The 215,312-nt window shown below is 40.6% G+C and overlaps 4 protein-coding genes across 11 annotated transcripts; 2 read left to right on the top strand and 2 right to left on the bottom strand.

Annotated features, from left to right (window-relative positions):
• Nucleotides 1-78,099: 78,099 nt before the first annotated feature.
• On the bottom strand, nucleotides 78,100-111,366 carry FHDC1 (FH2 domain containing 1). The gene is made up of 11 exons (XM_067297826.1): nucleotides 110,884-111,366; nucleotides 103,658-103,719; nucleotides 102,984-103,086; nucleotides 94,156-94,241; nucleotides 93,971-94,071; nucleotides 91,456-91,526; nucleotides 91,246-91,353; nucleotides 90,263-90,333; nucleotides 87,605-87,722; nucleotides 85,251-85,415; nucleotides 78,100-82,159 (listed from the first exon to the last, which is right to left on the bottom strand). Exons 1-11 carry the CDS (start codon nucleotides 111,364-111,366, stop codon nucleotides 80,114-80,116), a joined length of 3,414 nt encoding a protein of 1,137 aa, XP_067153927.1. The 3' UTR covers nucleotides 78,100-80,113.
• A 10,580-nt stretch (nucleotides 111,367-121,946) lies between these two features.
• ARFIP1 (ADP ribosylation factor interacting protein 1) lies at nucleotides 121,947-170,709 on the bottom strand. Of its 6 annotated transcripts, none has more exons than XM_067297820.1 (10): nucleotides 170,638-170,684; nucleotides 165,436-165,515; nucleotides 159,123-159,224; nucleotides 149,566-149,680; nucleotides 146,701-146,796; nucleotides 145,088-145,197; nucleotides 139,135-139,356; nucleotides 135,414-135,571; nucleotides 132,444-132,618; nucleotides 121,947-123,540 (listed from the first exon to the last, which is right to left on the bottom strand). In XM_067297820.1, the coding sequence occupies exons 2-10, from the start codon at nucleotides 165,511-165,513 to the stop codon at nucleotides 123,385-123,387; spliced, it is 1,212 nt and encodes a 403-aa protein (XP_067153921.1). In that variant the 5' UTR covers nucleotides 165,514-165,515; nucleotides 170,638-170,684; the 3' UTR covers nucleotides 121,947-123,384. The 6 variants fall into 6 exon arrangements, with proteins under 6 accessions (XP_067153921.1, XP_067153923.1, XP_067153922.1 ...); XM_067297822.1 differs by having other exon boundaries at nucleotides 146,725-146,796; XM_067297821.1 differs by having other exon boundaries at nucleotides 149,572-149,680.
• Nucleotides 170,710-171,259: 550 nt separating this feature from the next.
• TIGD4 (tigger transposable element derived 4) lies at nucleotides 171,260-174,227 on the top strand. The gene has a single exon (XM_013951611.2). The coding sequence runs from the start codon at nucleotides 171,717-171,719 to the stop codon at nucleotides 173,262-173,264; it is 1,548 nt and encodes a 515-aa protein (XP_013807065.1). The 5' UTR covers nucleotides 171,260-171,716; the 3' UTR covers nucleotides 173,265-174,227.
• Nucleotides 174,228-193,937: 19,710 nt separating this feature from the next.
• Nucleotides 193,938-212,906, top strand: TMEM154 (transmembrane protein 154). 3 transcript variants are annotated; one of them, XM_013951645.2, is made up of 7 exons: nucleotides 193,938-194,070; nucleotides 202,460-202,777; nucleotides 204,555-204,582; nucleotides 205,823-205,908; nucleotides 207,493-207,553; nucleotides 209,877-209,907; nucleotides 212,248-212,906. In XM_013951645.2, exons 1-7 carry the CDS (start codon nucleotides 194,004-194,006, stop codon nucleotides 212,248-212,250), a joined length of 594 nt encoding a protein of 197 aa, XP_013807099.1. In that variant the 5' UTR covers nucleotides 193,938-194,003; the 3' UTR covers nucleotides 212,251-212,906. The 3 variants fall into 3 exon arrangements, with proteins under 3 accessions (XP_013807099.1, XP_067153218.1, XP_067153219.1); XM_067297117.1 differs by lacking the exon at nucleotides 209,877-209,907 and having other exon boundaries at nucleotides 212,780-212,906; XM_067297118.1 differs by lacking the exon at nucleotides 209,877-209,907.
• The last annotated feature ends 2,406 nt before the right edge of the window (nucleotides 212,907-215,312 follow it).

Raw genomic sequence — 215,312 nt, 5'->3', positions numbered from 1 at the left:
ATATATGTCCCCTGATCCATGTACCATATGGCTAAAGCCGTCATGTTACTCAGACCAAACCACCCCCCATCTGGATTTAATTATGCCATATCATTTTATAGCAGCCCAAGGAAACTGGACTAGAGGTCAAAATACTCCCAGAGTAACTCCTCAGGCAATCACACATATAAAAACCTGGTTAAAAACAAAGAGCGGAACATAGCAGCAGACTGAGCATACAAGTGTTTTTATTAAAGGCAAGAACGACAAAGAATTATAACAAAAAATGGATCACTGCAGAACAAAAGCAACAATTTTATTACCCATTTCTATACAGTCTATTCAATTCAAGCAGAACTACCAAACCGATGCATACTGCAAGACTGTAGTTCTGGTCAATATGCTCTTACTGATGGGAAAAAATATGGAATTCATGAAATATTGAAATGCTTCATAAATATATATGTATTTTAGAGTTCTGCAAGTATTTTAAATGAATTCTCATAAGAAAATACTTGTATAAGATTGTATGTTTATACAACAACTGTACGTTATGGGAAAAAATGCACATAAGAACATACCTGTAATTAGTATGGAAGGACAAAGGGCATGACTGGGAATTAAATATGATGGTATTTAATTTGTCATTTGAATGTGAGTCCAAAATCAAATAAATAGTATCTTTTTTATTTTCAAAACAAAAATGTCTAGATAGATTTCTTGCAAATGTTATCTGGGGGAAAAAATGTAACGTCTTTTGAAATATTACCTAGTCAGCAGAGAAGATGAGGACACTGTGTGTTCTATCTCACGCAAATAAAGAAAAACATATATGCAAAAGCAATCAGATGCTATCTATATTAGCATAGGTTTTCTGAAGATATGCAGAATGAGAAAAAAGTAAAATCTCTATTATAACCTGGATCCAGGGTCACTATGATGTTTTTATAGTAATATCAAATCAGTTCCATCTCCATCTGCTTTCAGTTCTTATTTTTTACCTGCCATTAAAGAAAAATAAGCATTTCTTTCAGAATTCAGTCTTCTCATTGCTCTAAAAGTAACGAATATGCTGCCTCATTCCTTGAGGTAGGACTCACTGATTTCCGTTAAACAGGCACAGCTGCCTGATGCAGGCCAGTTCCCTGCCCTGGCCTTTGTGTTGACCTTGTCTACAAAATGGATTAAATGATAGCCTGCAGGCTGCTGTCCTATTTGCATGCAAGAAACAAAGTCTTTTGTGAGGCCACATTGCATAGAAGCACTGTGCATCTGCCCAACATTTGGATGAACAGCAGGCCTTGAAAATATCTGTGTATTTGCTTGTGTATTTGTCAAGATCAGCAATGTGGCATGTCTAAAGGAGGCTTCTTGCTTTGAACTGACTATTGTTAGCTCTTGGTTGCTCTCTGACTCAACCTCTACCAGAAAGAGACTTCACAAAGAGCTCAGATCAGAAGGAGGCTCTGATAATTCCTAGAATTAAACAATCGCTTGGATAAATGAAGTTACTTTAAAGATCTATTTCTCGGTCATTGTGAGGACAGGTAAAAGATAGCAAAAAGCACAAGTCAGGCAGAAGGGAAACTTATCCCCACTGGCATCTCCAGACATGATGACACTTAAACCAAAATACATGTGAACCCCTTGATATTCCAGAGGATTCAAGAGCAATAACAGACTAAAGAAAAGAACAGCCAATCTACACAGCACCTCATTTAAAGATGACAAATGAGAAAGTGCACGCAATTCAGAATAACAAGACACAAGCACTTTGCAACACAGTGCAACTCTGTAAGGGGAATATTTGCAGATTCAGGATTCTGTTTAACTTTTCAATAAGGCAAAGATTTATATTTTCCCAGTACCATTTCCAAAAATGAAACTGAAGAGGTATGGACAAATCTTCCTTCCTTCCTCACCCTCAGTAATTTCAGTCTCTGCAGCAAGTTCCAGTACCACTTTTCAGAACAGGAAGAACCCACAGAGACACTTAATACCATCCTCAACAGCACGAATCACCATTCAGATTTCTTCTGAGAAATCCTGTCACAGCCAGACCAAGGAAACTCTTTGCCACATGGAGCTACTGAATGTCATGATATCTGCCCAAAGCAGCATTTTCTTTTTTGTCTGTTTTACATTTTGGGTGTATTTTGACAGCAACATCTGTAAGCATGGTACTCTTATATTTCTGTACTAAAAGACCCTGCTTTCAGCAGTTAATAGATTGACTATCTTTAGTGGTTGGGGTGAAATTTTTCATGCTGGATGTTTGCCTTATTGTTAACAAAATTCAACCAAAATCACTGAGTTATTCCTGAGAACGAGAGTAAGGAAAAAAGATTGCTTTGCATAAAAAAAATTCTGGTGCCTTTATCTGAGAACCACCTGAAATCCTATGCTTTGTAGTAAGACCCTGAACATTAATCAATACAGAGAAACTTTATGCCAGGAGAATCTCTTTTTTTTTAAACCATATGAAAATATATACTAACTTCACTGCATCCTAATGCATACTCCTGTGGTCGCTGAATTTTTCACATGATGTAGGCAGCTTTCATTCTGTCCTTTCCTAATATTTGTCTAGCACATCACTAATAGCCTAAAAATATTTTTGTTATGCCATGGATGTGTTGATATGAATACATTTGTAGATATTTTTTAGACTTACTAGTTTAAACACATTAACAGAATTCACTAATATTTGAAGAAAGCCTGCTTTGGGCTGCTAACTTTTGACACCAATTAAAGACTTCTGTCTTCATTGCATAAGCAGTTAATGGGTCAAATCCCAACCATTTTTTCTTTCTAAAGTGATTCTACAAACCATCATAACATCTACTTCTTATAAGAACAATGCACACCTGGATTCAGGCACAGAATTTTTTGTTGAAGGGAACAAACAACTAGAACAAATCTCTAGATTAGATGAGACCAAACAACGAACGTCTTTGGTTTGTGAAAAGTCTTTTCATCTCCATTCATAAGACTGATTTCTACTCTCCTACATAGTAAGCCTCAATCAGCAATTACAAAGAGAAGATTGATAACATGTAAACAGATAAAAATAGAAACCTCACTCAGAGAGATATTTTGTTCCAAAAAGAGAAACATTTCAGATATTCCATGACGCCCTCTAGAGTTGTCAGTACTGCTATCAAACTTATGTAAAAGGTTGCACCAAAGATAGGCATAAGTATAAGCCCTGCAGCAGAGGAAAATGTTAAACAAGACACATCAAACTGGTTCAACAAAAGAGACCAGATTCAATTCACAAAGCGCTGAAGGAAACTCTTTAATGTGAGGAAAAGTATCGCTATGGGTGGCTCTCTCAGAAAACAGTACCTTTTATATTGACCCATTACAAAAAAACCTCTATGTCAAAATTGTTCTTTTTCTTGCATATTGTACTAACACTATTCCCTCACCATTAGGGCTATTTCTTCACTATCTAGAGATAAGTTAGCCAGCTTGAAGACCTCATGATGGACAAGAAGCAGGCTGCAGGCTGTGTCCCCTCTGTAGGTGAGCAATAGCAGAAGGTCTTGGTCCAGAGGGAGCCAGTAGGATCTGTGCAGTGAGTGAAGCCACATGAATGGAAAAAAGAGACTCCCCTGCCACTGTATTTCTCTGAGCTGGCTCTTAGTGGGATCATACTTTGTCTACAGCAAATAAAACGGCTAACAATTGTTAGCAGCAACAATTGAGCCATTCATTGTGCCTTCTGCAAAATGACGGATGGAGTTTCTTGTACCATCCACACCCCAGCTCCACTCTTTATCAATTCCTCCTTCATGAAAGTTGTACTATTTGAGCATCTGTTCTGAATCAGTAGATAAACAAACCACTATGGACTTATTTGTACACACGGCCATTGATAGACAGTGCAGTAAAGAGACACCAATCCAGGGATCTAGAGAATTGCATTGTCAATGTGACAGGCAGCACTACTCCTACTTTTAATCTCTGTATCTGCTTAAACCAATCAGTTGAAGAGCTCTCTTGAGCTCTCTGTAGTAAACACCTTTATTTAAACAGATCACCAGAAGCACAGAAGATTATACAGTGATGTTTTGCCAATTCTTGCTCCGGCCACACTCAAACTTTCCTCAGTGACAAATGGAGAGGAGGTGTATTTCAAGGAAAAGACTTTTCAGATGATAGGGTCGCAGCAGTGCGGGGTCTCTGTTACTGAAGAAGCTAAAGAATCTTTTCCCAGTTCCATTAGGCTGCAAAACATCAACTCTAATTTCTTCTCGGGCTACTTGGCTGGGGATCAAGAAGCATCAGAGAACTTCTTCTGACTGCCCTCCACTGCACTTGCATTCAGGTGATGTCCTCTGTGTGTCTAACTGCCCTCCCAGCTTCAAATAAAGCAAAGAAAAAATTTTCAGAAAACATTTTAAGGGCAGAAACATTTTACCTTAAGCTAATGATATGACCTTTTGTTGACCCAAGAAGATAAACTCATACTTGTTGAGAAATAAAAATAACAGTGTTTTGCGCTGCAATCCTCCCCTGCCTATGCTGATGATGACCAAGAAATGAGCATTTCTGGAAAAAAGAATTAGCTGCAATTACTATTTCAGTGCATGAAAAATCAAGGTCAGAATGAAGGCAAACCATCATGAGCTCTTAGTAATTACCATGAAAATAATGGCTTTTTTCTGATCGATAATTATTGATTTCTAGAAGGCCTCTGAGGTCCATGCCATGGTATTCATTATAAGCACTATACAAAGCTAGCCATGTTACAAGCCTCACTCTGTTACTCACAGCATGCTCTTAAAAACAAAATAAGCTGAACAAATTCTTTGTTTCCAATTTTAAATTGTACAGCCTTAATTTTGTAAAGAAAAGATGACTTTGGCCATCCCACTAGGTGGAACACTATGATGGTTGGAAGCCCTTTCAGGATAAAACTTTTCCTTGAGAATAGGCACTATGAGCTACATTCATTTGTAGGATGGCTACATCTTGGCCCAGGGTTAATATATATATTGCCTTGGGAACTCCAAACATGCTAATATAATTTGAGTGTTAGTTGATTTAATTCTTTAACCAATTTTCAACCTCACTGATTCACTTTTACATAGCAATTACCTAATGTCTCAGCATTAACTAATGACGAATTTAAAATCTGTCTGAGGGCTGTACATACTGTAACAAGGCTACAACCACCTCTGGATTCCAATTTGTCAGTAGGCCAGCTCTCAGAATGTCAAGGGAACACAAACCCTATCCTCCTCTTTCAAAAACTAGCCCTGACACCAGGAGTAACCATTTCTCTGTGTTCTGCCGAGAGAGAGCCAAAGACACATATTTCAGTGAACCTCTTTCTATTCAAAGAAGAATGCAACCGTAGTTGGTTCACTGCAATGCATTCAACAGAAGAAGTTTGCTTTCAGTCTGTAGACTGTCTTGGTTCTTAAAAAATGCCCCTTGAACAAGTGACTTCCCACTGAATCAAAAAAAAAAAAAAAAAAAAAAAAGGAGAGTATTTAACTTTTTTGAAAGACTCCTCTAGATATGCAAAGGGGACTCCATACTTTGAAACCTTTAAATTAAGACTACCCATCTTTCTGAACAACAAACAAGCTGCACTGATTTGGCTACTTCTGATTTGCCAACTTTAAAATTGAGTCATCACTTTCAGGAATGCTTTGAAATTAGTGAATGATAGGACAGGGTTTCTCAACCTTCTTAGCAGCAATCCAGATCACTCTCAGGGATAAATTACTTTGCCTTTGACTTTCTAGGTTATCCATTTGGGAACCATATTATTGTCTCATTTAAAAAAAAAAAAAAAACTCTCCCATTATTACTGAACTAATGAGTTCTGCAAAATCCTTTCAAAGCACTAGCTAACCAGATTGATAAAAAACACTGCTTTATCCATCAAGATCAAGCTAGATTTATGATTAATTGCATGCTTGCAAATAATCTTTCAGAACTGTTTTATTCATTGTTCCTTGTATGCAAGAAAGAAAAGACATCTAATGAGCACAATAGCCCTTCATGTTCAGCAGCTTGCATTCATTTAGATTCCTGCAACTGCTTTACAGAAGAGACAACACAGCCACTGTCAGAATATATTTAAATTTTGGCTGATATCAATGCCCGCTGTTAATTTTGAATATGTCACCACGGATACACACATTGCAGGATCAATGGAAAAGGCTATATTATTGCAAAGCATAGTTTCAAACTGCAGCCAACAAGAGTCAAGAAATTCAAGACAGTATCTTTCCAACTGCAACTTGGTTCCCTGGGCTTCTTCAGAATTTCTATTTCTGCATATACAATTAGGTTTATGCCCTCCTAATAAAAATGGCACTTAGAAATCATACTGGCTTGTGCAATATAATGTCCAGAAAAAATACTTATGCAATATTGTTCTGTTATTAATGGCATGTATTCAGATGCTATAGCCTTGCCACATGAAAGAAGATCTGAAGAGTGTATAAATCAAATAAATGAAATATGAAAACCTTCAGAATGGAACAGTGTATTACAATATGACTTTGTAAATCAGAGACTTTTTTTTCAATGAGTTCTGATGGCAGATTCAATCCTAATTTATGGGTATAAGAACTGCCACCTACTTTATACCATACCTTTCAAATAAAAGGTAGCAGAAAAGGTGATGTTCACAGATGTGTTATTTCTCCTGAAATCTACTTGTAAGATGGGTGATGAGCAGAGAGATGGGGAAAACTGGTCTAACAGAAATTACAGAGGAGGACTCTCATTCTGTATTATGATCCCCACTTTCCAGCTGCCTGAATCACAGTACATGACTCACAATGAGTCAGTTACTGTTTGACAATCATATGTCTTGTTGTTGCTGTTCCATTCCAATAATTAACATTGAAATTTAGATGATGTAAATAACCACAGGTAAACACACTTTAAGTTACTAGGGTAGTAATATTCATTATTAAGATTATGATAAATTTTATTAACTTAGTAGTTCATTAAGTTAATAATAAAACAGTCTAATGATTTTAAGGTGAATCTGCATCAGTGACCCACAACTATTTTGTAATTATAGTCATGTTTTGGTCAGTTGAGTTAATTTCAATTTATATACCTCATTAACTTAATAACTGAACATTAACAGCCTAAGGGAGATACTGCCAGCGAATCAGAAAGACAACTGTGAAATAAGGTCAAAGTTTTATGTAGTTTTGTTATTTTAATTTACACACAACCTCAAGCCCTTATCTACGCAGACTCTGGTATCCTCATGACCAATGCATTTATAACATACCACTGACATCTGTATTCTGAATTCAGATACAGAAGACAAACAAGGAAGTTGGTAACTATGTGATAAGGGGTTTGACAGCTGGACCACATATATTTGAAATATTTGCTTCTTCTTTCCCCTCTGGCTAAGTTTTTGCTTTAGCTTTAAAACAACTTGTAACTAATGTGGGGCTAAGCATTAGCTTCTGGTTCTTTTCAGTACCTAGCTCAGTGAACTTCCAATAACAGCGGTGTTCCCAGGTGCTACAATAATATAATGTGTGGAATAAAATGATAATGCCATTGCTGCAGTCAGAATTTCATATCAAATGTAATGATCAATGTTTAATAAACTGACCTCACTAACTTGCATCTGTGGATAGTCTGACACTGCACAGGTTCTTAGGAAACAACCAAGCCCTGTATAATTGGATTTAAAACAAATTATAACTGCTGATGAACATACTCATCTATTTTCCTCAGATTTTCTTCTCATGCAAAGTCCACAGAAAAACAGTAACATCTCTGTTTTATTTGTTATTCAAAATTATCAGGTGAAGATTAAATAGATGTGTCTATATGTGGATTGCTGTTTGAATATCAAATTCCAAAAGTTAATCTAGGTAGCTTTGTTGTGAATCATTATATTACTTGGTACCTCAGTTACCTTTTTATTCCTCAACTAGATGAGCATACTGCCATTCTACCAAACAGATTTAAGTCTTAGTAAACCCCAAATCACAAAAATGGTTGTGGAAAAGCAAACAAAAATTTGGAGAACACTGAAAGGAAAGAAGGAAGGAAGGATTAATTTCTACAAGATGTTTACGGGAATTTGTCCTTACCTACCTCATTTGATTCATAATTCTTCTTGTAGGGAATTAGGAGAGAGAAGGAGTGATCCCAGAATACTGACTGGAAAGAAAAGACCAACAGGGAGACTTAGTCTTTTCTGTGCCTACACTAAAACAAAAGTGGTCAAGGAATGTGAAGCTCAGTTTTGAAGAGGCAAGAGGTGAGGGGGGTTCCCTAGGAATAGAAGTGAAGGACACTGAAACACAGATAGAAAATTAGTTTCCTTGTAGAGAGAGAGAACTTGGAGTGACACAGAACTGTTCTGAAAGAGAAGGAAAAAAATGAAAGAAATATTGGAAAGGACTATATTTCTTTTCAGTACCTCAGTAAATGACAATGGATTTGGTACTATTAAGTCTTGCTGTTGACAACTCTACAGGGGGTACCTGCATTGGCAGTACACCCTGCATTTTGCACTTTGGGAAATACGGAGAATTTTCTTGAACTGCAGCCAGTTGCTAACTGGCCAGTCAGGACTGGACTGGTACATTCACTGGCGTACCCCTTCTTAGGCTACAGGTGAGGTCAACCTCAGGGTAAATAGATTTTACCTGATCAACCATGTACACTGCCCAGCTTTCCTCAGGCGGAGGTAAAGGATCAGGCAGTTTCACACCTCCTCAAAATATTTAGGAGTGTGTGTGGGGGAAACAAGGCAGGCAATCATAGTTTCAGTGATCTGCTTCTGTGCTGTTTACCGGGGGTAAAGTTAACTGTGGGATGCTGACACACCAGCAAGTATGGGAATGCTCATGCCTTCAAATAAAGTTACAAAGCATTAAAGCACATAACAGCAAGTGAGGCTCCAGCTCAGAGCTACAGGGGTTGTCTAATATGCTATCAGAATTTCACCATCCTTCAGTCAGTCAGGGAACTTTGCCTAGGTTTCATCCAGATCAATTTACATCAGGAATAAAAGATTTGGGAGGAAAACTGGCATACGATGAAAAGTGCAACAGAAAAGGCAAAAAGCTGCTTTTTTTTGACATGTGTAAGGAAGATCCCTGAGCAGATTTTAAATAAAACACCTCTGAAAATTTTCAATTTATGCCCCAAATCTTCCTAGAAGAACTTCTGAAAGGATTCAGGGCACGTATAAATCATTTCTCTACATTTTAGGGACTTACGCAGGGGCTTTCAATGTTTAATCCAGGCAAGTAGTGGATTAACTGCTTTCAGCTGAGAGTCTGCCAGCTGACAACCTTTCCCTGCACACATGGCATTTGATGTCTGACATTTTAATATTTTGACATTTTTGTGAAAGACATTGTCCTGAAAGGTCACCACTTGTCTGAGCAGTTGGGTGGCTGCCATTCAGCCCTGGAAAGCTTAGCTTCACCAGCTGTCATCAAAAATGACCATTTTCATAGCTAAGTTTCAGGGAAGCTATATGAGGAGAAAGGAGACACAAGAGGAAGAAAAGCTCCAAAACCACCTTTCAGTTGTTGCAATGAAGACACCCATTTCTATACAAACATCTGTAAGATGAGAATGAAGTTTCGGAAAAGAGGCTTCTAAACAACAGATTGATCAAATATACCGGTATTATAACAGCGGTACCAAGAGGGTCATACCACAAGTATGTTGAGCACTCTACTTGCTGCAAAAAATACAACATAAACAGTCTCTTCTAAATCAATTCTTGACAGTCATCTGTTAACTGTGACAATGGCATTTTCACATGGCTTAAAAGGCTTTCCCCAAGAAATAACAAATTCTGTAAATAAAGCAAGAAATGTGACATGGCAACTCAAGCAAACTGGCTACAGCACACATTTCTTGTGTGATTACCTGACATTTGCACTCTGTACTGCTTACAGGCTGTTTTCAATAAGCAAGTTTCATTCAGAGCATAATAAGAGCTCACCAGCTATAAACTCAATAAGACAACGGCACTACAGAAGCTTTGAATTAGAAAGAAGGCTCTAAAAACCAAGGTGCTGTTTCTACAGTGCGGTGAGACCACAAAACACTAACAAATACCAATTCTTTTCTGTACAGTATCAGCGCAACACTGAGAAACCTGCAACTCCACTGCTTTCCAACCACCATACTATCCTGCCTTCATGCCATAGAGCAGATAAAGATCATCTTCATGTACAGAGTGAGACTGGTGAAAAACATGCATCGCTCACCGTGCTACGTTCATTGTTCTTATCAGCTCAGATGCAGGTTTACTGGTCTCCCTTATGACGACAATTTGTTTGCACTTCTAATAATAAGGTAGTGTCCAGTTTCTTAATTAGAAGTCCAGTTCTGCGTTTATGGTTTCTTCAGGAAAAGATTCCAAGTGAAAAAAACATGGTAGATTTCTCTCCTATCTGTTCACAAGCAGTCTATTAATGCTGAAGTAGCTTTGTCACTGTGTATCTTATATGATCTACTCTAAACAGAAAACTATCTATCTAGAAGCGCTCCCTGTGTTTGCTTGGCTTCTCCCCTCACAGACGAACTGGCAAACAGACATCCTAAAAATCAGTGAACACAACTGCAAACTATTTGTTCTGGAAAGCTTTCATGCATCCCTTTCAGTAACTCTTCCACTGAAAGCAAAACAATACGGCAAAGAAGCGTTCCCTGTCAGAATGTTTTCAGCTTTCCTCTCTCGGCTTTCTCAACCAGCACGCTGAGGTAGAAACCTTAATTAGCAATCTGAAAGCAGCACATAGGCAAGGAATACTTACATTTGCAATTGTATTTGTGATATTTGTTCACTGATCCAGCGATTGGTGATTACAAAGAAGAGAAAGAGCTTTTTAGGCTGCCTTTCAAACATCGTAGCAGTGAAAAGGCTGTTTTCTGAAAGATACTCATTTTCTATATGCCGTGCTCTACTTGCTTCCCATGTGCATACAACACAGCTGCCAGATTTAATAACCATGCCAGCCTGCTTTCCCCATAAAGCAGCAGAGGGATGACAGGATGAAGATGAAGTAGCCAGCACATTAATCTGTAGTTATGGCTGCATTAAGCCTTGAATGAATGTCATGGTTTTACTGTCCTTGAAGAAAAAAATAAAATAAAGCAACACTATTTATCTGTTGAAGAAACTATGCAAAGGATTTCAGAAATGTAATCCGTACTTGCCCCAGTGACATTAAAATACATTAAAGAAATTGCTCATTTTTTCCTCAGTTAAAAAAAAAAATCCTAAATCTCAAGTTAATTCTATTTTTAGTACATCTTCATCTTTCAGCATACATTTTTCCTGGCAGTGTATACTTGTACCCAAAAAGAACAAAACCGTTAAGTGACAAATTAATCAAGATTCACTCCTCCCTGTTCCTCTTTGTAAGGAAGCATTTCCATACCTGTCTTTGCTGATTTATTTCAGGAAAAAAAAAAAAATTAAAAAAGGGGAAAATTCTCATTTACCATTTAAATTGTCCCAAGCACAGTGGTTCCTAGAGCACTGGAGTTCAATATGTGATGTGGTCAGTCTCAGTTCACTGCCAAGGTAGACCATTTCCATACCTCCAGCTGCAAAACCAGCTCCATGTGAGGGAAATAAGAACAAAGTTTACATGACAGGAGAATGGTGCTGGTCATGCGATTGCATGCTAGAAAAAGCTACAAACTAAAAATAAACCCAGAAATGTACAGTTGAATTTGTAACAATGTAGGGATGCCGCAGAGATCATATGACATCTGTGCGTGTCTTTTTCTCTCTCTCTCTCATTTATATTCCCTTCACTTCCCTTGGAGGCACCTGTCTCAGCAGGGAGTGGTTTCTGTGGAAACTACGGACAGTCAGTTTCCCCTCGAGAAACTGTTCCTATGGCAACCTTACATAATGTATATGGCCTAGATCCTTTTTAAAAATAATGTAACACTGAAATTCTAATTATAAAATTGGAGCTGATCTGTTTTGGGGACAAGAAATGCAGTTATTTTAAAACTGTATTAGAAATGTAGGATAAAACACCCAAATATTACTACTAATTAAATTATAGCTTAGGGGCCACTGTCACTGCATCACTCAAAGATAAAATAATTTGTAAATTCCAGTAAACTAAGTCTATTATTTAGAATTTGTGGGAAGTGAGGAGGAAGGGAGGCATTTAGTGGCTCAGTTTAGGCATTATGGCTCAATGTAGCAATCAATACTGCATATTAAAGTGCAGAGGGTTTTTTCCCATGTATTTATTCTCCCAGCAAAAGGATCTCACTTAATGACAAACTCAGATGCAGCACACATCTACCCCATTCAAAACTGAAATATCAGCTTCAAAGTCACTCATTATACATCAGGAAATCATGCAAACTTAAAATGTGAGGAAGTGCCTGAAAGAAGCTGTACGAGTCAGTGAAGCAGAGAGAGTAGTGGAGCAGAAACAGCAAAGGCACATTGCTGTTCACACGACTTTCTTCTCGGCTCAGAGGAGACGAACCTGCCAGCATCCATGGAGGGGAGGGCAGATCTACAGATCATATTTGGAAGATGGGACAGTTAGGGCCCTGGTAATGGGGTTGTGCAGGATGAGGGGGTTTTGCCTTGCAAGTCAGCAGCTGAAGACCTGCCTGGGTTGGGTCTGACATGAAGTGGTAGTCAAATAACAAATGTTTAGTGACCCTTGTGAAATGGGTAGGCAGATGTCTCCCCCTCCAGCCACCTCTGCAGATAGTCCCCTTATTGGTAGTATGAATCAAAAGTCGAATGGTTCAGAAGGCTGTGCTACCTGTTTACCTCTACACAAAATCAGTGATTTCAGTTTGAGGAATATTGTTGGGGAAACTTGAGTAAAACCCTGCTTCTGAGGTATCTGTGTTGTGACTCAATGAATAAAGATCTCTCCTGATCTGTCAATCTAGCAAATTTTATGTTGAGAGAGTCTGGTTTTTCTCCTCTACTCCCATATAGGAGATGAATAAAAAAAACACTCCGCCTACAGAGTATTTCCCCAAAACTTAGGCAAGGTCCTCAAACCCCACACACAACAGGGCTCTTCAGATGGGACAAGGCAGGCAGGAAGCATTGCCTCAAAACCCCACAGTGTTTATGTTCCTTTCCTGTGCAGTGGAGACACTTTTACAAAGGAGACTTATGCTTCCTGAAGGCAAGGGATTATTTGGGATGCTGCTTCTCGGAGCTGGAGTTCAAGAACCAAGACCGAGGTTTCACAAGAAGCTGCTGGTGCCGCAAGTGACAGAACAAGGGACATTCTGTAATCCAAAATCCCCCAAAGGGTGGTTTCTGTATTGGGGAAAGTTTGAACTTTAAATTAAAAAAAAAGCCCTCTACAAAACAAGCAGATCAGTACTTTGTCAGAGGCTGTGCACATGCATCACGAACTGGTCCTTTTTGTCTGCAAAACTCAAATGTTCCAAGAGGACACGAAAGCATCAAACATTCTCTCTTTTACAGAGAAAAACAAAGGAGATCTGGTGCATGGTGTTAACTCCAACTGGATTTGAGAAAGTTCACCACCACCAGGGCACCCTCTGCACCTCACAGGACTGAAACTTTTATGATTTATCAAACATCACACACACAGTCAAACGTTACACAGCAGTCAGACCTCCCTGATTTCTGATCTTTGAACCCCAACTCTCACGTTCTATCCACTGGACATACCAACCACAATGTAATACTAATAATCTTTTGCCTTCTAAAACAAAAAATGGGAAATTAGAAAATATTTTCAATAAAACTTCTATATCCACTTCTAAATTAACCTTATATACACAATTACACTATAATTAGACAATGTCTAATGAAATATACAATTAGTGGCCCTAGGAAGGACAATATATTCCAAGAAAAAGACTAAAAGATTCCTTGAGGAGATTAGAAAGAGCTGAACTGTCACTTAAACTTGTGTAGTTCTGACAGTTTTGCTATGTAAAACTTCGAACTTCAAAGAGTACATTGCACAAAGACAGCACTAGGGACAAATTGAGAAATTAAGATTATAACAAAAGAAGGCAAAGAAATGAAGCTAATAACTCACTAAAAAACAGAAACAAAGATCTGATGTAGGATGAGAAGGTTCAGCTACTTTTTGTAGCTGTACCAATTCTCCCAACATAGAATTATCAGCTTGAGCACAGCAAAAGCTGATGTAGCTGCATGGCTTCTGGACCAAGCTAAGTAACATCTACCCAGCTCAGCATGGAACCAGCATGAACTTGCATCCATCTCCATTTACGCCTGTAAATATATTCTGTGTATCCAGTTCATAGGCACTTTCCACTTTCTCAAGCATAGAATAGGGTGTTTAGGCACCAAGCTCAGGAGTGGGCATCTCACTAGGTACCAGTGTACCTCCAATAAACTAACCTAAGAATATGCACTGCAGTACTTAAATTTCTTCTCCTAAATTCTTGCTTCAGCTACCTGAGGACCTCAAGCTACCTAGACATTATTTCTGATCACACAGTAAGTGACCTGGCTGAGAGACTGCTGAGAAGGAAGTTAGACTAATGAAAGAAAGATTTACATTCACAGCAGGACTCAGTCACACAGGGAAGCAGCTGTAACTTGTGAACTTGCTCTTAGTTTCCTTCCAGCAGGGAGGTAGCTCACTCCAGGAGTCCAAACTTTTCCTGACAGCCCAGGATCTGCAGTAATAGTCTCTCAGTGAATAAACCCAGAAAATGAGTAATTGAGCCACTATGACCTGGACATCGTTTGGCACACATCACTGAACAACACGATAGCAATCCTACAGCCTACCATACAACTGAGAAATGCAGACTTCCAGTGGTTATCTAAAACAGCATCCACCCATTGCAACAGTTTCCATTATATGTTTCCCACATCTTTTCCCATGTCATTACATCAAGCTTATGAAAACATATATTAACAACTAATGTTATATATGGCTCTGCTCAGGGATAGAGAGTAGTGTCAACAGAAATCTTTGTACAGTGTTAAATTACTTATTCCAAAAGAAATCTCTAGCCCAAGCACCACCTCACTTAACTCCATGACAGACTTTTACATTAGACATGCTACTTATACTTCCATGATATTGACTGCTTGTCAGATTTATACTGCTTTTGATACCACACTATTTTTCTTCCCATGGCCCTACTATAAAGAAAAAGTCCTTCTTTCTGTCTACTTGGATTGACATGATTCAGATGGGGAAAAAAAAAATCTTAGCAGTAAATAAAGTGAGAGACAGATTCACAAAGAGACACAGGCAGGAGTGTCAGTTCCTAACCATGAGGTGCCTTGCTGCTTGCAGATCCCCCATCATGAGTTCAGCACTTAAGCCATCCACAGGAATGACATCCACAAAAGCCAGCACATTAGCACAGAGCTGCCAAACTTAGCTAATGGGAAGTGCTGAGAAAGAGATCTTAAACTCTCTTCGCAAACTGGCTATCCTCCTCTGGGCTGCAGAAAAATACCCAGCTCCAACTGGGATTCATACATACCCATCATCTTGAATCAACTGCCTCCTGGTACCCTTTCTCACAAAAGCTAACTAGAGAAGAGATGGGAGACTACTACAGTACTCACTGAAGAGAATGAGGCTCAACTCTACTAGCAACCAGATGGAAGTTTAGCCCACATTCCTTTATTTAATCATATATTTTTAGAGTATGCTAAGGTAGGAATTCTCCTGAAGCTGCTACCTCACCATTATTAAACAATGAAGGAACTACGGGAGAGAATAAAGACCACTGTGTAGCCTAGTCAGGCTGTTGGTAAGGCACTAACCTGAGAAGTCCATTCTCTGCTTCAGTACTTGGCTGTTCATTAGGAGTAGAACCAGGTTTCTGTGTCCCTGACTGCAGGAGCTATTTTCTGGGGTTCAGCAGGTGCTTTCTGAGCCCTGCCAGACTGACCTCTTCAGAGAAGACAGACAAAGAGTGCCTCCTCTGATGGTCCCAATGTGTCCAGGTATGTGGGAGATGCCTTGTTGCTCAGTCCTTGCGTCTGTTTAGCATCTCCAGACTCCAGGGTTACGTGGCAGGTAAACTACCTAGACATTATTTCTGATCACACAGTAAGTGATCTGGCTGAGAGACTGATGAGAAGGAAGTTAGACTAACGAAAGAAGAGCTACTTTTCCGCCTGAAGTGTTTAAGGTGGCTATTAGGTACTCAACTTTTGGAAGAGGAAAAAAAAAAGTGGGAGCACCTGAGCTGGCAGGGATCTGCCTACTGACTCATAAACCAGAAATGCTGGCAAGTTCTGTGTAGAAGCACCCAATCTGGCTCTGTGCATGGTCATTAATAAGCCATAGTGCTGTACAGAAGGCTGCACTGCACTGCGTTGACCTTCAGATCAAGCATTCCTGCACTCTGGTTTACCCCAGAGAGCAGGCAGGCCCTACATCTGGCCTTAGTCCCTGCACTCAGGATCTTGCCTTAGTTCAGCGAAGGAAATAGTCATTATGGGGATTAAAATTAATCTGATTTAATCTAGCTAGAACACACAGGAAACAGATCAAAGGTGAATCTCTGCCTGGGTTTCTCATGGCTTTCAATTTTTTTTAACTGTCCCCACTGCTTCTTTCCTTGTTTTAGAAGCAGAAATCATGGCCAAGGCTCTGGCAGCCAGGCCCGAAAACAGAGACAAATAGTGTAAGCTGATCTGGTAGGCTTCATTAAAGGCAGATTAAACACTGACAGTCCCCAAGGTTTTTGTGATATGTTTGCATGACATGGCCAATGAACTAGTCACTCCCTAGGGTGAGGTGCAGAGATGATGTTCAAATGCCTGGAGAGTAGAACATAGACTGTTCTATGAAATTACATGTTATGACAACGTGACATGCAAAGCACTATCTCTATGCAAGGTGCTTCACCTCAGATAAACCCTGTGAGTAGCTAAATACAAGGCTTCTTATTCCTAAGAGGGCTGCATGATGTAGAAAAATTAAGAGACCTGCATAAGGTCTAAGTGAGAACTTAATAGTTCAGCCTTGAACTCAGGACTTCTTGTCTTTTTTCTTATGCAGTGTCCATAGCTCTCATTTAAAATTATTTTTTGCAAGAAATATTTGAGATTGGCCCCCATTTATTGGGTCCAGTATTATTGTATCAGAACATGAACAGATGGGGCTGTCTGTGTTCATGGCAATGTTGTCCTGGAGCTACAAGAGCCTCCTAGTTCTACTTCTCTGACAATTTTCCTTTCTCTACAGGCTGATGGGCCTCTAAGTTTCTAATCACAATATACTTCCCTTTTCAATCTATAAGCTTTCAGATATTTTTCCCTTACATCACTGGATCAAATAAACTGATCCAATCTAAAATGTTGCCACTTAACATTGTTACTCAACTCGTTCTGTAACGACTCTATCCCAATGAAATACGCACGGAATCAAATGCTTTTACACTGAAATCTAACAAAAGACCCACAACGTCAAAAGAAGAATGTTAGCCAGTGATCTTGATCTGATTTGTAGGTGCAGAATGTATACAGCTGAAAGAAGCCGCACTGGGTCAAACCAGCTACAGAAGAGGAGACTGCTGTACAATAGAAGAGTAAAATTCACCATTGACCATTTGAAGTTGTAGAGTGCTAGTAGTGCAGGAGTGAAAGATGAAAACTTCATCCATCCTCCATTCCATATTTTATCTAGAAAGACAGGAAAACCAGGTATATAACCATTAACATTGTAAATGAAAAGTAGAAAATAATTCTGCAAGGTTCCATTGAACAGAGAGTTTCTAATTCAGTCAGATAATTGTCTGAGTTTCACAATTTCTCTGCTAAAGTCTGAATTACACCTATAGGCATAAGTTTGGAAGAGAAAAAATAAGTGCTGTTGAATCTGTCTCAGGCTCAGAGAGCACTGCATCCAAGAGGCATAGCTTGGCTTCTTGGTTGTGTCCTGTTTTTAGTCATACACAAGAACCCTTTTTGGTGCTGCAGGCCCTGCCTTTGACAACCACTTGTGATTTCAACCACATCTGGACATGCTTTAACATGGTTGTATCTAGCAAAAGCCTCTTGAACACAGTCCACTAATTGTCCAGTATGCATGGGTCTACCCAGCCTTTATTATTAAATAAAATTTTTCAGTTTGGTTACTGTTACTATAGGACAGCAGGTAAGAGCTGGTGGAATTTAGGTGTGGGCATACACATGGGAAAACATATCTTTAAAAGGGATATCAAATATTGTTTTATTTGGAACACAAATGAGCAGTTGGTGACACAATTCTGCCCTTGCCTTGTCCATCTTCCCTATTCTTCCTGCATTTTAGTGCCTCCACCTATGAAACAGAGGGATTACTCAAAGCCATCACCTTAATCAGCACTCATGACCTCTCCATTTAGCACTTTCAGCCTGGGAAGCTGGAAAACGAATACAAAATAATTACATCTAGTTCCCCTGCTTCACCAAGTCAGCATGAAGACACTTTGTTGAGGCATCCTGCTGTGACAACATTTGTGCCGAGCAGTTCTGAACTGGAATGGATGTTTCCAGATTCCAGACACATCCAGAGGGAACTTTACACAAGCAGCACTAACTTAATTGGAATGCCTTAATGTTTGTTAAATACAAGGAAATAAGTTAAAACACACAAACCAAAATTATCCACCCGAAAAAACATACTCCTATGTGACTAACACAGCTAGCTAGCTAGACATCTTTATGACTTCACCTCAAATTTAGAAAGAATTGAGTAACTTTCTGGGTGTGGGGGGGGTTCCAAGTGGAATGGAAATGATGAAAGCACTTATTCAAAACGCTTGTTAGTAAATTTTTCCAACACTCCAGACCAAATCAGCTATTTGAGTAGATTACGTACAATTTAGGCATCACATACTACGCCATGCCTGCAAAAAATTAATTCCCAGAGATAAATAGAGTGCTGCTGAAATCACTGTGAATTAAGACAAAGATTGTTGGAGGAGGGAGGAAAGTGCTGCAGTGATGCATGTTAGCAGTATTGTTTTTCTCCTTCAGATTTTACAGAAGTCCATGCACAGAGAGTTCCTGGGTTTCTGGAAGTAACACAGCTCTGGCTCAGTGAGAAGGAATCAAAGGTATGAGTCTGCTCCTGACATCATTTTCCCTAGACAACGTAGAGATTGATTTAGACAAACCTCAGATAATCCCAGTGCCTCAAACTAATCTTTTGACTGTAGGAGTTGCAAACTCCCTCCTGCTCCTAGGCCGAGACTGAAATCACTGAATAGAAAACAACCTCCTGGTTTCCTACTGCTCTTACATTTATCCCAGAAACTGGCTTCTGCTGTGACCTGCAGAGCTTTTTCAGCAATTTATCTCATTGTTCCCTTCAACCTGAAGCTTGAGAATTAAAAAACACAACCACTTTTTTCATCTTCTCCAAACAGTCCTGCTCCAATAGATGGCATCCATAAGGGAATCCTGGATGGGAAAACGTGTTAATGTACAGCTTTCAACTAGGCATCTAAGTTCCCAAAAGCAAGAAGATTTGGACAAAGTCCTATGCTCAGTGTTTTCTATTGGCTATTTCTAAGCTGAGCCTGAAGGCTCTTCATTGACTCCATAGGGTGCCTAATTCTCACGCAGAGGCTTAACCTGTGAGGGCTAAGCACAATCCTTACAGGCACTGCAATGTCTAACTGATATTCTTTAAGCAGATAGTTTGCATCTAAAAGCAGAGCATTTGCATTAAAGGATTTCAAGTTATTATTCTTATTTCTACATAGATTCACAGTAGCATCTCAGGGTGTACAGAGGTATCCTCCATATTATTCAAGGATACACATGTTCCACCACAATTCTTGCGCACACTGAGTACAGTCATATTACCACTTTCTCAGTTCAAGTGCAATATCACAGGCCTCTAAGTATTTCTGTGCTAGGAATAATTAGATACTAAATGATTCTGCTTTGTTGAAGAATATTATCCCTTGTGTAACGTAAGTTTTCCAAATTCTGCTACAAACATCAGTATGTCCAAGCAAAAAACCCAAGCAATTGCTATAAGAGGACCCATTATAGACAAAATGGAATTGAAATCCCATTGCTGACTCACTTAAAGCAAATAAATACTTCTTTTTCTTTAGCATCAGCATTTTGGTTTTGGTTTGTAATCCTATAAAATGAAATGGGATGGGTAGAGCCTGCATTTCTCAAGTAAAAGCTTGTCTTGAATCTGTGTTTGAGCAGTACTAACTGCTCATGGTGGCTTCACTCCTTTTTTAATTAAGGAAAGCCTATTACTGTTTTCCATATAAGCACCATTTTCTTGCTATGAACTGTTCACACGTAACTATAGTATTTGAGATGAATATTATACTAGTCAACAGCTGGGCCTAGTTAAACTTGCTGCTGTAATTACAGCATTTGTTGCTTTTAGAGACTTTATTGAAAACATCAGAGATGGTGAGATGGACATTTTTACTTCATGCTCTCTCAACCCCTAAACCCTTCATTAAGCCCTTTACTAAGCATGTCGATCCTGGCACCAGCTGACACCATAGCTGCACTAGGGTCAGTTAGGCCTGGTTATCCAGACCATTTTCAGAATCACTAACAGAGAAGATCACGGTCATAACCACTCCCTGACAAACAAATGGTTGTTGTGATCTCATCTACAGATCTGCACCCTTCTTTCTTTGCCTTATCTCTTCCTATCAATGCAAACAATGGGTGCATTGCAATTGCTCTGTGTTGCTAGGCTGCTTGGAACAGAAATTGTACTACCATCTTTTGACTGTAAGGAGAACTACACCTTTAGAGTGTCTCCCTTCTGTATTAAATCACTGCAGTAAGTAACCTTTAATTCAGTGACTGAAACATAAAAATCCATTTAAATGTAGAGACACAGGATGACCAGCGTAGTCTGAGCTAAGTCCTTTACAAGAAGTTTAGTTTCAACATACTCATAAAAAGGCCTGTAAAAAAATACAATCACAGTATACCCAAGAGAACATCAACAGTCCTAAATGTGTCAGCTGCAGTACATCTACATCAACTTCATATGCCTTGGCAAATTGACCAGAAGCAGCTCCACCATTATAGCTCCATGTTTCCCCCAGCAATTTCAGTTTGTATGACTACAGTGGTGCTCAGCTTTTGGGTGGATCTGTACAGATCAGAGTTGGTAATTGACTACAGACTCTTACATTTTCAATGACTAGTTTATATCCAGCTCAATTCAGAAGTGATGGACATTACCACTTCCTGAAATGTATAGTGATCTATGCAAAACCATTTCAATTTCTGGGGAGAAGGTGTCGTACAGAATTACAGTTAACTGTCCTTGCTGGAAGACTTAGCATCAAGGATTCTTCCACTTTTATGCCTAGACAAAGTCCTTCTGAAACAAGCCAGAAACACTGGAGAAGCTCAAAACAGAGATCTTCAGAGGCTGGTTAACCTACTTTTTAAAAACACCATGCTCAAACACAAGATTTTCGTATTTTGAAACCATGCAAAACAAGATACTGACATTTTAGGCAACTGCAGATGAATCTCATTGATTCACAGCAGGCAAATTCCAAAGCATTGCAGGTAGACAAATATATTTAAAACCAAAGATAACACGTAAAAGCGTACATTATCCATCTGACATTAAGAATGGCTTTGGGGGAGGTGTTTAGTAATATTTCCCTGCATACCAACAAAGGTTCTGCTGGATACCTGACAACAGAAACACTGTTTTAGTACCCCATGATCTCACAACAGCATTTTTGCCAATCCCTGAAAAGAAACCACTGGCATTTTGGGTGTGCATTATGGCATGTGTGGTTTAGTATTGCTTTACTACTACATAAATTGAGGGCAAAATCCTGGTTTCATTGAAGTCAGTGGGAGATCTGCTACAGGCCTCAGTGGAGCTGGGCTTTCATCCACAATATACTTAAGAACTGGGTCTATGGCTTGGAGAAGAGCAAAGGAGAAGGTTAAAAAATGTTGGGTTTTTTTTCCATTGCATTTCCATTCTATCCTCTGAGTAAATGATGAATTACAGGGGAAGAAAATAGAAAAAGAACAGAAAAAGAAAGGGAATGCTTGAATCTGAATAGAATCCCAAGGAAAGCTTGGCCAGCTTTCAGATACAGGTATCCCCCAAACATTCCTCTTCAGTAACAGCTAAATCTAGAGCAGTGTTTTTTGTCTGAGAACTGGATCCCAGCCATGAAGCTACCAAATTGTCCCAACTGCTTGTTAGCTGAAGCTGAGCTGGAATACAGGTAGATAGATATAAAGGCGTGCTTTTACTTCTTTTGGCTTGCCTCTGCATCTCCTAACTTTGTTGTCTATGTTTGGATTATGTAAATAAAGTATTCTTCCACTTTTATCTTACGGGGGATTTCAGGTTAACTGGTAATAAACAAAAACATTCCACTCTGATGGGTGTGGATGACCATTAAGACAAATGTATCAGACTTGTTCTCAGAAAGCCAATACCCCATCACAATTAATTATTCAGAAAAACAAAAAAGTGAGAAAGATCTCTTTTCTACCCTGTTCTGCCTGGCTGGGAAGCTGGCAGTACAGTGTCACTGTGGAGGAAATGTCTTCCCCATTGATTAACATCAGATGGAGCTATCCCAGCATGCAAGAGAACTATGGCAAAAAAGCCAGGACCTCACTTATCACCTAGACTTCCTCAATGATTCATGCCATACTACTCCATTTTGGCCAGGTAGTACTGAGTGAGAACCTGATACACACATATGTATTCCTAAACTGTGCCAGAAAGATTTTGAACATCCCCTGGTATCGAATGCTACTGCTCCTTGCTCAGCAATAAGGCACTGATAAGAGATGCTTCTCCCTTTGAAAAAGAAGCCAATCACAAGCTCACAGTATGACAAGACTGCAATGCAGGCAGCAGTTTCCCATGCCTCCCCTCTTTAGGGAGAATTATTAGCTTCATTATCATCACCGTTTTGCTGTTCTTTCAAGACTATCAATATCACTCAAGCAACCAGGCAAATGAAAAAAAAACACAAAGGTTTGAGAGGTTATGCAGTACCGAGTTCCTGAGTTGTAGTTATTTATGTATTTTGTATCATATTTGAATAGAGAAATTTTCTAACAATTTTGGATCTTCCACTTATTCTACTCAAAAGAAATATTTGTGGTGAAATTCCAAATATTCAGAATGTGGATTCCTCCTATTACATTGGGAAATCTGAATTAGACCCCTACTGAAAAGACCGATCAAACAAAATAAAAACCTTGTTCACAGAAAACTGATCCACAAAATGGTAGTGTTCACTGCATAGGCAATGCAATATTTTATAATTTTCACTAAAACAATTTCTATGGGCTCAACAAAAAGCATGCTACAGCTTGAAACTGATGATCTGCATTTGATCCTAAATGCCTGGTAGGCCCATGTTTTTATATGCCTTTGTCTCTCACATCATTTTTCTTCAAAAACTCAGGCTTCTTTTTGAAATGTGATAAAACTGCCCACTTTATGCACACGCATTTGAACTTTTTTCTAGAATAAAAATACCTGGAAAACAAGATGACAGCCTAAGAAAAAAAGCTGAAAAGCTATTTAAAAAAAGTCAGGGTTGGCAGCATGTTCTGGAAAATGCCAAAGAGTTTGTGGAATAAATCCCATTAGGCAAGTTTAGAGATAAAAGAATCCAGCTGCTTTCAAACATTAAGCACACCACTAAAGTCTCTAAAATTGCAAAAACATCTTAAATCAACACAACATATCATCCTCCCCCACAAAACAAGAACAACAACAGAAGAACCACAAAGCATTCCTATTTAGATAGGCTTCGAAGCTAGCTGCAGTATGTCTGTTCCAGGCAGTCTGTCAAAGAATATGTTTATACACAACAAAGGGCATAGGGCTGAGGGATTTTATGATGCTTCAGGCAACTGCAAAGCTAGGCAAGGAGATGAAAGCAGTCATGCTGCAGAGGGACCTGGAAAAAGGAACCTGGCTGAGCCACAGGATGACTGGAATCCTTTGCCAAAGCTTCTCTATCCACTTGATTAGAGCCTTTCAATGAACATCTCACTGAACATCAGTTACTGGTTTAGGCCTTGATTCAATGTTCACTGATGTCAGTGGTAACTTTCTGCGACCTTTAAAGGGTCGCTGGATCAGACACTAACAGGATAAAAGCCAACTACTTATGTAACATTTCTTCCACTGTGCAAAACATACAAAAATATAGCAAGTTTAGGAATAGTCTATTCAACTACTTAATGACACCTAGGGCATGAAAATACAGGTATATAAAACACACTACTAGCAAAAATTGGAAACTGGAAGTACCTAACATAGGGCCTAGCTCATTCCTCATGATGGGAGAAGATACTTATAGAGCATTCTGCAGAAATGGCAAGGATATTGCCTTTTTAATCCCAATGAGAATCTGTATTTTCAAGGTGTGGTTCCCTCTGTGTTCCTTCAACAGGAGATCGACTTTCATAGGTTTCTAGCTCTGCTCCACACAGCCACAGGCCTTTGGCAGAAGTGAGCACACCTTGAGCTGTACAGTCCAACTACGCATGTGATTGCACTCCAAAACAGACTTGCAAAATGAGCTAGCCCTACTTAAATGTGAGCATATTTTATTTTGTTTTTAAACAGACCATTTTCCGGACCTGGATTTGAATCCAGTCACACTGGCACAACACTGGCACTGACAGAATATGAACATGGGACCAGAGCCCTGACATCCAGAAATTCTGCAAAGATTCCTTATGGAAAGAGTCCTCCCTACAGATAACTAAGGCTCAAAGGTAACAATTTCATTGACTAAGATACAGTATGAATGAACATTTTACTTAAATTTCCTTACATCTTTCCTTTCTAATGCCACACTATCACTTATGAACATAGTTTTGAAAATCACCTTTTAAGCTGATAATTTCCAGCCAGTCTTTAAAAAGGCAAAAATTAAATGTGAGCAAAAGTAGTTCAGTAGCTTTACAGTATGAAAAATAAGCACAAACTTTACCATTTCTAAACACACACACACACGCACACGCGCACACAGAATGTGGAAAAAGAACTGTTGTGCTGAAATGGCTGGAGGCAGAAGGTGCAAACTTGAGAGGCAGGATGGCTAAATAAGAAATGACTTCAATTTTTCCAATTAAAAATGAATTTGCTTTGACTGATCTGCTGAAAATCAGTCTTTGTCCTTTATTGAGTGTTTTCTCTCAGCTTGAAAGGAGGCAGCTAAGGAACATCATGCTGTGCTTGTGTACAATTAACTTAGCCAAGCAATGAAACATCCAGTGAAGAAACAGAATAGGCATTTCTGTGATATGCAGATTTTCATACTGTGCTTAAACAATGTTGAACTTTTTTTTTTTTTTGAATATTACCTCAACAATCTGCAAAATACCTGAAGGAACTACAAAAGCAGTAACATTGCAGGAAGTTGTTTATCATTCAGTAATCAATACAGGCATTTGGGCTTCGGTCCACAAAGGGATGCCTACATATCTCTGTGGATCTCGGTCTTTATAATTAGGGTGAGAGTCACTGCACTTAAGAGGGTCTGTGTAATTTCTTATGCATTACCTCAGCCCTATGATTTCAGCTCTCTGAAAAGCTCCAAAGTGGTCTATCAGAGCAAATTTCATCTTATTTCTCCTTCTGCACATGACATGTCTCTTTCCAATACTATACCTGACCTTTAATTTGCCAGCAGCTGCTTTGCTAGAAAAGCAGCCTTGCTTTTATCAGCTTGTCACATCCCATTGTTTGAACATGTTACACTGATTCAACATTAAATTGACACAAAGCACCTTGCTTAAAGATACTGAAGTATCTTTAATGTTTTTTTCTTAGTTTTTTTTTTAGGTAATAATAAGCTTTACTTTTGATGTTCCAGTCTTTGAAATACTGGGCATTTGTATGCAATGCACTTTATTTTCAGGCAGATAAGAAAAGGATTTTAAACAACACTACAAAGGAATAAAGCCTGTTTCTCAGTTTTCTTGAACCTTGCACAAGTGCAAAATATTACCACTCTGGTTTGCAATTTGTATTCACTTTGTGCAAATATAATATCTACAGAATTCTGACTAAAGAGATGCATTATCTCTGTCAGATATGTCCCCTACAGGCAGACTATTTTCTACACTTCCAAGAATTTAGCTTCTTTGAGATTTTAAGTGCCAGTGTTGGAGTTGGCTGAATACTATTCGTAAGCTGACACTAATTTTGATCTCCTCTAATCCACAATCATTCACAAATATTTCTCACTGTCTAGGAACACATTTTGTCTGTGTAAGCTTTTGCCAAACAGTTGGCAGCTGATTTTGCAGACACTGGTTGTTCATGAACATACCAGCTATGGACTGTTTGAGTCATGTGAATGGTTTTCATCCATTGCCCTTTTTGCTTTCTGAGTGGGTGGCTGTAACTTTCATGGAAATTAATCAATAGCAAACAAGAGAGAATGTATTTCCATGACATATCTTCAGGATTTGCAAACATCTCCAGGCCTGTTCCACCACTACATGAAGACTGTCAAAAAGCAAAGCCACCACAATTTTCAGGATTGTTGAATTAGAATGATTTAATTGTTATTATATTTACAAGATTTCCCCTTTCACAAGTCTGCCAGCACTATTTCTGATTTATAATAACAGTGACTAGAAAGACGGTAGTGGTTCTGTGCTAGTGGCCAGCAGGAAAAATATTGAGAAACATGCTTTTCCTCCACCTGCAGTTAATATGCAGTCAGGAGGCTACACCCACATTCCTTTTAGATGAGGGCATCATAATCTATGTCTTTAGGTACCTCCAGCCTCACCGACTGCAAATGACCAGATTCTTGCTCCTTGCTTTCCAAGCATGAAACAATTGTAAGAGCACATTAACTTTAGCACTCTGGAGCTCCAGCTGGCTCCCCATATATTGAAAACTACAAGCATTTTAAGCTCTTGAAGAGTTCTTAAAAGCTCTTAAAATACACCTTTAATTACTAGAACCTGGCTATATGGAAACCATTTTTCTAGCAGCACTTCACTGCCATAACAGCAGGCCTTGAGGATACTGAAACCATCATAAGCTCATCAGGAAAAACTGTCAGGAGCTCAGGGCTGAACATTTTCAGCTGACAGACTTGAACTATGGAACATATCAGGAGAGACTGGCATGAGTTTAAATACACACAGGAAGAGGCATATGACCCACCTCTCCTCATATTGCAAGCGCTTCTATAATGATGAGTGCAGAAAAGACAACCTCATAGAAGAACAGTGGAAACCCTAAAAAACACACCAGGATAAGTATCAAGAGCTAAGCACAGTGATGAGTAATGTGCTCTCAGAAAGGAGGGCACAAACAGGACTTGAATCCAGAGCACTTCAGGTATCTGACACAGCTGAAAAAATATCTAGCTCAATCTGCTAAGTGTTTACAGGCCTCCAGAACATCGAAGGCTGAACACGATTTATCAGGATTGCAGACAATGACAGTACAGCACAGTCAGGGGTACAGATCCTATTTTATGTCAATATAAAATGGAACTTGCTACTGTTATTCCTTTAGCTCAAGAAGAAAAGCCCTGTGCTCTCACTTCAGTGAGGTAACACATATCAAATAACAGAGGCATGTGAGTAATCTCCTTACTTACCAATGTCATTCACAGCAGGTAAGTCCGTAGCTACAACAAAGCTTTGGGTAAGGTTACAGATTCCAGACCCCAGTGAAAGAGTGCGTTAAAGCTAGTTTTAGAGGTAGGAGTTACAGCATGAACATTTGTTACTATCAGCCTCAAGACAAAGCATCTATTCAGAATCTTTCATTCATCCATTTTAAGATAATTTACAGGGCTGGCTAATAAGAATTAGCTGCACTTCGCTACCAAAGACACTGAAACACAACAGAAATAAGCCTCTTGTGTCCAAAATGGTTTCTTCTTTGAGTGCCATAATGTTTTTGTTCCAGGTTTAAGTTATTGAAGGGATTGAGTATTGGAGGTACTGATGCCTCCCTGATCAGTCCTGTCAACACTGTCAGCACAGCAGGCATTTAGCGTTTCTGAAAATAATGTTACCAGCACCTGAAGATGAACACTCCAAGCCAAGCACCCAGATCTAAAGAACCCTTGCGAATACATGTTCCTTTGTTTCTGAGACCACAGTCACCCAGAAAGTCAGTGGTAGAGTCAAACTCTAACTCCCAGAGAAGTTTATTCTTCAGAACAAATATGAATATATGAGTAAATAAGACAGGCTATACCACGTGGCTAGTTTGTTCAACAGAAGTAGCAAGAATAGTTCATATGTGGCAAACTTCTCAATAGAAAGGCATATGTTGGCGTAACAATACCTTCAAGAGCAAAATACAACAGCAATAATACCCAAGGGGATAATGAGAACAGCACTGCACATCCCCATCAAACATGGTTTGTTAGAAATAGGACCAAATAACACTTTCTCTAACTTGGTTGAATTTGCAGAAGTGACCTTCAGAACTGGTAATAAAATTTTCCAAAGAGCTGAAACAAATAAATACTGCATTTGTTGTACTGTCTTTTTCTAACTTTGCAGTAATATTTTACACTTAGAAAATTTACCCATCTTTGCTGGTGGGTTTTATTTTGCCTGCATTCCCTGTCACCTTGTGTCTATACCCTTTCAATCTTCTGATAATTTCTGTTTTGCTTGCTGATCCTTTTGCTTGCTTTTCTTCCTATGGGCTTCAAAATAAAAATTTAAAAATGAGGTAACAGAAGATCCAGGGTGAGGGTTTTCTGCCTTCAAGAACTAGGATAAATGTTGTGAGTGGGGATACAAAAATTAACACACCCTGAGAAGATAAAGAACTCAGAGTAACAGCTGAAGTTCTCTACTGGCACATATGTAAGCTGCTTTAGCTGTCAGATACATTACAGAGCTTGGGATAAGATACTTAAAGAAAAAGTTACTTTAAAAGGTGAAACAAACACACACAGCTTACTGTGTTCATGAAGGACTACTGTGGTTTTCCTCATTTTATTTTAAACAGTATTCAATTATATTTCAAGTCTTGTTCTAAACTGGTATTTTTAGAATCAATTATGCTAAGGGGGTTGAGCCACCTCAAACGATTAATCTTTTGGTTTCAGAAAATCATTGGCTGAACAGAGCAACTCCTGTTCCACAATAAATGTCATTCTTCAGCTGGAGACAGAGGAAACCATTATAACCTGCTTATAACCTTCACTGTCCGGGGGGATAAGGTGATCATTTATCTGGCATTTATTCTTGCTCCTGCCATCAAAAATAGGACTGCCCAGATTATGTTTTCCATTTAAACTAAATGAAGGCTTTCAGAACCTCAGTTTTCCCTCAGTAGCCACCACTTTTAAAACAAGGCATTTCTTTTTGGTGCTTAGTTTCCTAGCAATAGCCAGGAATAGCAAGAGACACATTGTGTCAGTGGGTGGAAAAGCAGAAGCAACTACACAAAACATTAAATGTGTTGATTAGCGCATTTTTATAAGTGTTGATAACATCTTTACATGTACACTTTACAGTTCAACCCTGACACATCTGCACTACAGTGCAGCACCTGACTGCTACTGATGCATATATGAAAGAAGAATAATGGGACCTAACTGCATGGGTGTCAGCTACTGAACATTACTCAGACACATGCAGGCCACACTGAACCTTGCGGTGCTTCAGTCACACTGTGATCAGACCCACATTCAGCCTGTCTTAAGCCATCTGGGCATCTCTTTGCCATGTCACACTGCAGGCATACCCACATTGAGGAAGCTAGATTCAGTAATAGTTGGAGTCCTCGGGTGGCAACCTTTCTGGGTCAGTCACCATACTGCACAGCAGTGGTAATGAAAAAGGAAAAAACCTATGTATATAAAAAGCTATTAAAATATTATTTGAAACTTCTCAATGATTTTACTGCCCAGGAGAGAAAAATGCAAGTATTTTAGCATAATGCCTGCTCAACAAGCTTTTAATAGAACAATAGTTAAAATAAACTGTAAGTGTAGGTAGTTTGCATTCTATTTGAAATCCTACTTTTTCCTTCTTCCAAAGAGTTCCTTTTCTCAGGGCTTGTGTTTTGCCCCAGGCTGATCATAATACTCAGTTCTTTACAGTTTTGCATTTTTCTTCTCCAAGGCCAGTCTTCTGTCAGCTCAGTAAGATCTTTTGTGTTTATATTCTTATTTTTGCTTGCTCTCTCTTAGTGTCCTCAGGCCCTCTCTCTTCTATGCTCACATTTACTACATATGACCATGTTTTATATTTTTTCACTCTAGCTTTCACTCTAGGTCTCTTTATCTCTCCCATTTCTTAAGAAACATGTCCATTTACTTCCCTCTCTCCATCAGGCAACCTTCCTCATCTCTAGATGGTTTCCTAGTCATTCCCTTTCTCTTTTAGTATGTTTCTTCTTCAGCCTTATTTCACCTTCCTCTGCTCCTATTACCATCAAAAAAGAAAAAGAAAATAGAGAAAACTCCGTTCTGGAGTCCACAGACTGCGGATGGCTGGGCAGTACTCATTTCTTCACAGCCAGCATCCACTCAGGGGACAGTGGATATCACTGCCTTCCCTACTGAGAACTGACAGAGAGTAAGACCCAAGAACTGTTGCCTTGCAGCTCTTTGAGACCAAGGAGATACTACTGTGGATACAACCTGCTCTCAGGAGATTTAAGAAATTGGGAATTACAACATTTGATCAACACTAATCCTGGACTGATTTTTTAAAGCAATCACAATTGAAAGTTTCCATTCTGGCTGAGGTCACTTGGGTGACTAAAAACTATGTTTGCTTCAAAAGCTGCATATTTCTAGCATCAGCCCTTTACAGGGTAATTGGCTACAGCTTATGACAGCAGTCATATCCAGACTAGCTTCCAACCAGAAAAGGGAGCAGCAGGTGTAAAATCCAGTAGGTCATTCACTTGGCAGAGCAAATCTGTCAGGGGAGTATTTACAATACTACAGTAACAGGAAAACTGGAAAAATCAATTTCTGCAGACACAGCTAACTTAAATATTATTGGGACATAAAATACACATTAGCCACAGAACTAGAAGGTGCCATAAATAAAATATAACTACTATCCCCAAACAAATGTACGTATGTATTTTATTTGATGTGCATACAGATGTTTTCTTCTACCCATATTTATCTCAACAAAGCAGTGTTCAAGCACACGTGTTGGATGGGACATTCTCACAAGGCTCTTGGAAGGAGGCTTGCAACCTCTGGCTTCCCAGGCCAGGTGCAGGGGACAGAGTCAGAGTTAGGCGGGAGCTGCTGGTCTCAGTTTGGCTGGGCGGGAGAGGAGAAGGAGATGCTACCAAACACAGGCACCGCAGCTCTTAGGAGAACAGTTGCCACTAGGAGAGGCAGTTTTAAAAAGCCAGCTCAGGAGCTGGTTGCAATCTTAACATTTGGTTCTAATGAGCTGGACTGAGCTTTCTCCAGCACAGTTGTGCTTCAAGCTGTTTTTCTGGACTGAGGCTGCTGTCCTGGTCTGATTATTGTAATAATTACACATTCCCCTGCCCTTGTGTAATTAACTATGGTTTGTGGTTTTGCAGAGACGACCGTTATTAAAACAGAATCAAGCTGGTGTTACTGCAGCACCTCCAAAGCCTAGTCATGGCTCAAGATCCCAGTGTCCTGAGGCCGTGCTGAGAAGGATACAGAGAAGTAACAGAGTGCACACCATTGCAAGGAGGAAGCACTGCATCTTTCTGCAGCCTGACAATATGGTTCAGCATTTCATACTTGTTTTTTGTGGACCCATGATTTCCTGCTACCTACTGAATACCTGTTTGGGGTTTAACCCACAATGATGAAATACTGCTGTCATGATCTGTTTAGACCTTCCTCAGGGCAGGCCCTGTTGGAGGGAAGGGGTGACTATTGTAGGTACTCACATGGTTCCCATCAGATAAATGCTGAAGCACCTCACTGTCTCTCATGTACTCATCATTGTGACATCTCTGCGCAGAGAGGAAGCTTAGGTCCTGAGAGACCTTAGAGACAAAGCAGTTTTCCCAGGTGATACAAGAAATCTGTGGAAAAACAGGAACCGAACTCAGGTTTTCCTGGTGGCTCCAGGGTTTGGAGTGCTCTAATCACTGAATAACTTTCCCTCACATCACGCTAGGTTTGCATGCCACATGCAAAGCTAGGATGCAAACGTTCACACAGCATGTCTAATTTTCTCGTCTTTAAAAAGGCCAGTACAAGGCAGTGGTCTGTTACCAAAAAAATTTGTAATTTTTCTTCTGTTTTAAAACAAGCCAAGAAAGTTTTAAGGCCTTTCCATTTTCTTAAAAATGTTTCATCTAAAATAGTTCCACCATTTCCCAAGTAGCTGCTATGTAATCATATTTGCATTTGCATTACTGTTCCTCAAGTGTTTTATAAAGTGAGTAAAATTTTATTAAGCACATTTGAAGAGAAGCTGGAGCCTAGGGAAGTAAATAAAATGTCACACAGACAGTGACTTGAGGCTGCAAGAAGGCAAACCAGCACTGTAGAAATGTCATGTGGGCCCTATGGTTCCTTTACCATGTTTCTTGTTCAGCATAACAGTGGTGGGGGCCACCAGACAGAGCTAGGCAGCGAGTCTGTCAGCAAACACACTGAGAAACAGTTTCAAGCATCCAGAACTATGTAGTTTGAAAACTAGAAGAAAGAAGAGGTGGCTTGAAAGCCACTAAAATACTCCATTCATAATGATGAGGTCATAGCCTGAATTTTCAATTAATTTAAAAGTATCTGTCCCTTTACATTTAGACAGAAGTGAGCCGAGACTCCAACCAAAGAGGGGCAAGGATTAGAGGAGAGTGGATGACTAAAAGGTAGTGAGTTAGCCCACTTAGGTCTTCATTCAGGGAGGCACTAAATACCTCCCAAACATTTGTTTGGGGCCCTCCCAGACTGTTTTTACATTTTGCTCTCTCTAAAAGTACTTTCAATCCTCCAAGTTTTTTCTCCTACTTTTCAAATGCACCCCAAACCTTTAACCTCTCTTCCTTGTCCAGCTCCAGTGGTCTTTGCTCTCTTACCTTGGCCCCACCTACAGTCCCCACCACCATTTATGTCTGCAGTCTTTAGAGAATAGAAAAGAAGCATTATAAACTAAAATTTAGCTGAAGACTTCATCCCATGATCCAAGGAGCTAATAGCTTTGAATGAAACAGTCCAGTGCCTTACTTCAGGCCAGACACAGAAAACTCTGATCTTATAATAACCCATTTATTGATCTAACAGTTAACCCCAAAAGATAGCCATGCTGATTTTTTCAGAAAGTACATCTCCATGACCCTACTCTGTGAGTGCATATTTGCTGGGGATCATTTGAAAAAGTCAGTTTCACATTCATGCATCACTGCTTATGTGTTCAGGATTAAGTTTAAACACTGTTTTTACCTTTCAGGTTATATCCTGTTATCTTTGTCTGTGTACTAAGAAGATTTAAAGTCTCTGGACCATCCCTTAAATCTAACAATAGATTAGAAAAAAAATTGTAGGGTTGTAAAATGTTTAACAGATACATTAATGTGGATCCTCCACGCAACAGAACATTGTAAAATTATAAGAATATAAATTACTTTTCAAAATATTTTAGTATGCATCTTGTAGGTTTCTAACTTATTTTAAAATTTCTGCTCCATGATTATGTAAGTGTGATATTACACTTTTTGTATGTTTTCCTACACATAAACCCATGTGCTTTTGTAAATGAATCCCAGTCATGACCAACAAATGCAATGAAAATAAACACGAAGTAGTTATAAGGTAGAGTAAGGAGTCTTTGCTGAGCCATCCATTTCAATGGTGAGCATTGCAAAACTGAGGAAAGTATTTTAATATTTTTATAGAAATAAAGTAGTTTAGTATTTTTAATATACCCAACATCCTGCTTTAAGCAGCTCTCCTTTGAAATTGAAGACAAGGAGAGCTCACAGAGCGCAAATTCTCTCACCAATTTATGACCTGTCTCCAGTGCTCTTTCTCTGCTTTCTGACCAAGGGGAACAGGCATTTTTACAGACCACATCCAACTGCAGACAAGAGATAAATAATTTCATCTGCCCCCTGAACAAGAAAGAATTCATTAAGTACCTACCTTATCTTCATTTTCTTGGCTTCCAGCTCCTCCACCGTCTTCAGCCTCACAAGACTCCCCCAGCCTGTGTGACCCCACAATAGAGTCTTGAGTGATTCATTGTGGCAAATTTCCTTCTGTTCAATCTCAGTTTATGTTGCCAAACTGGCTGAGGAGAGGAAGGAAAAAAAAAAAAACAAACCACACACACACAAAAAACAAAGGAAGGAAAAAGTGGAGGCATTATCAGGAGAAACTAGCACCATCATAAGAATTGGCAGGTCTGGTTAAGGCACACTGTGTTCTTCCAGCATGTCAGAGAGAGTTTATTTACTGATTATTGGCTTTGGCTGTAGGTCACTAGGGTGCTAATGCCAGACAAGGCAAAAGGCCTCCTGTCCTTTGATCGGATTTAAGGGTAATTTTAGAAAGAAAGAGTGAGAACAGATATTAGCATTTGGGTGGGTGATTGCTAATCCAGCAATAATGCATGACTGATTTATTAACTCTTTCACTCACAGAAACAAATGGAAGAAGGTTCTGGCAAGCATATGCCTTTCTTTGATGGAGACCATAATGTCTGAATCCCATTCCGAGAGCAAAGCCTTGGCAAATGCTAAACCTGTGTGTTTCGTAATGAGGGATTAATTCTGTCTGTATGTATAATCCCATATGCTCACAGTGGAGAGAGTATTGCAGAGAATTTTAAAAAACGCATGCAGAAATATATCTAGTGCATTATATATATTTATACACAATGAGGGAGAAATATTTCTGCATGCATTTTTTTTCCTGTTTATCAACATCATCGGTAGCTAAACTAGGTTGTGTCAAGAGAAGTCAAAAGTAAGCCATTAATCCTCCCCTCCACTTCTTCTCCTTCCAAATCCTAATTCCATGCGTGGCATTGCAAGAAAAAGCAGCCAAACTCCATGTTGTAGGCTGCTGTTCAACAGTATTATGAGGCCTTGAGGAACACTGGAGCCTCACACACAGGAAAACAGCTTCTGCCCCAAGAGGTTTACAATCCAGTCTTTCACCATACCAAAACAGCTGCATTAGCAATTCAGGAAAAAAAAAAATCATTCATTTACGGCATTCTGAGAATTTGCATCCCATAGGCACCTACTTGCATGTTGCAATGTCCAGGAAAACAGAGTTGCTGATCTATGCAGTGACTCAGGTTCAAGGATCAGAGGGGAGACTGTGGCACTGATGAGGATATCACTGCTAGAGTCATCTTTATGAAGATCAGGTGCATCTTCCATAAAAATCAGCAGAGAGTTTTTCCACATGCTAAAAACAGAAAAAGAAACAAAAGAACAAAACAAAAATTTAAAGAAAAATCAGCCTTTTTGACTGAATAAAATATGTTACAAATTGGCCCGGTATTCTCACTGAGTGGACATAAAGGTTTCCAAATCCTTTCTGCTGCAGTGCAAGTTAGGTAACACAGAGACCGGAAATGCTGAAACACATGATCCACACCCATGTGGAATTAGTAGCCATAGACACACACGAAGCTTGATTTAATCCTCTGCTGTGATTGCAAGTATTCTTGGCTACCAGGTTTAAAAAAAAAAAAAAAAGTTGTTCTCTCGGATGAGCTCACACTTGCTCCATCAAGACTAACATTTCAGTACTCCCCTCCAGTTCAGCAATGAATAGTAGCAGAAAGGCCCTGTTCCCCATGGTGTGCCAAGGGATCCATGCTGAGGTGGCCAGACATACACTTCCGTTTGATGTGTGCTGAGTGTCCACTCAACAAGGTCTTCTGCGACTCAGACACAGCCTGACAGGTCCACAAGTGCTGAGTTGCAAAGGTTTGGTGCTAAGGTTCCTGTGGTCAAATCCCAGGGTTGTTGGCAGCTCCCTAGCTTGAGGTGGAACTTGCATGTAATTTTTAAAACCTCCTTTGCATAGTCAGATGGAACTGTCTTAACTGCAAAATGTTGCTCCCCCTTCCACTCTGGAATCTCCAGCAGTTTAACATCCTCCAAACCTCATCTGCCAGAAATAATGATAAACAAAAAGGCAAAGGGGGCATCCAAGGAGGGCTCTGATGGCTCCTTTGGATTTGTTCTGAGATTCCCAACCCTTAACATGCCTCCTTTAAGGAGGCTCTATTCTGGTTTCCACCCTGAAGGCCCAGGTGTACAACTCAGCTTTCATGTACTCAAGTCCTTTACCAGGCATAGCATTGAGCCTTTTAAGTTGAACTCTTAAGTCTCACTTTCAGAATTCTTCCCAAGTCTGAGCAACCTATTGGTATCATCCCAAACAAGATCCACTCCCTATTACAGTCTAAGACAACATTGCTCTTGAATTAAGAGCTATTAACATTTGCATCACGTCTTTATGCCAGGAGGATTTTTCTGGTTGAGCTGTCAGTTTAATTGTTAATCATTTCATGTGCCAGGCACCTCATAAAAACAAGTCAAGACACACCTCTTTGTTCAAACAATCTGCATTTAGCATTATATAACAAGTGAGAATTGTTAGCAGGCAACAAACAAAACAAATAAAAAAAGACTGAAACAGAGAAAGGGTGAAGAGGGGAACAAGGCCTAAAAGAAAAAGGCCAAAAGCTATTCAGGCCTGCAGTCACATCCACGCAGACAGAGGTGTCTGCCTGTGTGAACCCTGCAACAGCTAAACATCATTGCTAAGCCAACCTGATACATTTTTGTCCCTCTGACTCCTGTCTTTAAATTTAACAGAACATGTTATGAACACCAAAATGCAACCCACTCCTGTTCACACAGCAGACAGGTTCCATTCAGAGGTCCATTCCCTGGATTATTTGAACAGTGAAGGTTGGTCTGAAACTGGGTGTAGTTGGTCACACCACATCAGCTGCACAAGATTACAAAACACAGTGTGCCATTATAAGATATCCGCATAGAAACATCACTTACAAGCAATCACAAAGAGGCTAAAGCTTAAGATCCCACAAAGCTGGGTCAAATTTCTTGTCTCTAGGACATTAGATTCCAAAAGAAGGAAGAGCTTCACTAAGAAGCTGCAGAATTCAGGCAAAGGGAAAAGCATTGACATACTGCTGCTTTCACAGGGAGTCCTCTCACATACACTGTGGGCAGTTTCATTGCTGATAGAAGTGCCTTGTCTAACTCTCCACATCTTACCTTCCTTTGCCTTGTACTGTGCAATAATGTATTTTGCTTCATCTTCACAATTGGTCTCAACGACCTTCTCACATGGATTTGGAGCTGTGTTCTGATAATTCATGAATCTTGTGGGCTGACCTGGGCATCCAATCACTTACTCCATGAATATATTGGCTTAATTCAGTAACTAATGAACTAAAGCAAAAATAAAAAGAAAAAAAAGAAAAACAACAAAAACCACATACAAACAACCCACTCCCCTCTCCCCTTAGCAGAGGGAGGTACAAGAGAAGAGCACCTTTCAGGTAGAACAAGAAGTCAGCCCAGCGGGAAGGTCTGGAGGAACGTGGCCTTCCTCACTCTCCAATGACAACAGGCCTCTAGGACAGCAGGTCAAGCCAAGTGGAAGAGTTTATCCTAATAGTCTGGTTTCCCACAATGTATAAAACCTCCAAACCCCATTATAATCCACTGTATTTTCTTCAGCACAACATTACCTGTCAAAAATTAAAGTGATTTAGTAGATAGGTAAGATACATATTTGTGGAGATTCACTAAAGTTAAGAGTTGCTTATTTTTCTTCTCCAGCACAGATATCTTAGACTTTTTCCTTACTTACCTGGTATATATTCAGCACCAGCCCATTTTAAAACACTGAGACCTTATCAACTGTGTCTCTCTAGTATTGTAAAAATGCATCATTCTTTTCTTCCCTGCTTCTTCTTCCACCTTCACAGAAAGTAAAACAACCTTTTACTCTATGACCTTTTCTTTGAAGGCTCCCTACAAATTGTCCTTCAAAGCTTTTATTGCCTTCAGAGGAGGAAACACATAAACATCCCTTAGCTGTAGTGTGTGATACTTAAAAGAACATGCTGACTATTCTCATCTTTAGATATCCAAGTCCCTGGCAGAGTTGTTGGGAAGTGTCAAACATACAGGCTCTATACATCAAATCAATCAACTTGAATATTGCAATTGCTTAACATGAGAACATTTGAATGCTAATATTTAAATGTCGTATCTCAGGACTCATGTCATATTTATTGAACATCATGATTTTAAATTCCTGTATCAGTCTAGTCATAGGCTTGGACATGTTATTTCTAGCAAATAAGATGCAGGGGAAAAAAATGGCCCAGGCTATTGCCATGAGGACTATACCACCCAAGAACTGCAGCTGGCTAATTTGCAGTTTACTCTTGAGTCTGAAAGCAGCTTACACTGACAGGAAGAGAAATTGAGAAGGTTATCTCCCACTGACCTGTCAGCTTCTTCCTCACAAAAACCAGTGCAGTTTCAGGGTTGAACAGTCTTCAGACATAAATCTTAACAGCTCTGTAAACATCTGCACAACCGTTCATCAATTATCCTTCCTTGCTCTCAGTCACCAGTGCAGTTTGGGGAGAAATTCCTGAGCAGATAGATTTGTAAGTCTCACTATGGAGTGGCTGTTTCTGGAATAAAAGTTTATGTCTTTGCTTTGCTCTAGGCCTAGAAAGAGAATGAAGAAACCTGGCCAGCCTGTCAGCCTAATCAATTGACTAACCAGAGACTTTTCTTTACTTTTAGTGGGTTCTGTTTTATTTCACTAGCTCCACACAAAACTCTTTCATGTCTGTTGCTCAGTGTTTTGAAGCTGTGGCACAAAGCAGGACAGGGCAGAGACATCAGAGTCAGCTTCGAATGAACCATGTCCACAATCAGCACAGGCCAGTACTCTGGAACACCCCATGGCCACCTTTCTTAGCAGCTAGTTGTACATCATGTTATAGACAAACCTTGAATATTTTCAAAGGGCAGCTCTGAACTGCTTCTCATCTCAACTCTGCCAGTGTAAATCAGGAATTATTTCCACAAGCACTGATGAAAAACTGAATTGGAGGCTGGATTAAATAAGATTCATGCAAATGCTGTCAGCACTTTCAGGCAGGGCCCTTGTTTTTCTGATTCTGTACAGCAGGTAGCCTTACACTATTTTGACCTGCGATGAGGCCTTCTAGGCACAAGAGAGAGGCAGAAAGAGAAAAGAAAGGGAGAAAAGATATATATACATATATTTTTAGAGAGAGAGGCCCATCTGCCAGTCAGGAAGGCAAGATAAACTGCATGAAAAACATCCGTGGCCTAGAGGAGGTTCCTGTGTTCTCATTTACAAAATGTTACAGCCTTGATCTATAATCCACGGCCTCTTATTCCTCCTCCTCCTTTCACATCTGTGAGCAATTGTTATCCTTTATCCTACTTGGAGCTAGAGCTGGGGAGACCACATCTTTGTTCACGAAACACCCTGCCCACGTGTGGCAGCACTGAAGTGATCACATTTCACAAATGTACTTTTTCTGGGAACAGGATTCCTCTTTCCAAGCAGCAGGTATTGCCCCCTAACTCACTGTCATGAAGCACTTGGAGATCCTGGATTGAAAACAATTACAAAGTATCATTGCATACATTTTAAAACGCAAGGGAACTTCTCTTCTTTTAATGCAACTGACTTACTTTTATAATTTTTCAGGCTCTTAGAGGACGACCTCTGAGAGCTTTTTGTTTTGAAGTTACGACAGTGTCCCCAAAAGAAAAACAAAAAACACCTGCAACTAGAATTTCATACAAAAATTAACCACTATTTCTTTAGGTCCTAAGGAGCCAAATCCAGTTTTCTGAGGCAATCCAGGCAAGCACTAAGAAACAATGAGTTCGATCCATGGCATCCTTTTTTCTACAACAAGCCAGCTAACAGATCATGCTCACAAAGCTGTGCCCATTTCATCTGTGACATGGGTCACAAACAAGCACGGGAGAGTAGAATAGAAGAAAGTTTGTGAGAATCTACGCAAAATCCAGGTAAAATAACAGATAATGCGGGGAGTTCTTTTGTTAAGAAGGACTAAACAAGTTCTCATTTCAAAGAAGAAATTATAAGATGTTTAATTTACCTGCTGATTCATAGTGCCATGACACCGAAAAAATGAACAGAGGGATAGGAAAAGGAAAGGTGCAGAGTTTCCTATCATGTTACATGCAAGCTACTCAGGAAAGGAAAGAAACTGAGCTCAAATCTATGCTTTGCTGCTCATAGCATTTGCTGACAGGCTAGTAGATACTGACTGAGGGAAAAGGTTTAGGGATTTGACATCCATTGGCAAAGAGAAAGCTCATCATATGTATGCCTTGCAGCTGCTGACTCCCAGCCAACACACTCCTGCTCTGATGTCACTGCTCTAAATGAGGGCCGTACTCTAATCCCAGGAAATCTCTGCTGAATTATTAGCAAGGCTCCGACTTCTGCAGCAACTGCCCGCTGCTCCTCAAGCGCAGAGAAGATTCCCTAGCTTCTGATTCAGGCAAGGAGGATTTTGCAACTAATAAACCCTGGTCTAAAGTCCAAATCTCTTTTCAAGACATATGCGTTTACACATGTTCACCACCAGCATAAGCACTCAGTAAACGGGACAGAATCACCCAGTTCCTCAAGTGACCAGAACTGAGTTGCGCCAATAATTATGATTAACTACAGCAAAATGCCATCTTGGTACTGAATAAAGGCATTCAGAATACAGGAAAATACTGCAACAGTATTTCATCCATTTCATCTTACATTCTCACTGTTGAAAATGGCTGAGAGGCTAAAGTCTGTTCAGCTTTCAGAGCCTCTTGTGGATATGATCATTTATATATAAATGGAAAACTTGTTCATGACTCATCTGCCTGTATTACCAAGTGGATTTTTCAGTCCAACAGCCAGACATCCATTATGCGGATTGCTAAATGATTTACATTGATCGAGTACACACTGTATGCAGCTCTTGCAAATTTTATATGCAGGCTGTGCAGAGAATGAATGCTTGTTGATTATGCTCCAAATAGCAGCGAACCCCTCTTACCTAAACCACTAACTCAGAGTAAGGAAGCCAGAAATACAGCTGTTGCTTCACTACCTTAAAGAAACATTTGCTGTTTGGATCCTAAACAACTACAAATTGAAGTAAATGTAGAATTACATCAGTGAAGAACTGGCCCATGAGTTCAAGTCATCTCTTTTAGTAAGTGGTGTTAATTCCCTGTACCCCATAGACTGTATTCCAGAACAAGGCCCAACTCCAGCTGGCAAAGTGGGTAAGAATCCAGCTACTTTGGGAATCTGAGTAACTTATGCGATGGAGCCACAAAGATGAGGCGTCAGGAAAAAAGGTAAGTTTGGGGAGAGAAACAAAGACATTTCTGAATCATCCTGTGGCCAGAAAAAGACCCCTGACATACACAAACAGACTGAACTTGGGTATGGGGAAGTGGTGCTACTTATTGCCAAGGAATCATTTGAAAGAAAGATTTTGGCTGTCAGGGACCTGTGGAGGTCACTTTGTCCAACCTCCCATTCAACAGAGAGCTACCTCCGCATGAGATAAGGTTACTCAGGGCCTTGTCCATTGAGGTTTGCATGTGGATTGAGATCTCAAACTATCTGGATACCAGTTCCCATGCTCAGCCACTCTCTTGGGGAGGGTTGTTTCTCCCCCCTCCCCTGTGTCCTGCTATAATTTCCCTTGTTGCAACATGTCTCCGTCATCTCTTGTCCCTTCATTGTGCGTCTCTGGGTGCTTCTGAGCTTACCAGCTTTGTTAGCACAAACAGAACCGGGTGACACAGCAGAGCCATTACCACAGGTCTTTCGTGCAAATAAGCAATAGCCGTGGGACTCCACAGGCAGGTGGAGTGCAAGACCGAAGGGACATCACCACCAGAGGAACCAGATGCAGTTCTGCAGATTAACGGCAGTTACAAATTCAGCCCAGAGCCTCGCTTAATAGTTCACGTGGCATTTCAGGGCTCTGATGCACATGCAATTGTCTGACATTACCATACAACTCTCCAGCCACAATGCTGCTGAGTCTGTGCTTAAAGGAATCCCAGCTAGGACTGGAATAACAGGAAAATCACAGGAGGGGGAAGAACAAGCTTATTCTTTTAAGTTCACAAAGCACCTACCATACAAAACACTTCTCCCTTTCACGAGTCCCAGAGGAAATCACACAGTGTATCACAGAATTAAATGGAACAGCCAGCAGTGACCAGTGTGACTGAAATCAGACTCTACTTCTGTTCACAGAGCACATTATAAAGACCAATGACTAAGTCACTTCCCATTCCAGTCATTAATGAAATTGCTGCCTGCAGTCAGCAAGATTTCAACTCCTATTCTGGACTCTGAGTTATACCTACAAGTACATTTGCCACCAAAGACCATGGCAGAGGGAGGCAACCACACATCATACTGGTGCGCACATTAGAAGACCTCATGTCAATGTAATCTCTAAACTTCACAACACAATTGATCCAATAAACAAAACCATCAAATGTCCATTTTTTAAACGGCCTTTTGCATGTGAGCAGCATCTTTCTTCCAAAACTCTAAACATTTTAGAAGTATTAATGGATAAGGCCTCAGTCATATCTTAGAATTCAAGCAGGGTTCAGGAACGGGAAACAGCACACCACAATACAAGCTTCCCAGTCAGCACAAGACACCATATTTCAGCTCCAAACACATAAAATTATACAAAGCAGAAAGCAATTAATTATGAATCTCCTCTTAACAAATGAGATTGGTGGATTCAATCCATATTCCCTTCTCTCTGGAAGGAAAGATAAGGTACTTTGGAGGATCATTTCAGAGGCCAGTTTATCTGCCCCTTCTCTCTCCTGCTCTGCATCTTTCAGATGACTTTGTACAGTGGTTAAAAGGGAAGATGTGAACAGATGGCCGTTGGACTGATAACCGAATCTGCTCCTAGTCAGATTAATTGGTTACAACCCAGTTAAAGACTGCAGCCTGGTAAAAGCCTGCTTCAGTCCGTGTGAAGAGATTAAAACACATTCCTTCCTAAGAATGAAAATGGCATTTTGATACATGTCAGGGGGTGTGCAAAACACATCTCTAAAATAGAATATTTGTCCTTCCACAGTACAATTTTAAAGGGTTTAAAGTTTACAGGAACATGGAGGTCAAATGGAAGTTTTAAAGTCATCAGGCATTCATGAAGATCAACAAATCCTAGGATATTTCACAGAATAGTATCAGTGTCATGATTACTTTTTATTTATCCAGGCCTTTGGCATCAAGCTGCTTACAACGAGACTTAGGGGCTGCAGGAGAATCCAATTTCATACATCTTCTGATTATGTTGAGAAGAGATTCCCCTTCAGAAAAGCTGGGAACATGCCAAAAGACTGGAGCATTGTACTAGAGAGTGGGTTGACCTCAGTAATTACAACCCTCAGTGCAAGGCAAGAAAATGGCAAACCCATGCAATGCAATCAATAAAGAATGAAAGGATGGGAACAGAAGTAGGGCTGCTCTACCTGATTATATGGAAAACAGACACTGACTCACAAACATGATTATATTCTTTAAGACTGTAGGGTTGATTGATAAAGATAATTATGAAAATGTAAGAACTGAGGTAAAGTATTTGACTTAGCGCTGCAGGGCACTCTATTTAAAAAGCTAGCTCTATCCCACGTCAATAAAAGCCTGTTAAGTGGATTAAAGACTGGGCAACTGGCAGAACTCACAAAGATAGGGGAGAAACACAATCACTTGTGGGAGTTTCTAGCGGGGTGCTGCAGGGTTTCCTTCTGGGTACACAGCCCACAAATGTTCCCTCCCCCCCGCCACGTAACAGACATACACACATATACATGACACATGCATACGTTTGTATGCACGCACACATATATGTTTATCATACAGAGACTGACACAGGGTAAAACAACCTGATCATGAGGTAAATTCAGCTGAGTAACACACCGTTCAAGCAAACACAATGCAGTAAATGTAAAAATAAGAAGCGCAGGCCATGCTTACAGAACAAGAAAGTGTATTCTAGAAAACAGAATTTGGAAAGGAGTTGGGTTTACAATAAAGAGATTACACATGCTTCATGATGAATGCAAAATGAGTGAGTACAATCCCTGTGTGCAGCAATCAGGAGGAGAAAAAGGTTATTGTACTGTGCTGCCTTGCACTGGAAGGGAACAGTAGTGAAAGAGATTATTTCTCAGGTCTCTTATAAGAATTGGAGAAGAGGCAGAAAGAGCCAGAAAGAAGATCTGAGAAAATGCTTTGCAGGAGAGGCCCACGGAACTCCAGCTGTCTGGGTTATCAAAAGGAAGACTAGGAAATGATTTGATCACAATGTATAAATCTTTACAAGGAGAAAATGGTGGTTACTGGACCGCTGTTTCATTCAACAGAGAAAGACACACATACACGCAAACACACACACAAAACCCTAATGGCTGAGACCAAGCAAATTTATCTGTGAAATCAGACACAAAAATTGTAATCCACAAGTGGATTAATCAGAGGAGCAAAGTACCCAGGGGAAGATTTTTCATCTTTGCTTGGTGTTTCCAAACCAAAACTGGATGTCTTTATGGAGAACAGGAGCTTTGGTCTGACTCTTCAGATCAAGGAGAAAACAAAACTGAGACTCTGCCCAGTGCAGCAGTTTTCAGCCCACAGTGCGGGCCCATAGGTTATCTCCAAGACCATGTGATCCTTTTCACAATGCTGAGATCCAAGTGTTTTATCAGTCACCTACACTCAGCTAAGAGCCATCTTCTCCCATTACCAGTCCTGAGGTTTCTTTACACATAGGCCATGTATTCTTAAGAGGGTTGATGAAGAGGCACAATCATTTTCAATGGATGTAAAAAATATATATATATATTTTTTTCAGATGGGTATCTAAAAAAGTATGCGGGCAATACACGTCCCCCACTTCTTCGTGCCAGGTGACATGACTACAACATATCCCAAACAGACTTTTAACTGCTCTTAATCCTGCCCTCCTCTCTTCTTCCCCTACTAAAAACCACACAGCTTGCACGAGGCCAATACATGTGTTCCTCACTCCCTGCCTCTCAAAAAGAATTAGTGAAGCAGATGACTTCACCTTCTTCTTTTTTTTTTTAAATCTAAACAGAAATCCCAGGATCACACTGAAATCAACTTTTTTTTTTTTTAATAATTAGATCACATCCTTCCCCGTAACTTAGACATTATCTCTGCCTGAGGGAGTTCAAAAGCCTTCAGGAGCACACCCTGCAAATCCTTCACCCACAAATTTCTTACTGTAGAGTGACTTGTGCATTTCTAGAGACATAAAACAATAACATCCAACATGCTCTCTCCGTTCTTGGTGGAAATACACAGCTTCCCCTAGACTTTTCTCCATACATGAAACAGCTGCAGGCTTAAACAGCCACTCTTGGATGCAATCTAAAAACTAGCAGGGGCACCCGATAAATACAGTTCCCTCGCTGGGCAGTACTCGCCCAGCTTAGCGAGACTGCCCCGCACCGAGAAGAGAGCCTCCCGGCGACCCCACTTGGTCTTGAAAGAGCTGTTGACAACTTCAGAGCTTATCTAGCTCCACCACGACAAGGCCGAAAGTGGAAGCCTGGCTCCTCAGGGCCTGGTGCCCCCGCCCGAAGAGGGGCTTTGAGCCGGGGCTGCGCCGCGTCGCGGTGCGCGGGGCCCTCCGCACACACCGCCCCCCTCGCCCCCAGGCGCCGTTGCGGCCGTTGGCGGCCGTTGACGGCGGGGCGCGGCGCGCGCGGCGCGAGGCCTCTGGCGCCACCCAGCGGCCGCCGCCGCGGCCAAGGCGGCTCCCGGCGGGGGTTGGCGGAGGGGGGTCCCGGGCGGCCCCGGGGGAAACGCCGCGCCTCGGGGTAGGGTAGAACCGCCATCCGCCCCCCGAGGCTGCGAGGAGGGGGAGAAGGCAGCTTTCCTGTCGTCCCCCCCCAGTAAACCAGGATTTTCTTTGCTGAGTGAGGCTTCACAGGTTAAAGGTGGCAGCAGCTCCCTGGGGAGCAGATGAGGTGTGATTTCTTCAGGATTTATAAGCGCAAAGCCCCGCAAGCTGCCTGGGGCCTGCAGGGACACAGCTTGGCTGCAGCCTCACCCACCTGGGTGGGCTGCGGAGGTCGCCTCTCCCTTCCTGGGGCTTGCTTCCACAGGCCCCCTCGGAAGTCCCCATTTCTGGGAGCACTGCTTTTGGCAGACACCAGCAGCCCAGCTCTGGCAAGGGGGACACAGCGCCTCAACAGACATGCCTCATCATACCTCATGAGGGGAGGCTGTGAGGCCAAAGCGCCCAGGGTCACTCACACCTGGCTCTCAGGCACCAAGGAAGGGCCTCTGCTGCCCACACCCTTCCTTAATTAAACCTTCCCCAGGGTCTCTGGTCTCATCAACAGGCAGAAGGAGAAAAAGCAGTCAGGTGCTTTCCAAAGAGCTCAGCAAGTGTCATTTGCTAACGAGAGGCAATGCAAAACAGCTTCCTCAGTCAGCTTTTTGTGACCTTTCTTACTGACAAGGCAGGAGTGGTTTATTTTGCAGGGCAGGCACAGTCTCCCCCTCTGCACCTGGGCAGCAATTAGCACAGCTGCTTCCCAGTCCTCATGGAGCCGCCTTCCCCACACTGCTGCCACCAAAACACCCGCAACAGGTTTAAGTAATCCTCCACTCTCCCAGCGTAGAGCTCTTCTATAAAACAGACAGCTGTGAGGGGCTGAAGGTAGCTCCTAGCTTTCATGCACCTATATGGAGAAGGAGCAAATAATGATATATATGCATGGTGCACATTTTTTATTGGGTTTTTGTTTTTAGTATTTTTTTGCATAAGAAAAATTGCCCACTTTTATGCTGAATTATATTTATGCAGGGGCAAGTTCCAAAGTTTGATCATTGCTGGCTATGAAATGGCCAATTTGCATTTTGACAGATTTTTCCCTCCTGTCAGATCAATCCATAGAGTGAAAATTCATTTAGGGCAAATGTTTTTAGTTCTAGCACCCAACCCAAGTTTGACAAAAAAGGCAAAGGCAGCCCCTCCTCTGCCCCCAGCTGTGAGATCTAGGCCTGCAAATTTGCTATATAATTTAAAAAAAAAAGCAATTTTATTCCAAGAATTGCTGCCAAAGCTTAGTGGTAGGACCACACTGAAGTGGGCGCAACAAAGAGATACAGTAATCTCTTCAGATGTCCTTGGATGCATCACTTCCTTCAACCGCTTAACTGATATAATGACATAAATGAAAGCATATTTTTATATCACAGACCTGATGCTTATAATAGTTGAATTAACACAATTTTAATGTAAACAATAAGTCTTTCAACCCCTCACCTTGACTCTCAGCATGTGCAGGAACTAAGCTATAAAATCCAAAAGATGACCAATGTGCAGACTTCAAATTTAGTCTGAATTGACTCCTATTTTCTACCTTTTCCACCCAAAAAGTACGCTCCTTCCCCAGTCTCTTTCTGAAGTATTTGGGATCCTAGTGCGGCTTCCCACCTGCACCGCCAGGCATCCAGACCTTTCCTCCCTGCCCTTATTTCTTCCATGCCACTGTATTCTTCTGTCTTCTTATGCTGCAGGCTCTCTGTGGGACAGCTTTGCTTATGTTTTGCTCCAGTAGCAATGAGCTGATTATTATTCACAGAGGAGACAGCATCTCAGTGTTTCCCTGTTGTTTCGTTTCATACAGCATGTCATTTTTATGCTGACAGGGTCTTTTTGATACCCTCAAAGTGATCTGATAAGCTACTTGTACTCTTGGTTTCCTCAGACCTTCTCAATGACTTTTGCTTTTTATAATACTCTTTCCAAAGCCCAGAAATAGCATTTTTCTTAGCCTTGCTGTTTGACACTTGTTTCTTGAACTTTGCAAGCATCTTCCCTCTAAAGAGAGGGCTGCAAGTAAATATTACAGAACAGCCTGCCCTTCTGCGTTTGAAATCCAGATCCAAACTTGATCTTTTCTGAGGCTCAGAGATTCTGATTTTAAGAGGGAATCCAGGTGCAGTCCTCACTTTTGTTTTGTCCACCACTACCTGCACCACCTGGAGTATCTGAAAAGCTATTTTTCTGTTAGCTTATTGTATCAATGATGCATCGCTAACGACAGCTGTCGAAGGAGCTATTTATCAGGTCTGTTCCTTGCAAATTGCTCTCCATGGGCACATATACCTTATATCCACACAAAACCTTGCTTTGTTGGGCTTGGTGTGGGTGGACCCAGGCCTGCATTCCTGCAAATATTTGTGGGCACAGCCTCATCAACCTTACAGTTAAATGTTTTCTTAAGATACGGTTAAGATAAGTGTACATTTAAGATGATTTTTGCCTCAGTTTTACACTCTTTAGGGGTAAGGACCATCTTTCCATCTCTGCTTGTTCAGTGCTTGCCACTTCAGTGTCACAGTCTACTGGAAGGCCTGCCAGATACTCTGCCAATACAAATAACTAATAACAAGTAATAAACACGTGCAGGTATGGAATCCTTACTTGTAAGACTTTTCTAAAAGTAGGACACAAAATATCATATGTGGTATATAAATAAGAGAAAGGCTTGAAGGTTTTCCAATTATGATTACTCTGGGAAAACACAGGTGGGTTTGGGTTTTATACATGTCTGATTTTCAGAGTTGCTGAGCATGTGTAATCCCCCCAACAGCCAGAGGGATCTGAGTCTCCTCTACACATCTTCAGGCCCATCCACAAGAGGAATAGAAGCACTGTATGCCAGCATCAAACTCATTGCTCTTAACATTGTTTTAGAGATGGAAATCAGGACCTTGATTTCTCCTAATACCGGGCTGACAATGCCATCTTAGCAGCAAAATCCTTCATCCATACATTTTTAAGGAGTGAGGAGCCAGAGCCTGTCAAGTGGATTAGCCATATGTCAGCTCCCCAGTGCACTACAGCAGAGCCATAGTTAATCTGAAACCTTGATCACAAGCCAAAGGGAACAATTATATAACTTAGAAATCTGAAAGGTGAATAGAACAAAAACAAGCAAGAAAGAACAATCACCCTCACTTACACGTGTGCACAGTTTACTACAACTCTTAGTCAATCAAGACTGTCATATAATTGGCTTTTTTAAAACTACAAAAATGATGGAAGGATTGCAGTAATTAAAAAGTGCAGGCAAGACGCTGAAAGATGATAAATTACATAAAGGCAAAGTGTAAATGAAGCAAAATCTTCACAAGTTTTTATTCACTTCCACAGAGATTACAGAGTTTGTGGATTCACTGCTTGTCTGTTCCTGACTGCCACAGACAAGCCAGTGTCAAATCAGTCAGAGGGCCAGACAGCCCTCAGAGGAGATGGAGTCACCCAGCTCTTAGACAAGACCAGAAGATGACTTTTTAAAAAATGGTATCAAGCCCCAGAAAAGATATCAGCCATTGAAGTGGGGCTTTTTGGCTTTTCACCAAGACAGACTGTACAGGCAAGTTCTGTGGCACATGCCTGAATTGTCATGAATGTTCAAAGCAAACTTTGGAAAGCTGACAACAGAGGAAGGTCAACTAGCAATATTCCTCCCACATGGTTAAAGGAGATGGTCATGCAAATGTATTAATTCACCATATTTATTAGGACAGTGCCTAGCACCCTCAAGGTGGGGCCCTATTACATTAGGCATGTAAAAACAGAACAAGTCTCTGCCCCCCAAAAACTTGCATTCTCTCTATACAAGGTAGGAGAAAGGAAGCAAAACATAAGCTGAGTGAACTAGCCATGGAAGTGTTAAGATACTACTCTGTCAGTGTCAAATTTGATGGGAAGGCACTGTCTGTAGCAAACTCCTAGGACCTACCTGATCCTAACAGCTGATTTTCAGGAAGCTACCGGTTCCCCTGTGCCAACAGTCCTCTCCAAATGAGAGCTTCACTTCAGCCCAAACCTGGCATGCAGTTTAATCCCAGATACGTGGACATAGACTCTTATACCTATTGTCTCCTGAAATCCCTTTTGCAACACAAGGGGTGCAACCAACTTGTCTGTATTCGCAGCTAACTGGGTTTTCTTTTCTTTTCTCAAAGACATCCCAGGTTGCATAGCCCTCTAGCCCTTTACATACACATTTCTGAAGCTACTGTGGGTGTGCAGCACTGTTCCTCATGGGCATGGCCAGCAAATTTTTTATACTTAGTCCTGCTAGTAATAATAATACTTATTACTTTTATGGTTCTTTGTATCTTTAAAGCACTGAACAAACTAACTAAGCTACTAGAAAAGCTATTCTAGCAGCATTTCACATTTAACAAAACCACACATCTGCTCTGTGCCCAAGCTCTCAAGACACTGCAACGCAGGTGCAAGAGTAAGCTATCACCAAGAAATGTCAAACCTGGTTATCACCTCCACTTCAGCACATACATATGTATACACAAGCCAACAAGCTAGACAGTAGACACTATACCTTTTTTTTTTTTTTTTACATACAATGTATAAAGAATGGTTCCAGTGAGAATAACCTTAGTTTGGATTCAGGGAGCAGGCAAGGAAGCAGCCAAAGCAAACCCACTTGTGAGAGGGTAATGTGCAGGTCTGTCTATACTGGTCTGCTCTGAGCTGGAGACAAAATGGCTGGCAGGCCTTCTTGCCAACTGAGACGTTAACAGGAGGCAGTGAAGCCAAAGGATTGCATGCTGGCCTCAAACGCAGAAGACAGTGCTCTGTCTGCACTCTGCAAACAGCCTACTGAGTGACATACTTCACTTCCCTGTGCCTCTCTTTCCTTTCCCACCCATTGCTAGTTTTGTAGACCATGAACTCATCTGGATAGAAGCTGGGTTGTTTTTTTATTCCAGCTATGCACAACAGAGCCCTGATCTCAGTTGGGCCTCTAGGCATCAGGTTAATATATATAATAATAGTGTGGTACAAAAAAACAAAGGCATAACAGTTTCATGATGGAACGCATCTCAGATGAGTTAATGTGTGCGAAGCACTTTGAAGTTGAAAGGCACTGCAGCATGTAAAAAGCTAAGCCTTACTTTCATATGGATTTGTTGATCTTCAGGACTCAAGAAGCTGCTCAAAACATGCCTCTACTCAGCAAAGTGCAGCATGCGAATCCCTAGTACACACTCCAATCCCCAACTTGAATAGTATGTCCAAGAAATTCCTATTCAAAGATGTCATTAATAAAACCCATGTTATTATAAGCAAATATCCTTACTTTTAGCACCTCTGTATATTAAGAATGAGCATCCCTGGGGAAAAATGCAAATAGGCTTTTCACGGTGATGATGATTTTGGCATTATCTTCTCTGTGGCTTTAAGTAACTCTCACTTTCTGGTTCTCTTGTGTAAGTTGCCATCTGAAATACAAAAATTCAAAAAAAAAGTGTTACAGACTGCAAACGGGTTGACATGATTCTTATGCATTCTGAGTCCTGGAGTTAAACTGACTTTCCAAGGTTCATTTAAGACAAACTGAGTCCCGGCCAGGAATAAACTGCAACTTGTGACTCCGTATCCAGGCTTATTGGCTGGGTCCTTTCATGGGCCTGGACTGAAACGCAGCCTAAACACTCCCCAAGCAGATACTAGACCCAAACTGCTGCTTGGGGCCACGCTTGCTTTAACTGTTCTCACACTTAACCACTTCTTGCTGCCATTTTGATTATTATTTACTGTACTTCAGGAGCACGGAGCACCCTGGCTCGGGGTTCAGGACCTCTCTTGCCAAGCGCGGCGCACACGCACCCAGAGGTGCCAGAGCTCACCTTGGGCTTGAGACAAGATGCAGCAACTGAGCGAAACCTCCCCAGAAGGAAAGGACAAGGGCTACCAGAGACAAGGGGTTACACAGAGCAGCTTTGTGCCTGATTTGGTGGTTCTGCATCATTTCAACATTTCTATACCGTTTTGTGTACATACACTACGTAGAGCTGCACCAGTATGCACACATACAAACGCATCTATCCCAAAGGAAAAAAGCTGTAATTAAATAAATCTGCCAGACACCCGCAGTCCCCGCTGGCCGTGCACCCTCCCGCAGCCACCGCAGTGTCTCTAAAGACGATGATGCCACTAGGTGGAGCTGAGTAACAAAATTACGCCCAGGCCATGTGCACAGCTGCGGCATCAGCTGCATTACCTAAGACACAGGTTTAAACACGTTTCTTGCTTACCGGGCACTAATGTTGTTTCCCTGGCCAGTTGATACAGGGACAAGCCGTGGCGAATTGTCATTAAGAGATTGCAAAACCATGCTCCCCAGCCACGCTGATTCACCCTTAGCAGAGGATGATGTCAGGCTGGGTAGATTTGGCAGTCAGCAGCAAGTTTGGGAAGCAAAAGGAGAGGCTTCTGCACGCCTCGCAGCTTACGACGGGGAAAAGCCTCATCCATCATAGCTTCTCCCGGTTACCCCGGGAACTGGGAGTCTGCCGTCTTTTGGCACTTAAGTGAAACACTTTATTCATTGACAGCCTCCCGGGAGCCTGGGAGGTGCACAAGAAGCTCCCCCATGGCTCCTTCTCCAGCCGCCTCGCCGTGGCTGCCCAAGCAGGACTCACCCAGGCCTCGGGATCTGACACGTTTCACATCATCTGGTGACAGCAAACTGCATGCCAAGCTGCCCGTCTTCCTTGATGAAGGGCCCAGCAATGGAGAGAAGCGCAGTGAAAAGTGGGAGTAAAATAAAAACTTGTGGTCCAGACCGGGCTGAATGTCCAGGGAAACAACCAAAGGGCAGGCACCCGTGGCAGCAAAATGTCAGTTTGTACAGCACTGTAATCTTACACGTGTAGTGGTGACAAAAGGCTGAAAAGCGGCGCACCAAGCAAAGCGCTGCGGAAACATGCAGTGCTGAGACTCCCCACCTTGAAGAAGTGACATTGCCAGGTCTTGTTTACACATGCAGCATTTGCACTGATTTGTCTCCGTCTCTTTGGAGGCAGGCAGCGTAAAGTGTGCTCCGCTCCGCTCCGCACAATGGATGGGATTATCCCACCGTAAAGATGGTTAAAACCATCCGGTTTATTTTGTAAACTCGTTTGCCTATAACCACTTCCGTATCTAAACAAGTAAGTTGGGGAAAAATCTGTTTTTAACTTCTTAAAGGTATTATAAGCAGAGTAGATAGATAAACACATGTGGAGACGAAAGGGGGGAAAAGTAAGAGAAAAAAAGGTATTAGCAGATAAACAAATGACAACACCTAAAAATTGTTTAGGATGCAGATTGCCAGGCTAAATTTGAATTGTATCTATCAACAAATAGAGTGGACTGCAGCAAGCAAGGAGCAGAATGCAAATATAGCCACAGCTTGTAACATTTAAAGTTATTCCGATTATGTGTTGTAATGGGAATGAATAGGGAGTTTAGCTGAATTTGCACTACAGTGAGAGCTGTGCTGTACAAACAGCATGGCCCCAATACAAACTTCAGAGAAACTCTTGTGAAAACAGGATCAGATCTTAAACTTTGCAATGCACTTATACAAACTATATGTTCAGGTAAAAAAAATCATTATAAATCATTAGATGAATCTGCAAATAATCATTTTTGTCCAATCCTAAATGCATTATCCAAAATAAGCCTCTTTTATTTATTTGACTGGTTAAGTGCATGTACCTACAGAGATGCAGGATATCATTTCTCAGTGTCTTTATTCCATGTGTGTGCCTCACGTGTGTGTTGTATTGTGGCAACCTCAGTTTTAGATTGCAATAAAATAAATACTTCTGCATTCCAGCATTTTGAGCAGCAAATGTTTACAGGCAAATACCATTAACAAGTTTTAACGGTACATTATTCAAAGTGGGTTGTACAATCACAGGTTTGTATACTAGTCGCCAAGTGGCTAAACGGGCAGTGGACTACTTTTGCCAAGCCAACAGCAGGGCAATGCTTTTCAGTGGAGGTGTATTAAAGGCTGCAGGAAAGGGTGCGGTGCAGGCACAGAAGTGTGTCTGTGGCCAAGGTGTTCCCAGGAATGTGGGCTGAGTCATTACTGTCACATTGCTTAGGTACCTGTGACGGGTGACGGCTGGTAGCCGCATTATTACTAAATAGAAGTATTAGCGAGCCATGTTGCATGCAGTCAGTAAAGTGTGGTGTGACTGTGCTGTGCCTTACAGGAAGCTTCAAGGAGCACAGCTGGATTAATTGACGGCATTGAAACCATCGAACCGTAGCCTGAGAAAAACTGCACCGGCTGTATCATTCTTTCTAGGGACGGGAGTCTGGTTATTTTCAAGAGTCCGGCCATGTGTTACCCACTGTAATGAACAGAAATAACTTTGTTACCACTTTCTAATCTCATTTGTTAATTAAATGTAAAAATAAAAGGAGGCACATGTCTTTTATCTTCAGAAAGAAAGTTAGTATTTACCCTAGTTTTAATCTGACCTCAGGAACCTGAGGGGGGGGGGAAGCTCTTTTTTCTCCACGTTGCTGAGCTTTAGGCAACCTTAGATAACGCTCTCGGGGGGACGGTGTGGCAGCAGGGGCCAGCGAGGTGCGGGGGCCTCTCCACCACAAGCTGCTGCCCTCCCCGGTGTCACTCCAAAATGCGCGTTGGGCTGGGGCTGCCCCGGCGCCCTCAGCCTGCGCTTGGCAGGGAAGTGCCGGCGCCTCCGGGCGCTGCATCCCACCTGCTTCCCTGCACCAGGGACCCCCCACCTGTCACATAAATCTGAGCTGAATATCGCCCTGGACTTCGGCTCAGGTTAATGCCGCTACGAGTTGGCACAGCACGGGGCAGCCGAGGGGCTGGGAGCAGGACATGGGAGCAGGGCAGAGGGACCAGGACTGGGAGCAGGGGGTTGGGGCACCTGCACATAGGACAGGCCTGGGAGTGACTGGAGGATTTCTGGCAGCTGGTTTCAGATCACCTTTGATTTAAAGGCGAATCCTGCCTGTTAGCTGCAACACCTTTACAGTGACTTTTACAGTCAGCATAAATCAGTTTTGCTGTTTAGGGATTTTGCCTTGCCCCCCGGTGTGGGCTCAGACGGGAGATGCCTGGTGAGTCGTGGCATGCACCAAGACCCCACGCTGGCGGAGCTGCTGCAGCACCGCTGCGTGCGGTTTTGCCCCAGCAAGGCTGGCCTGCAGGCATTCCGTGCCAGCACGTCACCAGCTGCCCACCTTGCCCTTAGGGCCACCTTCCTCGCAGCGGGAGGCCGTATTGGCCTGCTGGCTGATGAGGGGAATGAAAAGATCAATAAACTCCTGGTCCTCTGACAGATTAAACATGGGTCCAACCGGAGACTTGGACTTGGACTCTCTTGCTTGGGCTCTGCTTGGCAGCAAGTGTCCTCTGTCCAAAAATCATCCTGGAGTTTCGAAATGAGGGTGAGGAGAGTTAAGTAACCTGGAGACAGAACAACACCTTGCTTTTGGGGTCTGCCAGAAATAAAATTTTGTGTTTCAGGTTTTCTCTTTGGCCACCAAACTCTTTGAATCAATCGTTCAGCCAGTGCTAATGGAGAATTTGACAGCTAGCCAACAAAAATGTAAGGTGATGTTTACATATCTTCTTCTCTGCATGTATGTGCATATAGTCTGTTGACACTGTTCACCACAGTTTCAGCACTGAACATAGTGGTGCCATATTTCTCCCCTTCCTGCTCTTCCTCTCGGTTTTCTTGCCATAAAGGCTGGTTCCTGCGCTTACAAAGACGTTTTGTTGCCTCTTGGGACATATGAGAGCTTGTTTTTAAGTCCAGTGTCTGTTATTTATTGTTTGCACTTAAAGCTTCAGCTCTGACCTGAGATCAATGCAATTGCTGTAGGTGTTGGAGAAAGTGTACAATTATCACAAATCTTTGTGATATGTCGCTTGTTCATACCCCTCTGCCATGCGCTCGGGCTCTGGGCCACAAGCTCCAGCAGCCTGACTGCAAGGGAGACATGAAAGACACGCACGCACCCAGTTATGCCAAGCTGCTGAAATTAAAGCTGGTTGGAGCAGCGTAAAATGCCTTGCAAGAAGCAGGATCATGCCTTTCTCCTAGGACCCTTTCACTGGGTAGCAGTAAAAGCACATATACAACTGCCAGGGAAGCTTGCTGCTGCCTCTTGCTGTCCTGCCTTCACCTCTGAAAGCCACATTTGCTTTGCCAAAATAAAGCCGGTGCCTCTCGGCAGCGACATGCCCCGCAGGTGGAATTGCTTATGCCTCGAAATTGCCCTTCTTGCCTCTCCGGAGATGTCTATTGCGGTCACATGCAAAGACCCCAAATCAAGATTGGAGTGGCGCTGTGGTAGATGCTTCGTAGAGATACCTTGCTGCAGGCAGTCGCACATCCTGCCACAAAGGATTTCCACCCCAATTTGCAATGAGGCCAGAGAACGAACCCGGGCTGGGTACACCGCTGCGCCACCCCGTCGCCCACCGCAAAGCATGGGCCGAGTCTGCTAGCACTGCTCAGACAGGCCCGGGCAAGAGCCACAGCCCCTTACACCCTCTCTAAGTTTGCCCCTGCCAAAAACTGGGCAGGGGGCCAGCCCAATGCTCCCAGCAGAGGGGACAGCTGCAAGGCAGTTACGATGGGAACATGAATGTTCCATTTATGTAACCCATTTATGTAAAATACCTTGAAGTGCTGAATACAAAAGCAGATGTTTAGAAACAGAACTGCAATACCCGTTTCAGTCAGGATGCACTGGCATACAAGATTAGTTATATACATATAGAATTTCAAAGGGGATCATTAGGACAGGCTGAGTTCTGCCCACATCTTAATGACCTGAATAGATTATCCTCTGCCTCCTCGCCGCCTCCTGCTATCTGGCTGGGAATTGCAAATGCAGAGATTTTCACTTCGCTTCATGCCTTAAACTGCAGCTTCAGCTTTAGGGAGAGGGCAGGGGGGCTGCTGGGGAGGGTGCTGCATGGCAAGGAGTGCCGGTTGCCCTGCCAAGGCTGGCTGGTTGCAGAGACCAGCCCTGGGGCCACCCTTGAAGCAGAAAACAGGCGCAGGGGAAGAGGAGGGAGCCTTGCTGAGTCCTCTGGGAGCAAGCAAGGAACAATAAGAGGGGCCCGAGTGCTGGAAATAAGAGCATTGCAAGCTGCGCTAGAGAGAAAGTAGTGCAAAAAGAAAATAAATGGAGGGGAGAAATAAGGAAGGATGGAGAGTTTAAACCCCCCAACAAGCAAGAGATGAATGAGGTGCAAAGAGGATGCTCCTGCACCTTGCAAATCCTTCCACAATTTCCTTACAATAACTTGTTTCTGTCCTGCGAAATACATGCCATTGCCTCGTGGGGGAAAGGCTGAGCACTGCAGCCTGCATGGGACGGCCCTGTGAAGCACTCACCACCCAGCCCTGCATGGGTTGGGCACTCTGGGCACTCGCTTGCCCTTCTGGAGCATTGGTAAGTAATCTCGTGCTTGCACACATTGAGGCAAGTACATTTTTCATGGGTGAATACAAATTTTCCAACTAATCAAGATAGGATAAGCGGGAGTAGGAGACCTGAGTATACAGCAGGTCACACGAATTTCCGTGGAAGCCCAGGAACGCCGGGCCACAGGCAGGCACAGCTGTCGCCCAAGTTATTCCCCCAGACCAATGTCCAAAGGCAGTTGTTGGCTAGCAACAAACAGCCTCGCAGCAGCTCTGGAGTTGCACTCAGCCAAATAGACTGGAGTCAGAAGTAAACCCATCTGCTTGGGAAGAAACTGCCTGCCTGGTGAATCTCAGCAAGCAGAGGCAAATCTAGTTTGTATCTATTTACAGTCCGTAGCTCACATCTATTGACTGTCCCCTAATAAAGCACCTACAGCCGCATGAGGGATCACCACTACAGCCACCACGAATACCTACCCTGTCAGGCTTGCCCTGCCCCACGCGCAGCACTGCTGCCCTGCATGGCCACAGAGATTCTGGGACACATGGCCCAAAAGTGAGACTTCTTACAAAGCGCCAGGAGACCCCGGGCAGGTCAGACCTAGGCCAACGTTACCGTCACTTCCACCCCAGGGAGGTGCAGAAAAGGCAGCCTGACACCTTCCATGTCCTACCTCTCTCTCTGCTGGGTGAAAAATGCTGCCGCTTGGGCTCCCATGCTGTTTATTTTATCCCCTTTTATTCTAAAGCCCTGGCTGGGTTCTTTAATGTACTAAACAAATCACAGGTCTTGTTTTACATATCTCCTCGCAGGAAATCTCTTTCCAGCGCTTTGTCTTTATGCTTGTCTAGAAAGTGCCCAGCAAACTGCTGCATTAAACAAAAATGCAATTGAGCTTGGAGCTCCCTACCTAGAAACCTGAGGTTTTGCAGAGCCTTCTCTGTACAGCTTCTATTTCTGTCTGATTAAGCTATCTAATTCTCCAAGATTAAGCTATAAAACTGCCTGAGTACTGGAGCATTTAAAATGTAAATGCACTGAACTTTAATCACAGCCCGCAGACTACCCCTCTCGCTCTGTGTCTCCCTCTGCATGTGTGTGGCGGCTGTTCCCCTGGGATTTCCCGACACTGCACCTGCGCCCAGTGGCTCTTTTGCGTACCGAAGTTAAGGCGAGCATTGCTCTTTGTAAACTGCCAGCATGGAGGGCAAGGTGTCCAGGCGATGGGCAGGAGGCCAAGGGGCGCATCCAACCACCGAAGGCAACCCCAGCGAGGGCTGCCGACAGGGTCCTGTTCCTCCGCTGCCCCATGGCCTCCTGCGCCCTGCGTCAGCACCCACTGCTGCGGGTCCCAGCACCTCGGCTCAGCTGGTTTGGGCTCCCCCAGAAACACACCTTGCGGGGCGAGAGTCGCAGAGACCTCCTCCTCTCTCTGCGCTAACTCACCACGGTATGCAGAAGTCAGTCCTTTGCTTTTTTTACATTGGAGAAAAAAAATCTTTGCAAAGGGAGCATTTCAGATGGGGCCTGGAGAGCCTTGGGAGGAACAGTGTGATACCGCCCGCATTGGCCCGGCCACCCTGCAGCTCTGGCCGGTAGCGGGTCCCCAGGGAAAGCGGGGTTGGAGAGGCCCTGCAAGTCCCGGCAGCCTGCAGCTCCCCAGCTTCCCGAGCTGGAGGCGGCATCCGCATCCTCAGCTCTAACAGGCCTCCACGCACTGCTCTCCCATTAATTTGTCTAATTGCTGCTTGGATCAATTTATAGTTTCAGCATCCGGAGCATCCCGTGGCAATGAGTTGCACCAATTAATTACGGTCAGGTGAGAAGCGGCTTCCTCCTCTAGGTCTTAAAAATTTCTGTCTGGTGATTTCATTTGACATCCCCTGGCTCTTGTCTTATGAACAACTGCTCCCCTTCTTCCTGCTAGTCAGGATTTTATAGAGGTCTGCTGTACCCCAAAGTCATCTCCTTTCCAAGCTGAAGTTGGTTGATTTGGTCTCTTCTCGTAGAGATGGCTGATGATTCCTGTCATACTTCTCTCTGCGCTTTCCCATTCAAGTACCGCCTGATTTCAGGAGTGCAGCACCACCACAGTCCCCAGATGTTTTGATAGGAACTGAAGGTGTGGAGTACCTTAGCCTTTAAAAATCAGAACTTGCTGCTGTGGTTTGAGCACCAAAAACAGCTCCAGGCAGCTGGGCAGATGTGCCCAAGGCGCGCAGAGCTCAGCCCTGCCTTTGCGGGGCTCGGCGGCGGTAGGCAGGGGTAGCGCCATGCCGGACTCGCAGGCCTCCGCAAGGATCATCTCCCCAGGACAGCCGGGGTCGGGGCTGCTTGTTGGCACCTCAGCCGCTAAGCCAGCAAACTATAGGTGACTGCCACAGCAGCTGTATTTCAGATCACGGGGAAAATAGAGGCAACATGTTCATTGAGCAATTTGAAGTGTTGCATCAATTAAACAATTACAGGCATTTGCAACAGAAATATTACAGATATAGGGAAAGGAATGACCTCAGACAGGATCAAATACACAGAGCTGACTGCGGCTGCGGGCTTCTCCCACAAGACAAACAAGCGGCTCTGCCCTGGCGAGGAGCCGCAGGACCGGGGAATCCCTGCGCGTTACTGCCCTGCCGGCTTCGCCAGCGCAGCGCTCAGGGCTGAGCTCCTCCCTGCCGGAGAAGGGCCAGAGCCGACGCCAGCCGCCCTGGCAGAGGGGCGAGCACTTCACTGCCCCGGAGTCGGCACCCGAGCCCCGCATGCAGTTTTAAAGCAGTTGCTTTAAAGCAAAGCAAGACAGAGACGCAGGTTTTGGAAGAGGGGGATATTGGCCAGGGCTGGGCAAGCAAGGCAGCAGCTTGCTCTTGCCGCTAAGGTGCAGAAGCGAGTCCAACGTTCACCCCGCCAGAGATGGCCACGCAGAGGAAAGGCAAAGTGCAGCGCAGGGAAAAAGTCGTGGTTCAAAGCGCTGCGTCCGCCTGCCCCTACCTCTCGGCCGCGAGGCCCGAAACAACCTGTTGCGCGGCAGCCCCCGCTGCCCAGCCCTGTGCCGTCCCACTGCATTCTTCTAGCTCAGTGCACAAGCCACCCTTCTCCAAGTACCATGTTTTTCTTAAGCAGTGTTCCCATTCCCTTCAAAACATAGCTCTGTTTGTTAGAAACAGGCTGTGTAAGTGCAGGGTTGGTACCGCACCGCACTGCACCAGACCAGCCCCGCACGGCTGCTGGGTGGTGTTTGACAGCACCAAGCGCCAGGTGACAACTCCTTTTGCAAGCAGGTGAAGCAGGTAAGTGCCAGAAAGGCTGTGCCCATAACAAACCAGCACTGATCTGCTGGGACAGAGGCTTTTCCTGCGGTTGACAGCATGAATTTCAGCCCGAACCTTCCATTTCTCTAGCAGGAAACGTTTGCAGAAATTTCCACTCTTCCTTCTCTGACATTATTCTGCAAAAGCTGAGCAAAACAATGCAATTGTTGGCATAGCAGGAGTTAGACAGCTCTCCTGTTAAAAAGGGGATTTTGATCTTGCCCTGTTGTTTCATCTCTTTAGAATATTCACTAGACAAAGTAATTTTCCTGTCTGTAAGCACTGCTAAGCTGTCAGACTCCTTTTCTCTGAGCAAAAAGTAGTGCAGTATCTTCACCCCACACAAGTGCTTTTTTGGGAAAAGAAGAAAGAAAAAAAAGAAAAAGCTCCCCCCCTCCCCCTCCAGGCCCCTTAGTAGCATATGGTTTTCCAGAGAAAACGAGAACAAGAAAATTGTGCCTGTGCATTTACAACCCCAGCACCCAGGACCTGCTGCTAGCAGGACTGCTACCCCAGGAGAGCCAGCCCCACCGGGCAGCGCAGCCTCAGCAGCCCCGTTCAGCAGTCGAGAAAATCCCACCCTGCAAATATCCTCCCATTTGGACTGAAACAGCGGTGGGGATAAAATTCGGTCCCCAGCGGGGCGATGGAGGTCAGAGGAGGGGGTGGGGTAGGAAGCGCTTGCCCCGAACCCCCCTCGCAGCCCCCCAGACACTGCGGGGGCTGTTGCTTTGCTTGTGGGAACAATGTGCTCTTTCACGGGCTGCAGGTGGCTGGGGGCATTGCAGAAAAGGGGCATTATGGCCTTCCACGATAGCCCGGTTGAAAGGTTTGGAGCCGAACGTACAAAAAAGCCTTTGCTGAGGGTATTGCTGCTGCATCAAGTATCAATGAAAGCTGCATATCTGCTGCTATGAATCCGATCGCCACAGAAAATGAATGGAGAGCATTAAGAGCAGCAAACAGTATTTCAGGCTGCAATGAACAGCATCCAATTCATCAGTGAACAGCAGGCTCGGGTCACTGAAATAATAGCTCTGTTTGAAAGAAATATGGGAGAGCCTTGAGCAATTTGCAGGAGCAGATGTGCAAAAAAGGTCACCAAAAATGCAAGCGCTTCGGAAATCTGACGAAACGCCAGCTTTGAGCAAGGCAGCCCGGCTGGCCAGGAGCACGAAGGATATACAGTCTGCAGCTCCCTACGTGCATCATTTTGGGGGCCTTTAACACACCTCCACTTGCATATCTTTGGAAATAAGTTTTACTGAGGAAGAAAAGCAAGCCATATGTGCATGAGCACTACAGCTCAGCTTAGCCTACCTCCAAGCATCAAGGACCAACCCTGCAGAAATCCAGCTGGCATGAAAAATCTGAAAGCTGTGTCAGCACTTTTACAGACAGGGAAAGTAAGTCTCTCCCCCGCTGGGCCCACACTGCATCCGGCTGCACGCTGGGCTTTTGCTGGGAGATTTCTCTGCCTGAAACCTCAGTGCCAGGTGCTGTCCTCAAGGGGTGGTGACACAGGAATAACAAGCTGGAGCAGATAAGTTTTGATGGCACTTTACTTAGGGGAAATTTCCTTGGCTATTGCCCCAGGCAAATAAGGCTCAGAGGCCTGAATTCCCAGAGGAGGCATCGACACACCAGATCAAAGCCTGCTCCCCCGGCCCCACCGCAGAGGCATCACCTCCAGCCAGCACAGAGGTTATAAAAACAAGGTCTCTCCCTGACACGTCCCAGAAAGCAAGCTGGCTCCAGAGGAGGGAAGGAGAGCGGGAGCTGGCTGCAAGCGCGCCGAAGACGGGGTCCAAGCGGTGGGCACGCACTCCCTGAAGCGCAGCAGCCCCAGCTCAGGGGACGTGCCAGGCTGCGAGGACATCTCACTGCTGCTGGCACCTCTGTGGCGATGAGTGGTGTAAGGAGCCTGGCTGCAGGCGGGCACAAGCTGCCACCCCCCCCTTTTAGTAGCCACCACGGGACTTATTTGAGGGGTGTTACATGCCCTCCCGACAGCGGCTGCCTGCTCAAGCCAGGCTGTCCTGGTTGCTCCCTCAGGGATGGCAATCAGGGCGCAGAAAGCTTCCCCGGTGCAGAAGAGGCCAAAGAGTTGAATGGTGTTAGTTTATGTTGCTTTGACAATTTATATCCCATTTTATAGCTGTTGACATTACAACTCCTTCAAGGTACTTGGACACAAAAGATGGCAAGGCCCTGCCTTGTGCAGCTTATGGTCTAGTACAGACAGGTAAACATGACAAGTAGAAACACTAAACCTTAGGTAGGGAGTGGGGACAGGTTGAGGGAGTATGTAGAGAAATTCTCTCTGGCACATCAAAGAGCTGGAAGAGGGCCATCAGAGGAACCTTTAGGCTATTTATGTATTTCAGGTAGAGAGATAAAATCAGGAATAATGAGTTCCTGCAACCTCTTTGCAGAACCAGCGCTGAAGCAATGCTTACGGAGGCACTTCTCTGCTAATGTACATCCCTCACACTGGGAACACAGAGTCCTCCCCACATTTGCATCCCTGACTTTTAACCAGGCATGAGAAAACAAATATCCTTCAGAAGGAAATCTATGGGTGAGCAGCACACGCACATACAGCATCCTTCCAGGTTTTGGGCCTTCTCCATGACTACCCAATCACAGTGTGTTTCTGTCCGGCACCATCCTTATCACCTCACTCCTCTTTTCTTCTCACCTTGTTTTTTTGGCTGCTTTTTCTGGGCTCCCAAACTACTCCCCAAAGTCTCCTGTTCTGCAGGAAGTTCCAGAGCCTCAACCCCCCTCTCCCCTACAGCCGTACCCATCCAGGCTGCCTTCAGTAAAACAGAGAGGAGCAGGGAAAGCCACACACGAAAGAGATGAGCTAGACCCTGCTCTGGCGGTGCCGGGTGTGGGCTGGGTTCCTGCAGCCGGAGCTCCTGCGGGTGCCATGGGCCATTACTACCTGGGTGGGAAACACATGGCCCGCTAAAACACACAGCCACCAGTTTAAAGGCTGGTCAAGCTCCATCCTTAATCAGGCCCTGGGCGACCAGCTTACAGCTCTTCTGTTGCATGGCAGACCAAGCAAACCATTGCAAGAGAAAAAAACAGGGAATCTTTACAGTTGTCTTTCTGTTCTTGCTATTCGACCCGTGGTTGTTAGTCACAGCCTCTCTGGTGTTTCCTGGCAGATGGAGGCGCTTGGTGGCCTCACAGGGTTTTTGCCTGGAAAAGGCTCTCCTCAAATAGCTCGCGCTGCTTCTGAGCACCCCTGCTCCAGGGTGCACAGAGAAACACGGGAAAATGCATTACCCAGGGCAAATACCGCCCAGTATGGGGTGGGTGGTGAAGGCACTGGCAGGCTCTTCCCCTTCACGCGACTGCGGTGCACTGGGCTGGTAGTAGGTTACATTCGCTACTCTGCGACAACCTGCAGATCTCGTTCTGCCTCCTTCCCACTGTTGGGGCTGTTTGCCCTCTGCCCGTGCCCGCGGGAAGGTGGCCTCCCCGACCAGCCGCTCGGGCAAGGCTCGCCGCCGCCTCTCCGCGCCGCGGTGCTGCCTCTCATTTCGCAAGCAGGGCTGCACCTCCTTCCCCATCCCGGCCCCTCACCTGCAGCAAACGCCCCATGTTTCCCTGCTGTTTTGACGACCCTATCGGATCGCTATGGAAAATCACAGATTGCCAACGCTTCCTCCTCAGGCTGCTGGGTAAACAGGGACATGGAGGCGGAGAGGAAGCACAGTCTTGTTCAACCCCTGCAACCAACCACTTGTATCTATAGCAGGTGTATAGGTTTCAAGACGTAAAGCACCCCAGGACTTCAGGGTATCACACAAAAAGTTACAAAAGGCTTGTTAAACCGCCACACGTCCCTTTTCCCATTGATTCAGCAGTGGATGCTGTAAATCCACTGTAGACTGCAAACTCTCAGGGAAAGGGGTCACCTGCTTGCCCTGCTTGGCACAGAGCCCATCGTTTTGCACAGAGCCATCCCCATGCCTTCTGCACTCCTCCGAGACAAAAGCAAAATAACTAAGTCGGCACCAGTGGCAGCAGCGTGCAGAAAAAGCACCACCTGAGTAACCCATCGCTTAAAGGCAAAGTAAACAACTGGCGAAAAAAATGGTTGTAAGTAAGTGGGCTAACTTAATCCACACCAAGAGAAAAGGATATTTGTTGCACAAATAAAGTGAGTGGGAGCAAGATTTTCCTGCCTGACTGGTGGAAAAGTCCATAAATCAAGACTGGAATTCCTTGCCATGTATATGAATCAATTAAAGAACTCAATGAATCATTTATTTTCAACATAGACAATCAGCAACAGTGGTTTGATGTCCAATTGATTTCTCATTTGTCTTGCTTTCCTGAGTAATGCCGAACAGCTTACCACTTACGTGGTGTATGTCTCAACCCAATTGCTCCTGGAGCAGCTTCTTCTGCAAGGAATCACACTGGGCACCTGCTCCTGCCTGCTGACATTTTACACCTCTTGGTCACTGCACTTCGGTGCCTTCAGCCATGCTTGGCCACTGATCTCTCACCTCACTATGTTCTCCCTGGATTCATTTCTCTTTCTTTCTTTCTTAAAAAAAAAAAAAACTTCCTTTTGAATACTTGGCAGCAGACCCAGACTCCTCACTAGAAAGCATCAGTGTCCTGCTTCTGAAAAGCTCTGAGAACAAAATATCAAAAAAGCCAAAGAAACCAGTGGAGCTCTGTATGCAGCAGAAGATATAAAATACTCTAATGAGAGAGTCCTTAGAATATTTTGTGTTATATACCATATAGTCCATTTTGTTCCTCCAAATAGGCTTGTAAAGTGCTTTGTACAAACCTTGAATTCAGATTTTGGATGCCTCATGATACATTTCGCTAGTTAAAATCGGGAGTGTAACAAAACCTATGCCCTCAGTTCAGATGCTAGGCTACAGCAAAGTTGCCCAATGGCAAGGAGGATCCCTGTAGTTAAATGGTCAAACTCCAGGGTGGGCAACCCGCATCTCACCAGATCTCTGTCCTGAAATGCGAACACTTGGCTTTTGCTGTGGGCTGTTCCTAGCTGATACGAGGCACTAGGATCGGGCCAAGATTAACATTAACATCATCCCATTGTGAAGAACAAATTGCTAAAAAACACAGAGAAAGGGGAAGGGGCTTGCTGAGTCCTTCCATTCGTGCAGGCCAGGCGCCTGTGTTCAGCCTGCAGGGCTAGCGCTGATCTGGGGCTGCTGGAGCCATTTCCCCGAGGCGGCCAAGACCCCAAACCCGCTCACCTGCGTACTCCCGCTTTGCAGAAAATAAAGCCGCAGGCAGTGGGTGCCGCACACCTCCTGCGGGACCGCGGCCCCAAGGCTACCAGCTGCTGTAGACCCAAACCAACCCTCAGCAGCACGACAAACCACCCAGGCCCTGCAACAGCGGGCAACACTCAGGTGTCGGTGAAAGACTAAGGCAAAGCTCCTTTGGCTTAAACATGGTGAATATCACAATACGCAAACTCTGCTTCGTCTCCAGCCACCACGGTCCCTCTGGGAGCATCCCCTTCCCAGCACTAGGCCCAAGGGCTCCATTTTCCCCTTTTTTTTTCGCATGGACAATTTATCCAGCGCTGCTGCTCTACAATGGCCCTCTGCCTTCAGCAGCCTGGTTTGCCCGGGATCACCCCCAGCCCCCAGGTTCCTGTCTCCCAGACGCCCCTCTGTCCTGCGTGCTTGTGCTCGCTCCAGGGCCACGCACCTCGTGAACATCTGCAAAATCACCTCCCTGCTCACCCCAGCAAACCACAGCTGGCTGTGCTGGCCAGCACCATCTCCTTGCTTCTTGGTCCTTCCCCATCAAAACGTAGCACTTCAAAAGCATTTTGGCCGTATTTGTACGTAAATTGGGCACGAGGGTAACGCAGAATAACAACCATCATTTCCTCTGCCCTCAGTCGCTTCCCAGCGCCTTTGCTTTTCAGCCACGTCACTGGAGAGGGTCTCAAAAAGCCTCTTCCATTTATATGCATGATTTGAAGGATTTCGGCTTCTTCGCCCACCTCCTCCTCCCTAAAGCTTGCAGGCAGCGATGGCCTTCGTGGTGTCATCGGCATGTGCTGCGCTCTGAGCCCCACTGGGAGCCTAACTCAGCTCGCAGCTACGGCCCCGCATCCCGCCTGCGCGCCTCTAATTCACACACACGCTCTGGCCTTTTAAAACCTGATCAGTAGAAAAATACACGTTTCCAAGATTACCCAACATGCTGCATCAAAATCTGTTGAGCCACCCCTCATGAAAAGTGAGGATGGTGTCATTTGCTGCACCTGGGCAGCCCTGTGCACGCTGTGGTTATGACTCAAGAGTGTGCTGGGAAGCTGAGGAGAGTCCTGTCAGAAGAGGCAGATTCGCCTCCAAGGAGCGAGCACGCTCCGAGTTGGTCTCGCCTGAACTGAGCGCTGGCTGCCTGATGTCATCACAACTGCAGTGCACTTCCCTAAATACGTACAAGCCAGAACACAGCTGGTATTCACACACCGGCAAGGCAAATACCACGCTTCATGTTCCATATATGGCTGTGATGTGCTCAGGTGCACACTTGCATTAGCAAGGTAACTATTCTGAAAAAGGCAAAGAACGTTTTATCTGATGTTTCCTATCCTACCTGCAAAATCATTAGAGCGCTACTCAGGGCATGCAGTGCCTCGTGCACGTTCAGAGCGGTGTCATTCCCCATTTTAGCAGCCAAAGATCAAAAAGTCTGTTACTTATACAAGTTAAACAATCTCCCACTGAGACAGACAAATGTTAAAGCCAGACTGGGAAGCTGAAAGAAAGGAGGAAAATACAACAGACTGGTTTTCACTAGTACTTCTAACTAGGCGCTTGATACCTTTGGTCCAATATCCAGTGCTGCTGAGTACTGCCGTCCATCCTCAGTTTAGATTTGCACTGAGCGTTTCTGAGACTCCTGCTAAAGGCAGCTCAGGCTTTGGGAAGGAAAATTAATGGGCTGAAGCAGGGCTGGTCTGGGTGATGTGGTCTGACGGTCTATGGTGAGGAAATCCCATTTGGGATTGGTTTCCTCAGTCCTATCAGTGTTTAGCCCGGCAATTTCATTATCTAACCCACACTTTTAAATGTGGTGAGCCACCAATATACATGTAACAGAACCAAGGAATGGAGGGATAGTGTAGCGTGCGTAATATTTATTTGGGGATTGTCAGTGCACAAAATCAGCACCTGTGCTTGGGGATTAGGTGCCCCTCATGCCTAGCACTAGGCAAACAATAAAAATGGTCATTATCTATTTTAAAGCTTCAGGCCACCAGCCCTTGGAGGACTCAGCGCCCTCCGCCGCTGAGCTGCCCCACGGCACTCGGCCTTGCTGCCCTCCTTGCACCCCAGCACAGCTTCTCCACTTCCCCACAAGCAGCTGGACAAGGCAGGGCTCGTCGCAGCCCGGGCTTGCGCTGCAGAGCCGACATGTGCGGCGCGTCAGGATGCCCCAGCTCTTTGTGGCGAGGTTTCCTCCTCACTCTTCTGCAGCCTGAGCTCTCGCTGCTCGCCCCCGCGCGAGAGACGACGAGCAGCTTTGAACTGCTGCGCTGTCACCGACACAAATTCCTGCTTCCACAAAAGCCACCCCTGCCAGCCTTTCATGACAAAACATTAGTTGATTTTTCATTTCTGTAGAATTGCTCCAGCTTGTACAACTTCAAGACAATTTTAATTCTGCACTTGTTTTGAAATTAAAAGCCAACACATCTTAAAAAAATAACTGGCACTTTTCAGGGGTTCTACACTTAGAAACTTGTCTTAGGGGTAGGAGAACCAGGTTATTATTTATTATATTTGAAATCAGAAAAGACCACTCGATGCTTGCTCAGAAATTGTCAAGCTCTTTGAAGTAGTGATAAATCCAATGGAAAGGTATAACTGCCACAACTTAATTTTTTAGAAGAGGCAAAAGCACTTGATTTCAGCTGAGATGAAACTTGAGCAATTCTTCTGCTGGGTGCAGTGAGTCAATTTGAACCGGTGTCACCGTAACTCCAATCCAGTAACAGGATATGTGTACAAAGCTTACGTCATCAGACTTCATATTGGCTGATCCAACATTGCTCGGAGAACCATAAAAGTAAATGAAAACAGAAAATAAAAAAAGAAGTTCTAAGAATTAACTCCTTTATGGACCCTGTGCTATATTACTCCCCCTTTCCTCACGGTTTTTGTTCTGAAAAGCCACCTAGAATTATTTGTCTGTGTCTCGCAGTCTCCTACTTGCTTTTCCTGGAAGAAGGATCTTTGCGCTATTTGGTCCCGTAATGCTGAATCATGTGCTCAGTTAGCTCATTTGCAAGCTCTGTGCTGGGATACCGTTTCCCCCAGCTCCTAGAGCAATGCTCCACGTGACTTCACCCTTATGGCTCTGGGCAGGCAATTATATCATCCGTTTGGTGGCCCAGGAAATACCGCGAGCCTTGCAAGGCTGCGGCGGTTGCAGCCGCGTGACGCGGTGCTGGTGGAGCACACCGCCCGTGACTCACCACTGCACCGCAGAAACGCCCAGCTCACGGCAGCGCTGGCGGGGCACGGGGCCGGGGCCCGCTGTGGGTGCCAAAACAGCAATTTCAGAGTCCCTCCTCCGTCTGCCGACACCCAGCTCCGAGGAACGCAACGGCTCGTTGCCATAGCACGGGGCTCTGCAATAACATCGATAAAGATAATGACCCGGGATGAGACCATCTGTTTAATAGTCTCCTTGAGGCACGGCAGCAGAGCTGTTGCGCTACACCGAGGTAGGTTGTGTTTCTGCAGTGCTGAGCACAGGGAACGGGAATGATCAGGAAGTAGCACAGCTCACGTAGGCCCAAAAAAAGAAAAAGATGGGGAAAGCAAAAAAAGAGTCCAATCCCTTTTCTAAAAGGCGGCCTTAAACTAGAGAAAACAGTCATCACATACTGATTTAGAAGCAGCTGGCCTATCTGCTGTTTTATCTGCCCATGCATCAGAGTAGCTCCAGGCTCCCTGTTTGTCCTAGCATAAGGCAAGGAGGAAAGAAAAGGAAACCCAAGAGAAGGGAGAGAGTCAGAACTCCCTTTTTAAAGGATGTCAGTAAATTAATCATTAGATGTTATCACTGTCTCCTTAATTACAGGATGCTCAACAGGAATCCCAAGGGGGAGAGAAAGAGGTTTACTAAAAAATGCATATTCCTGGCTTAAAGGATAGCAGGAAAATGAAAGCAAGTCGCAGGACCGCTGCAAAATACAGAAGAGGACGAAGAGGCAAGTCAATAGGGTTTATCAACACAAACCTTGTTGCCATCTGAGAGACAGGTACGTAGCTGCCAGAACAGGTCTGACAAAGGTAGCTCTGGTGATTTCCAGTAGCATTCAAGCTCCATAAGTGGTCACATAGTGAATGCCTTGTTAAAAATAAATGTTTAAACACAACTATCATTAAATTTTGAAACAAGTCTCTTTTGTTAGTCACTTTTTTAATGTGATAGAGACCAAACTAAGTTTACCGAGAGTGGTTTGGGAAACCAGCCCAATAAACACAGGCCAAGCCTTTGAGAGCTTCCACCCTGTGTCAAAATAAAAACCTGTTCAGCAGAATTTAAAGTGTTACTTCAGGTCTTTCCTGACTTCAGGGCAAAGACAGAAGCCCGCTGGCCAGATCTGCTCTCCCAAGGCAACCTCGGGCAACGCACAGCGAAGGGGGGACCCACTGGAGGCTGGGAGCCAGCATGAGCAGTAAAACGCTTGTTGATGCCAAAAGGCACCGTGCCCTGCCGAGAGCAAGGTTGGTGTCGGACCCCAGCGCACGGCAGTAGCGCCCTGGGACTCCCCTCCCACCTGTTCCAGCAGCTGGCGCTGCCCCGCTCGGCCCTGAACGCCTCGCCCCTGCCCCTGTGCACGTGGAGCCGGACCCCAAACCCGCTAAGGGTCTTCACTGCGGGAAATCGCAGCTTCTTGCTTACAAAGACTTCATCTGAGAAACAGAAATCTGATAAGAAGAGCTTGCCAGTTTGGCACACAGCATTGTAACAGATCCGGTTACCAGCAATTAGACACTCCACCCCCGATTAATGCGTGTTAGAAACACTATGACAGTTTAAAACAGAGAGCTTGAGTATCTGTTATAACTCTTTACCAAAGGCTGGGGTGGCTTCTCCGTCACTGAAAATGTTGTATGTTAAGGCTGGACATTTCATTCAGAGATATTTACTGTAGTTTAAATGGGAATTATTCAGAGAAGTGTTTTCATTAAACAAGAAATTACACTCGATCAGTACAGTGGGCCTCTGTGATTAATCATGCACCCACTTTGCCAATTTGTGCTAAATTTTGAAGTTACACATTCTTGCAAATCTCTGTTTTTGAGCCTTGTATAATACTGTCGCTTGCTGTAACAGTTACAAAATGCCTCCTGTGGTACTCCCACACGCCCTTCACTCACGGGTGGCTCATGCTGCATTTCACACTCTTGCAAACACTGCTTGGTCCAGGCTGGTGCAGGGGACCAGGCTGGTCCCTTGGGACCCCAGCAATGTTGGTTGCTTCATTTAGTGGGACCAAGCAGTCCGTAAGAATTGCTTGAGCCCCTACTGCAAGGTACACATGGGCAGGGTAGGAGTTAAGATTTGGCTTGAGACAAATGTTTTCACTTTGGCCATCTCCTTGCTGTCTTACTCGGTATGAGGTTCATTCACAGCCTGAACTCTGCTCTTGGACCATCTCTACTGCTGTGTGAATTGGTCTCACAAATTGGAGAGGTCACTAAAAGCACCAGTAGGAGCTGCCATGTGATCCAGCCCACGCTCCATCCGGCTGAGTTACAAGTCTCTGGCAATAGACTGTATCCAGTTCTCCTGAGGAACAAAGGCAGAATTTTCCTGCAGCGAAAAAATATTAGATAGATTTCTAGGCTTACCAATTAGCTGCTGCTTTACACCCTAAACATGATCATTTATAGCACTTTGGGATGAACACAGTGGTTATGTCGTAAGCGGCGGTATGCTAATTTTATTAGAAAAGCCACATTACAAGAAAGGACATGTTGCTATCTGTAGTGTCAAATTTATCAGGAGACTTACTGCTGAGCTCTATAGTCATAAACATATAACTCATCCTGGAGGACACAAATTTGTCATTGGGAATATTTATTGCAATTTACTATTCCTCTTGGCCCTTAGGTCCTTTAAGAACAGGTTAGGCAAACATCTGCCAGGAATGGTTTAGCTATAGCTACTACTGCCTTGGGGCAGAGAGACAGGCTCCCTGAGCTGCCTAGGTTCCTTCCACCTCTGTTTGCTCTGGATCAATTACGGCACTGTCACCAGCTGGCCGCATTAACCCACACTGAGGTTTAGCAGCGCTGGTGCCTCTCTTTTGGAGCCAGTTCTTAGCTTGCTTACTGCAGATCTCTCACTGCTCCCCCTCTCTGTTTGCCCAAACCACAAATGTTCACCCTTTCCCACAAGCCTCTGCAACTTCCAGTGCTTTTTTTCCCCCCTCTAATTTCTCCTTAGTCACAAACTTATTTCATTCTTGCATCCAGCCTTCTGCTTTCAGAATTTTCCCAAATCTCTTTCTTCACTCCTGCCTTTACCTGCTGACTTCACATCACCATCAGCCACCTAAGGCAGACTAGTGTTAAAGTTGCAATACATTCATTGGACTAGGTGGCAATCACATTTCAAGCCTTAGCCTACAGAAGACCAGCATTTCACTGTGTTTTGCCACCTTCAGCACCCTTTTTTTCAGTAACACTTTTGCCATGACAACCATATGCCTCCCTCTTATAATCATTTTGCACTAAGAACACCACCCTGAGGCCCTCAGCCAACTGACCTGACTTTGAAGTGAGCCCTACTTTGAGCAGGAGGTTGGGCTAGATGACCTCCAGAGCTGCCTTCTAAACTAAATTATTCTATGGCTTAGACTGTAACCTCTTGGGAGGAAAGACTCTGTCTTAAACAGGGTTCAGTTATTTTTAGAAGGAGCACATATGAGTACTAAGTACTCACAGCAATAATAAGTGCATACACTATATAAATATGTTATGCATACATTTGAACTGCTATCCACTTTATGCAGTGATTAGTCACTTCCTCGAGGAAAAAAAAAAAAAAAAAAGACTAGATACTCTCCAGGAGGCATCCTTGGGCTTCTGAGTGCTAGTTCTTGCTGTAGAAAGGTCTTAGTCCTTACCACATGGGAGAAAACCAAAGTTAGCAGCCTCATAAAATCCAGCCCAAAATCTATCAGAGCCTTAACCCACACCATGAAAAGCTACATGCTACTTTAAAAAATAATAATATAATTATTTTGCTTAGGTGCACAGGTAAGCAGCACCAAAGCAGTTGTAGGAATCTATTAGCTCGTGGCACCAAGATTATGGGTGGGGTTGAGTAATCACTTAGCAGAACTGCGATTTAAGCTTAGTCATTGACATTCTTTCATTACAGCTTTTTAGACTTGAACCACAAAGCCAAATCACACCTTTGTTCGAAGAGACTTTCCTCATCCACCTCCAGAAGATCACCCCGTGCACTCATCTCCTCAGCCTCTGCCCCCCCACAAACTGCTCACTGTAGGGGGTGAGCAATGTTAATATATAAAAGATTCAAAGATGCACTTCTGACTATTCCTCTGCTCTTACAACTACCTCCAGCTACTCACTCACAGTGACAAGGCTACAAAATACAAACAGGTAAACCTTAAAAATACTGTGCATTTTTGTTGTTCTATTCCCACATCCTACTAGAAGCTGGCAGAGAAAAATCTCAGCTTGCAGATGATCCAGGCGGGTGGTGGGGAAAAGACCTACCACTGGCAGAAAGAACAGGAAGAAGTAAAACAGCCATTGAAGAGTCAAGAAAGAAAGAGCAGTATAAAGTGAGCAGAAGAATAAAAAAATAGTGGAATGTGAAAGGAAGATAAACTAAAGACAGGGGATGAGTTGTTAGTGGAGAATGGAAAATTTAATACAGGAGGATGGATAATTATAATAGAGGAAATAGGAGTGGGAGGAAACAGTCATGAGATGTAAAGGGGCAAATACAGCTGTAAAAGGGTGGGGGGGGGGGAGAAAAATCAAAACCACATTTGTGCCCATTTTTCATCCTAAAATGGGAGATTAGAGATTTACACAGGGAATATGTTGGAATCAGTTTTGAATACTGCATGAAAAATACCAGAAACAAAACCAAAGCTAGCAACGTGTCTCATTTTCAGCACCAGAACTCAAGAGACTCAAGTAGTACTCAATCAAATATTTTCTACAAAGATTCAATGGAGGCAGGCACAAGAGATTCCCAATTTCTCCTGGAGACTGTGGTCTATATCTAGATTTGCCAGAGGCAGCAGATCACATAGAAAAATATGAGGATGCTAATGATATAGGGGAAAGGTTCCATTATGGTTTTGAGAACTTGTCTCCAGTTATGCCCACTCATTTGTCATTACCACATTTTCCCTGTATACAAATCTATTTCCATAGTTAACACACCAATTACTGAACAGCAGTAATTTGTAATTACCAATCACATACGTGTCCAGCTTAGAAACAGAAATATCCTCAAGTCTCAGAACTTGTGGTAGTCCACTGAAAAGACATAAAAGCTTACTTTTTTGAAGAAACTATCAGAAGTGCACCCAGACAGTCCATTAATTTCCCTAAACCTACAGAAAAGGAACATCCGGTGTAAGCACCAAACAACTGGTCTGTTTAGATAACAAGCTGAAAAAACTATGCAGATACAGATGGCGGTTTTACACCCATCAGCCTTGCTATACTGCTCTCAGTTGCACTTTAGGTAGCTTTTTTATTTCTAATGACAATGAAATGGAAGAGTAACATGAAGTAAAATCCATTGTAAACCATTATTTAGAAGTGGAATCAAAGCATCGCTAGCCAGCTCCTTTTGGGTGCCCAAATGAAGGTTGTCTTTGTTCCGTTGCTAGGATTTGTATTTCAGAATAAAGAGGAAACAGTCACTTGGATGTGCTCTGGGGCTAAACAGAGATTCTGCTTTTATGCCTATTTTGCTGCTCAGTCACTGCATCCATTGAAAATATTTGGTGCCCCTGTGCAGAAGTGAGCTGTTTGAAGCTGGCAACTCTATTTAATGGTCAAAGTCTCATTGTTAAAAGAAAAAAAAAAAATAGGTAGAGTTCATATCTTTCCTCCACTTGGCCAAAGGTTAGGCCTCAAAGTATTTTTTTTTTTTTTTTTTTTTTTAATAAATAAGGATGGAATAGGAAAGAAAAGGAGCTATTGTTCAGACACGATCAAAAGCAGGAGAGAGACACATCACTGTTCAAAGGGAGTCTTGCCATAGTCTCTGCTTCAGATGGGACAAATGTTCCCAGAAATGCTTGTGGCTCTCTCCCTTCTTTCCAGACAAGGTCACCCATGCCAAGCATTTGCTCAGCAACTACAAACCTCATCCAAAACACCATCACTAAAATCAATACAGTAACATGGCCTCTGTGCTCCCCATCAGTTTAGTGCAAAAAGGAAGGACATCAGCAGCTGGAGATAATGAGCTTTTTTTCCTTTTCAAGAGGAGCAAGCTGCTACCTGAGACAGTTCACGTTCTGCAATCTCAGCTTTCAGTCTGAAAAGGCACAGAAACCAGCACTACGGCAAGGAACAACCGTAGGCTGGAAGCAACTTCTCTAAGTGCAAGTAGTTGATGCTGGTGGTGAGTGGGTCTCTCCCAGTCACACGTTGGGAAGACAAACGCACATGCTTGCAACAGGAGGGCTTCACACATTCTTTGCTTCAGTGTCACTTTCTTTCCCAATTGCAAGGTTATTTGCTCAGACGCCAGTTTTCACAGTATGCAAGATTTCCAGAATGCATCCTTCAGCCAAGAGCACAACACAGATTTTTATATTAGCTTACTGGTAATAGAAAAGTAATGTATTTCTGGCTATTTAGATAGTGACGTGGCTAAAACAGACTCCTTTGTTTCAGGCAGCTGTTAACAATACCTGTAGGGAACTGTTCCCAAGGCAGTTATCTCTGGCACTGGCAGCAGTAGGATGTAAACAGCATGTATCAAGTTAATGGAAAACATTGAGCAGCCAAATCTGAAAGGAAACGCATTTAACTGGGCCTCTTTCGCAGGGATTACATTCTCACGTGTAGCAGCAGAAATGATTTTCAGCGGGCAGGTCTTCCTGGGTGCGGACAGCCACGTCGCTGCTGCAGTGCTGCCAAAGCCCTGCCAGCACGGCAGGGCCAGAGGCAGCGAGCCCTGCGGAGAGCAGGCAACGGCAGAGTCACGGTGCAGGAGCACCGGGATCAGCGCTGAGCCAGCTTCCAGCCCTGAGCTGACTCATGTCTGATTAGGTCAGAACAAACGTGTGACTGTCTGCATCCGTCCGCACAGACGTACCCTAAGATTAGAAAGATACCAATGGGTTATTTTGAATGACATTGTCCGGACTTGTACACAGCGAAAGGTGTGATGGGAACTCTTTCTGTCTTTCCTGATAATTTAATGAGCTGTTGTAATGAGGGATGCACTGAGCCCCTGATTTGTATGCAGTTCCCACATGAAACGTGAATATTAAATTCCTCTAAGAGTGAATCAGCACCTCTCTCTCACTCCCACAGCTCTCTCCCCTATGTCTCAGTCTCTACCTGCTCCACAGCTCCAGATCCCCTCGTGCTCCCCTGGGCTCCCCCACTTCACTGTCACCTCATCCCACCCCCTCAAGCCATCAAAAGAGACAGATTCAGCTCTGATGACGATCAAGAGCATCAGCCATTTGGCAAAACAAAGCTGTGAAAAGGTCTCATTTCTTCAAAACTGACTGCAACCCAGCTAGCCCCATGGCCTGTTAGCATTTGGGAAAATTTCATGACATGGGAAATTAAACCCACAGGGCATCGCCGTCTCTGACAGCTGGTAGTTTAAATAATGAATTGGTAATTATAAACCTTTTGAAATAAAAATGAAGTCTAAAAAAACATAAACTTTTGAGACACACCTTTTGATGGCAAAGGGCTTTCCCACGTAGATCACATCAACAGCCATCACTCAGCACTGGCAGACAGCAGGTGCTTGCCACCCCATCTGGGGAGAGAAGCACTCACCAAACAAGAAAAGTCAGGGCCTAAACAAGTTTGCAAATAGCAGCAATTCCAGTACAAAAATCATTTCCATAGCAGAGGGGAGGAAGTGTTCCCTGAGGACAAGGAGGCTGGCTGCATTTCAGGTTTTCTGCTGTATAGATGTTCTTTTTCATACAGTAAAAAAAATAATGGGACAATGGGATGAAATGTAAAAATTCAGAACTGCAGTATAAGAGTCAACACCTGCTCCTGCAAAACAGGCTATCCTTTATTTTCAAAGCCCTGGGAGTTGTAAACCAGGATTTCTCAATAAAGTGTGCTAAGCTAAAAGGTATGAAGATAGTGACAGATCCAGACCTGTTAGTGCCATGAACGTTTGTCTTGGCCATAACATACAATGCGTACAGCAAGTGCTGCATCTACCATCTAATCACAGAATCACAGAATCGCTGAGGTTGGAAGGGACCTCTGGAGATCATCTAGTCCAACCCCCCTGCTCAAGCAGGGTCACCTAGAGCACATTGCACAGGATTGCATCCAGGCGCATTTTGAATATCTCCAGAGAAGGAGACTCCACCACCTCTCGGGGCAACCTGTTCCAGTGCTCTGTCACCCTCACAGTGAAAAAGTTTTTCCTCATGTTCAGATGGAAGTGTCTGTGTTTCAGTTTGTGCCCATTGCCTCGCGTCCTGTCGCTCGGCACCACTGAAAAGAGTCTGGTCCCATCCTCTCGACACCCTCCCTTCAGATACTTGTACACGTTGATAAGATCTCCTCTCAGCCTTCTCTTCTCCAAGCTAAACAGGCCCAGCTCTCTCAGCCTTTCCTCATAAGAGAGATGCTCCAGTCCCCTAATCATCTTTGTGGCCCTTCGCTGGACTTGCTCCAGTAGTGCCACATCCCTCTTGTACTGGGGAGCCCAGAACTGGACGCAGTACTCCAGATGTGGCCTCACCAGGGCTGAGTAGAGGGGGAGAATCACCTCCCTCGACCTGCTGGCAACACTCTTCCTGATGCACCCCAGGAGACCATTGGCCTTCTTGGCCACAAGGGCACATTGCTGCCTCATGCTTAACTTGGTGTCCACCAGCACTCCCAGGTCCTTCTCAGCAGAGCTGCTTTCCAGCAGGTCAACCCCCAAGCCCTTCACATTCGACCCAAACCTGTGCAGGAAGTCCTGCCTCAGGAACGTTTGGAGGCTGAACAGCATGCCTTAGTATAAGAACAAACCCAGCATTTTAACTGCCCAAATTACTGCTGCAAAGACTCTCATTTTGGGGCTTTCCCATAGTCACCTACATCCAGATTCCAGCTGCTCGAGACCTCCAGGACCAAAGCCAAAACTACAACAGGAAAGAGAAGTATAAACCTCATACCCAGCAAATGGGAAGTTTATTAAACTACCAAGTTACTCCGAAATGTATAAATGTTCCATTAAATACATTGTTTTCTTTTACACAGATTTATAGAAATTTATTTACATATTCCAAACACATTTAAATTATTTTTCAAGCTTGCAACCAATAAAAGTTTTTTGTTTTTTTTTTAAAGAAAAAAGTCAATCACCTGCTCTTGCAGATGTGCATACACACAGATACAAATAGGGAGAAGGGAGACGCTTTTGTATTTAACCCACAAGGGAGGCAGTATCCAAAAGTTTGTAAGATTTAAAGCAAAAATTCACCCTTGCCTGGCAGTGGGTCATATAAATTCTCCCTGTGAGACAGACTCAAACAAGAGGCCCTATGTAATACTTTATGGTGTTTGGGTATGATGTCTGCATCAAGATTTGCTGGTACATAAGAAGAGCTAAGGGCCCATTGCCAAATTCAAGACACAAAGCTGGCTGTCCCTGATAGGAGCCCATGAGAAGCATGTGAGCAATTAAGTGGCTCATTCTCATTGAATTACGCACTCCTAGCACTGAGGGATAGAGCAGACAAGCAGATCTGTTACTAGTAAGTCAATACCACTTGTCCAAATAGATTTTCCTTTTATTTTTTTATTCTTAAATGAGGCCTCATTCATAAGTGAATAAAAAGGCAAATCTTTAAATAAGACATTTAGGAGAACAGTGATCAGTTCCCCCACCTACATACATTTCTCTTGGGAAGGTGCATAGCATGCTGAACAAGTTTTCCCTCATTCCCTGTACCTTACTCTGACAATGTTAAAATTTGTATCTGCAGGAAAAACAAGTGTTTTTATTTTGTAAAAAGCTTATCAAATACAAGTTTAATTCATCCTTTAGAGTCTTTAAACATTAAAAACCACATTTGAAGCAACCAAGGAGGTCCACAAAACATTGCCATGCGTAAGCTATGTGTTTCATGCTAAATATTCATGTTGACAAGGAGGAGAGGAGGAGGAGGAGGAGACAGGGAAACCGAGGGCTTGCTCAGAGCCACTGCAACATTCAAGTAATCTGGTAGTAGATAAACCAGTGGAAACATGGAATGGTAAGAAAGTGCTCTGCACTACATTGCAGCCTTCAAGAGTTGAACTGCAAACATCCTTGATATGTATCATAAATATATGGCACTTCTGTATGACGAAAAGCTGATTAGCTTGCTTGTGACTGAAACAAGTCAGATTAGGAGTGGTCATCATCCCAATGGTTACTGACAGCCCTTCCAACAGGCACAGTCTCCAGCCGTGCTACTCGATGCAGCACCAGTCATAACTACTTGTGCATGCAAGACAGCGCTGCCACATTCTTGGAAAAGAAACTTCCTGCCCAGCAGAAAATTTTCTCCAGACACACATACATTCATAAAACATGCTATAAATTCTGCAGTAAGGTTAAAGACAGCCACAAACAGCAAATGTCCCATTTCACTATTTTTTGGCTAGCAGTTCCCAGTCTGTCCAATTGCCAGCAATGGACTTTGCAACAGGCAAAAAGAGTTCCTGAATCTGAGGAATTAAGAGCAACAAAAAGCACAATCACTTAAGTTCATTTTTGATACTGTCCCACAGGATTCACTTTGACATCAAGAAAGGAACCAACCAGCATAAACGCTTGAGTCTTAGGAAGAATTTTATATACACAAAAACTGGCCTTAACCCACGTTTTCTGTCACAAAGCATTTCATCTTGCAGTTTAACTTCCTTAAAGTTCTTGGCTTTTGGTGACCTACCACATCACAAATGTGCAAACATGTGTTGCTACACTTGTATTCCATCACAGTAGCTTCAAATACATTCAAATTTATACAAAAGGATTGAGACCAGAACACAATTATAGTTGCCCTTTTCCAGTGGTGTGCGGTACTTTGATGAACACATGATGATGCTTACTAGCAATATTACTGTTTTAAGGTATTTCGTGATACAGACATCCAGTGCTTAAACAAGTGTTCACATTCCAAGACACAAAAAGCCCCTCTTCCAAACTGTTATTTCAGTAATGGCTTCAGTATTTTACCTATTGTGGTCCGGTTTGCATCTTTGAGTTTAAGAGAAGACTTCTCCACTGTACCCTGTTCCTTTGACGCAGGCTCCACTTTAGTGCTGACAGTATCTCCTTGAAGGATACCTCTTCCAACAACCCTGGCACTACTTGCTCTCTTTAACATACTCCCACTGTTTTCCTTTGGATTCGGATCATCCGAAGTCACTGCTGGCTTTGTTTTTGGCAGCCTCTGGGACACAGACCTTGTGATGGGTGGAGGTCTGGACGAGCTGGATAGATCCACTTTTGCACGCTTTGAAGAAGAAGCCACTGTGTTCCTTGCAAAGTTTGGGACAGAGGATGGTGCCTTGGGAGCACTGACTGTGGCAACCTTGGTGTCATCTGTGGGGGTCTGGGGTTTTACAGTGGAGCGACACATCTTTGTTTCATCTGTCTTTGATTTGACAGTACTCCTGACAGGTTTAGAGCTTGGCTTCTTCAGAGAGAATCTGTCCCTCTCAAAATGGGCACTGCTTGAGGTGAAAGTCCCCCTTTGCAACTTTGGCTCCTCTACTGATACGCTATGCCTGTAAGGGCTTCTTGGCAGTGTATCTGTTGTGCCTCGGACAGAGCTGCGCCGTGACAGTCGAGTTTCCACAGTACTAGTTTCACGAAGTGCCGGCTTGGCTTCCGGCTTTTTCACACTGCTTGGTGCTTTGTTTGACCGGGAAATAGGCACTACTTTCCTCATACTTTCATTCTCAGAGGCGTTCAAAGTTCTTATGGGTCTAGAAGGAGCTGTGTGGCTAGGGCGAGTGCCACTAGATTTTGAGGAACTTGGAGATCTATCTTTTAGAGAGTTTCTCTTTGGTCCTACTGCGTCTTTGCTTTTTAAGGACTTTTCTTTAGAGAGGGTGTGCTTGCTATTGGCATCATCCTTATCGTTTGCAGAAGTGTGAAGAGACAGATCCTTCACAGAAGCAGAATTCAAGTTTGAGAAGAGTGTTCTAGCCCCATACTGAGCATCATTCATAGAAGAGTGTGCTTTGCCAGTTTTGTTCTTTATTTCATTGCCTGTTGATTTAAAATCATTTCCTTCTGAAGAATCCAATGTCAAAGAACAGTCAGTGGTAGTATCTGACACATAGAGCATCGGCCCATCTTCTCTACTTCCGGAAACACTTGTATCCATAGACATGGGACTGCTGCTGCTGGGCTCTGAAGCTTCACTCTTGCAACCCACTGCCTTGGCTCTATGGTCACGGGCCTCTTTGGAAGTTCTGCAAGCTGGAGGCAGGTCATCATCAGCTGTGCTGAGGGAATGCAAGCTTAGATCATCTAGGGTCTCCAAGTCTGTTCCACCAGCATCCTCTAAATAAATTAAAGGTGTGTCTTCTGCAGGCTTTGTGCCTTGAATATCGAACTTACGTAATCCTTTAACAAGTTCGTGCTCCTCGATTGCAAGGGCCAGAGCACTTATATCTGGGGACTCCTCGCAAGACACATTGGAAGCACGCACGCTGTAGTCAGTGCTCCTCTGTGAATAACGGGCACCAGGACCAGTCAAGACACCAAAGCGATTGGACTGAGCTGGAGGCAACTGTAGTAGGTCACCACTTTTCACTTTGGTTTCAGACTGTTGGTGTAAGTGCAAGGTATTTAAATTGAGATCTCTACTTTCTTTGGATTCAGGCCAGGCTACACCGGGTCTTGCTTGTCGGGTGTTTGCACGGGGGAGGCTGTTAAACTTGTTTGGATCCTCATCCTTTGAGATCTCCAGGAAACTCTGCAGTTCCCTGTCTGCAGTAATCCCTAGAGAAAGTCGAGATCGTCTGGAATTGGGGTTTCTGTATGAAGGACTTTGAGGTCTCTGCTGCAAGAAGGGAAGAAATTCTTCAAGTCCTTTTTTGGCCAACATCTCTACATCATTTTCACTGCTGCTTCGCCCAAAGCTCCCAAGCTCTCCAGCTGCCCAGGATCGACGCTTCTCCTCCAGCTCCTTTCGTCTTTGCAGATGATGAAGCTCCTGGATCTCTCGTTCTCTATTTTCCTAATGAGGAAAAGCGTAAATACATGTTTCAGAGGACAGTGTCCTATGCATGAAAACAATCTTACATAAATCTTTCTTTCCCATTTTTTCCTACCAAGCTTAGTTCCCTCCACCATCCCTCCCCACAATATACACACACACAGAATCACCATGGCAACTATACATTCTGCAACTGTTAACCATATGGAAAGCAGTTCCCTGCATAACTAATATAGCAGGCATGTAAGTCTGGTCAGCATAAGCAGCACTGAAAAATATGCACAAGTCCTCGCAGAGACCAAGAACATGACCTGTCAAACACAACTAGATTTCAAGTCCACTCACCAGAGTTCCTGCAATAAGATGGAGAGTTTCAAGTCTCTCCCCACAAAGTTTAAAATGAGCAGTTTTATCTGGTGAGTAAACGTCTACTGAATATTACATTCATCCTTTAAGACAAACCTGCTTGATGAGCATACAGCCAATGTGATCATTCCACCCTCCATTATTGCAATAATTGCAACTGTTCCTTAGCAAGTTGAGCTTCTACAGGGAGATACTTACCTCCGATTCAAGCATAATAGATTGGAAATTTTAGGAAAAGACATTACTTAATCGGATATGAAAGTAAATAACAAAAGTTTGCACAATGCCTCATGAACAGTTTGACATCAGCTGACACCTCTCAAGGACCATTAATCGATACCTCATTCAAATTTTGGATCTCTTATTCGTTGTTGGCTTCAAAAATTGGCAACTACTCCATAGAAGTTGCCCAGGGCAGGCTGAGATTTTGGCAGCTGAGCTGAGGGGTTTTGATTCAGAAAGCCATAGAAAGAGATAGTTTGTGTTTGAAAAACAACACAGTAACACGTTTCTACTAAAATCATTGGCAGTGAATTACTAAGAACATCAACATTTTAACTGTCACCTCTAGGCTTCAGATTTAATCTAGCTGAACCTTCAGTTGAACTTTTCAGGTTATTTTCTGAAATGCAGAACCTGGTTTTCTAGAATCAGTACAGCTGCAGCAAAAGAAAGAAGGGGAGGGGCTAGTCTTGACAGAGGATTCAGAAATTACATAATTTTCCTACAGTGTTAAATCTGTTCTCAGCAAGCCTATATGACACACTAAAAAAAAAAACAAAAAAAACCACCCACACACCCACATTTGTCTGAAGCTTTGTGTAGTTGGATCTTTCCATTGTTGTGACAACAGAAGAGCTGCACAACTAGAAGTCGTCTCCTGAAAGCTTTCAGTAAACAAAACAGCCTAACGCCAATGCTCTTTTTGATGAATGAGTTAATCTATACCTCTTAGGGTGGATTTTAGACTACATGGGGCTGTGAAAGATAAGATGCATTAGAGACCTCCGGAACTTGGAAAAGAAGAAGAAAAATCTCACATTTCAGGAAAAAATTTCTGTGGCATGGAGGTTTTTTTTTTTTTTTTTTCTTCACAAGAATGGAACTACAGAATGTATTCTTGCCAAATGCTGAAGCTCAACTTTAAATATCCCTCTGTAAAAAGAACCGGTTAAAAATAGTTGTAGATATTACTAATCACCATAGTAGAGACTGAACATTCTAACCTCACTCAAAACATGTTTCTGGAGATGTTATTCAAAGGAAAAATCTATTTTAAATACACATGGACATGCTCAAAAATTGCAAAAAATTATGTTTAAATATTTGAATTATATGCACATCACCATTGTGGTATAGTAGTCGTTATCTTTTTAGACTGCTGGCTGTCGACACGTTATATTCATTTGTCACAACTGCAATCTTTATTTTGAATTGTTCTGTTAATTTTGTGGGGACAGAGGTTAATCCATAAGAAGTATGTAATAAGAAAAAGTCTTTAATATTAGCAAATGAGAGATTAATTTATGATTTTTAGAGTGTGACTCCTTACTACAGAGAAAGGAAGGAAGATGTCCACTGGACTTCAGAGTAACAGCTGAATATAAATAAATAATTGAACATATACTTAATATATGCACAAAGTCACCTCTCATTACAATATTTGCAATAGTTATCACCATTTGGTTTCATCTGTTTGCATAACTTTCACATACATGCATACCTACATGCTGTCTTGGGTGGAAAAGGTTAGGTAAGCTAATGGCACAAAGACCGTGCTACCTGAATATCCTGTTAGCCTGCTACAAACCAACATTGTTCTTCCCCCTTTACTGAGCTAAAGCTTTTATATAAAGTGCTGTCAAATGTAGAAGGCAGAAAATAAAGAAATTTGTGGGTCCATCTAAGTCATACTATTTATAAAGGCCTTAAAATTATTTGTAATGATAGGCAGACTTTCCTGAACCTAAATTGTAGCTGATGCTGAAAGCACTCCTTGCCTATGCTCATCTCCAACACTACACTTTTTGAATTATTTGGGGCCAATTCAGGATATTTAGTAAAAAAGCAGTCACACTAGTGATGAGGTATCTTTGTACTGTAGGCCTGTTATCTTTTGTGAGTTTTTAACCCACAAAAAGGATTTGAAAGAACAAAGTGGAAAACACAGTCCTTATTTTATTTGACAAAAAGCATCTAGTCACGGAACAAAAGGGCATTACAGAGCCCCAGCTACTGCTGTTTCAGACTGGTACGTCCATGCAGTGTGTTGCCTCACTGCTAGGTCTTTCCGCTGACCTAATATTACTGGCTCAGGGCCTGAGCAGTCACCTCTAATCAGGAAATCTCTGCAATCTGTGTGTCTGCTCAGCTTACCAATCACCAACCAGAAGATGCTTCCCTGAGAAGGAGGAGGAAGCAGCAGCCCACTTGCAAGTGAGACTAGAGGTTGCCCTGACATACTGTCTCAATGGTCTAGTTGGCCTGCAGCAGAAGATGCAGAGTAGAGAAAGAGTTGATGACTGGACAGTGAGATTGCATACCGGGCTGGGCGGAAAGACCATTTCACATCTGGCTTATGGCAAGAAATGTCTGTAGGAGAGCAGCTTGTTATAGCCCATTTTAGCAAATATCACAGCTGGTAAAATGTCCCATAAGCAGAAAAAAAAAACTTAATTCCAATGTGAGCCAATATTTATTTCAAATAAATATTTCAAATAAATAGAAACTCATTCACTGCTCTTACCTTAACAGCCTTGTCGAACCTTATGCAGAAGTCCCTAAATATCTGGAAACATTCATCCAACTTCATAGTTTCTTTGTCTTCACAGAAAAAGTCAATGAGAGCATTCCCCTCCTTCTGTAATTCTCGTTTCTGGTGTTCAAGCTCTTTTAGATGTCTTATAGCAAACTGCAGGAAAACATATACGGCATGAACCAGACAGATAACTTAAAGACATAGCAGATCTTATATATTTTAGGAAGCAATGAAATTCATGTTCCAGCCTAGGAGCTGTTACAGAACCCAGGACATTAAGACTTTGAAGGCAGAAGGAGTTCTTGTCATTTCAGAAAGTGAGTGAGTTAAGAAGGTCAGGGGAAATGGATGAATCAAAATTTAAATTCTAGTGACTGGGATACAAACTGGGAAGAAATTCAAAACTTGAACAGACTTAGAATTTTAATTCTTAGATGAGTAAAATCAAAGACCGTACTAGGACACTTGGGAGACCCTTGAAAGCTCCACGTGCCTTATTCTCCCATTTTTCTTTGCAACTTTCAACTAAGCTTAAATGAATTAATTTCTTTTCCCAAAAAACATGTGGATAAATTCATGGATATACATAACACAATCAACTCCTTCCTCAGTCTACCCTAGACCATGACAAAGGCGGCTTTCATGCCAGACAGGTAAGAAAATGCTGAAAATATATATTAAAACATCCAAAAATGTTCCCATAAAGTAGTACTTTGAATCATAAGTGCAGAGCTACACAGAGAGGGCTGGAGTAGATTGGTGAAAAAAGATTCAAGAGGAAGAGAGTTAGGCCGTGATTAGACTTTCAGCAGCACAACTGCTTAAAAAAGTTGCAGCAATTGCCTATCTCCCCCATTTGCATGCCCAGCCATTCACTCCTATCCTTGCACTATCCCACATCTCAGAACACATCTGGCTGAAAATAACCTGGAGAGAAGAGTTACTTTCCAGACAAATCTGTTCTCTGATGCTGTCTAACCCATGGACACCCAAATACTTTTGCCACCACAGCACAAGGGTGGGAAAAGGCAGTTGGAGGCACCGACGATCATTTAAGCCAACCCTGCTGCCAGGAATTTACTTGTCAAATTATGCCAGTAGGGTAGGAATAAATCTTTACCTGTTAGCCAATTAAAAATAAAAAGCTGGATTAAAGATAAACTGAGATAAACTGGTCAATAGACAAAACACATGGAAAACTAGTTCCTCCCACATATATCAGTAATGTATTCATAAGGATGAGATAATGAAAGCTGACTTTTAATCAGCTTAGTTATCACTTGTAATTTAAAAACAAAAACCGGAAGTGTTTATGTAAGGTATGTCTTTGTAAAATGATCTTTTCCCCAACATTTCTTTTGGAATGTGGCCTAAACAAGGTTGTAGTGTTACATAAAACCATCTATTAAGTTAAAAAAAATCCCAAACATGTTAAAACATAACACTAAAGAGTCTGGATGCAATGGATAAAAGCCAATAATTCAGAGTGAATGAGGACAGCTATTTCAGTCTTAGCCCACCCCTTTCTTCATCAGCTTCACATCTGAAAAACTGCAGGGACTATTAACTACATTTGCAAATTGAAAAACAGGGCAGGTGAAGTTCCAGATCAACACCTGCTTTCTTACTTTTAATAATTATCTATAGAGTGAAACAGAAAAATCATTTAATTGAAGTATTATACATATTTCTCCAGACATCACCACATACTCAGAAAACACTAAGAACGCTGCTTCAAAGTTAAGTGCTATATACATTCATATCTATAAAAGTTGCTGGAATACTAAAAAAGAAAAGGAGAACCCACCCAGCAGTAATAATACAAAATAACACACTCTTAAAATAATATACTCTGTGCTAAGGGTAAATTAGTACAGAAAACAGTCCCTTAACGTACAAGTCTCAAACAATACCTCTTCAGTCACCCAACAATCAGGATTTATATGCATAGCATAGTCTCAGCTAAAACTGACATGCACTAGTGTAACATCACAGCTGCCCAAAATATAGCATCTGCATGTTAAGTACAAAACCAGAGACCAATCCAAATAATCTTGTATTTTAACTACTGGTCTTCATCAGTCATTTCACAGACATTAAATATGCTTGCCTAACAGCCCTCAGGCAATGTACACTCAATATCCCTCCCTGTAAAAACACAGTCCTTCCAACACTCTTACTTGACAAACAGCATATAGTTGAAACACTTTTGTACCACTGATAGGGTAGACATATTAACACAATGCTTCTGTTTATTAACATGTCCACACATATTACATCCAGCTGAGGAATGCTCCTGTATTCAGGTGACAGTAACACATTAGCACTGATATCCTACAAACCTGGAGAAAGCTTTCCATCTGGTGAAAGAGTTTGGCATCCCGACGAATACTGTCTTTAACAGATCTTGCCTTGAAAGACAGTGAGTGGAGTTCTGCTTCTATATTATCAACGGATAACCTAAAAAATAGCATATACAGAAAATGCTTATTGAGGGGAAGGAGTTACCCACAGGTTAGCGACAATATGCTTCAGAAATGGATGCTTAACATGAGGTGCGAGCTGGCTATCAAACAAGACCTGCCTGTTCAGGAAATCTTTCCAGAGTAGAAACTGGAAGTTAGCAGAGAGATAAGCATATTTCTCCTTATTTGCAACCTGAAAAGATTCCCATGGGGTGAGGTTTCACAATTAACTCAAGCCAGTCCTACTCAGCCTTACCATGAAAAAGGGCGATGCCATCTTGTCTCTGACTGGCTGTTCCTTTTCTTTCCTCAGTGCCTGTGCTAGCAATCATTTTCTAAATGTCAGCCGTATCTGGGAACTGAAAACTAACCCAGCAAAAGGAAAAAACAATTTGCCTCCAGATGGATCATTTGCTTGGTCCAGCTCAAGTATAAGAGCTAGCACAAAAGGGAGTCAGAAGAGGCAGTCAGCTAGGACTGCCCATTTCAGCAGTAGCATTCAGCACTGCAAAACCGCACGCTACATTCTTCTAAGCAGTCACAGCAATGCAGGCCACCCAGTCTCAACCCTGCAGTTATAACATTTCATCCTTCTACTACATATCAGCAGCAGAGCTCCTGTTTTTAGGCAGAGATAACTCGGCAAACCTAACACCACAGCAAATAGCTCTGATCTGATGGAGTCTAAGCTTTATCCTGGGAGACTCATATTCCATATGACAGCAGCTCCAACTCTCACCCCTCAGTCACCTCAAGAGTAAATGCTTCAATACAGATGGCATTTCCTTCACAGGAAGGACTGATCTTTGACTAGGAATTAAAGTATTTCAGTCTCCAAAATGGTAAAAATTAACGACTGCACACACTCTCCTACCTAAGACCATCTCACCAGTAGCATGACTTCAAAACAGTAAAGCTGAAGAATTTGCAGCAGAAGTGCATGTGGCCAAGGATGGTGGCAGGGTGTATGTTTGCCAGTGAACACACAAATGAATATAATGTATGCTGTTCTTTGTCTGCTTATTTCATCTCTGAAGTTAACTCCCTGTTCTGGGCAGATCATAGATGTTTTTGCAAATGAGGAAAGCAGCAGATGATATAGGCTATATTTTTCTGCCCGCTAAGGAGGAGGATGATGGACTACAGGAAAAGAAGGCAGGGTGATAAAAATAAAGAGCATAACAGTAGTTGTTCTAACATGCTCTAATCGGGAAAATTTATGAGCAACTTGTACATGGCAGTTTTCTCTAATAAAGATCTTCCTCATGCCCAACAGTAAGACAGGTATTTCGTTTTGTTTCATTTTTCCCTTTAACCATGCTTAGAAGGTTATGTTGTAAACTCAGTAGGTGTAGAAAACAGTCTCTTTCCTACAAAATTTCAAAATAGAGAGTACACTGCCCATATAGATTTCAGCCTGAATTACAACAGATTTTCAGTGTTAACAAACGTGATCAAAGAACAAAGTGGCTATAAAAAACATCACAAGACTAAAGCTTCTGCCTGTTACCCTGCTGTTTGCCAGGGGGCTTGGATGCTGAGGGAAGCTGCATAGGCAGACTGCCAAGGAGTTGTGTGGGTTGGATGGCAGTGTCCCACAGGTGGTCCATCAAAAATGTTCTGATTAACTCCATGACCACTCCTTCGCTCAGAAGATTTCAGTCCTTTGCAGACATTACTTAATCCTGCATCAGATCTAGGAGATTGGATCCATTTTACAGCATGGAAAAGAATGTAAATAGATTGCCCAGAGCTCAAGAGCAAGGAAGTAGCAGAACTGGGATTAGAACTGCAGGATCACTAGCTTCCAGTTCAGTGCTTCAGACTGCACCCTCTCACAAGAGCAAGTACAGTTATCAAGGTATAAGCCAGGTTCTGTTTAAAATTATGCAGCTGGAGACCTTAAGATGAAAACAACACAGAGCTCCAAACCCCTGAGATTTTCCATTTGGCTGAATAAACATACCAAAACCATATTCATTCAGAGGATGCAGAAGTGCTCAGGTGACAAGTTCACCTGACACAGAATGTTGAAGTCCACTATTTTGAATGGCTCATAATATAATATCCAGAATAGAGAAGCGCTACAAGTGAGGTGCTCTCCAAGACAAAAACAGAGAAGCAAACCAAATATCAAGAAACATCTAACAGAGCCCAGGTCAGCACCTGTATCTGGTACCAGGTTTGGAAAAAGCATTGTAGCCAGCTCAGATATAGCTGAAAAATGTTTTAAGGAAAACAAGTAACATGCTTTTAGTTTGACCTCTTAAAAGTAACATATATGTTCATCTAGTCGGCAGAAGTAAAACTACAAAAAAACCTATGGAGATCATGTCATAAAAAACCTCATACCTGAAGGCACATTGCAGGCATACCTCTGCTAGCAAATGGAAATGAAGCCCTCAAAGCTACAATAAACATTTGCAACAATCTCAGGTTTCGTGCCAAGACTTCTGTGAATGAGCTACATAGCTTCACAAATAAGAAACTTCCAAATCATAGTCCAACTGTAAGATCTCAGTTTTCCTGGCTTACCTGGCAGCATCATGAACATCCTTAATTTTTTCTGAAAAGTTGAGAAGAGAAGCATCTTTCTTCTGGGCTTCCTGAAACAAACAGGGAAAAAAAAAACAAAAAAACAAAACAAACACAACCCATTAACATTCTATTACCGTGATAAAGTACCTAAAAGTCAAGCAGTTCTAAAGCTTTTGAGAGGGCACTTAAAAGTTTCTCTCTTACACTGTTTTTCTTTCAGTTCAATCCTGACAACTGAGAGGAGACGCCCCCTTTAAATAAAGGCAGGGATCAGAACTAGAAACTTTAAACAACAGCTTCCATTTTGCAGTGCACAACAATGGCCGCTTCTGCCAGTGAAAAAAGCCGCAGATATTAATAGGGAAGGTTAGGGAAAGAACAATTTACTGGTGGCCATTGTTTGAGCAGATACAGTGTCTCCCACCCAAACATCAGTTAATACCCCATTGTTAGCTGACTGGAAATCTGTTAAGCCAGTTTGTACACAGATAACCAAAGTCACATATGGAAGCATTTAAATCCTCTCCCTTCTTAAATCAAGAAGACTGAAGGGAAGGAAAAAATTAACTCCAAAAATCTGCATCAGCTTTAAAAATACATGTCAATCACCAAGGGAGGCGGGGAAAGAAGAAAAAAAAAAAGCTGCCTGGGAGATTCAACAGGAAGATTAAAAGAAATTTTTTCAAAAGAAGCCACTTCTATGGTAGAAGCATTCAGGACAGTAATGGGAAAGCTACAATGAAGACAACAGATGAAGGGAATCTTTCCCATCATACAAAAAAGCTAAGTTTTCCATGGGTTTCTGGATAGGATGACCAGACATAGGAAAACTGGTGAATTTTGTGGCACGAGAGGAAAAAAGATTAGAATCAAAGCCTTAAAAAGCCTCTTTTTCTGAGGCACATGGTTCCTTCTATCACCAGTCATCTTCAGTTCTAGACTTATATCAGTTCCTTTTCAGCAAAACAGTTTTTATATACCAGAGCAACAAAATGCAGCAGGCTCATCCCAGGTTTGTTTGCTTTTGTGTCCGCCAGCTTGAGCAGTGATGACAGTTTAAATCCAACAGCATTGCCAGCATAACCTCCCTAAAAAGGAACAAGCAAACAGCTAAGGCACATGACATCAATGGACTGTGATACCAATAATGAAGTTTGGTCAGTCAGCCCTCCATTTTGGATGTCACTTACCTCATTCATAATATTCCCGGCCTGAAGGACCAAGTGCAATATGGAATGCAGTTCCTCACAAGTCATTAACTCTGTAAGGAACAGAAAATTGCTGTCCAACACTTGTTTGTTTAGAAACATACACACAGTCAGCTACCAAACTCCATTTCACTTCAAGCCTTTAGAGGTGAAGATTTTTATTTTAACAGGAAATTACAATAAACTGAAAGGCCACGGGGAAAAAAATGGTACTATATAATTCAAAGTCACAAGCACAGCTGGCAAACCTCAAGTGTATGTTCAGACTTTAGCTTAGCAAGCGTAGTATCTCCAAGGCAACTGCCAGTAACTCACAAAACATTTGGAGCCTAATCCTGCAATGCTGAAAGTGTCTCATGCAAGTGGTTAAGCATCCTCACTACGTACTAATTCCAGTGTGAAGCAAGTGTTCTGCACCTGGCAGGATCCATTTGCCATCTTTCAGGATTGGGCTATTTAACAATAACTTTTATAGGGAGATTTAGCCATCAGGCCTGAAAAGATATCAGGTAATGTTTAAATTTTCCTTGCTTATCCCACTCCCTCCATGAATCACCATTTTATTTCTATATAGTCACCAACTCAGAGTGGCATTTATTTTATCTCAGTCACATCATAGATAATTTAGCACTAAATTATATTTGGTGTGATGCAAAGAGTTAAATGGAATAAAGTTGCCTTTTAAAGCTTTTTCACCACAGAAGCCTGTTTCCTACATAATCTGTTTTTGCAAAAAGCCCAGCAATATTTTATCTGAATTCATACACCTTTTCAGTCAGCCATTCATGAATACAAAACAATGCATGTGCTTAGAAGTTACAAGGACGAGTACCTTAGAAATAAGATATAGAAAGGTAGAACTGTAAAGAGTTAATAAATTAGCATTAACACAAATGCTAAATTAGCACAAATGGCACTGCATACTAAATAACTGCAAATTTGCAAGCCCCCATATGGCAAGAAAAATAACACAAGTTGCTTTTAATGTAAGGTACCGTATTCTACAAAATAAAAATAATAAAAGGTGGATTCCTTAAAATGTTATTTATTGCAGCATAAATACTTCTAAAATTATTTTGCTTCAAAGTCCACATTCTATAATTTACTCTGAATTTAACTGCCAAACACAATACAGTAATCTATCATTTTGAAAGTAGACAGCCCTTGTGCCTTTGGATTTCAGTATTACCGGCCTAAAAACTTTTAACTAATTAAATAGCCTTTCATCTAACCAGCTACAGATGAGGAAGCAAGGAGGAAGAAAGAGGAGAGAATACAAAAGCGAATACCAGATTTCACAAAGCCAAGAAGAGAAGGCAACATCTAAAGATTTTGCACAGTAAGAGGCTGCTCAGCATCACTATGATACACATCCATTTGCAGGCTAGATGAGGATCCATCACGGTATTTAGACCATCCTAACCCTTAGTGATTACGAGTGTTAGAATTTAAGTAAATATTCTCTTAGCTTAATTACAAGGAAAGAAACCTGGGAGAATGGAAAAGAGAAGTAGACATAATTCCTCAACAACTTGAGGCAATCAACAAACCCTTAAGTGAAAAGACCAAATAGAGACCAGCACACAACACAAGTGGACTGAAAACAGGGAGGTTCAGTCCATCTGATTTGCATGACTGGCCTGATGCAGGACCTGGAGACAAAAGCATCTCCTCTGGAGGCAATGAACTCATAGTTCAACATAGTTGAATATTCTTACTACTGTGCCCTTTTACCCCACTGGAAGCAGTCTAGACAGTGCTCCAGTAGCTGGTCATAAAATTTACCAGTATGAAATGAGAGTTTTCATACTGAGAAACAGTACAAATAGTCACTGAAGGGATTTGAAAAGGTCAGCATTAATATTTAAATGAAATTAGAAAATTAATTATTTTCCTGCAGAGCAGAAGACACCAGATTACTTTAGGAATAGCCAGCTGAAGTGTTTCAAAGGTTGTGCAATGTAGAGAACAGGCATTCAAGAAAAACAGAAGGCAAAGGAATGACAATAGAACTAGTTTCTACAATACAGATTTTAGCCCACTAATACTGCCACCTCAAAAGGTAACCAGATAGAGAGAAATTTGGAAACTACACAGTGATTTTCTCCATCGATATTTGAAAGGGTGAGTAAAGCAGCATAACAAACTGATTGAATAAGAGTCGCAGCGATGCATGAATGAGCAAACTCTACTCAAAAGACAAAGATTCGTCCTAATTTGGCCATGGCCACCTTTGCTTTTGTCAGTCTTGGCTACACAGTTTGGAGGCTTTGGTCATGAATTTATTGCCAGTGTGTCCAAAGCCTCTAGGTTTCTGATGGTGGAAGCAAAGCACAGATTCACCAGGCACACCCTGATGGCATTTGTCAGAGGGGAGTTAGCTTCCTTTTAATAGCTACTAGGTACCTGAAATTCAAGCTCTAGCCTTCATAATGCAGACTAATTAACATGCTAACAAAAACAAGAGTATTATGCATGTCCCAACATGTTTAATTACCTTTTGTTGCCCGTCTTATAATTTTCATGTCATCTTGCAGTGAAGCACAGGAGGGTGAGAACTCCCTCTCTAGCACCATGGCTTCAATCCTAAGAGCATAGCTGGAGCACACAAACAAACAGGCTTAGAATGAGAGCCAAAACAGAATGTTTTTCATGAACAGAATAAACCTATTATCTCCTTACTTTGGCACCTGGATGAGTAAATACATGAAGGAATCGGCTTGAGACAGTTTTGATACATCTCCATCAAAAGCTTTAAATTTCTTCACCTAGAAAAGAGAAAAAGACATTAGCAAAGAACTTTATCAAAGCTCAGGATTAACCTGACTTTGGAAGGAAACATCTTCCAAAGCAGTCAATTTAACAGGAGGAATTAGAGAGGCCACTCAGTGACTGACTGAATGGCTTCGCTGCCCAAGCTTCTGTAATCTGCACACACCCCAGGCAAAAGAAAATAAAACTAGCAATGTCACCATTTCTCCCAAAAACCTAGCAAGGCACCACAGCATAAAAGTATGGTGCCATCATCATCCTGTACCTCCTCCGCTTCCCCAACTAGTCCCTCATGCTCACACTCCTTCAGTGTAAAAAACTGCCCTCATCACTATGTTTAGAACACCACTGTTCCAGTTTTCCTGGGAGAATTAGCTGTTTTCTCTCCAATTGCTCCATTTGGCATTCTCTAGCTGAATTTTTTTGTCTGACACGAAATAGCTGCTTAGGTGATGATCAGAAAAATGATCCTTGACTCTTCAACAAGTGTGGTATACTGAGGGTACAGCCTAAAATCAACTGTGTTCAGCATTTCATAGGACTGTCTAGGCTTCTTTGGCACAATGTCACTAAGGTTTAAGTTACATTTTTCCAGAAACTTGCTTCAACTGTTTCCTTCAAAACTCTTGTAAGGAGTAAAACTTCATGATCTTGAGTTTGCATTTTTTCATTCATATGAAATACTTTAAAGAAAAATGCACGGTTGCATTTTCAAGTTATTTATGGTCAGTACTGTGAGAACACCATTTACATGTAAAGGAAACATCACTGCATTCATTTTGTCTATCTCCCTTCCCAGCTCCATTAAAATCCATATATTTGCATGATCTGGAAGCCACTGATCTGCCCACATACCTACTATTTATTTATATTGAAAAACTGGAAAATACATGCACATATGTTTAAACATAACTGGAATTTCTTCCACATTTTCCAATACAGCAATCATGTCCAAAAGCAGAACCCACTCCAAGTATACTATTTCTTCGTTCCACCACCAATTTCACATACAGTATCACTTGTACATTTCCCCAAACATGGATTTACCCACTAGTCCATCATCCTTTCCTTCTACATTATACTTAAAGCCCATTCATAACCACATTTACACAGCTAGTGTTCAGTTTTAGAAAGCATGCTAAGCTATCCTGGAAAGAGACACGCCATAGCAGGGCATCAGCAATTTTCAGGCTGCCATGATTTACCAAGACATCCACAAGCTTTTCAAAACATCAGGCTCCAAATTAATCACTTAAGTTATTTTTCTGTTTTCACAGTAAAAAATGTAATATTGATTTATAGTGGAAGACAATATAGGCTTTGCTAAGTTAGGAACTGAAAATAAATGCTGAACTAGCAGAAAAAAAGGAGTCTTAACAGCTTTGTTCTGCTTTATTCCCATTCTTTCTCCATACTATAAAAAAATAGAAGTGTTGAGAGCACATTTTAAGAAAGAAAGAAATCAAAAAGTGCAGATTAAACCCAGAATAACAAAACTTTCCAGATTTTAAAAATAAAACATTTTAAGTTGAAGAAAATTCAAAATTAAAGATTTATATTCTGTTTTCAAATTAAAAAAAAAGATTTATGACAAAGAAAGAGAATTCTAATTAACAGAGCAATTTTTATTCAGGCTATCTAACTCCATTTCTTAACCCCCCATTTAACTCAAGATATTCGGACAAAAGCTCCATATAAAGACAAACTTCATGCCCACTTATTTGAGGCCTGAGAAAACTCCTAATTTACAGAGTCATCCAAGAACTCTGCCAACAAAAGACAGGAAAGACCAGACCTGACATTCCTGATATTTCTAAGGTGCTAAACAAGCAAGAAACAAAACAAAATAAACACTTTTTCCCCACATCATGAAGTGGGGGGGTGGGAGATATCTACTATCTTAGTCTTTGCAGGTGGTTCCTTTAACCCAGCTTCCAAAAAATGGTCATCTACAACCTAAAAAACAAGTATTGCAAATTCTTCAGTCTTATTCTAGTATGTTGCAAATCTCAAAGTTTGCCTGAAAAGGATACAGGTAATTCAGATTTTAAGAAAAACAAAAAAACTAAAAAAAAGCCCAACAAAAAAACCCCAAAACAAAATCCCCAAACCACAGAAAATTACAGGAAGGTGCAATTTTAAGATTTAAATGCACAAAAAGTAAACAACAAGAGCTGAGATGTTCATAGGCATATTAATTTATTCATACTGCGTGTGCTATGTTTAAATATGCTTTTGACAGTAAGTAGTAATTGTTGATATCTATGTGGAATGTTAACACTGCCAAGTGATCTTTGTTTCCTGACTGCTGAACTTCTCAAAGCATTTTATAGACACTAGATGAAATCCTCTTTCTTCTGCCCTATTATATCAGGAACAACGTCCAGAGTGGTACAAGGGAGTACTAAATCCCAGAAATCATCCAGGCAGGAGTTTCCCTACTCAAGCACTACAGAAGCCATTCACCAAGCTGCCTTCTGACAGATAAGCTGGGGTGGGGATGTCACAGTGCAAATATTTTGGGCAGTAAAGTCTGCCGAAAAGACAGCCTGTGTAATCAGCTATAAGATATAAAGCAGTGCTCACAGCAGCCTCGTAACACCTTTTCCAGCCCATGCCATCCATCTTAGCCCCCACCATCTTTGCCCTAGATGTTTGAAACTGCACCTTTATGAGGAGCAGCAAAGACTCTAACAAGTCCCTATGTGCCTAACAAGCCCCCCAAGTTCCTAACAAGTCCCAGCGTCCAAGAAAGGCGAACAATAATGACCCACGCCACAAGTACACAAAACAGAAACACAGAAGAGTTATAAGGTCCTTTTATCCTTTAATTCAGCACTGCATAGCCTTATTCTCCATATATGTCTAAGGCTTTTAGATTGGAGACCGAATCTCCTATTAACTTGATCTTAAAATTGTAAATAGTCTGGGGAATAGCTCAGGTAGAGTTAAGATAACAGTTTGCTGTATGTTCCCTCCTTATTACAAATTTCATAATTGAAGAAGACCAGCCATCCCATCACGAAGCAGAAAAAGAAGTTATATGACTTAATTCACACTACCTGTAAACTGAAATAACGGCTTCTGAATCCCAAAGCTAAAACCTCCTCGGCCACACTCTGGCTAGCCGCCCATCGGTGCTCCAAGCGAGGCTACTCAAACGCCCACGAAGCCTCTTCTCTCTGCAGCCACATTGCCTAATGCTCCGCAAAGAGAGCCCAGATTCCCCCACAGCTTCTGGAAGTGGGAATCTAACTAAAACATCAAACACAGCTAATAAGAACTGCTAAGAAACTATGCAGACTGCCAACGAAGTTCGCTATTAATCACGTTAACAGATATAGTTGGTAGGTTTATAATTAGTTTGAGAACACAAAAGAGCTAAGAAATGGGGTTTATTTTTAAATCACAATGAGTAACTGGCCTTGACTGCCTCTATCCAGGCACAATAAAATAATTTTGCACAACAGTATACAACGACATAACAAGATACGGCTGCGTAACGTATACATGCAAGGAAGCATAATTACATTGTAGGCTCAGTTCCGTATTACTCAAATTGGGCATAGAGCTACTAATATAATTTTTCACTATATCTGTATATGGAATATATATTTGCAATGTCCATGCATGCCCATGCACACAAAATCAGATTTTAGATACAAGAGGTTCTCACATATGTAATTTGGTTTCATTTTTAAAACAGTTATGAAACAGAGAAAGCCTGATCTTTTATTTGATTTGTGAACAATTGGAGTAGATATGCCTGTTGTAAATATATCATTATTTCTCACAGACAGGAAAGCTACTACATTCCTGCCACTCAATTTCTCAGATATTTTCAAGGTACCAGTAGCACTTTTTTTACAATTAGTTGAATTTTACTTTATGGCATAAAAGAGAGATGTTGCACTCCTAAATGGAAATCCAGGACTTTTGAAGAAGAATGTAAATCAATATACCTCTCATCCTCATATGTGCCTATAATACAGTATTTCCTCACATTCAAATCAAATAATCCCTACATTACAAATAAATAAATATAGCCAAGTACAGTAGACCAGAAAAGTAAACCCCCCAAATGCATCACAGTGGCATTCAAATACAAGGGCTCATGGGAAGGCAGCTAATGTATTAGGTAAGGAGACACCACGGGGCACATGCCTGGGGAGTGGCAAACCTCTGTCAGCAGACAATGAGAAAAGGAGAAAAAAGACGTAGCTAACATAAGGGTTGAAAAAAGGAAGCAGGAGATGAAAGCTATGAAGGATGGTCCGCCCTATACAGCACTGGAAGAAGAACAGAAAGGACAGTAATACATGAATGTGGTTTGAAAAGCATAAGGCTGACAGACAGAAACAATTCCAGTAAAGCAGGGGAAAGATCACCGGGTTTTAGAGTACAAAAGCAAAGGACAGGCTTGAGACACTATAAAGGAGGTAAGACAATATGTTGATAACCTGGGCGTGCATGTGTGTGGGTGAGCTGATTAGCAGTATGATATGCGTCCTTCTGTATATATTCAAAGTACAAATTCTGGCTATTCTAGATCACTAAATACTGGACTCTCTCAACCTTTACCAGTCTGGGCCTGCTGAACAGTGCAATGATGTGCACTGATGTGCACATAAAAGCAGCTAAAAGATTCTCCTCTGCTTTAGTCAGGATGCCAGAAATCACATCTGTCAGACATTTTAACAGGGCATAGTTAAGAAACACAGCTAGGAATCTTCTCAGAAGCGATATAGCAGAAAGGGGCCATTGCTTCAGTCAAGACAAAGGTTCCCTGGACAAGAAATGGGCTGAAACAGGAAAAAGCTGAGATTCCAAATCTGCATTTCATCCTCTTACAAAACTGCTATGCTCAGTAAGGGACAAACAGCAATACTTCTAAAGACAGCTTACACAAAAGACAGCTTACACAAAATTACCAATCTTACTTCTTGAACATTTCAAAAAATTTTTATACTTTTTCTTGAACCTTTTTACCAATGTAGTTACCCTGGTACCACACCCACAACCCTGAACAAAACACTGCATGGAACCTCACAGCAAGCTCCAGGTTTGCCAGCTTCAAAAACTTACCAGTTTTCAAATTAAACATTTGAAAATACCCAAACATTTGCAGTTTGACAAAAAACTTCACAACAGTGCCAATATTTCAATAATGCTCTTATTTACAGTTTGACAAAATCATCCAGCAAAGTGCCAGTGTTTGCCATTTATGCACAAGAATCCCTACAGCTTTCAGTTACCAGCTAGAAAATTCGTAGTGCTGACACCTGTTTCTGCATGTGAATAAAGTTGCCACAATATAATACTAAAACAAGAAAGAACAATTTTAAAGACAACAGATGCTCAATTTATTTGTCAGCCTGAGCATTTAGCTTCCTTTGTCAAAAAGCTGTACCATCTCAAAGACACTGGAATATCCATTTTGAGATAATACCCATTTGAGATAATATGGCCTGAAATGATGTAAAATGTGTCACAGATGTCAAACTGGTGACTAGGGAAACATTGAGGTAACGTGGCTATATATCACCACACTTCTAGAACATGATAAGATTAGAGTATAAAGCCAGTGTTTATTCGCGCTAGATAAACTGTAAAGGTTGTTGGTCAAAATGAAGAAATGTGACAGTCCAGAGTCACCCTGTCTATAGCTATGACCAGCAATGGTGCTCCTCCCTCCCTCCTTTTGCTTTTCCAGACTTCTGTGTGAAGGAAAGAGCGGAAGACATCTCCAAAGACACAGCTACTGGAGCACATACCTGATGGGAGGCCCTCACTCCAACTTGCAAGACAACTGGGAAATGTGATTGTAAATAGCTGAGCTGCTAAATGAAGAGTTTACAAAGGGGAACGGCAGAAGCCCACCCACAGCTACACCAGGACAAACAGAGCTGGTAACTCAGTAACAATGATCTTTTCAGGATCTGACTGCCTAAGTCTCTACCCAGAGTTTTTCTGAACGCCTACAGCAACCAAGCAGGTCTATACCATGGGAAGTATCTACGGAGAATGGCTCTCGATAGCAATCCCTTGCTGAGAACAGGTGGGACACTGTGCAGGGACAGGCCAGCAGCAGGATGCCGCAACACCTTTCCAAAGCTGTGTCACACGGTATGACCACCAGAACAAAAAGACATTGGAAGCTATTAAGCAGAATAAGGCACACCAGAACAAGTAACCCCACTTCATGTTGGATGTGATGTTGGATACACCAAATACACCAGCAGATGAATCTGTGATGTTGGATTATTTCTACAGGGAGAGGAACTGCACAATTTAGATGTCCTCCCCTTAGCAAAACATGAATCAGTATTCTGGGAGATAGGTACTTAGATTAGGAAGCAGCTAATAAACTAACAAAAAAAGAAGGGGACATAAAAGGGGAACAATTAACTTACATTCAGGGAAAAATGCCAAGATGCACAAACAACAAAAGCTCTGAGGCTCCTACAGAGAAGAAATTCTTCAACTGATCACAGTAAAATTTTAGGAGCAACAGCAGTAAATGAGTTATTGGACCACTTATTCTTTGAGTATTTGAAGCATGAGGACATGAAGGCACTGAACATTTTTCCACACCAGCGGAAGCATTAGTCCATCACTCTCAACTCCCTGCCGCCCCATTCCAGCTCTAGCTGTGGTATTTCGCAGGGCTTCACTCCCAAGAAGTAAAATAATTATGGAGAGAAAAATAGAGGGGAAAGGGGATCTTTCCTTTTCCTGAAGGTGTGTAATGAGATGTCTGAAGCATGGAACTAATTAAATACCATACAAATATTTGCACGAAGGGAACAAGCCTCTTTCTAGCCCTCCCTTGGGAATAGCAACAAATCTAACAATTAAAGCCCCACATCACAAGCTTTAAGTTCTAATACTCCTCTCCACCATAAAATCTCTTGGATTAATTTCTCTACTGACTCCTCAAAAGCACTACTTAAGTGCTTTGTCCCACTGTCTTCAGGGGTAGGCCTGTTGTCAAATCACCTACTAGTCAGAACTAAATGCACTTTTTCACTTGTAAGCAGCAAAACTGGGCATATAAAGCGTCCAGCCGTACTCCAGGCAATCTCTTGTGGATTCAGAAACCGTGCACTACCTACTAACAGCTAGCAGAAGGATATGCTTTCACTACTGTCATGCTCCAAAAGATAAAACTCAGCAGCTTATGTCAGAATTCTATCTGAATTACAACATTTATATTGCACAGGGGAGTACCATATTCTAAAGTTTTTCTACTTGTGTTAAAATAACATCAAAGATCTAAACTAGAAAGACGAAAAGAAGAAAAATACTTTTTTTCAGTCTACTCTGAATGCTCAATATACACAAAATTAACCAGGAATCAGTTTCTCTTAAGCTAGTACTTCTGCTGTTTTCCTCTATCTAATTCTTTCAGAGGGAGAAGATAAGTTCCATTTAAATATAGGAATACATATAGCAAAAGTTAAAAAAAAGGGGGGGGAGGAATAGTTTGAGCACACAAAACTACTTTAAACTTTTTTTTTTTTTTTTTAAGATTAATTACATTTCAAATTGCTGACATCCTCCAACTCTAAAAATCATATTAACAGAACATAGCAACATAACAATAATTCTTACAAGATTCCCTGCAAAAGCAGCCCAGTTTAGGGTTATATGTTTGACAGCAAAATAATAGGACACATGTTTTGCTGTTGACTGCACACGGGATCTAAGATTTGCTGCTGCACAGAGAAAACAGAGTGCTTGGACAGTATGACCTTGAAGTGGTAAAGCATGTGAGCTAAGGCTGATCTATATGCGTGTGTTAACTAGCAATTTCCCAAGTTTCAGCCACTACTTTGATGTGAAGTACTCAACCAATTCTAATGCTAATTATGTCAAATCTGTGGTATACATTTCTTTCAAGTACATACAAATGGGTCAGTGCAAATACACCAGCAGATGTGGAACTGTGCACCATTAAGCAGGACTCCCAACTCAATCTTTGAAGTTTCACCCATTTAATCATGTGAATGGGCTCGGAAGGTGGGACTGCGGGGGGGGGAACAGTACTTGCATGCTGATCGCATGGTGGGCACAGGGACATGGCAGAACATGCTGCTGGTGATTGTACCTTCTAACAGGTCTCTTGGAGTGCTGAGCCACATTAACAAAATCTGTGGGTGCTACACAGTGGCACAGCCTTTCCATCCTGTTGGAACCCAATAACCTGGGCGCAGGTGTGGGCAGATCCTAGATGAACTGAGCAGGTAGCAAACCAGAACAGGGAAGAGGCAGAAGCATAGGGCTGCCAATACTCAAATCGCAGGCACTGCAACAGGGAAGTATGAGGCAGGTGCCAAAGAAGCGAAACTTGATCTGACTGCACTAGGATGTACTTCAGTTCTGAGTTTTCTAACCCCCAGTGCAGAGTTATCTGCACAGTACCCAGGAGGGTTCCAATTCTCGGTGAAGGGTTTATGGGACAAAAGCTCACAAGGGTCATCAAAGAAAAAGAAAAACCTCATCGGTTCTTTCATTAAGAAGCAGCTTAAAAATAAGTGAAATTACTTGGTGTGAAGGAATGATTACACTGCAACCTCAATATCATATGTAAAATGAAGGTTACACCTTTGCACTCAGTGGTTTCCTATTCCCTGACCTCAGGAAGGCTTTGGGATTCCTCATTTACAGACTTTCACCTTGGAATCCCAGACAGCAGAACTGCACAAAAATAAGTTCCATGTAAAACCATTATTTACCTCCTCTGCTTCTGGTAATAATTTAAGAAATTCATGCAGCAATTCAGAACCATAGGGCTCACTTCTTCCATGATAAATATCTTCAATGATGGATTCAGCAGACCTTGAAAAAACAATTGAGCATACACATTTCTAACACTTGCAGGGTGAATAGATGCAGTTGCACAAATTGAAAAAAAAACCATGCCTGTGCTGCTTAAAGGAATTATAATGAGGTTATCTGTATCAGTGTCCACAGCAGCACTATTCTAACACCACTTTCAGTGATGCCTTTATTAAAGAGTAACACTATCAGTGAATAAAGATAGCATTGAAACAATTTGCTCTTAAAAAAAAATTCTCACCTCACCCCCTTCTATTCATTCTTTATACAGAGAAGAAGTCAATGAAAAGCAACTCTCATGCAGTATTACATGAGATATAAGGGTTTCCTTTAACTGCACATGAAAACTCACTTCAACTAGTGAACAGTAGCAAGCTTTGAATATTTGGTCCTAAGGCATAATGGCGCTCAAAACTAAACGTATTAGAAAGCAAATTATGACAAACTTGTACAGAATTGTAAAATCCATAAGGAACAGTGCACAATATACAACATATTTGATAAGAAGTAAAGAGAATTTCACACATCTATCTGTAGCTCGCATTAGCTGAATGGAAAAATCAAATCTTACTTTTTGAATTGTTTGAGAAATATCCCAATATTCATACTTCTTTTTGCATCCAGAATGGAAATCTGAGAGAGAAAGCAAGAAAGATTAATCTATTAATACATAAAAGAAAAGCATATAAAGCAGATACCTTTCCTTCAATTACTACAGATAATTGTTTGCAAACAATTGCCAACAAATCACAAGCCAAATAAATACACAGAGTCACCTCTTTTAAAAAAAAAATCGTATATTACAGAACTAATTTTTACTAGGGAACTATACAGTCCACCCACAACACCTTTTTTCAAGCAAAAAGAAAAAAACATAACAATGTCTGCAAAAGGAATCACGGCAAGTTCTATTTCATTACCAAGTAAAAACATTTTTATAGCTTATTTCATAATGCTGTACCTGTAAAATGTTGCTTTATCAGGTAATATCTTGTACTGCATTTAAGGCCCCACAGCTAGTGAGTACCACACTTCAAAATCCATATATGTCACTGGTTGTGTAATAAATGTCAGCATTGGCTTTCTATAAACAGAGGTCAACCTGCACTACTGACTTCACTCCCATGAACTAGCAGCCATGTTGATCAAACAAAAAGATAAGTAAATCAATCTCAAATCAAAACTTGAGACAGATAATGCTCAAATCTCTTTGCTTTATCTAGAAGCAAACAGAAACCCATAATAAAATAACAATCTCCCTTCACTTTATATTTTAAAGAAGATTTGCTATAGTATCTTGCAGGTGCAATTCTGGAGATTAAGCAGAGAAAAGAATTTAACTTCTCTTCCCTGACTCAATTTTTTAAAAATTTAAAATTTTTTTTTTTTAATGCCAAATAGCTTTCCTTATTGTAACCACATAAAACTACAAATCTGAGATGTTAGCCACTGTTTTAGTGAATCATGTCTCCTAATTTCCTTAAGGTTGAAATTTCACCACAAGCTATTTTGGTGATAACAGCTACAAAAGTCATGAGATTTGCTAGCACAAGAGAATTGTTTCATGTTAACAGTGTCACCCCGCTGCTATAATAAAAGAACTCAGTACACACAGATGTTCAAGACTGCTGCTGGACTCGCATGATGTTTGAGGTTTTGACAACTGGAAAGGTATCTTAACCTCTGTGACAATGTAAGAATTGGAAATATAAATAAAACGTTGGCATTGTCAAGAAACTGAACTAGCCTGGAGCAAGCTGGTGACAGTGAAAATAAAGATATGATTAATGTGCTATCCTCAACACACTTTTGCACATACTAGGAAACAGCCTCCTCCTCAGCTGAAAAAAGTGAATTAAATTAAAAAGTTTACCAAATTTTGGAACTGCCTCTCTCCTGAAACTACCAAAGATGAGAAAACACAAGAAATATCAGAGTATTGTTTTTAATTAGATGATTGCTAGCTTGAAGCCCTTCAGTCTCAGCCTAAGCAAAGATGAGATGAGCATAAGCACAATCAGTCCTCTAATCTCAGGAGTTGAGAAGCCCCCACAGATCATTAACATAGGACAGGTCAAACTATCTCTCCCCCTGCATTATCTGATCTTTTTTCAAATGTTTCACTACAGGGACCTCTCATTGACCTCTCAAACTGCAGCTCCATTCTCTAATTGCCCTGCTCACTGCCTATCTAGATGTGCTACAAGAAAGGACGCTGCATCTTCTAAGCCATTCTTGGCCAAGCTTTATAGCTTGTTCAGGCATTTGTTTGGATCAAAGATTTCTCTGTACTGGTTCAAGCCTATAAATTTTGCCTTCCTCATTTTGGTTTTTGGGTGGATTTTTTTTTTTTTAAACATACTCACACTTAACCTTCTCCACATATCATTTTCAGTCATAATCCATAACTGTTACAATAAGACCAACCATCAGCTGGGTAAACCTTTGGTTTCCACAGCACAACTCAGATTTACACCACTATCTCAAACAAAACTGTTGGGTTTTTTTATTTCTTCTCTTGAAAAAACACAATAGATGATAATGTATAGTGCTGCATTTGCCTTATCAGCACAACATAAAACAAATGCTCTAATCTTTTTATTCTTTTAAGTACCTTACATTCTGCTTGCTCTGTATATGATTCTACACTATAATTTCCTACTTTCCTGTGCAAGCACCTAATCACAATACATGGCTCAGGTTTTGATCATTCTTTGCATGGGGGTCCACTCTAAGATTATAAAAAGTGTTTGAAATATCTGTCACTACTTAACTATCTTGAAGGAGCTTCCAGAAGGGAGAGTGAGGAGAAAGGGGAGCTAGCAGATACTCCAAAAATACAAGTTCCTACTCTTTGCACAAAAACATGGTATCTTCTTTGTCACACTGAATACACACATTCCATATGAGATTTAGAAACTCAGTCTTAACATCTATTCCTAATGTCTACTCTTCTTCCCCATTGAGCTTTCATTTGATTTTGTCGTTACCCAAAGCTGTCTGGATATGATTTCCTATCAAGTTTTCTCTTTTTACCCTTTAAACACTATCCCAGATTTTAATAAAGCCGATCCCTATCTTATATTCATACACACCTGCAATACTGGTGCCAGCACAGCAGGTATCAAATCTCTCTTTGCCACCTAAAAAGATTTTCAAGTGCTGTCCATTGACAATGCTCTCTGTCTTCCTGACTTGTTTCAAGCAGCTACACTGGACTATAACTAAGAACTGAGAACAGAATGCCCTAGTTTCACTGGGACCCTCCATACCAAAGAAAATCTCATATGGTTCCTTATGATTTATTTTAGATAAGTTCAGGAGAATTTTCTCCATTCTCATCTTCCTCGACTCTCCTACCAGAGAAACTATTAAACTTTTGTTTATGCTACTCTGGAAATATTATAACCCCCTCAAATACTTAATACCATCTCAGCACCTGCATCATGCCACACACTTGCCAGCAAACGCAGGTGTCACTGCCTCACAGGCTTGCCACCTCTCTCTCATAAACGGTACAATCCTTGAAGCAAGGACAGCTGATCCACTCATGAATCTGCTTCTTACCAGCATAGTTTTCAAACCAGCGTATATCAGCCTATCTCAATACATTGTGCACTGAAATCTGGAGCAGGAGCAGACAGTGTGGGGTGATAACATATCAGCTGACCAATTTTAATCTACCAGTACAATATGCACTGTTTTAGATGCAGTTGTATGAAGGAAAGGGAAAGGGAAAATTAGCTTGGGTACCATTGTGAAGTTGTGATGATGTTAAGAGGAAACCTACTCCTGAACTCGGACGTAAACTTGCAATCAACAGGAAAGACTCAGAGGAGAATTCTGGGAGACCCAGGAAGCCTCGTTTCAATACTGAGTTTGTAGTGGTTGTCTGCAGAAATGCAATAGGAGTTTCTTGCCACAAGATTGTCAATGAGGAACAGGGACATAAGAACATGGTTTTATGACAGGTAAGTGAAAGCAGAACATTAGATGTATTCTCTGGGTAAGAACAATGCGGTTTCACATGGTGGGATACAGTTTACAAAATTTAGCAAGCATGGAATTATCTGGAGGCACAGGATCAGTGCTGGAGATGAGGAAGGATGCAGACAACTTCCTGCTTCAGTTTCCAGTTCACTTTATAACGCTAATCATCACTGTTGAGTTTAATACTTTGGGCTCTGTTCCCCGAGTCACACACACTGCCTGGAGTGGCTGAGGAAAGGCGCAGTTCCATAGTGCATTTGAGTGAACCTAGCAGCTCACTACCACCCAAAAGGGCTATCCTACTCCATCCTGTTCTCCCTGCCACGTTCCTGGCCTGCTCCTTCCCTTAGGCTGGCACTGGTGGATTCTGCTGGATTAAAGGGTTGATTCAGCTCTCAAGAAGATGGAATGAGCATCAGAGCCAGCACAGGGAAAACAGAGAGAAGGCATGTCCAGGAGGGGAGAAGAGACATATCCTGTTTGCCCCTTCCATCTTCCTTCTCTCTCCTCCTCCTCTCCTGTCTTTTGCACAGGCTCTAAAATTCACAGGACCCTTACATGAGCCATCTAAACTCACTAAAATAATAGAAACTACCCCAGTAGAAAACAAACGAAAACCCACCAGTGTTCTGCTGGGTTACTGATTTTAATCTGTTTACAGAGGGTCCAATGAGTGCCAGTGCAAGCACACAGATGAGTGGGAGTGGGAGGCAGGAGCAGGGAAGCTCATAGGAGAAAGCAAGATCAGCTCCCTTCGCTGGTCATGAGCTGGTTCTGCCTACTCCGCTGCCAGGTTAGCTACAGTCTAGTGAATGCATGCTGTGCCATGCTGTGCCACCACCAAGGATGCTCAATGTAAATTGGAGCTGGTGCGTAGACTAAACTCTTCATCACCTATTTTTCAGAGGCTCAAACTACATGAAACCACAGAGCAAATTCAGCTCTTAGTTAAGGAAACGTTAATTAATCTCCTAAGGGTTTGGTGAGGGATTGTTTTTGAAAAGGAAATCATTTGCTCAAATGTCCAAAGGGACTTCTGTTACGATGATGAAGTTTAGTACTGAGACTCCAGAACTGGGTTTCAATAACCTGAGCTGTGTACCTACCTTCTCCATACAGAGCGCTAGAAAGTGAATTAAAAGGACACGCGATTCTGTAAGTTCCTACACAAAGAGAGAACTTTTTTCCAGAACTGCTCATGCATTTCATCCAGTGATAAATGGATAATCAACAGTGATCTCTGGAGAACGAACGAACCCACGAAACTCCTCCACTCTCCCTGGGGAGTGCCCTCATCACCACCTAACTCTTCACCACTCCCACTGAAGCTACACCACGGCACAGAGAGGTACACAGCTTGAGCAAAAAGAGCACTTGTCTCTGGCCATGAACAAGTACAGCACTTTGGAGGCATCCTGATTTTTTTCAGGTTTGGACCTCACTGATACTTGAATTTTAGGCACTTGAAGTTATCACGAAAACTTGCTGTTGACATCCTAAAGCAACCAGGTTAATTCCATTATTTAAACTTGAAAGAGCATTTTTCACCGCTCTATCATAAAGCACTTTCTAACATCATTTGTGTTTTACACATAAAGGAACAGAGGTACTGAAATGCAAAATATCTTGTCCACCTTCTTCTATTAGGCCAGAGGCATAGCCAAGTCAGCTTCCTCAGCTGTAGGCTAATGCTCCCTCCACAAGGTCACAGGGTTGTTGTGTACTCCTCAGCCTGTCCTTGGTTCCTTGCAACATCTATACATTTTATTACAGTGAACTGAGGATAACCATCATATTTTAAAACATGAAAGTAAGTGAGTGGTGGCTTACAGCACCAGAAATCACAAACACTGCCTGTGCCTCAAATCTCAACATGTTTGCTGAATGATGGCTACAGTAACTTTAAACACGCAAGCTATAGCATGTCTGTGCTTCTCCATTTCCATTAACATACAGCATTTCAGGACTATCTCCTTCCTTCCTTCCTCACTAAGCAACTAATTCTGCAAAATCCATTAACACACAAGAAATTGCTCATTGCTGTCTGACACATTGTTGCAGCATGCTTGGCATTGGCTTAGCAGCCAGCTAGAATTTTTGGCACTTGAGCAGCATAAGCCGCTCATCAAGGCAAGCCATATACCCTTACTCCCTGCCATCTGCAGAGGCCGTGTGGGAGCCCTGAACCAGGGTGGATGGGCATCAAGCAGCAGAGATGCACTGGACCACCCTATCAGCTCCAGTGTGTGCGCAGATGCATTAACTTGTAGCAAGGCAGATTTTTGTTTCCAAGAGATTGTATCTTGGAGACTACTTGTTTTGCAGACCTCTAATTCGAATCTCTAACATCACGCTGCACCTCCCCAGGATGTACCAGGTTTCAGGCAGTGCACAGAAACACAGGAGCTTTAGAATACACTGGGGTTTTCTCTACCCCAACTACTGTACACTAGGGGCTACACTCTGTCGCCATGTGAAATTTATCATCATTTTTGCTACATCTAGGTTTTTAATACACGACAATCCCGGAAGAGGATTTCTTTGAAAACATCCTCGAAGGGGTTCTATACATCTACGTGCAGGACAGGAAGGTCGCTTGCTGCAATGAGATATCCTGATCTAAAGATGAACATAGACCGAAAATAGTTTAGAGATGAATGACTACCTCCGAAGCTGGCCTCAACTACTCCTTCCCAATGTAGGGCTTCAGTCTGCAATACTCATGCCTGTTTTAAATCCCTTATTTTGGTCTACATACAATGCACTTAGTGGACACTATCAGTACATGAGTTTCTCAGTTTGTCTTTTTTATTTTATTTTGATATATTTTGAATTCTGCAAGATACTTCAACTTCGATTCCCCATTTTCTCACTAAAAACTGGTACATAGTTCCATCTGTCAACCCTATGCCCTCTGTATTTTGTTTACAAGCCAGCATGCATATAGAGAGACAAGGGTGCTCAAATCTGCATTTCTACACAGAAAGATCACTTGAGACAATGCAGTTTAGGCCTCACAAAGAGGCTGCCCATAAATCACAATTTAACAACTAGAAGCATTACTTATCAGTTCACTGGAGAATGTCTCAACTGAAAAGTGCTTGGAATATACCTTCTCCCCACTAGAAACGAAATCAATAACAATCTTTAGATTATGCCAGAAAGTCAAGCAGGCTATTTTAATGTCCAGAAAAGGCAAAGCAGACACAACAAAGCATTCACTGGAGTGAAAGCAACATTCATTAGAATCAAAATCTTTAAATTATCTTATTAAGTAACAAATATCCTTAACCATCATATTATGTTTTTTTTGTTTTATTTCCTGCTGTATTGGTACTTCCCTTCTTAGATGTTTCTGGACATATTAATTCTTGCAGGAGGACTCTCTTGCCTGATACATGTTTGCATACAGAACATATTGACAACTGACACAAGGGAAGAGCTGAAGAGAAAAATTACAGTGAAGTGCACTTCTGTTCCACACTGAAAACTCAAGGACTAACCAGTGAGAGCAAGTACAGATGCCTTCAGCTCCCTTCACTTATTTATGTATTAATTTTAGCAGGTGATCAAATCACAGCACTTATCAAATTAAAATAATAAGATACTGCTAGCTCTTTGAAAAACAAATTTGTACCAATAAGAACAAAGAGTTTATCCTCTCTGTTGTTCCGCTCCCCTCAAATCAAGACAAATTTGCAGTAACAATGAACCATAGGAGAGAAATGGATAAACTAAGGCCAGTCAGAATTCACACCAATTCCTACCGCATTACGTAAGAGAGAGATTTTTGCTTCAGATTCTTACCTCTTCTTTAGCCTCTTTAAATGAAGACTTTAAAGATCGACTTCTGGGGTCTTGGGGCTTGGTTTCTTCCTGCTGCCCAAAGAGTTCCTCTATCGTCTTTGTATCAATCTGATACTGTGGTCTTGCAGCAATTGTCCAGATATTGGTTTTCCCACGGACTTGCTCTTCGGGGATAGTTTTCCAGAAGAAGCTCCGCATTCGTTTCTTTTTGCTGTGGTTGTCATGCCCATTTACCAGTTGTGGTGGCAGGGGCAGGTTGGGCCCGGGCAGTGGAGGAGGAGGGGGTGGGGGGGGCGGCATGCCTGGGGGGAGCGGAGGGGGCGGGGGGGCCCCTGTCAGGGGACATGGCGGAGGGGGTGGCGGTGCCGACGGCTGGGGAAGCAGAGATGCTGTCGTCGTGTCCTCATTCATCAATCCCGTTGCAACTGAAATAGTCCCATTCTCTTTATCATTGACCAAGGAGAGACAATTCATAACATGCATTTTATGGCCTCTCCAGAGAGGAGAGTGTTACTTCCTTAGATCAGTTTGAAACACTGAATAGTGCAGCAGCAATTTATATCACACTCTTTCAAACTCTAGTCTGCCAGCAGCAGCAACACAAGGCGGGACTGTACCATGTCTGCAACCTGCAACAAAGGACAATAAGGAAACTCAGGCAGGAGAGACTGAATATTGTCCCTTGTGCTGAAAATATACTAGAATTAAGGTATAACAGCTATCAGTCTTTTAATCTAGAAGGAAAAATTAGTGAATCCTTCCCAGGGCTAGATTTCAAATATTTGTGGGGACCTAGATGTCAATAATATACATACAAATATGAACCCCTCTTAAATGGCCCACAGTAGCTACTGAACCCATCTATTAATCTCTGTTCAGTGTAATTTTATAAGAGAATGTACTTATTCTCAGTTCTTAAAACAAACACATATTCTTCAGATGTTAATTTTAGATTTTTAAAGGGTGATTACACACACAGTTAGAAAATACAACTATTGATTACAGTACTGGATTAACTGGATCACATAGATTCTGTCTGAATCCTTTTAATTCAAAGTTTAAAGCCAAGCTATATTAAAATAATGAACAATATGTGGGACAATTTAACAATCTAGCCTAATGTACTGCTTTTTTACCTTAACAGTTTTCATGTGATTCTCAGTAAAGGAAAAACAGTATGCAGCCCCTAAACTCTGTGTGTTCACTGAGCATACATTTTCAGCATTTACATTTTACCATCACTAGTTGGGTTATGCTACTGACTGAACTCACTAATAGAAGAAAGACTGCAGTTTGATTAAGCTCTCTCTTATAATTTACTTCAGTATCAAGGTTACCATAGCTAGTTCAATAAGCACAGAGAGAGAGGATAGAAGAACAAATAGGAACATTAACTTACACATCTTAAGCACTGTACATATGCAAAGCTTTAAATACTTAAGAAAGCTTTTATATCTAGATTACCTCATAAAGTAGCTTAACAGGAATCACAAGAGTTTTGAGCAACGTTTCTTATAATTTCTCCTGCTAAAAGATACTGTTATTGACAGTAAACCTTTAAGTAGTATAATTTCTGTAAAAAGCACCATTTTGACAAGCCACAACTATTAAAAAGTCCTTCTTTCTTAATGATATATTTCTCAGAGAAAACACATTAAGATTATTTCAAATATAGCCAAATGAAGAATTCCATGTTTTAATGAAAATATTTAAGTTACCTCAAAAGGATTTTGGGAATTTACTAAAAATCAGTGATACTGCACAGTAAAAATTTAGACGGAATTGAGGAAAGACAGTCACTGAGCAAAAATCACAGAAAAAGTTGAAGTAATACACTGGCACCAGAATAACACCAAATCAAAAATTTGGCACCGATTTAGCTGTATGCCTGTTCAGCAGGGTTTACACGGAACTGATACCAATCCAGCTCTATCTGACATCGTGTAATAGTGACGAAAACCTTCATTATTTTTGCCAGAGATCCATCATTACAGTGTTCATGAAAAAACAGACCCAAGTCACAGAAACAAGCCTCAGGGCAAGTTCTCATCTGGTCGGTAAGGGCTCTGATACTCACAGCTTCACTGAAGCCAACAGAAATTGACACAAAATGACCCACTTCACCTCTCTTTCTCAAAAACATGCACAAATATCTATGAACTTGGTTTTGCTTTTTCTGACCTTATACCTTACATTATCAAGGTACTTATGAGAATGGAAAACATACAAAAATCATGGGAGATTCAAGGTGTAGGAATGAAGGAAAATATTTTAATGACAGGATAAAAAGGGGAAGAGCTACAAAGAAAGTGGATCAGAACAGAGAGTTTCAAAATTAAATTAGCATTAATACCCAGCTGCTATTACAGAGTTCTCTATGTTCAATCCTCTCCTCCAAGCTCATGATCACAGAAACACAAAAGCATTAAAAAAGTAAGTGCAAGGTGGTGGGAAGAGATTAACCATTCAAAGCAATTAAACATTGCATTAATTTAAAAAGATACTGAACTTGGAAAAAAATCTTTTCTTCCCTCTCATTTATTTAAAAATGAAAAAGTATTAGCTAGTCTTTCACCATCACAAAGCAGTGTTCAACAGCTATGATTTTCTAACTCTTATTCCCACAAATTAAAAAGAAAAAGAGAGGGAGAGAGAGTGGCCATACCCCTGGGCATCACATAAGAACCTGATTTAGAAACTTCCAAGAAATCTAGGTGCTTTAAGAGGATGGGATCAAGTTCTAATGAAACAAAGTTGTAGGCGATGAATCATCAGAGTCCCAGTGCTAACACACAAGAATGGAAAATGATTGATCTCAGACCTGAGGTGCTTCTGAGTTAGACAAGGGATGCTCCTAGTGAAAGGAGTGGAGAATGCAAAAGGAATTCCCCCCACCCCCCACCCCAACCTAGATGTAAAGACAGATAGAGCAGGAAAAACTGTTTTCAAGCCATCATGGGAACCTATACTGCTTCAGATGAGGTAGGACCAGGAAAGACGACGACACAACCTGTGGAACGAAGGCAAGGAAGGAAAGGCACCACGCAAACACCAGCACTCAGCCTTGTCTTCTGGCAGATGAGCACGACAGGTGACAGAGGTCACCTGCTTTTAACAGAAACACCGTATTCTCAAGTTACCAGATACCTGGAAACTAGTCAAAATTGCCTTCTCTTGCCATCTGTCAGAGGAGCAGCTTGAAGACGTACCAGAGTCCCCGCCATGACCGTGGGTGGGAGGCGCGAGAAGCTGGCAGCCGGGGGCCGGCTCTGGGCAGCTTGTTGCTATCAGCAGGTGTCTTCCAGCAGGAAGTATGGTGCAAGGAGGTGGGGAACAACACAGCCACCCCAACTGCTAACTATAGATCACCAAGACACCGGCACCAGGATGCATAATAAAACCCAAGCACAATTTTAACTCCCAAGGTTCCTCTCTGCAGTTTTTAAAGCATTAAAGAGACCTAAGAACAAATGTTTAAGATGGCTCAATTACATCTCATTACCGCAGGTTTGTTATCCAAAGCAGTTTGAGAAGCAAAAGAGTTCTACAGTAATGTCTTTAGTGCACGTTTTAATTGTGTCCGTATTTGGCATAAAAGAAGTATTTTATTTCTTTGTTTCACACATTGTTTTAGTCAACTTAATCTAACCAGTAAATTTATTTCAAAGTTACAGGGTGGGGACAACTTTCTCCCCAGGTCAGAAGACAAACACTCTAAAGTAATTTGTTTCTTGCAAAAAAGGCATTTGCCACCGAGACGGACGTAAACTATATTTGCATACGAAAATTAACAGGTGAGATGTACGGTGTGCTGAAGAGCATCTTATAATTCATTCTGCAAGATATTATTCTGTTTAACTCATGCCTTATGTTCTCCACTGCCCATGTTTTTCTATCAGGCATCCTCCAAATTCTCATGAGAACAACACCAATCTCGACACCAAAGCCCAGCCACAGTATTTGGATGTCTGGGTCCCAGCAATAGCTGCGCCAAAAAGTAAATGGAGCAGCGAGTTGCCAACCACAGATAAAGCAAACTGCAAACACTGCCTCACGCAACCAGCTGTTGGGCTTGCCAAAGCGCGTGGGTTACGCAGAATAAACAGCTCACGCTATCGCGGCAACTCAACGCTTAACGCACCCTGCTGCGAGCCGGGCAGAGCGCGGGCTCTCTCGCGGCCGGGCGGGGAAGGAAACCCCTCGCGGGGGCAGGCGGCGGCGGCGGACAGGGGCTCCCACGCCCGGCCCAGAGACGACGGCTCCATCAGGGGACGCGCCCCACCGGCCCCTCCCGCCAGCGGCGGCCGCGCGAAGCCCGCCGCGAGGAGCCGCGGTGCCGCCAGCCCCCCCCGCCGCCCGCCGCTCCCGGCCCCAACGGCCGCCGCCAACGGCCGCCCCGGCCCGCAGGGGGCGCCCGCGCCCCGCCCCGCCCAGCGAGGGGCCGGGCCCTTCCCCTCCCCTCCCCGGGGGGAGCAGGGGCGGTGGGGGGGAGGGGGAGTCGGCCCGATGTGACCCCACAGCAAGCCTGGGCCGGGTTCGGGGCGCGGGAGGCTCCCGCTGCCGCCGCCCCTGCGCCGCCGGAGCGGGACGAGGGCGGCGGTGACCCCGCTCCCGGCTCGCCCGCCGCGCGGCCGCCCCCGGCGCTTTGTCCCCGCCACCGCCGCCCGCCGCTCACCTCCGCGCCGGGGGCGCCGCGAAGAGGAAGAAGAGGAGGAGGAGGAGGAGGAGGAGGAGGAGGAGGGCGGCCCGGTGCGCTGCCCCCGCCGCTGCGCGCTGCCGCCCGCCTCTCCCCGCGGTGCCGCGGCCGCGCCGCCGGCAGCGGGCGGGCGGGGGCAGCGCGCAGGCGCGGGCGGGGCGCGCCAGGTGACAGCGGCCCTGCCCCCGGCCCCGCCCCGCCCCGCCCGCGGGAGGCCCCGCCCCCCGCCTCTTGCCCCACGCAGCAGCGGAGCGGAGGGGGGCGGCAGCGGCCCCAGCAAACCGCTCTGCGGCAGCGCTTTAGTCCTACCGCTCCCGCGCCGTCACATCAGCGCGGCTCTGAGGAGGCGCTTTACTTATTCCGGACAAACTTATTCCGGACTAAAACTTCACCTGGGGAATTGAAATCAATACACGGGGCAGCTTCCTGGAGCCAAAATACCATCTGCGCAATATGTAGCTAATGCAAGTATTTTGCCAAGAGAGTAAAAGCCATCCTCTTTCAAAAATAAAAACATTTTTTCCAAAAAGAAAGCATAGGTGAAGAACTTTAGTCATCTCAAATATACAAATTGTCGCAGGTGAGGCCTTGCAACGATTCAGGTTAGAGGCTGCCCAGTGCCATTTTTAAATCAAACTTGACAAAGCTACTACTTCAACAGCCGAGTTTAAAAAATATACAGAAGCAAAGGAGGAAGGAAAACGGTCACTAATAAAGCAGACCTACCACGTTTCCTCTGCTCGCTTTCACCGGGCTCTGGGATAGGGGGCAGGACGCACCCCACACTCACAGTGCCGGGATCTAACACAAAGCGCAGAGCCGGACCGGGCTAAGCCGGGCTGGCTGACCCGTTTCCCTTCCATTTAGGAGCGCAGCTACTAGGGGGTTTCCTAGCAAGAGCACAGCCCACCCCAGCTGGGGCTGGAAGCCTAACCGTTTGACTTGCTTGATTTTAAAAAGTATTAAAACCAAAGGAAAATTTAAGTAACGTGATCTCAGGAACATCGTCACTTAACCTCTAAAATTAATCGAGTGAAAACAGCTCAGCCGCAGTAAAGGGCAATTCACGTCATCGCACACATCCCCTAACTCGCGGGGCTTGCAGCAGCTGGGAGTCCGCGCTCGGCCACAGCCAGCGCCGCCATCCCTCGAGAGCACATGGTCGCCAGCAAGGGCGGCCGCACTGAAGCGCAGCCCTGCTTGGGCTGAACGCACTTGTGCAGGGACCAAGACAACTTGTTTTCGTTGCTGCGAGCCACAAGCTCAAATATTCATTCTAAAAGACTGAAAGTACAAGCCAAGAGACTTACATAATGCCATTGTATTAAAATAAACAAACAAATAAATAAATAAGCACACCAACACACAAAAAAGAGGGCAACAGAGGACCAGTGAGCTAGTCCAGATGTGAAGCTAAGCTCCCAACTTTTTCTCTCCATTTGGGTTTTTTTCCAGAACCTTTCCAAAACAATTTTAGCAGGTTAGGTTGTTTTCCCCTTAAAAAGTACTGCTTGTGACATTAGGGTAGTTGTTACCCAGCCTTGTCTGTGGAGAAAACACAAAAGCAAAGTCAATTCCAAAATACAAAATGGTATGTGAGGATGCAAAAGATGCATTAAGACAAGACTTTTGCAATTCATAAATCAATAGTGAATATTTGCTCAAAAAAAGGTTTTGTTCAAAGTTAAATCTGGATTAGGTTCTGGATGCATTTCACTCCAATTTAAAAAAATCAGCATAGTGTACCAGACACCTAATTTATGTATTGCACCTTCCCATATAATAATAGTTAGCATATATATTAACTAGGTATAAAGTTATTGTAAGCTATTCCATTATTTAAAATTCTGAAACCAAGGGGAGTTTGATTCAAATTTGTCAGAGCATCACAAAGTAGGACTAAACATTCCAAGCCTCCACACACAAGCTTTTGTACACCAGCATTACAAAACCCTGATGAAACATATAGATTCTCATACCCTACTGCAACACTTTCCAACATTTTTCTGGTTTGTGAATGCTACATGTTTTCCAGTGGACTTATTTACAATGAATTGAAGCTTACAGGTTTGCTTGTCTCCTTCGTGAAGTTTTGCAGACTGCTTAGAAATAGCCCAGGGACCCCCAGTGGGCTGCAGATCATAAGCTGAACACCCCAACCTATAGGTTTCTGCTAAGAGATACCTGGATTCAAATCGCCTCCAGCAGAAAAGGGCCTCGATCCCAAGGCTCCAGCATCCTTGCTGGGTGCTCCAGCCATCAGGTTATGAGGTATAAAATGATCTAAGCTCTGTTTTACACCTTAAATTCTCAGAGATTGTTAGATTGAACACAGCTAGGTAGAGCGCTGTGCTGTTGGAGCGCAGTAGCTGTGGCGTGAGATCCTCGCAAGACTGCCAGTTGGGAAAGTCACCATGGCAAAAGCATAGGGTAAATGCAAACTGCTGGATATCATCAAGATACTTACGATTGTGTCCACAATGCATCCCGGGATTTAGGCAACTCTACGGTTAGATGGCAATTAGGAAATTTTGTGAGTGTCAGTGGAACATCAATTCTGGATTTAGTTACCCAGAGAGGCTTAGCTGAATCTGAAGCCTTAGCTGCCAAACTCTATCGACCATAGACAACCTGCAGCTTTTCCATCTCACCCATTTGGCCAGATTTGAGCCCATTCCCCACAGGAAATGCACTTCTGATACAGATACAATCACCCCCCAGGCATGAAGGTACTAGACCTTTTCCGAGAAAAAACTCTCTTGAGTTAGAAATGTATATAACAATATACATGTATTACTGTATTTTTCACCCTACACCCTCTTTCAGAAGTAAGAACAATTTTGGCTGATTTTTACCTAAAAAATCTAAACACCCAGCAAGCAAAGATTTTGCCCACATGGTTAAAATTTGTCAGAGTTGCAAGCAACTGAAAACAGGTCTTCACAGTAGGAAGTATTAAGCAACTTTAATAACAGGCAGATCTAGCAGCCCCACCTATAATAGGCAACAAATGCACCTCCCTAGAAGAGATAGCATTTAGATGGGCTGGTAGACTATGAAAACAGTATCTGTCAATATTTTAAGATTTCTAGTTAATGGAACACACAGGACAGTTTTTAGAATGACTACTTATTTTAATGTATTATCTTTTTTCCTTATTAGAGAAAAAAAGCCTTATGTAAACTTTGCTTTTTTGAGAACATAAAGGGCTCCTAATGCTTTAGGTTGAACACCTATTTCATTACCAAACTGATCAGAGAAACTCAGCTGAATTTCTCTATTTGGAACAAAGCGATTTATACTATCTGAACAAAAGGTGTAGCCTTCTTTATTATTAGCCCTTATTTCTACACTGTTTGGATAAAAGCAAGAAAGGAAGTTAATTGTGACACTTCAGAAACATTAAAACCAAGGGCCATTTGATTTCAAAATTAAATACTATAGCAGTTAACCTCTTGAAACAAAACACTGCAGTCAACCACTATCACATAAAACTAGGATGCATAAACATGTAAGAAAAGCAAATCAAGAGTGAACAAGCAACACTAGTCTTTAGCATTATTTAACTCTGAAGTGCTTGAATTTACAGACTTCAGTATGCTTTGAAAGGTAGCAAGGTATATAGTTTTTTTTTAATTATCACAGTAGGACATACCACTTTAAGTACCATTTACAAGGAACACATATTGCTGATACTTAAACTGTTCCTGATTGAACCAATGGATTTATGCTGGCATAAATAGTAATAACAGGGCAAAACTAAACTAAAAAATTGTTTCAGGTTAATTCTGTTCTATACCTGATCTCTGCACTTCAACTAAGGAGTGTTATACAGCCATGCTGCTACCAAGCAATGATGCAAAGGAACTCTGGAAAGATACTTTTAACCTCTGTTTCTGCTTCTAAAAGATCAAGTATTTCTATTCCTCAAATAACCTTTAAAATAGGTTATCATAAAGAGTTCAGACAGCATGCATTTGATCAGAAAGTGAAGTCTTTCTCACATACAGCAATTAAAAAGAGTTGACCATGCATTTTGCTGAGTGGCTATACAGCATTAGTATTTAATAGAAATATACTACCAATAGCAGACAGTACAGAATTACTGCTGTTCCTGCCCCTTCCTTAAAAAGAAAACAAAACAAAATTTTTGAAAGGCACCTCAAGTGTGTAAAATAATGCTTTTGTGCCACCACTGTGAGTCATGGCAAACAAAAGATTTGCAGACTGAGCTTTTATGTTCAAGTTTATTGCTCTGCAAGGCATGCCCATATGCTTCTCTGGATTTCAGTACATGGACACTACTGAAATAGCAATACATCAGTTTTCCTTTCCATTGCTTCTCTCAATTTATGCCATGCTTCTCCAAGGCAGGCACAAGCCATCTAGTTTCTACTTTTAAGTTACAGGGTACAGTACTTCCTTAATCCACTTCAAACTATTGCTGTGATAACAAAAATAATGAATAAATGCACCCTGTGTACCTGACCACTTGGTTCCCATACCAGACTGACACAAGAGAAAGTACTTTGCTGAAAATAGGTGCAGTGAGCAAGACTGCTGTGAAAGGCAGAGAAGTGTGCTTTATATGCATCACTAGCTTTAACCCCAAAATTACCTAAAAGAAACCAAAGATTTCAAAAAACTAGAAACAATGACAAGTAACAAGAGAAGAACACGGAGAAGTATAAACAAAGCAACAGTCCTGCCCTTCATGGATCTTTTCTTATAAAAAAATAAGTTTCAAATTGACACAACTTAACTCCCAAGAGTTGGATAAACTGGGAGGGTGTGGGGGAGAAAACGCAAAATATGAAAATACTAGCAGCTAATGAAAAAAGTGACTAGCACAGCCTCCTCATCAAGCATGAAACATGAAAAAGACATCAGAGAACAGAAATGAACATAGTTGTGGAGGAGGGCTTGACAAAGTATGAAATATGCCAAATAGCATTTTACTCTACTTCTGTAGAATTCATATGAACAAAACAACAGGAGCTGCAAGTTTCAAACAAACCAGGAGTGCAGACAACTTACAATAGGGTCACTGAAGATGAACAGCTCCCTGGGCCTCTCTTTGATAGAGCAGCTACAACAGCATATCTGAAATGGTATTAATGCTTTTAACTCCTCTTCCTGAGAAACCTCACGCAACCCTAAAAGCACTAATGCTATAACTTGTACTGGAGATGAAATCTTTCACAGACAAGACTCTAGGAGGTGGGTATGGAGCCTCTGATCGAGAAAAAAAAACGCTGATGCAACTGTCTATCTAGATAAATGTCAGCACTACAACCTTGAGACAGATGTGCTTTTTTTTTGTTTGTTTGTTAATGTCAGAAAACCTGGTAACCATAGTTAGTTCCAACTGGAAGCTGTGGAAACATTCTTCTTATCATCTCCAGAAGCAGAAATTTCTAAAATTTGTTAAAGAGTTAGCGTTGATTATCAAACATGCGCTTACAAAATTATTTAAACTCAGACTTGAACAGGGGACTAAACAAGGAAGTTAAAATATTACAAAGGCACTCACTTTAATATCCTATTGATAACTGAACACAGAATCCTCACCGAAACAGTCAATTAGAATGATTGGTTCATTGACCAAAACAGAAGTAATTCTTCCTTCTCACTTAAACACTATATATCGGTCACAGAGAGAGATTTTAGCAAGTTACCTCTTTCGTCCAACCTCCTCTTCCAGGTGAGGAGACATTAGCAGTTTTAAGCCATTGCAAAAGTTTGAGGGTTACACAATGCCACACAGGTCAGTCCTGCATAAGGGAATTTCAGATTCAAGTTCACTTATCCCACTTCTAACAGATCATTTCTTCTGTGCTGGAATATCCTCAGTAGAACAAGGACCATGAACTCTGACAGAAACCAAGACTGCATAGTCCCTATGCATCTTTTCCTGTAGTGTTCTGAAAGTTGAGATTTCAGCTACAGTCAACAGGTTTGCATTCCTTAGCCCTGCTGTGATGCTGCTCCTCTCTGCATTGCTCAGGTCAACTGTAGGTTTATACAGCTAACTTCTTACTTGTACCATCATACATACACATGACAACATTCGGAGCCAGGGGAAGTCAAGGACTCCGCAAAGTTGGAAATATAATGAAATTCGCTTTAAAAGTTTAAGTGAAGAATGTACCTATATTGAAAGACTTGTTTCACTATGCATTTACATTTGACTTCAACTTGCACACTATTAAATCACCTTGGGATAGAAGAATAGCATCAGTTTCATAACCCAGTGTTGCTTTACCAGCAGTTCTGGGGCAGGGGTGGGAACTCAGAGAAACAGGACTGAGCTTTCATTGCAGAGGCTGGGTTCTGCTCTTAACCATCAAAGTCAAGGAAGCTTGACTGCAGCAAACATCTTTAATATGAATACAAAATGCACAAAGGATATACATTCTGGGGAATGTAAATGAACTATTACAAGATATTCTGACAGAACAAGAAAAAATAAAGGCGGCTCTGTCAGACCATGAATTTAATGAGGAATGATTAAAAATATTTGATTTACAGTTACGTTACAGTTGTGTTAAGCACTGGAAACTAAGAATGTCAGCTGAAAGGCATTTGAACATACAGTACATAAATCATACAATCCACACAGTTGTAAATAATATATTTGAAGTATTTCATTTTACTTAACAGAACACAAAGCAATTTAACATGTGCAAATGAGGACTCCAATATACTGAATTTAAAATGCCTATGATAAAATTGACATATAGAACTTTACATTTAATAAAGACTATGCTATTGATGGAGAAATTAAAAATATCCTCCATGTTACCCCTGTCACTGAAGTATGCTTTTCAATCAAAAAGAAAAATCATGCTGGTCCTATTTCCTCTCTCAAAATTGTGTCTGTCCGTGAAGGTTAACTAAAGCTTTAACTTGCTCTAAGTGTATGAAGTAACATAGCATATACAGTCTCCTTTCCCTTGCTGGGAACTGACAAACCATTATGTTGAAAGGGTTCTTGGATTATGTACACTGGTTGAAAACATTATCTTATAAAAAGGCACATACTTGTGATTTAAGGCTAGTACGGTATTTGTTTCATAGAGAAAGTAAAGTTTAAAATGAAATTAGTAAATCATATGGTTGGCCTCACTCAGCAAACTGTTTGGTGCAAAGCTAAAATGTGTGCTTAGAAGCCTCAGACTGACAGTGATTCTTGCTTTAGTGTTTTTCTTTTTTCTTTTTAAACCTATGATGGAAAGGTAAACCTTTTTAAAAGGCATTTGCTGCAATTCCACTAGTCAATGAGCCAGCTGCTGCCTTTATGCAGGTACTGCACATAGGCCTTATATTATTAATCTGCAAAATAGTCTTTTAACTCTTTCCTTTTAAAAAGTCACATGAAAATTATTAAAGATGTTTTCTATATTCATATATAAAATATCAGATGTTGGTACAAATCATGTAAACCTCCATTTGGAAATATTTTGACTAGCCACCATAATGACCAGAAATCACAAACATCATTTGTCAGTGCAAATCTATAATAGTTTTCTTTCCCCTCCCTCCCCCATCCCAACTACAGAAATAACCACCAGCCTTCACATACAAAAGGAGTGTGGTACACTTGAAATGACAGAAATCATGTTTGGTTACCTTAAAGTCACCCACTTTCCCACCAAATTCATTTTTATAGTATTATAAAAAGGGGGGGGGGGAATTAAAGCTGTCTGTGCAAGAATCACTACAACAGTCCTTCAACCCCAAACCTTAATTCTTATTAGATTTATAGATTTTCTGTTAACATTGGGTCCTCTTCTCTGATCTGATTACTGTTCTTCAAGCCAGGATGGAGCATCTACTCCAGGAGTTTTCAATTTGATGTGGAACTGTTTAAGTGTCTGTTCGAGCTGCTTTTGATTCCCAGCAAAGTACGCTGCGATCGCATTGTGGAACAGAACAAGCTGATTGTGCAATACCTTAACCTGCAGGCAAGGACAGAGGTAGGTTAAGACGAAGAGGCAGATGTTAATGGCTTTGTATGTCAATTACAAGAAAACTATGAGCTGTATTTGTTAGAGATGCTCAGACTTCATATAGAGTTATAAAGTAACTGTTTAGAAACTTCAGGCAAATACAAAATTCTGTAACATTAAAATGATGCATAATTTTTATAAAGTATACTTAATGGTCAGTACCGACTCAGTAAGCACTGACCAGAAAGAAATTCACTAAACAGCATAATATTATCAAATACTCCATTACAGAAGTACAACAATTCCTTGAAATTAGATGCCAAATCTCTGTTTAATATAGACACTGGCAGGTCAAATCAACTTCCCTGAGACATTATACTTAGATAATGCATTTGTCATGTATGTAGTTCACTTATTTGCCCCCTGCAGAGAGTTGCTATTTTCCAGCTCTTGCATACTCAAGTCAAATGAAACAGAAGTTCTTTTCCAAACAATGTTTCTAGCCCATCTCCCATAATGCAGGATTATTTACAGAACTTGGTCAATATCTTGGTTATAACATTTGTGCAAAGTAGTGTGAAACACACCATTCACAGCAGTAACTAAAACTTGGGGAAGAGCAGCACAGCAGCCGAGGATGTCCTTCGCGTTGCTCTTCCAGTCTAGTCTGCACTGATGAGCTATAGCACTGATGAAGTCTAAGCAAAGTGAAGAGTTACGTTTTCACGGTAGTGCACCAAAATATCTGAAGTTGTGGCTGATCAGCACCAACCCTTTTTGTTCCTGAGCACACTCTCAGCCCAGCACAACCTTGCCCTTGTGCCAGAAAGCCCTGCTCTGAAGGCAGTGGCCCTAGGCCCACTTTCAGACCAGATGATCTTGAACCTGATACCATTTGGCCAGCATGGGAGAGAAGGGAGTAGCCGCCTGGGCCTGCAGGGAGGAGGTGGCAGGCAGCAGCTTTAGACTCCAGGTTTCCTCTGCTCGAGGCTCAAGTCACAGCGCCGTGGTCAGTGCAGCGGGCAGCCGGCAGTCTATTCCTGGCACGCTGAGGAGCAAAACTGTCCTCCAGCCTGGTTTGGCCTATGCTTGCCAGTTGACCGTTCTTGTTTTAATAGGTTATTTAGGTAATATGCTTTTCTGAAATGCATACAACTCAATACAGAGGTACTTTGCCTTCATTTAAGATCTCAAATGGAAAAAAAAAAGTCCTTAAAAGTGTATTTACAGCCTGCCTAGTTAAGTTTTATCCTCTTTTGCTGGATGATAAGCACTACACAGCTGAGAAAGAACCCATATGAGACATGCTTTTGACAGCATAGGACACAAGAAAGTGTAATAATATGCTTTTTAAAATAAAGAATACTTTTGAGGAAAAAAAAAAGTTCCCTAGGGGCAGAAAACTATTACATAAACTCCAAATAGAAATGCAACCTGTAAATCATACTACAATATCATGTTGACAAAGAATACTAAATAGTGTTCTCTCCCCAAATTAAAAACTGGTATGCTATAGACAGATTGCACATCCATATGGATCTGCTCTGAAATCAATGGTACAATGTGGGTCTCGCAATCAGCCTCCAAATAACTTTATAGGAATTCAATTCTAGCACAGAACAGAAATAAAACTATGCAAGAACAGTACATATTTTTGAAAGCATGTGTCACATGATTAAGTTCAGAAACATTTGTCTTGGGTTATGAGACTTTTTAATGAGATGAGAATCCCATATTATAACCAACTGGGAACTCCAAATACATACACAGGTGTTCATGTACAGCACAGAGGTGTGTGTGTACACATGTGTCTACAGTTGTATATAAAGAAGCTTTAGCACTAAAAGCTCCAATTGTTTTTTATGAGTACAAAATAATTTGTTTACTGAATACTCATTTCATGAATTAAGTTTTCCCTATCAAATGACAACTTTACAGACCTCGGCAATCTGCTGAAGTGATGAGCTATCTTTGGTGACTCACTTCTAGCCTAAGTTGCTTTGACAATTTGAAAACTGGCACTACTGTGTTTTCTCCTCTAATAATTCAGGCTAATTTAACATCTATCAAAGAATAGGCTCCCCCCCTCCCCCAATTAAAAATTAAACCCCCAAAATGATAGGTTCTTCCATTAGAAGACTCTCCAAGACAAAATCATCATGAGAGAGAAGGTGAGTATGGCTAGAAAGGAGTCTAGAGTGCACATCATATCTTGGGAAAGTGTTTTTTCATTTACAATAACAGACTTCACAGAAATCATCATGTACAGAAATTTTAACATTTAGGAGATGTAGAATGTAGCTAAATAAGCTTATTCAACATAGTTCAGCTTTTCTCAGTCATGAAAGATGCCTTATTCTCACTGTGTGTGTGAATACATATGAATAGGTATGTATACAAACATAATTATATATAATATAAATATGTATTCTCATTCCAAAGGTTGTATTAGGTCATTCAAGTAAAAAAATGTCACCGCAACATGAAGGGTTTGCTTTTAAAAATTTAGAGTGCAAAAAATGTAGAACTATGGCTCTTTTCAAGTAGCTCCTTTCATCATCGATCAGCAATATTTCAGACAGTTCAAGATAAGAATTTTATACAGATGCACACTCACTATTCTAGCATATTTTAAAAATACTAAGAGTTTTATTCATATTGCTTATAGGAACTAAGATATAGCAAGGGTAATTAAACCACCCTCCCAACTTCAGTTCATCCATTTGCAACCAAATTTGGTATTTCATTAGGGCAGCTTTTAAAATGAAAGTTCTGTGAACTTCTCAGGAGTCTTCTGTTAATTTTGTAAATTCACTCAGCCATAATACATGCACACACTTTCAAGAAAAGAAATCATACAGTCAGATGATTTGGTCTGAAAACTATTGTTTGTTTTGGTTTTGAACTACTTCATTTTATGAAAGTCTATGCCCAAGCAAACTTGTTGCAGAGATTCAAGATATTTCTTCTTCTGTCCTCCTCCTTCAGGAGCCAATTACTCAGTGAATCCCAGAAGTGATTGTGTGACCTTCTTATTCCTAGCTTCAGGCAATTTTAAGCTTAAATTTCTGACAAAGACCATTTAACCTGTTTGACACTGTACTAAGAGAAATGAGAAATCCTATTTAGCTCCTGTGAGCTTTACTATGAAGCAGCGGCCAGCTAAGAGATGAGAAGGGAGAAGTAGTAACATCTCAAATCACCTGATAGCCACTGCAAAAAAAAAAAGCAGTGATCACAGCTAAAGACAGGACTACAGATATTCACTAAAAGCTAACTTCAAAGCCAACCAGTTATCCCATCAAGAAGTCTTAGCCTTGCCCTCTTCCACATCCAGCCATCGATTCCTACTTCCACACTACATTTCACCTTAGACTTGTGTTGGCAAAACACACAGCTATGCAGCCAGTTGGATCAAGGAACAGATCTAGATTAAAGCTAGCCTGACAACAACATATTTGCTTTAACCTGGATCAGTTCCCTGATCTGATTTTCTGCACAGCTGCAAAAACACTTTTGTAAGCACAGAGGAGGCAATGTGGGGGAAGGCAGACAGAAGAGGAAGGGACCCCCCTCCCCCCTTTTTTTCCCCCTCAGCAAAGCAAACGTGGGCCTTAAAACCTAGGCCTTAAAATCACTGTCAGACTACAGCACTAGAAGCCAGATCTTTAGCACTGAGTTGTAGCACCTATCCCAGTATATAAGCATTTGAAGATTTGTCTTACACTAGAAGAACGTTAATGCTATGTTGCTAACTAATGCTTATGTATGACTAACATGCCTGTCAAAAAAGCCCCCACATTTCTTGTAGCCAAACATCATTTAAAAATACTGGACCTTGTTAATGGCCTGTATGTACTTATTTGTTCCTACTAAGGAATTGAGGAAGCACTCCATAATAGTCTTGGCAAACTTAGTCTAATAAAGCAAAACTGAACTCTGTAAATAAACATAAAAAATGCACATGCCCAAAAGACTTAAATTTCATACACCGAAGATACTGTAGGTTGGCTTTAAGTTTTCACGTTTCCTCTGGATACTCTAACATTTTGTCTCTATTCAAATATTGTCCTCCCCCATCCCCACACCGTATTTTCTGCGGTACAATAGGTACAGAAATTAACTGCATGTTTCCTTACATTCTTCTCATTCAACTTAGACTGTTTCAGTGCTCTCAGTCACCAAAAAGACTGCTCCCATTTCCATCTTTCTGGCAGCCCGTACCTCCTCACAACTATCATAAGTCTTTCCCCTAGCAATTTTTATTTGAAGTTACCTGATGTAGTTGCATTATCTGGGTTTCCATTAAATTGTGCATTACCTACATTTGTAAAAGCATTTAAGCTTCAAACTCCTGAGGTACAACTCACGTAAATATATCCAATTTACTTAATACAGAATGGTATTTGACATTTCTCAAGTGCATAAATGAGCAACGGTTTTCCTTTCTCAGATAATGCATTTTCAAAAATTTTTCAATAGCAGAAATCTTTAAGCTAAGAACAGGTCACTGTCTTTATAGGAGAAAAAGAGAAAAACAAACAACTTCTAACTATTTATAAACTACAGATTTTGATTGCAGCAATTCTCAGACTTGCTGTCTAATGCCACAACCTTCTACAGAACTCTGCCAGCTGGGGACAGCACCAGTACAGCCTTGCAGCAGCAAACACCACAGTAACAGAAGCAACAGGAACACAAACCAAGTTAAAAGCTTAGATTTACCTAGCTTCTAAGGATATCCTTTCTATTTCCCTGCATCTTCACTCTTATTAGAACTAAGGCAATGCTATAGCTTTGGACGTCGTATTTGGATTTCTTCTATAATAAACATAGGAAATTCAGTGTTAACTTCAAGATCAAGTGTTATAAAGAAAGCAAATGGGGATCTTGTGTACTGTGGTTTTACTGACACAAACTTTCAACCCCAGCTTCACTGTAACTTCTTTGGGCTTTTAATGAAACGTTAACATATTAACCCAGCTCAACAGATGCAGAGACTGCAACCACATGATTTCTTTCCCCCGCTCTAAACCTAGGCCTGGATAGCTTATGGCCATTTTGTGACATTTAAAGCAACATAGACATCAAGTACACAAGCCAGTTAAACTGGATTTATAGCTCCTTTGCAGTGACAGCCAGAACGTACCTCCCAGTTTTCCCCGCTCTCCTCACCTGCCATGGTTAACCAAATATGGGGCAAAACTTCTGAGTGGGAACACACTTGAGTAGATCTAGTGGAGGTAGATTTACTAAGAACACGTAGGATTGCTGATCCTGTTTTGACATTAATTTGTCAGATTATAATTTTTTTTTTTTAATATTGGTCAGACTAAAATTATGCATCTATTGAGAGACACTCATGAACCAGTTTACCTAATCTTAAATTAAATCCTAAAATGTTTTATATTGCATTGCTATGGCAAGGTTTCATTACACAATTATGTTTTTAACATGGAAAGGTCTAAGAACGACTAAGCTTGAGGCTACACTGTACTATACCCTGTATCAATAAATAAAAGTCTAAGCCCAAAGGGCTTACGATCTGCAATAGAAAATTATGACTACCAGTAACATTTTCTTACCTAAAAAGGCTTTGCTAGTGAGATTCAGAACAAATATTAATCCACATGTCTGGATTCAGCACCATGACAACATGTATTAATAAAGTTGGTGATTAGAGATTTTACGTTCTAGTATAGCTTAATTCGAGTACATCAAGCTTTGATACAGCTACCCACATACTGTCATTTGCTTTGCATGCAATAAGCCTGCAATAACATGGACTTTTCAAGACAATAGGTCCTTGGTGAGTCACTCAGTAAAACAGTATTTTGTCAATATCATCTTCCTTTATTTTGAGCTCCCCTTCCTTTAAATGGGCATCAACACACATTTGTTGCTGGAGACAGACACACACGCTCACATGCTAGTTCCTGTTACCAGGGAGCATATCAAAGTGTAACGCCCTCCTTGGGATTACTGTAATAACTTATAAACAGTATCAAAATCACCCTTCCACCTGGGAGTGCAATATCACATGCTGTCTTCAGTTCATGCACCTCCTAAACAGCGCACTGCTCCAACAGCTGAAGCGGCTGGGTTACAAACACACTCATACAACCTTACCCATGGTGCTAGTCCTCCTTTTTCTCCTCCCTCACGTTAGGCACATGCTGTATTTATAGAAGTTTAAATTATGATGGGTCACAGCAATTGTTATGATATACCTTTGGTAAAAAGTAGAACATCTGAGATTATTAAATCTAACTGAAAAAAAAGTCCAATTCCTATACTTATTGATCACACAGTTAATAATCTTTTAAAACATATTTAAAAAAAAAATCCAGCTACCTTAAGGCCATCACATACTTTTTGTATGCAGCTAAAATTAATGTTTATAATGATTACATAGTCTTATCACAAATTCCCTGGGCATTCCAATTTCTTAGCACTAGTTGCAGGACAAGTATGAGGTCTAACAGGAGCTCCCTTTTGTTGACATTGATAAAAGATGGTTGACACCAGAAAAACAAATCAAGATTTCAGATTAGTAAGAAGAATATCTCTCTGATAATCATTTCTGGAAGCATTATGGGCAATTAAAGAACAGAAACTATCACAGACAGATACAGTCCAGGAAAATATGCTGACACAAAAAACAAATTTAGGATTAAGTTTTTATACTGTATATTTTGGAAGATCCTACATAATAAACAAAAAAAACCCCACCAAAATGAGATTTGCTTGACTGAAGCTCTCACTAGAGAATTATACTTAAGCCAATATTTGACTATACAGGAAGGAAGACCTTCTATGGTTTTCTTGAATAAAATTATATAAACTCTTCAGTAAATATTTTGACATCCCAAATGTCAAAACTGAGAAATGTCAAACAGTGATGAAAAGGCTTAAGGATGTGAAAGCCCCCCCTGTACTAATCTTAAAAAAAAAAGCAGGAAGGAAAAAACAATCTCTTCTGGAAACAGAATTTGTAGGCTGTGACTACTAACAGGATTCTTGATGTAATCCAAGATTGTCAGTTTGAAGACAACTTCTTTAGTGTTCCCTAAACTATCTAATTTAATAAAAATTTTAGAAAAGTGTTTTGTGAAGCAATATGTAAATAAAATGCTTTCACTTCAAAGCTTTTGTATTTGCATAGACAAAAACTGACCGGTTTGCAATACAGTTGGTACAAATCAAGAGGAAGCAGAGCAAGTGCTAGTTCTGACTGGTTTAAACTTAAGGATCAGAGTTCCAGCACAGATATAAGCTGGAAAGACCCAACAATTTCTTTCAACATAAACTGTATTAGTAACAAATAATGTAATAGAGAAGGAAAATGAAGGAAAAAAGCCCAAAAGCAAAGACCTTCACTGTTTTCAACCTAATAGTTTTAAAACTCAGTTCTTATGATTTACCAGCTTAAAAATAGGTATTGGCATATAGATCTCATTTCAGCTTGTTCAAGAAAGTGACTTTCAACATGGATTTTTCCATTTGCAAGTTAATGGGCTAAAAAGTTCAGCAAGTATAACAAATGAAATTCAGGGAATACCAGTTTTTAAATCAACTGATTATCTGAATCATCAAATCTTAGTGCACTAAATGTTACGTAGTCTCAGAGCCCTGGTCCCAATGCAAACGCCTATATAAAGTAACAGTGTTCAGGAACTACGTTTTCAGTGTTTGTTGTTCTGGAAACCAAAGTGCATTGGAAGTATTTTTTCCCTCTGCTTCCCTCCCTCCCTGCTTCTCACTGGTTGATGGTTCATGTTCTTTCCCTGTCCTCCATCTTTATTGTAAGCAGTTGATGCAACTCACCATGTGATTACATTATGAATTCAGAATATTCAGTTTTAATTGGTTTACTTCATCCCTATGGTTTTCTCTTAAAGTCTGAAAGGCTTTCAAGGAAGCATGGTTTGCGACTGCTGTTGTTCCGGGGCCCAGCCCCTATTCTCTAACAGGCAGTGTTACCTACTCACAGATCTTACAATATATGAATTAACCCATGACGAAAATGTTAATCCACTGCTAGACATGGACAGACTGACAAACTACTCTCTACATAAATGTTGATATTTTCCTCCCTCTGAAGACATAGCAAATACAGTCATAGAAAAGGATTATAACCATTTCATGTACTGTATGAACCACATTCATATCTTGAAAGACTATGATTTTTGTACTTAATGAGAAACAATTTAGAAAGATTTATTTATCAACAAAAGTATAGTTTAAAAATGCATTCTGTAGGATAATTGTATTTTTTCTAGCAGACAGAATAAGAGGAGGGATTCAGTGATAAAGGGGGTACAGAGAAAAGGTGTAGTTGGGAGGGACAAGTTTAGAAAACAAACAAACTCCCCCCATTCCCAAACCAAGTTTAAAAGCCCAGCTTATGCAACTATAAGGGTGTTAACTACAGAAAGCTGTATCTCTCAGTGAAGGTTATTTTATTATTTTGCAGAAGGCTTCATTTTGAAGAAGCATCTTCACTGTTCTTCTCACTTACTTATTGCATATCTTCCATGGCAGTGCTGCCAAACATGTAACTGTTACTCAGTCTTGAATCAGCAGTTATGACTCAATTAACTGACGATTAAGTGCGATAAACTGCTGTAGTGATGCTTTTCCATACTTGTACCCTCCCATATTACCAAGAAACTTACCTTCATAATATGTTTGCCCTTTGCAGTGCAGCAGCTTGATGGGTGACTTCTGAAATTCCCTGTTCTGAAAGTCTATCCTCCAGGGATACATCAAGAACTCAGAAAAATTACTTTATTTTCTTTGCTTGCTCTACTTTTAATTAAAATATATTAAGATACAATACATAAACTACTTCTATCAAACCAGAAACTAACAATACAAAATTCCTTAGCACATCAGAAGTTGTAGCTTACCTTATTTTCTTCCAAAAATTTCAATTTGATAGATACATCATTACGCATTTTGTCATATTTCTCTTTATGCACTTGAAACAGCTGTTGTGATTGCTCAATCTTTGGCAGAGTGTTTGCATCACGAGGGCCAAGATTCAGCTCTTCTAGGTCTGTCCGATAGGCATCATATTCGATCCTGAGAAGAAAGAAGGCAAGGAAAAAAAAAAGTCTAAAGGCAAAGTGTCTCAAAACAGACCTCACATGCAGGGCCAATAACAATTAAAGATGAATAAAATAGTCACATGCGTGGAACAAAATATAAAACCTGGGCAAGTTTTTTCCTCCCATTCATCAAGAAAAAAACCCCTTACATAAATTGTATAAAGCTGCCTCAATTATTACCCTCCCCTTCTATTCCCGTCTCAGCCATGAGCTCCCAGTCTTGTTTTATCTTGGCTTCAGAGCTCAGACCCTTTCCTTCACCAACTCTGTTTATTAAGTCAGAGAAAGCTGTTCCTTTCTTTTTGTCCCTGCTGTTGAATCAGTTTGGTAAAGAGTTGATGGCAAAAGCAAGACAAGCACCAAGAGAAGGGTGTCCCCCTTGCAGCAACAGCGAGCAATGGCTCAGTTCCATCAATTTCTGTCCTGAGGCTCTCGCAGCATGTCCTAGGCTTCTTCACGCGCATTCACAGCAACTGTGCTACAACTCCTCCACAAATAGTTGTGGGAGAACTTGTCTACCCTACAGGCTGCAGAAAGATGTGTCGTGGTTTATACCTGATTGCAAGCCTAGCTTATGTACCAAGGGAAGCCAGATACTCCAGATCAACACTACCACTGAAGGAGATAAGGGAAAAGAAAGACAGTGGGCTAAGTGTTACAGCTTGGTAAGAACTAAGAGAACACTGCTACAAAGACATGTATTCTACTTTTAGATAAGACCAGTTAAAAAGTATTTGTTAATTTACTCTTGTTCTCTCCACCACCAAAATCAGCAGTAAATTAGAAGTCGAAGAGAAACACACACTAAAAAATATGAAATAAGTAATTCTGTCCTTAGACACTGCTAGCAAAAATGAAACTGAAGTTATATTAAAGCCTCTTGCCTGAAGATACCTGACATTCTAATTGACCTATATATCCTTCGCATCCCACTACTAAAAAAAAGGCCTCCTTGATATCCTACCATATTAGACTGTACTATTTTATTTAATGAATCAAGATGAACCAGTCATATCTGCTGTTTCAATGGGAAAAATCCATTTCTTCCCCTTTATGGGGAAATAAATTCCCATATTTGTATTTTCTAAAATACTTAAGTCATTTCCAGTCTTACCTTCAAAAACATTTTTAAGAAATGATAAAGTTATATTTCCTATCCATCAAAAAACATACATAGCATCTGTAAGTGGAAGAAGTGCCTATGGAATGTTGGTAGTGTAAAGATGATATTGCTGAATTCAGCACTTGCATCTTCTACTTCCCAGTATTACATGCAAGTCTATTGAACTCTGGATCCTTGCCAGATATTAAGCTATTTTTATACAAAAAAAAAAAAAAAAGCAAGTGGATGAGACAGCGTGACAGAAATGTAGTAACAACCTTGAACTGTGTTTCTACACAACTTGTGCTCCTTTGTTCTAGCACTTGACCAGGTAAAGCAACTGACAATAGCCAGAAATCACTCCAGGTTCATGGACAGCCCTGCTCAAAACCTCACTCTTCCTTCCATACATCTCTGCAGTTTCAGTGGAATCCAGCATATCAGCATGTGATAGAAGCCAATTTAAAAAAACAAAACAAAACCACCACTAACAACCCCCCCCCAGCTTTTCACTTGGTGGTAGAACCACTAAAAAAAAAAAACTAAAAAAATTTTTTAAAGGAAAAAGTAATTATTTGGAATATAGATTGGAAAAGGCAAACTGGCTAGATAAGTGAAGAGCCTTCACATTTTATTTGCCATATTGAAGTGACAAGATACTTAATTCTTTTACTGAAAAGAAATAGAAACTAATGAAGGTATTTCAAGAGGAAAGAACTAAGTACTCAGAAAGACTGGCAAAAACTCTTAGCAGATGTACTTTGCATACATTTTCAAGGGAATATCTGGAAACCGTGTGTACTGATTTTGCATTTTTTGAAAAACATTTTGACATTAAAAATAAAACAATACTTTATTTCCAGGTTAATCTTGCCTTTCTACAATATATCCAAATATCAAAATAGCTTAAAAGTAATTTGCTTATAAATGAAGCACTAGAATAAAAACAGACCAATGAAAAAAGCAGGGGAGAACCTCAAAACACAAGTCATTTGCATTTTTTGATGTAAAAATAAGAAAGTTAACATGTAGAAACGATCCTTTTGGAAAGTTAGAGAAGTTTGTATCCAATTAAGTGGAACTGAATGTCAGAATGGAACCAGCACCAGAAAGGACCATATGTCTAAACACTGGCAGGAGGGAACCTGGTTTTGAAATACTTTGCAACATCCTGACTAAAGGAATCTTCTCCAGGGCACACAACCCATATTAGATACTATTCAGCCACTAGGAAGTTTCTTTTTGGCTCTCCCTGGCCCAAACTGGACCTGCAACTTCTGCATAAAAACTGAAGTGCAAGGATTAATGTTTTTCAGTCAGAGCGACTACTTCACTTACTACAATATAGCTAGATAAAAGGCTTAACTTTGCACTGTTTTTCTGTGTAGAAAACCACCTTAATCTAGCAGGCAGGAAAAAAGAATATAATTAGAGACCTACAAAGCTAACAAATAAAATTAAGTCTACAACAGAAAATTTACAAAACATTTAAAGATACATGCAATGAGACAGTTAACTGTAAATCCTGATTATATGAGAGTTGTGTTATATTTACTTTTTTTTTTTTAAATATCTATTAGCTATTCAAATACAAGGACAAAACTGATAAAAAGTTTGCTTCCTGAAGATTAAGTTGTAATGAAAATAGCTAGACATAGAATAGCTACCTGGCACTTTCATATTGTTTCACAGTCAATAATGTGTCCTCAATTGTTTTATTCACCAATGTATTCACACTGGCAATAAAAAAGTTAATAGCCCCAAGAAGAGTTTCTCCATTTTTAGCTAGAAGTTTCTGAGTATCTGCATTGTAGCCAAACTCCTCCTATAAACAAAGAAAGCAGAGAAGAAAAACAAAACAAAAACAAAAACTGTAGATCATTTCAAATCATAACATTCATCAGTAGCTATATAAAAATACATGACAACACAGATGTGGAAGTTTTGTCACTTCTGTTTAAGTATGGTTATGATTAAACAGATACGACTTCAATGCAATATTAAATTCAGTTTTTGTGAAATCCCTCTAGTATAAAACATGGTTTCCAATTATGATGCCACATGTGATGTTAAATCCCATTTTATAATGTGTTTTAGTCTGAACTGAAAAACCTTTAATGTCACTGTAAAGTAAGTGCTAATCAAATCTTTACATTTTGATTCAACGTGGTTTTAATCCAGCATCTCCCACGCGGTTGTCTAGGCAATGTTCTAATATCAACTGAGACACTATCATTTTAAATACAGTAGTACAACTAAATTCCCAAGGGCAAACAGTATTAAATTAGTTAGCAAGTTTCATTCTTACTTTCTGGAAGAGAGCATTGCAAAAAAAAAAAAAACCCAAAAAACAAAACAAAAAAACCCCAGGATCTGCCACATTTTAATAGGCTGCAAATAACTGAAAAGTAAAGCACTATAATGGATAGCAAATAAAACTGGCAAGGTAGATCAGCCATAAATTTGCAAAGCTAAAATTATTTCCACTATTTCCAAGGCATTTCAGTCACATTTGGATATATGTTTGTTCATGCTTTTTTCTTCTTAAAAAAAAAAGTGTAAGCACTGACCAAGGCTGCAAAGATTTTCTTATGCATAGATGCCAAAAGAGCGTGATTATTCTATGTCATCCATATGGCATCTTCACATTCCACAGATGGAGTTCTCATTTAAAAAAAAGTATAATTTCTGGTTGTAAAACACACTACAGTCATATCCGGAACTTGGTCTTTTTAGGCTTGTACACTGCCAACCACCGACTCAGAAATGCTGTATTCTCCCAGTTTCCTTTAATCTATCTAGAACATAAACACCAAAGCCAAATGATGTTTCTTGTTAACATTAATCACTTCATGAGGTTAAGGTTAGTGGGCAATGGTAAGGGGTGAAGCCTCTAGAAAAAGAGGTGCAGAGGAAACAGAAGCAGTTTGAGGAAGAGGAAGAAAGGAAGAGAACCTGCAGCAAGTTTTCATGAGGAAGACAATGCTAAAAGATATTCCCATAGTCTCCTTTGTGCTATATAGCTGCTTGCGTGACAAAAAATGGTCAGCCAAATCACTACGGATCCCGCTGAAACCCAAAAAATAAGTTATACTTCAGCTGGTTTAGCTCTCTGGGATAGCCTACTGTACAGTAACACAAGCACTAGCACAAGGAAGCAGCAGGAGCACACAGGCAAAGGCAATAGCAAAAGTAGGACTGCCCCTTTCAGCAGCATTTAGCTGCATGTTTCCCAACTCCTCTCCCTCAAGCAGGAAAGACTGCAATTAATTTTCCAGCTGGTCCACTGACCCAGATCATTGCAGACCCAAGTAAGCAAGGGTACTATTTCAAAGGAGAGGGGTAAGAAGAACAGGACTGCAGCAGCCTTTGTGTGATTTAAAGGGTCGCAAAACCAGCTCTCTCAGTCAATGAACAGTGGTAAGCGACACATTAGCCACCAAAACTGTCTTTCTACTGGTTTATACAATGCCCTGTAGAACCCTGGACCTCAAATTCTGTCCATGACCTCTGTGTATACCTCTTCTGAAACAGATAGGAAATCCTTTCTGAATCAAGAGTTTACACTCAGTTTGTACTCTACGCAGAGGTCAAATAAAATGGGAATTCATCTGTCTGTATAATTAGAGGCACATGAGCCTGGAACCAGGAGATATCTTTGTATCCAAAAGAGAAACAGCAAAACATTCACATTAAGTAATACCTCTGTAGATATCACATTAAGATCTCATTTTGATAACATGCATAAAATAAGGAATATTATCTTTAAACAGTGAGTTTTGTAGGTTTTTTCTCCCTCATATACATTACAAATTAAACATGAGGGCAAACTTTTCAGATATTTTCCTTTTAGTCTTGCACAAGTTTTGGAGGCAACAATGCTATCCAAACACTCAAGAACAGGCCAAGCTATAGCCAGCAATACAGTACAGATTAAACAAAGGGAAAACACAGAGGAAAGAGACAAACATCAGGCAAGTCTCCAAGAGGCAAAGGTTAGATAAATTTTATTACAGCAGCAGAAACCTTTATTTGATTTTCATGAACAGCCCCATTCAATAATCTACACAGAGATGAATGACTGAAACAGATTCCAAGGCGCTGATAGAACCTGGAGGAACAGTATTCCCACTAGCAGTTACAAGCTATTCATGTAAAAACATTCTTTAAACAAGAGAATGATGCCAGATTTAATCCAAGCTTCAGAAAAAACATCCAGCTTCAGCACATACTTCACAACAATCAGTAAGTTTTACCACCAACTATATGCCTCATATTTGTGTCAAGAGTACACTGATTGCTAACAAAAACTTCTGCCCCTTTTAACAGATGATTTAATTTCTCAGCTGCTAGAAGTGCTACATTTTCCACAAATTTTCATCTGTCAGGCTGTAACGTTAAAGATTTCCATACTGCAGTGCAGGAGCCGGAAATCATTGACCAGCTTTCAGTTCAGATCCCTCTGCGCAAGCACTAGCCCCATCCCCTCCCCAAAACTCACTGGGAATAGGCAATCAGGAAGAGAGAGGAATAAAGAGACAGAAATTTTAAGTTTAATAACCACAAAGGTAGTTTGGACTGTTTCAGCAGTTATGATTTAGCAAATCATTCAGTCTCTTCACAGTTTTTCCTAGGAACCAGTAGCAGCAGCAAACTGCTTTATGTCTCGAAGTACAGTATGATCAACGTAGAAGTAAACCAACTACTATTTTTTGTATGCAATATCTAAATTTTCCCTTTTTACAGCAGATTTTTATTATCAGTAACAGCAAAAAGTGCAGGTGTTAAAAACTTCTACAGCAAGGAATCATAATAACCCAAATGCAGATATCTAAAGATTGCCTCTCTTGCTCAGAAACTCCAAGCAACATAGGAATACAGATTAGTTCTACTAGTAGCAAAAGTTTGATTAAAAAAGGACTTTGATATGAAAGCTCAACGCTTAAGTCTACTATAGAGAAATCTTTTACTCGCATTCAGTACGCGAAAGTGAAGTGATGTGCCCTACTCTACGTACTCCCAGGCATATTCCCCAAAGACATCCTGTAATTGACATGAAGTAATACTCTGGCACACTTCTGACGGCATTTCATTAGAAGCAAAAGGAAGAGTAAAAATGCGTTCACTATACAAAGGAAAGCTGTATGTCACTTCTTGAATCCAATCTTCAATTAAAAGACAGATATTTAGAAACAGTTAACTACTACAGTTCAATAATTTCCTATAGTCTGAAGTGAATTACATAAACTTAACACAAACAGCATGTAATAGTCTTAACTACAATGTTTAGAAAAATTAGTGGCTAATATACACCCTGAACAAGTCAATTAGACTTAGGTTCATCTCTGCCATTTTATTTTATTTTTTTTAACACTATAAAAGTCTTACATGAAGTTCCAATGATTTCAAACTCAGGTCAGCAAATGCATCTCCAAGTTGCCTTTGGGTATGTACCATCTGGAAGAGTTGTGTGGACAATGTCTGTGCCAGTTTCAAGATATTTTCATATTTTTTTTTGTTATCTCTCAATATATCTATTTGAGCTTCTAGTTCCAGATCTACTGTTCTTGAGCCACGACCCAGTTTTTCGGAGATGATCTGACGTGTACACTGAAAAAAAAAAAAAATTAAACTCTAAAGAATCAAATATATCCAAGACAGCACAGCATACACCCATTTTTTGGCTTCAAGGGACATATAATTACACACAATTCTTTCACAATCACCCCTCCCAATATAAGTTTGCACAACAAACTGAAAAAACATCACACTCTTTAGAAGTTTATCAGGACTCAGCAAGAACAGTTGGACAAGTCTCAACTCCTACTAATATGAATATTCAAGTTAGCAAATCAAGAGCATAACTAATTGTTTCTCAAGTAAAAGAGCGCTTACCTGTTTTAAGGGCTGATGAATCTCACTAAGTTTAAAGAAGCAATTATTTAGCTCACTACTTTAAAGTTAGTTACTGGGAGTATTACCAGTTCTGCATAAAAATATCTACTCTGTGATCTTTTGGGCTTTGTCTACTAACCATCCAATTCCAGAGCTGTAACCCATGTTTTTTTTTTTTTTTTTTTTTTAATGGAGTTTCCAAGAATATCCTAAACATGTCTAAAAAAAGTTATTTTTGTTGGGGGGTGGAGGGGGGAGAGATGCAGCATGGGGAGAGCATTCGTCATGTTTAAAGCTGATTGGGAAGTCTTACTGAAAAATACATAAAGCTGGCTTAAACTGCATTTCTCATTGTCTATTCACCCATGTATAAAATGAGGCCGACTGTTGCAGAAAGACTTTATTTTTTCTATCACAAATAGAATTCTTAACTGATTCACAGCTCATTAATGTGGTGAGCAGCAAAACCTGCTCTTAGGTGTAGGCTGTAGGCACTTTCATCTGGCCAATGGCTGTGACAACTTAAGACTCTACCACATTCCAGTTACTCGTGACACCTTTTCTGCCAGAGATTTGAGCCCAACTTGACAGCGAGGCTCCCCAGATGCACACTTGGGTTTCCCTCCGCTGAGACACAGGGGAAACCCTTTATAAAACAGATGTGTGGCAAAGCCCTACAATTTCTCTCTGTAAAGCAGGAATCATTTACTCTTGTACTAAGTCACTTGAAGTTAATCTGTGGTCCCAAGAGGTGCAAGACAACCGAGTTACACACAAAGAACCACTGCTAAAAACAGAATTACAAGGAAATTAATTTAATGGTCAAGGTTGCACCTGCTCTGAAGAGACTGAACCTAGGTGCAAAATTTCAATTTTATTAGGTGAAGTGAAACCAAACACTTATTTTAAATCACATTCCCAAAACACATTACAGCATTAGATTTTCCAGGGTTGTATTGAATAATTCAAGGAATTTGGCTTAATTCAGTCTTATATCAGACTTGTATTCAGACTTATATCCAAAGGAGATATACTTCTTTTAACCTGCTAGAATTTTGTGCCCTTCTAAGTTTATTGACAAACACAAAGATCAAGAATGATCAAGCAGAAAGAGATCATAACTGATAGTCTTTACCTTCCAATCTAAAGCTTATTTGGGCTGTTTTGTTAGATTCAGCCAACCAACAGGAAAGAGCACGGCAAGTTTAGGAAACATTTTTCTGTCAAGATTCAGAAGTTTGGGAGGGCGTAACAACTCATATTGTCACAGAACGCGCCTTTATCACCAAAGCCTGTAACAGAAATTGCAAACTGCAACTGAGCAAAGAGCATGGTCAGAGCATAAGTATTTCACTATAAGCTACGGAATTAAAGGAGAAATTCTGGCTGTTTTCCAAAAAAGCTGAGACACAAACACACGCATATGGAAACGCAAGAGAATCTGAGTCATGGAAGGTAAAATTTTTGAAAGCAAGAATAAATTACCAAGGGAGAAACTATTTTCAACCAAGGAACATTTTGATACTTTTAGATTCAGAAGTCAAAGCAAAAAATTTAAATAAAAAGCAACACTGACAAATGAGAAAAATCGGTAATTGGAGAGACTACTTAGGCTTTGTATAATTTGTTAAACTGAAATGTACCTAAAGACAAAGTTGAACATTGAGGTTAAACAAAAACAACTGAGAAAAAAGATGCACCTATTTTCATTCTTTCTGGTTCTAAGTGTACTAGTACAGACACACAAGTTACTGTGTTTTCTCACCAGCAAATGAAGAGGAAAACTCCAACCGTGAATTATGTTTTGCTTTGCTTCAAGAGAGTATCTACGAAGAACACTGTCTTGAATAAGAATTTGATCCTCAGAAAGTGAGAAGTACACAGGGCAAAATTAAGAAAAACAATTCTCTCAAGGAAAAAAACAACAAAAATAGATTTAAGGGAAATATTTTTTAAATTACGTATTTTAAAAGATGGATGGAGATGTTAATAAGCAAGCCTTAGAAATAAAAAATCCACTAATAACACGGTATTACAGAGAGGCTTGTAAGCCAGACATATTGTTTTTCCTCAAAGTTTAGAAAAGTTGTACAAAATATAAAGAGAAACTTTTTATTATTATTTATTGAAAGCCCAGAAGAGTTACAACCTATTCATGTCTATGTCTTACTGCTAAAGTGAAAATGCCTTCCTCATTCAAAGGGTGTGGGAAAACAGAGAAGCAAAGAAAAGGCTCTTGCCATTTGATTACAGGAAACTGAAAGAATGATAATTCCTTTTGGGGGAAGCTCATGGATACTAGGGAGCAGGAGAAAGTAAAGAGGCACAATAGTTGCAAAAGCAACAGAATAATCTTATCAAGTTATGACTTAGGGGAGGAAATTAAACACAGTCCACCAAAACTCATGGTTTGGCTAGAGGGAAGACCAGCTTTAGCCTCCTGTAATTTTCAATTGGAAACAGTGGCTTAAAAGAGCAATATGAGGTGAAAGAGGGAGGGAACAAAAGCAATTGTGTCTCATTCACAGAAACAGATACAGGGCAAAAAGACAAACATACACAAAACATCTAAAGGCTTACTTGACCATCTTTTCACGGATGGGTATGATTTCTGAACGCAAAAGCCAAAATATTAAGGAGTGATGCCTCGAAAAGGTGGAAGAGCTGGCTGACACCAATGAGAGCACCTGAAACTAGAAAGCTAAAAGAAACAGTTGATAGGGATACTGAAATCTCTAGAACTACAATTTGAAGAAACCAAGATTAGACATAGATCATCTAACCTTTAGACAATTTCAGGCTGCATCCAATGAGAAAAAAGGTTCATGGACAAGAATCAACTGATTTTGAGAAGTCTGATTTAAGAATTTGAGTTCCGGATATATATATTGTTATCTCACAAGGCAAGCAGTGATTCTAAATGGTTTAAGTGAGTAGCCTGGAGAAAAAGGAATACCCAAAGACAGATCTGTTATGTCTCACTGTTTGAGGATATATATTCTACGGCACTACAGCAATGTAATAATGCAACTCTTGTTCTTCACTTGTATTTACTCTGTAGAGCCAATGCATAAGCACAAAAGAGCACATTTCCTTGTGCTATCAGTTGAAGAAAATGCACACTCCTCAAGCTCTTAGTAGCCATAAGATGAGGCTGCAGATGAATCACATAATAACAAACAATACCTCTATCTTTACCAAAACTTACAAAAGTAATGGGAACTTGAAGGAGCAAAAAATACCTTGCATAAGAGTTTTATTCATTCGTCACTTTCTTCTTCACACAAATGCCTCCACAGTCACCATGTGCATTTTAGAACATAAGTCCTTACTGGTGTACACTGCAGTTCAGTATCCCACCTTTGACAATGGCCAAAACAGAGACCTTAAAAAGTCTCCTAAGGCAAGCATACAAAACATTATTTCCTCCCAAATTCTGTCCCTAGCATCCAATAATTTGCATTTCACAACTTCTGATATAGAGGCAGTGACAGAGGAACTACTTGTCACTTCCCCAAGGCACTTTGTAACAACAAGCTTCTCCATTAACTCCACTTCTTGATTAAGCTTCTAGTATATCAAATAGCATGGTTCTCAGCTGGGGGGAAAGATGCACAGGTTATCCAACTGTTGATTTACCTATACCAACCATTTACTCCTGCCCCTTACTTTCCATCTTTTAACCTATAATCTGATAGCTATTATGAGATAATGAGGAGACTTCATTCCATGACCTTTCTAAATAGGAGAACCAAGGCAAGCCAGTATGCCCACAAACTGAAACACTGCCTTAATCAAATGAAATATCTGTTCTTGATATGCAATTGATGTGTGTTTGAGAATGTATGGCATCTCCAGGGATATTTGTATAATGCTCCCTCAGCTCAGTTGTATTCATAAGCTCTCTGAACTATCTTATTCCTCCTAAGAAAACCCTAAAAAAAAGTCAGTATGGGATTTTAGAAAGGTCATAACTGACCTATATTCATAGGTCAGCTCCTGAGGCAGACATGGGAAACAGCTTCAAACCTCTGGATTTCAGGAAGAGACCCATTTGATTTTCTGAAGCGCTGATCTCTGCTATCTCATAACTGACGGGATTCTGGGTTTCAGGGTGGGGGTGGGGAAGGTTTAAGCCAAGAAATAAACCTAAAAATCCAGACTTCGCAAAGGAGACTTCCAAAGAAATAATATTCTAAATAAATATCTGAGACTCACTAGTCCTCTGGCTACTGCTTCATGTAAGTGGGTTTGCAATCACTCTGCGAGTGGGACTTTAAGTCAAGGTACCAGAAAGAAAGAACAAGATCAAGTCCTCCCTATTTATTCAGGCAAACAACAACAGACAGAATTTTTTAAAAACTGCTTCAGCAAAGTATCATGAATCTGCATGCTGATTGGACCATAGCCCAGAAGAGCACAGAAGGACAGCTGACAGACTTTTACAGCTGCTACAAAATTTAGGTTACATGAAAAGTAGAAATTCTAAAAGCAATTCTATTAGACATAAAGATGCAAGCTTCTTCTGATCCTGTCACAAAGAGCAGCATAAGCATTTACTAGTGTGCAAAACCTCTCTGTCCCCATTTCCCATCCTTATTGGGCAGAAAGTCCATATTTGGATTTAAGAACACTGGAGCTCTAGGGATTCAGATTTCTGTTTTGCAAGAGATTTTTCCAGATTATTCATTTCTCTATGGGTTGATGTAGATCCCACTGATACACACCTACCTGTCCACACCTCTGTTTAAGTTTCAGGCACGATAAAAAGCTACTTTTCAAAACTGGTCTTTCTTTAGAACTCCTGATAACGATCTATTCTCTGACAACTGCTCCTTAGTTTCCTTATGACTTTGAGAGTCACTTTTGCAAAATGGTGTGGTTTATTTGTTTATCATCACTTCCTTTTCACCAAATTCAAATGGATTGATCTCAATGACAAAGAAGTGCCACAAAAAAGCAAAACACGTGCTTAGAAAGCAACAATTCCAACATTAAGAAAAAAAAATCTGCCAGGATAATAGAACAAAAATATAACAGTGATTAACAAGTTTTAGAACTTGTAGGTCTTTTTTCATTTGCTAAAATTCTATTGTATAAGCTATCAAGTAAGAAAGATATTAAAAAGATTTAATGAGAAGCACTACCGCTGAAATCTGTACTTCCTATATGTTGAAGGGGACATAGGAAATAAAACATTCCTTACCTTGTTAAAGCAATAAATACTCATTAAAGATTTTGCACCACAGATTTAAAAAGACTTACAAAGGTCATTACACTTGATCAGAAAACTAAGCTTTCTGTATACATACTTGCTTATGCTTGCTGCAACAACAGCTTATTTTCTTTCACACGACTGCACAATACTTTGAAAGCTTTAGTCCGAATTTGTAGCAAACATTTCTAGAATATACACACACGCGCACACATATATATTTCTGCAAACCTTGTAAGTGTTTAGGCTCCACTTTCTCACCAATTCCAACTTCTCCATTGCTGGATTCTTTACTTCATCCGCTAATACAACAGGTCCACCCTTCTGCTGAGTTCTGCCCCCTACATCAGACAAAGCAAATCTTCAAGGCCTTGGTTTTTGTTTTGTTTTTAAGGAATAAACAGCACATGCGGAAGATGTGTGCAATCGTACATGCAAAAGCAGAAAAGAGTCCAAGTAACAATTTATACAAATATGCAAAGTTTCAAAAATCAATTTAAGAAATAAATAACAGTTATTTTAAAACTGATACAAAGCACACTGATGCATCAGTACTTTTATGTAGTAATAGGCTGAATAACAAAGCTTACCTGAACGTATGGAGTTTTACTAACTGACCTTAAAATAGCTTTTGAGACATGTTTATTACTTAATCTATGTTTTAAAAGTCTGATAGTCAAACATCCTCTTGGATTTAGCCAATCTAAAAGTCTGTTTACATCCTGCAGACCATTAAATGAAAATTAACAGCATATACAAACTGTTATCACAGAGTAGAGCTAATAGGAAACTTTCAAAAAATTTTCTCATCCTTTCCAATGAATGTTATGCTTTCTAGAAAACATTCAGCCATCATTACCAAAAATTCAGCTCATTTATGCAGTTCAACTTTATTGGTTTATTATATTAGGGATAATTAATTCTATAAACCACCAGTGTAAAAAATGCAATAAAGAAACTACTGCAAGCAACAACTTAAAATATCTAGGGTCACTCAGCACACATTCATTGCCAGTACTGAGCACTGTCAAGCTAGTATGGTATATTACACAGATTCTAAGTTTTGATTTTGAAAAAAATAATTCCTAGTGTTCTGAACAGTAAGACTGGCAGAGCATTACCACTTTTTTTTAAGCAACATTTTAATGTGTACAATTTTGACTACTCCTGCTTCTCACATTTTGAATAATACAGACTGTTAAAGTTACCTTAGCTTTTCCAGGCTATTTATGGAAATAAGGGTTTTGGAAAAAAAAAAGTCTATTCAGATGCCTCAAGATACTCCTTTATCATGGAGCACTACTAAGTGCTTTACTTCTTCAAAATGCTGTACAAACATTAAGTAATTAATCCTCTGAACACCTTATGAGGTAACCGAATAACTTTTCTCCTTTTACATAGGAGGAAACAGACAAAGATGTTAAGTAATTTGCCCATAGGTGCAGAATGAGTCAGTGGCAAAGCCTAGTTTGGGTGTTGTGAATTCCTAATTCCTAAGCTCATACTCTATTCTGTTGGAATATGTGATCACTTTGGCAAAAAGAATGCCAAAAGGTTTGGCTTTAACCTAGATAAGACATTTCTGTTACTCCCTTATTTTAGCTACTGTTTATTAGTATTAAGGTTTGGTAGATTAGTTTTAATGTTGAAGAGCAAGAAGCAGCATATAGGAAGGAAAGCAGACGTTACTTTGTGAACTCTTAAAACCCAGAAATGAGAATAACCATAAATACCCAGAAATTGTATTTCCAAATAAGAGTAAATCAAATTAGTAGAAATGTGGAGGAAGGAATTAGCACATTGTCAGCAGAGACAAGGGCGTTATCCATTCAGTGCTGCGATACCTGTGGGAATAATTAAATCACAACCTTGTCCAGCCAGTCTGCTAGCTGCTGCATTGCTAGGAGATATAACAGATGATTTGGGTGATGCCGAGGAACCTGAAAGGGGGACACATTTAACCATGAAAATCCATCATCTTCCATTAAAAGGCAATGTGCACTTTTACATAGAGAGTTTTTCAAAAATTTTCTTCAACAACAAACTAAATAGAAGCATTTATGGAAGAGTTACTAGAATTTCTGATGGAAATGCTTTTAAAAAGGTGCAGCTGTTCATGTGAACCACTCCAAGTTTTCTTGACTTAATCTTTTTCTTTAAGTCATGATGCCAAACTTTTTTTTAAGAGTAATGAAAAAAAACCTGACAGCTTCATCTGAAAAGCATACACTAACTATAGAAAATTCCATATAACCATTTCATATGGCTGCTTCAGTTGGAAGCTGATTTTTCAGTTCTAGGTAAGTTTCATTCTGCACCGTCACTGAATGGCACCTATAACATTAAGGAGTGACTTAAGCTCTGAAATCTGTTCCAATTTCAGATATACTTGATTAATATCTGCTCCTAAACGTGTGTACAAAATACACAACAACAGCCTATCTTGAAGATCATGAGACCCTTTAGGTGTTAACGTCTGTAATTTTCTTCCCAAAAGAAACTTTTAACAGCATTTGCTTGTTCTCTTAAAAAACTTAAGGTGACCTGCATTGTTATTGTTCCCTAAGCTGTTTTAAGATTATGCTTTTCATAGCTTTGTACTCTTTCCTACTACAAAAAATAAATAAAAATAAAAAAATAAATGCAAAGCAGCAATCTTATGAAATTTTACTTCAGTTCAGGTTTAAAAAAAAAAACACAACAAAATAGCTTTTTCTTTGTCATGATGAGAAGTCATCTTATTCAAAGGGCTTTTTTTTTTTTGCTGAGAAATTCTGCAATGCATCAAGGCTGACAGTGTGCATTTAAAAAAAAAAAACAAAAAACAAATCACACAGTATTCATCAGCCATTTCCACAGAATTTTGTTATCAGTCACACCAAGAATGTTCCTTGAAGTAACTAAAGCAACCACCTTCTTCTGCCTTTAGATCATGTTGTGGAGTACTAGCAACATGGAGTACATGAATCCAAAGATCAATAGAAAAACATTTTAACATTACACAGAAAGAAAAGATACAGTCAAAAGACAATTACTTGCTCTGTCCTGTCATAGTGATATGTTACATAGGAGCTGCAACTGGATTCATTCAGGCACAAAAGTTTAGCAAGATCCTGCTAAAGGCCTAAGAGGCTGAATAACTTCAGCAAGTGAGCTAAGATAAGCAGTTAAAAAAGTCCTTCTCCCTTGATACACTATTAATGCAGCCTTACACACACTTCACTATTCAACCCTCCCCAGCTCCTAGAAGCCCTTCCCTTCCAGTTTTCTGTCTACTCTGCATTCAAAAATGAAGCCTTAATAAGGAAACTCAAACAGAAGTTAGAGTTTTTTAAAATAGGGCTCTCCTATTTTTGTCTGAAGTTTTATAAAAAGCCTACGTTTCCATGACTTCTCTCCATTTTGGCTAGAAGATTAGGGGAAAAAAAAAAGAAAAAGAAAAGAAAAGGAAAGTATTCTTGGAGGAAAACCATGATAGCTGAAGTGTTAAAAGTTATATGCTCAAAGCTCATAATTTGTGTACATAAATTATTACAGAACATTTAGATTTCAAACATATTAGCATTGTCTGAAACATACCCTAGACACTTCTTTTCTTATAGACTAGACTAATGCACCTAACACAGCTGCAGAGCTGTGCTGCAAACAGAACACCCAAAGGCCGGCCTGGCGAGCAGTTTGCCATCTGCCCAGTTTTCTAGCTAGCTATATTGCTGATTTCAAAGACTTACAGAAGCCACGGCATTAACTTTGTAATATATGTAAAGTACAGCATGTAAATCATTGTTTTTATAAGCACAACATTTTATAAAACAGGAAATGAAGCAAAATGTAAATTAAATCTATGACTACAAAGAGACTCATTTTCACAGCTGCTCATTTGTGATCATCGCAAACCTTTCAGATTCATAATTCTGACTAGAAGTGAGCTACATAATGGCTTATTAAAATATCACTTTCACATCCTATATTGTGACACTCCATTGTTTTTAGACAGATGGGATACACTGATATTACTGACTTGTTTATCACTTTGTATTTCTCAATGTTTAAATCAGTTTATATTTTTTAAAAAACACATTCTAAAGACTTGCATATTAAATATTAACTAAAACCCTCCTGCTATAAGCAACTGCAACTCTGTGCTGAGAAAAATATGAGAACAGACCTATTTTCATTATGTAGTACTTTGAAACAGAGACCCAAAGCCTTATCATTCCCAACAAAAACAACATATATATTACAACAAAAAAGGAAATGCAAGTTTCAGGGGCAACAAAGGAGACTTTCACTAATTCATCTGCTTCAGATAAGTGAACTGTGTATTATGAAATCAGCATCTCTCCAGTTATGCTTTTCAGAATAATTGTTGCAACTTATGTATCCACATTTAAACAAATTTTAAATACAAGTAACCATGAAATCCTTCATTCTGACGTGATTTCAAGATGCTCAAAGGAAAGAGTTCCCTTCCAGTAACTGAAGGTCCATTTAACATTAAGTACTTTTCATTAATCTCTTGACAGATACTACAAATGCAGCATCTATTACTCATTTTAACACCCCAGTTAGAGAGGACAAACACAGTTGTAAACACATCTCTATCTGCATTAACACAAAAATGCTCAAAGCAGCTACAAAACTTTATATTCCTGACTATATAAAAATATGCCTACAGACTTTAAATTAAGAAATAAACAAGCAGTTACCTTTACCTGGAAATGGTCCTGCCTCAACAACTCCCTCTTTGGTGCCATCAAAGCCATGAGATGTTATTTTGGTTTCAGAGAGTCCAAGTCCAACTGGTAATGAACGTTTCAAGTCCTTAGAAATATTTGAAAAAAATGGAAGATTCATGTTAAAAAAGAAACAAAAACCAAAACAAAAATACAAGATAAAAGTGACTCAGGTATTACAGTGTAATTTCAGCAGCTCTCAGAGATAATTCAGCCTTTAGCCTGGAATGTTTTTTATGGCGTCACAGCATTCTATTGCGATGCATGAATAACAAATATTTATGAATGAGAAACATTGTAAGTTGACTTGTATATTTATTTTAGGAATATACTGCTGTGTTAATTAAATACTTTTTCCCCCCAATTTACTTACAAGCAAAACAGTTACAAAGAAAACACAATGTGTTAAGAGGTTAAGAGGTACTAAAGAGCATTTTTTTCATGTTTTTTGTTTGTTTTCTTAAAGATGGATGAGCAAGTAGAATGTCATCTCTTCGAGCACTGGTCCACAGCATCATGTTAAGTGGTCTGAAGCTGGTCCAAGCAACCATATCAGTTCAATAATGTTTCCAGTTAAAAACCCATCGGGGTACAAAATGACTTGTGTTAAGAATAAAAGCAGCCAACATTCAACAATCCAAAAATATTAAGAATAAAAAGTTCTTTCACTCTTTAAACAAGAAATAGCTTTACAATTTGCAGCATCTTTAATTTCTATAAACAGCAAAAGAGATCTGTTTACAGTAATATTTGACATGGGAGAAGCATCCAGACAGGCAATACCTGAATTAGCTTCCCTCTGAGCACCTCCTCTATATTACAAGTGCTCTTTGAAATCATCTTGCTTAATTTTTTACAGCTAGATTAAGTAGTATGTTTAACTTTCAGACAATCAAAGCCTTCACAGAAAACCAACGTAGATCATTACTGGCTATGAATTCACATACCACTGTATGGCACATTTTTGCTATCATACCCACCTCTATAAGATTTAGAAGAATAAGTTCTCAGTCTTCTTATCAAGCTTACACCTCTAGTATTGTGCAATATACTTAGTGCTTTTTAAAAAAGTTCAGGTATTCAAAGCAGTTTAAAAAACACTAATTCTTAAACTAAGAAGTGACTGAAAAGCTCCTAGGGAAATGAAAGCAAAAAGGTAAAATACATTTACAAAAATTAAGCATCAAAAGTTAGAAATTGGCAAACTGACAGGGTATACAGTCAGGTACTCTTTCACATCCCCTCTGCTTCTATCCAGACAAGAAAAACAGATAAAAGTTTAGATAAGCAATAGTGATATATGCAGAGAAAAACTATACATAGCTTTGAAATGTCAGTGCCTGGACATGTGCAGTAACTATTTATAATAGGTGTAAGAATGTTTCTGTTTTAAAAAGAAAATGCAATCTTCAATATCCAATGCATGCCTGACATTAGTGTAGTCACTCAATCCACAAACCAGAAGCAAGCCAGTGAACAGGAATGATAGCACCTAGAGGCTCAGACTATCAAAAAGTGGCTTTGGATCAACACTCTAGTTTAAGACCAGCTTTGGGGAGGAGAAAAAGAAAAAGCTACAAACCTATGAATCCAAGCATAATAGAAAGCTTGTTGTAAATAAAAACTTGAGAAGTTATTCTGATCAGAGTAACCAATTCCTATAGCAGCACTTTCACATCACATGAATTGGCTACTTAATAACAGATGATACTGTGTTTGCGTATCTGAAACATTATACAAAAAGAAGAAAAATAAACAGCATAAACAACAAATAATAGTCACATACAGAACCTGATCTCACAAACTAAGTATATCACAACATTACATACATACTGTTTTCAGTCTTCACAACTGACTGAATGCCAGCATTTTCACTTAAGTACTTGTAGTTCACAGAGTGCAGAAAACCTTTGTTTTAACTTAGTTTAGATAACAGACTCCATTTAATTCAAAATTTATTAGTAACTAGGAGCTGAAAAAGCAGAAAAGCTTGGAAAAGGATAAACAGATGGCAGTGGATACATTGATTTTTATAAAAAGGACATGGCATCAGTTTTTTCCGCTCAAAGGCACCTTGGCATAATTTTCAGAAATATGTGAATCGGAAGCTAAAGAAATGTAGACAACTAACCTGCTAAAGCATGTTTGAACTAGGAATCTAAGCAATCATCTGTATTTAAGGTTAATGTGCAGAACATCTGTTTTGCAAAGAAAATTTTTGATATAAACTTTTACTACTAGCAATTGTACTACTTCTGTACATTCAATTGTATTTTGCAGCCAAACACAGACTGAACACAATACAGAGTTAAAGAAATCATTCAGAATATTCCAGCACATCCCCCTCTCTATTTTAAATAAAAACTGATAGTCAAATCATGAAAGTGTACTATTATAAACACACACACGTTCAAAGACATCTGTAGTTTCTTCACTGGCAAAAAGGCACAACTGCAGTGCAAAGAACTGCAATCAAGCATGTTTAACACCTATATTAATGAATTGAAACCACCTTACTAAAGAAAGATAACCTTGCATATAAATTTTAAAAAAGATTTTGTTTACTGATTTATACCATGACTACAATTGTGATTGAAAAGCCAGTGATCATCAGGCCACTACCTCTTTTATTGTCTATAAACGTGAAAGATATCATTCAGTGGAGACATATTTCTGGATGTAAACTTTAGTTTTTGAAATGTCATTCTTGCAGCTGACTGCTCTTTATTACAAGCATAGCTAAACAAAAAGGCTACCCAAAATCTGTAGCAATTCTGACAAAGAAATTTATTACTTTTACAAGGAAGGACAACTTGGAAACAGCTTTAAAGTAGGGAGAGAACAAATGTGCATGTAACTTCCCATTTAAGAGAAGGTTTGACATTACTGAGGGAGATTTTGCACTGGTAAGAAGGCAACATAAATAGCTTTCACTTTTGTTCCTGTCAAAACATTAGCTTGCTGTTACAACTTAAGTGAGGTCAAAATCCCCTACTGCAATAGGGTGACTACACTTCAACTAGTTACTGCTATTCTAGCTAACAGGAAGATTTTGACCATCAAAAGATCTGTTTTCAAATTTAAGAAAGTGATTCCACCCCCCACCCCCCGCTTAAAAATAGGGATATCACATTGTTAGAATTCCTAAAAACGTGTTCATACATCTTAAAACCACAATTCTATTAAGGAATCATCCTTACTCCAAATAAGTAAATAAGAAAATCATCCTTACTTCAAATAAGGATGCGTCACTCACCATTTTCAGTTGTATGAGACTGAAAAGCACAATTGTTTATGCAGTTATCGCTAATAAACAGGCAATCTAGCCCAAGTATAGGAGTGGAGATACTTTAATACTGCACCTTCACTGAGATTACATGCATAAAATTAAAGCTAGATGCGTAAAGAACTAAAACTCAGAAGGTTCTTAAGAATCTAAAAGATTTAGTCAACCCATTCTCAGCCATTTAGCCAAAAAGGCTCAAAGAAGCAAAAGGACAAAATAAGGTACACAGAACAGCTGCAGTTTAGTTTAGTCTAGGTCAATGCAGCACAAACCTATATAGCATAGGGCATATAAACCACTTTAATCTTCGTTATAATTCCATTTTAACTTAGTTTAAATCATCATAATAAGCTAAATATTTTAGTAAGGTCAATCTGCTTTAAGTGCTTCTAACAGGGCTATTCATCAGTTTATTACAAAGATCATCTAGCTGAGCCAGTATAATTTTTGACATACCACTCTTGTTGAGATGGTAGCCAGAGCAAAGGAGAAAGGTCACTCAAAAATGCATGTTCATGAAGGAATTGTTGGTTGAGTTACAAGACTATTTTTACAAAGATACTTCCCATCCATGCTCTCCATACTAATCTAAAATGAAGAGGAGAAGTTATCAAAACTGTATAATTTTTCTACTAGGTGGAAATTATGGAACAATTGCAGCAAATGAAGTTTTATCGACTTTTTTAGTTATGTCAATCCATTATTAATGCATGACAAAGTATTGTCTTTTGCTTCCTACTAACAGCTTTTAAAAAAAGTTTTGTTTTTTTTTTTAACTTACCTTTACTACTTTGAATAAAGGTATAAAAAAACATGACATTTGGCTTGCTAGTTCATGAAGTCTATTAAAAGTTAAGCAACCAAACTGGGAGCAATTGTATACTCATTTATTTTTTAATGATGGATGACACATTTTTAACAAAACTATTCAGGCTGCCTCTGGGAAAAGTTTGCAACACACATTTTAAAGTTCACCCAGACTACAAGTCCCATGAAACAAAATGTGATGAGCAGACAAAACATCTACCCAGTAAGACACCTGGCTCTGAACTGTCACTTCTTACCCTATATTGACATCATCTTACCCTAAACTGACATGCAAGTGGAGCTCCCTGTCCTCATTCTGCATTTACCTTGCCCCTTGCCTCCCAGTCCCATCACTACCTCCCATGAACTAATCCACTACAATTAATTTCTGCATTAAAACAAAATCAGTCCTCATCCCATTAATTTCTACGCTTACACTTTATACTGAAGTGATAAACAACATGGATTAATGCATTTCTCCTATTCGTTTCTTCCAGCATACTGCTCTTCACTCAGAAGACCCCTGCTTCTACTACATCCCTTTTGACTTACCTAGTATCATACTACAGTCTACTTTTTAATTAGTTTCTCCTCACCTCTCATCATTAACATCCATAATTTTTGCTCTTTAAGATTGTATGAAGCAGACCACTTGGCAACAAACAGGTAGGTTGAACTGGTCTTTTTTTTTTCATGTTCTAAAAACAAATGGTTTTCCACAACTGATGCACAGGTGTTTTAAATCAGCTGCATCAAATAAAGTATAACTGCTCAAATTAAAATCTAGCTATACCAGTTAACATAGCAAAACCTAAGAGAGATGAACTCAGAAGTTTCAGGTAGAACGTGAGAGACAAGACTGGATTCTTTTTTGGAAGGCAAAAAAGAAAAAATGTACTGATCTTACCTATTTGTGGAGTCTGTTAACCCTTACAAAAATACAACACAAGATACTGAACACTTATACTCAGATTCAACAGATCCCAAAGCTTATTTCTTAATTCTAATGTGACACAGTGAAGGCTCATAATGAATCTCATCTTTTTTGCAGCCTAAAGCTTTATTACCGGAATTATATAAAGAAGTTTATACAAATGGTTTTGTTCCCATAAGACTGCAAGAAGAACCAGAAGAGTCTACATTGTAAGTGAAAGGAAATAATTGTAATTGAGAATTTCAGAGATGCAGCCATAAGAATTCCGTATAGGTTTTGTACAAAAGTTTAATATGTAACAAGTAGCTTTACAGCTGCCTGAATATCTTTACAGGCAGACCAGGTAAACATCCAGTTTTTTTGATTAACTTAATTTATTCCTGTGCAGCTTTCACAATACACATGACACATTACTGAATTAGGAATATTATACTCCCTCTCTCCTTCTCCCATTCCTCAGCTCCCTATCCCCTTAGCAATTAAAAAAAAATATTCCAATCACAGAACTAATAGTACAGGAGGAAAACTGCATTCTAGAGGTCAGGAAAAGTGAAATAACTCAGTGAAGAACATAACCAGAAAAGTTCTTGTTTGTTGAGTTTTCTTATACCAAGTAATAATAAAAACCTGTTTGATTAATAAATGTTGGAGTTCATTATTAGCATAGACTAACAAACATCCAGACATTGGCAAACTTTTCTTAAAAAACAAGTTTTTAAAACTTAACCAAGTTCCATCAGTGCTTGGAGAGCTGAAAGGCACTGGGTCAAACTCTTTCATAAAAGAAGGACATTAAACATTTCATTCAACAACAATTGAAGCTATAGCCCTTATTAGCTAAAAAACATTCTATCTATCACTGGGGCAGGACAAAACTTGTCAAAATTCCTAGGCATCTCTTAACATTACAAATTAGACAGAAGGAAAATGTAGCTGCACATTTCTGAGTAAGATTTTACAGCTAAGCAAATGTTTACTTAAGTAACCTTATAAATATTCTTTGAATTTCTTTTTTTCTTAAGATAAGGAACCAACAATTTACTGAAGATGCATCAAGTAGTGCTATATCATATTCCCACAAGACTGGAGTTAATCTTCTTTCTGACATGGCATTATGGCAATCTTTTTGTCTGATGTTGCACACAGTTAATCACGTTTCTCTACAAAGAATAAGCAACCCTACATGCTCTTTCCAGGTAAATACATTTGCATTATATTGTCTTTCAAAATTAAATACTTCTCATGCATGAGTACATACAAATAAAGAAATAAATGAACAGTTGAAAATAAATGTACATTTTCATGGCTGAGCTGCTTATGGGTATAGTTAGGATCTGAGGCTAACACTACAAAGGACACGAGTCTAGAGTAAAGTTTGGTTTTGTAATTAAACAACTTGAAGAGAAGGTTGTACAACTACATTTTTACTCAGTCTATCAAAAACATAGTCAAAGCTGCTCAAATAATTATGAAAAAATAGCTGTAGATGACCAAACAAAAACACAGGACAAATAGTGTTTTTTGTTTACATCTTAGTTATACAAAATCTAGATGAACAGACCCCTGATCATAACATTATTAAAATAAGAAACTAAAATTATCTTATGCCCCAGCTCCCCAGAAAGTGTAACTGAAATCAGTATATTGGAATTTGAGTGGACTAAAAACTGTGGTCACAGATTCTAACTGAGCACTGTGGTAACAGTGCAATTTAAAGCGGTAATGGTTTGTTGCCCCTTTCTTAATGGCCTCCAAAAAATCAGTACTATGCTTGTCATTCCCATAAACTGATAGGAACCTTCCACTCCCACCCTGAGATGTTGGCATAGAAATTTTGTGGTACAGTGCATGTTGCTTTAGGTTAAAAAAAGTTACCAAAAATATTGGCAAAGAAAAAAAGAGAAGGTATAGTATTAACTACTAGAAATAACAAACATGAAGCAAGATGAATAGGTTAATATTAGAATTTGAGATTAACAGATTAGTAAACAGATCTAGACGTTACTTCCAAAGAGTTTGTTTTGTTTATAAAAAGCCCTGATTAACACATATTCTGAGTTTAGGTCACGCATGCAGGTGTAAACTTGTACAAGACTATTCAAAATATTTAAAGTGCATTCAATCTTCATTGATTCTAGAATAAATATCATCAAAAAATCTACAATAGCAAGCGCAAGCAATGTTCACATAGTACCCATTTTTTGCAACATGACCAAATATTTGACCCATTTTTGTATTTAGTGGAAGTTTCAAAATATAGTTAACTTCAAGTCAGCAAAATAATTAGTAAGCTAGCAACAACTTACCTCAAATTTTATATATGGTCAGAGACAAATACTACTTGAGGTTACCATTTCAATTCTCTATAGACTAAACAATGGCTCTGACCAAATCAGCAAGTGTGCAAAGTCCATTTACTGTAACTACTAAACATGTACTGGACACACATACACTGTACGAGCAATCATTATGTAAAAGAAAAAGAATTTATACAGACAGTAGTCAAGTCATTGCAGCATCAAGGTCACCAGACTTAGAAATAGTAAACCTGCTTCTCTATTTCCAGGTAAACCCAAATTCATTTCCACCTAAACATAATTACATCTTTATCAAAGTTGAAACTAAACTTTATTTTATTACACAGTAGTCTAGCTCTTACTCTTATGTTACTGGAAGGCCTGTTCAACAACAAATCTTAAGAAACATAAGCCTTCCCCCAGTGCAGTGTGCTTTCAAAACACACCTAAATACATGACCCATTCAGCAGAAATAAAGCGCCCAATAATAAGAGCAGTATTTCTTTAATATGAGCTTTAACATGGATGTATTTCAGTCTCATGAAGTTTTATACTGTTTTGCTGCCACACTCACTATACAGCTACCCCACAGTCTTAAAGTCAAATGGTGTCAGATGATGTTTTCAGGATAACTATAGATAATTGCTTTTTCAACTTATGGAATATTTTTTTCTCCAATCAGTATTTTAGTAGGAAAGCACAAAATATTCATTTGAAGATCTGCTCAGTACTTCTTTTACAAATAATGCTGCATTGCAAGACACTTCAATGTTGCTAGCACAGAACTGTTAAAAGCTTATAGATTTCCTTAAAATCTAAATATCAACAGATACCAAATAAATATGGATAATTAATTAGCCTTCATGTTTCCAACCATGGGGAAAGAAAAAAAAGAAAAAAAAAACACACACAACACCCAAATTCCACAAGCTATACTATAGCATCCTCTGCTGGACAGTCAAACACAAGACAATCCGATAGTAAAATACATCAAGAGTAAGGGAAAAAGAGAACTGCATACAAATCATTATGTAAGTATAACTTTTTTTCAACATACTACAAATATGATGCATTTTGATACAGGTTATCTATATATCATACAGTAGAACAGCAGCAATTCCTCAATTTCAACACCAGAAAAGTTACTGTACTTCTCTGTTTTACAACAATTTCAAACACACTGCCTTCAAAGTTAACATCCCTCAGAAGTGGCTTGCCTTGTACAATTGTACTTCCTCATAAAAAATTATTTTTAGGACTTGGATCTCTGAATTTATAGGACCTGCAAAGTCCCATGTTTAAAAAAAGCTTGTTTTCCTGCTAAATGAATAAAACTGTGGGATTGAAAATAGTGTATCCTCAAGGCTTAATTAAGTCAATACTACAGAAATGTACAGACTTAACTGTGCATTACAGAGTACACAAGTTTGTATTATTTCACATTCAGAAAAGTTTGCCAGTACTAACATACTCATGATACAAAAGGTTACTGCAATGTGCAACATTCACTTTTTTTTTAAAAACAACATGAACACTAATTTATCAGCTGCAAAGGAGTTTTTCCCCTTAAGGTTTTACTCGGAAGACAACCAAAATTAAGCATATGTATATTTTACACAATATTTTATTTTTTTTCTGGCAGACTATCAGACACAGTCTGTAAACCATTCTTGTATTTTCTTATTAAAACTGCAACAAATATGAACGAAAAGATGCAAGCAATTGAAGTAACCCCCAAAAGACGTTTTCCCTCTTAAAATAATAGAAAATAAAGCAATTATAATCAAAGAGCTGATCAAAACTACATAAGCTGTTTATTTTCACTATACACACATTATGTGTATACTACACATACATACATTAAACTTATAATAATATGATTTAACTTAATTATATTAGAAATATCAATAAATTCAGTATAGCAAACTAGTCAGTTTGAACAAGATCCAACTGTAATCAGCTAAAGAATTTACTGAAACTTGCTGTAAAATCTGAAATTGATCAACAAATAGGCTGGCACACTATAAGAAATGATTTGTATGCTGTATCCTCAAGCAGAGTTTGTTCACTATTCCTGCAAACAAGATTAACATGGACTTCCAAAAAGCTCTAGAAAACTGTGTCAAGTAAAGTCTGCTATATACCACATCGTAACTTTAGCATTTCTGATAATGGTGCCTTCTTAGACACCAAGGAAAATTCTTACCCTATTAAAGTTGTGCTCATGAGAATCTTCCAGCTGTCCATTGCTAGTCACAGGAATTTCTGCTGCTGAATTTTTGGGAGACTCTTGAGCCATTGCACCTTGCTACAGTGTAGGAAGAAACAGGTTAGCATTTGCCTTACATTTACAATGAATGATCTATATTAAAATATTTATCTACAGGTTTTATAACAGCTGGTTTTGTTTCAAAGTCCCATCCTGTAATATCCTGATATACTAGGTCTGCATAAATTCATTTAATCACATACCCCCCAAAATCACAGTAACATTCCATTCTAGCACAGCTTAGACAGAAGTAATTAAAAGCTTCGAGATCAGGAGAAAAGAAACACTAGAACTTAACCTGTTGTCACAATATTTTCATAATTTAAAGTATCAATGAATAAGAAACTTAAGGGGGGGGGGAATCTTTACAACTTTAAAACACATGGGGCCAGAGACAAGCATTTTCCATACATACACTTGATCCTTCGAGTAGTTTACATATCTCAAACTATAAGAAAAGCTGAGCTTTGCTAAACATTGTACTGGCCAATGATAAGCAAGAAGCATTAGAGAAGTGCAATGAGTTTAATCATTTATTACAAAAATAAAAGTCATGATTCCAATCTTGAAATTAGCTTAATATGCTTATTTTAACATAATATAGTGCCACCTTCTGACTAAACAGTTGGTATGCAACTGATGGAGTCAAGAGCAGGCAAGTTAAATACAGAAACAAGAACTTAAAGCATGACTGGAAGCCATCTCCAAGCATGTGGAGGAAAAGAAGGTGATCAGGAGTAGTCAGCATGGCTTCACCAAGGGGAAATCATGCCTAACCAATCTGATAGCCTTCTATGATGGAATGACTGCCTGGGTAGATGAGGGGAGAGCAGTGGATGTTGTCTACCTAGACTTCAGCAAGGCTTTTGACACTGTCTCCCATAGCATCCTCATAGACAAGCTCAGGAAGTGTGGTTTAGATGAGTGGACAGTGAGGTGGATTGAGAACTGGCTGAATGGCAGAGCTCAGAGGGTTGTGATCAGTGGCACAGAGTCTAGTTGGAGGCCTGTAGCTAGTGGTGTCCCCCAGGGGTCAGTCCTGGGTCCAGTCTTGTTCAACTTCTTCATCAATGACCTGGATGAAGGGACAGAGTGCACCCTCAGCAAGTTTGCTGACGATACAAAACTGGGAGGAGTGACGGATACACCAGAGGGCTGTGCTGCCATTCAGAGAGACCTGGACAGGCTGGAGAGGTGGGCGGAGAGGAACCTCATGAAGTTCAACAAAGGCAAGTGCAGGGTCCTGCACCTGGGGAGGAATAACCCCATGCACCAGTACAGGTTGGGGGCTGACCTGCTGGAAAGCAGCTCTGCAGAGAAGGACCTGGGAGTGCTGGTGGACACCAAGTTAAGCATGAGGCAGCAATGTGCCCTTGTGGCCAAGAAGGCCAATGGTCTCCTGGGGTGCATCAGGAAGAGTGTTGCCAGCAGGTCGAGGGAGGTGATTCTCCCCCTCTACTCAGCCCTGGTGAGGCCACATCTGGAGTACTGCGTCCAGTTCTGGGCTCCCCAGTACAAGAGGGATGTGGCACTACTGGAGCAAGTCCAGCGAAGGGCCACAAAGATGATTAGGGGACTGGAGCATCTCTCTTATGAGGAAAGGCTGAGAGAGCTGGGCCTGTTTAGCTTGGAGAAGAGAAGGCTGAGAGGAGATCTTATCAACGTGTACAAGTATCTGAAGGGAGGGTGTCGAGAGGATGGGACCAGACTCTTTTCAGTGGTGCCGAGCGACAGGACACGAGGCAATGGGCACAAACTGAAACACAGATGCTTCCATCTGAACATGAGGAAAAACTTTTTCACTGTGAGGGTGACAGAGCACTGGAACAGGTTGCCCAGAGAGGTGGTGGAGTCTCCTTCTCTGGAGATATTCAAAACGCGCCTGGATGCAATCCTGTGCAATGTGCTCTAGGTGACCCTGCTTGAGCAGGGGGGTTGGACTAGATGATCTCCAGAGGTCCCTTCCAACCTCAGCGATTCTGTGATTCTGTGATTCTGTGACTGCAATTCAAGAGTCAAAATTAGTTTCAAAACACAGCAGTTTTATGAACAGCAGAAGCAGTTGTGAAACCACAGCTGTCAAAAGAGTACCTTAAGTAAAACCTGGAAAAGACATTTTCAGAAAAAATGTACAGCATTTATGAGCATCTGAAAGGAAATGGTACCCTAGCACTCTCCAAAATTAAAACAGAGAAACTGAGAATTTTTCATTAAAAAAAACAAACAAACAAACACACACACACCCTTTTTCCTGCAAGAAATCAGTCCTCTCAAAAAAATACCCCTAACTCTGCAGGGCAGCTTGGTTAGGAACAAAAGTGTAGTTAAACACACACATGCACACACAAACAAAAGCAGTGTTAATTCAATTACCAATATAAATGTTGTCTGAAATCTTCAACCAGCCCGTGGACCTGTGCATGGACCTGGCACAGCAAGGTACACCACTGAGGTGTATTTTACAAAGAAGTTTTCTTCACTTTTACAGAATATCCATATAATACAAAGGTTTTATTTTTTGGCACTTGGTCAGGATCACCTGCATCACTCTGACAGCATCTTCTGCCATACTCAACTGCTGGGATCTCCCTTTCCCGCCGATCATACAAGTATCATCATGTGACTTACACACAGGTTTCTGGAGTAACCAGTGGGACACTTTCTTTAAGCCCTGAGGCCTCCTAAGCTTTTTTCCAAGCTACTCACTGTCTGTGGACTCCAGTAAACATGCTTCTCTAACTCCAGATTGCTTTCAAAGCTAAGTTAACGTAATAAGTATTTCTTACAAAGACTCTAATTTACTGAGACTCTTCACCTCATTTGGTCTTCTGAAGCAGAACTCGCTATTCAAACTTCAATTTTATTTGGTATCCATTCTATCTGATAAAAATGTAGAAAAACGTAAACACTGGTGTAAAAACGTAAACACTGGTGTAAAAACGTAAACACTGGTGTAAAAACGTAAACACTGGTGTAAAAACGTAAACACTGGTGTAAAAACGTAAACACTGGTGTAAAAACGTAAACACTTCTTGAAGTGGAAAGAGGTGCTTCAAATAGCAGCATAAGAAGCAGCAGAGACTGAATTCCATCAGATAGCGAGTAAACGGTTGCCTTTTGCCCATACAGAGGGGGAAAGAAAAAGGTCAAGCACAAGCTAGTCTGTAAGAACTGTACATATAAACTACAATTTCCAGATGCACCCATAAAACAGTCTAAGACAATTCATCTTTGAGTCTGCCCAACTCCATTTTCAGCTAAGAATCATGATTTTCTCTATACTTAAGTTAGCAAAACTAAATCAAAAGCTACATTTAAAATAGTGCCTTACGAAACATTTTGCTAAAATAAGAACATAAACATTTAGGTATAACTTTTCAAAGATTTTTTAAAAGTTTTTAAAAATTCTAAATACAAACAGATTTCAAATAATCTTTTTTAAAAAGTCAGTGTGCTACAAATTCAACAAAAAGTGACTTGGTAATACACTAAATTACCCTACCTGTCCCTCTCATTTACTATCCTGTAAGTGCTTCATTTGGTACTGGGGAGGAATAGTATACACACCATGTATTCATATTGGCCTACCATACCAAATTCTCCATCAAGGTTAGTCTTCAATTAGAAAGTAGAATGGGTTCTTTGTGTTGCTCTTCATACAACAGAGCAATCTCAAATCTCGTGGCTTTTAAGTAAATGAAAATATTCAAGCACACCAAAAGGACTATGCTTATTTTATGAACTACTTTTAAAACAGTAATTTGTTCCATTCCCTATATGTAACTTTAGATCAAATGTTCGAGTTACCAGTCACAGTAGGTTTTAATTAAGGAAATCTCCCCAACAGCTTGCTTGGTTTTAAAATTTTTTCCAAATCTCACATCCGCTTAACCTCCAAGACTACTATGCATCATGCTTCAATTTGACATGGTAAATTCAGGTAATTTTCCAAAATGCTCGGCCTATCATAGCTAGTCACACAATACTGAAATGTTAGTATACACTAACGTAACTATTTTTGTTTCTCTTTCTGCAAATTGTTAGAAAGCACAGAGTCAAGAGGAAGTCCTGTACTGCCAGTAGATACTTTTAGTTTGGCAGGGATCACAAACAAAATGTGCATCTCCAAATTCAATTAAAACAAAACAAATATTATGGTTGGGTGCCTTTCATCAAGGCAAGTTGAAAAACTGAAATCATTTTGCTAGCATTATACATTGACAGACAAATTGTCTGTGTGCGCATATGCATGCATATGTGTGTATAAAGAAATATATATATTTGTCAGCTTCTCTAGACAACTTATTAAATCTAAAAGGACTTAGAAGCAATTTACACGTCCTTTAGATACTTCCACTTGATGCAAATTGAGGTATCAAGATCAGAGAAAGCAAAAAATGAACTGCTGAATGCTGTTTCATGGCTGAACTAAAATATCTGCTTTCATCACAGAAAGGAGGAAGTTTCACTAGTCCCCTTTTCTAGTCCCCACTAAGAGTCATGCAGTGTCCCATCTCTCAGTCAAAACACACACCTGCCACTCACCTGACTGCAGTTAATACAGACAACTCACTAGCCTGTCAAAAAACCTTTTCACCAGTTTTTTTTTTTTGCAGTTTCTGTGAGTTGAATCAGTCTACCACATGGTCAGACAAGCACCAAAGACATCATGAAGTAAGCAGCAGGAAAGAGGAAGCGGGATATCCTTTTTTCAGCAGCAGTAAACTGTTAATTTGGCTCAGCTGTAACATGAGATTACAGCCTGTGTTTCAGTGAACAGTCTAAACCATCATTGCTGCCAAGAACAACAGATTCTTGCCCCTTTTTTATGCCCTTTGCCTCTAACTCTTCTCCCCTCAGCTTCCCCCCTTCCCCCACCTCCTCCCTGGTTCAGGACATGAGTTTGTACAGCAAACAAGATCACAGAAACGTTGGAGGTAAAGAGAAGGTCACCTATACCCAGAAAGGGGATGCGATATTCTTTACTCAAATCAACTCTCCAAAACAGTTCATCATGCTGCTGAACAAACACTTGCACCTACAAAACAGAGGAGATACTAATCAAATAAGAAGCTATTGGGAATGAAGGACTGCCTTCAGCCACAACACCAGCATACTCCAGAAGCACACTGTCTCAAAACAATCTAACTGTAGGCTACTGCCAAAAACAGTCTTCCATTTCTCCTTACCTGATCTCTAGATGCATGTCCCTGCTACTTCACACAAGCATAAGTTTACTGATCTGAGAGAAACCTAAACCACCAAAACACAAAATCATATTTCTGTTATATCAGTGAGTATGATTACCGAATAAAACGTATTGCCCCTTTGACAACAGCAGCTCACAGTCAGATTGAACTAAGTGTATAATGAATCTGCACCCTCAGAAGAAAAATCTATCAGATGTAGCCTAAAGTAAATCTAAACAATTTCTTAAATTTGTATTGAAGTATCAGACATGAATGAAATAAGCGCTATAGAAAATAAGGAAGTTAGAGCTGGAAATTTTATTTAGAAAAAAAAACATCTTTCAGTAACTTAATCACCGTTTTCTTAGTGCACCTCCACTTGCACATATCAGATTTGAAGATTTACTAAATGTCTATGGAACCAGCTATTCCATTTTTATAAAACAACAAAAAATAATTTACTGCGCTATCACTGGCACTGAATCTCTAATAGTAATAAAATTGGAATAATCTTTTTATAGTTCTCACTCTAGAGCAGTCACCACAACATCTACTCTTTACCTTTCTGAAACTGCCTCCAAAACACATTTGACTGGCTAAATATTATTGGAGCCCTTAAGTGTTTGTTCACAATTAGAAAAAGCCACAGCCTTCTCCACAATGAAGTTGCAAGCTGCATCTACTCCCAAAAAAAGATCAACTACTTCAGCAGCAGACAGAATGTCTTGTTACAGTGAGGTTGCAAAGACTGCTACCTTTTAAGTGCCAATCCTTTCTTTCTGCAGCACTTACACATTTTTTTAGTCTATCACCCTGCCTAAATCCATTCAGCTTATAAAATCTAAATAGCTCAGCACAGCAATAGACTACCAGTTGAAGTAATCTTTTGTTATGAATTAACTGGATTGTTCTTAATCATGTCTCAAAACCACCCTCCCCCCCTTTTAAGATAATAACTCATATAAAAACTTCAGTGTGCTACGTATATCAGAATTTTGGGCAGTCTGAAACTGTTGCTGGGATTGGTTGATTTTACACTAATAAGACTATCACCCAGTCACCTCAGAGTCAGACTGGACCTCTTCTGCAGCTGGATGAGATTCATCAAGTGTTGTGGATTCATTGCTGAGTTCTGACATACCTGAAAATGAAATAGGTTTGGCATGCATTAATTCACATGCAAGGAGCTGGATGTTGCACCTTACAGATACTGAAGTACACTTTCAGAAAAAATTCTTTCACAGGTTCTGCAAAGGCAAAGAGAAACCTCCCTCCTTTGATGATGACCAGGTCTTTAGCTCTGTGAAATCAGACTAAGGATACAAGCATGCTCTAACAGCAACTCCCATGGCCAAAGCAATTTTCACTGCACAGAAGGCTAAACTTGCGATATAAAAGCCAGGAAGTCAAATGAGGTTCTTCAGTTGATATTTACTGTCAACTGCAACACTGTGTTATCATCCTACCATTGGAAAGGCTGCAATTTTGTTAAGACATGAGATTTATCCAAATGTTAAATGAGTTTAGATAGATGCTAACTCACAGGAACCTAGTAAACTGTTCAATCTGCTATGCCTAATGAAAAACAAAATCCCTTTCATTTTATACTCTCAATAGAAAAGGAAAAAAAAGAATCTCACCCACAGAGGCAAAGCAAGTCAATGTGCTGAATATACACACAAGAAAAAAACGTTGGTGAGTGGAGTGGTCATGTAAAGACAGCTATCTTTCCTATTTAAGCTACATTAGGTACGTAACCTAAATTTGATTTCAAATAGCTGGAAACGACAGGTGATACTGCAGTTCACTCATACATCTGTGAGGAGGAGACAACCAATCATTAAAAATTAAACAAGGACTGTCAGTGTTGAGTATAATCACACATGACTTGACTTCATTAAGCCCTGCACAATTCTGTACATATTCAGCCACATACTGGCTTAAGAAAAAAAAAAAAGAGCGCTATTTATCTTTATATTGCATTTCAATTTCCCAAGCAATAAAACATTTTAATTACAAATTTAATTGCAATTACAAATTACAAATTCAATAAAATGTAATTACAAATATTTAATATAAATAAGGCAAATAATATATAAAAATCTATAAATATGTATTTATAATTGATATATAAAAATATAACAAATAATAAGGCAAATATAAATAATTAATAAGGCAAATAATTAATAAGGCAAGCAGCTCACATGACTGGGGAAATAAAATAAGGACACAAAGGCTGAGAAACTGAACCATCTAGATCATATTACACTAGATAACCTGTTACTTCAGTTTGGAAAAGCAAACGTGAAACACGAGAATTTTCTCCAGACTGAGTACAACTAATTCACAGCTGTAAATTAATAAAGTTGGATTTTTCTCCTTCCTACTAATACAAAATTCCTTTCAAACTAATTAAGAAAGTAGCATAACTTGTGAATAAGAAAGACTGTACAGCACAGGTGGCTGCTTTTCCAGACAGCCCATCAAAAACCTGCTTCTGTTTGAAAACAACCTGCATGCCTAACAAGATATTTCTGAAGACAGATAGATATAAAAATAAAAAAAAGCCATTATGGACTAGGAGAATAAGTGTTTAGCCACAGAGCAAAGAAATCACAAGAGGTTAACTTCATTTTTTAGGGCAGTCATGGTTGAGACAATCCAAAACTCAGTTGCACCACATTACTGATCCCCAACTTCCATTTTTATCTCAGATACATACTATGGTAATGCTATTTAAAATTATTAAATGCTATACACAGCAAAAATATTATTGGTATATTATTGATAATCTCAAGAACTCTAAATAATCTAGAGGTATGAACCATCTCACAAACCCACACAGAAGCTGCTACGTAAAGACAAAAAATGAATTTTTAAAAATCCAAATTAATTCACTATTTGTATTATAACACCTTCTCCCCCCCCCCCCCAGTTTGTTTTTATATAGAGTTATTTTTCTGTAAACTGTATGAACACTTCCAAGACAGCTGTGTAGGATCATACTGACCAATTCTAAAACTCAAGAATTGGAAGCCTGAAGATCAAAGGTGGCTTTTGTAGAAAATAGTAAAATTGTACATTCAAGTTTAAAACAGAGTCCCTGATGACTGCTTCTATACCCAAAATTGGAATGTAAACAAATCATCAGGTCCTAGATCTAAGGATGAAAACCTTCCACGTGCATATGAACATTCAAAAGTTAAGATACCCAGATGAAAGTTACAACAAACGTGGCATTCACATAACATATTATTTATATTTAAGGTTCAATTACAGAAATATATACAGACTTTTGTACCCCAATAGTTCTGGATTTTTCTATTGCAGGTATCAAAGAAAGGGCTGTTCTTTATATCAGCTTGCTAATCTTCAGTACAGTATGAATGCTGCGTTATTGATTATTTTTTCACAAAAGCAGCCACAGTTTTACAAATGCTAAATGACTGCTCAGTGTACCAGCACATCCTTTGCCATCAACTGCAATTACTTATTTCCATTGTCCAAAAGCATTTTTTCCAGAAACCCATTTCAAATCCAAACTTTCATACTTTGACCTTCAGATTACAAGCCATCATAACAAATTCAATTTCATAGGAGGAAATAAACAGGAAAGAAAAAAAAAAAGTGTTTTACTGCCATAATCAAAGTAGCCTAGAAAACAGTCTCTACATCACTGCTAAAGCAGAAACAAGAATTCAGAAGACTTAACCCATAAAGCGTGCTAGATTTTGTCTCAGCAGCCATGTGGAAGACATGAAGCACAGTCATCCAATGTATCCACCAGCTTCCTTTTCTCTAACTCACAATTAATGCATATATAAATCTGTCTTTCCTTGTCCCAATACAATCAAGTAGTCACTGAAGCAGCACTAAAGCATCTAAACATGTAAAGAACCACTCCAAGCCCCTCTGATAAACTGTTGCTGCATCCTACAAGATCTCGGTCACATAGCTCTTCCTTCCATCCAAACGTTGCTGCAAATGTAACCAAGCTGCTGGTCTCAATCACCCTGTAAAAGGAGCTAAATGCCAAGAGCCATTCTGCAAATATTCATAGGGGAGTAGAACACTAGGGGAAAAAAAAAATTAAAACCACAGCTTTCTTTTTTATCCATGAGGTTCCAAGACTGTCCTGAGACTGTATGGATAAAATTCAGGTTTAAAGTTTAAACATTTGCTTTAAAATCTACAAGAAACAAGAAGTTACTTCCCTCTGGGGAAGAACTACAAGAACCTACTTCAAAATGAATGATTGATGAGCCTGTCCAAAACAAAGAAAATTACATCTTCTCATCTGCTCTGATGCAAGTTTCTCTAGCAACAACCAAGACCGTATGTTACAAATTAGTCCTCTTTAAAGAGCCCAGCCAGCAATACCAAGCCCAAGATACAGGCACCAACAAGAGCACTGAATAGGTACTTTGGAATTCTAAGAACTGAACACAGCATCCATGACTGACACAGGACTAGAAAGTTTGGGGGTGGGGTGGGGGGGAGTTATTTTCAAGCAGAATTTTGAAGGAATTTTGCCTATTTCCCTAAAGAGATTTTAGTCTTTCTGTCACCATCTTTCTTGACAGAGCTTTTGAAGACTTGAAAGGAGCTCTGACCCAAACAGATGCTGTTTGCAGAATGTCTCAGCAATTCTGCTCTTTCACATTACTCTTCCGAATCAATATCCAATTCAGCCCTCATTGACAAGATTGTAAAGAAGGCAGATTTCTTAATACATTCACAGAAAACAACTCAGAGATGTTCTACTTGGAAGAAAGTGCTTGATCTATATTCTGACATGAATTAAAGCCAACAACCAAACAAGTTTTGTAACATTGCAGCCAGTGCAAGTACTGATGGAAAATAATGATTTAATACATATTTTCTTAATTTTGATTTATAGCTTACTATGAAGAATACTAAGTCTTGTCAAGATCAAGTGCTTTTTTAAGAATTTAAAGAACTGCATTACACACTTTCTGCTGCAAATCACAGCATGGTTTCTTCTTCATGCTCTTGCAATTCCCTTGTTGCTCCTATACGCAATCAACATAAGTGGCTTTTTTGGTTGTCGTTAGGTACAGGAAGGATAAAAAGCGAAAAAACAATGTCTACTTAATACGAAAAGATTTTCTCGTGTTTCACTTCTGAAATAACTATTCATTTGTCAATTTATTCCATTGCTTCAGTTACACTTACAAGAGCTAATTATGCTGCTGTAAAAGTCACAAGGCACCACAGAGATGAAGAGTGGGGTCAGGGCCGTAAGTAATATCCACAGTCCCTACCCCAGAACAACCTGTCCCTAACCATTTTAACACTCGGCTCCTCTCCAGATTAACTAAGGCTCCAGTTATGACTTCTGTGAAAACAAAGAACCATATGATCAAGATATTGCCTTAACTTCCAATTTAATGTTTAGCTGTATTATCTATTTCTTATATTTTAATTGTGTGCATGCATACATATATACAGAAATACATCTACAAGTGATTGACACAGTTGTAAGCCTTGAAGCCACACTGATCACACTGCATCCTTCTCCAGCCCTACAAAAGACCCTTACGTTATCCTTTCTAGTGAGCAAATATATAGATAAAGTCAGTGACAGCAAATGACAAATCCTTGTTACCAGCTCCACCAACCATAGAAAGAACATGCTAGGCACTTTAACTACGTCCAGTTCAACGAAAGTGAGAGGAGAGGCTATGAACTGCTTTAAGTTACAAGAAATAGATCAAAGCTGCATTGTAAGTAACATCAGCAGGAATTGCTTATAGTCTGGAAGCAATAACAGATACAACCGCTGCTTGCTGCACAATACCACAGCGTTTCCACGCTTTGCTGGTGAATTAAGCATAGTAAGCTAGCTGCAAAAGACAAATCTGAACACAACACAGAAAGTGTTAGGGCGTGGAATAAGTCTTAGGAGCACGAAATCTGCACAGCACAAAGTTTTCTCTGGGCGCTAACAGAGTTTTCTCTCCCCCCTTTTCCTCCCTCGAAAACCAGCTTCTACCGAGCTGAGGCGCTGCCTGCCCCCTGGGGGGGCCCCGCCCGCCCCACAGCGCACCCGCGCTGCCGCCGGGAGGAGGGGGCCGGGCCGGGCCCAGCCGGGGGTGGCGGCGCTGCCGCGCGGCCCTTCTCGCCCCTTCTCGCCCGGCGGCCGCCGCCGCCGCGACCCCCGCACGCTCCCAGGGGCCGCGCACGCACCGGGCCCAACCGCCGCCCCCGGCCCAACGGCCCCTCGCAGCGCCCGCCCTCACCTGCCGGCGGCGCTGTCACTCCGGGTGCCTCGTGCTGGGGGCGGGGGGGAAGGGGAGAGAGGGAGGGAGGGGGAAGGGGAGGGGAGGAAGGAAAACCGGGCGGGGCGGGGCGGGACGGGACGCGGCAGCAGCGCCCGTCTCGAGCTTTATTTTCTTCCTTCTCCGGTACCAGCTGGAGCCGGAAGTACTTGGCCGGAAGTACGGCTGACGGTGGCCCCGCTGGGGACACGCCGTGAGGCTCGCCTCTCTAGCCCGCGACACACCTGTCTATGGTCGCCCCCCGCCCAGCGGTAACCCTAGCAACCACATCCGGGGCCACCGCTCCTCATTCCCCCCCCCACGTCCACCCCCCCGCAACTCTTTCCCCCCCCGCAACGCCTCCCTCTCTGCTGGGTTCCGCCAGCGGCTCCCGCCCGGCTCCTTCCTGCCTGTATTTTTATTTTCCGCTCAGATGGCGGCCAGGGCGGCAGCCTGGGGCTGTGAGGTGCCTTGTGCGCCGCCGGCTATCGGCTTTCAGCGGCCGCCGGTGTCGGGCGGGGAAGGAGGCGGCCCGCGGCGGGGTTTTCTGAGAGCCGCTCCCGGCAAAAGCTGCTCGTTCACGCCGCTGCCTCGTTCGCTTTCCTCTTGTCGTGACTCCAGGGAGGCAGGATAAACAGGGACCGGGAACGATAAAAGGGTGTGTTAATCCAGAAGGAAAAAACAAAACAGCAAAACTTTCAGTGTACCTGAAGATACCCTTGTCAGTGTGGCTGCAGTCTCCCTTCTTTATTCATTTTCCGACCTGTGCAGGAGGGGGCTTCCCCACAGCTATCCCAAACGCGCCCCGCTAGGCCTCGTGCTGAATGCTGAACGCGGGGGATATCCCGGCTTTGCAGCCCTTCTCCCCTGGAAAGGCACTCACGGAGTTAAGATTCACTGCGTTGGCAGTCACGCGCCCGTTGCAAGCGGGAAGGCACCGGCGACTTTGCCAAGCACGATGCCCGTGACAGCAGGATGCAGCAGTCTAATTAAAGCTGCTGGCATCCCGAGGCGACAGACTGGGTGCGTGCGTGCGCGCCTGCAAGGCATCGCTGGATGCCATGGCGGAGGCTATAGGGGATCCTGCGCCACTGCCCTCGGGAAGGAAAAAAAAAAGCATTTCTATCGAGGAGAAAATTGACATAATAAACGCAGTGGAGAGTGGCAAGAAAAAGGCAGACGTGGCAGCAAAGTATGGCATAAAGAAGAATTCGTTGTCTTCAATTATGAAGAATAAAGACAAAGTTTTGGAAGCCTTCGAATCTTTAGGATTTGATCCTAAAAGGAAAAGACTGCGGACTGCTTTTTACACCGATCTGGAGGAGGCGTTAATGAAGTGGTACAGAATTGCTCAGTGCTTGAATGTGCCGGTAAATGGTCCTATGCTGCGCCTTAAAGCTAATGATTTCGCCCAGAAACTTGGCCATGGGGATTTTAAGTGCAGTAATGGCTGGCTTGACCGTTTCAAGTCAAGGTATGGGTTAGTATTCAGAGCTCAGCCGGTAGGAGCAGCTGCAACTGCTGCAGTGGATGCTTTGACTCTTTGGTACCAAAATGCTCTTCCTTACTATTTGAATGACTATCAGCCAAAAAACGTGTTTAATATAAAGGAAACTGGACTGTTGTATCAGATGTTACCTAATAATACATTTTCATTTAAAGGAGAAACCTGTTCTGTTGGTAAGCTGAGCCAAGAGAGAATAACTGTTGTGGTTGGCACAAATATGGATGGCTCCGAGAAACTTCCTTTGCTTGTTATAGGAAAAAACAGAAGTCCACCCTGTTTCAAAGATGTGAAGTCTCTACCTGTGGATTATGAAGCAAATGATATGGCCTGGATGACTTCAGAAGTGTTTGAACAGTGGATGCGTAAACTTGATGAAAGATTTCAAGCACAGCAGCGACGAGTAGTTATTTTTGTTGATCCTCTCCCGGCTCACTCAGAGGTAAAGAACCTGAAGGCTATTGAATTAGTGTTCTTCCCTCCAGACGCTTCTTCATGTATAGCTATGAAACAAGGGGTTATCAGAAGCTTGAAAGTTAAATACAGGCACTGTCTTATCGAGAGATTTGTTGACTGTGTAGTAGGTAATAAAGAGTTTATGTTAACTCTTCTTGATGCAGCTGAGATGTTGCACCTGTGTTGGAGGAAAGTAGCACCAGAGATTATTGTTAAAAGTTATAAGGAAGCAGGATTCAAGTTAGAAACTGAGGAAAATGGTAATAATGACACAGAGGTTGAAAGTGATTTTGACTTGATTGCGCACGCACTGGCAGCAGGAGTAGAGTTTCCAGGAGGTTTGTCTTTGGAGGAATATGAAGCTCTGGATGATGGTTTGGCAGCTTGTGATGTGCCCACAAGTAATGAAAGGATGTTTCAAAGTGCCAAAAAGAGCGCTTCAGATAAAGCTGGGACATTTGTCGATGATGAAGGTGATGATGAAGGCGATGGATCTCTGGCAGCTGAACAGCCTTTGCCGTCAAAAAATGAGGCTCTGAGTGCTTTAGATACCCTTCAAAGGTTTCTCAGGAGTCAAGATGTGAATGAATCTCTACATAATTCCCTAGCCGACCTGGAGGATTTTATTCAACACGTAGCATATAAATAAATATTGTTAACAAAACATGTAATTGAAAAAAGGAATTATTTAAGCAAACACAAATATGGCAGCTTATAACAAGTATTGCTGCAAAGTTCTCTAGTATGTCTTGCTTGGGTGCCAAGCTGTGCACAATAAATGAAATCTGAAATTATGAAAAAGGGCTGTGAACTGAAGTCTTCCAAAAATTAGGAGGAAAGAAAATAAACTTTCAGGTGGAGTGAGGAAATAACTTGAACCTTTAATATGATAACTGTAGTAGGTACAAGAGACAAAAATAATTCTTACAAGTTCTTCTGTGCAGTCCAGGTGAACTGGTGCCCACTTGGAAATCTGTGTCCATGAAGAGGTTAGCGCTTCTTCACATGGATAATTGCACTAATATCTTTGGTATTATTTACAGTAAAACAGTAAATATTTATGATCTTTGTGCTGCACAAAAAATTGAATAACACAGAAAGTTGACACTCGAGTCCTGAGAACCAAGGGCTTTTTTTAAAATAGAATTTTCTTGTACTTGTTCAACAATCCTGGCTGTAGGTCATTCTTAAGTGATGAACAGCAGAAAGTTAGCAACTTTGAATGGGTTTTGTTTTCTTAAAGCTGTTCCTGTGTGGATATACATGAGTGGCGTAATTATTTATCAAAGAATCAAAAGACAAGCAAAACTTTACTTGTTCTTTGAAGGGTTATTTTCCCAAAATGGGTCAAAAAGGAAGATCACGCTTCTCCCTTTCCACCTTTTTGACATTTGGATTTCTTTAAGCCTTTCTGTACAACTCTATGTATTTCTGCAGTAAATAGGAAAAAATATTAGATTATGCAATATCTGCCCTTGAAAACTTATTAAGGTCTTGCTGTATTGACTCTAGTTAGTAATAAAACAAAGTACTTAAACCTGTCTTCATACTTGTGCAGTGCTGTATAGCATGGAGACTTTGCTGTAGGATTCTGTGCACTAATGCAGTTTACTATTATAGACACCATTAACAGGGGGGTTGTTTGTATTAATGCAGTTTGAATGAAGTAAATCATAATACATTCACAAGTCTTCAAGTATGTGTTTCAATCAGTGTAATCATACCATAGCCAAAAATCTGAATACATACAAGGCCTACTGTTCGTGATTTTTTTCAAAACCTTATACATTTTAGCCTCTTTTAAATATTTTCCATATCTACCAATTTCAGCTTTTCAAAAGTTAGAGATGTTCATTTTTCTAATTTAGAGGAAGAATAAAATGTTTTATGGAAGCCCTTTAGGAAATCTGTATAATAAAAGTATACGTTGTGGGGCTAAGCCATGAGAAACAAGCTCTTCCTTATTTGAATGTTTAGTTTTCAAAAATCGGCTTGGCTAAAACTTTGTTTACTTTCCTGGTGGAGGACAGTTTATCAATTTGCTTTTCAGAAAACATTGTATCAAAATATTGTAAGAAAGTGAAAATACAAGTTTTTTATGTGAGAAAATTCCTGTGGCTAGAGTATATGAATGTTTTACTAGAGTCTCTAAAAAAATTATCTTGTGGTTTCCTGTTATAAAATATCTAATGTGAATTCCATCCAGAACATATTCTGATGAGATGCCTCTGTTGAAATTCAAATAAATAAAGCCCTACCCAAAGATTTATAGATTCTGTGAAAAAGGTATTCCCCTCCACTATCTAACTATTTTGTTAAAATACAGATACAAACTTTTTTAAATTCAGAAGTTCTGTCAGGAAACAATCACTAAATGTTACTTGCTTAAATACTTCAGATCGAGCTTTTGAAATTTTTTTTTTTTTTGGCTAAGCTTATTTTAAGTTTGTATAAATCCCATAGAACACTGTGAATAATTTTACTCCACTAATCTTATGATTCAAAGTCCATATTTTTCTACTCAGCAGTTTCTCTTGCTAAAGGTAAATTTAGGGAAAAGTAAAGTAGCATGTCCCTATTTCTATTATCCATACAGTAAATTCCTATATTCTTTAAGATTGGACTCTGTGGACCTGCTCAGCCCGGGATCCCGGGGAGACACTGTGTTGCCTTCTAAGGGAATTCAGAATGTGAAGGGCTGATCTCACGAGAAAGGCTTGCCTAAGTGAGCAGCAAACCTTAGCTAAGCAAGGGTTTAATCTCCAAGATCTGTAGTCTTTGCATGGTGCAGCTTCCCAGAACAGGAGATCTGACATAACCTACTTAGCTGATGACTAAGGAATTTAATTCTTGGATATTTACTGAGTGCTGTCATACTCACTTGTGGAAATAAAAGGAAGAATATACTAACTGGGCTTGGACGTTGAAGGTGAATTGTGGAACTTGCTTTATAAAACAAACAGACAAGTTGGCAAGATTCCTTATCTTTTACAGAATATATGACTTTTTTTCTAGCCTCCTATTTCATTCTGAGAAGGCAAACTAAAATGCACTCACTAAAATAATTTTTTAGGCCATCCACTTTGTATTCTAACACTATAACTTTCAAAATTATTTAGGAGCCCAAATATTTCTTACCCCTTGGATTTTGTTCATATTTATTGTTGAACACAGAATTTGAGAACCATCTTTGAAGCCTGATGCTACTTCAGGTGTCCGTCCATAGGCAAAATGGAGACTCCTTAGATCCTAAGTGCTAACAGTGAAAAAGAATGTGGTAATGTTAGTAATTTTAGTCTGCGTACACAGTCTGAGCTAGAGATTTCTTTATGTTGTTTAGGTAAACCTTCAAGACATTAGTTCTTATAGTCTGTGGTGGCATCTATTAGAGAGAGAGGAGGAGGAACATTGCTTTAGACTGCACATATTTAAAATAAGAATCTTTTCTACAAATGGCAGGTTAGTAGGGTGGTCATTTTCTTTAATACTTCAGATGTTATTTTGGACAACTGTGTGTTTTTTTCCTATACGCTTCCCTACTTTCTGCTATAGTTAGATAAGAATTATGTACTCTAGCTTCAAGTCAGTGAGGTCACTTTCTGTACCCCAAAGTTACTTCTGGAAGTATGAACTGAAAATATGAAGCCTTAAGAATAAAAGTCACTTCCAAACAAGGCCAAAAAGGAAAAAAGATAAGTGTGCTTGATATAATCAAAAACAACCTCAGAGAGTCATTCTTGAAAACAGTAATATGTAAAATTAAGTATTCTTTTCAAAATAATATCTGCATTTGAAAATGTTAATAAAAATTACATTATTTATGATTTTTTGTGTTATAATTGTGTATGGGTCTGGATACCTTTCAGATCTATAAAATGACATCTCCTTTTAAAACCATTGCTCAAAGGAAGGTTGTTCACCTCAAAGAGTAACAGGAAATTACTTTATCAAGTTTTTGCGCATTTAAGCAAAAATAGAAGAAAGGGGGCAGTAAATGATTTATAAGACAGCAATCCACATGTTCCTGCATACCCAAGATCTGTGACATTTTGATAGCTAAGTAATTTGGAGGAAGTAAATAAGTAGGCATTTTTTCATTATTTATTGGGTAAATCTTGAGAATCATATTCTCAAATGTGCAGAGTCTTTAGTTATTTTAAATTAAAAAAACGCTATACTACTTTGTTAGCTAGTATACTTACAGTAGAAAATATCAGTTTTAAGTATTAATTCTGGTTCATTTCAGATCATTTTCCTTTATTCTCTTTATGGCTCTGGAAAGTATGTTGGTTCAGGTAGCCAACCAATTTTTTAATGAACAGTAAGTACAAATTTAGTCAAATTTAACTATAAGGCTTTTATAAATGTAATTTAAACAGTAACATTAAAATATTACTAAAATGCCTTCGAGATTTTTTTTGTGGTTGCATTCATTGAAGTGGTAGAAGTAAATATTGGCCTACTCAACAAATAAATAAAAAGTGTATGATGACGAGGCAACCATGACATACAATTATGGTTTGACATTATTTTCTTCTATTAATAAATATATATAAAAAAAAGTGTTACCTGTTATTTGTAGGAGGCACTTCTTAAAGGAGCACTTTGCAAATTTTTCATTAGGAATTGAATAATGGTATCACAGAAGAAGAGTTTTTATATTTAAACAAGTAAATCGGTATTTTTATCTAGATATTTTAATATGCCTGTTTGGGGGTTTTCTCTCTTGAAAATCTGAATCAAAATCAGTCAATTCTATATCAGTACATAGGCAAACAAATCTGTTCTAATTGGAAGTTTTGCAATGTGTGACACTGTACTTTTTGTTCATACATTCACTAACAATAGAAAAATCTTTGCAACAAACAGAAAGATAACAATTTAATATTTGACAGCCTGTTTTTACACCCAGCTTTTGTATTGCTAAAGCTGTGTTGTACAGAGACGTGATTACTCTTTACTGATATAATTACACTGTGATATAACCACATCATTTTTATATGAAATTACTAATTCTAATACAGCTTGTTGTGCCCTTCTTGCTGGTACAGTTACTCCATTTGAGATGTATTTTCTCTCTTAAAACAGTAGCTGTTTAACTGTGTCATTCTAGTTAAAATCATACAACTTTGGGGTTAAGGCAGAGTTTTAAAGCAAGTAGACTGTGGCTAGCTTTTTCATAACTTTGTCACCACTGCTTTCTGAGTGTAATGGAGAAGTATAAATTATAAATTACAAATTACTGTGATCAGTAAAGTGAACAAACACCACATTGAATTCTCAGATCTGTTGAGTGAGAAGATGCCATATTTACAACAATTTAAAAAACATAGTAAGGTCTTTTACAATATTTCAGCTGTAGGCCATGTCTTCCTAACCTTTCATGCCATCCTTCTTCCTCCTCAACTTTTCAGCCCATGTTTGAATAATCCTGAGGGGAAAAAAACAAGTGGCTGTACATATTGCTGTATATCTATGCAAATTGTCAGCCCGTGCACAAGTCACCGGCCACATGGTCAGGGAGGTAAGCTTCAAGATTGCTTTGTGTCCTCCACTTCTTCCGGAGTTTGCCTTGCTTTGTATGCCTATTTGAGCATTCAGTTATAACCATCAGGGTAGCTGATCTACCCCTCTCTCATCTTTCTGAGCAAATGGTATTTGGATGGGGCAGTACCTCTCGGGAGATGCCAAAATAAGACACCTTTCACAAGGTAATGGTCGCCTGTTTGAAAACTCTGCAGGACCTGGCCGTGTCGATAGAGACGTCCCAGGAGGATGAGCCTTGGCTGTCCACCCCCCACCCTATGGCAAAGCTGAAGAGCTCTGCACCCTGAAGGTGTTCTCACCAAAGGCTCGCTATTCAAGGAAGGTTATTTCAACTTCTGGTAACTAGTGCCTGGACTTCTCTCTTGAATTCATCCTCATCCCCGAGGGATGTGCTGTGGGGCTGCCACTGGGCTGTGCATACACGAAGACAACTTACTGAAGCCACTGCTTTTCTTGGAGCAGGATTGGTGACTCATACTTCTAAGCTGTGTAAATGATTGAATGTGGTCTTCAAAATGGTATTTTTGATATTAATGATTAAAGCAAAAATTTTGTGTTTTTCCTCTTCCACCTTTTTTCATCCATTGTCTTCTATTATTTTATATTCACTGGTATCCTCCTAATTCCGGTGTTAATGTTAGGATCTTCAGAACAATCTTCTGCCAAGCACCTTTTCTCCCTACTCTCCCTATTTCTAATATTATCTTTTGCAGACGATATTTTTGAAACATCTCATGTGTCAGCGAGTATCTCAGTCTTGGTACACATGCACATGATCTCAGGCCCTAATTTCCGCATTGGTGTAGTTAGTGGCCTTCCCAAATCCTTGCTTCATTTAGTCCAGAACATTTAGTATATCCATATTTCTTTTTGTCTCTTCATTCATTGTATTTTTCCTATCTAGTATTTCCATCCAACTCTGCTAAATGCGTTAGAAATAGGTCTAAACTAATCCTGTTGGCAACTCTGTGATTTAGATTAGTGCTACCTTCATTTTATAGATGAAGAAATGAAGGCCTGGAGAGCTGTGATTTTTCCAGCAGTCACCCAGGATGTCTGAGAGAATTGCTAATAAAACACACAATCTTCTTTCTCTCTTTTCAGGTATCTTCATTTTTTCTGTCAGTGGTTCCTTCTGATCTGTAGTTTTTTGATTTTCAATTTGACATTTAATATCTTCATCTAAAGTATTCCTTTTTCTGTTTCATCTCTCACCCTTATATGCCTGTACAGCATTCTTGCCACAATTCACTGCTACATTTCTATTTCTAAATATCACACATCTAACCTCAGTTCTTTGGATCTTTCCTCCCTTCTCTTTTACTGGCCCCAACTATTGCTTAAACTACATTTCAAAGCCTTTTTTCCCCTGCTTTAAGTGATTTGATGTTTATTTCTCTTCTTCAAAAGAAACTGTTTAATTCTTTCTGGAGACAACCAGTTGTTGACTTTCTCTTTTTATTTGGTGTGTCTTCATGATACTCTCAGATCAAAGATTAAGTATTAATAAAAAGCACGTTATTTTCCCTAAACTTACCTTTTTGTATTCTGTTTTCTCCCATTCTTTATTTCTAGCACACTTTCCTTTGTTCAAGCCTTTCTTTTGTGCTCCTGATCACCATCATGAATACAATTCATTTTTTACATCTGTAAAAATATAAAACCACAAACAAAAGCTGCACAAGGAAAGAGCTTTGGGGTATTTGTTTACATAGTTAACAATGTTAAAATTTTTGCATAAATAAATCAGATTGAAAGCCAACTCAGACATTAGCTGGTTTTTATCAAGGTTTTTTATCTGAGTTTAAATTTGTTGTTATTTTTCACTCTGTAATTTATTTTATTTCAACAGCTGTTTGTAAGTCTTCAGCAATTTATGCCCTGTTTGCCTTTGTAGCCAGTCTGTGCTGCCTAAGAGTCTTGGAGAAAAGCGGGTAGACCGTAAAACGAAGGAGTCAAAAGGCTTAGGCTTGGTCCTTTGAGATTCCCCTGCAGGAAACTGAGGGGAACCCATAACTCAGGTTGAGCAGAACTTTTAATTCAAAATCAATATTCAGAGTCCTCTGAAAGTCCACATCCAAACCCAAATTAACCGCAAAAACTGATATGAGAGGTAATGCCACAGGATATGCAAGTCTGGGATGGCAAAAGGGGTTTCCAAGAAATGGCCACCCATAACTTGGCTCCATTGTGGAATTACTTGACACAAGATTTCTGCCTAGAGCTAACAAGACAAACTCTATGTACACATTATGTCACTGCACTCTGAGCCCAGGGCTCTTTCTGTTCAGTAAGCAAACAGAAATTTGCCTAGAGACAAGCAAGGCTGAAACAGGATTTCTGTGTAAGAGTAATATTTCTGTATAATCTAGAACTTGCAGGAAGAGTTGGATGTTCTTGAAAATTGGCGTGGCATTTCAGACTTCACTGAGAGATGCTTTGTAGTATAGATTTAGGATCTCTTAGTCAAGGAGAAACTTATTAAGTGCAGTTCCCAATGATAAATAAACTGTTCTTGAAAAGCTGGCTTGATGGATGTCAGATTTACAGCTCTGAGAAAAGGTGGCAAAAAGCATGACATGTACATTTAGTGCATGGCACAGACAAAAATTACAGAGCTAGATAGCATGGGGCACATGGGTGAGTACAAATTCTAGCAGAGACACAGGCCACCCTGTGAGAGCTGAGTGCAACCAGGCCCGGTGCATGTATGGCAAGCGCGTCCAGAGAAGCAGAAGCAGACACAGCACACGCTGTAGCCTTGCAACAGCAAGACAGAGAAGATGAGAACAGGCAGACGGACAAAGTTAAGGGCACTCAACTTCATCTGAGCATTGAATGACTGTTAAGGACTGCCTTATACCCCATCAGAAGTGCTTTTCATGCATGTCCCATTACCACTCCAGTTTTCAAAAAGCAAAGGAAATCCTCTTATGAATCGAAAGGGATTTAAGATTTGGTAATTTCTTGCCAATTTGGCAATTTCACACTTCATAGCCTTGTAGCATGTAGAAGTTGGCAGCAGAAACCAGATACAGCATAACTACAAAAGGTAAAGCTAAAGTAAATGCATAACAAAGGTTGTAGTTTTTATGTCACATTCTCACCTGGCCTCAAATTGGCCCATGTGAAATTAGGAGCATTACTACAAGGGGCCTCCTGCACAGTCCCGTACTGTCTCATCCTACAGAACCTTCAAAGATTGCTCAAAATCTAATTTTAATGCCATCAACTTGCCCACTACTGCTAACAGGAAAGTGTTCAGCAAACTTAATGCTTGGATGGTTAGGAATGATCTTGCGATTGCATCTTAAATATTCATGGTTAGAGAGCAACCAGGAGGCATCAGGAAAACAGCAGAACTTGATCATTCCCTAACAAAACCTACCACTGTCTATATGCGTCCATAATTCACACGTGCGATTCCAGACCTGTATTCCTACTTAAATGCATGCATTCACAGGGGTCTCTTGAGTACTAATAGTGGGCTGACAGATATCATCTTGGACAATGAGAGTATATGAAATTTACACTCATATAAGCTTCCTAAGGGATTATTTAGAATGAGATTAGGGAGCTTCCTACATTTAAAATTTCCTTAGTATTTCTTCATCCTCTCACCTCATCTCAAACAGGGGAGAACATATTGGCTTGCACCGGTGCAGTCATCGCAGTGGGTAGCATGATCGTTTTGAACTGCCTTCTTTGGGGGGAGCTCCACAAGTATTTGCAATGTATTAGTCTGCAAGTATTAGGAGGAAATGCTGCAATGTATGGAAAACAGCCCTTATACTCCAGCCAATGGGAGGTATAGCTGCTGCTCTGCCTCCGAAGTGGGTTGAGCCAGCCTCTTATGAGGATGCGAGCTCCTGAGGCAAGGCACATATTTGTGCGATTATATCTTCACAAAGCAGAAATGCAGGTACTGGTTTGCTTTTAATCGTTCACCTCGCACTCTGCTTCCTGTCTGCCGTTCCAGCTCCTGGGAGATTAAACCTCCCTGCAGCTGCCTGCCCGATCCGATCAGTCTCCTGGTTCAGAAACCTGAGACAGACCCAGGCCGTCCACCCAACTGATGTACAGGCTTTAAATATCTGCTATACTTGGCAGGCATCTTTTTGCTTTTTTGAGTACCAGATATTTGCATTCTCTGAGGACATTTACAGCTCTAATGGGAAAAGAATGAGTTGTGGACCTCAAGTGAACTCTGTGTTCCTCCTTTTGGGTGGATATAGAATTATAAGAATTTATACCAGGCGGAGATCTGCCCTTTCTGACTTTCAAGGCATCTCAGCTCCTCTGAGATTCAGACTACATGTGGACTGACCTAGGTGTGTATGGTAGGAGACTCATAAAACACCACAAGCACTCAGAATCAAAATGGATTAACTGTGAAATTATACATTCACTTCCAGTAAGCCTTTATTTCCTTATATAATCCTATCTACAATTCTTTCCATCATGGCTTTCATTACCAGACATTAACATTGACCTCTTTTACTCTTGATGCATTTGCCTGTAACTGGATGAATGCCAATTCTAGCAGAATTTTCCTATTGCTTACCTCATACACAAGATACACACAAGCATAAAAACAGTACATGCTGACAGTCGCTCAGCCTGCAGTGAACAGCACCTAGGCAATTTAGCAGAATTTCAGGCCAAGGAAGTTCTCACTTGACAGCACATTCAGTGTATCCACACTTTGCCACAGAGGTGTGATTATGGCATGGATACATACGTGCTTCCAGCTCAGGGAGCAATAGGAGTGAAGGGTTACACACCCCACCTCAGTTTGTATAATGCTTTGGGGATATATACTTGGGCTGTTAGCACATCCTGAAGTATATTACACTATTACAGCTCTATACACCAACCAAAAAAAGGATTAATCAAGGTAGGCCTGCTTGCACTGCTGTCACAGATAAAAGCCAAAACCTAGATCTGTCTGAAAATGAACTGCATCTCATCTAACACAACTGTTATGAAAGGATTTCTCTCCATACCACACTTGAGCAGGAGGAAGACAACATAGGTAGGTATTTATATTTTGGCAAACTCAACACTTACAAATTTATACAAATTATTCAGGTTTCACCAAAAGACATTTTGGTAAGGGTAGCACTTGCACAGCTCACACAGTCAAAGTCTTAAGGTTTTACAAAGAGACAGTGATATAGCAAGTTAACTATGAAACCATTCTGTATATTCGGATGAAATGAATGGACACATAAACTTACTTTAACAATGTAATAAACAGGCATTTTTTCTCATGAGGCATGAAGAAAGGTACATCCCAGAGAGAAATAAACAAAAACGAAGGAGCAAAAAGACACAAGGGAAAATTTCTGATTTTTTCAGGTAGTCTTGCAGCGCTACAGTCAGTTATATTCAACCGCAAGCTAGATTTAAACACAGGGTGCTGAAAAGTGGTAATTTGTGCCATAACTCCACCGCAACATAGCCCTCCCTGGGTTGTGACCGATGACATTCTGGATGTGTAAAATATCATTAAAAATACTATCGCCCACATGAAGACCCTGGTCAGTGATTAAATATATCATGTGCTGGGACAGGACAATGTTTTCAGAGTAATAAGAGTTGTAAGCAAGATACTATTTGCATGGTCTAATGAAAAGGAGGGCCAAGAACATGACTGTAAAGGTTTCAGAGTGGCACCTGAATGATTTCAGATACCACTGAAGTTCACAAGTTGCTGAAATAGTGTCATTGACGTTGTGAAGACTGTAGACCACTTGTAGAGTTAGTAATCTGCATGCTTATACCACCACATTGACCAAGGCAGGTATCATACATAGCACCTGTGATTGCCAAACCAGTATTTACAGTATAGCACCACAAATAATTTTTTTAAAAATCCTATTTCAAAAACGTAAATACCTTTCAAAATAATCATATATGCTTAGTTTGCTTCAGTCCTGTTGTTTCCACTGACCTAAAACACAGGACAAAAGTGCCTTCAGGAATACAGACACTTTTTTACAAAAGGGCATAAAGTTAAAAAAAACAACACATGCTTGTAATGCAGACTGAAAGATGTCCAAGAAGCCTTAATTTAGCCTCCTGTTTGTATATAAATTAGAATATAGAATACCACACTTTTTTTTTTCTTTAATATGTCTCTGTTTTTCTGCTGCACACTCTTTGATTGCATTGGGACTACTTATATGCTTGCATATATGCACAAATTTTGCAGAGCTGGACTAAGACCGGACTGGAAGCTGCCTCCTTGATTTCAAAAGACTGCTCTTAATGCTAGAACAGAATGGGGCTCTTAGAGTTAGATCCCTTAAAGATATTTAAATGACTAAGCAAGAAAATACACTTTGTCAAAAGTATCTAGGAACCCAACTTATCCCAGATCAGATACCTATACTCTTGAAAGAAGTAAGTGCTTATTTGCACCTTTAGGTATCTAAGTACCTTTAAAAAATCTGATCTTTAATGTTTCTTTATAGTCTGGACTCTATATTAGCTATATTTATGAAATAAATACAGTAATTACAATGAAAATATGTCAAGAAAAAGTTAAGAGCATTTTAATTCAAGAATACAGATGGGGACTTGGGAGGATCAAATGAGAGCTGCCACAGCCTAAAAAAGTATCAAGCAACATTTAAGCAATATTATTTTAGGACATCAAAGTTTATCTTCAGATACTTAAGGTGTGGCTGGGAAAATCTTACTGCTCACATTACAGTTTGGATGTGCTGCTGCATTTTGTGTGGTAGAATATTACTGCAAGAATGTGATTTTAACAGATTTTATTCTTTTCTCATTAATCATTCACAGCTGAGAAATTAAATCCTTGTAACAGTCAGCTGAAGCACACTGGAAGTAAAAATGAGAAGTGTTTAAAAAAATCTAGTTTACTTTTCCTCAAGTACCTTGTTTTTCTACTCTGTTTCACTAAATTCACCACAGAATACACGTGAGGCAGATTTACATTTGCTTTTCAATCATTACTTTAATCAATTTCACTTGTTATGATCTCCTTAAGGGAAATATTTCTATTTCTATTTCTATAGAGCACTATTTTTTTCAAGACAAACCTAAGGCCAACACTGACTCAAAAGGGACAACTAATTAGTAGGCATCTCCCTGTGAGACACAATACTGAAGTTGCATGGAAAGAAAATTCATGGTCATCCTGCTTTTTCACCTGTTTAAGTTGCTGAATGCACATTTATTAACTGAGTTGCTAAATTAAATGCCTGTGACCAGACAAGCCTATGATACTTGTGCTGGACACCTAGGCAATATTATACCAAATATGCACTTACAATACAAGTTTGGGATGCACTGCAACTCTAAATTTTTTATATTTAAATCTGTCAGTCTCTAATTCCCACTTAGACCCTAAGCATTGTAATATGTTATTTACATAATTATTTTCAAGGAATGAGAGAAACCTTTAACTAATAATCTTTTGCTACTCTGCAAATACATACATAAAAGATCAGGAGACTGACCCAAGTCCTTTTTAAAATGGATTCATTTTATTTCAGTTTCATTCTGTCATTGGCCTCTAAGGATCCAGACGTAAAAGTTTAATAAACTGTGATTTTCTGTTACAGTGGCGGTATTGCAGGAATTAATAAAGGTGCCTGAAAATCAATTCTCAAAGCTGCATTATGCAGACCTTGGTTGCTTGTCTGAGATGCTAATGAATGAATGTCTCACTAGGGTGCTTTGCATAGTTTTACAATAAAATCCAGGTAGAAAAGTGTTTCCCTTTGGCTGTCACCTATCTCAGCACGGCCTATGCTCCTGGGTGCCCGGATGGCCAGACTGGGGATGGGGCTAGAGTGTGGCACAGCCTCCTGGCCCAAGCGATTAGGTTTTTCATGTTCGAATGGGCAGTTTGGGGGCAGAAGAGGGGTGCAGGCGAGCTGGATCTTACACAAAGCAAGGCGACGGCTAGCGCGTGCACTGGCTGCAGGAGCTCAGGAGCACTCTAGCATTGCCGAGGTCAGGCACAGCCCTTATTATTTAGCAGCCAAGCAGAAAATGAAGCTTTTAGTGCTGGCATAAGCGTCAACTTTCCCCCAAAACATGCCCCAAAGCTCTACTTTCAGGCTGTTCATACCACATGTTTCCAATCCATATTGAGACAAAGATAGATCTCATCAAGTCTCATGTAGATTTCCATACTAGAAGTGCTGGAAGATCACCGGTGCAAGATTTTATGGGCTAACCCCATGCTAGGTTAGAAGGAGGCATTTTTTGCAACTACCTACATCCCATAATAGAGATATGGTCCTTAAGTAGGCCAGTAACAAGATGACTTTGATGAAAAGCCTTCATTATTTCAGGAATTCAGTCTTCAGCTGTAGTTTTGCCAGAAGTAAAACTCAGCCTCCAGGAGGAAGCACATTCCAAAACACTATCAATACTACAGTGCAATAGAGGAATTGCCTATTTTAGGATTTTATACAAGTATCAAATAATTTAGGAAGCTTTTGGCATGTGCAATTGCTTCCCAAGAAAGAGTAGAAATGAAGTGTCCAGCTACACTTTGATGCAAGTCTACCAGGGCCCTGATTGCACTTCCTGACTGAGAAATGTAATACAGGCCTTGAACCCCGATTTGGCAACAGGGTGAAAGCCCTGTTGGTATAAGGCCAGTAACAGGTACACCATTGCGTTAATTTATAAATGTTAATGCTATCGAAACAGAATCAGGTAACAGCTATATAACAAGGTGATGTTACCATATTCATAAAACTAACAAATACTTAGAGTCCAACAGAAAAATACTGTTTGCAGTCCAGTTGTTGCTAGCAGAGCTGTGGCATGTTTTGCTTTTTTCCAAAGATTATTTTAACTCAGCTATAAACATTTGTGATGGTGATATCTGTGAATACTAGTCATGTTAAAATGGTATTATGCTGCTAAAGGATACAAAAGTTATTTATTTCAGTCATGCCACTGTGCGGGCTGGCCTTCTCTCTGTCTCCTCCAAATGCCTGATTCAGATACAGTCATGGAGATCCATGTTTATCGTTTCTTAGTGTGGTAGTGCAATTGTGCGTGTTCAAAATAAACATGAGCTTTGCCTTTTAATTTGCTTCAAAACTTTGCCCTTTAATTTGCCCCAGAACTTACACATGGCAATAAGGCCAGAGCAGACGAGGGAATAATTCTCTGAGCTCCCACCTCAATGCTGCATACCACAAGTTATTAACATAGTTCTAGAAAATTGTCTTAGAATTGTCCTTATTTAACTATTTTAATGTTAAGCTCAACCCTTTCTTCCCTTGTAATTATCAGGAAGTCCTCAATAGGTTTCATCTTGTTTATCACACATGATCTGATAATAAGAGGAACGGAAACTGGGAAAGGCTTCAGCTGAGAAAAAAGAAAATAGAGTAGAAAATAAGGCTGCTATTAAAGGAAATTGAGAGCTATACACTGCCTGACCTGTTTTCTCCTTTTTTACCTTTCTAAGCCCTAATTTCTCTAATTTTAAGCATTTGGATTCTGATGCAGTTGTCTGTGTTTATCCACTGACCTGTTAATATGAACTACATGGGAAATGTTGGTTTAATGTCCAGCATTGTGTTTCTCAAAATGAAACCAAACAGCTAAGCTTGCCCATCTTTGCTTTTTATGGTATCATCTATTTAGCTAATTTTTCTCTTTGTGTGACAACAGGATATTTACATGTCTCCATCAATCAGCTCTACTATTTGTGGTCTTTTTTTTTCATTGAAGATGAGTTTTTAGATGGGAAAAGTCTTTCTTTGACTCCATTTTTCATTTTGTTGAAAGGGGACTTAAATACAAACATTTGGATATTTTCAAGTATAATGCTGTATTTTCTTTCTGTTCCTATCTGAAGTCTCCAAAATATTTTAGCCAAGATTTTGTGGTTTGTGTTGCATGTAATGAAGAAAAGAAGATGCAAGAAGAAGTCAGAAATTTACAAGCCCAGTTGAGCAGACACATTTTAAAAATGTTTTTATACTTGTGTTATCCCTCTCATTTTAACTGCGTTATTTGATGATCCCCAGTTAGGGCCAAGGTCTCATTGTTCTAAGTGTTGTTCTAGTTTGTACTGGTGCCACAGGTTTGGCAAAAGTATAGATCTTGCTCTTGAGCATCTGTGTCTCTGAAATAAAATGTAATTTATCTTTTCATACAATCCTGAATTGAATGAGGTTACTGGATAGAGCGCTTTATTCTCCGTAATTCACCCAGGCAAAGCTTGCCCTGAAGGAAGTCTGATAGTGGACACAGCTGCAGATGCCCATGAGGTTTCTATACAAGAACTCTGCATATTTTAGTCTCGATTCTGCAACTCCTGTTTATCTCAGTAGCCCGTGGAGGCATCGTGGCAGCCAGCGCTTGGGCTGGCTTCAGCTGCCAGGAGATTTGTGTGGGCACACTGTGCTTTGCTTTGGGGATTTTTTTTTTTTTTTAATTCTGCAGTGAACTGCAATACAGTGCATATTCTTTCCTGGGAGAATTTTATCTGTCCTTTCCCAACATATGTCAGGAGCAGAAATCAGTCATTAAAGGACTTAGCAGAACTTGACTGGCATCAGCCACACGAATGTCCACACTTTGGAGCAGTCACATTAGCAGCTGACATTGGCAGCGGACAAGCTGCATGAAAATGAGTTTCAGCGTAAGCTCTATAACTAAGCAGCAACTTGCTCCACCACTCTCAAAAGCGTAGCTACTGTTTTGTTGATGTTGTTGTTGTTGTTGCTGGTGTTTTCAGAGCAAAAAGGAACAAGAAGGGCCTGAGTCACTTGGCCGCAGCGTTACAAAACATTTCTGTTTTTCTGGAAATGTTACACTGATGACATCCTGTAGTTTCAGTGATGCAAACATTTCACTGGTTAAAGAAGAACATTAGCAAACAGTCTAGTTAGGTAGTCAGAAATGCTGATGACATAGAAGTCTTTGAAACTGTACCTAAAACATGCACAGATGTTTCCAGCTGGGTAACGTACACTGGAAACACACACGAAACTTATTTCTCTCATTTGTAAAAAGACTTTTCTCTTTGCTAAGCTACATTGTGGATCCTACTAAATAGACTAAGGCCTATGAAATTATCAGATATAATTTATCCCTCTCATGTCACCTCTGACTGAAGCCATTCAGGTTTCCAAATACACAAGCTTGTTTTGGGGCAAGATTTATCACTATATATTTTTTCCCCATATTTCTACTGTGAGGAGATAAGAACGGAGCTGAAGAAGAAAGCCAAAGCAATTGGACTAAACTTTTTTTTCAGACACCTGAAAGGGAACTTGCTGAAAGTGTTGCAGAGGGAAAGCTTTAGTGGGGATGGACTGAGGTAATGGCCATTCTGTGACAATCGAGATTCTTCATCATCCAAAATACCTGATTCCTATTTCTCTATGATTTTTTAAAAGTTAACATGAATTAAACTAATATTTAACTATTATGCCTCAATTGTGAATTATTAGAACATGCACAGGCACAACCTCAGGGATTATGACTGCAGTTCCTTGAGTAGTTGCAGTTAGTGAGACCCACATTTTCAATGCAGGCGAAATTTGTACTCCTTCCTTTCCCATACAGATGCTTCTGGAGGCTGAGATCATGTTATCCTGGATGCTACTACCATATTTTAAGCTAACCTGGAGGTCCTTCAGTCTCAGAATAAACCACATTTCCTGATCCCTCAATCATTTTTGGTTCCTTCCTTTAGCCCTTTCAATATTATTCCTTGATCTCAGACTCCAGCAGTGGACACAGGATACCAAAACAGTCACAAAAGCAACATTAACACACAACCACCCTCAGCTGTTCTCCAGTACCTAAATCCAAGGATCATTTTAGCCTTTCTGTCACACTGGAAGTTCACATTTGATTAATTATCTATGCTGATCCCAAGTCACTGCTCTGATAGATGAAGATCTTTGTCAGTAATGCCCACTTTCTTTGCTCTTAGATATATGTCCTTACTGAATCTGCACTGAATCAGAGGTTGTCTGCCTGTGCACAGCGTGTCCAGATCTCTGGATTCACTATATACCAGTTAGCTGTCGTCCTCTTTACTTCTGCCTCCTTTAATCACTGTGTCACCTACAAACATTTGTCTTCATTCACGCTACTGCTAAAACACACTCAAAAGGTAGAATGACAAAAAGAAACCCAAATTTTGCAAAAGCCTGCTAGAAACACACCTGCTTGGGGCTGACTCCTCATGAACAACAACTGCACTTTGAGATGTCAGCCAGCATTAAAATAGTCGAATGTGTGCCGCATTGCCTTTGTATCACTCTAAATTCTTAATTAAAATGTTATGTGGCACTAAGTCACATTTCCTGAACTTTAATTTGCCTTAGAAATCATTAATTGGATACACACCAGTGGGTGGTTATCTTGCTCTCAAGGGGAAGCAATGAGCTGTTAGCTGAACATCTGTCAAAAATAGGTGATGAGAATTCAAGCAGGAAATGATACAACTTATACAGAAAGACTGGAAGGGAAAGGAGGAAAGGACATAGTATTGTACATTAGAAATATGCGATGAAAATGCAGCAAAGATGCAAAACAAATACAGCAAAATATGTCCTTTCCTCTTTTCCCTTCCAATCTTTCTATAGAAACTTATGTTTTAGTAAGTGATGAGTGATTTGGGCTAAGTCTACAAAATGAGGCAAAATAGCCAAACATGCAAGGCATGATAAACTGAGCGAAAATAGTTGCACCCCATATGGTACTGGAAAGACATAGACTGGAGGAACTTAGGAAAGAGATGGGAAGAAATGAAAGGGAGGATAATGCATCCTTTATAAATTATATCAATGAAATGGATAAAAATACTGTTAAAAGTGTAACTTTGACTAAACTACTGACTAAATCAAAAGAAAAGCTTAGGCTGGACAATAGTAATAGTCTTAGGAGAGTAAACGCTCATTAAAACACAAATTTAGTAGTCAGAGTGCTTTTCCTGGCACTGTAAAAGCAGACACAGCAAGAATATAACTGTGCATGCTGCAGGACTGTTTGGCTAAGGACACCATGTCAGACCAGATATTAGCACTCTTTTGGGCTTTGTGGTATCATCACCACATCTAGCCCCACAAATTGCATACCCTCAGGATGGTTCTGTCTGCAGCAGGAAGCATCGGGGTCATCGGCTCCCTGGAAGCTGCAGTTCGGACAGGGCTCGTGCCACCCAGCCCCTTCGACTGCCGTCCGTGTCTGACGGCTGAGGGGCTGGGACCGTTTTCATATTGCCGAACTAGGCAAAGCCACAGGCCCTCCGAGCACGTCAGAAATACCTGCGTAGTCCCGCTTTCGGGACTTCTTTCTGAAAGGGAGATGCTGAATCTTTATAATAATCATTGCTCTACAGCAGTTTAGAGACTGCTTTCTTCACCAAAAGCCTCCCATCCATCCATATGACCCAGGGCAGCAATTATTATATATCCACACCATATGCCTTCATTCTCAAGGCTTTTCACCGTGCCACCCTCCCCGTCTGGCAGGCCGTTGCCCACTGCCAGTGGCCGCGTGTGGCCAGCTCTGCGGCTCCCCAGTCGACGTTCAGCCCCCCGTACTTCCTGCACCGGTCCCCAGTCCAGGGAGACCGGAACAGAGCTGGTGCTTGTCTCCTTCAAATGCCTCCCTACAACCCCCTTCCTGATGTACTTACAAAAAAATATTTTCTAAGACCACTGCCTGCAATGCTGCCTCTTTTTCTCTTTGTATTTCCCCGTGTGTTTGCATCCATTTTTCTTGCACTCCAAGCTCTTTGGGAACAGAAACAGCTTTTGTACACAGGTATAACAATTAGCATGGAGACGGCCTGGCCCACAGAGAGAAATTCTAGGCACTGCTGTAATGTGGATAACTAATAACTGCAAGTATCTATATCAGTTGCAGACTATAACTAATATTTGGAACTGCTGCAATTTTTGAATGGGAAAATCTTAAAAGCATTTGCAAACCTGACCTCTAACACTTCTCTATGGTGAGCATTATCACGCATGGCTATGACATCAGATTAAATAATACCGCCTGAAAAAATGTAATTAATCTGTCAGTGCTTTCATAACTCTGAGTTCCTCCTTATCTTCTTGTAGCTGCAATGTTTAACTTTGCTTTGCTTTTTTTTCACTGTTTTATAAAGTGCATAAATGTACGTTGCCAATAATAAACAACCAGTTCAATTGTTAGTTAACTGAATCATTCGACCGTTGTAAATCTATTAACGAGCTGGTCATTAAATGAATCACTGACCTATTTCTCAGCAACCCTGGCTAAGAAACTGTAACTGATGACCTATAAAAGCAGCAATGTGTTAAGAAAAATTATTAGCTGCAAAAGCAGAGCAAAAATTAGTCACTTCAGCAGCTTTTACCATCTGAACACAAGATTCACCATTGCCGGCTTCAGATAATTCACTGGAAACCAAACTCTGACACCCACTGCTGTCTAGGGGAAATACCATGAAGCTGCTACACAGTCAGTAAAATGTATACATCTCTTCTAACTCAGTTTATTACTGAAAACTTTTATGCAAGTGTTTACAGTAGCTCAAATCTGGAATGGTCCAGAGTCAAACTGGGACACAGACTCTCCCTGACTCAGAGGATGAATTTTAGATCTAGTACTCATTTTTGCAGTGGAACAAACCAAACCTATGAGCCAAATATTCCCTAACTTGGGGGCAGGTATGATTTAAATCCAGTTCCAAATTCTGAGCTCTGGCTAGGCCCACCCCTGTATAAAAAGCAGATTGAAAATACTTTTTCAAACCTTCCATCTCCCTCTGTAATGCACATCTGGGGCCATGCAATATGTGTGGACCTAGTGTGTTATCGAGTGAAGCAAAGCAGTAGTGGGTGCAGAGGAAGTGGTAGCACGGGGAAGTGGTGTAGCCCGTGTCTTGCAATCTCCAGCCCAGCTGGGGACCACCCAGGGAAGGAAGGAAAATCAGGAGGAGGGAATAGGAGAAACAGGAGTTACCAAGTCCCTCACACCCCCACTGCCCCGGGGGTGCTCACCCCTCATCCCCTGCCAATGCTCGACCACAGCACCGCGGTCCCCCGGCACCAGCCACCACATCCTCATCCTGGTGGTGCTGGCCCGTCTGTCACCCTGCTATCTACAGCCATCAGCACACTGATGTCTAAGCACTTTCCAACGCAACCAAGTGCTCCAAGCAAAAAATGACGAGTTTTTTTCCTCTTCCCTATCTGAAAACAGCCCCAGATACTCAGGTAGAGGCTGCCAAGTGAACCAGTCATTCTCTCATTTGCTGGAGACAGCCCAGCTTGGGGGGCTGCCTTTTGGGATCAGTAATGCGTGCAATGTCCCACCATGCTGGTGGGAGAGTTAGCGCTTGAAAACCAGGGGGCATTATTGAAATCGGCCCATTCAAACCCACTTGAAAGCAACATGAAGCCCTCCACATTAACACACATCAATGATCTTTTGTATCAGATTCCTGCCTAGATATTTATATGATGATTGTCCCCATGACACTGAATTTAGATGATGATATTATGGTATTCAATTCAGAAGTCAAAAAAAATAGAGGAGTCCAGAAAAACAGAGGAGACTAGCAACACACTCACCAAAAGCATATAGGTGTTTTGGCCGAATTAGTGCTTGAAGAGCAACTTTTTTTTCTTTTGCAATCGTTGCTTGCTTGACAGGCCCAGGCCGTATTACATCACTTCCTACAAACAATCAAATAGAGTCCATCTCCTGAAGAAATTTAACTCAGATACACTCGGGCAGGAAACAGGAAATGTAAATGTTCTGGTGAACCAGGGAGAAAGTAAAAGAGAACACCAAGTCTGATCACCGAAAAGGTAACATGCAAAGCCAGAACTTCATCACGGTGCTTTCTGTCCTCTTCCTCGCTGAAGGATCTGCCAGCAATGGTAAGTAATAAAGTGCTTTTTACCTTCTAAGGCAGGACTGTGAGACGTGTTTTGTGCCTGCAGCTACAGCACTGAGTCGGAGGGCAACACCCTAAAAACTGATCTCCAGGAGAAGATTTGTGAAAACTTGCACTCTGCTTCTTTTAGCTTTATTTACTGTCTCTGTTTTCAGCTCTTTGACTTTTTCATAGCTTTGACTTTTTTCCTTAGACATAATCTGGAACGGCAGCAATCTAATCCTAAAATTCTTAAATTGCAGGTGTTTAGGGAACTGGAGTTTCTATTCTGACTCATCAGAAGTTTTTGTTCTGATTTTAATAATTTGTTGCATATTTTTAATCCTGTGGCCATACTATCAGCATTTAATAGCAAAGTTAAAGAAGGAGTACTCTTTCCATTCAAAAGCCAGCTCAGTATTTCAATAGTCGCAACGAACTGAAACCTGCTTAACAAAAGAACAGCCAGTTCTGGAGACAAATATTTTGAATTCTTAGCTGCAGAACAAAGTGCTTGGCACTGTGGATTTGGATACATTTTGAAGGGAAGAACTGCAAGTAAAAAAGCCGCATGCAGCAAAACGCTGAGGAGCCTGGGTATTGTGGCACAGGCTCTCACCCATTTTTGGAGGATCAGTTGTGCCATTTGCATTTTTGAGTAAGCACATAGAACCAGTAACTGAGCAACACAGGCAGCTGTTTGAATAAAACCTTCCAGTGGTGGTACTTACATGCCTTTTGGTGTCAAACAAATAGCTTCTGAAGTGCCCCAATATGCACTAGAAGAGTTTGTTATCATATTGTCGTAGTGAGTGAGAGAGCTCTGTGAAGCAGAGAGAGGATGTCACTCTCAGCTATTGCTAGACTTCTATCAAGATTTAGAAAGGCTTTAGGGATTTTTTTTTCTCCTTAAAATTAGTACTATAACCAGACTGTAAAACAGGGCTGCAGGCTCCAGGCACACTGCAGACCTTATCACGGTCAGGAATCTTGCTTAGCTGTAAGAATGAGCTAAGCGAATTATGAAATGGTTCGGTCTTGTCTGCATAAATATAATCCTACTGTGTTACAAACATGGTAGAAAAATATATTCCAAGCTTTGAACATACCTCAGACTCAAACTGATTGGAGGAAAAAATCCCATTATAAACAGAGACACAGTCTTTGCTAGAGATAGCAAGAATTGTCCCAGAACAGCAGAAAGAGAGGCAAGACATGAGAAATGCGGTTTAGTTAGGTTGCAACTTTCTTAATTCATTTGGGAACTGATGGGAATCACTTGCGCAGTATACTGACTATGAGTACTTTCGTCACCGTTTCCACATGGTGGAGAGCCGCCTTAGTCCCTGACCCCTCCGTGCCTGTTGCCCAGGCTGCTGCAGGGACCTGCCTGCCCTTCTTTGCGATGGGCATTAAACAGCTGCGCAAAGCAGCAAATTGATTTCATATACCAGGCGCCCCAACCTATTCCCCACTGACTTTAGAGTCTTCTTACTGGTAGATCCGCTTTTAAATTTTAGTTATTTTTGGAACTGTTCCTCCATGGGAGGGAGCAAGTCCTGGCGGTGCCACTGCTGCTGCAGCTGCACTGCAAGAGCTCTCTGCTGGCTGCAGCACCCCGAGCTTGGCTGAGCAAGCCAGGATGGCTGGGGCAAGGTGAGGAAAGCACCCGTCTGAGCAGAGAGGCGGCCCCGAGGGCAGCTCCTGCTTGTGCGCCCGGCCCCAAAACGCAGCCGGGGCTTGCTCTGATTCCAAGGGTGGAAAGGGGGAAATTGTTAACTCGGGCCTAAGGGAGGAATGAAACTGGAGGGATAAGAGTTTATATAGGGGCTTATATACCCTGCAGGCACCATGTGAGTGATTTATGAGCCCCTCCAATTCGGCCAGCCTCCTGGGGGGATCCTTCTCTCTCACTACCTTTACTCACAGGTCAACATGGCAGAACCTTTAAAGGAGCTTTTTTCGTTTTTGCTCCTGTCCCAAACACAGTCCTCACCTTTAAAGCAGTCCTCTGAAGAAGGTGAGGCAGAAGCTCTTGAAGGTCTCACCTATACAGTCTAGAAACTATTTACAAAATAGGCAATGAGAGTATGGTTAAATCTTGCAGCTCAGAGTGAAGGCTATATAAATCCCAATCCCAAACCATGCTGAAGCCTTGTAAAATCCTAGCCTTGCCATTTAGATCAAGATTAACAGATGTTTTTTTCCAGCTACACTACAATTACTCTACACTGGTAGCTTTAAGAGCATGTCTGAGGACTCAGCTCTGGATGCTGGCCTTCTCCCAGCTCCACACTGAGGTGAGATCTGGGTTTGTGCAAGTCCCCTTCCCCTTCCCTTTTGCCTTACCCATTCCCTTCCCTTCCCTTCCTCCTTCCTTTCCCTTGGTTTATGCAGGGAGAAAGCCCCCACCAACAGCCCACCAAGGGCCACTACCAGCTGCAGAGCGATCCCTGCTCCGGGTGACCGGGACCCTGTGCTGCTGCCGAGACTTGCTGCTCAGCCTTGCTGCAGCCCTAAAGACCTACCTGTGAGCATGCTGCCCCTGAGAACAAATATTAGAGCCCTTATAATAGCTTATAGCAAAAAGCTCCTGCCGTATAGGCATTTCCCAGGGTATGCCATCTCCCTTTGTATTCTGTGAAGCAGATGGGAAACTGCAGTGTTTCTCATGTATGGAGCTATGCAGCAAGAAAATGCTTGAGAAAGAGAAACAGCAATATGTGCAAGATCTTTACGTGGAAGAGCTAGGATCATTGCAGGTAGTGTTTTATTTTTGCTATGTCTCTGTATTATCGTTTTGAACTGTGGTTCACAGAAACATTGCTATCAAAGATCCAGGTTTTCAGCAGCCTGTATCATGAGTACAGGTAGAAACCCTCTAATTCACAGAGAAGTGCATTTTTGGTAAAGTCACATACAAAGCAAAGGCCTCTAAGGACCTATTTTTGACCTGTTCCCCCCTAGAGTAATGAACTCCAAAATTGAACTCATCAGAATTGACTGTTGCAATTTTCTAGCAAAGCAGCAAAATCAGAAATGCAGATATGCTACATCCTCTCTTTCCACAGTGCAGTCCCCTAAAAAGCAAATTTAAAAAAACCCTTTCTTTCAGATCAATTCTTTGTATGTATTGACTCCTGTTCCTCCAATTTATCCATACATGCAAACTTTTATTGTGTTTTATTCCTGTGCTTTCAGGGGCATCTCAGGAAATCTCTCTTACATCAGCAAGATTGTATACTAAATTTCAGTCAGTGAACACAGTCTGTTGTCCCTCAAGAGATTTAATGATTGCTGGTGAGCCTCCGGAGCTTTGAAATCTTTAATTTAAGTGTCCTCCTGAGAGCAAGGAGCACTGGGAGATTTGCATCACAAGTTTCTGAATGCAAAGGGGTTGCATGGGTATCACTGATGCACAGCTGGAAGGCCACAAGATTAAACAGATGTAACTACATGTGTAATTTGGTTTGCAAAACCTTTAGTCCTAGGGGTGATAAATGAAACTAAAGGTCAACAGTTTGACTCTAAGATGCATGACTGAATTTGCAACACTGGAAGTTAAAACAGTACTTAAGCTGAAAGGAAGTATAGTAAGAAGAAAGCTGTTTGCATTGTCTAGAAATAAATATTTGCTTCCTGTTTCAGATTATACCTAGACGACACTTTCTAAGCACCCCTTTTTAATAGGATCTTGCCTACAGATTAACTATCCTGAAATGTTTGTTTTACTTCATCAGAATAGCATGTATATCTGACAGCTAGCCTCCAGGGTTTTAAGGATTCCTCTTCCAATCAGGCGGATATTTGGGACCCGCCATAACATGCAGTCTGGACATGCCCTAACCATTGCAAGGAATGGCTCTTCTCAGATAAACAATAAATGCAAGGAGAGAAACAGAACAGGAATGTGTCAAGGTATAGTAGCAATAATCATACAGACAAAGTGGAGCCATATGGGTATGTCACCAGAAGGAATGTTTATATGGAAAAGAATGCTACAGAATATAGTAACTTTACGCCAATATACACAGCATTATAACCTTTCTGTGTTTTGTTACCCTCCTCTGAGTCTTCTTTTCATTGTATTTTTATAGCTTATAGGGAAGTTTGAAGAAACAAAAAATTCCCTTTCAAATTAAGAATTCTGACTATGCCATTAATTTAGATCTTGCTTTTCCTCTATTCTGTCCCCTTTTCTTCAGGAGGTAGGAACTATAGTGTAATATGAAAAATTCCCTTCAGAGACTCCAATCCATGAATTTGATGAGAACACAGCAGGCTGACTGATGATTTTACAGCAGAACCAAATGTGCTGACTGCAAGCTATTTCTCCTTGCTCTACATCCAACTAAAATCAGAAACCTGTTTGCCTGCTTACTTCATCAAGAAACCCATATCGCCATCTCTTAGTGCTACAACACAGACATCAGAGGAACAAATGCAGCAACAACAGAAATGTTGTTTGCATCTACTTGTTTGGAGTCTAGTCTGCAGAGCTGCTCAGTATACTTAACTCCCTTTGTTTCCCTTGAAAGACAGGCTTGGAAGTACCTCCAAAATTCAGGCAACTTCCATTAGTAATTTGAGCATATTTTATAAATAGATGATACCAAATAATACCTTATACCATGGTACCTGAATACAGTGATGTAGCCTTTTCGTAACAGCCTTTTCATAAGAATCATGGTGGAACCTTCTTTGAGCTGCTGCAAGTGCTTTCTCAGTGATGAAAGGGTCAGGTTTTGATCCCATGAGGACTAAATCAGTGGTGGAAACCTGGAAACTTCTTAGTTTCCAGCCCCAGCTACTCACTCAGTCTGTGCCCAGCTGCCTGTCAGGATGAGAGTGGCCACATGCCAATGCCTCCCTTCTGCTTGGAGGAGGATGGAAAGGAAAGTGGCAGTGTGAGTTGGGCTGAAGCTGTGGTGTGTGCCGATCAGCTCCCCGCAGTGTTGGGGTCAAGTCTCCAGCACTTGTGGTTTAGACAAAGCGGTTTGGACAAAGCACTGATTGTGGTTATCATACAAGCACCTACTTCTTGACTGACATGCACAGAAGGCCAAGTAAGGATATCAGAATGGGGCCAAAAGCACGAGGCTGAGCTCAGCAAGATGGAGGGCATGTGCTCTTGCAAGTTAGGGAGGTATCTACATTATCAGATTTGACTCCCTCCTTGTTTCACTCCATTGGCCTTGATTTTCCATCCCAAATGAATGTTACGTTATGGCCAGACTCCTTTTTGAAGGGAGCTAATTAGATCTCTGCAAAATGAAACCCACGCACAGCTGACCAGACAATTCATGGTATGAATGACCCCAGCAAATCTGACTCCCTCTGGGCATGGAGAAAATCCTTGAACAGCATCCCACAAAGTCTCTGACTTTCAGGTGTTCCCCTGCCATGCTCCAAACCTTGCAACATGCAGCTTTCATATCACATGCCTGTGCCCATCCCTGCCAGTGGGGCCAAACATAGAAATTGTTTCTTGGTGCAGCCCATAAAGCCCACTCAGGTACAGGTCATGGTTTTATCACCGTGCAAAACATTGATCTGTAAGCACTAGAAGAGAGCTTGAAGAGCCCCTGTCTGGTATTAATAGACAGGTAGGGTGTCCATCACCAGAGGCCTGAGTCTGAGGTTTGAGCTCTGGTTCTCAGAGGCAACTGATAGAAGAGCTGAAGGGAGATGTGCCAAGGCAGCATGTAAAACACAAGACTTAAGAGCAATATCCTCGCTAGCACATTGCGCAATTGGCTGCCCTTCTGCTGAGAGACTATTTAATTCTCTGAAAGAAAAGATCTTTTAAGAGAAAATTGTGTTCAAATAAAAGATGCTGTTTTGTCCCTGGAACTATGCAAAGTGGACAAAAATATGTGGTAACAAGGTCACTGTCTGTGATTTGCCATTTTTTTTGTCTAGAGAGTAGAAAGGGTAATTCTCCTTCACACAGAGACAAATGATTTGAAATCTGCTTTATAGCTCAAAAACAGGCAAATAAAAAGTAACAGATATTGAAGAAGGCTCTCTTGGAAATCAAACACAGCAAATACTCCAACTGAAAGTTTAGTGCTGCAGTTAATGAGACGTGACTATTGCTTTTGCTTTAAAGTCACATCATGTTTTAGACATTTGAAAAATTCATTTTAGCTCTAACAGTAAATGAAAAATAAGCTATTTTCCCCACACCTTTTCCCACTTGTACTATTTTTAACAATGGGCTTGTCCTTATCGATATATCAAATGAGGCAGATGACAGGTTAGAGGAGGAAAATGAAACAAGGTCATAGAAATGGTTCTGTGACACTGAGATGGTTTGTCTGCTCTGCCAGCAGTATGGTTAATCATGCAGGAATCTACTGTGTGGTCATTTATATTGATATCTTGCTGCTTTATGAAACGACAATATAAATAGAGTTACTGCAAACTCTGGGGACTATAAACTATCTCTGGAAAGAGAAATCAAGTGGCCAAAAATAATAATGGAGAGGAGATGTCCCTCCCTTCATTCTTGATAGGATTAACGAGAGCCACCATATCAGGGGCATGGGTCAAAGAGCACACATGCAAGGGGTCATTGCCTGCACAGGAGACAGAGATCTTGCTTTGCTCTTGACTGAAGTACCAAGTGGAGAAGTGACATAATTAAAGGCCGTTGGTATAAAGTGCTTTGCTATTGAAGAATTAACATTTTGATTGTTGTATTGCAGTGAAAGAGACTGGTGATCTTTGTAATATTCAAATACTTTATTAAAGTATTAAGCATTATTCATTAAGCATTAAAATCCTTTTCTAGTTTCAAGGAAAGGGTGAAATGATCAGGTGCCTGAGTGATGTGTGGCATAAAAATCTAGATAAATCATTGCTGCCACACTCAAGTCATTTTTTTCATTTGAAATTGGGTTTCCTGGAATACAGTCTCATGAGATACTCATCTTCTTTTCAAGAAAAATCTGACAGGAGAAGAGATGCTGCAGAGCGGATTAAGCATGAGATAGCGCTCTAATCCCAGTTTTTCTCTCTTGCTTTGTGTCCCTGCGAAGGACAGCTTCCTGTCCTTCTGATTTCTCATTTGTAAATGGAGATGATAACTGCTCATCTCTTAGGGCCATTATGAAGATTAATGTGTTTACAAAAGCATTTAAAATGCTAAGTACTTCTGGTTCCAGTCCTGTGAGATTTGAAATGCCAGCGATGAGGTGCTGAAAACCGTAAGCTCTTGCTAACTCTAGTGGAAACTATGGCTGCCCAGCACTTTACAAGAACAGTGAGAATCTTGTCATTGCAAAAGTCATGAAAGCCTGTCCTGCTTTATTCCATAAAACGAGAGCTGTACCGTGCCAGCACTGTATCTGAATGGACAGATAACACAAAAAGTCATCAGTTAATTTCATGCTAAGAAAATTATTGGAGATTTTGCATTTGGAAGCATACTGGTGTAATTTATCTAAGGACTGATCCCTGCACCCTTGGCAACAACAGGAAATTTGGCATCAGTATGGAATATAGTATCAGGCCAGAATTCGCTGTACTAACATTAGGCTTTAAACTCCATGACGATTAGCAATAACATCTCTTAAAAATGGCTCAAAAAAATTAATTTTGCTATGACCAATGTAGCCAATTTTAGCCACTTTCCTTGCCAAACATACGCTAAATCAAACCAAAACCCAAATCAAGATTCAAAAACCCACCTGAACATTCATGAAAAATAGCCAGCACTGTGTCTTTACCCCATGCTCCTTTACCCAGCCTGTAGTATTGAACAGAGGAGCAGTTACTGCATTTGTATGCAATAAAGTCTCTGTGTTATTACCTGTTCTAGTCCATGCAGAAATGAGAGTCAGCAGCTTCTACAGGCTTTACAGTTCCCTTCACCAGACATGTTCTTTATTTGCCATGCAGTTAAGTGAATTTAACAAATTTGAGAAAGGCACAGAAACTGAGAAATCAGTGAGCTGGAGGAATTGGTGAAGCTGGGATGAAGGTCTCTGTGAATGGTCCTGGGAAAAGGAGGGCGATGGGAGAGGTTGAGGCCATAAGTGCTGAGCCTGAGGAGTGCAGCAAGATGGTATGGTTGACAAATAAGCAGAAGACTTTTACAGTGAGAGCAAGACCGTATGTGAACCTGCAGGAAAAACATATGTTTGTGCAAGACAGCTGCATGCAAACAGACCACACATGCTGATGTGTCCCAGTAAAAGTCAGCTGAAAATATGCAATCTAATTATACATCTAGTGCCCAAGACTTCAGATGTGAGTGTGTGCGTTTGCTGGCTTTTTTTTCATTAAATGAGCCAAATGAAAGGTAAATATTAGAGCTGTATGCTTTAACTCAATGAGAATATCAGTATAAAACAGAAAATGTTAAGTTGCCCTTATATGTTTGGCAGGCTTTGAGAATGAAACTGCTGGTTCAGGAGATGGATCACCAGTGTTATCCACCATTACAGTAACACCTCCTCCTGCTATGCCTACCACATATTCTACGACTGTGGATGACAGTGAACGTGTTGCTACAAGAGCTTCTGAGAGCAGCTTTGAAACAAAAAGTACAAGTACTGAATTGAATGCTATGAGCAATAATGACAGCCTAGAAACAGCAGAACAGTCTATCGTGATATATGTTGTCCCCGTCGTGCTGCTGGTCCTGCTGATTTTGCTGATCACATTTTTTGTAATACATCATAAAAGGAAAAAGACTAAACAAGGTAAAATCTATCTTCTCACACATCAGAAGGATATTTTTAGAACACACTTGACATGAATAAAAAGTTATTTCAGGGACTGGAATGCCACATTTAGGATATATTTCTCTGGTTTTATTTTTACGTTTCATATATAGAAAAGAATCTGTTACCCCTGGTGAGTGGTTTCTGCATACTTAGTTCTCCTTTAGGTGTGAGCTAGTTCTGCTTTTTGGCACCTCCTGCTCACTTTGTACACCCATGGGAGCTGCAGCAGCAAGCTCTGGCTCCTTCTGATAATGGAGTGAAGGTGCAACTGTGTGACTATACATAGTTATTCTGTCTTTATGGTTAATAACTTCATGCAAGGTGAATTTAATGCTTCTATTGCCTGTACCATCCACAGGGTAAAACTGCTTGAAGCTTCAATAAAATAAGAACAAGCAAAACCATTTTAAGGGACATTTTTAGAGGGATCCTGTAGGGTGTTAGCAGCTATGAATCCACTAGTGAAGATCAAAGAAAATAACTTAGGAATCACATGATCACACTGACTGTGTGCTGCAATAGGAAGAGCAATATTTCAGGAAGCAACGTATACTCTGTTAACAAAGAAATCCATAAGTCTGAAGTATTAAGCAACAGAAACCGAAATAAGGTGTCATATTAAAAATACGCAGTTGGTAAGCGAACTCCCGAAATGGTCATACCAGTGTCTTTACAGAACATGAATGTCATTTTAAGTATGTCAGCCTGAAGACAGCAACATATTTAACATACATTTTGATCCCATTTTTCAGGGCATTTTGAGAATGCACCTGACTTATCACGGGGTCACACTCTTAGCAAGTGCTCAGTTCACAGACAGACATCTAGTTGCCTGCCTGTTTCTGGATGGCATGAAATGCAGGTATGCTTTTGCAGAAGCACAATGCTGGGCATCTCTTGCCCTGTACTTACTGCTTGGAGCCAGCATTTTGGGCATCCTCACGGGGTGCCACACGGCTCTGTGGCTGTGGGATGGCTCTGCAGCAAGGGAGTATGCTGGAGCCAGTGGGAGGCTTCAGCACCCAATCAGCTGCACTGAATTAAAAATTAGCTGATTTAAGATGGTGTACAATGTGGATACTATATGTAGTTCTTTATTCTTTTTTGAGAGCTGAGGCTTTTCGATCACTTCAAGAATCCCTGGAAGGGAAGTTAGTAGCCTGAATAATGGCTGTTACTCTGCTTGTTTACCATCTTTACTTCGTCTGAGGGTCATAACTAGCTTCATATCCCTTTTTGCATCCGGCTAGTTCAGCATCATTTACCTAACTGAGATTTAAGCTGCCATGCAAGCCTCCCCACTTCTTCTCTCCATGAGAGGCTCCCACAGTCTCCATCCAAAGACAGATTGACTGCATGTAGTCTGCAGCAAAATGTCCTGATGTTTCCAGTAAACAATTTCTGCAGCAGTGGTTCCTTCTCAGAATGGCACTTTTCTCATTACATCTGTTTTGCTCAGGGAACTATGTGTCTGTAGTTTCACGCCCACTGTGGTGCTAACAGTCTGTTCACTCCCAGCAAGGCTAAGCTAGTAACAAGCTTCTTTTAGTGTGTTAAAGATTAAGAGTAATGGGCTTTGGGCTTCTCTGAAAATTATAAACAGGTTGAGATGTTCTGCCTTTCATCTAAAAGTTAACTATTATGCTTTTCAAAAATGGAATGTGTCTTAAGTGACCCTATTCAAGATTTTCCTGTAATACAGACCCTATATATACACAGTGTAACTATGAACACCAACTTTTTTCTTTTCCAGATGAGCTGGGAAGCGAAAATGTAAAGAGGTAAAGTTTATGGATATTACTCATTTTTCTGATTCTTTTGCTCTAACAGGACATCATAATTTTAACTCCTTTATTATCTGGTTTAATTTAACCATACTCTAAACACTCCTACCATTTGCAGTTATTCCAGTAACTATCTCTAGAGGCTGCTAAAGGGACTATAGGGCAGATCTGGAAAAGTTGACTGAAATGTGATTTCATTATTTAGCAACCAGAGGAGGCATAAGACCAGAACAAGAGTACAGGAGTTAACATTAGCCAAGGTGAGAGCTGTCGTACAAGGACTCACCACCCGTAACACCTCCCCTGCCTGCTGTAGGCATCCCTGGCTCTGCCACTGTTGAGACACTATAAGATATAGGTATACCATGAGCAAAAGAGATCAGTTCCCAGTCCCATCATATATTTCTACTATCCAGAATAAGCTCTGTGTCTTACTCCCCTGTTTTTCAAGTTTGTCTTCTCACTCTTACATGAGACAGACAAGATCTCCCAGCTGCCATGGAAGTGATTCTTGAGCTGCTGGAAAAACAAGTTGAAAGCTGCATGGTTCTCATCTGAGCGATAATTTTTATCATTACCTTTTATTGAGCTCCATCTTGCTAATGAGTGATGGAAGTTATTAAAATGGGTTCATGGGGAAAAAAAGGTGTGTTTCTGCTAAAAATATTTTTTTTACTGTTTAGGTCTAGGAATGATCAGTAAAGGGAAGAGTAAATGGATACATTAAAATAAATACAGAGTTACTATAGTTATGACCTTTCCCTTTTAAGTAGCTGCCAATGTCAGTCATAGTTCAGATGAAACTTTAGGCCCTGTGCTTTTATCCTTGGAGCAATAGGACTTTAGCTGTATGTTCCAGTAGGGCTGAGATTAACTATTTTGTTTTTCAGTTTTCTATTTACAGTAGGGACAATTCTTGAATAGTCACACTGGTCCTGTGCCCACAGATATCCCCAAACTATACTGTCCGAGTCCCTGAACAGCTCTGCATGTGATGTTGCACCAAGCCCATGTCACGCTGACCGACAGCGCACAGCCGACCTGTTTGCAGCCATTTCAGTCTTACCCCTTGGGCTGACATATTTTCAGCTTACTAGACCAGGACAACTTTCCAGAAACACAGTCCTGGAAGACCTGTGTCTTGGAAGAGCAAGTCTCATACAAAATTACAACATTATAGTTTTATTGAATTAAGCATTTTGTGTAATGCCTTTTTTTTCCCCCCCCTTCTCTCAAGTCCTATTTTTGAAGAAGACACACCCTCTGTTATGGAGATAGAAATGGAAGAGCTTGATAAATGGATGAACAGCATGAACAAAAATGGTACATGGTAACCCCTCTACTCCATCATCCCTCTCTTTCTAGCTGAGGTAGATACCATGAATAGAAAATCAATGCAAGGCATTTCATATTTGTGTCACTGATTTTCCTAAAACATTTTTAGTTGTGTTCTTGACTCCCTGCTACTAAAATAGCAGCCCAAATGTCAGGGGTAGAATTTTTCAGAGAAGTATTTTAGTTTGTGTGGGAGCTTATTTTTAACATATGATGGAGTATCATAAATGTTTTGAGTTTCCAGTAGAAGCTTTTATTAAACACAAGTATAGTTGTGAACAGTATTTATAGTTTTAAATACTTTTTTTAATGCTAAATAGCAGTTTATTTGAAGCATGTAGTCCTGTCAGCCTTCAGAGTTTCTACAGTTATGTGCTCCATATTGTGCTATTGTAGAAGAAACAGCTGTTACTCATAGGTCAGAATGCTGTTTACTTAAAACTGCTGCCAGGATCCTCTTCCAAGCTTGTCACTACGACTACATCCCTCCCCTCTTTGTGTCCTTCCCCTCCCTTGCCACCTCTCCATCATCAAACACAAGCTGCTCCTCACTGCCAGCACCCTTCGCCATCTACAGCCTCTCTCTCAGGTCCATTAGCCCATGGAGCAATTGGCACCCACCGTAACTACCACCACCAGCAGCATCAGCTTCCTCTTAGCTACTTCTCTTTTAAGCAGCTTATATTTTTTCCCCATGTTTCTCCAAGCTGAAATCTCCCAGTCAAAAATCTTTAAAGGCCTTACATCCTCCTTCATGGCTCTCCTCAAAAAATGAAGGTCTTCTGTAAGGCGCTATTTAAATGAGACCTGATGTTGAAATGATACATGGAAAGTTGTGCTAACAGCTCTTCATTGGCTAAGAAGTGCTGAAATCCTGGTATTTTTTTCATTCCTGGTCCCTTGCCTTACATCCACACGGCTCATTTGCCTGACCTCCTAGAGACATTTTTTTTTCAGGATATAAAACTCTTTGGACCATTTCTTTACATTAGCACAGTGCTCCACATGATGGGGTTTTGACCTTCTCAGTCTGTAAGCACTAGCAGAAAACATGTGCTAAGCAACAGTAGTGAAATAAAGGCATTAAATACAGTACATGGGGAAAGAGTGCTGCAAAACGATGTTAAAAATTCTGTGGAGAAAAGGGAGTGAACATTTTACATAATGTTTTTTCAGTACTGTTCCCTAAACTGCAGCCCAAATTCCTGGCTGGACTAGTGCTGTGAAAGTGTAGGTGCAACCATAAACAGTGGAAGATTAACAAATACTCCTCCTCATTGTAGTTTATGGTAAACAGTCCTCAAAGTAGCTCATTTGTATGTGTGTACACAAGCAACTGAAATATATATAATAAAAAAAATTACCACAACGCGTATCAAAGGACAGGAGGCTTTAAAACACATAGCATTTATGCTACATGGAGTAAGCAGATATTACAGATGTAAGGATGTAGAAAAACATGCTGCACTTTTAAATTCTATAATAACTGCACCAAAAAGTTGATGCAATTTTGAAATAAATATAGAAGAATTGCTGAGAGTAACTATATTCTTGTTTCTTATCCTTTTTTAGCTGAATGTGAATGTCTGCCTACTGTAAGAGAAGAAGAAAAAGAATCAATTGCCAACCCAAGGTACTTTTAATTCACTACAGTATTTGAAGAAATATGGTCTATGTCATTCCAAATTTTATGTATATAATTATAAAACAGACTGATTTTTTGGTCTATTTAAATTTTAAAGGTTTTATATGTAAGGACTTTGATTTCAACTCAAACAAATGATTTGACGCTTTTATTTTTACACCAGTCGCTGCCTGTAAATTGCACCCATAAATAATCTTGCAGTTGTAAACCTGTGTGAGACAGACAACCAGATGGCACAGATGGAGTTTCACTAACTGATCAGATTTTAATCACAGTTTCCTGAGGTGTTAATACAAGCATTCAGATTAGCTTTCTTGGCACTTGTCACCAACAAGGGCCAACGTGAAGGAAAGCACCCAGTTCCCCTATGCCATGAGGTGCCTATATGTCCCTGAGAACCACTGCCAGATGTTTCAGCTGGGGTTTTGACCTGCTGCACAGTGTTTTGACTGACCCTAGGAGAAACCCAAAGGATTCTCCTGGCAGCCCCAGTGCAGTGCTCCCTAGGAGCTGGCACTAACTCATGGTCCCACATGGAGATCCCAGGGAGGGCACGCTGGTTGAATGCAAAAGCAGAGTCCCAAGAGCTTGTAAACTTTAAAACTTTCCAGATGGTTTCTTCAGGATTTTGGCCAGGACCTCAGAATTCTGCACGAACTCCAACTTTTGCTAATTCAAACTGAGTCTAGGGTTTCAGCTGGCAGCAAGGGGCTGCATGTCACTGCTACCCATGCAGTCATGGTGAAGCTGCGTTTCAGGGATGGGTAAAGCAACTCTTCTCTGTGCTATATTACAATAACAAACAATGAAACCATGCTGCTCGCGAGGAAAATCCTTCATGCAGTAGATGCAGGGGATGCAAGCAGCCAAGGATGTGAGCAGTGGTACCTGAGGGAGACGGTGCAGAGCGAGGCACCAGGGGATGGCCTGGCAGGGATGGAGGGAGCAGGAACGGGGGCTTCCAGTGGCAGCCAAATGTTAAGCCAGCTCAGCCCTGCCACCAAAGCACCCCTCTGACAGAGCTGCACTCGCCACTGCAGACCTCTGTAATATCCTGTCCCCTCTTTTTTGACTTTCCTTGCTCAGGAATGAAATAGTGCTGACATTAAATCATCATTGCCGGAGAGTTTACAACTCAGTTTCTCTAAAGCTGTTGTTTCAGGATAGCTTCAGAATACGGCAGCTGCATTGCAACTATTGGTATTTAAAAGGCTTCCCTTTATGACTGTTAAAAGAGAAATCCTTCTTTTTTAAACAAAAGCTTAGACTCCAGTGGTCCAGATGCAAGCAGGCCCAATAATTTTACACTGAGACACTGTGAAAAGATGCCACATTCACAAGCCGTTCTGGTTTTCCCTTCCAGCCTCTAAATGATAACTCACAAGGGGAAAATTGATACGGACAGGTAACTGCAAAATATTTCTCTAAAAATGTATTTGCCAACTGCACTGCTTGCTGTAATAAGGAGTCCAAGTCAAAGTGTTCTTGAGCCATATGTTAACACCAGCAGATATAAGTTATACTATAACGGTCTTTTTAGGTACAACAGCATCCTCAGCATTATGTTTGCTTTCCAGAACTTAAACACTCATTTTCAGAAAAATCACATGACCTACCAGCCTGAGTTGTCTTTTTAAATATTGTCCTTGCTAGAGTGCTCTTGTGCTTGAATTACATTAATGTAAGTCAAGAGGCATGGTTTCTATTCCTGACTGGCAAAAGGCATCTTTGGGCTACCTGCTACTTCAGGTTCCCCACCTGTAAAACAGGGATATTGACACTTCAAAGCACAATAGTGAGGCTTAAGCCTTGATTCAAAAAGCAGCTCCATTCCAGTATGTGTGCTTCAGTCTGAGTGAAGATTTAAGCGTACATTCTTATAACCAGTACTTTAGGACCAAAGTTTAAAAATATTTATGTCTTTAAGGTGTAGGAAGGCAAAAAAACACAAATAAAGAGATGGGATTTATCTTTAAAACAGTCAGAGCTGTTCAGAAAAAAGATGTTGTTTAAATACAAAGTGCAAGATTATTGGGTTCAATTTCAGATTCTGGAAGATCGCTTTGTTTGGGAAAATTTATTCTCAAATTACGTTAATTCCTTTTTAGATGTTATTGATGATGTCTCAACATAGGAAACATTTACCTTATTAAACACTTTTTTGGGGGTGTTATTTTCCTTCTTCATACAAAATGCTGAGGAGGGTTAATCAAAATTCAAATGTTTTGAACTATCAACTGATTTTGATAAAATATCATTTTGAAAACATCTCACACAAAGCATTTCAATAATGACGTTTTGACCTTTTCAGAATGAATTTTGTTGCAAAACTACTTTTCAGAGTAAGTGACTTTTTAATATACGTTTTAAAAAGACATTAAAGACAAGAACAGGTCAGCGTTGAAATATTTCTAAGTAAGTTAAGTGTTCTCCTCGACTCAAAACTACTTTTTCAAATTTCATTTTGCATGAAATTTTGAAATGTGCTTCATTTCTGAGGGAAAAAGTATTTGAAATTGTGGGATTTCCTGGTAAACAAAAAATTAGTTCCCATTCATTTTGTGATTGAACCTTATCAGACCAAGATGTATTTTTTTTCTGACAAAAATGTCTTAGCTGAATAAATAATGCCCAAAAGAGAACTGCATATAAATAAATAGATCTGCTTCAGCAGCTCTTTCGAGCAAGAAATGTGAAAGATATTGAAGTGAAACAAAGTTATTATTATAGCAAAAATTCTTACTAATGAACATGAAGGTCATAGATTTGGGCACAATAAGCAAGACACAACAGTCCTGGCTCTTCTGTTGATGTAGTTCGCCTGCATGCACAACCCACTGAGTTATGTATTAAGGGATACATCTTGCCTTTGAAACCTAGTGCTAAAATCCTGCTTCCATTACAGCGGAGAGAACCAAGAAATCTCACTAGCTTTGCCGGGTTTGGGGTTCAGTGCAAGCCCGCATGGGGAGGAGCTGGGCGCAGTGGAGGCAGGCGAGGGCTGAGGCATGTGTGGTGCCCCGGTGGGAGTGAGATGAATCTCTGCCTGGGGTACCTTCGCTACCTTCGCAAGCAGAGGCGCAGCCTGTCCACTTTCCAGCATCAGTCTTTGCACTGATTAATACAATGAAGCAAACCCACCCCTCTTTATCTCACCCGCTGAGGATGTTTGGTTTTCTTTGGGTGCAACTTGGCACCCTCCCACTCTTCCCATCCAAAAAAGGGTAACTCTTTCTTATGGAGGGACGTTCTGGGTAGGGAAGAAACTGGAACAGAAAAAAACACTTCCTTCCCAGCCTATGTCTCAGCTCAGCAAGGTACTTAAAAAAATATGCAAAATATTATGACTGACCCTTTAAACTTCAATAGTGGCTTTGAAACTATATAGCCTTAGAAATCTTAATTAGTACAGTTTTCTAATTTAAAGTCTAAGGATTTCTTTTTAAGTTGAAAAAGTAAAGCAAAAATCTCCATACTCAGTTTTTTTCCATTGTATAGTTTTTACAACAAGCTATAAACGGAGCTCTAACAATAATTCTGCATGTTTTTCTTTTTGTGCAATGCTGGGTTACAACATACAGCAGCTCTAGTCTTATCACAATCCTATATTGCTTGCAGCCCCTTACCCCAAATATTTTTAACTTCTTTTTTTCAGTGTTTAAAATGTTATGTTGTTTCCTTTGTGCAAAAGGCCTCTTCCTTGGTAGAGCTTAAGTGCAGAAGGTGACGTTTTATGGCTCAGCTCTTTGTACTTGTATATTTTGTAATGAAACACAGCCAGGATGTGTTGGAGCAAAAGTCTTGTAAACAGCCTGTGTATAGCTGTGACTGTGGTACCCTGCTAACTCCAGCTAACAGGGTTTCAAGGGCAGGTTGCTTTGGGTGTATCTTTGCCTCTGTCTTTGTGGGCAAAGACAGCCAAGATAAGGGAAGCTAGGAATCGGGGCATGTCACTCCCTCACATGGTTCGGCAACAGACAGCACCAGGAGGGAGCTGGATTGGGGCTGGATATGGCCTTTTTATGGATATGGATATGGATATGGATATGTCATGCGTCACAGCCATCATTCCACCCCAGCATTGCAGTAACCGGAGGGGGACCCACCCGCTCAGCCTGAATCCAAGGGCTGTCCTGCTCCATGTTATGGAGATACCAGCTGTGGCCCTGAGGAAAGAGTGCAAGTCCAGGGGAGGACTCTACCATGCTGTCAATGTGGACTGACATCTAACCAGCTGATAAAAATGTCGCATTTTTAATGTTGGGGTGAACAAAACAGATCATTAAGAAAGTGCCAGGGAGCAAACTGTTTAGGCAGAAACCAGAGGGACAAAAAGAAAATTCAGCTGTTATGAGGCTAGGTTTAATATAAAAATTAGACATGTAAAAAACTATCCTAAAGTGGGGGAGGAGGGGCATTTGATTTCTCAGTCCTTGCCTGGGAACAGGAGAAAGCTTGCACTGCCCTGTCTCTTTAGACAACAGAGAAATCGAAGCAGCCCTTGCTCACAGTATCTAGCACCACAGCTGGGTTCATTTCATGCACTGCATGGCTGGCACATTTGTTTTCTGGTACCACCTTCCTGCAAACTGAAAGGACAGTATGGAATATTTTTTCTTATTGAGAGACAAGTGACCAAACAGCATGACACAGGTGTTTTTTTCTTTTTCATGTACACACAGTGATGGTGAATCATGAAGTCAAAACAGCAAAGAACTGGTTAAAGGGAAGCAGCACACAAGCTAACGATCCCCCAGATACTGGATGAACTGGATTTAAATGTAATTCATCTCAAAAGGCCAGAGAAGCAAATTCTTTTGTTGTGCCCTGCTACATACATTCTTCAGAAAGGAAACACCACCAAGGGGGGAAAAAATAAAAAATAAAAAAAGGAAAAGCGCTATAGGAAGGTTAGGGATCTGGCTTAAACTCATTCTACAATGAGATTCATCACCTGTGAGAAGCCTCCATTTCTTTTTTTTTTTTTCCCCCAAAGGTTCATAAAATAATACATGTTTCTCCCTAGTTCTCCAATGCTGCATAGTGCAGCGTGTAAAACCACTCATGTTCCAGGCTTGTTTCTTTTCAGTATAAAGAGCATCCACAATTCTGGATTGCACTGGTTTAGTGGTTTAAATGAGAAAGTAAAGTTCATACCTGTGCAATGTTTGTTTTTTAATTTGCTTCTTGATAATGGTGCACTGATTTGCACAGGACTTCCACTGGTGAAGTAAAAGACTAGGACTGACAGAACAGCTCCGAGGACAAACCAAACAGCTGAACAGCCTCTCTCAAAGGAGCCTCCAGGAAGCAACTGCAGCCCAGTGAGGGCAAGATCTTTGTAGCATGCTTTTTAATTTTCAAATTAAAGGCATTGTAGAAAAGACAAATATTATTCCGAGATTTCCTTTCAGTTAATTATCTTCACAGATCAGTACTCTGTGTTAGCTCTCACCATTTAATCCTTCTCTCTAGTCAGTGCTGTTCTCTAATAATAATCTACTTCAGGAATATTCAACTCAAAAATGTTTCTTTTACAAAAGACAGGTTGGAAATCTGAACGATTCAGTACTCACAGCAAACACAAGTTTAGATAAATAAATATGTGATGTTCATAACTGCTTGCTCAAGATTTTCAGATGCAATAAAAATTTCAAGTTCTTCAGTTTTTGAATATTCAGCTTGTGATCTCTGAAAGACATTGGCTTCTGAAAGCACACAATCATCTTTAATTTCATCAAAAAAAATCAGACTCCTGAGATACCTGCTGCTGAGAATATAAATACTGTAACTACATCCAGTGATTTTAGGTGGCACATTGCTTATGGATGTAGCTTAAATATGGAGCACACACACAAAATTGGATACTTACCTGTGCAAAGCTTCCCCCCCCCCCCGTATTTAAAATACTAAACTCATATCCTAACATATCCTCTATCCTGCCCTATCACATCTTACCTATCCTCATATCCTATTTAAATATGGAATTTGTACAAACTCAATAGCTATTTAATATGATCAATTTTGTTTTGCCTGCAAATATTTCACTGATATGTTAAAATGTTCACTAATATGTTCAACCTAGCTTGGTTAAGAACAAACAAATAAACAAAATCCCCAAACCTCTGGGGTGACAATTAATGGTCACTAGCAACTGACAGATACAGGGGAGGGTTCAGCTTTGTGAAGAATTGAGAATCTGTCAGATCATGAAAGGAAAAGATATTTACAACTAACAGTTTTCTGAATATGAATTGACTAATAATTTCTTCAAGGAGTAAAAGAGCTGTTCATTGTTTCCAAACAATTTATTGCAAATACTGAATTTTAAAATATGAGCGATGGTGATTTAATTTTCCCTGCTTGAATGATTTTTAACTTTGTTCTCTAGAATATTGGTTTCAAATAATACAATCATAAAAAAAAGACTGAAATTAAGTAAATGAAAAATGGAAGTAAATATTTTCACAATCAGCTTTGTTAGGAACTTCTTTACAATAGAACAAAGGTATTACCCTAGTATGTTCTACTGCTTGCATGTTCCATGGAAAAAGATGTATTTTGACACTTACTGGCTGGGTAGGTGGATGGCAGTCAGTGGCAATGCAGTAGTTTGCAATGACAGTGTTAAGTGGTGACTCTCGCCCTACCTTGCTCCAGGCCGTGTGGCGCTGCGTCCAGAAGCTACAGCTTCTCCCTGAAGCTTGTCGAGGTAGAGCTTGGACATAAAGAAAACATTTTTTTGGACTCTTGAGACTTACCTAACTCAGCAAGATGACTTAATACAGCATAACTCAGTGCTGACATGGTGATCCGTCACCCTGTCCTACGTCTATGACAGTGTGAGTATCGCAATAACTCAGTCTGCTAGGGCATTTGAGAGTAGACTGCATGTCATGTACATGTTTAGTTGTTGATTTTGGATTAAGATAAATGATGGATGGTCCTGTTGTCAACCGAAGTGTTGCATGGTTTCAAGTAAGTTTCTTATGGAGGTTTAATTTCACTTTAAAAAAAAGATTTAAGTTTAGCTTGATGGAGTGTATTTTTTGTAAACTCATGTTAGTAAGCATTAATTCTTACTCCAAAATTCACTATTAATCAATTTCTACATCAAGCTTGAAAATCAGTTTTGCCCAGAACTAACATCAAGGTGACTGCTTTATAATTATCGGGGTTATTTCATTTGCCCTTTCTAAAAACTGGCATGCCAGGAAATTTATTTCTATCTTCTGCAACTTTCCAAGTATTTCTAAATACAAAATAGTGGTTTGGACAGTTCCTTGGCCAATTTTGGATATAAATTATTTGGATCTTCTGCTTTTTAAAAATCCACGCTTGAGTTACTGTTGAAAAAGATAGCATTTCATCAGATCCTATCTGGCTTTTCCCCCTCAGTGTGAACCAGACCAAGTGTTGAATAATTTGCATTGCAGTGTTGTTATAAATATTTCTAACAGATTCTTTTAGGACTATGCAAATATGATTTTTAGTATTCCTATTTCCCTAAGCATACTTTACATTTTATGTCATTGTCATTCGTTCACTCTAATCTCAAATTATAGTCTTAAACCATGGAGTGGCTCAGTTATTCATCTGATAACTTACCCCATTTCTTGACTGCCCATTTCAACCCTTTAGTCTCTTTCTTTGACATTCATTTTTACATTGACTTCTGCATTTGCCAGGTCCAACATCCAGCGTTCATTCAGGTTAGGGTTGATGGATGAAGTCTCTGCATGGTCAC

The sequence above is a fragment of the Apteryx mantelli genome, chromosome 5 (assembly GCF_036417845.1).
Source record: "Apteryx mantelli isolate bAptMan1 chromosome 5, bAptMan1.hap1, whole genome shotgun sequence".
Classification (NCBI taxonomy): Eukaryota; Metazoa; Chordata; class Aves; order Apterygiformes; family Apterygidae; genus Apteryx; species Apteryx mantelli.
This window is presented reverse-complemented; position numbering and strand designations above follow the sequence as displayed.

What these genes read in the sequence shown, in the direction of transcription:
- FHDC1 (XM_067297826.1), bottom strand. Translation starts at nt 111,366, where the DNA reads ATGCATGTTATGAATTGTCTCTCCTTGGTCAATGATAAAGAGAATGGG. An exon ending in TTACTCATCCAGGTGCCAAA is followed by an intron (nt 94,072 to 94,155) that starts GTAAGGAGATAA and finishes TGTGTGCTCCAG; the next exon opens with CTATGCTCTTAGGATTGAAG. An exon ending in AGATGGAAAGCTTTCTCCAG is followed by an intron (nt 85,416 to 87,604) that starts GTTTGTAGGATA and finishes GTTTTCCTGCAG; the next exon opens with TTTGCTATAAGACATCTAAA.
- ARFIP1 (XM_067297820.1), bottom strand. Translation starts at nt 165,513, where the DNA reads ATGTCAGAACTCAGCAATGAATCCACAACACTTGATGAATCTCATCCA. An exon ending in ATGAGCACAACTTTAATAGG is followed by an intron (nt 149,681 to 159,122) that starts GTAAGAATTTTC and finishes AATATTTCTAAG; the next exon opens with GACTTGAAACGTTCATTACC. An exon ending in AAACAATATGAAAGTGCCAG is followed by an intron (nt 132,619 to 135,413) that starts GTAGCTATTCTA and finishes CTTTCTTCTCAG; the next exon opens with GATCGAATATGATGCCTATC.
- TIGD4 (XM_013951611.2), top strand. Translation starts at nt 171,717, where the DNA reads ATGGCGGAGGCTATAGGGGATCCTGCGCCACTGCCCTCGGGAAGGAAA.
- TMEM154 (XM_013951645.2), top strand. Translation starts at nt 194,004, where the DNA reads ATGCAAAGCCAGAACTTCATCACGGTGCTTTCTGTCCTCTTCCTCGCT. An exon ending in AAGGAAAAAGACTAAACAAG is followed by an intron (nt 202,778 to 204,554) that starts GTAAAATCTATC and finishes TTTCTTTTCCAG; the next exon opens with ATGAGCTGGGAAGCGAAAAT. An exon ending in GAACAGCATGAACAAAAATG is followed by an intron (nt 205,909 to 207,492) that starts GTACATGGTAAC and finishes ATCCTTTTTTAG; the next exon opens with CTGAATGTGAATGTCTGCCT.